At 41.6% G+C, this 243,793-nt stretch overlaps 4 protein-coding genes and 1 pseudogene across 7 annotated transcripts; 2 read left to right on the top strand and 3 right to left on the bottom strand.

Annotated features, from left to right (window-relative positions):
- The first annotated feature begins 403 nt into the window (after window positions 1-403).
- Window positions 404-7,294, top strand: LOC311617873 (peptidyl-prolyl cis-trans isomerase A-like; annotated as a pseudogene). Its single transcript, XR_014797036.1, has 2 exons — window positions 404-439; window positions 6,778-7,294. The product of XR_014797036.1 is annotated as a peptidyl-prolyl cis-trans isomerase A-like (transcript).
- Window positions 7,295-11,434: 4,140 nt separating this feature from the next.
- RPL5 (ribosomal protein L5) lies at window positions 11,435-20,885 on the top strand. 2 transcript variants are annotated; one of them, XM_084873438.1, is made up of 8 exons: window positions 11,435-11,557; window positions 12,229-12,298; window positions 12,394-12,509; window positions 13,832-13,966; window positions 15,680-15,882; window positions 16,540-16,717; window positions 20,191-20,279; window positions 20,725-20,885. In XM_084873438.1, the coding sequence occupies exons 1-8, from the start codon at window positions 11,555-11,557 to the stop codon at window positions 20,822-20,824; spliced, it is 894 nt and encodes a 297-aa protein (XP_084729564.1). In that variant the 5' UTR covers window positions 11,435-11,554; the 3' UTR covers window positions 20,825-20,885. The 2 variants fall into 2 exon arrangements, with proteins under 2 accessions (XP_084729564.1, XP_084729565.1); XM_084873439.1 differs by having other exon boundaries at window positions 16,540-16,718; window positions 20,195-20,279.
- A 1,810-nt stretch (window positions 20,886-22,695) lies between these two features.
- On the bottom strand, window positions 22,696-130,120 carry DIPK1A (divergent protein kinase domain 1A). Of its 2 annotated transcripts, none has more exons than XM_084873435.1 (5): window positions 129,977-130,120; window positions 47,646-47,780; window positions 31,840-31,947; window positions 24,608-24,784; window positions 22,696-23,751 (listed from the first exon to the last, which is right to left on the bottom strand). In XM_084873435.1, exons 1-5 carry the CDS (start codon window positions 130,028-130,030, stop codon window positions 22,939-22,941), a joined length of 1,287 nt encoding a protein of 428 aa, XP_084729561.1. In that variant the 5' UTR covers window positions 130,031-130,120; the 3' UTR covers window positions 22,696-22,938. The 2 variants fall into 2 exon arrangements, with proteins under 2 accessions (XP_084729561.1, XP_084729562.1); XM_084873436.1 differs by lacking the exon at window positions 129,977-130,120 and adding an exon at window positions 128,729-129,104.
- Window positions 130,121-192,918: 62,798 nt separating this feature from the next.
- On the bottom strand, window positions 192,919-196,726 carry LOC311615667 (PRAME family member 8-like; the record flags this gene model as incomplete). The annotated part of the gene is made up of 4 exons (XM_084871038.1): window positions 192,919-193,720; window positions 194,956-195,096; window positions 195,178-195,726; window positions 196,437-196,726. 4 exons carry the CDS (start codon window positions 196,724-196,726, stop codon window positions 193,177-193,179), a joined length of 1,524 nt encoding a protein of 507 aa, XP_084727164.1. The 3' UTR covers window positions 192,919-193,176.
- Window positions 196,727-206,006: 9,280 nt separating this feature from the next.
- LOC311615663 (PRAME family member 12-like) lies at window positions 206,007-209,062 on the bottom strand (the record flags this gene model as incomplete). Its single annotated transcript, XM_084871025.1, has 4 exons — window positions 206,007-206,538; window positions 207,222-207,562; window positions 207,725-208,061; window positions 208,776-209,062. 4 exons carry the CDS (start codon window positions 209,060-209,062, stop codon window positions 206,007-206,009), a joined length of 1,497 nt encoding a protein of 498 aa, XP_084727151.1.
- Between the last annotated feature and the right edge of the window lie 34,731 nt (window positions 209,063-243,793).

The raw sequence follows: 243,793 nt of genomic DNA, 5'->3' as shown, positions 1-243,793 counted from the left end.
AGACAGGGTGGATCCAGACGTTGGCTTTACTGTCATGTACTGAGGGGAGATTCAGTCACAACAATTTATGTTGTTTCTCCCAAAAAACTTGATGTCTTTCATGTGTATATCTTGGATCCTCCTTATGTGCCCAAAGTAACTAAAGAAGGGGACAAATTTTATTAGTGTCATTTAATAAGTGGAATCTCAAAAGCATTTATGGAGTTTGTATTTTAAGAAAACAAAGACAAAATAGGATTATGGTCACTTTTGATGATTCCAGGAAAGCTATAGAAACATCATTTTAATTTCCAGGCAGGTTTCTTACCAGCGAATACACTCCTAGTCAACTGCTTCTTGCCCTTTATTTCAGAACCCCCTCCATGTTGTGGCAGTGAGAGATTTTTAAGGCAAGCTGGATGGATAATGACTGTTTTTAAAGCAGCACTGACTTACAAAGGTTAGTAAGCCCTAGACTTTCCTAACTTTTTCTTAATGACTTCCTATAAAGCTAGTCTGCAGGAAACCATCTAAATATTGCTGAATCATTTAAATATTTCCACTCTCAGCGCTGAACTTCCCGGATTCGTCCTGAGATTGCTTCTTTAGGCTTCACGGGCTTACCCCCATTTCTAACAGTTTGGGCTTCACCTGGCAAACAAGACGGTGCCCGTTAGCTCGCACTGATCAGATTTCACAAATCTTCATTTTCGAGAAGTTTGCAGTGCTTCAGAATCTTTTCGAGCTGCAGTTTCACCCTTAAAATTTTTTTTCACCTTTATTTTCAAACAAAGTTAATGGCAGTCTAAGCCAGTGGTCGGCAAACTCAACAGAGCGGCAAACTGCGACTCGTGAGCCACATGTGGCTCATGAGCCGCAGTTTGCCGACCATTGGTCTAAGCTAAAGAATATTTACATCACAGTCCAACAAAAATACATAGTGGTACATTCCAAAGTGAAATATGCACATGCATTGAAATTTTCAGAGCATGAGATCTCTCCTTTAGCAGAATTTGAAGGCAGGCTCAGAACCGAAAGCTGCACTGCTGATAGCCACCTGCGTTCCACTGTGACCGGCTGTGGCATCCATGTCTTCATTTGTAAAACAGGGATAATAATATAATCTACTAGAGTAGGTTTGAGACTAAATAAGATAATGTAATCAATGCTTCACATAGACTCTGACACACACTAAATTCTCAATAGATATTCGCTATTTCTAATATATAGAAATTTCCATTCACTGCCTCCCTGGTCAGGTTTGTGCGTTTAATGCTACAGAGCAGTCCAATGGGAAAGGGGCTCAAATCCTGTGATCTTTAGTCTTCCATTTGACCCAGCCAGGAGGGGTCCTTGGCCTGGCACTGCACCTTATTAATAAAACCCCGCCTATCACAAGCACATGAAAAGTAAATGTATTAAAGAATGCACGGGGATGGCTGCCTGTGTCACTAGGACTTGGCATTCCTCTCTGACCAGAAACCCTAAGCATCTGCCCTGATAACCAACACCTCCCGCGCCCCAGAGAAATGCTACCCACGTTTCCTCCGCCGTGTCCTTGAGACAAAAGGCCTTTGTGTCTAAAGGCCGTGAGGCTGTGGGTTTGTGCAGCTGATGGCATTTGAAATGGACACTGCTTTGGAGTGCAGGAGGATTTCAGTAATGGAAATTTTTTAGGTAAGAGGGAAGAAAATGAACTGTCAAATCTTTTCTTTCTGAAAATATGAATGCAAAAGATTCTCGAGTAATGAAGTTCCAGGGCTGAGAAAGGCCAAGCCTCCATTTTCTTGTTTAATCTTTATGTTCCATTTCCTGGTTTCGGAGGTATTGGCCGTGTTCAAACAGACTTGATGTAGAGAAGACATGAGGTGCCGGAGAAGAGTAAAGTGAAACAACAGAAGGTGCTCCACTAAAGAGCAAACCGGTCTTTGGCAGAAAAATGAACTATGAATTGGTGCTGTCCAGTTATTTGATATGTAATGTTGCTTACTTTTAATAATGTGAGTACAAGTGTTCAAAACCCAAACAGATCTAAATTATTATTATTTTTTAAAAATATATTTTATTGATTTTTTACAGAGAGGAAGAGAGAGGGATAGAGAGTTAGAAACATCAATGAGAGAAAATCACCAATCAGCTGCCTCTTGCACACACCCTACTGGAAATGTGCCCGAAACCAAGGTATATGCCCTTGACCGGAATCGAACCTGGGACCTTTCGGTCCACAGGCCGACGCTCTATCCACTGAGCCAAACGGGTTTCGGCAGATCTAAATTATTAAGGGGTTAATATTCTAGATTAAAAGAATTTTTTTTCTCCTAAATTGAACGAAAGCACATGAGAAATAGTCAACAAATGTGACATTTTAATGAAATATAAGAAAATGAGAACACGGAAACAAAGTTTGCATGACTGTGAGATAAAAAAGTAATGTACAAATACACCGAACACTAGGACATCAGCGTCACTGATGGTGGAGTGAGAAAACCTCTCAGTCTCTCCCCTTAAAGTTACAAGTTGAACAACTATAATTCAACAAAGAATCGCTACTCAACAAACATGGCTAAGAGGTCGGTGCCCGGAGACAATCTGAATGTGGATGTGTCAGGGCGAACAAGGGAGGCAGGAAGGGAGGAGAGGGAGAGGCAGAGGCACTCCTGTGCTCACTGCGGCCCAGGCCACAGCCATGGGGCGTCAGGTTGCACCTGAAGAGACCAGAGGGGCTGCGGCCTGGGGTTGGGCCCAGCATTGCGGCCTGTAGCAGAGAAGCGGTGGGAAGGGTGGACGCTGCAGTAGAGCAGCCGCCCTAACCAGGGGACCAAAGAAAGCCTCAGATGTGCAGACCACCCTTCCCCCAGCCCCCCATCTCCCCGCAGGATCATAAGGCCCACCCGGCTCCAGCTGATGCAACTGCAGCGCAGGGGTCAGGTTTCAGCCCTCACTCCGCAGCCTGGAGACGGCCGGAGGGGCAGAGAAACCTTCCAGCCTGAGTGGCTGGCACACGTGGCACTTAACCCCAGTGGAAAAAGCAAAGCCACAGAGGCCCGAAAGCGCTCGCCCCGCCCTTCCTTCCCCAATCTATCGCAGCCAGAACCCACTAAAGGCCACTGGGGCGACTCAGATAGTGCAGTGCAGCCGGCAGCCTCTGGTGGCAAGGGGAACTTCAGGCCCAGAGCCCGACACTGGCCACAGCCCACCACAGGGCGGTACCCTGAGGCCAAGCAGACCTCGGCTCGGAGGGAATGCCCGCCCCCTCGGGGAATACAGCAGGGGCATTTTCAGCAAAAGGCAACATTGCCCCACTGAGCCACTAAGTCTCTTTAGAGCAGGTAAGAGAAAACAAAAACTTGCGCTATACCGCCATCTACTGGAAATCTAAAGAAAGACATCTGCATATCCACCTGTTATAAAAGCAAACAGAGATTACAATTTCTCCAATGTCCGGACAGAGAAATAATCCACGAAGTACCATAAAGACCACGGTAACAAGGCAGCTCAGAAAAAAAAATGAAAAAAATATCCGGAAAATAAACTCAAGGACATGGAAGACTGTGACTTAAGTGACAGAAAATTCAAGATTGCAGTTCTGAAAAAAAAAGATAGGAGAAAACTCATAGGCAGTTCAATGAGCTCAGGAATAAAATCAACAAAAAGTGGTACTTTACAGAAGAGATTGGAACTATAAAAAAGAACCAAACAGAAGTTTTGGAGTAGAATATCAATAAATGAGATGAAGAATGAATTAGAGAACTTAGAACAGACCAGATGGAAGCAAGAATTATTAATTTTGAAGATCAAAATCTAGAAATGACTCAGGTGGAAGAAGGGAGAGAATTGAGAGTTTAAAGAGAGAGAGAACAAGAACTCTATTAGAAAAAGACAATGTAAGAATAACGGGAATACTAGAAGAAAAGAGAAAGGAACAAAGAGCCTATTCAAACAAATAATTCATGAGAACTGCCCAAACCTATGGAAATAACTAGACTCTCAAATACAAGAAGCTAAGCGAACATTTAGTTATCTCAATGCAAAAAGATCTTCTCATGCAACATTATATTAAACTGTTAAAAGTTAGTGACCAAGAAAGAATTCTTGGTTGGAGTGTTGTCCTGATACAGGACAGTTGTGGATTCAATCCCCAGTCAAGGCACACATAAGAATCAACCAATCCTGTATAATAAAAGCCTAATATGCATATCAACCTAACAGTGCAATGACCGGTGGCTATGACATGCACCAACTACCAGGGAACAGATGCTCGATGCAGGAGCTGCCCCCAGCCTGCAGGCCCCAAGCCAACCAAGGCGGGTGCCAGCGAGGCACCCTAATTACCCCAGCAGTCACCCCACAGATCAGCCCTAATCACCGGCCAGACCTAGGGACCCTACTCTTCGAATTTCGTGCATCAGGCCTCTAGTAAATGCATAAATAAGTAGAATAACAAGTAAATGTTTCTCTCTTTATCCCTCCCCCTCTAAAGTCAATTTTAAAAGTTTTTAGGCTGCAGCAAAAGCAGTATACTAAGAGGAAAGTGATAACATTATAGGCTTACATCAAGAAACAATGAAAATCTCCTCCCAGCTGGTGTGGCTCATGTTTGAGCATCAACTTATGAACCAGGAGGTCACGGTTTGATTCCTGCTCATGGCATATGTCTGGGTTTCATGCTTGATACCTAGTGTGGGGCATGCAGGAGGTAGCGATCAATGATTCTCTGTCATCATTAATGTTTCTATCTCTCTCTCCCTTTTCCTTCTTTTTTTTTAAAAAAATATATTTTATTGGTTTTTTACAGAGAGGAAGAGAGAGGGATAGAGAGTTAGAAACATCGATGATAGAGCAACATCGATAAGCTGCCTCTTGCACACCCCCCACTGGGGATGTGCCCACAACCAAGGTACATGCCCTTGACCGGAATTGAATCTGGAGCCTTTCAGTCCACAGGCTGATGTTCTATCCACTGAGCCAAACCGGTTTCATCTCCCTTTTCCTTCTAAAAAAAAAAAAAAAAAAAAAAAAGAAAAGAAAGAAATAAGAAAAATCTCAAACAGCTTAACATTTCATCTTAAAAAACTAAATGTCCTCACTGTTGAATTCTACCAAACATTAAAAGAAGATTTAAGGCCGAAACCGGTTTGGCTCAGTGGTAGAGCGTCGGCCTGCGGACTGAAAGGTCCCGGGTTCGATTCCGGTCAAGGGCATGTACCTTGGTTGCGGGCGCATCCCCGGTAGGGGGTGTGCAAGAGGCAGCTGGTCGATGTTTCTCTCTCATCGACGTTTCTAGCTCTCTATCTCTCTCCCTTCCTCTCTGTAAAAAATCAATAAAAAATATATTTAAAAAAATAAATAAAGAAAAGACATTTGAACAAATTGAGCAGCATATTGCTATTTTTGTTTCCTGTACATACTCCAGCATTTAAATATTGGAAGAATAACAAAACCTGCATGATATGATATTATGTAAGAGTGAGTGAAAATGGTGATAAAAACGATAGTGATTTATATGACAATATCAAATATCTAGAAATGGTTTCAGTGAAAACAGTAATTTGTTATTTATGGCACCATTACATTGTTTGAATTTGATATGGAAAAATTATTGTCCATTCCCAAGTCTAAGTATTGCTTTATGAGTTTTATTTAAAATTCCAGTTTCTCTTGCTTCAACACAGCAAAATTTCTCCTAAATGAGATTAATAAATATTATTTAAGGACCACAATGACCTAAAAAGGGTTGTTCAATTTGGCATTACTATCTGTAGAACACATATGATGTGATGTCTTGGTCATAACAACATAGAGGTTTTGCTGAAATAAAGATACAAAAAGAAGCTTAAAAAATATTTTTTAAATTGATTTCAGAGAGGAAGGGAGAAGGAGAGAGAGATAGAAACATCAACGATGAGAAAGAATCATTGACCGGCTGCCTCCTGCATGCCATTCGCTGGGGATCGAGCCCACAACCCAGGCATGTGCCCTGACCAGGGATCGAACCATGGCTTCCTGATTTATAAGTTCACCCTCAACCACTGAGCCATGCTATCTGGGCCAAAATGAAACTTTAATGAAATAAATATATTATAATGAATTGGAATGTCTTTATTTTATTAATCATTCAGACATCAGTAGCCTATCAACAGAACACTCAGACATGCTTAATCATAATTATGTGGGTAGTTCTTGATAGTCTTCTGATTCTTGGTCCTATAAAACCATAGCTTTACATTTTTTTTAAAGAAACAAAGATTATTCTTTCATTGAAAATATTTCATTTATTTTTTTACAGAGAGGAAGGGAGAGGGATAGAGAGTTAGAAACATCGACGAGAGAGAAACACTGATCAGCTGCCTACTGCACACCCCCTACTGGGGATGTGCCCGCAACCAAAGTACATGCCCTTGACTGAAATCGAACCTGGGACCCTTCAGTGTGCAGGCCGACGTTCTATCCACTGAGTCAAACCAGTCAGGGCAAGGCTAATTTTTTTTCCCCCTAGATAAAAGTACAGGTTTAAAATGTTTCCAATGGATTAATATCAATAAAGGGGATCTACCATAAAGTAGTCCACCCTACATGCTAGCCTTCGTGAATAAGCATAAACTAATGTAAAACAAAAAGCAGTTGTAAAGAGCAAACATTAGAATATCTACGAAAGTCAGTGGCTTCAATACAGAACCTGTTGATTAAGGCAATAAGCAGATACCTCAAAATAATAATATATGATAACATGATAGAAATCTTTTAAGATTTTGCTGTTAAATCGCTACCAGAACTTTATAAAGGTTCCTGTTTTCACAGAATTATTCCGGGATTTATGTGCCAGGGTGGTGACTTCACATGCCATAATGGCACAGGCGGCAAGTCCATCCATGGGGAGAAGTGGGAGGACGAGAACTTCATCCTGAAACATAGAGGCCCTGGCATCCTGTCCATGGCAAATGCTGGGCCCAACACAAATGGCTCCCAGCTTTTCGTCTGCACCACCAAGACCGAGTGGTTGGATGGCAAGCACGTGGCCTTCGGCCGGTGAGAGAAGGCATGGATACTGTGCCGGCCATGGAGCGCTCTGGGTCCAGGAATGGCAAGTCCAGCAAGAAGATCACATTGCTGACTGTGGACGACTCTAATAAATCTGACTTGAGTTTTACCTTCACCACCAGACCATTCCTTCTGTAGCTCAGGAGAGCACCCCTTCACCCCGATTTGCTTGGAATGTTCCATAATCTATGTGCTCTTGCCAGTTTATCGGGTTCCATCATTTCCTTCCCCTTTCCCCGTCCAGCTGGATTGCAGAGTTACGTTTATGATCATGAAATAAAAACTAAACAGTTGTCTGTCAAAAAAAAATCACTATCAGAACTAAAAATTGCTGGTTTATTTTCTATTTATAATATATGTGTGACACAATGGTAAGATATGTATACATATAATATCTTAATTTAAAAAATGGAAAAAAAATGTGTGACATATTTGATAAAACTGAGTTTACTTTCATTTCAAATAATAAAAGAAATATTTCCCACTCCAATAGAAATCAATGTTTTATTTATTTATTTATTTATTTTCCAATTTATTTTTTTAAATCTTCACTCAAGGATATTTTCCCATTGATTTTTAGGGAGAGTTGGAAGAGAGAGGGAAAGTCAGAGAAATGTGAGATAGACACATCAATTGGTTGCCTCCTGCATGAGGCTGACCAGGAGGGGAGGAGCCTGCAGCCACAGTACGTGCCCTTGGCTGATTTGAACCTGGGACCCTTTGGTCTGCAGGCTGACGCTCTATCCACTGAGCCAAACCAGCTAGAGCACATGTGTCAAACACAAGGCCCGCGGGCCAAATCCAGCCCGCCAGGCCTTGCAATGTGGCCCGCACCGCGCTGTCATCACTGCACTCCGCTGTCAGTTTATGACATTGTCAGTTTATGACTGTTCAGTAAACCATTCGGCCCGCGATTTAGGCTGGATTTTAGATTTTTGGCCCCTTCTCTGATTGAGTTCGACACCCCTAAGCTAGAGCAATGTTTTATTTTTTAATTTGAAATAATTTCAAAATCACAAATTGTAAGAGCAGTACAAAGAGTTTCCACATATTTTTCTCCCAGATTCCACCTTGTTAACATTTTAACACATTTGCCTTATCATTATCTTTGTTTTTACAGACACACATATATGTCTATATACATACAGATACATGGTGTCCAAAAAATGTATACATACACTCTGAATAATAATAAAGGCAGTGGTTATTAAAATACATTTCATTTTCAAAACTGAGCCATCAGCTCAGTTAAAGTGTGTATACATTTTTGGGGAACATCCTGTATATGTAATTTTTTCCTGAGTCACTTGTTGAGAGTAAGGGATTATTGTTCATTCCCAAGTCTAAGGGAATGAACAATGGCAGGAAAGAATCTTTCTTAAATTTTCAAAAGCCTGCCAACAAAGATGGATTGGGACCCTTTGCCAACCAAGGTTCTTTTCCCCTCATTATGCAGAAATAATGCCCATGACTCCAAAATAATCCAGAGTGTGTTTCCTAAAGAACACTCATACATAGCCATAGTGTATCCATCAAAATAAAATTAACATTGATCTATTACTATCCTCTAATCCACATGTGTCAAACACAAGGCCTGCGGGCCAAATCCAGCCCGCCAGGCCTTGCAATGTGGCCCGCACCGCGCTGTCATCACTGCACTCCGCTGTCAGTTTATGACATTGTCAGTTTATGACTGTTCAGTAAACCATTCGGCCCTCGATTTAGGCTGGATTTTAGATTTTGGCCCCTTCTCTGATTGAGTTCGACACCCCTATTAAGATTTCACCGATTGTCCTGAGAATGTCCTTTGTACAAAAGAAATAAAAATCCTTTTTTCTCTTTTTCCTTTCTTGTCCAGGCTGCATTCTAGGATCACACATTGTATACCATGTCGCATCACTTTGGTCTCTTTCAATCTGGAATATTTCTTTAGTATTTCCTTATCTATCATGATTTTGTCATTTAAAAAAAAATCTATTGATTTCAGAGAGGAAAGGAGAGGAGAGAGAGATAGAAACATCAATGATGAGAGAGAATCATCGGTTGGCTGCCTCCTACACGCCTCCTACTGGGGATGGAGCCTGAAACTCCAGCGTGTGCCCTCACCGGAAATCCAATCATGACCTCCTGGGCCAATGCTTAACCATTGGGCCACACTGGCTGGACACTTTTTGTCATTTTCAAAGCTACTGAACTTTGTAGAATGTCCCTCAATTTGAGTTTTGTTTGCAGTTTCCTCATATATCAGATTAGATAGATGATGTAAATTGGGCACAAAATTTTGTGTTCTTGTCAGTATATCACATCAGGAGGAACACAAAGTTGAATTGACTCATTATTGGTGATTTTTCACTTTTACCACTTGTTGGTCGAGGGTGCTGAACAGGTTTCCTCTGGCCCCTGGTGTCACCCACTGCCCGGGCTGAGCCAGCCATGCCAGCCACAAACGCCCAGCTGCAGCCAAGGGAGATAGATCCGTAAGGTTTAAATGTTATTGTTACAAATGTTTATAAGGTAGGAAGCAGGGTAAAGAGAATGCAACATATTTGATTCAACATTGTGTTAGTTTGTTTCATAACTTTTAAATATTCAAATGAATGGTATGTGGGCCTGCATATGTACTTTTGCCCTAAAATACGCTAACGTTAGGATTTTTCCTTCCTGATGTTTACACCTTCAGTGTAAGCAAGGCCCGACCAAGACGTGTCGCACCCGTCCTAGGCTAATAACTTGATGAACTGCCAAAGTAAAGGCCTTTAAGTATTTTCTATAAATGCAAATTGTAAAGCCCGCCAACAAAGCCTGCACCTCCCGTGGCTGTGAGGAGTGTTCTAACATTTCTCCTCGATGGCTCTGCTGACATTGGTCAGAGTGGATTCAACGTACATTTTTTCTGGTTATGTGAGGAGTGAAAGTTGAAACCAAAGTAAGTGGCATCATGATTCTGATTTATTCCAGTTCTTGTTTGGCAGATCCTTCTCCCAGCTTTGACAGGGAGCAGTTTACACACTGATTCTTTCCTGCCAGATTAAAATCTTGCATTTCCTTCTCCCAAGAGCAGGCTTAAACCATGGAGGATGGGTGTACGGTTAAAATTCATTCTTTTTTATTTTTTTGAAAAAATTAAACTTTTTTTTTATTTTTACTTTTTATTTATTTTTCTTTTTTACAAACCCTTGTGTCAAGGGCTGACTTTGAATAGATCGCAGCGAGGGAGCTGCTCTGCTACGTACGAAACCCCGAAAAATTCACCCTTATGATGCCATTATTTTAAAGTTTGATTCAGTAGAGGCAGCAGATATTCATAGACTTGCATTTTAATTAGTATCCAAATAATTCCCATGCAATAGCCCAAAGACCACCTTTGAAATACTGTTAGGTGAGGGAATACTTTCTATTGAGGTGTTTTTTTGTTTTTTGTTTGTTTGTTTGTTTGGTTGGTTGGTTCTCCTCAGTCTCCTTGTGGAAAACTGGAAAATGACTTACTACAATTAATTTTAAAAGAATAAATTCACGGTTTGGCTCAGCGTCGGCCTTCTGACTTAAGGGTCCCAAGTTCGATTCCGATCAAGGGCATGCACCTTGATTGCGGGTACATGCCCAGAAGGGGGTGTGCAGGAGGCAGCTGATGGATGTTTCTCTCTCATCGATGCTTCTAACTCTATCCCTTTCCCATCCTCTCTGTAAAAAAAAAAAAAAAAAAAAATCAATAAAATATATATATTTAAAAAAAGAATAAATTTAAGAAAAAGATAAAAGAATAAAGTTAATCTGACTAGATCACAAGGATGGAGGGAGGGAAAAGGAATGAGGTGGCCAGAGGTCAGGGAAGGCGCCAGAGGTAAAGAGGCAGGAAGGAGAGAGCAGTAGTTCTCTTTACCTTTTTACTGAATGCCAGCACCGTGCTAGGGGCTGGAGATTTAAAGGTGAACTGGAGAGCAGGGCCCCATCCTCTGGATGTTTACAAATCTAGGGCGGGGTGAAGCAGGTACGAAGGAGCCGTAGGAAAAGTGTGTGTGTGTGTGTGTGTGTGGGGGGGGGGTCCTAACCCAGGCATGGAGGGCTAAGGCATGTTCTGGACCGGGGCGAGTGGGTAGTCCAAGAGGTAGCGTCCTTCCTGGGAGGTGGGGGATGCCGGGGGCGGGGGCGGGGGCGGGGGGGAGAGCTCCAGAGAAAATTCCTTCCATTTAATTGTTAAACCTTTTTCCTGCTTACAATGCTAATAGATGTTTATGAGACAACTTCCTAGGACAGAATCCTTCGTTACTGCTTACCGTCCACCCCAGTCGGATCATCAGCCAGGAGGAGCATTAGGATTTGCTGCAGCGCGGCGAAGGCCCGCGCGGTCCTCCCACCAGCAGGAGGCGGCGCGCCGCGCGCCTGCCGGCAGGAGGACCTCTCTTCTCCACGTCGCCTGCGTGGTCGCCGGCGCTACATACTGCGCCTGCGCAAGGGGCAGGGCCCTTTTCCCCCACCGGAGTTAGGCTCGGCCTGCAGGTCTGTGGCAAGCCGCGGCCGTGGGGCTCTCCTCCGCAGGATGGTGAGTGGGTATCCCGGTCTCGGGACTGCAGATGGATGGAGGTCCCCTCGCCTTGCCCTGGTGCCAGCTTAGAGTTGGTCTGGCGCGGCGCAGGGGTCGGATGGCGTTAGATTGCAGCTCGGTCCCGGTCGGGCAGCCGCTCCCAGCATGGCCTTAATGGCTGCCGCCCAGCTTTGGGGGGAAATGGGCGGACGAAGAGAAGGAGCTGAGGCGGCTGATTGAGGGGGTGGGGGCCGGGGGGTTTAGGGGACGGGCTGCGGGGGTGCAGCCGGCTCGTCCGAGGGGCCCCGAGGGCTGCGGGCTGCGGGCGGCGGGCGGGGGAGCTGGCCTGCGGCGGCCTCGGGCGAGCTGGGGGAGGGTGCCGGGTGCAGGCGGGCCCGGCCGCGCGGACCCAGCCCGGCTCCGGCTGCCTCGTGGGGTTCCCGGGAGGGGGTGGAAGGGGACAGAGGGTTTCGGGGCGGTGTGGTCCGGAGGTTTGGAGAAGGCGCTTATCGGGCCTGACAGACGGGAGGAGGTAGGAAAAGGGGTTTCCGACCCTGGGTGGTGTGAGGCTGGACTCTACGAAAGTGGCAGCTACCCAGATTCACTTGAAATTCAAATGTTACTTTGTTACAACTCAGATGTCAGAAGTATCATAAGCTAAAACATGTTAATAATATTCTTCCTTAAAGGGGTTTGTGAAAGTCGTCAAGAACAAGGCCTACTTCAAGCGATACCAAGTGAAATTCAGGAGACGGCGAGGTAGGGGCAGGCATTCCTGTTCACAATGTTAAAGGAATCTGTTCTGCAGCGGAATAGACTTTCTTTAAAAAAAAAATTTTTTTTTTCTTCTTCAGAGGGTAAAACTGATTACTATGCCCGGAAACGCTTGGTGATCCAGGATAAAAATAAGTACAACACACCTAAATACAGGATGATAGTTCGCGTAACCAACAGAGATATCATCTGTCAGGTAAGATGCATCCCCACCTCCCTGCGCCCGAGCAGCTGTACTTGGGGAACAAAAATCAAAACACACGGTGCATGGGATTGGCCATCCCGTGTGGAGCCCGGCACTCCAGAACCATTGAGTTCGTTCTTTTCCTTTTTGCGGGTCTTAAATTGGAGCCTGGGCAGTTGGTACTTGAAAAAATACTGGCTAAAGATCTGCCTCCTTTGGCAATCCCGACCCAGTTTAATCCCACTTATTTTTTTTAACTGGGGGACGGGGATTAGAGGAATTTCTGTTACTGTTGCCATTTTGTAGGGGAGGGTGTTGTGGAAGGCTAAGTTTGAGACCAAGTAGAAGGTTCTGGCCCATCCCAGCCCCCATAGAGTGGCAGGCTTTGTCATGGACTGCTTTACGTCCTTGCTGCTACTGTGTGCAGCCTTACACTGCTCTTTGAAGAGGTGTTTGTTGGGAAGGTTAATTAAGATTGTCCTTATTCCTGCTTGTTGTTTGAAGTAGGTTTTAATTGTTACATGTGACATCTTCCACATAAAAGACCTCCAGAAAGTGGCAGTGTGCTCCTAGAAGATAATTTTCTGGAACTTGATGACGAGGGGGGGGGAAATTTTTTTTTAAATTGATTTCAGAGAGGAAGAGGGAGAGAGAGAGATTGAAACATCCATGATGAGAGAGAATCATGGATCGGTTGCCTCCTGCAAGTCCCCCACTAGGGATCGAGCCCACAACCTGGGCACGTGCCCCGACCAAATGGAACCTGGGACCCTTCAGTTCGAAGGCCAACGCTCCATCCACTGAGCTAAACCGGCTAGGGTGGGGAAATTTTTCATTTGAGGTTTTTGGAGCCTTTTTGTAGGAGGCAAGCACACCTGTTTTCTGGGCTCACTGATTTGTGGTTGTGAAGGCAGTGTGTCCCTCCATGCCTAAACACTAGGTGTCTGGATCATTATTGGACTTAAAATGTCCTTAGTTCAAAAGATGTTTGAAATTAGGACTTCGTTTTACTTTTCAAAGTGCCTCTAATTCACCAGCTAATCTAGCTAAGTCTTTTCAGCACTTAGACGGAAAGAACTAGAGTATAATTTATTCCCAAGGCAATTCAGTATTCAATGTCCATGTGGTGATTTTAGCTTTAGTCACACATGTTTAGACTCAAATCTATTTGATACAGTTGACCAAGACATAATTAGTTGAACGTAACTGAGTTTAACAAAGATTTTAAGTGATGCAGAACTGTGTCCAGGTTTTTTCTTCAAGTTCTTTGAATACAAAGGCATTTAGGACAAATAGTAAAAGCACTGGACTAACCTGGTTTTTCTCTTCCATAGATCGCTTACGCCCGTATAGAAGGAGATATGATAGTTTGTGCAGCTTATGCTCATGAACTCCCAAAGTATGGTGTGAAGGTTGGCCTGACAAATTATGCTGCAGCATATTGTACTGGCCTGCTGCTGGCCCGCAGGGTATGTACAGGATTACTTGATGATGTATCTTGGAATTGACTTATCACTTGGCTCTATTGGAAAGAGATGTTTACTCATGGATGAGATGCCCTCAGCTGTTGGGTCAAGTGAGTGCCCGGTGTTACCCTGCTGCTCCTTACAAGAGCATCATTAGGAAAGATGCTTTTATAAATACAAGCTTTGAGACAGCAGTGCCTTTCTAATAATTTGGGGGGACAGTTTTCCTGTTTGTTGGGTATCTAAACCAATAGAATCTCCTGCAGTCTGTTGGATATGGCAGCCAGTGGTAGCCAGCAGCCACATGTGGTTGAGCACTTGAAATGCTTCTAGTGCAACTGATGAACTGAATTTTTAACTTAAATTTGAATGGCCACTTGTGGTTCCTTAGTGGCTACCTTATTGGACAGATCTACCAGGAATCTTCTGACCATAAGCGTACGTTAAAAATGCAAACTACTCCAGACCTTCAGAATTTGTTGTAATAGGATGTTCAAGTGATTTACATGCATGTTAAATTTTGAGAAGCAATGTTTTAAGCTTGGGCTGCATTCCTGTGTGTGTGTGTGTGTGTTTTGCTGTTTTGTTTTAACCATCTTTACCTTTGGGTGGCAGCATTTCTTACAACATGCAGAAAAGATGAAAATGTGACTGCCTTATTTTTTCTCAGTTGCTGACCTTGTTTTGCAGTGGAACTGTTAAGCATGCATCATTGTTGGGGATCCACATCTTCATTGGTCATAAACATGTTTGAGTGGGGGTGGGTAACATTGTCTTTATAATGAGAGCAACTTGGTGCAAAGGCACTGCTTTTTAGGCGCTAGGTGCTAGCAAGGAGTGGTGCATATTAACAATGTATCAGTCACCACAGAAGATGTCTTCAACAACGCAGGGTCCTGTTCCTCAAAACTACATGATAACATTTAATGTTTGGCTTTGAATTGTAGCCATATGTGACTGAAGTAATGTGATTACCTCCCTGGAGTAAATTTATTTATTTACTTGAAATATATTTTTTGTGCCGAAACCGGTTTGGCTCAGCGGTAGAGCGTCGGTCTGCGGACTGGGGGGTCCCGGGTTCGATTCCGGCCAAGGGCATGTACATTGGTTGCGGGCACATCCCCAGTAGGGGATGTGCAAGAGGCAGCTGGTCGATGTTTCTAGCTCTCTTATCTCTCCCTTCCTCTCTGTAAGAAAATCAATAAAATATATTTTTTAAAAATAAAAAACATATATATTCTTTGTGATTTCAGAGAGAAAGGGAGGGAGCAGGTAGAAACATCAATGAGGAGAGAATCAATCATTGATTGTCTGCCCTCCTGTGTGCCCTGCACTGGGGACTGAGCCTGCAACCCAGGCATGTTCCCTGACCAGGAATCAAACCGTGACCTGGTTCATAGGTCAATGCTCAACCACGGAGCCACGCCGGCTGGGCCTTGAGTAAATTTTTAAAAATCAAAGTTATGTATATCCTGATTGCTGCACAAATCAAATATGGACATGTAGCAGATTAAGAAGCTATTGAATAAAGTTAACAGAAATCAAATAAAGCTTCTTTTTGTAGCATTTAAAAATTTATTATTTAAAAGTAGATTAGGATTAAGGGATAGAAAAGAAGTTTTTTTGTCAGAAGTCATTAAAGTTGTGACGTGAGATACTGTAACAGTTGTTGGAGTATATTCAGACAGGTATTAAGACTGGCTTCTTTGTTAACAGCTTCTCAATAGGTTTGGCATGGACAAGATCTATGAAGGCCAGGTGGAGGTGACTGGAGATGAATACAACGTGGAAAGCATTGATGGTCAACCTGGTGCCTTCACCTGCTATTTGGATGCAGGGCTTGCCAGAACTACTACTGGAAATAAAGTTTTTGGGGCCCTGAAGGGAGCTGTGGATGGAGGCCTGTCTATCCCTCACAGGTAAAATAGTATCCAACGCCTCATCGCTTGGATACCAGTACATGCTGTTTCTAATTGGTTGGACTGTGGAGATTACCGAGTTAAAGTAACAGTAGCTCTCGTTGTGTGCCCACTAGATGGTAGGCACTGCAAAGGGAACCTGGCAGGACAGGGAAGAATTGGTAACTCATTGTGCAAGTGAAGAGACATAAGTGATTTATCCAAGGTTTTAGAACTAGTAAGTGGAAGGGCTCGGGTTGAAACCACTAGCTTTTATGTGAGATTTTTGAGTGTCTGCAGTTATGTTAGAGGGCATCTGTGTGACGGGGAATGAATCACTCCCATGTACCCTGAGGCACCACTGAGAAATTCTAGGATTTGGGGGGAGCAGTTTTGAAATCCTTTTTTATGATGAGAACTAACTTTATGGTGGTGAAATGCCTTGGTTCATTTAGTGGTTTGTAAAGGTACTATGCTATGATTTTCTAATCTGAAATTGAGAAATTAGCTGCTGAATGATGATATCCCACTGACTGAGCAGTCAGTAGTTGGTCCTTCGGTTGCATATGATGCAATTAATTGTTTCAAGACGGGACTGATGGCAGCTACTAAAATAAATTCCTGCTAGTGAACAGATTTAAATCAACATATACTGAAATGTGAAAAACTTTATTTTAGTACCAAACGATTCCCTGGCTACGATTCAGAAAGCAAGGAATTCAATGCGGAAGTACATCGGAAGCACATCATGGGTCAGAACGTTGCAGATTATATGCGTTATCTAATGGAAGAAGATGAAGATGCTTACAAGAAACAGTTCTCTCAATATATAAAGAACAACGTAACCCCAGACATGGTAAAAAATTTAACTAAAGATGAATGTATGGTTCATTTATGGAACTAGGTTTACTGCTTGTTTTTTTTTTTTTTTTATGGATACATTATAATTATTTAGTTTTATTTCAGGTTAACAGTTTAGAGTTTAATATGGGCATGTTCGTAGGTACAGACAGAATTGTATAAGCTGTCCTTGGCTTAAAATGAGATTGGGATGTTAAACACTGGGTAGGCTGAAGGATAAGATAGTATAATGAGCTAGACTGGTCAGTATGTTTTTAGGAATCTTAGATGCTGAGGATGGCAGGTTTTAAGTATCCTAATCTAAAGCCTGTGGTGGCTTTTATTGAATTTGGCTGTTCTGTATTTCTAGATTTCATAGGAATCTACCCACTCTGGTAGGAGATGCTATTTACTAAACTTCATTCATTTTGAGACAATGGAGAAGAAAGATGGTTTCTTCATAGCAAATAAGTGCTATGTTCTGGACTTTCTGAATGTCTCAGGCACACACACAGAGATGTACAAATTTTTTTTATTGATTTCAGAGAGAGAAATATCAATGAGAATCACTGATCGGCTGCCTCCTGCATACCCCTTTGTGGGCATCGAGCCTGTAACCAGGGCATGTGCCCTTAACTGGAATCAAACCCATGACCCTTCAACCCCCAGACTGATGCTGTATCCACTGAGCCAAAATGGCTAGGATGAGATGTATATAGATTTTAACATTAGTTCTGTGTGATGCTGAATTAAAGGGAACAATGTTTGCAAAAGTGAGTTTAATGTTGGAGAATTGATCACTTTTTTTATATATATATATTTTATTGATTTTATACAGAGAGGAAGGGAGAGAGATAGAGAGTTGGAAACATCGATGAGAGAGAGTCATCGGATCAGCTGCCTCTTGCACACCCCCTATTGGGGATATGCCTGCAACCAAGATACATGCACTTGACCGGAATCGAACCCGGGACCCTTCAGTCCCCAAGCCGACGCTCTATCCATTGAGCCAAACCGGTCCCGGCAAGAGAATTGATCACTCTTAATTGTGTCTCCAGAGCTCTATTAATGCATTGGAGTAATTTATGATAGCGCCAGTTTTGAAATTGTAGTGAAAGCATAGAACACAGAAATCACACTAACACTAGACCCTGGTTGGCATGGCTAATGGTTAAGATGGTCAGCCCGTCTTACCAAAAGGTCAAGAGTTCAATTCCAGTTCAAAGGCATGTGTCTGGGTTGCAGGTTCATCCCCAGCCCTGTTCAGGGTATGTGCAGGAGCCAGCTAATTGATGTTTCTCTCTCAAATTGATGTTTCTCTCTTCCCCTCCCTCCCTTCCTCTCTCCCTCTCTCTAAAAATCAAGGGGGAAAATATCCTTAGGTGAGGATTAACAACAACAAAAATATTATGCTGAGTATTATAAAACTATCACAAATACAGATTTATATATAAATAGGTGGGTTATATTAAGAAATTGTTAGATTTTTTTTCTTTGATATAGCTTTGGCTATTTTTAAAATATAATTTTATTGGGAAAAGATTACTTTGTGTGCTTTCTACACAATGTAGGGCTGGTTAAGCACATAGGTTGAGTTTGGTTTTTTAATATATTTTTATTGGTTTCAGAGAGGGAGGAAGAGAGAGAAACATCAATGATGAGATAATAGTTGATTGCCTGTTTCCTGCACACCCCATACTGGGGATCGATCCTGCAACCTGGGCATGTGCCCTTGATCAGAATCGAATACTGGACCAGTCCACAGGCTGACATTCTATCCACTGAGGCACACCAGCTAGGGCTAGGTTGAGTTTTGAACTAGGAAAAAGATAGTTTTATATTAGCTATGTAGGTGCATGTATTTATACATGAGTATATTCTCTTATTATTGATACCATCCTTGTTCACTCCTTGACCTTCTAATGATTCTACTTGACCTTCAATTAAAAAAATTTTTATTTTAGAGAGGAAGAGAGAGAAATATTAATGAAGAGAGTGAATCATTGATCAGCTGCCTCTTGCACACCCCCTAGTGGGGATCAAGCCTACAACCTAGGCATGTGCCCTTGACCTGAATTGAATGTTGGACCCTTCAGTCTGCAAGTCAGTTCTCTTATTCACTGATCCAAACCGGCTAGGGCAACCTGCAGAATTTTTTCCCGTAAATCATTTCTTGCTCTGGTCATGTTACATAGGACTTAATTGAGACTTTTCAAACAGTCTGTTTTCGGGTATCTGTTTCCTATGTCGATTTCATGCTTCATCCAGGACCACTCTTTGTCTAATGTACTTTCCAACTTGCTCATTAAATTTTTTTAGATATATTTTATTGATTTTTTTTTTTTTTTTACAGAGAGGAAGTGAGAGGGATAGAGAGTTAGAAACATTGATAAGAAACATCGATCAGCTGCCTCCTGCATGCCCCCTACTGGGGATGTACCCCCAATTACGGTACATGCCCTTGACCGGAATCGAACCTGGGACCTTTAGTCTGCAGGCCGACGCTCTATCCACCGAGCCAAACCAGCTAGGGCACTTGCTCATTAATTTTATTTATGAAGGTATCTTTGCTATGAGTGCATATCAAGTCCTATGCAGACATCTGACAAGTCTAAAACAAGAAGTGGTCTTTACCTAAATTCATGGTGTTGTCTACAGAAATGGTTGTATTTCTTGCTCGTCTAATCTTTTGAAAAAAATAAACTGGGCTGCTTAGATTTTTTTTTTTTTTTTAATTACAAGTGAAGTCATCAAATGGGTTTGTTAAATACAGTGGAGAACTGTATTAGACTGCTAAAAGAGGTAGAGAAATTAACTTTCAAAAGGGATTTAGGTGGTTGAGGTCTTACGTAGTGACAAAGTTTTGCATTGGTTTCCACAAATGCGTGTAGTAATCATGTTCTCTCCACATTCTTTATGGGGCTGTAATTTTTATTGTATTTTGATAATGAGTACTCAGTCATTTTATATCTGCTCTTTCATGAGTGGTTTTGCATAGAATCAAGTCATTTACAGTTGACTCTTGAACTTTTTTGGTGTACAAGATGATGCTCCAACCAACCGAGCCAACTATGGTAGTCAAGTCCCCCATAAACTATCCTCACTTCAGTGAGAGAATTTAGGTCAGACAGCATTTTAAATGAGCCTAAAATGTGTTTGTACAGAAATCATTTTGCTCTAAACTTTGCATGACTTACAAACTATACCCGAAGTCCTCAGAAATACATGAAATTTCTCTTCGAGAAAAAGTGGAGCTGGGCCTGCATTGCACAGTGGCTGAGCTTTGGCTGAGCCAGGAGGTCACTGTTCCGGTTCTGGTCAGGGCGCTTGCCCAGGTTTAAGTAGATACAGACACTGACCTAGTTTAGTGCCTTTTGAGAATCTGGCTTAGAAAGACAAAATAGAGTAAGTAATAGATTACGGTATGTTACATTATTGTTTAGGGCATAGGAAATGAAACCAAGTACTGTTTGCTTTGCTTTGTTTCAGATGGAGGAGATGTATAAGAAAGCTCATACTGCTATACGAGAGAATCCAGTCTATGAAAAGAAGCCTAAGAAAGAAGTTAAAAAGAAGAGGTATGCATCTTACTGTTTTCTTTTCAAGAAAGAGAGGTTAGGAATGGTTCCAAACTTGCCTTGTTTCATCTTACTCAGACTGAGTCAAGTGCAAACTCGATCACTAACTCTGCATGAGGTTGCAGAAGTGAAGGGAACCAGGTTTGCTAAAGTAATTGTGGTGATAGAAATGTTTTAGCCTCAGAAGCTACTGAGGTGGTTCATTCTATCCCAGGACAGTGTGACTACCAGTTACTGGTGGTAATGATTCTAAACATCAAATAAACACCTGCTTATTTGATTTTTGGCACTGTGTGGTAATAGGACAGTATCACAAGTTGAGGGTTGGGAAAATTAGCCTAAAATAATAAGTGCTTGTATTGGAAATCTTACTACAAATAAAACAAATCTCTGTCCTCTTTAGCTGTATTTTTAAGATAACATTTCTGTCTCTCTTGTTTTGTAGGTGGAACCGTCCCAAAATGTCTCTTGCCCAGAAGAAAGATCGGGTAGCTCAGAAGAAAGCAAGCTTCCTCAGAGCTCAGGAACGGGCTGCTGAGAGCTAATAACCAAATCACAATTTTCTATGATTTTTCAGAGACAATAAACATATTAAGCAAACAGCTATTTCTGTGTTGAGCTCTTGTTAATGAAACTGTAGGAAATACCCTGAAATTGGCAATATTTTTCCTCAAGAAACAAGTATAGATTTTTCCAGAAAAAGATGTCTTGCGTATCTTCTCACACCTGCTGTTTGGGCTTCTGTTCTCAAGTCTGACAAGCAACATACCAGCCTTCCACTAGGAAATATTTCTTTCATTGTAACCAGATGATTAGTAGGAAGAAAGGTACCTTCAAAGTATGTAATTTTTAAGTAATCAAAACGTGTTAATCCGTGGGTTTAATTTTTGAAAGGAAGCTGACCGATGAAGGTCACATAGCAAAGATACTTGAATCAGATTAAATCTTTGAGCAGAAAATACTGGGTCTTCTCTCTAAAAGATAATTTTATGGAGATGTTGAAGGGTACATGGCCAGATCTGAATAAAGGAGAGGAGCAAATTTTTATATATTTAGTTTATATGAGAAAATGATTGATGAATAAATTTATGTGCCTCTAAAAATAGCCCTTTGGTCATTTGTTTGAAAATGTCAAATTAAGTTCTGATTTCAGAGTCCTTTTAACCTGTTAACCGGGGAGTTCCCTTTTTAATGACGCAACCTGTAATGGGCGTGTATTCTCACTAGGACGTGTCAGTACGTCACGCCCGGAGGACGTAATTTCATATTTTTTTAAATTTATACTTAATGAAAATAAATAAAATATATATATATGTATATATATATTTGTTTATATAAAGCACAAAGGAAAATACAAAATTACAAAAAAAATAGAAAAGAATACTGACAAAAAAAAATGGACACGTCGAATTAAAAGATTATAAATTTTACAAACGATAAAGATTACAAAAAATAGCTGAAACCGGTTTGGCTCAGTGGATAGAGCATCAGTCTTCGGACCTAAAGATCCCGGGTTCAATTCCGGTCAAGGGCATGTACCTTGGTTGCTGGCACATCCCCAGTGGGGGGTGTGCAAGAGGCAGCTGATTGATATTTCTAACTCTAACCCTCCCCTTTCCTCTCTGTAAAAAATCAAAATATTAAAAAAAGATTACAAAAAATATATACCGTCCCTCTCAGGGCGCAACATATATTTCAAGGACGTATTCATACGTCCTATCGGTTCCCGATATTGTTTTGGCGTATTTATAGGTCCCGCTCGGTTAACAGGTTAATGCCTTCATGGCAAATTTACTAAGATAAATGGATCTGGAGAGGGTCTGTGGCCTTAAGTTGGCAAGCTGATACCAAGATATGGACCATTTGAATATTCGGTGGAAAGCTCATCCATTTTCATGTCAATTACATGTTGCTAAGTAAAACACAATAGGTCTCAGTGGATAGAGCATCAGCCTGCTGGGTCCCAGGTTCCATTCTGGTCAGGGGCAATTACTTAGGTTGCAGGCTTTTCCAGGCCCAGGTCCAGGTCGGGGTGTGTGCAGGAGGCAACCAATCATGTTTCTCACATTTGAAGTTTGTCTTCCACTCCCTAAAAACATCCTTGGATGAAAACAAAAAAACAGGCTCTGAAGCCACATAAAGTATGATATCTGAGTTAAAATGGGTTTAAGCCATAATACAACAAAACATACTATTAGCATCTATTTATAAATCAGTCATTTTAATTTATCTGCTTTGCAGTCTTCATTTCTGTTAATGTGCAAACTTGACCATGCTAAGACATTAGTAAATTTATGTATAAATTTTAAACAGCAGCTTCAATGCAAACAATGTTTCCAGCAGTGGTATTTTGGCTAACAAATCTACAAAACAATCTCACTGTTGATGTCTGGAATGAGGCTTCACAGCATTTTAAGTCAGTCAAAATAGATACACAGTGAATGTACTGGGAAATGTACCGGGACTTCTGAAAGCAGGAATTACATTTGGGGGGATCTCCTGTCATTCAGCAATAGACATGTGTTTTAAGATGATGGCTTCTTAGGAACGGGAAATGAGCTTTGTACTGGCAGGGATTTTGATCAGAAGCCATTTTTTAAAAATGCTTAAACTTTCCTAAGTGGTAAGTTTCCCACAATGGTCACAATGTCCAAATGAACTAAGAGTCATTTGTGTAGGAAATTTTCTTCCACAGTAATGTTTTTAGGTTATTTAGTATCAAAGAATGTTCCATTTCCATTTGATTTGCTGTGACTTTGAGAGCAATACAAGAATAAAGTTGCTTTTCTAACTCTTCACGAATTTCACTCGGAGCACCACGCAATAGGTAGTCTTTGAGTAACTGACAGGCTTTTGCCAAGTTCGGTTGTATCACTTCTGAAGTACACTTCATTGTACTCTGATCACAGCTAGTTCGACAATCTGTGCCATAGACACAGTCCAAATCAGACTCACAGTGACGATCCTTTATAAGTTCTTTCAGGTTTGTCTCTGGCACAATTTTTCTCATGTCCACCATTTTCAAATCATACTTATCATTATATCCTAGGTTTTTGGCACTAGTATCGCACATGAGGAAGTTTCCATAGGGGCCGTGGAAAACATCTTCCACAAACTCGAGAAGTCCTATGGCTATTTTAGCCTTTCTGGGCCACGAAGGTGTGAACAACTGATCCATGCTTCTTCTGAACCCAGACGGAATAAAAAGTTCAATGACCCATGGAAGGCTTATTCCATAAAGAGAGGTATATTCGACACTTTCCATTACATAGAGATCACCACAGAATCCCATTAATTTGGGGGTATGTTCCTTATCTTGAAGTATCACCATGAGAAGAAACTCGTTTAATTGAAGAAGTGCCCATGCTGACTTTGCTTCTCCCAAGGAAACCTGGCCGTCTTTGTCTCCATCAGCCACCGTCAAGATGAGATTAACCAGTTCAGAGAGGTTTCCCTGGTCACCCAATTTTGCCTATAAAGATTAAGACGTTAGCAAATGAAAAAATTACTAACTTCCTTTATGGAGATTATCATGCTAAGTAATAGTTTTGCTACTGAATCCCCATAAGGAACTTAAAACATATCCAAATATTTATGATGCTAAACGACTCAGAACTATATTTTATGAAAATGCAATAAAACTTGGCTAAGTTTATGAAGAAATGGCCACCCTAAGTCCCATAACCCTCTTACACTCTGCATAAATAGTTAACTAAGACACTAAGTAATTATTCTTGGCCTTATTCATACATTTACTTGCAAAATTGCAGTGTAATATGCTCATATCCAATTATAAGAAGGGTCAACTGAAAATTATTTTTTGTAGTTATCACATTAATGTAATTATTTTAAGTTACATTATTCTAATAATGAAGGTAAAAATGTATTTCCCTGAAAGGTTTCTTGGGATAAAATAATTTGGAAATGTAAGCTCTCAGAGAAAAAGATTATAAGAGTGGTAAATATAAAAAAATTCTAAAAGTGTAATTGTTTTCATCTTTTAATACTTCTAATTAATCTCAGTATTTCTTTAAAATTAAAAAAATAATTTGCAAATCAGGTTGCACTGATTTTATTTAATCTTTTCAAAATGTATCAGCTACAATGTCAAACTATAGAACTCCCCTCTCATATCTGGACATTTTCAGCTTATAATATTAAAGTAAATATCTTTCACACATTTTTTCTTTTCTTTGAATTATTTCCCTCAAGAGTTCTGATACAGGTCAAAGAATAGCAACATTCTTGTGGTTTAGAATGAGGTCCTGGCAATTCTTTGAGAAGAGTGAACTGATTCACACTAGCAACATGCGAATAGATATACTTACTTTAAAGAGACTGTAGACCATTTCTTTGAATTTCTGTACAGTAGTTCCCCTCGTTGGTTTATCAAATAACACTATTTCTTTTCTTGGTTCCAATTCAGTTCCAAAATCAAGATGAAGTGCTTGTTCCATTTGACATTTCACAACCCCTGGTAGATTATCCCAAATCCCTAAATACATCTATGTGAAAAAGAATGGCAAGTTAGGCTTTAGGCTAAATAGAAAGTTATCACTATATTTTTAGTGTCCTCCTCTAAAAACACACACATACAAATACTGAGACTGTGACTTCCTTTTTAAACTGAAAATTAGAAATCATACTCTGAATATTTTTCCTCTTAATTTTTTAAATTACAGAAGTAATGTTTGCATAAATATATATTTTCCAACCATGATCAATTTTATTTTTCCATTTTTTATTATGGTAAAATTATAAAAACATAATATTTGCCGTCTTAACCATTTTTAGTTTACAGTTCCGTGGTATACATTAATGAAGTTGTGCTACCATCACCATCATCCTGTGTAGAACTCTTCATTTTGTAAAATAGAAACTCTATGCCATTAAACAATAATTCATTCTTAGCCCATGTCATCACCTTTATACTTTGTCTTTATGATTTCTGACTACTCTCTCATATAAATGGAATCACACAGAATTTGTCTTTTTGTGACTGGTTTATTATTTCACTTAGCACTATGTACATATTGTAGCATGTGTTCGGATTTTCTTCCTTTTTAAAGTTGAATAATATTCTATTACTAATACATTATATTTTGCATTTCCATTCATCTGCCAATGAGCATTTGGGTTGCTTCCATGTTTTTGCTATTGTGAATTATGTAGACCTGAACATGGTGTGAAATATCTCTAAAATAACCCCTGCTCTCAATCCTTTTAGATATATATCCAGAAGTGGAACTGCTGAATCATAAGGTCAATCTATTTCTATATTTTTGAGGAACTGTCACACTGTTTTAGGCAGTGGCTTGTACCATTTTACATTCCCACCATCAGTGCACAATGGTTCAAATTTGCTGTTTTTTTGTTTTTTTTTTATAGTAGCCATCTTAATTGGTAAGAGGCAGTATTTAATTGTGGTTTTAATTTGCATTTCCCTAATGATCAGTGATGCTGTGCATCTTTTCATGTATTTATTGGCTATTTGTATGTCTTTGTGTGTGTGTGTGTGTGTGTGTGTGTGTATGTGTGTGTGAGAGAGAAATATCTATCTAAGTCCTTTGCCTATTTTTAAATCTAGTTGTTTGTTTTTTTTTTTTGTATTTTAGGAGTTCTCTACAGATTCTGGACATTAATCCCTTATCAGGTATATATTGTAATTTGTAAATTTTCTCTAATTTTGTGGATTGCCTTTTTACTGATACTGTCTTTTTTTTTTTAACATATTTTTTATTGATTTCAGAGAGGAAGGGAGAGGGAGAGAGAGAGAGAGAAACATCAATGATAAGAGAGAATCACTGATTGGCTGCTTACTGCATACCCCCTATTGGGGATTAAGTCTGCAACCTCGACATGTGCCCTGGACTGGAACTGAACCCAGGACCCTTCAGTCCACAGGCCAATGCTCCATCAACTGAGCCAAATCAGCCAGGGCTGATACTGTCTTTTGATGCACAAAATATAAAAATTTTCGTGAAGCCAACTTTGTCTATTTTTACTTTTGTTGCCTGTTCCTTTTGGTGTCCTACTCAAGAAATCATTGCCAAGTCCAATGTCATGAAGTTTTTACCCTAAGTTTTCATCTAAAAGTTTTATAGTTTTAGATCTTACATCTATATCTTTGATCCATTTTGTAATTTTGCATATGATATTAGCTAAGGATCCAACTTCATTCTTTTGCAGGTGGATATTCAGTTTCCCCAGCACCATTTGTTGAAAAGATAGTCCTTTCCTATTGAATGGTCTTAGCACCCTTGTCAAAAATCATCCTGTTATAAATGTGAGGGCTTTTTCTAAGTTCTATATTTTATTCCGTTGATTTATATGTTGGTCATCATTTCAGTATCACTGTTTTGATTACTGTAGCTTTATAGTAAAATTTGAAATAACAAATGAGAGTCCTCCAGCTTGTACTTTTTTTTTTTTTTTTCAACATTGCTTTGGCTATAATATTAAGGGTTCCTTGAGATGCCATATTAATTTTAGGAGGGGTTTTTCTATTTCTGCAAAAATTGTCATTGGGCTCTGGCCAGCGTGATTCAGTGGTTAGAGAGATCATGGGTTTGATTCCAGGTCAAGGGCATGTACCTGGGTTGAAGATTTGATCCCTGGCCTTGGCCAGGGTGGGTGTAGGAAGCAACCAATTGATGTCTCTCTCACCTCAATGTTTCTTTCTCTCTCCTTCCATTCCCTTCCACTCTCTCTAAAAATCAATGGAAATATATATCCTTAGGTGAGTATAAACAAACACAAAGTCATTGGGACTCTGATAGGGGTTGCATTGACTTTGTAGATTCCTTGGGTAATATTAACAAATTAACAATATTTAGTATTCCGACCCATGTGCATGGGATGTGTTCCATTTACTTATGTCTTTATTTCAGAAGTTTTCATTGTACAAGTCTTTTACCTCCCTGGTTAAATTAATTACTAAGTATTTTGGATGTTATTGTAAGTAGAATGGTTTCCTTAATTTTCTTTTTGCTTTGGCCATTGTTAGTGTATAGAAATGCAACTGACATTTGGGTGTTGATTTTGTTTCATGCTACTTTGCTGAACTCACTTATTAGTGCTAATAATTTTTGTGTGTGAAATCTTTAGTGTTTTGTGTGGGTTTTTTTTTTTGTTTTTTTTTTTTTTTTTTGACATCAGATCATAGAATCTGTCAAGAGAGATCATTTTACTTCTTCCTTTCCAATTTGGATGCCTCCTATTTCTTTTTCTTGTCTAACTGATCTGGCTACTGGCCAGAAATTCCAGTGTTTTGATGAATAGAAGTGGCAAAAGTAGGGATCCTAATCTTGTTCCTGATCTTAGAGGAAGTTTTCAGTCTTTCACCATTAACACATTAAGCGCTCTGTCAGTCACTGGTGCCTGACACTTTACTTTTCGTCCCGAAGACAAAACAGGCTGGGCACTTAACGTGTTGAGCTGTGGGTGTTGTTTTCATATGGGTTTTACTACTTTAAGGTAGTTGCCTTGTATTCCTAATTTTCTGATTATTCTGATTATTCTTAGCATGAAAGGATACTGAATTTTGTCAAAAACTTGTTCTGCATCAACCAAGATGATCCTTTTCTTTTTTCTTCTTTCTGTTAACATGGTGTACGACATTGATCGATTTTCCTATGTTGAAACATCCTCACATTCCAGGAATAAACCCCCACTTGGTCAGGATGCATGATCACTCTGATCACTTTATTATTGTTATTTATTTTTATCCTCACCCGAGGATATATGCTCACTGACTTTTTGAGAGAGAGAGAGAGAGAGAGAGAGAGAGAGAGAGAGAGAGAGAGAGAGAGAGAGAGAGAGAGGGAGGGAGAGGTAGGTGAATCAGAGATGAGATAGAGAAATATCAATCAGTTGCCTCCCATGGGCATCCAAAGGACTGGGAATTGAACCTGCAACTATGTATGAGTCCTGACCAGATATTGAACTGATAACCTTTTGGTGTATGGGACGATGTTCAAAACACCCGAGCCACCCAGCCAGGACTGTATGATCCTTTTAATTCACTGCTGAATTTGGTTTTCCAGGATTTTGTTGAGGATTTCACATCAGTGTTTGAAAGAGATATTGGTCTGTAATTTTCTTATAGTGTCTTTGGTATCAGGGTAATGCTGGCCTCAGAATGAGTTAAAAAGTATTCCTTCCTCTTCAAATTTTTTTTTTTCTAGAAAAGTCTGAGGTGGATTGGTGATAGTTCTTTAAAGGTTTGAGAGAATTCACCAGCGAAGCAACAAGTCCCTTGTTAGGAGACTTCTGGTTACTGATTCAATCTCCTTACTGGGTACATATAGTTCTATTCAGATTTTCTATTTCTTAGTAAGTTTTGTGTTTCTAGCAATTTCCCCAATTCATCTAAGTTATCCAATTTGTTGGTGTGCAATTGTTCACAGTACTCATATAATCCTTTCCCCCCCCTGTAGAATCAGTAATAATGTCCCCAGTTCATTTCTAATTTTAGCAATTTGAGTTTTCCCTCTTTTTTTCTTAGACCATCTAGCTAAAAGTTTGTCTATATTTTCAAAGAACCAATTTTTGGTTTCATTGACATTTTCTATTTTTCCCCCCTATTCTCTATTTCTTTTATCTGTGCTACAATGTGTATTATTTCTTTCCTTTTGCTAGCTTTGAGTTGTGTTTTTTTTAAAATATATATATATATATATATATATATATATATATATATATATATATATATATATATATTGTTATTGATTTTTTATAGTGAGGAAGGGAGAGAGATAGAGAGCTAGAATGAGCCAAACCGGTTTTGGCTGTTTTTTTTTTTGTTTGTTTTGTTTTTTTCTAGTTCCTTAAGTTGTAGATTAGGTTGTTTATTTGAGACCTTTCTTATTTCTTAATGCGAGCATTTATAGCTATAAATAAATTTTTAAAAAGTCAAATGACATAAAAGGATGAAAGGCAAAATTTTCCTATGTTCATTTCCTTAACCCCATACCCCAAAATTAGTCACTACTATCTAGCTACTTATCAAACTAACATTATATGCACTTTCTATGTGCTCTAGTCTATGAATTTATTTTATTATTTTATTCCTTATAACAATACTATAAAGTGGATACTATTATTATTCTCAATTTACTGATGGAAAACTGAAGCAGCGATGTGAAAATAACACCACTATGTGACCTAGCATGCTGAAGCCAGCATTTGAGCCCACCCAGGCAGACTACTCTTGCTTATATATAAAAGACAAACAGAGTTAAATTAATTAGTAATAACATTAATCCAAACAAAGCAGATTACTCCCTTGCTTTAGATCAGGGGTCCTCAAACTTTTTAAAGTGGGGGCCAGATCACAGTCCCTCAGAGAGCTGGAGGGCCGGACTATATGAACTACTAATTCCTACTGTAACACCTCGGCTGCGCTCACTGCCCAAAAAACCTGGCAGGCCGGATCAGACTCCTCTGTGGGCCGCATGTGGCCCGCGGGCCGTAGTTTGAAGACCCCTGCTTTAGATCCTCTAATTCATTTTGAATAAAATCCAAAGTCCTTTCCATTGCCTGTTTAACTCCATAAGAACTGGCCTGGTCTTTTCCCCTAATCTGGTTTTACCACTTACCCCTGGGTCCCTATATCCCAGCTACACTGGCCTTTCTCTTCCTTAAGCCTACAACTTTATTCCTGTTTCATGCCCAGCTTTGTTGGCTGTTGGTTCTGCTTCGAATGAACTCTCAGAGATCTTCATACAGTTGTCTTCACATATTCAAGTCGCAGCTCATATGTCACCTTAGACAGGCCTTCTCTAACTGCGGGAGGCTAATTCCAGCAGGTCATAAATGTGATAAGTTTCATCAAAAGGCTGATGAAACCTTGAGGCTTCAGCAGGGCTGAAGAAACATATTATTCCCTTCTGAGTGGCCAAAAAGCATTTCCTCACCTAAAGATTTGCATAAATTATTGCCTGTTGCCAGACAGCTGAGGGCATTTTAATCTAATGTTAAACACCTGAACAGCCAAGACCGGTTTGGCTCAGTGGATAGAGTGTTGGCCTGAGGACTGAAGGGTCCCAGGTTCGATTCCGGTCAAGGGCATGTACATTGGTTTCGGGCACATCCCCAGTAGGGGGCGTGCAGGAGGCAGCTGATTGATGACTCTCATCAATGTTTCTAACCCTCTATCTCTCTCCCTTCCTCTCTGTAAAAAATCAATAAAATAAAAAAACCCAAAAAAACAAAAACAAAAACAAAAAACACACACACCTGAACAGCCAAAGGCAGTTCCCCCAATCTGACAATGCCTATTGTATACTAAACCTTAACCTTTCATATATATATATATATATATATATATATATATATATATATATATCTGCTTTGCTTTAGGGCAATTTGTGTTAATAAAGAGCAAGGGATCCAGAGATTCAAAGAATTTGGTTACTTAAGCTAAGCCCTCCTCTGGCTCCCCCATGGATTACAAATTTATATTATATTTCTAGTCTCTCAATTAATTTACATGCAGTGCCTTCTCCAGATTCCTGAACCCTTCTAGATGCCTGATATCACCCTGGTATTACCTAACCCCCTGTAGAAGAGATCCTCTTCATTCTCTTGCCCATCACCCTATTTTTCTTCACAGCTTTTAGCACTGTCTTAAAATGACCTTATTTGTTCATTTACTGACTCATTTATTACCTCTTCTCTCACATGAAACATAAGGCACAGGAGGCCAGAAGCTTTACATGTCTTATTCTCCAAGGTCTCACCCAAAGTCTTAAACAGTTCGTATCATGCGGTAGATATTCAAATGTTAGACTTTGCTTCAGAAATCCTCTTAAACATTGTTAGCATCAACTTAAAATATATTTTAAATTTCTATAATTATAAGAGTAATTACAGAAATTTACATTGGAAGTTACAAAATAATATAAAGAAAAGATGTCCTTAAAAATCATGTAATATTCCTCTGCCCAAGGGTAACCAGTGTTGGTGTTTGTTATAGTTTCTTCCAGCCTAATAGAATTCTACTGTTCTAATTTATATTTCTTTGATGGTAAGTGAGGTAGAGAGTTTTTTCAGCATGTTTATCAGTTAGTCATAGTGCTTCTTTTGTGGCTTAGCACATCCTGTCCTTCGCCTATGCCTGTGGTTTAATTTTTCATTCAGGTATGAGCTCAAGTGTTAGAAAGGTCTCTCTGATCACCTCCTCCAAAGCACACCCCGCCCCCTGCATTCTCCACCAGTCGGCCCTGTGTGTATCCTTATAAAACACACCACATCCTGTAATTACCTATTAATCTACCAACTATTTATACTCCCCACCCCTCTGGGATTATGTAAGATCCAAAAGGAAGTGATCCTACCTATCTCAATCGCTGTTGTAGTCCTAGTAACCAACATAGTGCCTGGAATACACTGGGAACAGGGGATTAATAAACATCTGTGGGATGAGTGAATCAAAGCAGAGAAAATTGGAATATATAAAATGTCCTAAAGCTCTGATTCAGTCATTCTTTTAATAACCCTTTAGTTTCAGGCAAAATTGGAGTGTGCCATCTGTAATGTTTATTCATAATGTCCATACCTGATTGCTGGGCTTGGTAGATAAACATTTTCCAAAGTAAAGAGTTTCTGTTACACAAAGGCTATTACACGCAGGCCCATCAATAACTCCATTCTTGTACTTGTCACACTAAACACAGGAAATAAAGAAGAAGTTAATAGAAAAATGTTCACAGGAAGAACACAACATAAAGAGATATTTATATTCTTTAAGAGAAAGCTCCTCAATAAAAAGAACTCGGTATTGGATTTGAATCCATGTCTGTTCTTTATTAGCTCTATTATGCTGAGAGACCTTGTTGCAACTAGGGTGTGCATAGGATTTTGAAACTATTTTTCCAGGTAACATGGTCTAAGGTGGTATGGTACCTACTTTCCCCAAGAACAGGGGAACTCTCTTTTTAAAAATAGCTCTCTGGTGCCCTAACTGGTTTGGCTCAGTGAATAGAGCATCAGTCTGCGGACTCAAGGATCCCATGTTAGATTCCATTCAAGGGCATGTACCTTGGTTGCTAGGACATCCCCAGGAGGATGTGTGCAGGAGGAAGCTGATCGATGTTTCTCTCTCATCAATGTTTCTAACTCTCTTTCCCTCTCCCTTCCTCTCTGTAAAAAAAACAATAAAATATATTTTAAAAATATAGCTCTGTGGTTTTAAAATAAAGTTTAAATTACAAAAATGTTTTAAAATAACAAAATAAAGTTACCTCTGTCATCCTTGACATCATCCAAAAATAAGAAATAAACGTGGGGTGTGAACACACAGTACAGGGTACAGATGATGTGTTCTGGAATCGAGCACCTGAGACCTGTAGAATTTTGTTAACTGGTGCCACCCAAATCAATTCAACAAAAAGGGGGGGAAAGGAATAAAATTAAAAAAAGAAATGCAAGCTCTACCTTTGATAAAATAAGGTGCCAATGTAACCCTAAGACACAATAAATGAGATGGCCTGCCAAATTCAGTGAAAATTACACCAGAGTCCAGACACATGCTGAGATTAAATACCTGCTCTGACCTCAATTCTCAGACAAAGCTGGCAAAACACTGCACAGGAGGTACATCTGAGGAGAAGAACCATCGCCCTGGTTTGCACTGAGGGTGTAAGGGACACAGCTGTGGGAATGTCCAAGGACTCTGTCTGGCATCATGAAGTGTCAGGGCAAGGCAGTGCTGAATGGGAAAATCCTTAAAAATGTTATCTGTATTGGAGATAGTCTGTTAATGAAACAGGCTGGAAAAAAAACTACGTATATCATGAGCAGCTTGTAATTGTCAGGGAGATATGCAGGCTTAACCAGTCTGAGTGAGCGTCTCTCTGTCTCTCCTTCACACACACACACACACACACACACACACACACACTGTGGGCACATCAGCTTCACTACAGGCTCATTCACTGCCCCAGTTGCTTCCTATAAATACTCAGTAGTGAGTAACAATCTAAAGAAAACAAATATGAGGCTTGTATAGCAAATATACAAGATAAAAGGAATAGGAAAAGCAAGTGTCAGATAAATAAAATTTCCAGAAAATGTCATGAAGCAGAACAAATATTATTATTATTTTTTTCTATATATTTTATTGATTTTTCACAGAGAGGAAGGTAGAGGGATAGAGAGCTAAAAACATCGATGAGAGAGAAACATTGACCAGCTGCCTCCTGCACACCCCCTACAGGGGATGTGCCCGCAGCCAATGTACATGCCCTTGACTGAAATCGAACCTGGAAACCTTCAGTCCACAGATCGATGCTCTATCCACTGAGCCAAACCGGCTTCAGCAGAACAAATATTGTGAATTCAAAGGACTTAATGAAAAGGTTTAAAATAAGACTTCAACAGATAATAAGTGCTCAGTAATAGCAAGTTATTTTACGTAGCCAAACTTTTCAAGTAAAAGGCATCAAATGCTTTTAGACACGTAAGGATCAGAAAATATAACATCCAATAGCATCTCTTGAACCATTAGAGAATGAATTTCAGGCAACCAAGAGATGAATGGAGAAACTAAACATGAAAGCCAGATGAAATGTTGGACTGAGATTAAAACAACTTTGAGAACCTATTTCTTGATAATTATTCCTGCAATATCTGATAGTTAATAGATGCTTACAATGTGTCAGGCACTGTTCTTTTATTATTACGACAACAACCCTATTATGTCCATTGAACCTGTTGTTATACCTATGGTAAAAATAAGAAAACAGAAATATCTGTTAAGTAACTTTCTCAAGGTCACACAGCTCATTCTCTTTAGCACTACTGTATATTGTTCAGAATGTTGATATTATAAACTACTAGAAGCCCGGTGCATGAAATTCATGCACGGTTGGAGTCCCCAGGCCTGGCCAGAGACCAGGGCCGATTGGGGCCAGGCTGATCAGGGTCAGGCTGGAGAGGAGGTGATGGTTGCCGGGCCAGTCACAAATGGAATGAATGCCAGATGCCGATGCTGCCACCACTGCGCCCCACCACTGCGCAGTTCCCCGCCTCCCCCTCTCCTCCTTCTTCGCTGCCGTGCTGCCACTGTAGTGGGTGGGCAGCAGGCCGATCGGGGCCTGCCAGCTGCGGAGAGGGAGAGAGGGACAGGGCATGGGAGGTTAGCCACCAGCCCTGAGGAGGGAGCCGGCTCTTGGCCCCCCTGGGAAAGGGGCCTCATCTGCCGCCACCCATTCCCAGTTCCCCACCCCAGCCTGGGGTCTGCCAGCCAAGGGGAGAGACCGAGGGAGGTTGGCCGGCTGGGGGAATGGGGAGAGGAGAGAGTGGGGGAGGGGAGTAGGTTGACTGTGAAAGCGCATTGACCACTAGGGGGCAGCTCCTACATTAAGCATCTATCCTCTGGTGCTCAGTGCATGTCATAGTGACCAGTCGTTCCAGTCACTTAGGATTTTATATATATATTATAGATGCTAGTAAAAGTAATAAAACTAACAAAACTCAAGGAGGGGACATGTAAGAAGATGGCATGTGGCAAAAGAGTGTTGATTTTATCTTTACTATTCACAGTCAAAAGATAACATTTACATCTAATAAGTCAAATTACAGAGATAGAAATATATTCAAAAGTATAGAGAAAATCACTTGCAGAACTACTAATAATACATTGATTAAAATTAGGTGGAATAAAGAAGATGGGATGAAACAAAGTATAAAATTTTATTATTGCTTCTAATAGGAACATAATCTTTTATTTTTATTTTGTATTGGTTAATTCATTATTTCTGCTTTCTTTACATTTTTTTTCTAATTTAATAAATTTTTAATTCAGCTTTTGTTTTTTGCCATTTATTAATGTAATTAAGACTTTATATTTTATTTTTATTGATTTTATAGAGAGAGGAAAAGAGCAAAACATTGATTTGTTGTTCCATTTATTATACATTCATTAGTTGATTCTTGTATGTGCTCTGACCAGGGATCGAACACAGAACCATGGCACATTGGGATGATGCTCTAACCAGCTGAACTACCCAGCCAGGGCTCTGATATATTTTAACATATATATTATTGATGTTATTTCCTAGATACTTAAATTTTCAATTTGCATTTTCTCTTTGGCTCAAAAATTAAAAGGATACTTAAAAATTTTCCAGATAGATTTTCGTTAATTTCAAGTTTATTGTATTGTGACTGGAAAGTATTGTTTCTGCCATTTCCACGAAGTGGGATATATTAAGGTTTGGGTCTAACTTTCCCACAGTGTGATGTGAGGATAGAAGAGCCCTGATAGAGATGGAGAGCCCTGCCCGTGTGCAGAGTGAAGTGCCAACACCTCGGCACTGTGCCCTTCAGCATCAATAGCAGAGGAGTTCCCAGGTGAGCCCCTAGCCATGCCTGCTTTCTCCTTCAGACCTGGCTGTGTTAGGTTTCATCTTCACAGGAGGAGCAGAGCCATAGTTCTCAGACTCAAGTTTGGGAGGCGGGATCACACAGAGAGATGCTCAATATTTTCTTCCCCAGGTTCAACTTGTCTGGATTTTTAGGAAATGCAGAACCATCTGCTTGGTATCTTTGCTTGATACCAAACGGCCATCAATTTCATTGGTACGTTTATTTATTGAGGCAAAGGTGGTGGGAGTTCTGAGGCCTTATTCACAAGCTGGGATGAAACCTCTGAAAGGTATGGTTTAGGTTTTCCAAGGAATTAAGATTGTATAAACCACATCCTCTGACCACAAAGAAACGAGAAATCAAAATAAACGCAGACATGTGTGGAAACTGAAAAGCACATTCCTAACTAATTTGTGGACTAAAGGGGAAATCACAATGGAAATGCAAATTATCTAGAACTGAACAACAAAGGTATACAAATGAAAATCTGTGGGATGCGGCTACCCTGCAGTTCTTACAGGGACACTGGCAGCTCTAAACACAATGATGAAAAAGCAAGAGACAATATAAGTAGTTTCACTCCACTAAAGAGGCTTAAAAAAAAAACACCCAACAACAAACCATTGTTATTATAACAATAACAGAGTAAGCTCCCCAAAGAAGTAAAAAATACAAAAACCCCACAGAAATTTATGGGAAAAAAGACCAATGATACAAAAAGCTAGTTCTTTTAAAACTTTAACAGAGAGATGAACCTTTAGCAAGACTGATCATAAGAAAAAGAGGAGGCACCCTGGCTGTGTGGCTCAAGCTGGTTAGAGCATTGCCCCAATACCGAAAGGTCATAGTTTTTATCCCTGGTTTGGATGTGTGTGGAAGGCCACGGATAGATGTTCCTCTCACACTGATGTTTCTCTCTCTCTCTCTCTCTCTCTCTCTCTCTCTCTCTCTCTCTCTCTCTCTCTTTCTCTCTCTCTCTCTCCCTCCCTCTCTCTCTCTCTCTCTCTCTCTCTCTCTCTCTCTCTCTCTCTCTCTCTCTCTCTCTCTCTCTCTCCCTTCCTTTTTCTCTCTAAGATCAATAAAAATAAGAAAAGAAAAGAAAAAGAGGAGGCACAAATAAAGATGACTATAAAATATAAAAGAAAGGGAAATGATAGTGAATAATATAAACAACTCTATGGCAATAAGCAATTGAAATAAAACATTTTTTCTAGAAAAACATAAATAACAAAATGATGCAAAAAGAAAGAGAAAATCTGAATAAGACTAATAAACATTAAAAAAATTGAATCAGTAACAAAAAGTATCAGATCAAGGTACAGTCTAGGAAGACCTCAGGGTGCAGTAAGTGAAAACTAGGCAACATCAAGCGAGTGCCCGAATAAATGCCCATCAAGCGAGTGGCCGAATAAATGCCCATCAAGCGAGTGGCCGAATAAATTATGGCATATTCAGCCGAAACTGGTTTGGCTCAGTGGATAGAGCGTCAGCCTGCGGACTGAAAGGTCCCGGGTTTGATTCCAGGCAAGGGCATGTATCTTGGTTGGGGGAACACCCTGAGTGGAGGGTGTGCAAGAGGCAGCTGATCGATGATTCTCTCTCATCGATGTTTCTAACTCTCTATCCCTCTCTCTTCCTCTCTGTAAAAACTCAATAAAATATATTTTTAAAAAATTGTGGTATATTCATATAATAAAATACTATAAAATACAGTCATTAAAATGAGAGAATTTGGTCTATACATATCAAATAGAAAAATGCTGAAAACAATTTCAAATGGAAAAGGTTGTAGAATATGTGCAGTTTAGTATCATTAAAGTTTAGTAACACACAGAGCAATATTACATATTATTTATATGCCCCTATACACTCAGTGAATGATGAAAAGGTGCTGGCAAGGACTCACACCAAATTGTCGAAGGTGGTTCCTCTGGGGAGGAGGAAAGCGACTACCAGGGAAGATCAAGAGAGCTTCAGCTGGACTGTGATCATTTTCTTCTTTTTAAAAGTGAAGCAAATATGGTGAAAGGTTCAGATTTGCTAGTAGATGGTAGGTACACGGAAATTTATCATATTGCTTTCTATGCCTCATCACTGTCCCAAGAGCTTTTCACGTATATCTCTTTAATCTTTACAACCTCCCTACAAAGAGCAATTATCTCCATCTTACTGATAAAGAAACTGAGGCAAGAGTGGTTAAGAAGAGGTTAAGAAACTTGCAGAGCAGGTTAGTGGTGGTGCTGAAATCTGACGAACTCAGCTAGTCTGCCTCCAGAGCCTGAGCTTTTACCCACTGAGGTGAAAGAACCGGAATGATTGTGCTGGAGAGGATAAAGCAGGCCTCAGAACGGCGGGGACAGATGCCCGACCCAGAGCTCCTCCTGAGGGGACCAGGTCACGGTCACCCCCTCTGCACAAGCACCAAGTGGGGGGCCCGGACGCCCACCTTTGCTTCCTGAGGATTCACACACACGTCTGACACATCGCCCAGTGCATATGAAAAGCACTTGCGGAATGGATGAATGAATGAAGTGGGTTCTGGGTCTTTACCCAGCAATGGGGCATTTTACTAAGGACCACTTCGGGGATAGGACTAACAGCTATCCCCTTCGACCGTCCTGATCTGTGGCCCCTGAGTCTGGAGGAACACTTCATTCATAACTCTGCCCAGGTCCAGACTTAACCGTGACCTTTTCACAATACCCATCTTCCAATGAATAAATAATCGTAAGGCTGTGTATTTCCTTCCTGAGCCTAAATTCTTCCTCCCTTCTTTCCTTATGTTCCCAAACATATCACCATTTATGTTCATGTTATCTTCCCTGGCAGGAAGTAAAAGGATTTGAAGACACTGATATATATATATATATATATATATATATATATATATATATATACACATACACATATACACACACACACACACACACACACACACACACCTTTGAACTTCCGTTCTAGCACAGAGTTTGGTATTTAAGCGTCTGATACATTTTAAATAAATAACCACCATATAGAACATAGTGATTTGATTTTAAGACCTCATTGAAGATAAAATTAATACTTTTCCATACAATTGAAAGCAAACCAAACTGAGGACAAACCAATCCCTTATCAGTAAACTGTTAAGCAGTGAAGATAAGTCTGGCATTCAGCTACAAGAATCACATTCTTGTTTTGAGCAAAGGCCTCAAGCCAACCCTGCCTGGAAGAGGCAGTCACAAAGAGCAGGCTCTTCAACTTGTGGCTTCCATCCCGAACCAAAGGCAAGTTTCCCTCATGCTTGTTTAAAAAGGATGGTTAGCCACACACTGTTCTGTTTTGTTTTTCAGACAGGGCCATATACAACTATAATCACTGTCAGCAATTTGACCTTCTAGCTAAATAGACACAGATATTATAAAGAATGTTCAAGTTTACAATGGAAAACTCAGAAGAAAACGTCAAAGGTTTGTCCTTTCCCAAGATGTTTTTTAAAATATATTTTTTTATTGATTTTTTACAGAAAGGAAGGGAGAGGGATAGAGAGTTAGAAACATTGATGAGAGAGAAGCATCGATTAGCTGTCAACCAAGGTACATGCCCTTAACCGGAATCGAACCCGGGACCCCTCAGTCCACAGGCTGACCTCTATCCACTGAGCCAGGCCAGTCAGGCAAGATTTTTTTTTTATAATATTACTACGATTTTACTATATACTACCTTCGTTTGCTTGCACATACTTTGTAGTACCAGAAGATGGCGCCCTTGAGCTAAATTTTACAAACCTCATCTAAGTTGAAGGAATTTCATGAACATGGAAATAGTACCAAAGGGGCAATAACAATGAACAGATAGATGCACAGTACTAGGTTTTAAGTAATTTACCGATACTCATGTTCTAATAATGTATTTGAGGCAATCTTACCAATTGTTCTTACTTAGAAGAAAACGGCAGAGGAGGGTTTCAAGTCTCTAGTCAGCCTCCTCTCCCATGCCCTGCATCAACTATTTAAAATCTTCACCATTCTTTGCACTCTCGCTGTGTCTTCAACTTTTAATTTTTTCCCCCCCTCTCTCCTAACTTCTTTTCCCTCGGCCATTAATAGTGCTCATTACACTCTCCCCTTTCCTCTCTCTCTAAACATACAAACCCCCTCTTCTCTCTTTCCTTCCATTCTGTTATAATATCTCTAATTTACTTTAAAATTCTTCAGTATATACGGTGAGGTTGTGGTGGTGGCGGTGGTGGTATGTATGCATAGTCCAGATGCCACTAATGTCCTAATCAGGAAATGCAGGAATGTACAGGTGCTCAGCTAGGGTTCTAATGAGGTAATAAGGAAACCTATGCTCCACATCTTGGTCAGGACTGATCCATTCGGCCCTGGCCTGTGAGGCTCAGTTGGAGCGTCACCCTATACACCGAAAGGCTGGCAGGCTCGACTCCCAGTTCCTGCGCATAAGAGAGGCTATCTCTCTCTCTACCTTCCTTTATATATATATATATATATATATATATATATATATATATATATATATATATATATATATATATATATATATAAATCAATAAAAACATTAAAAAAAAAGATTGATACATTTCTAAGATTTGTTAATTAGCAAATTATTGGTGACACCCGTGACCTGTTAATAATCATGGCGAATGTTAAAAATGGCTATTGGCGCAATTAAAGGTATTTAAGATACGCGAATTGGCTAAAATAGGAGATATTCCCTACCCTTTCACAAGAAGTTAGAACCTTTATCTTTAGGGAAGTACCCAGAGCGAATCGTTTGGCATCAGAGGCTCTCAAACTTTAGGAGTGTCAGGTCTCCTGGAGGTCTTGCTAAAACACAGATGTTGAACAAGTCAGAGTTTCTCACTCCTTAGACTTTAAGTGGGGCTGGAAATTTGCATTTGTAGCAAGCTACCAGATGATACCGTTGCTGCTGGTCAAAAAGAGACATTGAGAATCATTGGTTTGGAATTCCCACTTCCCTGATGCTCATTATAAGGGCAGTAAACTTGTCCCTGGATATCACTGCTTCTGCCTTGAGCAAATCTTTCATGTCATTGACACAGCTCCTCAAGCGACCCTTAGAATTTCAATGAGTTTAAAGACTGGTGATATGAAATGCTGTGCGACTGCTTGTAAGTAAATACGTGCTGAACCAACACCTAAATAGGCAGCAGAAATTATTTTCATTATAACCTAGAATGTGGTTATATGGGCGTATTGACACTCACCTACAGCAAACATTTTTCAGTGGCTGCTATCATCTTTCAAAACAGAATCTAAAGCACATGCATGACCAAACTGGATTTGGTTAATTTAAAACTACATCCCAACCAAAAGGTAGAAGCAACCCAAGGATGAATCAATGGATGAATGGATAAACAAAATGTGGCGTACACATATAATGGAATATGGGATAGCCTTAAAAAAAAAATTCTGACATATGCTTCAAGATACACTATGGAAAACAGTATGGACATTCCTCAAGAAATTAAAAAAACAGAACTACCGTATGATCCAGCAATTCCATTTGTGGGTATTTATTAAAAAACTATGAAAACACTAACTCCAAAAGATTTATGCAACCCTACCTTTATTTCAGCATTATTTAAAATAGCCAAGATCCTGGTATTTTTAAAATATATATATTTTTATTGATTTCAGAGAGCAAGGAAGAGGGAGAGAGAGAAACATCAATGATGAGAGAGAATAATCTATTGGCTGCTTCCTGCAGGCCCCACACTGGGGGTCGAGCCTACAACCCCGGCATATGCCCTGACCGGGAGTTGAACTGTGAACTCCTGCTTCATAGGTCGATGCTCAACCACCGAGCAACAACCCAGCTGGGCCTGGTTTTGTTTTGTTTGTTTATTTTTGGCTAAATCTACCCTGTTTCCCCGAAAATAAGACAGTGTCTTATATTAATTTTTGCTCCCGAAGATGCGCTAGGTCTAATTTTCAGGGGATGCCTTTTCCATGAAGAAGAATACGTACACATTTATTGTTAAATGAAAATAAAGGAAACTTATTACCTGTATACGGTACGGTAGTACGGTAGTTGTCAACACAAACCAGACAAACTGTGAATTCTAAAGTATCAAGAATTTACTCATTTATTCAATGACAATCATGTCATCATCTTCTGGAACATCATCATAACAATCCAATTCCTGAATTTCCTGGTGAATTTCTTGTGACTCCATTTCTTTCAGAATCAGTGGACCAAATCTCTCATGTTTAGCCTAGGGGGGGCCTTATTTTCGGGGGGATGCCTTATATTTCACTCAGAAGGAAACCTGTAAGTAGGTCTTATTTTCAGGGAAACACGGTAGAAATACAATTTCTAGTCTCAATCATGTGCTTCTTGTTTATTTTTCCATATCCTCTACTACTCTAAGCTTCTTCAGGGCGGGGTCTTATTCGGTACCTCCAGGCTCTAGCAGGGCTAGTAAGCACAGGACTAAAACGACACAGTGTTTTATCACTGGCTTGTTTCTTCCAAACTGGCTTTCACCCGTAGTTTCTTTAATGCTTCTCAGGAATGATGTGAATGATTCCAATGACACCACTTGTTTCGGGATCACGGTGAACATCACGTGACCTAAGAATGCAGCATAGCACATGAAGGCCACCAGAGGCCCATTATAATTTAACCAGTAAGATTATTCTTAGAATAAAATTTATGTTCGTTGAGATTTAAAATAAACTATAAATTCACAAAGAAAAGATTGGCAACCTAAGTCAAATTGGCACACAGGAAGACTAGCCTTTTTTTCAAAGGAAAAGGTTAAGCTTGTACGGTATGTACTTTATTTATTTTTAATTTACTTTTATAGATGTCAAAGAGGAAGGGAGAGGGAGAGATAGAAACATCAAAGAGAGAGAATCATTGATCGGCTGCCTCCTGCACGCCCCCCCACTGGGAATTGAGCCCACAACCTGGGCATGTGCCCTTGACTGGAATCGAACCTTCAGACCGCAGGCGAACGCTCAATCCACTGAGCCAAACTGGCTTGGGCAGCCTGCACGTACTTTAAAAACAGTATGGTCCAAGTAAATTGGTTCCATATATTTTAAAAATATAGGGTAATGGAACAAAATGAACTTTTGGAGTCAAATAATTATGATTGATCCTAAGCAGATGCAAAGCTAAGTAAAATAATTAGCTATGTACTGCTACCTAACTGGAAACATGGCTCCAGGTATATTAAATCTAGTGTATGTTAAGCTAGTTGTTTAAAGCAACAAACCATCATCTCTAGAAATTAAATCTTAAAAGAGACTGTAATAAAATTTAGAGGCTCTTCCATCTTTTAATGCTTCAGTTTTAAAGCACATGCTAATATAACAGGCACAAAGGTACACCGAATGGCACAGTGACTCCTCACTGGTATCCAGGTAGACCCTCTCTCTGGATCACAGAGGAATGTGCCGAAAAGATCAACATTAAATAATGACCTGAAAAAGGCATAGGAGGAAAACACTCTCTTCCTCCCTCACCTTTTTTCTTTTTCTTTAGTTAATCCTCACCTGAGGATATTTTTTTCCATTGCTTTTTATTTTATTTTTATTTTTTACTTGTTTATATTGGATTTTTATTGATTAAAAAATTTTTATAACAAAATCTTCCCAATTTTTTTTTTTCAAGGCAATGTAACAATGAAATAAAAACCCACCAAATATTGGGATTCCTCCCAAAAGAGTAAGCAGTAAACCAATATCTTTCAAGAAAGTTTAGGAAAAAAGAAAGCTAAATAAAATACTGGAATGGAATCCAGAGTACATCAGAAGAAATACATACTTTGTCCATGTGCAGGATTTTTTTTTTATTAGTATTGCAAGGATGTTTCAGTATTAGGAATGATATGGCTAGGTACCTACTATTATTAGCATCTATCTATATATATGAAAGCCTAAGTGACCAAAATGACCCAGCTGGTCACTATAATGTGCACTGACCAACAGGGGGCTGATGCTCAATGCAGGAACTGCCCCCTGGTGGTCAGTGCACTCCCACAGAGCAGTGTGAGTGGGCTGTGGTGGCAGGTGCAGCGGAGTGGCAGGTGCAGCGGAGTAACAGGGCACCCGGCCCCAGCTCAAGCTTCTCACCTTCGTGCCCTACTACATCCCCTGAGGGGTCCTGGATTGTGAGAGGGTGCAGGCCAGGCTGAGGGACCCACTGGTGCATGAATACGTTCACTGGGCCTCTAATATTAAATAAAATTGAATTAAATTCCAGTAGTAGCCAATAAAGTTAGGCAAAAAACTAAAGGAAATTGGAGAAACAATTAGTGGAGTTCCATATTAATTTATAGCAGTCAATTCCTTTGACATATAAAAATCGCAATTAGAAAATATAAGGGAAGAAAGAGCCCTACTTATAATGGAAATTAAAATACTAAAACTAAAATACTTTGTAAAGAACTTACCATAAAATGTCAGCAAGAAAACTGTAAGATATTACTAAGGAACACAATAAACTTGCATCCTCATTTTGCAGAAGCTAAATAACTTGCCCGAGCTTATACAGCTAAGGAACGGCAAAGGTAGAGCTCAAACCCAAAGGTCTTTTATTCCAATGCTTATGCTTTTGATCACTACAATAGATATGACCCCTCACACACATATGGAGAAGAAAAAAGACAGAGACAGATATACAGAGAAGAAGAAATTCATGTAGGCTGAGACAGATTGTGATTTTTAATCCTTTGGAGACTTTCACTTTACTGATGAATCTCAGAGAGATCGGTGGGAGGGGGAGCAGGAAGAGATTAAGGAAAAAAAATGTATATGCATAACCCATGGACAAAGATAATAGTGAGGTGAAGGCCTGGGTGGCGGGGGGAGGAGCAGGTTGGAGGGGTCAATGGGGGAGGCAAAGGGAGACATCTATAATACTTTCAACAATAAAGGTAAATTTTAAAAATACCAATTGATAAGAAATAGATGGAGAGCATAATTTAATGCTTATTTTACTAAAACTTAAAAATGATGAGAAAATTTTCTGAGCCTAAAGTGTATCATTTCACTAAGGCTGGCTTAAAAAAAAATTGTAGTTTCTCTGCATTTAGGAATTATGATCTTAAAACATATCAAAACTAGTAGTACTCAGACAAATAGTACTAAGACAGTACTAATATTGCATAGGAATTGTTTGATTAGAACTAAGAAGGAAGCAGAAAAAAATATTTTTAAGGAATATATAAAAGGATCTAAGAATAAGATATTACTTGATCAGGATAAGGGAGAGGATAAGATTCGAAAGAGACGAGCCTAGATTTTGTGGCTGCGATTGCTCTCAGATGCATGACCTGAAACACAGTCTTATGGAAGATAAGAATCTAGTTCAGTCCTTACCAAGGGTGGGAACTTGGTACACCATGCTTTGGGCGGTGACTCTGAAGGCTGAACCCCAGGGGTAACGGTGAGCTAGAAGAACTTTAAGAGCCTTGGCCAGTGCGGCTCAGTTGGTTGAGTGTCCTCCCATGCTCCAAAAGGTCACAGGTTCAATTCCCATCAGGTGAGGTGCACACCCAGATTGTGGGTTTGATCCACAGTCAGGGTGAGTGCAGGAGGCAACCAATTGAAGTTTCCCTCCCTCCCTCTCTCTCTCCTTTCCCTCCTTCCTCTCTCTAAAACCAATAAAAATATATTAAAAAAGAAAAAGAAAAAGGTCCTCAGAGAGATGAGCTGACTCATAGCTTCTTTTTCCCTTGAGGATTTTGCCAATACTGGGCATGAGCGGAGGTGAGAGCTGCCGCTGGGGATAAGAAATCAGTGAGTCTTTAAAAATAGGAAACTAAGGGAGCCTCAAGCATACAGCCAGTTATCCTGTTGGGATATTTGCCAAATCCCGAGGCCTTACAGAATGGGAGGCTAAAACCCTCACCGGACCGCCTTTGAAAAGCAGAGCAGACATTCTGGCAGTCTCACAAGATACAGGCTCACGTTATGAACCTGCCAGAGGGAGAAACCCCAATGAATTCCCAGGCTCTCAGTTAAAACCCTTAGAGGCCTATGTTCTTGGAATAGGGATGAGCCAAAAATAGCTGGAGCAGAGAGAGGGTTGCACTAGAGGTGCAACCAAGCCTCCAGTCCGAACAGTCTGTGATTGGGTTAAGAAGATCAGCTACCATTATACTAACTGACTACCAGAGGGAAAGGAACTTTTATCTGGAGGCAGTGTGTAAAAAAAATGCAGGGCAGGTCAAAAGACAAAATGACAGGACCAAAAACAAGAGGTAAGCACGGACAATAGAAACAGATCCACAGATGATCCAGACACTGGAGTCATCCAAAAAGGATTGTGAAATTACTATGTTCATGTCCAAGAAAAAAGGTAGAGAAAGTAAATAAAACAACAGATAATTTCAACAGAGAACTGAAATGCATTTAAGAGAATTAGCAAGACAATGTGGCAGTTCCTGAAAAAGTTAAAAATAGAACTACCATATGATTCAGCAGTTCCACATCTAGGTATATGCCCCAAAGAACTGCAAACAGGGATTCAAAAGCTATTTGCACACCATTATTTACAATAACCTAAAGTTGGAAACCACTCTATAGTTGACCCGTGAACAACACAAATCTAAACTATATGGGTCCACTTATATGTGGTTTTTGAAAAGCTTACACTTAAAAATAATTCCCCTCTGCTGTTATATTTCTTATATTAGTAATTCCCCCTTTTGCTTAGTTAAGAAGCTGTAATACTCCTGAGGAAAAACTTAAAAAAAAAAAATCCTGCCTGGATTTTAGAATACCTATAGTTAAATTGATTTTTATTTTCTTAGAATTTTGGGAAGCTCAAATTTCCCTGTTTTATGTTCCTATAACAGTGGTCGGCAAACTCATTAGTCAACAGAGCCAAATATCAATGGTACAACGGTTGAAATTTCTTTTAAGAGGCAAAAACCGATTTCTGCGCACGGGCTATGCAGTTTCAATCGCACTGTACGTGTGCACCCGCACGTGGCATTTTATGGAAGAGCCACACTCAAAGTGCCAAAGAGCCGCATGTTGTATAAATTTGTATACTTGCTCCTGATTGCTTATGGGTATAGCAGAGGGACAGACAATTTGCATGTTCCTCTTTTATTATTGTAGACTAGAGGCCTGGTGCATGAAATTTGTGCTTGGGGGGGTGCCTCACCCTGGCCTGCATCCTCTCCAATCTGGGACCCCTTGGGGGATGTCTGATTGCCAGTTTAGTCTTGATCCCTGTGCCTAACCCAGCAGTTGGATATCCCTCTCACAATTTGGGACTATTGGCTCCTAACTGCTCACCTGCCTGCCTGTCTGATCATCCCTAACCTCTCTGCCTGATTACCCCTAACCACCCTCCCCTTCCAGCCTGATCACCCCTAACCGCCTCTGCCTTGGCCCCTGCCACCATGGCTTTATCCAGAAGGAGGACGGGATGACCAGAAAATGTTCAGTCTATCTGGTCTAATTAGCATATTACCCTTTTATTTGTGTGTGTGTGTATATATATATGAATACACACACACACACACACACACACACACCTTTAAAATATATTTTTATTAATTTCAGAAAGGAAGGGAGAGGGAGATAGAAACATCAATGATGAGAGAGAATCATTGATCAGTTGCCTCCTGGGATGGAGCCCGCAACCTGGACATGTGCCCTGGACCGGAATTGAACTTGGGACTCTTCAGTCTGCAGGCTGACTCTGTATCCACCGAGCCAAACCAGCTAGGGCAAACTTCAAGTATATTTGAAAAATAAAAATCCCTCTTTGTAATGATGATGCTCTCACACTAGTCTGTGTTATGTATGTATTATGTATTTAGACTTCTGAATATTAGATTTTCCTATGTGGGGATTAGTCCTACCAAAATGCTAAGAAATTCAGCACAACTCTACGATCAAAATTAACTTTTACTTTTTGAAAATATTATTATATATATAAGTAGTAAATATGTTATTAATCTAGGTTTTTCCATATACCAGGAAATAAAAAAATACTTACTATTATTTTCTTACAGTCCTTTCCTCTGCATAGTTCTGTATAGGTGGAGTACTGCACATATATAATCCAGCTTCCAACAAAAACTGCCAACCAGGAAAAGAAGAGATATTTCATCCGCACATATGAGAAACGAGCCTGTGAATAAAAGAGCACATAACAATTATTCATTCAGCACCAAGTCAGCGCTCACTGTCTTAGAACACGATTTCCCCCCCTCTTTTGAAAGAACTCAATATATATTCCGGGCTTTCATATGGCAATTCTCCTAGAACAAAGTGTACTTTCACTGAGTTCAAATAGTGCTGGCCTTAGAAAAGGAAGCTCCTTGGTCCAGCCAACAAAAAGGGAAACAAAATACCCTTTAAAATGTATAACCTTTCAAACACCACCAGCATTGAAAGCTACTTATTAAGCACAAGCACGTGCACCATGCTGCCCTGGGCAGATCCTGTAAGGTCAGGTACGGGGAGACACATTTCTTATCTATCACAAATTTACACAAGACTTTCAAATGAGAATCTTAAAGTTCTTTATGGGTAATCAAGATAAAAACAATTGTGTGTTGTTTTTTTTTAATAAGAACAAGGGATTTGGCTAGTTGTCTAATCCAGCGTTTTTCAACCGCTGTTCCGCGGCACAGATGTTGCCTGGTGTGCCGTAGGTGCAGACAAGACAAGAATTTTATAATTTTTCACTATTTTGTTTACTTAATATTTCATAATAAAGTAATTATAAAATACTTTCTTTGTGTTTATTTGATTCCTATTCAAGAAAATTACTTTATATATAGTCAATGTAGGCACAGAGTTAAATTTTTTAACATTTTCTAATGGTGGTGTGCCTCGTGATTTTTTTCATGAAACAAGTGTGCCTTTGCCCAAAAAAGGTTGAAAAACACTGTATCCCTCACAGTGGTGTACAACCAGACTAAGAAAATAAACTCCTTTTTCCCTATTGTATTCACTAAGGACTTACGTTCCTTTTTTTTTTTTTTTTTTTTTTAACCAACCAAATGCTTCACCTCATAGATAGTCTGGAAAGTTGAGAATGCTACAACTACGAAAGGAGAAATGATTGGAGAAGAAAGTGTAAGACATAAAAGGATAATTCCTCCTTCAGAAGATAACTTGTAAGGGAACACAATAAGATCCTCTGCATTGTTCTGCTTGCAGTGCTCTGGGATGTAATTGCAACGTGGGCCAGTGGTACCTTTTCTCCATCAACCTGTTAACAAAAGATCGGTGCCACCAATCTAATGCCAGTGGTGTCCTCATCTGGGGTGTCGTAAAAAGAGAAACTTTATGCGGGTATACAGTTTTGCAAACCAAGGAAACACCAACCAGTGGAAATTGAAAAGTACATGTTCCCCTCTCCACAAAAGGGATGCTGGGCTGTATAGACAATGTGCTTGCCCTGGATCTAGATTGGTCCATTTTTATGCAAATAAGAAATCCAAGAATGTAGTTTGATTGGTACAAATAGTACTGTTCTGATTGCTTGGGATTTTAAGTCCTGATTGGTTGTTACGAAACTGCTCTGATTGGTCAGTAAAGAGGCAAATGATGATGATTCAGCTGTGCAGCTCCAATTGGATGAGGCAGGTTTCAGCTTATTGGCTGAATTATGATTCCAGAAACTTCTCTATAAGGTACAGCTCATGCAGCAGAAACTCGGTGCAAGAGGCTAGCAGCTCAGTCCGAGGCTTTCCCCTGATATGCAGTGTGCATGAGAGGCCTCTATAAACAACGGCTGCTACACACCAATGATAAATTTGGGCCCTGTTAATGACAAGTATATATATATTTTTGACAAGTATATTCTTTTTTGGGATCACCAAAACCACACATCAAACAGTTTAATTTTCAAGTGTCAGTCGGTCAAGATAATCTGGCTTTTTTTTTTTTTTTTTTTTGAGTCTGGAGCTGCAATGGCCTGGTTTTATAAACAGTAGAATTTAGGACTATGGAGAGAATTGAGCAGAATAAATTAAAGATGTGTAAACAAACAATAAAAAGCTAGTTTTGCTTTTAAAATCACAAGCCAGTTTCTCACACTGGGCAACAGTAGGATACTGTGAGCCTGTGAGCACACAATGAAAGCAGAAAGAGATGAAAGAGAAATGAAAGTGCACCTGCAGAAGACAATGAGTGCACAGGAAGAAGAGACTCAGGAAATACTGAATTCAGTTGGCCCTATTTATGGTTGAGACATCAGTCTTTGTTAGGTTAACAGATGGTGAATCCCATTACCAAAAAGTTTAAGTACAACAAATTCACAGTTAAATAATAGGGCTATAAGCTTTATTATTTTAATGTTATTAAGTTACAAAAGAATGTATTTTTAATGCAAGGTATTTTGTATACTCTAAATGAATCCAGTAAAAAGAAAATTCAGACAATTCCGAATTAAAATCACATAAATGACAATGGGTGTATATACCAAGGGGTTTGTTTGAAAGACATTTAAGATTATTTGGCCCTAATTAGAGGTCTGGCCATCAGATAGAAATGGGTACATAAGATGTGGTGAGGCTTAAATATGATTAAATGACATAATACCTATAAAACATAAGTTCATTCCTAGGCACATAAAAATAGTCAACAAATGTTAGCTAAATCAATATGCAAGGCACTAAGCAAAAAGCTAATAATGCTGTCTTTATGATTTGATCACCACCTTCTTTTTTGAACTTGCCAGGAAGAAAATTGAATCTGAATCTGATGAAGCTTTTATCTCCAACTACCAGTTTACAGGAAATACAGGAGACAGAGGAGCGTAAGGGAAGTCTAAGTGACACGATTAGGATACAATCAGCAAACTCCAGGCTGTGGGAAATGCTGCAACACACAACCCAGTTTCTTCAAGAAATAAATTACAGGTGGGGGGGGGGGGAGATAAAGAGAGGATGGGAAAACAAAAGATTAAAAAATATTTAATAAATAAATAAAATAATCACAATATGTACATCTTTTTGAGTCCTGATTCAAATGAAAATATGTGCGGGGAAATGACATTTATGAAATAATTAAAAATTCGAACAGTGACAGGATACTTGGTGGTATTAAGGGTTTATTTTAATACTTTAGGTATGATAAGGGTCTGTGGTAATGCTTAAAGAAAAGAGCTCTAATATTTTAGAGATAGCTACTGAAATATTTATAAAAAAATTGATATACCTGGAATTTGCTTCCAAGTAATGTGGGAAGGGAAAAGTATGGGGAGTATGGTTGAAATAAGATTGGCCAGGTGTTGATAATTGTTCAAGCTGGGTGATGGGTACATGCCTTCTTTTGTAAATGTTTTTATCTACTGATTTAAAAAGTTTTTATATTGTATAATAGGACATACTGCCACACCAGGACACCACCTTCCCACACATTCCTTCAGCAACTATTTATGGATTGTCGACTATGTGCCAGGCACTTTCAGCACATCTCCAGTTAGGGCCAAACACATAATAAATTTACCACACGACTACCCTTTAAATAGTTAAAAGTGCAACGTGAAGGACCATAGCATGGCATAATTTTACTTTTAGAAGTCCAACCTTATATTAGGTTAATATTTTACATGATTTCTTTGAGACAGGATTTTTACTAAAACAAGATTAATTTTGATTCATTTATTAAAACAATCAGGAAATATATGACACTATTTTCTTTTTTCCTCTCCTTGCTCCACAGTAGGAATAAGTCACTGAGTAAAGAAAAACAGCACAGACCCTATTGCTGAGTAGGGTTCTCGCCCAGTTCAAGATTTGACCCTGTCTTTCCTTCTTCTGGACACCCACCTCAAAAAGCCCAGTGATGTCCACTGCCCAGCAGATTCTCCATCAATAATTAATTATTCAGGTTTTTGTACAAATGTTCAATACAATTCTTTCTAATGCACAGTGTACTTAATGGATGTTGAAGCTAAGACTTGTATATTTCTCCCTCCTGCATATCCAATTTAATAAACTGAAATCATTTGCTTTTCTATATAACTCAAATAGCTACATTTCAAATTTTCTCTGGCATATGTTTAAACTGAAAAACATCCTGTGAACTGGCTTGCCTGCTGAGTGCTTGCTATGATACAGAATGCCAAAAATTCTGGAGAGGAAGTTAGATTTAATGACATTCCCAGCAGGGCACTGGGCATCACCTGTTGTAGACATAATGACAAAAGGAGTGAAACACATTTTTATTCCAGCATGCCATGGAAAATAACGGATTTTGGTGTAACACAAAACAGTACAAGGACCTTCATGTGTTCTCCAATATCTACAGATCTTGATACTTTCTATTTAAAATAATGATTGGAGAAAAACAGTGAGAAACCAAGATGGCGGCATAGGTAAACACCTGAACTTGCTGCCTTGCACAACCACTTCAAAACTACAACTAAAAGACAAAACAGACATCATCCAAAACCACAGGAAGGCTGGCTGAGTAGAAATTCTACAACTAGAAAAAAGAGAAAAGCACACTGAGACTCAGAGGAGCTGCAGAAGACAGAGGTACCAAGGTGTGCGCACCAAGAGGGCGGCTGGCTTTCTCAAGTGGAGGAAGGCACTGAACTCCAGTTCCGGTTGAGAATCTGAGGACCCAGACTCATTCAGGGAGAAACTGACTGTCTGGCAGCAGGCGAAACTCGAGAATGGCTTTCTCTCAGAGGTGCTTGCAGTGATTGCCACGGTGCACTGAGAACCAGGGGACTCTTAGGGCAGGGATGACAGGAAGCCATTGCTGTCTGCTCTGCCCTGAGACTGCATGAACCAAAGCGATTTTTGTCCAGCCTCTTCCCGCACCCCTCACATCCTTCCCCCCCTCCCCTCGAGAATTGTCAGCTCACTCCCTTTCTATGCCCCTTATTCTATTATATTCACCAGTTTATTCTGTTCCTCAGATTTTCTATTCACTTGATTTTTATTTTATTTTTTTAAAATATATTTTATTAATTTTTTACAGAGAGGAAGGGAGAGGAATAGAGAGTTAGAAACATTGATGAGAGAGAATCATCAACCAGCTGCCTCCTGCACACCTCCCACTGGGGATGTGCCCGCAACCAAGGTACATGCCCCTGAGCAGAATCGAACCTGGACTTCTCAGTCCACAGACTGATGCTCTATCCACTGAGCCAAACTGGTTTCAGCTATTCACTTGATTTTTAGATTCACTTGCTGATAGATATGTATTTGTTGCTCATAATTTTTATCTTTACTTTTTTCTTCATCTTCCTCTTCTTAAAGAATACCTTTCAGTATTTCATATAATACTGGTTTGGTGGTGATGAACTCCTTTAGCTTTTTCTTATCTGTGAAGCTCTTTATCTGCCCTTCAATTCTGAATGATAGCTTTGCTGTGTGGAATAATCTTGGTTGTAGGTTCTTGCTATTCATCACTTTGAATATTTCTTGCCACTCCTGTCTTGCCTGCATGGTTTCTGTTGAGAAATCAGCTGACAATCATATGGGTGCTCCTTTATAGGTAACTAACTGTTTTTCTCTTGATGCTTTGTCTTTTGCTGTTGGAACTTTAATTATGATGTGTCTTGATGTGGTCCCCTTTGGATTCCTTTTGTTTGGCGTTCTGTGTGCTTCCTGGACTTGTAAGTCTATTTCTTTCACCAGGTGAGCGAAGTTTTCTGTCATTATTTCTTCAAATAGGTTTTCAATATTTTTCTCTCTCTTCTTCTGGCACCACCATAATTTGGATTTTGGTATGCTTGAAGTTGTCCCAGAGACTCCTTACACTATCTTCATATTTTTGGATTCTTTTTTTCTTTTTTCTTTTATGGTTAGGTGCTTTTTGCTTCTTTGTATTTCAAATCTTTGACTTGATTCTTGTGATCCTCTAGTCTGCTGTTGAATCCCTGTATATTATTCTATATTTCAATCAGTGTATGATTAATTTCTAGTTGGTCCTTTTTCATATCCTCGAGGGTCTTGTTAAATTTATCGGCCTTTTCTAGGAAATTCTTGAAAAACCTTATAACCGTGGTTTTGAACTCTATATCCTCCATTTCTTTCATTTGTGACCTGTTTCTTTGTCTCCGAATTTTGGCTGCTTCCCTGAGTTGATAAGGTGGCTTTGTGTGCTAGGTGTCCTATATGTCCTATATGGCCCAGTGGCTCAGCCTCCCCAGTTACCTGAGGTGGACACTCTTGGTGCACCTCTTTGTGGGCTGTGTGCACTGTCTTTGTTGTAGTTAAACCTTGGTAGTTGTTGGTATCACTGGGAGGAACTGACCTCCAGGCAAATGGCTATGAGGATCAGTTGTGTCTACAATTGGACTTGCTTCAGTGGGGGTTTGGTGCTCACTGAGTCTGCCCCCTGAGTGTGTCCCTTATGGATTTGAGGAGTTGTAATCTGGATGGTCCCACTCTGACCACTGGGTACACTGGCTCTTGGATCTCCAAGGAGGTGCTAATTTAGCCTCTGCCTGAGGCCACTAAGTAGCAGCTATGGAGAGATCTTCAGATTCCTCTTCTTTGTTTGGGTTTTGGAGGTGTCTAGATGAAGCCCAGCTGTGAAGCAATGCAAGCTGCTGCGGGGCCTTGGACCTTCTTTTGGATGTTCTGGGTCTCTCTGACTCAGCTGTAGTTTGTTAGGTAATTTTATATTTCAAAGGACTAGGCCATTCATATGCAAAAACCTCTGAACTCAGCTTGGATGGGACTGAGTGTCAGGGCAGAGCAAACAGCAATGACTTCCTGTCAGCCTTGCCCTAAGAGGTCCCTGGGTCTCAGTGTCCCTTGGTAATCACTAGAAAAAAGAGAAAAGCACACTGAGACTCAGAGGAGCTGCAGAAGACAGAGGTACCAAGGTGTGCGCACCAAGAGGGCGGCTGGCTTTCTCAAGTGGAGGAAGGCACTGAACTCCAGTTCCGGTTGAGAATCTGAGGACCCAGACTCATTCAGGGAGAAACTGACTGTCTGGCAGCAGGCGAAACTCGAGAATGGCTTTCTCTCAGAGGTGCTTGCAGTGATTGCCACGGTGCACTGAGAACCAGGGGACAGCTTTCTCTCAGAGGCAAGCACCTCTGAGAGAAAGCTGCCCTTGAGTTCTGCCCGATGCCAGACAGTCCAGTTTCTCCCTGAATGAGTCTGGGTCCCCAGAGTCTCGCCTGGAAATGGAGTTCAGAGCAGTCAGTAGCTTGTGTCTCCCTCACAATTGAGAAAGACAACCACATACTCAGTTGCCAGACCTTTATGCACATGCACCTTGGTACCTCTGCCTTCTGCAGCTCCTCTGAGTCTCAGTGTGCTTTTCTATTTCCTCCTAGTTGTAGAATTTCCACTCAGCCAGCCTTCCCGTGGTTCTGGATGATGTCTGTTTTGTCTCTTAGTTGTAGTTTTGAAATGGTTGTGCGAGGCAGCAGTTCAGGTGTTTACCTATGTCACCATCTTGGTTTCTCTCACATTTTTATTATTTCCAATATTGTGCTATAATAACACTAACAACAACACTACCAATGAGAGCTGATATTTGTTAGTGCAACTTGGTATCAGTTGTTATAAGTACTGCCTACACATGAATTTATTTAACCTTCATTAAAAAAATTTATGATCTGATGTAAATTGATCAGGATTGAAAAACTATAGCCCATGAGCCAAATTCAGGTTGCCTCCTTTTTTGTAAATAAAGGTTTATTGGGATACAGCCATCCCATTCGCTGATGTATTGTCTGAAGTTAGTTTCATGCTGTAACAACAGAGCTGAGTGTCTGCAACAGAAACTGGATGGTGGGTAAAGCCAAAAAATATGTTGAACCTTGGATTATAAATATTCATTCCTTCCCCCTGCCTCACTCTTCCTACCTCACTGTGTTGGCCATGTGACTGCTCGGGACAATGGTTGTTAGTAGATGTGATGCAATGAAAAATACACAATTGGACTTGACTTCAGACACTATTTGAGGAAGAACAAGTACCTGATATTGTACTGATCCCAGATATCAGGAGAATAAGTGGCACTATAGTCCACCTGAACCAAACCCATGACCTAGAGCCATGCCTACCCTAGAAAAGATGAATCCCAGCTGATCTGTAGATGCATGAGTAAGAAATAAATGCTCATTGCATGTCATTGAGTTTTGGGCCAATTTGATACACAGCATTGTTGTGGTGGCTAATGAATACTGGAGGGAATTATTATTATCTCTGTATAAGAACTGTATGAATAGGGAACTATTCTTTTTAAAAAATATATTTTATTGATTTTTTTACAGAGAGAAAGGGAGAGAAATAGAGAGAACATCGATGAGAGAGAAACATTGATCAGCTGCCTCCTGCATACCTCCTGCTGGGAATGTGCCTGCAAGCAAGGCACATGCCCTTGACTGGGATTGAACCTGGGACCCTTCAGTCCGCAGGCTGATGCTCTATCCACTGAGCTAAACCGGTTAGGGCAAGGGAACTATTCTTCATTTTACAGATGGAGAAACTGATACACATACAGAAGTTAAGCAAGGCTTTCCTAGCGACAATGAGGAGAACCAGGGTTTGGATTGAGGCAATCTGGCTTCAGAGCCTATACGTGCTCTACACTTCTGCCCTAAATATACAAATATTTGCCAGAGTATTTGATGGTTTCTTCAGGAGAGATTTTAGTAAATAAAATTTCTAGGTCAAGGGTATATAGTTTTAAAAGGTATATGATATACCATTCCAAAAAGCTTGCAACAATTAACATTGACTGGTTTTTCAAAAGTACTTTTTATTTTTATTTATTTTTATTTATTTATTTTTAAATATATTTTATTGATTTTGTACAGAGAGGAAGGGAGAGAGATAGAGAGTTAGAAACATCGATGAGAGAGAGTCATCGATCAGCTGCCTCTTGCACACCCCCTACTGGGGATATGCCCGCAACCAAGGTACATGCCCTTGACCGGAATCGAACCCGGGTCCCTTCAGTTCCCAAGCCGACACTCTATCCATTGAGCCAAACCGGTCTCAGCCAAAAGTACTTTTTAAAAGTACTTTCCCAGCATACAATGTTATAGGCAATTACAGTTTTAGTTTCATTTCTTTGACAGTGGCCTTGGCTTTTTATATACTCTTTGAATCTTTAGCACTAGTTTTGGCAAAAGCCCTAATATACCTAGACTAGTGAGAACTGAATAGAGCGGATGAATAATAACCTCAAGATTTCTTTCTTTAAAATATTTTTTAACTTATTGATTTGAGAGAGAGAGGAAGTGAGGGAAAAAGGGAGAGGACAAAAGAGAGAGAGGGGGAGGAAAAGGGAAAGAGAGAGGGAGAAGGAGAAGAAGAGGGAGAAGGAGAGGGAGAGGGAGAAGAAGGAGAGGAAGAGGGAAAGGAATAAACATAAATTTGTTGTTCTACTTATTTATGCATTCATTGATTCATGTTTATGTGTCCTGACCAGGGATTGAACCTGCAACCTTGGCATACTGGGATGACAATCTAAGCAACTGAGTACCTGGCTAGGGCAATGTCAGAATTTCTAAAATGCAGAACATCATGGATCTATCTAGAAAATTTACTTCAAAGTGATTACAGGATGCAGGAGAGCTAGTCAAATTTTAAAGTACCCCCAAATGCAGAGATAGCCTCCATCAAATTCAGATACCTTAAGAATTGTTGTGGTTGATTACTTTAGGCCTGACCTAGAATAACTGGAAGCACGGAGAAATCTAAGCTTCAAGTTATGTCGGTCCAAGGAATGAGAAATATGGCCTTACACTGCCCAGATCAGTCTCATAGGAGAACAGAGGTTACAGAAGCATTCCTCATTAGAGTACACATCACCGATGTCTAACTCTCCTCCTTTCAGTTTATTAGTAAAAGGTTAACAGTTGCAGTAGTTTTAAAATAAATTATTATTTTATAATAGCCTGAAAATCTATTTGGAATGGCAAGATCCTATTTTGAAAACATTACAAACCATGCATACCAGATGGCCATCTCTAATTTTGGAATTTTTCAGACAGGTGCTAATCTAAAATTGTCTCCTCGTTTCTTTTAAATTCTAAAGGGAGCTAAAAACAAAACCATGAAAAATGCTTCAGAGGCAAATGACAGCTATTTTGATCATAGCACTGTTTATACAGAAAAAAAGGAATTGACAAAGGAAATGCACTGAACTGAGACGGTCTCTAAATGAAAATGCTTTTGCTGACATTGTGAAGAGAGACACACACTGGCAGTTATTTATTGCAACCCAAGTACTTAGGGAGAAATAATAGACTTTAACTTACTGAACGTGATTACCTAAAATCTTCATGAAAATAAACTAATAGAATTACTTATGGTGTTGAAGAAATGGGTATCTTGTAAATTATGTTTGAAGTGACTATAGCTACCAATCTTTTAAGTACAGTAGTCCCTTCTTATCTGTGTTTTCACTTTTTGCTGTTTCACTTACCTGCAGCCAACCACAGAATGAAAACAATAAATGGAAAATTCCAGAAAAAAACCCAACAACTCATAAGTTTTCAATTGCAAGCCGTTCTGAGTAGTGATGGAATCTTGGACCATCTCACTCCATCCCACCCGGGATGTGAATCTTGTCCAGCATCTCATGCTGTCTACGCTCCCCACCCGGTGACCACTGAGTAGCCATCTAGATGATCAGTTCAGCAGTCAGGGTATCACAGTGCTTGTGTTCACGTAACCCTTAATTTACTTAAAAATGACCCCAGAGTTCAAGAGTAATGATGTTGGCAATTTGGATATGCCAAAGAGAAGCCCTAAAGTGCTTCCTTAAAGTGAAAAAGTAAAAGTTCTTGACTTAATAAGGAAAAAAAAATCATATGCTGAGGTTGCTAAGATCAAGCATAAGGACAAATCTTCTATCCCTGAAATTGTGATGGAAAATGAAAATTGTGCCAGGTTTGCTGTCACAACTCAAAACTGCAAAAGTTAAGGCCACAGCACAGGTTAAGTGCTTAGTTAGTATGATAAAAGCATTAAATTTGTGGGTGGAAGACAGGAACAGAAAATGTGGTCCAATGGACAGCAGCGCGTGTCTCCAGAACACACGGAACCAATGTGAAGACTTCAGCAAGGGACGCCCGGAAATGAGCGACACCAAGACATTTACTGCAAAGGCTGGTAACATAGACTCATGAATAGGTTTAGATGGAAAAATATAAAAATTATTGGAGAGAGAGATAAACATTCATATACCTTTTATTACAGTACTAGAGGCCCGGTGCACAAAATTTGTGCATGGGTATGGTCCCTAGACCTAACTGGCAATCAGGGCCAATCGGGCCTTCCTTCATCCCGTGCCATCCCCTGGTGGTCAGCGCATGTCATAGCAAGAGGTCAAACTGCCAGGTGGTTGAACTGCCCAGGGGACAATTTGCATGTTAGCCTTTTGTTAGATAGGATATTGTTATAATTGTTCTATTCTATGATTAGTGGTTAATCTCTCACTGTGCCTAATCTATACACTAAACTTTATCACAGGTACTAATGTATAGGAACAAATTAGCATGTATAGGATTGGGTACTATCCAGGCACCCAGTGAGGGTCTTAGAAATTATCCCCTGCTGATAAGGGGGAACTACTCTATGCAACATATATCTGTAAGCAGAAAGTGCCAATGGATTTAAAAAATCATAGTCATGCCCACAGAGCAATGCTCAGGCCAAGATGGACCACATGTACAACGATGGTCCCATAATATTATAGCGGTGCTGAAAGATGCCTGTTGCCTAGCGATGTCGCAGCCGCCCTGACTTTGCAGCGCAAAGCATTACTCATATGGGTGTGATGACACTCGTGCAAACAAACCTACAACATCACCAGCCATAGAACGTACAGTGTATACAATTACATACAGTGACGTAATATTTGATAATGATCATCAGTGACTACATTACTAGGTTGACTGTACTTGCACTCCTTGTTATCATTTTCGAGTACACTTTCTACTTGTTGAAAAAAGGTTTGCTGCCAAACGGTGTGCCGTGTTCCGCCGGCAGGAGCCTCAGACCTCTCATGTTGGCTGGCGTCTCGATGGCATCGTCTCCTCTTGTGCTTGGTTTAACCTCGTATCGTAACGGCCTTACAGGTTCGCAGTCAGGAGCAACGGGCTCTATACCAGCGTTGCCTGGTGTGCCGTAGGTGCAGACAAGACAAGAATTTTATAATTTTTCACTATTTTGTTTACTTAATATTTCATAATAAAGTAATTATAAAATACTTTCTTTGTGTTTATTTGATTCCTATTCAAGAGAATTACTTTATATATAGTCAATATAGGCACAGAGTTAAATTTTTTAACATTTTCTAATGGTGGTGTGCCTCGTGATTTTTTTCATGAAACAAGTGTGCCTTTGCCCAAAAAAGGTTGAAAAACACTGCTCTATACCATAGAGCCTAAGTGCATAGTAGGTTATGACATCTAGATTTGTGTAAGTGCACTTTATGATGTTTGCACAATGACCCAATAGCCTTTCTCAGAGTGCGTCCCTATCATTAAGTGGTGCGGGGCTAACTTGAACTATTTTATTAATATTTTTATTGACTTTTTACAGACAGGGAGGGAGAGAGATAGAGAGTTAGAAACATTGATGAGACATCGACCAGCTGCCTCCTGCACACCCCCCACCGGGGATGTGACCGCAACCAAGGTACATGCCCTTGACCAGAATCGAACCCGGGACCTTTCAGTCCGCAGGCTGACGCTCTATCCACTGAGCCAAACCAGTTTCGGCTGACACTGTTTTAAATATTTAGTTTTCTTCCACCATCCATTAATTCCTAAAATTTCTTGTTATTAATAAATGAATCATCATAACACATTATCTGCTAAAAGGATTATATCAGAGAGTACATCTTAGGTGAGTATTAGCAACAGCAGAGGAGCACAGGCTGCTCAGAGCTGGAAGCAGCATTGCAGCTGAAATCTATCACTTTGTACCTGAGGCTTCAGATGGTTTGGGATTTGTCACATGTAACCCAGTCAGTAAGTCCTGTGATCATATGTAAGTTACTAAACTTCCCTGAGCTTTAGGACCCTTACCTATAAAATGCAGATTTGTGAAAATAAAAAAATAAAAAAATCACGGACAAAAGAAAAATATACTTAAAAGTTTCTATTCGTGGAAGTGTAATAATGTGTGTAATATTAATAGTGACACATTTATCAGGCATATATATTAAAACAAATTTCCCAGTAGAGATGCACAAAGAAAAAAAGTGCAAAGATGAGTGAAACAGTACGTGGGACCTGGTAGTGTTCTTTTCTCCAAAGTTAAGTGTCAGGTCTCACACTTCTGCTCTTCTCACTATACCATGGGTCTCCACCCAGAATCTGAAGGCCCAAGCCAGCCTCGCTGTGAAGATAAAGGGCTGAGTTACCTCCATGGGGTCTAAATCACCTCTTGTCCTTAAGGGTAGTCCCACCCAGAGAGGTTTGAGTCAAAGGGAAAGCTCAGAGGAGACACAGCGAACGTAACAGAACCCATGGGAGTAGCTGCTACCACAGGAGGAAACCGCAGAGGGAGGGAAGGGCTCAGGCCGAGGCCTGGGAACCTTCACTATGTAACGGCTGGCTGGAAAAAAGGAGAACTGACATAGGAGAGCAGGGAGGAGCAGGCAGGCTGGGAAACATGGAAATAAGGGAAAGAGGATTTCAAGAAGCAGAGAGTAGCCCGATGACTGTCAAATGCTGCCGAGAGGTGACAAAGCTGGGAACTGGATTTAGTGACACAGAAGTCCTGTTGTCCTTGACAAGAGCAACTTCGTGGGGAAAAGCCAGACTGGAGTAGGGGATGTGAAAACAAAGACAACCAAGTCAACAATTCTTAGGAGAAGTCTGACTGTGGAGGACATAGGGCATTAGCTGGGCTTGAGGCAGAGTTGTGTGTGTGTGTGTGTGTGTGTGTGTGTGTGTGTGTTTTAAGCTAAGAGCAAGTAGCATATATTTACATGTGGCAGGAAGTCAGCAGAGATAGAAAGAGTGAGGTTTTGACAGATTAAGAGCACAAGGTTCCTGAGACGGTCAGAAGGAAGGGGGTCCGGAGAAGAGATGCAGAGACACTGTCTCCGCTGTTCTCGAGGGAAGAAGAGAAGGACGGAGCACGTGTGTGCATCTGAGGGTGGGAGGCTGGGGTAATTTCTATCTGGCGACTTTTCTCTGTCTTTGAGAATAAAGGGAGAGAGAAACCCAAAGCAGAAAAATGACAGTAACCCAGATTCATTTTTCCATCTAGCTTTAAATGACAAAACATTTCAAACACACAGAAAAACATCTGTATAATTAGAGAAAGTAATATACAAAGTAGCTCTGCATCCACCACTGCATGTATACAGATGCCAACAGTTTGTCATAGCGATTTAAAACGTTTCGGAGAAGAAATAACATGTCACAAACAGACCTAAACCCTCTCCCCTTACATTCCCCATCTTTCCCTTCATCCCCAGAGGAAATTATTGTCTGGAAATCGGTAGCTATCATTCCCCGTGTGCATTTTTACTTCATTCAGTACCAGGTTATGTGTACTACACGGCGCTGTGTTTTGTACGGTGAGCCTCAGAGATACAGTAAAAGCTGTACACCCAAGAAGGCAGGCACACTGAAAGAGCTGGAGTCTGGGAGGGCGGGTTGGCAGAGGTTTCTTTGGTGAGGTATACTCTTGGGACGTGAATCCACTGGAGAGGAAAAGGCCGAGTTAATCCTTCCCTAGAGAGAGTGGGCATCCACAGAACTGGCTGCTCAGTGGTCGGCAAACCCTTTAGTCAACAGAGCCAAATATCACAGTACAATGATTCAAATTTCTTTTTAGAGCCAATTTTTTAAATTTAAACCAGTGTTTCCCAAACTTCTCTCATGATGAGAATCACCTGGTGGAGTTGTTAAAACACAGATTCCCGAATCCCAACTAAGAAGTGCTAAACTGGAATTTTTGGGAACATATAGGTAAAATTGTATACTTAACTAGTGCTCTAAGACAGATGTTATATACAGAGCACTAAGTTAGGTATGCAATTTTACCTATATGTTCCCAAAAATTCCAGTTTAGCACTTCTTAGTTGGGATTCGGGAATCTGTGTTTTAACAACTCCACCAGGTGATTCTCATCATGAGAGAAGTTTGGGAAACACTGATTTAAACTATATAGGTAGGTTCACTGTTATTAACTTAGTTAGGGTACTCCTAAACTGGCCTTCGTTAGAAACTCAAGGGGCCAAAGAGCCGCATGTGGCTCGAGAGCCGCAGTGTGCCGACCCCTGGGCTAGCTCAAAGCATATGCCCAGGAGTTTGCGAAGTGAGGAGTCTCCAGGTGAAAAAGTCCTAAATTAGCTCCAGGTGGCAGATCAGACTTTAACAGCTGCAAACTAAGCACTCCCAAAAGGTAGAATCAGGCAATTTCTTAACATCTGTTTTTTTTTTTTTTAATAACTTTAAATGACTTGACTACTAGTGTTGGGGGGGGGGGGGGAAAGTATGGGTCAGTTACTTTAGTTGGAACCTCGTTTACAAAAAAAAATGAAGGAGCTAATTAGCACATTGGATTTAAGGCTATCACGCGCGTCAGCATTTCTCGGCCCAGCAGCGTGTTCCCCTTCCTCAGGGTTTGCAGCCAGAGCGGGAGCCTTTGTCTTCTCTGTACCAAACAAATCGTGAGCGGCCGGGCAGGCCACATAGTTTAAAAAGGATGGGCAGGACGCCTTCAACATGAATGAGAACCAGAGGCAAGCTCCTTTTTGTCCAAAGTCCTTGTTGATTCAGAGCAAGTACATACTCGGTTCAGTCAAACATTCTTTTTTTCAACACGTGGGTGTTTGAAAAATGTTATCAGTACTTGGCTCTTAAAATTCTCACCTAACCACAAATCCTCTCTGCCACAGAGGAATGTAAAGGGCTCTTATGTATTCACCATCACAATGGTGATGTAAGCCCTGGCCACTGCGGCTCAGGTGGCTGAGCATCGTCCGTGTACCGTCCGTGTACCGAGAGGTGGTAGGTTCGCTTCCCGGTGAGGACGTGAACCCAGGCTGTGGGCTCAGTCCTCGGCTGGAGTGTGTGCGGGAGGCCAACCAATGGTTTTCTCTCTCTCACATCGATGTCTGCCTGTCTGTCTGCCTGCTTGTCTCCCTTCTTCTCTCTAAAATCAATAAAAAATATATCCTCTGGAGAGGATTTAAAAAAAAAATTATAATTTCATATTTCTTGAAGTTCAATCTATTGATCTTTTGGATCAGAATCAGCATCCTTAGGGGATGAAGCCTGGGATGTGCATTTTAAAGCCCCCTCCCCGCCCCCCCCATATTTGTCCTGGCCAGTGTACTCAGTGGTTAGAGTGTCAGTCTGTGCACCCAAGGGTCTCGGGTTTGATTCCTGGTCAAGGGCACTGGCCTGAGTTGTGGGTTCATACCCCCTCCTGGGGTGTGTCTTTCTCACATCGATGTTTCTCTCTTCCTCCCTCCCTTCTACTCTCTCTGAAAAAGTTTGTTTAACCATTCATCTGTTGAATGACATCTGAACTGATTCCAGTTTTATAGCGCTACAACTAAAGAGGTTTTCCCATGAAAATAAGTTTTCATTTCTCTGGAATAAATGACTGCTGGTCACCTGGTAGTTACATGCTTCGTTTTTAAAGGACTGCCAGACTGTTTTCCAGAGTGGCTGCCCATCACTCCTACCAGCACTGGATGAGGATCCAGTTTTTCTGCTTCCTCATCAACACTTGGTGTTGCCACTGCTTCCAATTTGTTCCAGTCACGACAATGCACACTTTAAAAATGAGTAGTGATATGTACCAACATAAAGATACTTTTAGAAAGAGCACTGGATTTCGGAGGAGAATGTTTCAGTTCTTGCCCCATCTCAGCACTTAGTAACATGGATGAACTTTAACTTAAAACCACTGCCTTCAGAGGTCAGCCTGTGGCAAATGTGGCTCCCCTGCCTGGTGGACGAGAAAGCGTACCTGGAGGGCTAAGGCTACTAGATGAAATATCACCAGGACTGAGGTACCTAAAAAGTACACACTGCAGACTGAGACGTGGATGGGACGAACCTAAAGCCACGCGGCAGCTGTGGCAGCGCCCAGGCCATCTTAAGGATTTACACAATTAGTTGCAATAAATGTCTTGCTGGTTTCTGTGTGTATTTTTTTTTTATATAAACAAATGTGATAAACAGGCTGTTCCAAAAATGTATACGCATTTTGAATAATTATTCATTCCAATGGGTTAAGTCTGAAAAGAAATACCAATTGAGCTATCAGAAAAAATGTGTATACATGTTTTTGGGACACTCTCTATATATATTTATTTGTATGTGTCAAACACTCCTGGAATTTTTATTTTTATTTTTATTTATTTTATTTTTAATATATATTTTATTGATTTTCTACAGAGAGAAAGAGAGAGGGATAGAGAGTTAGAAACATCGATGAGAGAGAATCATCGATCAGCTGCCTCTTGCACACCCCCTACTGGGGATGTGCCCGCAACCAAGGCACATGCCCTTGACCGGAATCGAACCTGGGACCCTTCAGTCCGCAGGCTGATGCTCTATCCACTGAGCCAAACCGGTTTCGGCAACTCCTGGAATTTTTAAAAGAATACAATATGCCTCTCATTATAGATCTAAATAATTCCTTTAGTCCTAAAGGGAGAAAGGCAGAGAACAAAAGTGTTACATAAAAATACAGATGTAACTTTCAAACTTCTATAGATTAGAAACCTGTAAAAATGTTTCACCTGCTCAAATCTTCAAGACCCAATGCTTCCTTCTCCAAGGCTGATGATGAGTCCAAAGACCTAGAACTTACAATCGTACATCCTCACTCAAATTTTCTCCAAAACCCAAGAGCCATGAAAAGCTAAATGTCAGAGGCCAGGTTTAATAATCTAAAATATGCCTTATTTTTTTCTGATGTAGCTGTACTTAATACATTATATTAGCAGCCACAGTATCATACATACGAACAGGCAAACCTGAACCGAGACTGGCATCGCAGAAACACAATGACACATTTTATATAAATAACAAATTTTATATAAAAATAAAATTAGTGAAAAATAAGTGTTCACTAAGACTTTAACACAGGTTCATGTCCTTAGTAGAGAATAAGAAAATAAATTTATTATAAAGGAAAAATAAAATTTGCTCCTGCTTATACTACAAAGCTCAAAGATGTTTATTTCTTGGTCTAGCTAGATAATTTCTTTTCTATACAAAACTACAAATTATTAAGTTCCTAATTTATAGTATATTCCTCCATTTTGCATTTTCCATGCTGAGACAGCTCTGATGGAAATCGTTTTACTTAATCCAAAAATCAGGTTTCTTTTTACAGTCCCCAGGCCAATGCTCTATCCACTGAGCCAAACCGGTTTTGGCAGGTTTCTCTTTATAACCCCGCACTTTCTTAATAATTTTCTTAATCCTCACCTGAGGATAAGTGTGTGGTTTTTTAAAATTGATTTTTAAAAAGAGAGAAGGGGGGGAAGGGGAGAGAGAGAGAGATAGAAAGAGAGAGAGAGAGAGACATCAATCAGTTGCCTCCCGTGTGCATCCTGAACAGGGGATCAAACCTGCAACCTAGGTATGTGCCCTGACCTGAACCTGCAACCTTTTAGTATACAGGATGATTCTTCAACCAATTGAGCTATCCAGCCTTGGCTTTCCTAATCATTCTTATACCCCAGTGTCCATACTGTGCGTATATACCGTCTTTTCCATTTTAATTTGCAGCAGTCTGTAGACACTGTGTGAATATATTCTGTATCCTCAATCAGACCATGAACTCCAGGGAACATCATTTTTCATTCTTTTCCATCCATACATGAACACTAAAATGTAGCTAGATAACCACAGTACCTTGCTTAATTCTATGATGGAAAACTGTAATACATGGCTTCACACTTGGACTATTACCACTGGCTGTGTTAAAGACTACCATTTTCTTAACTAAGAAGTTGTCCAAACATGAAACATCCTAGCATTATTACCTACTATAGGTCTGGTGCATGAAATTTGTGCACGGGTAGGGTCCCTAGGACTGGCTGGCGATCAGGGCTGATCAGGGCCTTCCTTCTGGCTGCTGGCCAGGGCCTTCTTTCGTTCTATGCCACTCCCTAGTGGTCAGCACACGTCATAGTGAGCAGTCGAACTTCTGATCTCCTGGTAGAACTCCCGAGGGGACAATTATATATATATTTCCCTAGTTCCATCTCCCCTGACCCTACTGAACTTTACACTGCAGAGACACCAAAGTGTCATTGTTTCTGGAACACACAGAGCTATGTCACATCTCTAGGCCTTTGCATAGGCTTTTTCTTCTCTCGGGAGCACCTTTCACCCATCTCAGCATCTGCAGTGTCTTCTGATCCTTTGTAACTCACTCATAAGTCACCTCTTCCAGGACCACCATGTGTACCCTAAGAATTCTATGATGCTTTCTTCTGTGCTATCTGTATATGTGGAACAAACTTCTATTGCTGGACTGAGTGCACTAGATTGTAATTAACCTCTTTACATGTATTTATTCCATTAGACACAATTCTAGGCTCAGTAAAAAAATTATCCAGAACACAAAGAATTGAGAACTGGGGGGGAGGGAGACCCAAGAAAGTTTCTGTGGCCTCCTTTGTGCAGAAACCTGGTCTTGCATATTCATCTCCAAATCTCCAGGCGGAAGGAAAGGACTTGGGACACACAGTACTCATCAAATGTTTGCTAAACTGATTTGACATAAATCTTAAAGGACAAAAGGAGAAATCACCTTGGCATGAAATTCTGAAAGGGAGACGTGCTGTTAATCAAAACAAGGTATTACTTGAGCCAAATCGATCGTGGTGCACACAGACACAGTGCCCGGACTGTGTTTGAGACACCATGCGATCTCAGTGCCAAAGCTAAGCTAGAGGCTCAGAATTCAAAGATGAGATATAATTCTCCCCCTGAAGGGGCTCATAGTTTCAGTGGAGAATCAGGTTCACAAATAGATAATCATCGGCTGTTGGTTACAGAATCATCCTGATATGCCAAGGTTGTGCGTTCATCTATGGTCAGGGCACTACAAGAAGCAAACAATGAGTGCATAAATAAGTGGAACAACAAATCGATGTCTCTTCCACTCTCTCTGTCAAATCAATACACACACACACACACACACACACACACACACATATAAAGATGATGATCATATAACATGATAAAAAATTATATCCAGGACAAGTTCAGAATACCATAGGACAAGGAGATGTCTATTAACTCTCTGGAAGTGATGGGTAGGGGGGATGGGAGGAAATTCAGGAAAGCCTTTCTGGAGGAGATGGTCCCAGGCTCAGTCTTAGATTAAGACATGTCTTAATATGTTTGTTTGGTTGGCCCATGAAGGGATCACTTGCTCTATGTGTCAATTCTTAGCCTAGGAGAGATTCTAAGGGCAAGTGAATTCTAGCACATAAACTAGAGTGCAGACAATGGGTCAGTGTTGGAAAGGCAGGCAAAACTGTGCCTTGAACTGAACCAGAGGAAGAACTAAATAGAAGAACTGGATTTCAGGGAACATTAAGCATCAGAGCATGGGGGTGGGAAGATTTTGCCATACTAGCTGGAGCGTAAGAAGAGGAAAAAGGGGTGGGGGATGTGGTGGCAAAGAGAGAAACATTGATGGAACACAGGCTTGGGGAAATAGCTACCCATAACATAGTCCAGGCAGATTTGAGCTATCCTTGGGGACTCTCTGAACGAGTTGGGAAAGGGTTTGGAGGAAGCCAGAGTTTCCACAATTGAGGGGCTAATGCATGGCCAGAGAAATATTTACTTGCTGCTGTTATAGACATTTCATTATTTTTTAAATAACAGGTTGCTTTGTCCTATGTTGCATAAGAAAAATGAGATGCTATTTCAGCCCACAGGAATTTACAGTTGTGTTCAGAAAGCAATTGTGTTTTGTTTTTCAAGTGCTATAGAAACACACTTAAGATGGAAAAATTGCGAAAGATTCCCAGAACAGGAAGGAATGAAAGTAGAATGCAAATACTAGAATATCAGACCAAGCCTAGAGGATATTTACCAAAAAAAGTGTCTTTAAAAAAAACGAAGTAAAATATCGTGGCATATGCAGGCTTACTAATTACAGAGGAGAGTTTGGCGGTAGAGAGTAAAAAGAGGAAACAGACAATTTGCTACACTCTAGGTGTCCTTGAGGATGGTGGGAGAGTGGACCCAGGAACTAGACTTCGATGAGAGAGGGGCTGTGGGGTGAAGTCTCAGGTAGGATGTTTCAGGAGTAAAAACAGAGCCTGGAAAAGATCAATTCCTCAGGGCAAGAACTGGATCCAGGCTGAAACCAGTTTGGCTCAATGGATAGAGCATCAGCCTGTGGACCAAAAGGTCCGTGGTTCAATTCCGGTCAAGGGCATATACCTGGGTTGCGAGTACATCCCCAGTAGGGGGTGTGCAAGAGGCAGCTGATCGATATTTCTCTCTCATCGATGTTTCTAGCTCTCTACCCCCTCTCTTCCTCTCTGTAAAAAAAAAAAAAAATCAATAAAATATATTAAAAAGAACAACAACAACAACAACAACAAAAAACTGGATCCAAGTGATGGTTAACTGGGTGAGGAGAATCATCTGGAAAGATTTCCTGAGTTGGGAGTAGCACAGATAATTCTCCAAGAAATTCTCAAGCAACAGGTGAATTGTTAATGGTCCCCAGTTGTTAATATACACGAGGCTCTAAAAAAACACACCCACAAGACAAAAAACAAACAAACAAACAAACAAACAAATCAACAGCTCAACCTTAGTCACCGTGTATTGCTCACTGTTGGCAGGCAGGACATTTTAATACATATTGGAATTGCCCAAAACTGGCAAGAGAGTAGATTTCTGGCTTTTCTCTTCAGATATCTGTGGAGGGGTGATCAGATGGGCTATTAATTGCTAGAGGTGAGGCCTGTTAGGTGTGGGTGTGGTTAAAAGTTTGATTTTGCCCCTACTTTCAAGTGTGGAACCAGGGTAATCATTAAAATGAACATGCAAGTCATCTACAAGAGGTACAGGCAAGAGACCCAGAGTTCTGTCCTCAGCCATTGGCTCTCCAATCACCTGAAAACCCATCACATTTGAAGTTCATCCGAATGTGGTCTTACTGTTCACCTCCAGCTGGAGGACAGTGCAGAAAGGTATTAAGACCTCACATTTGCCGAGACCGGTTTGACTCAATGGATAGAGCGTCGGCTTGGGGACTGAAGGGACCCAGGTTCGATTCCGGTCAAGGGCATGTACCTTGGCTGCGGGCATATCCCCAGTAGGGGGTTTGCAAGAGGCAGCTGATCGATGACTCTCTCTCATCGATGTTTCTAGCTCTCTATCTCTCTCCCTTCCTCTCTGTACAAAATCAATAAAATATATTAAAAAAAAAAAAAAGACCTTACATTTGTCTTATGCTCTGCTTCTAAAATGTAAGAATATTGAAATTAAAAAGGTTAATGCTTTAAATGTTCCCTTTTATATTGTTTTAGCTAACACTATACTTTGAATAATATTTGTATTCTTTCATTTCACTGTTTTAATAAAATCCTAATTGTTTTTGGCTCACTCTTGTTCTCTTGTTTCACTATATTTTGTAAGCCTTTTTTTTTTTTTTTTGCTTAGTAATAGCAATTTCATCCATTTTTCCTTTTCTTTAGTTTTTTCATTGAAAACAATATATGTTCATTTAAAAAAATGAAAAATATAAGATTTAAAAAACCATATAGTTTCATAGTAATCATTTAATTTGTTTACTTAGTATTTCCTTTCCGTCTTTTTTTTCCCCTGAGAAGTTATTCTTTTTAAAAAAACAACAACACTGCACTGTAATCTTATTTAACTGAACTTCTAAATCTTGTGGTAAACAGTGCTTAAGAATAGGATTTTCCTAATGAATTTTTGTGCCCAATTACACAATTTTATTCCGGAGGAATAACAACTCATAAGAAAATTATGTGCTTTTAAGTTTAATCCCCAGATGCCACATGTACACATTTCCGCTCCTGCAGATCCACCAGTCTCCTCAGTTCCATCGGTGTGGTTTGCTGGAATGAGGGTTCTCCCAAGAAGCGTGATGGCCTCCTGCGGAAGGGTATTCCTCAGGAAGTCTCCTCGGTGCTCCATACACACAGGCTCCCCCAGCTATGCAAGAGCAGAGTATTCCTGTGACCCTTCATAAGCCAAAATGTCACTAAGCAAAGAAGCAGTTCATCCACCGAAGGGCACATCTTAACAGATGCCCAAAGTAAACCAAGATAAAGCACAGATGATCACAGGCACGGTTCGGAGATATGGCGGCTTGATGGTGAGATGCTGAGTGTCGTTTCCAGGGAAGGAGCTGATCTGTTTTCCTTTGCAAAACAAACCTGCGGGGATTATGATCAGTTTGTATGGCGTCAGTAGATTAATCTAGAAGAAATTAATGTTAACAAAATAGAAGCTTCCAATCCATGAACATTATACCCCCCACTGGCCTGGTTGCCCCCAACTGCCCCCACTGCTGGCTTGGATGCCCCAATTGCCCCCCCCCCCCCCCAACTGCTCTCCCTGTCAGTCTGGTCATCCTACACAGCCTGCTGTTCAGTCATTTGTTTATCCCTCACTAATTCCCCTGTTGGTCTAGTCGCCCCACACAGCCTGCTGTTCAGTCATCCCCTGTTGGAGGCAGGCAGCAGGCAGCCGATCAATGTTTCTGTATTCTCCCTTCCTCTTCCTCTGATAACCAATTAAAAATCTTTTTTTTTTTTTTTAAAGCACACCAGCTATAATTGGGTCATAATTTTTATCCAGTTTCACAATCTATTCCTTTTAACTGATGTGTTTAGTTTAACGTTTATATTTGATTTGGTTGGATTAGATTTGTCATTTTGCTATCTGTTTTCTATTTATCTCTCTCTCTCTCTCTCTCTCTCTCTCTCTCTTTTTTTTTCCTTGGGGTTAACTGAAAAAAAAAAAAGGTTTTGGTATTTTATTTGTATTTCTACAATGACTTTTTATTTATTTATTTTAAAAAATATCTTTCTACTGATTTCAGAGAGGAAGGGAAAGGGCAGAGAGATAGAAACATTAATGATGAGATTGAATAATTGATCGGCTGCCTCCTCCACACTTCACACTGGGGATTGAGCTCACAGCCCAGGCATGTGCCCTGACAGTGAACTGAACCGTGACCACCTGGTTTATAGACTGACACTCAACCACTGAGCCACGCTGGTCAGGCTCTCCAACGACTTTTTTAAAAACAGCTTTACTAAAATACAATTCACATACCATACAATTTACCCACTTGTTTGGAAAAACAATTCAATGATTTTTTAAAGTTTATTTTTGTTTCAGAGAGAAAGGGAGAGAGAGAGAGAGAGAGGTAAAAACATCAATGATGAGAAACATTATCAGCTGTCTCCTGCCTGCCCCCTCGTGGGCATAGAGCCCACAACTCAGGCATGTACCCTGACTGGGAATTGAACCGTGACCTCCTGGTTCATGGGTCAATGCTTGCAACAGGCAGGCTATGTATCTTTTTGTATGGCTGTATGTTTTCATTTCCCTTAGGTATATATTGGGTCGGCAACTAAGTAATTGCGGATTTTTAAAAGAAAATCAAAGACAATTTTTTCATGGAACTAAATAACTTTATTCTGTAATGTATTGCCCATTTTGATCAATGACCTTTTGCCATCTTTCAGGCAGCATCATAATCCCACGTTCAAAAAACTTCTGGTTTTTATTAGCAAAAAACTGAATCAGGTACGATTTGACATCATCATCATTATTGAAATTTTTACCATTCAAGGAGTTTTGTAAAGATCGAAACAAAAAGTAATCAGATGGTGCAAGGTCAGGACTATATGGTGGATGTGGCAAAACATCCCAACCAAGCTCCATTAATTTTTGCCGAATGACCAAAGATGTGTGTGGCCTTGCATTGTCATGATGGAATACAACACCTTTTCGATTTGTCAATTCGGGCCGCTTTTCTTCAACTGCATTGTTTAATTTCATTAGTTGTTCAATGTAGACATCAGAATTGATCGTTCGGTTGGGTGGTAAGAGTTCAAAGTAGACAATTCCTTTGTAATCCCACCAAACTGATAACAAAACCTTCTTTTGATGAATATCAGCTTTTGATGTTGTTTGAGTTGGTTCACCTGGCCTGCTCCACGATCTTTTCCGCTTGATATTGTTGTAAACAACCCATTTTTCATCGCCAGTTATCAGTCGTTTTAAAAATGGATCATTTTCATTACGTTTCTTTAGCAAATCGCAGCTGCTAATGCGTTGCGTTAACTGTGATTCTTTCAGTTCGTGAGGAACCCATGTATCAAGTTTTTGAACATAGCCAAGTTGTTTTAAGTGATTTTCAATGCATGTATGTGATACATGAAGCTTCTCTCCAATCTCACGTGTTGTACTGTGACAGTCTGAATTGATTATTGCTTTGATTAGGGCGTCATCAACTTCAACTGGACGACCAGAGCGTTTTTCATCTTTGAGTGAAAAATCACCAGAACGAAATTTGGCAAACCAATTTTGACACTGCCGTTCTTTTAAGGCTTCGTCACCATAAATAGCACATAACTTTTTATGAGCTTGCGATGCGTTTTCCCTTTGCGGAAATAAAAAAGCAAAATATGACGAAAATGTTCCTTTTGATTTTCCATTTTTCAACGAACGCCAAACGAAAACTACAAAACAGATCAAAAAACTTTTTTTACTGATTAACAGCTGAATAGCCAACTATCAAATAACAAAATGTGTTTTACATTTGTACTACGTCTGCAAACCTAAAAATTCAACTGAAGCATATATGTGTGAAACCCGCAATTACTTAGCTGCCGACCCAATACTTAAGAGTGGAACTGCTGGGTCGTATGTAACTCTATGTTAAGCCTGCTGGAGAACTGCCAAATCTTTTTCCAAAATAGCCACCCCAATTTACATTCCCACCAGCGATGTATGAGAGTCCCTCACATCCTGGCCAACACCTGTTACTGACCATCTTTTTTATTATAGCCATCTTAACAGGTGTAAACTGGTATCTTACTGTGGTCTTTTGGTTGAACTCTGAATTTTCTTTTACTGGTTGCTTTAGAGATTAAGACATGTACATTTAACTTAACACTACTTGGCGATAATATTGTATTACTAAACACTAAACACTGACATCTTGTAAAAGCATAGTTCTATTCATCCCAATCATTATTAGTATAAACTCCAAAATACAGTACTATAATATTTGCTTTAACCACTAACATTTCTTTTAAAGAAATTAAGAGAATAAAATAAATAATATAGTCTTTTATTTTTCCACATTTTAACCACTTCTATTGACCCTCATTAATTTCTGAAGATATAAGTCACCACCTACTATCATTTCTTTTCAGCCTGAAAAACTTCTTTTAGCATTTCCTATAGTACAGGTCTGCTGAAAATAAGCTGTAATTTTGTATTTTTGGTTCCTTGTGTGAAAAGTGTTCTCTTTCAAGATCTTGCAGCCAAGATTTTAGCACTGTGACAAAAATGTACCTGATGTGGTTATCTCTGTAATTTATTCTTCTTGCGGTTTACTGTGTTTCTTGGATCTGTAAATTTATATTTTTGCCAATTTACTGTTGTTTCTCAATATTTTTGGCCTCATTTTCTCTTTCCTCTCCTTTAGAGACAGCAATTACATGTATATTAGACCACCTGCTACTATTGAAGAAGTCTCTGAGACTGTCTAGTTTTCATGAATCTTTTTTCTTTCTTGCTCTTCAATTTGAGTATATTCTCTTGATCTGTCTTTAAATTAATGACTTTCCCTGACACCCAAATTTGCTATTAAGCCCATCCAGTTTATTTTTCATTTAAAAAAATGTTATTTTATTTTAAATATATATTTTATTGATTTTTTACAGAGAGAAGAGAGAGGGATAGAGAGCTAGAAACATCAATGAGAGAGAAACATCGACCAGCTGCCTCCTGCACAACCCTTACTGGGGATGTGCCCGCAACCAATGTACATGCCCTTGACCAGAATCGAACCTGGGACCTTTCAGTCCGCAGGCGGACGCTCTATCCACTGAGCCAAACCGGTTTCGGCTCATTTCAAAAATTTTTAAAAAAGAATGAATGTAGTAAGATCATTTAGAAATCTTTTGTAAGGAATTAGGCAGATTATGATTAAGACCAATAAATAAAGCATTAGCTTTGGGAATAGAAAGGAGATGGTTCTAAGTCCTGGACTCTGGATATGCAAGGAGCACAGACCAGGATATATTGTGAAAGAAATAGTAGTGATAGTCACTGGCCAGGAAATATAGGAAGTGGACCAGTTTACAGTAAAAGAAGGTAAGTTTGGTTTTGGTTATGATAAATCTGGGATGGTGATAGGACTTACAAGTGGTGAAGTCCACGAAGCAGTTGAATATTCAGACTTGAAGACCAGCAAATAAGTAGTAGTTGAAATTATGAATATGGGTAAAGTCAACTAGTGTAAGTAAATAGAGTAATAAAAATAAAAAATAATGAGTCCTGGGAACCACATGAGCATATAAGTGTTGAACAGAAAGTGGTACCCACACAAAAAAACTAAGAAATAGAAAAACAGGAAGAGAACCAAGGTAGCATCATCATATAAACTAACAGAGAGAAAGCAAGATTATAGATTTAAACCCAATCAGATTAATAATAACATAAAATATGAATGAACAAAATGTTCCTGTTAAAAAAGAGCAACAGCCTGTTGAAAGACAAAAATTTTTAGACTAGATGAAAACAAAACAAAATCCAATCATGTGCTATTCACTAAAATCATATGTAATTTAAGAATACAAAAAAGGTTAAAAGTAAAAGAATTGAAATGTTATAATAAGCAAATACAAAGTGAAAGAATGATGGTGTTGCTATGCCTGGTACTATCTCTGATAATATAGCTATACAGTACCAGCCAAAATACACTTCAAGGAACATTTCCGAATGATAAAATGTGAGACCATCATGAAGAAAGAGCATTTTTCATTAATATGCTCCGAACTATGTAATCTTTTTTTTTTAAAAACATATTTTATTGATTTTTACAGAGAGGATGGGAGAGAGATAGAGAGCTAGAAATATCGATGAGAGAGAAACATCAACCAGCTGCCTCCTGCACACCCCCCACCGGGGATGTGCCCGTAACCAATGTACATGCCCCTGACCAGAATCGAACCCTGGACCTTTCAGTCCACAGACCGACGCTCTACCACTGAGCCAAACCGGTTTCAGCCGAACTATGTAATCTTAAGATGCATAAAGCAAAAATGACACCACTACAAGGAGAAAGAGACAGAGTCACAATAATTGTGGAAGATTTTAACACCACTCCCAATAAATACAGAGATCACTATGTATTTATTGACACAATAAGTAGACAAAACATCAGTAAAATTGGAAGAGATTTGAATAACATGAAAACATGATTAGGAAACTTGACCATAGAACACTCACCTCACACTGCTAAATATGCTATTTTCAAGCACACATGAAATTGTTTTGTTGTTGTTTTTAGTGCTGAAATATAAAGTCTCAATAAAATTCAAAGGGGTTAAATCATACAGATAAACAGCTAAAGCATTAACAGGGAAATCTATAGCCTTAAAAGCATAGGTCAGAAAAGAAGTTTGAAAACTACTAAATTACAAGATCTGAAGGCACCTCACCAAAGATATACAAATGGCAAATACTGGTAAGTGCATGAATAGATGCTCACATCCTATGCCATTAGGGAATAGCAAATCAGAGTGAGAGATCACTATGCATTTATTAGAATGATTAAAATTCAAAACACTAACAATACCAAATACTGTTGAGGATATGGAGCTGGTGGGAATGCAAAATGGTACAGCCACTTTGGAAAACAATTTGGCAATTTCTTATAAAGTGAAACATGCCTTTACTATACAATCCAACAAATGTGCTTCTTGGTTTTTACCCAAATGAATTTAAAACTTACGTCCACATAAAACATGGATGTTTATAACAACTTTATTCATGGTTATCAAACGGATGTTTATAACAACTTTATTCAGAGCTGCCAAAACTTGGAAGCAAACAAAATATCCTTTAGTAGTTGAATGGGTACATCCAGACAATGGAATATTACTCAGTCTTAAAAAGAAATTTGCTCTCGCTGAAACCGGTTTGGCTCAGTGGTAGAGCGTCGGTCTGCGGACTGAAAGGTCCTGGGTTTGATTCCGGTCAAGGGCATGTACCTTGGTTGCGGGCACATCCCCGGTAGGGGGTGTTCAGGAGGCAACTGGTCGATGTTTCTCTCTCATCGATATTTCTAGCTCTCTATCTCTCTCCCTTCCTCTCTGTAAAAAATCAATAAAATATATTTAAAAAAGAAAAAGAAATTTGCTCTCAAATGATGAAAAGTCATGGAGAAACCTAAATAAATATCATTAAGTGAAAGAAGCCAATCTGAAAAGGCTACATGCTACATTATTTCAACTATATGATATTCTAGAAAAAGAAAAACTATGGAAAGAGTAAAAAGAACAGTGGGTGTCAAGGGTGGGGGGTATGAATAGGTGGAGCACAGAGGATTTTTAGGGCAGTAAAATTTCTTCCTTTATTTTTTAAAATATATTTTACTTATTTCAGAGTGGAAGGGACAGGGAGAGAGAGATAGAAACATCAATGATGAGAAAGAATCATTGATTGGCTGCCTCCTGCATGCCCCCCACTGGGGACCAAGCCCACAAACCTGGGCATGTGCCCAGACCAAGAATCAAACTGTATCCTTCTAGTTCATAGGTCAATGCTCAACCACTAAGTCAACCACTAAGTCAACTACTTTATATGATACTATAATGGTGGAGATCTATATATCTACATCTACATTTATCTACACACACACACACACACACACACACACACACACACACACACACACCCAAACCTATAGAATGTACTACAATACCAAGAATGAACCTTATAGTAAACTGGACTTTGGAGGATACTGATGTGTCAATGTAAGTTCATCAGTTGTAACAAATGCACCACTGTAGTACAGGATGTGGGTAGCACCAACCAGATCTGAAATACCATGGCTGACATGTACACATAAGGAACTGTTTGACATTGAAATTGGGACTCAAAAGAACTGTTGGCCCAGAAAGGAGCTCACTACAGACTGATTCATTTGCCTCTCAGCATAACCATTATGGCTTGTCTCAGTTTCGGTTCTTACAAGGGTATTTCTTGGATCACAAGATCTCACGCATCTAGAGGAAATGATGAACAACATAAACTGATGAACAAAAACAGACCCAGAGAAAGAGAAGCTGCGATCAGACTCTCAAACCTCAGAGGGAAAGTAGGGGAGAGTGGGGATAAGAGGAAGAGATCAACCAAAGGACTTGTGTGCATGCATATGCACCTAGCCAGTGGCCATGGACAACAGGGGGATGGGGGCATATGTGGGGAGGGGTTTGGGATGGGAATGGAGGGATGAAGAGAATTATGTATACCATAATCAATAAAATTAAAAAAAATGTGGGTAGCAGGCAAGGCTCTATGTATATAGGGTATATGGGAACTCTCTGTACTTTCTGATCAACTTTGCTGAGAATCTAAAAGTGCTCTAAAAAATAAAGTCTATTTTTTTTAAATCAAAGAGCTAAACAACATCCAATAAGTTATAAAAAAAAAACAAAAAAAACCCAGCAAAACAAATAAACAAAATGGGGAAGGGGTGGAAACCAACAGAGAAGGAAAGCAATAATAAAGACAGAAACTAATGAAGTAGACCATGATCAACAAAATGAAAACTTTATTCCTTAGAAAAAAAGAAAACTTTATTCCTAAAAAGAAAAAAGTTCCAAGAAGAAAAAGAAAATATAAATAGTTTCTAGACCTAGAAACTAAGGAAGGAAAACATGTCAAGAAAGCAGGCACAATCAACAGTATCAAATGTCATAAAAAGCAAAGTACAACAGCCCAGTGCCCATCAGTGGATAAAAAAGCTGTGGTACATTTACCCAATGTGGTACATTTTGCAGCTGTAATAAATAAGGATCTGTTACCCTTTGTGACAGCACAGATGGGCCTGGAGAATATTATGGTGAGTGAAATAAGCCAGTCAGAGAAGACAAGTATCACATGATAGCATTTATATGTGGAATCTAATGAACAAAATAAACTGACGAACAGGTCCAGAGGCATGGATGCATGGAACAGACAGGACAGATCTCAGAGGGGAGGGGGATATGGAGATGGGAAAATATTAATCAAAGAGCTTATTTACATGTATGCATAGCCTGTGGACACAAATAATAGTGTGGTGAAGGCCTGGGGTTGGGGCAGGGATTGGGTGAGGGGGGTATTAAAGGGGGTAAAATGAGGAACATCTGTAATACTGCCAACAATTGTATATACATATACACATTTTTTAAAATAAGAAAGATTGAAAACTGCCTGATGAATGTGGCAATAAGGAGATCACTGATAAATTTCACAAGAACAGTTTAAGTGGAATTGTATAAAGCAGAAAAAGTTTCTAAATGGGGGGGAAAATCCTGGACAAGTTAACATTAACAATGATATTATACATCTGCAAGAAGCTAGATTTTATTTTTTTACCTTTGCACAGTGTCTCCCACATAGATGCTGAAAACAGTATTTGTTGACTTAGTTCAGATGGATGGAAAAGAAAGGACCACATAAAGAGGGCAAATGCTTAAAAGTATTGAAAAGTATTTATTTATTTATTTATTTATTTATTTATTTATTTATTTAAAAATATTTTTTATTGATTTTACACAGAGAGGAATTGAGAGGGATAGAGAGTTAGAAACATCGATGAGAGAGAAACATCGACCAGCTGCCTCTTGCACACCCCCCACTGGGGATGTGCCTGCAACCAAGGTACATGCCCTTGACTGGAATCGAACCCGGGACCTTTCAGTCTGCAGGCAACGCTCTATCCACTGAGCCAAACCAGTTTCGGCTGAAAAGTATTTATTGAATTAAAAAGTTTTAAGATTTCTAAATAAATACATGGCACAGCAAAGTCTAAAACAACAAAACTGGGAAGATATTTAATACTACATACATATATCAGAAGTTTTCAATATATGTAAACATACATATGACTTACACCGTTCAGATTCATTTCCAGAGTCAGCGTATACTGGAGAAGGTTCCTCACCTTCTTCTTTTCATTTCATTTTGGCACACCTCCCACTCTCAAAACATCTTGGAACATAGAGGGTATGGAAACAACTGAACATGAGCTATTTCTGAGAGCATTTAGAATGAAATAGCTCAGCATTCCCTTTCTTTTTCAGCAAACCATGTACTGTACCACAAAATTAAACAGACATCCCTAGGGATATGTATTTGCCAAGAGTGTTTCTGGCAAAAATAAAATCTGGCCCTTCTCCAGACTTCTATACATGGACAATAGTGGCTGTTCTACAGATGGAGATTGATCGCTGGCTGGCTGGTCTGTGGTTACTTAGTCGTGTCAAAATGAGGAGTATTAGGCTCAGATCATTTTCATGTCCAAGGACTTCTGACAGCAAACGTACTCTGCCTGACTTCTCACATTCTGCATTAATGAGAGCAATCACCGAAGAGATAGTTACAATTCTAGTCCTAGTTCCTTATTTTACAGATAAGCAAACCAAAGCCCAGAGGAGGTAGGTCATTGGTCTGAAATCACACAACTAGTTGGTGCCAGTATCAAATACAGGTCTCATGACCCCTGGTTCAATGATTTTTTTTTAACTTGTCTACTGAGCAGTACTACCTTCATAAATAATATTAAAAACACTATGTTGCTTATATCTTAAACTCTTATTATATAAGCCAGTTCAAAAACTTTAAAGGCATAAGCTCTTTGTCAATCCATATTTTGCTAGAAGTGTCAAGATACTTTTATTCTGTAACTCTGTACATACTATTTTTTAAAAGGACTGTGTATTTTGTGCTCCAGAATCATCCAAGTAAAATGAGGTTAGGGTTGGATTAAAAACTATTGAAACAAAATTGTCTGTTTCTTTAAAAAAAAAATTCTGTATCATTAGACTGGGTGAGATTCTTTAAAACTATGGCCTAATATGTTTAAAAGTGGCAGGGCTCTGGAGTTGGGCTCATAAGACCAGGAATTGAATCTTAGCTATTACTGACTAGCTGTGGGACTTAAGCCTGTTTTCTCTTTAACTATAAAACAAGCAGGTTGGATCAGCATAACTAAATCCCATCACTTACTACATAATTCTACAGTAGATAATGAAGGGTAAGATCTTTATTATATTCTACCCTATCTAATAAAAGAGTAATATGCAAATTAACAGTCACTCCGCAACAAAATGCACCCATAGTCACAAGATGGTGGCGCTCAGTCCTCTCAGCCCTGCCAGAGTCCCCCAGTCTCAGGGAGGGCTGCTGCTGAGAGCTGGCAGAGTAAGCAGCCTGGAGGAATGCTGCCCAGAGGCCCTCCTGACCCTTCATAAAAAAACAAAAGCAAATTCACTCCCCACATAGTGATCCCACACACACAAACCTGCAGCCTGGGGTCTCAGCCTGGGAGGGGCACGCACCCCCATGGCCCAATCCCCTATCAGCGGTGGCAGCCTGGGGCCTCAACCACTGAGTCACACCAGCCAGGAAGATATGGAGGAATCTTAAATGTTGCTTTTTAAAAATATATATATTTTATTGATTTTTTTTAGAGAGAGGAAGGGAAAGGGATAGAAAGCTAGAAACATCTATGAGAGAGAAACATCTATCAGCTGCCTCCTGCACACTCCCCATTGGATATGTGGCCCCAACAAAGGTACATGCCCTTGACTGGAATTAAACCTGGGACCCTTGAGTCTGCAGGCCGACGCTCCATCCACGGAGCCAAACCAGTTAGGGTTGTCCAATATGTTAAAGAAAAAACCCTATCTAATAAAGAGGGAATATGCAGGGGAGGGCATTTGGGGGTGACTGGGTTGTTGGGGGTGGGGCAGTTGTGGATGATCAGGCTCGCAGGGGAGTGGTTAGGGGGTGATCAGGCTGGCAGGTGGAAGTGGTTAGGGGCAATCAGGCAGGCAGGTGAGCATTTGGGAGACAGTAGTCTCGGATTGTGAAAGGGATGTCCGACTGCCTAAACAGGGGTCCCAGATTGGAGATAGTGCAGGTTGGGTTGAGGGACATCCCCCCTAGTGCATGAATTTCATGCATCGGGCCTCTAGTTATCTTATAACTTACCCAATAATAGAGCAAAGACATAAACACATAATTCTATATTTGATTAACTGAACAGGTTAAAACATAGAATTATCATCTCTACTATAAAAAATAAAAATAAAAAAAAGGAGCAACCCTAACAAGTTTGGCTCAGTGGATAGAGTATAGGCCTATGAACTGAAGGGTCCTGGGTTCAATTCGGTCAAGGGCACATGCCCAGGTTGCGGGCTCAATCCCCAGTAGGGGGCTTGCAGGAGGCAGCCAATTAATGATTCTCTCTCATCATTGATGTTTCTATCTCTCCCTCTCCCTTCCTCTCTGAAATCAAAATATAAAATAAAAATAAAAATTTTAAGCCATATATTTGGTTCTATATAGTCAGAAGAACACTATTGTCAGAAAATTGTAGCACACAGTTGAAGTGACAGTGGTTTAGATCACATGTTTCTGCATTCTAAAGAATATGGAGGAATCTTATAGGAGTAGTTTTAAAAACCCAAGCAGTTTGAAGTACCCAGGGGGAACAGTATAGGAGAACATAAAAGCAGCTCAGCATGGCTGCATTAGTCCAGTTCTGCCAGAACCACCATAGCAAGCACCATGCATCACTGTCAGGTGTTAAGAACCTTGGTCTGTTGCTGTGTTGCATGCTGTTATGCATGGCCCTGGATGATTTAACTTGGTGTCTTTTAGTGAATTTTTATGTAGATATTTTTTTATTAAAAATCCACCCTTAGTAGAAACAACTTTAACTTTTCTTCTTAAGATCATTATTAGCTCATACAGACCACTGATGTTCATTATATGTAACTCACTGTAGGCTACTCTAGGAACAAACAAAAATCATATACACATCCCTTTACCCACCAACTGTCAGGAGCTTTCAACTGAGTGAAATAACACAAATTTGATGACCTCTGAGTTATACTTTTAGAATTAAATTCTTACCGGTTTTTATGTCCACTTTATTATGTAACTGCATTTAGGTTCTACGTCTGTTTGCCAGCAGACATCAAATACTGAGTTCATTTTGTAAAGTGCTAGAAAAAGAGATTAAAGCATCATAAAGAGCTAATCTAATTGATGGTTGAAAAAAGAAGACAATAAGAAAATGTGAGCTGAAACCCCTCCAAAGCTCCAGCTCATTCATCAGACTTAAAATATTTTGTTTTTATTAAACACTGAAGCTTTATATTCCTTGAAAAAATAAATCATATTTTGAGGCTGTCTGTATCTCTAGTTTAATTTGCCTAGAGCAGTCTTGTAAAGATGGTTGGGTCAGAGAAATAAGACTATTAAGTTATCTGTTTTGTCAAATTATTGATAAAGCTAATTAACTGATGTGAGGTTTCTTCCTCTGTTACACTGGAATAATATCTGTCTTGAAAACCTTGCAATACTAGTTACCATAAGGATCAAAATGAAATAGTGTAAATGAAAAGTACTATGTAAACTTTTCTATAAATGTAAGGCAATATTATTAAACTTAATTTTGAATATAAAGTTCAAAACTAGATATCATTAGGCCTGGCCCGCGTGACTCAGTGGTTGAGCATTGACCTATGAACCAGGAGGTCATGGTTCTATTCCAGGTCAGAGCACATGCCCAGGTGGCTCAATCCCCAGTAGGGGGCGTTCAGGAGGCAGCCAATGAATTATTCTCTGTCACTGATGTTTCTGTCTCTCTGTTTCTCTCTCTGTCTCTCTCTCCCTTCCTTCCTCCCTCCCTTCATTTCTGAAATAAATAAAAATATATTAAAAAGCAAACAAACAAAAAACTAGATATCATCAGAACTACATCTTTCTCTAATCACCCCAACTTTTTCACAGAACATAAACTGGTAACTAACCCATCATGAATAATTTACAAGTATTACTGTGTAGTTATTGCATGAAACACTTCTACCTAATTCTAGTAGACATGACTTTATGTTTATGGAGATCTCAACAGAAATTCCTACCTGCTTTATTGTACTGGAAACCATATGGTGAACCAGGAAGGAAAAAAAAATGGTCTTAAAAATGCTCTTTTAGTCTCCTTTGGTCAGGATTCAAACTCATTCTAGAAGTGAATGGCTCAACTATTACCAAAGTATTCATGCTGCTTCTCAAAAAAATCTCAACAAAGGTCAACTGAAAATAAAATAGGGAGGGAAAGAGATCTGAACCTCTAATTACAGCATATACAAAAACCAGTTCCTGGTGGGCAACAATTCTAAATGAGAAAGATAAGGCAATAAAGCATTCAGAGAAAACAAAATATCTTCATCAGTGACTTTAGAGTATCTGAAATATTTGTATCCTCTTAATCTGGACATAAATTTTTTTTGATAAATTTAATTACACTAAGAACCTCTGTTCATCAAGAAACAACATTATGCCAAAACCGGTTTGGCTCAGTGGATAGAGCGGTGCCTGCAGACTGAAAGGTCCCGGGTTCGATTCTGGTCAAGGGCATATACCTTGGTTGCAGGCACATCCCCAGTAGGGGGTGTGCAAGAGGCAGCTGATCGATGATTCTCTCTCATCGATGTTTCTAACTCTATCACTCTCTCTTCCTCTCTGTAAAAAATCAATAAAAAATATATTAAAAAAAAGAAACAACATTAACAGAGTAAAATAGCCTAAAAAAAGTGGAAGAAGCTATAACAATATCTCTGAAAAATGACATACAGTGATAAAATTGATCATAGGGATGATCAATAAGAAAATATAGAACACATATTAGAAATGTAAATAAAAGGCCTGAACTCTGTGACTTCCCAAAAGAGGCAATCTGAATGATGAGTAAATCTGAAAAGATGTCTAACTTCATTAGTGATCAGGGAAATGCAAATGAAAACCACAATGTGATATCACTTTACAACCAGACTTAAATGAAAAAGATATACAATATCAAGATGGAGCAACTGGAACTCTCATACATTTCGGGTGGTATAAACAGGTACAATTTTTAGAAAATTAGCAATTGCAGTTCAACACGAAAGGTCACTGCCAAAATCCAATACCAACTGGAGTCCCCTATCTGGGGTGCAGTAAAAAGAGAAACTACTCAAGTAAAACAGTTTGCAAACCAGGGTAATACAGCCTCCAGAGAAAAACCAAAAAAATGCACCCCCAAACACAAAGCTGGCTTATATAGAGTAAGCTCCTGCCCTGGCCACTAACTGTCCATTTTAACGAGGACTCCAAGTTTGCAGTTTGATTAGTCCTAATTGCATTGTCCTGATTGGTTGTTATGGAGCCACTATAATTGGTACATAAAGATGCAAATGAGGATATAGTTTCTTATTGGATGGGTATGGTTTTTCTTTTTTAATCCTCACCCAAGGATATGGTGGGGGTGTTTTCTTTTAATTGATTTCCGAGAGAGAGAGAGAGAGAGAGAGAGAGAGAGAGAGAGAGAGAGAGAGAGAGAGAATCATAGATGTAAGAGAAACATATAGTGCCCTGACAGGGATGGAACCCAAAACCTACGTATGTATGTGCCTTGATGGGAAATAGGACCTGAAAACGTTTGGTGCATGGGACAATGCTCCAACCAATTGAGCCACCTGGCCAGAGCCCTTGGGTGACATGTTTGTGTTTTTTTCTATTTTTTAAAAAATATATCTTTATTGATTTCAGAGAAAAAGGGAGAGGAAGAGAAAATTAGACATCAACAATGAGAGAGAACCATTAATCAGTGCCTCCTGCACACCCCCTCCTGGGAATTGAGCCCACAATCTGGGCATGTGCAATGACTGGGAATCAAACCATGACCTCCTGGATCATAGGTCAATGCTCAACCATTAAGCCACTCTGGCTGGGCCCTTAAGTGATTCTTTTATGTGGTCTTGCCCCAAACTTGGCCTATGGAGATGACACTAGAACCCTGAGCTATCCAAGGTCTAGGAGCTTCTTTAAAAAGATTGGGCTCAGACTGTGGGAATGCAGTACAGGAGGCTTAGTGGCTCTGTCTATGGCTCTTCCCTGATGTGAAATGAGCATGAGAGGCCTCTGTAAACAATGGTTGCTAGACAGTGGTTATGAAATTGGCCCCATTAACCACAGGAGTCCTTCTTAGCAGATATTTTTCCTATTCAGGGTCAACAGGTTCTATTTCTTGATCATATATGTACTTTTCTTTATTATTTAATACTTAAATAAAAAATGAAGAAGCAGTACTTTTTTCTTACTATTTAATGTTAAGGGTCTGGCCTTTCACATAAAAAAAACCTTAAATAAACACCAAAATAAGCTATAAAGGCTAATAATGAAGCTGATTTTAAGTTAATGGCAGAATAACCTTTACCAAATGCACAGCTTCACGGAATTAGAGATCTAGTAATAGTCTAATGGTAGGATTTGCTCTTTTCTGATTTAAAAAAATTAAAAGGGCATTAGAAAAAAATGATTTTCTCCCCCTTCCCCTATTATTGTTGTTATTATGAACCAAGTACACCACATACATTATTTCATCTAATCCTTTCATGATTTTACAGTTAAGATTTAGGTTGCACATGTTGTCCAAAGGCAGACGGCTCATATGTGGTAGAACCAGGATTTGATCCTGGTGTGTCCAACTCATAAGCTCATACTCTTAGCCACCATTTCATATTACCTCCTGGCTATAGTGGGACTTCACAGCATGGGGTGATGATAATCTCCTTTGGCTTTTGCCTAATCACCTTAGAAGGCTATATCTGAACAGAACACCCCCCACTCCTCTCACCCCCTCACACCCACACCTTTTTTACAAAAACTCATAGAAGGACTGGACTCTTAACGAGTGAAAGCTGGACATTAACAAATAAAGACTGAAAACTCATGCCATGTGTCAGCCTACAATAAAAATGCTAGTGGGTAAGTGGATTCATGTATCGCTTAATAAAGCCAATTGGATTCATGTATCGCTTAATAAAGCCAATTGGAGCTTAAAAAAAAAGTAGCTGTCAGTTTTTGTCAAAGATCCATTTCAGAGTTAAAAATTATACCTTGGACTGAGGACAATTCCATCCTCCTTCTTCATTCATAAGGAATTTCAAAGTTTATTTTTGAACCATTCAACAAGAAGGTCATTAAAACTTAAATGCCATCCTTTATAGTAGTGAAAAAACATATTTGCTTATAATATAGAGTTGCATACTTAATGAGTATGTTAGAGTTTTTCATAAAAGTCATATAAAAATATTAACCAGGCATAATCCCCAATTCCATCCCCCAACACCAGTAGGTAAAGTAGCCTCCTGGTGGTGCTGTATTCCTCACAGCTTCCCTATGGATGCAGCCCACTGCACGAATCTAAGCTACACCCAGCAGTTTGGATGGAGGGCATCCCATCTAGACAAATATTTAGTATTAATAGTTGCCTCTAAAAAGGATTTCTAGTTACAGGAGGAAAAAATTCACATGTGACTCTTCAGTGAATATAGATAGTAACCACTTATATCTCCATTGTGTTATTCTATCTGGGCCCTTTCATCAAATAAAAATGTAAACTGTTTTCATATTCAAAGTTCTACAAAAATATTAGAAGAATCTTTTTCTTTCGTTTACATAAATGTGCTCCTACTTACTTGTTGAAAGTGAAGAAGTAATTCCGTGTAACTTAATCGTTTGTTTGTTAAAGCACGTATTTATTGTCATGTACAATAATGAAAATTTCTATATCCAAGATGACAAACTTTAAAATAACTGATACATGAGTTTTTAAAGAAACCCCTATGTAATGGATATTGTTGTTTTTTTTTTTTTAAATATATATTTTATTGATTTTGTACAGAGAGGAAGGGAGAGAGATAGAGAGTTAGAAACATCGATGAGAGAGTCATCGATCAGCTGCCTCTTGCACATCCCCTACTGGGGATATGCCCGCAACCAAGGTACATGCCCTTGACCGGAATCGAACCCGGGACCTTTCAGTCCCCAAGCCGACGCTCTATCCATTGAGCCAAACCGGTTTCGGCTTGTTTGTTTGTTTTAATCCTCACCTGAAGACAAGCTCAGAGAAAGGAAGGGAGGGAGGAGGAGAGGGAGAGAAACACATCAATGTGTGACAGAAACATTAATCAGCTGGCTTCCGTACATGTCCCAATGAGGGATTGAACCCAAGAACCAGGTATGTAACCTGATTGGGAATGTAACTGGCAACCTTTGGTACACAGGACGGCATTCAACCAACTGAGCCACTCTGGCCGAGATGTAATGAATATGTAAACAGCTCTCAATAAGAAATAATACACTGATTCCTCCAAGGTAATCTTAAACAGATACCAAAACAGACAATCCATTGGAATGAAGAAATTGTTCATTTCACTGATTTGACCTCAAAAAGTGCTTAAAATAGGCAAAAGTCCAACATAGAAAGCCATAGTATATTTTTTGAAAGTCATTAAAAAATTTATCATTTGTAGCCCTGGCCGGTGTGGCTCAGTTGGTTGAGTATCTTCCCATGTACTGAGAGGTCCCGGGTTTGATTCCTGCTCAGGACACATTCCAGGTTGTGGGCTCAGTCCCCAGGAGGGGGCCTGTAGGAGGCAGCTGATCGTTATTTCTCTCTCATGTTGACGTTTTTCTCTCTTTCCCTTTCTATAAAATCAATAAGAACATATTTTAAAAAATCTATAATCTGTGGATATTATTGCATTTTATGAGGGAGTTAAAGCATTCCTCTTTTAATAGTGAAAATACTGTTATTAGGGAGAAAAGAAAAAACTGTCCTATCAATCATCATCATCTCACGGGTAAATGAACAAAATTAGGCTAAGAAAGACAACAATGCCTGATACCAGTCAAATCACATGCTTGAAATCTCATGCTAAAGTATACATAGTACTCATCTTAAAAATCATAAACACTTTGCTTTAAATTCAAAACCACTTCAATAAAAATACTTGCTACATAAGACATTTATAACCCAGAACTATCATGTTATATGGTTAATTTCTATCACCTTTGGGGAGGGAAATCCATATAACATAATGACTTTTACATTAACTTGGTAGATCTAGCTATGGGGCATTTTTATATTAATCTGATTTAATGGGATCTATTTTAGGTTAATTAATCCTCAGAGATACAAATCCCTTAATAAATCAATGTGCAGTATTTTTAACTACTAACCAAACATTCATAAATCATGTTAAGCAATGCATTAGCAAGACCAAAATACCTCATTTTCTGCCTGTATGCATCTTTCAAACCTTAACTCTCTGCTTCCCCAATCTTCCCAAATGTACCCTTCTTCCACATTCCACTCCTCTATCAACAAGAAAATGGTCAGACATAATTTTCATATATCAAGTGACTGAAATTCCTTTACACTATAACTAATTCCACAAGTACTTGTATATTAAGCTGGCAAACTTAATAGTGAAATGGAAGGTTTAATTCTTTACTTATGGCAGGGACATCATCAAGCATATAAGAGATTGGAGGTCAGTAGAAATAGGAAGTCTGATATCATGCATTCTGTAAAGGCAAACCTGATGCAGTCCTTTTATGGTTTTGTTTTTATGTAGTAACTTAGCTGTTAAGATTGCTGGTGGACTGGGTTAGCCAAGAGGAAGCTTTTAATAGTTCTCTGCCTAACAAGAGGTGTCAGATCACAGACTAAGATATGACAGTTTCAAGAATGTTAGAATGCCCTAGCCAGTTTTGCTCAGTGGATAGAGCATCGGCCTTCAGACCAAAGGGCCTTAGGTTCCACATGAGTGTAGGAGGAAACTAATTGATGTGTTTCTCTCACATCGATGTTTCTCTCTGTCTTTCCCTCTCCCACTCTCCTTAAAAAGCAAGGAGAATTAACAAACAAACAAAAAAATGTTAGAGTGAACACAATTTCAGAGTGTAGTTCAGTCATTAAGATCCTTGGAGTGTGGTATGGAAGATCCTAAATTGCAAAGATCAGCTGTTGCCAGCTTTCAACCTGAGTCAATGAATGAATTAACCCAATCTGTATATCACGAATGCCAAAATGCTGTATCTGGTTAAGTAGGGGGAGAAAGGCATTTGCTTTATTTGCCTTGTTTACTCACCATGCCCTGTACTATCTGTAATCAGGAAGATAGAATAAATTATAACATTTAGCCCTGGCTGAGTAGCACAGTTGGTTAGAGTATGGTCTGGATTTGCCTAGGTTACAGGTTAGATTTCCAGTCAAGGCAACATACAAGTATCAACCAAGGAATACATAAACAAGTGGAACAACAAATCAATGTTTCTCTCTCTAAAAACAAAAAACAAAACCAATAAATTTTTAAAAATTGTTTAAAATTTTTTTTTAATAATAATAATAAAAAAAGCAGATACACCAGAGAGCTAGTTGTTGCTCTTGTGGTCTCTCTTCCTCTCCCCACCTCCCTCTGTTCTTCCCTATTTCCTTCTCTCCCTCCCTTCTTCTCTCCCCCTCTCCCAACTGGACAACTTAGCACATTAGGCTTTTTATTATATAGGATTATGTAGGATTCCTTCAAAGCATAACTCAGGAGGTCAGGCAGCCACGATCATCCTGACAAGTTTATCAATATTTACATACAAAGTATATTTAAAGCTGATCCCAGATGAAGTATTGCAACCATAATCTCAAGTAATTGTTCAGTTTAGCACAGTGAATTCCTACAAGGTGCTAAAGCAAGTGAGAAATCCTCCCAAAGTAAAAAGTGATGGTTCATCATCTTTTATAATTGAGAAGAAAACACCTAGGAGGAAAAAACTCTTTAAATTGATGTCTACATTCACAGCCTAACCTGACAAATCCAGAATGCTCAATTTCCTGGTTTGAGAAGTCTATTTTCTTTCTTTCTTTTTAAAATAAAATTTTAAAACTGATTTCAGAGAGGAAGGGAAGAGATAGGAACATCAATGATGAGAATCATTGACCAGCTGCCTCCTGCATGCCCCACACTGGAGAGCTAGCCCACAACATAGGCATTGTTACGGGCGACCCGCGAATGACAACCACCAGTCAGCCAAATTGGAATTTAGGAGGCCTTTATTACAAACTCGAGACCGGGCTCAGGTCTCAACTGACACAGCAGCGAGCAACGAGAGCCCCGACCCACTCTAAGCATGCTACTTTTATCCCCGTCTTAGGGATGCCTGGCAGATTATGATTGGCTAAAAGTTTTAACAAAGAAATTAGTTATAAGTTATAGAAAAATTCCACTAGTACAGTAACATTAGTTTATACAACACCTGGGGTGGGGGTTTAGTTTCAGCTTAAGCAGTCTCTGTTTGACCTGATTTGGTCTGTTTGTCCAGCCTTGTGGCTACTGGAAACAGGACGTGCCTGCCTGGGGGTTGAGCCTTGCAACAGAACTATTTTATGACTAACAGTTATGCTACATTCTTTGTTGTGGGTCTGGTTGCTCGTTCCTTCCCTGGCCTGGAGTCCTGCCTCGACAGGGTCTTGCTAGCCATCTGGAGCCCTGTCTCCACCGGGTCTTGCTGGCCACAACATTCCCTACTGGTCTTATCGGGGAATCAAATCGTTGATTCTGGCTGTTCCCACTCCTCCTCCCGGATCGGCTGATACTGGGTATTAGGACCATGAGCTTTACTGCCTGAATTCTATCCTGTATGAAGGCTGTTAGGCTGCGGAGGAGGCAGGGTCCAATGAGTAACATGAGTAAGAGTAGAGCGAGGGGCCCTGCTATAGCTGTTATTAAGGTCGTTAACCAGGGGGACCAGGAAAATAAGTTTTCGCACCAATTTCCTTCTTGTCTTCTCCGTTCCTCTCTTTCTTGTAGGTGCTTTTGTAACTGGTTCAAGCTCTCTCTTATAACTCCTGAGTGGTTAGTATAAAAACAGCAAGTCTCCCCTAGGGCCAGGCAAAGTCCTCTTTGCTTTAAGAATAAGAGATCTAACCCTCTTCTATTCTGTAAAATGACCTCAGCTAAGGAAGTCAGGGAAGTTTATAGTTTTCCTATAGTATTCTCAAGGGTGCTAAGGTCTAGGTCTATCTGCTTACTAAGCTCTTGGTAGCTCTGGTGCCCTGTGATTAAGGCGGCCGGTCCTACCGCAGTAGATCCAGCAATTCCAAGCCCAACGAGAAGGGGAACTAACACTGGGGCTCTTTTTGGTCTTCTTGGTTCTAATCTTAAATGTTCACGCCCTCCTTCTCCAGAGTAGTAATAAACCTGGGGAAGTATATGAGTTAAAATGCAGATACCTGGGTTTTCTTTATCCTGGAGGGCGAGTGGGAAGGCACAAAGTGTTATTCCATTACTACATGCCCACCATGTACCTTCGGGGGCGATAAGGTACCTGATGAGAGATTCTTCACCCTCCTGGGGGGCTCTATTGTCATGGAGCAGGAGGACGGGTAGGGGGAGGACTGCAAGTGATAGTTGGCTGAGAAAAGGCAGGTTCCCTCTCCCTGTAAATCTTCTAGAGTCAGCTTTGGATGCTGTCCCCACTGACAGAGCCCTGGGGGAGTACTGTATACCGAGTAGTTCCTTATGTCGGTACTCTCTTCCCCTAGGGAGCGATTTGCCCCGACAATAGTAAGGGGGCTCAGGGTTTAGGCAGAGCCAACAATCTTTAGTCATTTCTGGGAAAGATTTGTTTAGAAACTGGAACATGGCATCCAGCATGTCTAGTACCCCCGGTCGGGGAGCCCCAGTGGGTTGGATAACACTGGGGGTGCATGCCCTGACCAGGAATGGAACTGGGACCTCCTGGTTCATAGGCCCACACTCAACCACTGAGGAGTCTATTTTCAATGTGACTATCAAGGTCATTACTTCTTAATTCTTTGAAATCTGTTAAGCCATGTGACAAAAATAACATAAAAAATATACTTAATAATCTATAAGTTAATTAGCAAACAACTCAATTAGGTCCTCTCTCAGTTTTGAAGAGCAAAAAACTGGAAAGTAGTTTAATTGCAAAAGAAACTGTTATCCAGTCATTTCCTGAGATGGTGTTACGTAGTCATTCACTATCTTAACACAGACACCAATATTTTCAACTGCCCTTTGTGTGGCCCCTGGTGGTTTTTGCCTCCAGGAGCCTCTGTAAGATTGGAGATGGATGTGTGATATGCCTTTCTTCTGTAACAGTGGAGAAGGGCAGCTGGGGAAGAGAAGGTGGGAGAGCAGGCCCTGTGGCACATTCTCAGGCTGAACAACCTGAAGAAAAGTCCATGGGGGCATTTAAAGACCTACAATTGGCTCCCTTAAACTACCCAGGCCCCCCACTTGTTGAAAAGGGTACCCAGTTGAAAGGTAAAAGTGAATGTGCATCTGCAGCCCACAGTGTGAGCATCACTGCGGGGACTATACGGAAGTACATACTTTTGGATGAGGAAAAGTGAAATAGAAAAATGACAAGCACCAAAATAGTAACACAACATATCGAAGGAAGAACTCCACTTGAAAGCTAAGAATCAGAATGAAGCAAATTAAGCTGTTACTTAAAGCATAATAATTAAGGCCTTTAAATTCACGAAACCATCCTGCTATCACAGACGAAAACAGCTTGTTTATCCTTTCTCTGTCCTAAGGGAATAAATCATCTCATGAGTCTTTCTATTTCACCAAAGTGCTATGTAAAAGCTGATGAAATGTTTAAGCAATTCATTACATTAATATAAAGACCTTTTATAGGACAGAAGAATGATCAAAACGAATGGGTAGCACTGAATAAAGGGGAAAGGATATGCTGTCTGATGGTAATGCCAGGGCCGTGTTTGCCTGGCTGGCTCCTGCTTATTGGATCTCAGGTAACTCCTGCCCCTCCACAGCAAGGCTCTCCAACCGAATGGCCAACACAGATGTCCTCACACTCATTATCGCATCACCTACTTTAATTATTTGTGCACACAGCAACCTGACGTTTTTGTTGGTTAAAAAAAAAATCATTTATTACTTATCTATTAGTGCCCCTCCCACAAACAATGCACAAAATTCTAATCACATCATTGCTACAAGCTCAGTACTTAACTGGTACATAGCAGGTAATATCCTGTTGACTTATAAGAAATGAGGCACAAAATTGGTGCTACTTTAAGACTCTAATCTTTAATGAAATAGTTTCCTTCTTTTTTTTACTAAAATAAACTGTTGTTATTATACAAGACGTTTAGGGCCTGGGGGTGTGGGGAGGGAGGAGATGCCATAATATCCTTTTTTTAATTTATATTATTTATTGTTTAAAGTATTACATAAGTCTTTTTCCCCCATTGACCTCTTCCTGGCGGCCCCCACCCCCCAGCACCTGGCCTCACCATTATATCTTAGTGCCTCTAAATTATTTTCTCCAATTCTCTTGCTTCATTTTATTGAAATAATTTACTAATTATGCATGCTTAAACAGACACTACAGCCACGAATATACACAGGGTAGGTCAGTAAATACCCAGGAGACAGCTAGCAGGTTAAATTTACAACAGGACTTTGAGTTTAAGATGGTAGATTGAGGCTATAAATGATTACTACATAGAGCTTGCATAACCACACTCAACTAAGTAAGGCAAAAGAAGCAATAAACCTCTAATCACAAAAGAAAAGGTAAGGAGGGGGTTCACCGGTGGATGAAAGACCCTACAAATGCCTAGATGAAAAACTGAGATGAAATTGTGTTGATGGATGAGGCAGGCAGAGAAAGCCATAGCCCAGAGTACTCCAAAAGGCAGCCCGAAAGGAACTGGAAACCAAGCTGCTTTTTGGAACGCTAGGGAACCTACAGAGCCAACCTGCCCCGGAGCACCTGAGGGCTCCGGGCTCTGGGCCAGCGGGTACAGGGAGGGCAGGAGTGAGAAGTGGGTTGAAGACAGTGGGGCAATTGAAGGTCTGTACCTGGAACTGTGCTGGCTGGCACTCCCATTGGTTCCCCCCACCCCACATAGATCACAGGCAGCCTGGCATTAGCCCTCAGCTGAAAACCCAGATAGCTGAAGGAACAAACCACCTGGAGAAAGCCAAGGCTTCTAGGGGGAGCACAGTCTTCCCAGAGTGCAGCACTCCTCTGGCCCCAGGGCCCCAAAGCCTGAGCACAGGCTCACGTAGAGAAAGCAAGATAGCCAAGGCATGCTGCCCTACGCAGAGGGCTCGGTCAGCCATTCACTAAGCCTTGGTGACATTGCCTTAGTGACTAAGGTCATGGATTTAAGGGGGAAAGAAACCAATTTTTAAAACGGCAGAGGAGCCAAGGCTGGTGTGGCTCAGTTGGTTGAGCCTCCTCCCATACACCTAAAGGATGCTGGTTTAATACCTGGTCAGGGCACATGCCAGGTTTTGGGGGTTTGGTCCGCAGAAGTAAACAACTGATGTTCCTCTCTCACATCCATGCTTCTTTCTCTTTCTGAAATCAGTTAAAAACCCCAATATTTAAAAACAAAACAAAACAAAAGCAATGATTAAAAATAAATAAATAGCTCTAGACAGTGGATAGAGCGTCAGACTGCAAACTGAAGGGTCCCCGGTTCGAACCCTGTCTAGGGCCCATGCCTGGGTTAGGGGCTCAGTCCTCAGGATGTGCAGGAGGCAGCCAATCAATGACTCTCTCTCCCATCATTGAGGTTTCTCTCTCTCTCTTCCTTCTGCTATGAAATCAATAAAAAGTATATCTAAAAACAATAAATAAATAAAATAGAGGAAATCCTTCTCAGTCCTTCTTTCTTTCTTCTTTAAAAAAAAAATAAAATGATTGGAGTGGCATTGGTCAACGTGAACATAGGTTTCGGGTATGGTTTCCTATGTTAAGATCTGTGTATTACACCAAGTGTCCACCACTCAGAGTCAAATCTTCTCCTGTCACCTTACATTATTACCCCCTTCTCCTCCACCCCCTTCCCTCTGGCAACCACCACACTGCTATTTGTGTTCATTCGTGTCAGTTTTATACCCCACACATGAGTGAAATAATATGGTTTTTAGCTTTTGCTGACTGACTTATTTCCCTTAGCATAATGTTCTCAAGGTCCATCCATGTTGTTGCAAATGGTGCTATTTCATCCTTTCTTAGGACTGAGTAGTATTCCACTGTGTATATGCGCCATATTTTCTTTCTCCAGTTCTCTATCACAGGGCACTTGGGCTGTTTCCATATCTTGGCCACAGTGAATAATGCTGTAATGAACATAGAGGTGCATATATCTTTGCAAACACATTATTTCCAGCTTTTCAGGCATACACCCAGGAGTGGGAATTCTGGGTCATATAGTAGCTCTATTCTTGATTTTGTTCATTGATTTGGGTGCACATATTTGAGGAATTACCAGACTGCTTCCATAGTGGTTGTACCAGTCTACATTCCCACCAGGAATGCATAAGGGTTCCCTTTTTTCCACAACCTCTCCAACACTTGTTATTGCTTGTCTTGTTGATGTATAAGGTGGTATCTTGTTGTAGTTTTTATTTGCATTTCCCTAATAGCCAATGAGGTTGAACATCTTTTCATATGTCTTTTGGCTGTTTGTATGTCTTCTTCGGAGGTGTATTTTCAGTCCTCTGCCCACTTTTTTATTGGATTTTTTGTTTGTTTGGTGTTGAGTTTTACAAGTTCTATATATTTTTTTGGCAATTAGAACTTTGTTGGGGCTACTGTTTGCAAATATTATCTCCCATCTGGTTGGCTGCCTCTTTGCTTTACTGTCCATTTCTTTTGCTGTGCAGAAGGTTTTGAGTGTGATATAGTCCCATTTATTTATTTTTGCCTTTACTTCCCTTGCCTTTGGGGTAAAGTTCATAAAATGCTCTCTACTACTCAGATCCATAAGTTTGGTACCTATATTTTCTTCTATGTAACTTATTGTTTCAGGTCTTATATTTAGGTCTTTATCCATTTTGAATTAATTTTTGTAAATGGCGACAAACTAACCCAGTTTCATTTGTTTGCATGTGGCTTTCCAGCTTTCCCAGCACCATTTTAAAAATATTTATTGTTGAAAGTATTACATATGGTCTCCCCCCCCCCTGCCCCCATTAACCCCTTCTAGCCTACCCCTGCCTTCTGCCCCAGGCCTTCACCACCCCCTCGTGTCTGTGTCCACGGATTATGCATACATGCATACAAGTTCTTTGGTTGAGGACTTCCCACCCACCCATCCTCCTGCACCTTCCCTCTGAGATTCTGTAGTCTGTTCTACACTTCTATGTGGAAGAGACTATCTTTACTCCATTGTGTGTTTCTGACTCCTTTATCAAAATTACCTGTCCAGCTGAAACCGGTTTGGCTCAGTGGATAGAGTGTCAGCATGCAAACTGAAAGGTCCCAGGTTCGATTCCGGTCAAGGGCATATACCTTGGTTGCGGGCACATGCAAGAGGCAGCTGGTTGATGTTTCTCTCTCATCGATGTTTCTATCTCTCTATCCCTCTCTCTTCCTCTCTATAAAAAATCAATAATATATATATATATATATATATATTTAAAAATTACTTGTGGTTTTAAGCTGGGCTCTCTATTCTGTCCCATTGATCTGTGTGTCTGTTTCTCTGCTAATATCATGTTGTTTTGATTATCATAGCTCTTTAGTATAATTTGCCTTCCTGTATACTAACAACAACATTTCAGAAAAAGTTTATTGACATTTGCATATTGATTTTGTATCCTGCAACTTGATTGTGTTTGTTTATTGTTTCTAGTAGTTTTTGGTGAAGTCTTTAGTCTATATACAGAATCATGTGGTTCGCAAAATGTGGCAATTTAACTTCTTCCTTTCCTATTTGGATGTCTTTTATTTCTTTCTCTTTCCTCATTGCTCTGGCTAGGACTTCCAGCACTCTGCTGAATAAAAGTGGTGAGAGTGGACATCCTGGTCTTCCTGATTTTAGAGGAAAATCTTCCATTTTTTCACCATTGAGTATATTAGCTAAGAGTTCATCATATATGACCTTTATTATGTTGAGGTACTTTCCTTCTATTCCTATTTTATTGAATGTTTTAATCATACATGGATATTGTATCTATCAAAAGCTTTTTCTGCATCTATTGATAAAATCATATGCTTTTTACCCTTTCTTATGTTAACGTGGTATATGACATTGGTTGATTTGCATATGTTGAGCCATCCTTGTGCCTCTGTAATGAACCCCACTTGATCATGATATATTATTTTTTGGATGTACTATTGTATTTGATTTACTATTATTTTGTTTAGAAAGTTTGCATCTGTATTCATTAGAGATATGTATTGTAGTATTCTTTTTTGGCTTATCTTTGCCAGGTTTTGGAATCAGGGTTATATTGGCCTCATAGAATGTGTTAGGAAGCATTGCCTCTTCTTCAATTTTCTGGAAGAGTTTTATAGGATAGGTTTTTAAATCTCCTTTGAACATCTAGTAAAATTCACTGGTGAAGCCTGTACTTTTGGTTTTTCGGGGGAGGTTTTTGATGGTTGTTTCAATTTCCTCACTGCTGAACAGTCTGTTTAGATTTTTCAATTCTTCGTGATTTAGTCTAGAAAGGTTATATATTTCTAGGAACTTATCCATTTCTTCTAGGTTATTGAATTTGGTGGCATATAGTCTTTCATGATATTCTAGTATGATCCTTTTATACCTGTGATATCTGTGGTAACTTCTCTCTCATTTCTGATTTTGTTTATATGGGTCTTTCCCCTTTTTTTCGTTAGTGAGTCTAGCCAGGGGTCACTTTTATTAATATTTTCAAAGAACCAGCTCTTTGTTTTATTAATTTTTTTGTATAGTCTTTTTGTTCTCTCCTTCATTAATTCTGCTCTAATTTTTATATTTCCTTTTTTGCTGACTTCAGGTTGCTTTTTTATTGATTTCAGAGAGGAAAGGAGAGGGAGAGAGAGATAGAAACATCAATGATGAGAGAGAATCATTGGTCAGCTCCCTCATGCATCCCCTTACAGGGGATCGAGTATATATATATTTATATATGTAATTGATTTTTACAGAGAGGAAGGGAGAGAGAGAGAGAGCTAGAAACATCGATGAGAGAGAAACATCGACCAGCTGCCTCTTGCACACCCCCTACCGGGGATGTGCTCGCAACCAACATACATGCCGACGCTCTACCACCGAGCCAAACCGGTTTCGGCTCTATGTATCTTTTGATTTCACCTTTTATTTCTTCTTTGACTCAGTCAATTTTTAGTAGTATTTTTTTTTTAATCTCCATGTATTTGTGAGTTTCTTCCCCTTTACAGTTGAAGGCATTGTGGTCAGAGAATATGCTTAGTATAATTTCAATCTCTCTGAATTGGTTGATGCTAGCTTTGTGACCCAACATATGGTCCATCCTTGAGAATGTCCCATGTGCACTGGAGAAGAATGTATAATCTGATGCTCTGGGATGAACGGCTCAGTAAATGTCAATTACGTCCATTTGGTCTATGGTTGTTTTATATGTTGCAGGGCTCCCTGGTTGGGTGCATATATATTAAGAAGTGTTATGCTTTTTTGATGTAGTGTTTCTTTATCATTATAAAGTCTCCATCTTTGTCTCTTATCAGATATAAGTATGGCTATACCTGCTTTTCTGTGGATGTGGTTTGCTTGGAGAATAATTTCCCACCCTTTTACTTTGAATCTACCTTTGTCTTTGCAGCTTAGATACGTCTCTTGTAGGCAGCATTGGTTGGGTTTTGTTTTTTGATCCATTCTGCTACTCTGTGCCTCTTTCTTGGTGAATTCAGACCATTTACATTTAGGGTAATTCTTGATGTATGAGGATTTCCTATAGCCATTTTATCTTTTGTTTTCTGGTAGCTCTGTGCTTCCATTGATTCTTTTCTTTTATGTTTCTGACTGATATTTTTGTTTGGTGGTATTCCATATATCTTTTCTCTGTTTCCTCTCTCTCTCTCTTTTTTTAAGCTCTATGTCCTGGTTTGGGGATTTTTGTTTGTGGTTACCATTAGATTTATACAGAATGAAGTTGCATATATACTGTAGTTTTATCCCCTTTTGAGTATATCTATTCTTTTTTAAAAATATATATTTTATTGATTTTTTACAGAGAGGAAGGAAGAGAGCTAGAGAGCTAGAAACGTCGATGAGAGAGAAACATCGACCAGCTACCTCTTGCACACCCCCTACCGGGTTTGTGCCCGCAACCAACATACATGCCCCTGACCAGAATCGAACCCGGGACCTTTCAGTCCGCAGACCGACGCTCTACCACTGAGCCAAACCGGTTTCGGCAGTATATCTATTCTTCATCTTCCTTTATCAGCTCAGACCTTTCCACCTTCCCCTTATATGTTTTTTGTTGTCATAAATTACCCCTGTTTAAGCTGTAAGTTTTTTATGATCTTACTTATAGTGTTGTGGCCTTATATTTTTGTTTCAGGTAGAATAACTCCCTTGAGTATTTCCTGTAATGGAGGTTTTCTGATGGTAAAATCCCTCAGCTTCTGTATGTCTAGCAGCTTTAAGAATTTTTTCTTTGTCATTAATTTTTTATAGCTTCAATACCAAGTGCCTAGAGAGGGCCTCTTTGGATTGAGGTAACTTGGTGTTCTGTTTGCTTCTTGGATTCAAGGATCTAGTTCTTTACATAGATTTGGGAAGTTCTCATCTACTATTTGTTTTAATAGTCCCTCCGTTCCATGCTCTCTCTCTTCTTCCTCTGCAATGCCCAAATTTTCTAATATTGCTTTTTCTGATGGAGTCAGATAGGTCTCATAGAGCTCTTTCATTTTTTTATTTATTCTCTTCTTCCCTCTGTGTCACTTCTTAATTCCTATCTTCGATATCACTAGTTCTTTTTTCTAACTAGTTGGTTCTGTTTTCTATGCTCAGTAGCTCACTTAAAAAAAAAAAAATGATTTCAGAAAGGAAAGGAGAGAGAAACATCAATAATGAAAATCATTGATGGCTGCCTCTTGCATGTCCCCTAGTAGGGAATGAGCCCGCAACGTGGGCTTGTATCCTTGACTGGAATTGAACCCAAGACCCTTCAGTCCACAGATGGACGCTCTATCCACTGAGCAAAACTGGCTAGGGCTCAGTAGCTTACTCTTAATCTCCTTAATTGCATGCTTCATCTCCAGGATTTCTGATTGGCGCGCTCGCGTGCTCGCTCGCTCTCTCTCTCACTCGCTCTCTCTCTCTCTCTCTCTCTCTCTCTGATTGGTTCTTTTTTAAAGTTTCAATTTCCTTGGTAAATACTCATTTTGTTCATTGATTTGCTTTCTAAGTAAACTGAATTGCCTGTAAGTACTTTCTTGCATATCGTTGAGTATTTTCAGAACTGCAATCTTCAAATCTCTGTATTTGTATCACATATTTCCATGTGTTTCAGCCTGATTACTGGGGATTTTTTCATTTTCTTTCTGGTCATCGTCATTACTGTGGTCCTTCATTGTATCTTCTGTCCTCCTTTGTTTTCACATTTATCTCTGAAGAGGTCTTTCTACTCTATTTCAATAGATGGCACTGAATCAGAAGACTTTTACCTCTATGGCCTGCCAGATTTGCGCCTCTTCGGCTTCCGTAGGGCAGTATAGCCATGCTGCTTATTTTTGGGGGAGGGGGTTTGTCTTACACCATAATGGCAACTTCTGACCATTGCAGGGTCACCCCAAGCACCCCTCCTGGGGATCAGTCACAGAGTGAAACAGCCATTCTATTGCAACAGCTCTTGGTTTACAGATGATGTGCTCCTGGTCCTGACTCCAAGGGCAACAGGAGACGAGTCTTGGGGGTGCAAACTGGGGCAGGGCCCACTGACTCCGTTTCTCTGAAACACCACTGCCCGGCCAACAGTGGGGAGCCACAGGCAGGCCCTGCACTCGGTCAGGCGCCTGCCCACTGTGGCTTGCCCTGGGGGCTGCTCCCTGCAGCTCTCTGTTCCTCTGGCCCAGCGAAGAGAAGGGCCTGCTACCCCAGCTTTCTCCCCTCCGGGCCAGCTGGGCCATGAGCTCCCAGGTGCAGGGCTGCGCTTTTCTCCCTCCTCGTTTTCCCATTTATTCCTGGATGCCCACCACTAGGTGTTTTAGTGCTTGGATCTCTCAGGCATGCATCTGTGTTGAGCAGGGGTTTCTTTGTTGAATTATAGATGGTTAACTTGTTGGAATGTCCCTGGGAGAGGAAAAGTTGCGCCCTTATGCTGCCATTCCTCTACACCACTTCTTCCAGTCCTTTCTAAAATATAATTAGACAGACCCTGACTGGTAGCTCAGTTGGTTAGAGTGCTGTCCCAAAAGGCCAAAGTAGTGGGTTCGATCCCAGTGAGGGCACATGCAGAATCAACCAATAAATGAGTAAGTGGAACAACAGTCAATGTTTCTCTTCTCTGTCTCTAAAATTCAATTTTAAAAAATTTAAATAGACAACTGAGGATTGCCAGGCATATAGGAAAATCAGAAGCATGAAAAAGAAGAGCTTAGACAGAGAATCCAAGATGGCTGTTCGGGTAGGCACCTAGCCGCAGCCGCACGCAACAATTTCAATAAAATACAACTAAAATATAAAATGGACATTACCCAGAACTACAGGAAAGTCAACTGACTGGAAATTCTACAACGAGAAGCAAGGAGAAAACCAGAAGGAAGCGCGGAGGAGCTGTAAAAGCCCAAGGTACGGAGACACGCAGCGCGCGCGTGGAGAGGACGGAGCCGGAGAGGAGGGAGGCCGAGTGCCTGGCTGGCGTTCCCTAGCGGGAAGGAGATAAACACTCGGACTGTGCTGGGCCCCCAACTGCTCTGAACCCCCGTTCTAGGCCAGACCCCGGGGACCCAGGCTCATCCAGAGGGAGCTGGGCTGTAAGGCGGAACCCGGGGAAGCAGCGAAAGGAGGTCCCAGAGGCGCGCACACAGCGCGCAGAGAAGGGCCGGCCGGCTGTGCCGTAGGACTGCCCTGGCGGGAAGGAGACAGGCTCCAGACTGCTCTGAACGCCACCTCCAACTCCACTTCCAACTGAACTGAACCCCAGTTTCGGGCCCATTGCGGGAGAGCTTACACTGTTTGGTAGCAGGCGAAAATCGAGGGCACCTTTCTCTCAGAGGCGCTTGCAACAAGTACTGAAGGACCCTGAGTCTCAGGAGTCGCATAGGGCGGGGCTGAGGGAAGCCAAGGCTGTAGGCTCCACCCTGAAACTCCGCCCCCATCAGGAAAGCTGCCTGCGAAAATGCCTAAACCAAATAGATCACAAACGAAAGAAATGGAGGACAAAAAGCGACTGGATATAGAGTTCAAAACCACACTTATAGGGTTTTTCAAGAGACTCCTAGAAAAGGCCGATAAAATAAATGAGACCTATGAGGATATGAAAAGGGATCAACAAGAAATGCTAAGGGATCAACAAGAAATAAAGAATACATTGTCTGAAATAAAAAATATTCTACAGAGTCCTAAAAACAGAATAGAAGATCGCAAGAATCAAGTCAAAGATTTGGAACATAAAGAGCCAGAAGACACTCCTCTGCAGAAGCTAGAAGGCAAGAGAATCCAGAAAATTGAAGATAATGTAAGAAACCTCTGGGACAACTTCAAACGATCCAACATCAGAATCATGGGGGTCCCAGAAGATGAGAGAGAGCAAGATATCGAAAACATACTGAAAGAAATAGTGACAGAAAACTTCCCCCACCTGGGGAAGGAATTGGACTTACAAGTCCAGGAAGCACACAGAACTCCAAATAAGAGGAATCCAAAGAGGACCACACCAAGACAAATCATAATTAAGATTCCAAGAGCAAAGGACAAAGAGAGAATATTAAAAGCAGCAAGAGCTAAGCAGGTGGTTACCTATAAAGGAGCACCTATACGATTGTCAGCTGATTTCTCAACAGAAACCATGCAGGCCAGACGGGAATGGCAAGAAATATTCAAGGTGATGAATAGCAAGAACCTTCAGCCAAAAATACTCTACCCAGCAAAGCTATCACTCAGAATCGAAGGTCAGATAAAGAGCTTCACTAATAAAAAAAAGCTAAAGGAGTTCATCACCACCAAACCAGAATTATATGAATTGCTGAAGGGGGTTCTTTCAGAAGAGAAAGTAAATAAAGATAAAAATTATGAACAACAAATACGTAACTATCAACAAGTGAATCTAAAAACCAAGGAAATTAAAAAAAAAATCTGATGAACAATATTAACTGTTGAATATAATAGAATCAGAGGTATGGAAGGGGAGTGAACTGATGATTCTTGGGGAAAAGGGAAGAGGGGAATGTGGGAAGAGACTGAACATAAACTGTGCACCTATGGATGAGGACAATGGGGAGTGGGGAAAGGGCAGAGGGTGGGGTGGGAAGGGGGGGGGGGAAAGGAACACTTGTAATAATATGAACAATAAAAATTTATTTAAAAAAAAAAAAAAAAAAAAAAAAAAAGAACCTCAGAGGGAAGGGGGGAGATCAAACAAAGAACTTGTTATGCATATATTCATAACCCATGGGCACAGACAATAGGGTGTCAGGCCTGGGGTGAGGGGTGGAGGTGGGCTTGAAGAGATTAATGGGGGGGATATAGGGAAGCATATGTAATACTTTCAACAATAAAGATTCAATAAAAAAATGATAAGAAAAAAAAAAAAGAAAAAGAAGAGCTTAGAAAAACATATAGAAAAAGGAAACCTCAGGGAAACATATGTCTTAGGGACATAAGAAAACATTTTAAAAAACCACTATGATCAAAAGATTCAAGAGAGCACTGCATCCATAAAAAAACAGGAACAGAATCCACAAAAAAGGGACAAAGAACTTAAAAGAACTCTTATAAGTTAAATTAAAAATTCTTAGAATGTAAATACTGTTTAGAAAAGGAACGAAAATCAACAGATGATCCAGAAAACAAAACTGAGAAACTCAGAATTAGAGCATGTGGGTAAAAGGATAGAAATGATAGACTGTAAGAGACAAAGAGCTAATCCAAGAAGTACAACATTTGACTGGTAAGAGCCCCAGAAACAAAGAAAGAAAGAAACTATTCAATAAATAATAAAGTTCAATAGAGCAAAGAAGGGAAGCAAGTCTTAAGACAGAAAGGGTTTGGTGAGTGCTCAATAAAACTAACTGATAAAAGACCCTCATCTGTACATTTCTTAATGTAATTCTGAAATAAATATAAAAAGGAAATTCTGAACAGGAAAAACAAGTCACTGACAAAGGACTGGTAGTCAAACTGACTTCTTATCAGCAAGAGATCTTAGAAGAAAAGGGGACCATGCCATCACATTTTCTAGAGAAAGTTATTTTCAGCCCAGAATTCTATTCTCAACATAACCACAAACAAGTACTAAGGTAGAATAAAGACAGTTTTAGCCATGACTCAGAAATTTTATTTCCCACACATTTTTTTTTCTCAAGAACTTATTTCAGGAGATACTCCAGTAAAATGACAGCATAAATCAGGACAGTGGAAGGCACAGGGTCCTGAGAATAGAGAAGAGTGGAGGGAAATCCTTGGAAGACAGCCGTGCAGTAGCTTAGAAAAACAATTGGTCACAAAAGGGGATTCCACAGAATAGAAAACATAACTGAGAGTATGAGAAAAGTGAGGCTACGATAAAGGCATAATATACCCCCCACCCCCCAATTAGGAACTCACTAAAAATTAAAAAAAGAAAAAGACAAATGGCATCCAAAAAAAGCTTCATTTCAAATATGAAGCAAGGTTATATGCACCCGATTAAAAGGAATTAATAGAATATGAGAAAAGAGGATCTATTTGTTATTGAACTTAGGATCTTTTTTTTTAGAAAAAAATATTACTTCATTCTGCCCTGTTTAAAATAACAGTTCAGCGTGAGACAGTCAGATAATGCAGCAGTCCATATGATTTGCTATTGTGATGATAACCAAAGTGAAAGTACATCAAATATGATGTTTTTCTTGAGCTTGTGGAAATAAGTATATAATAATTTCCCTCCGTCATCCACCCATGGAACTTCAGAAGCAGTTTCAGGAAACTTGTAAATTTTCTAGAATATACAACTCATCTGGTGTGGGGATTTCTGCTTAGGGTCCTTCCTCGTGAACTCAGAATCTTGAGAGCCCAATAGTGATGAGAAGAAAATGTAATCCTAGCACACAAACTGGCTCCGCACTAAGTATTTATAGAGTCATATTTCAGGGAGTACTAAAAATAGAGATGCTCTTCATCTTAGACTAGAACGAACTCTGATATGTTTGGTCTGAAGACATAAACTGCCAGGCCCTAAGAGAAGGGTGGGCCAAAAGTGTTTCACTCTCCTTTTATTTTCTGTAAATATGGTACCAAGTGACAGCCAATGCCTACTTACAATGCTCTCTCTGGATGTTCTCAGATGGTCCAGCACCCCCAAAACAATCACTTCGATTTGGTGGCAAATCTACTCCCGACAACTAAGCATAACAAGGTGTATTGACTGCTCATGGGAGAAACTGTGGTCCATCATGATCTCAAATCATAACTCTGTTACTTCACTATACATCCAACAGGCTAGGCTTTACATGATTATTCTTTATTGGAATATTTAAAAGCAAGCAAGCAAGCATGACTTATAAGCAAAAGGGACTTTTTTTTTTTTTTTTCCCCACCCCAAAAAAGGGACTTTTTAAAGGGATTGTACAAACATCACATGTTCTCTTCCCTATTGGCAGAAATATGGTTTAACATCTGGGAAGTAATAAATTCTACTTTGCTTAATAATAGGAGGTATTTGTACCAGTCTGTTAATTCCACCTGCTTTCCTAACATGGGGAAAATTACTTCATGCTGTAGTCAATGGGTCTCAGGTTCACAAAGGAGATTTTCCTTTATAAGAATTAACAAGTAAGTCATAATAACATAGTACTATTTATAGTTCTCATCTTTTAGACTCAATTTATATGGAGATTTGGTTGTGATAATAGGACAAAGTGTAAAAGTTGACCCAAGTGGGAAAAACAGATAGAAAAAGGAGCACATGTCCTAATGCCCCTTCTTAAAAAGGGGGAAGTCAACAAAGACTGTCAAAAGTGGATGAAATGAAAAATAAAGTTGTCATTATCTGAAGTTACTTAGTTAAGCAACAGAACAAGTAAAAAAAAAAATAATACAACTATCAAACACTGGAAGAGAATAAGATTGTAGTGTATAAAAGTTAAGTACTTTTTAAAAAAAAAACCCTCACCAGAGGATATTTTTCCATCGATTTTTACAGAGAGTGGAAGGGAGGGGGAGAGATAGAAAAACATCGATTGGTTGCCTCTGCATGCTCTTGATCAATCCTGCAACCGAGGTATCTGCCCTTGACCAGAATCAAACCCATAAACCTTCAGTCCACAGGCCAGTGGTCTAGCCACTGAGCAAAACTGGCTTAGGTTCAATACTCATTTTTTAAGGTGGAAAGTCAATAGCTATTACCTAAAGTTGATAAATCAAGAAAAAGAGGTAAAGTTTATTGTTCAGAACAGTGGCCCTAAATCTTTTTCATAGTATAACCCTCTGAAAATATTTTATAGCATAAATCTTTAACATCTATATACTTACGTACTTACTTACTTATATTCTATATAAACTTATAACTATATTGTTATATGTAAATTGTAACATATGCAAAAGTAGAAGTAAAAAGTATCCTATAAAATAAACGGCCCAGTGAACGATGGCAGAACGCCCAGAAGAACTATAGCCTCTCACCCCGGCCAGCCCCACCCCCCATTGGCCCCACCAAAGTGGGCCGACTGGACCCTACCAGTGCATGAATTTGTGTACCAGGCCTCTAGTATAAGAATAATCTTGAATAGATTTTAAGGGTGGAATACTTTTTAAAAAACTGATTAAGGTATTACATATGTGTCCTTAAAAGGGGGGAATACTTATTATAATATTATACCAAAACCAGAAAATCAACAGCTATTCAGATAAAAAGGAACACTTTCAGATATAAAAAATATATGAGAATAAATAAAATATCAAATATAGTCAAACCTTGTTTCTTAAACATCTCCCATCTCAATTCAGTTCTCAACCAAGTTGTTCACAGAAAAAAAATGTCTCAGTTGTGGAACCAAACTTCAGTTTCTGCCTTTCATGCTCAATGATAAGCATAATTTTAAAGATAAAAAGGCCATCAAGAGTGCTGATGTTGCGAAGGGTGTGAAAGAAACAATAATCAAAGACAACTGAAGAGGTAGAAAAAGTGTTGTTGATTTGGACAACCAAGAAGCAGTTAACAGTAAATAAGCAAAGATGGCGCATGCTGACCTGAAAAACACCCCTGGAACAGGTGCTAAAAGGGACTCCTTCAAGGCTAGTAGGGAGTGGTCAGGCATATTTAAGAAAATAAATGTCTATTTATAGATTAAACAGTACATTAGACATGTACTGTATATAAGAAAGGTTAAAGTGGAGTCATTTAGGGGTCTGGAACCGATGAATTCAATTTACATTATTTCTAATGGGAAAAAATTATTCAGTTTTCAAATAAATCGCTTCGAGAGCAGCCTTCCAGAAAGCATTAAGTTTGAGAACCGAGATTCCACTGTAATTTCTTCCGGTACCCAAATTCAGCATCTTATGCACCTTCTAGGATGTGTGCAGTTCCCTTTAGACACACGGTTCCAGAAGTCAGAGTGTAGACAGCAGGAAATCCAAAGGATAAGTGGTTCAAAGAGCTACCTTTTAGGAGTAAAGCTGGATGGGAAGGAAGGACATGGAAGGGGATTTTACTTATTGTGTACACATTTTATTTCACCAAGGAATATGTTAATTCAATCAGCTCCATAAAACTCTACGAGTGTGTATGCTGATTTACTTATTCAACAAATATACACTGAGCATCTCCTCTGAGCGAAGCACAGGGGACACAGAGAGGAAACTGCCATGTCAACTCTCAAGGAGATCACAGTCTGGGGCAGAAGAAACACATGAAACCACTAATGACAATTCAATGTCATAAGTGCTACTAAGAGAAGTATGTGCCAGATACGATGTACACACAGTCTGTGGCACAGAAGAGGTACACTAATATCGTGTAGGATGTTAGGAGGGATTACTGAAAGGTCACCTCTGCTTTGAGTTGAAACTTAAAGGACAAGTAGAAAGCTGAGAACAAAGCAGATGAAGAGAGGTGCAGGAAGATTCAGGAAGGATATTCTAGGAAAAAAATGAAGAAAGGTGGGAAGACAGACTGACCTGTCAGAGAGAGCACGGTGTGTTTGGGAAACTGTAAGTCTCTCAGGATTGCTAGAGCAAATGGCTCGTGAGGCTGTAGTGGCAGGAATGAAGCAGCAAGAAGAGCAAGGGCTAGAAGTGAAGGGCCATGCTTAGGAACCTGCACAGTCTCCTAAAGACGGTGGAAAGCCACCGAAGGATTTCACCAGCAGGGAGGGAGACCCGATCAGATTTGCACTTTGGGGAAGATTTCTCTGAAAGCAATGTGAAGGATGTATCTGATGTAAATGAGGAAGGAAGGACTTTCTGAGACTACTGCAGTGGGCCGAAGAGGCAAAAGGAGAGAATTGTGGTACCAGCAGAGACAAATGGCTGGAAAGGTGCTCCCTGTCACTCACCATCAGGCAAATGCAAGTCAAAACCTCAATGAAATATCACCTCACACTTGTCAGAATAGTTATCATCAAAAAGATAAGAGATAACTATTGAAACTATAGGTGAGAATGTAAATTGGTACAGCCACTGTGGAAAACAGTGTGGAGGTTCTACAAAAAAAAATTAAAGACAACCACATAATCCAGCATTTCTACTTCTGGGTAAATATCCAAAGGATATGAAAATAAGATATCAAAGAGATATGTGCATTTCCAGGTTCATTGCAGCATTATCATAATAGCTCAGATATGAAAACGATCTAGGTATCCACCGACAGATGAATGAATAAAGAAGGTGTCACACACACACACACACACACACACACACACACAACGGCATATTATCCAGACATGAAACAAAAGGAAATTCTGCCATTTGTGACAAAAATGTATGGAACATGAGGGCATTATGCTAAGTGAAATAAGCCAGACAGAAAAAGATAAATATTGAGTATTAGCACTTATATGTGAAGTTTTTGTTGTTGTTGTTTATTTGTTTTTTAAAAGCTTTTTAAAATCAAATTCATAGAAACAGAGAGTAGGAAAATGGTTGTCAGGGGCTAGGAGGTCAAGGAAACAAGAAGAGATTGGTAAAAGGGTACAACCTTTCAGCTATAAGATTATAATAAGATCTGAATATCTAATGTATAACATGGTAATTATAGTTTATGACATTGTGTAAAGAAAAGGAAGAAGAGGTGCTTAGCATCAAATATTATTTAGGAGATGCACTAGAGGACCTGCTGAGGGATTAAATATGAGGGTAAGGAAAGAGCGAGAGTCTAGGAAGATTTAGATACATTTCTCTCTTGAGTAACTGAAGAGTACCACTAACGGAATCAGGGAAAGAAGCAAGTTGGGAGGGCGGGTTTAGATTTGGTCATGTTGAATATGATATGAAATAAGCAGCTGGAAATGCAAATCTGAAGTTCTGGGGGAGAGGATTGGGCTGGTGACAGAGTTGAGATCCACTAGTATTTGGGGTGTAGTGGAAGCGATGTGAAGAGATGCAATTACCCAAGGAGAATGTACAAAATGAAAATGAGAAGGAGCCTGGATTCCTGAGAAAGCAGGGGGCAAAGGAAGATGAGAACAAAAGGAAATTGTGGGAGTATCATGGAAAGACTGAAAGGTCAGAGAAGCAAGGAGTTGGTAAGTGAGCACAGAAGAGTAGTTAAAACGACAGATCATGGGATCCTGATTGAACAGAAAAAGGAGAGAAGCCAGAGGGGATGACAGAATAGAAAAAAACTGGAATGACAAGGACCTCAGATATGATGACAATGATGAGGATTATATGATTGTGGTGGTGGTAATAGGAAAGAGTAAGAATGCATGCCCAGCTGGTATGGCTCAGTGGTTGAGCACTGACCCATGAACCAAGAGGTCAGGGTTCCATTCCCAGTCAGGGCAAATGCCCAGGTTGTGGGCTCAATCTCCAGTAGTGGGCGTGAAGGAAGCAGCCAATCAATGATTTTCTCTCATCATTGATGCTTCTCTCCCTCTCCCTTTCTCTCTCTGAAATCAATGTATACATGTTATTTAAAATATATTTTTATTGATTTTAGAGAAGAAGGGAGAGGGAAAGAGAGATAGAAATATCAATGATGAGAAAAAAATCATTGATTGGCTGCTTCCTGCAAGGCCCCATACTGGGGATTGAGCCTGCAACCTGGGCATGTGCTCTTGATCAGAATTGAACCCGGGATCCTTCACTCCGCAGGCTGATGCTCTATCCACTGAGCCAAACTGGCTAGGGATAAAAATATTTTTTTTAAAAAGTAAGCAAGCAGGAGAAAGGGTGTGCATGATATTCAATTTCTCAGAGTGATTACAGAATCTTTTTGAATGTACATAAAATATGTGTACTATACTACATCATTTTGCACATCCTGATTTTACACACACACACACACACACACACACACACAGAATAAAAGACAAGACTGGAGTTCCGCCTTCATTGGGGACAAATTGAATTCTACTGGATCAGGTGTGATTGAAAATGCTGTAAGCTGACACATGAAAACAAAACCAAGTATTGTCTTTTTGTTAAGGGGTAAAGAAAAACGAAATTAATTGCAGTGATAAACAGAAACAAATAGATAACACTTTGAAGAATCTCTTCTTAGAGCTCCAACCCCTTACTCTAGTTTATATAAGCGTTCAAAAAGATTTAAGAACTGCATCTACAGTTGACCCTTCAACAACCTGAGCTTAAGGACACTGACTCCTCCCACTCTACAGAAAATCCAAGTATGACAATTAACTAACCCCCAAACTTAACAACTAACAGCCTACTGTTGACTGGATGCCTTAACAATAACAGCCAATTAACACATATTTTGCATGTTATATGTATTATAAACTATATTCTTACAATAAAGTAAGCTAGAGAAAAGAAAATGTTACTAAGAAATCATAAAAAAGGAAAAATGTATTTATTGTATTTATTTAAAAAGCCCACATACAAGTGGACCTGATAAGTTCAAACCCGTGTTGTTCAAGGGTCAACTGTATTATAAAAACAAATGCTTCCACATGTGATTGTTCAGCAGCTATTTGCATTTTCTTCCTTTTTAATAAATAGCCAAATTTCCTCTCACAGTAAATGCTGGAATGATAAATACAACAGTGACTCTCATAAAATATCTTCTATGGCAACATCTATAAACCTAATAGTAATGGGAAAGAAACAAACTAAATATTTTAGAAAATGGTTTACTTTTTTTTAACTGTCAGAATTCATTTATATTCTTTCTGTGATAGGCAGAATTCTAAAGATAGCTCTCTCTTGATTCCCAACTCCTGGTTATTTATCAAACACTAATCTAGGTACTGCTGTGAAGGAGCTTCGCAGTTGAAACTAAGGTTACTAAATCAGCTGACTTTTAAAATAGAGATACTAATGCAGACTGGTGCAACCATTATGAAAAACAGTATGGAGTTTCCTCAAAAATTTAAATATGGAACTGCCAGTGACCCCACTTCTAGGAATATATCCTAAGAAACCCAAAGTACCAATCAGAAAGAATGTATGCACCCCTATGTTCATAGTAGCACAATTTACAACAGCTAACATCTGGAAACAGTCCAAGTGCCCATCAGTAGATGAGTGGATAAAGCTGTGGTACATTTACACCATGGAATATTATGCAGCAGTGAAAAAGAAGGATCTCTTCCCTTTGAGATAGCATGGAGAGACCTGGAGAATATCATGCTAAGTGAAATAAGTCAGTCAGAGAAAGACAAGTATTACATGATCACACTCACATGTGAAATGTAAGAAAGAAAATAAATTGATGAACGGAATGCACCCAGAGACATGGAAGCATGGAACTGAGTATGGAATCTCAGAGGAAAGGTGGGGGGTGGGGCTAGGAAGTAATCAACCAAAGACTTTGAACCCATAACCCATGGACACAGACAATACGGTTCTGAAGGCCTGGGGCAGGGAGAGGGGGGGATAGAAGTGGGCTGGAGGGGGAAAAAGAGGAACATATGTAATACTTACAACAATAAAGATTTAAAAAAGAAAAGAAAAGAGGTTGAAACAGAGATGTCCATAGAAAAACATATCTGGAACCACTCAGGCTCAATCCTGCATTGACTCACCAAGCACCTGTGCCAGATCCTGTCCCAGGTATGCGTCTTCAAGGAGCTAGTCAGGTGGTAGGATGGTGGTGTCCCAGACCATTACAGTTCAGATGAGAATACAGTGAGGAGGCAGAAGTGGGGCCATAGGACAGGTCTAGGCCCCCCCCCTCCCAGGCCAGAGGGCAAGAATGTCCACCCCAGCAGGCAGAGCAGCAGGGCCACCTCCACCCCACCCCATAGTCTCTTGGTCCTAGGGCAGGCCAGGGCCTCTCTGGCAGCTCCCAGTAAATCACCAAAGTTGTGTTCCCCAGTACAAATCAGGAAGTGTTCAACCTCAAGACTGGGACCCAATGCCTATGCACACTCTCAGGGCTTCACAGCACTCCCTCTACACCCTTCACGGCAGAAAAAAATAATAATGCTATATAATAAAGAGGTAATATGCAAATTAACCCTCATGCCCTCACAAGATGGCTACCTATGACCAGGCAGCCAGAGGAGTTAGTTAGGGACAACCAAAGGAGTGAATGAGCAGACTGTGTGGGTTGTAGGGGGGATTAGTGAGGGATGACCAAATAACTGAACAGCAGTCTGCGTGGGGTGACCAGGCTGGCAGGGGGGGCAGTTAGGGGCAATTAGGCTGGCAAGGGGAGCAGTGAAGGGCAACTAGGCTGGCAAGGGACAGGGGGACAGTTAGGAGCAACCAGGCAGACAAAGAGGTGACAGTTGGGGGTGACCTGGCCGGCAGCAGGGGACAGTTAGGTGTGACCAGGCCAGTGGGGGGGGGGGCAGTTAGGGGTGATCAGGCTGGCACACAGAGGCAGTAGGGGCAATTAGGCTGGCAGGGGTGTAGTTAGAGGGAACCAGGCAGGCAGGCAGGTAAGCGATTAGGAGCCAGCGGTCTAGGATTGTGAGAGGGATGTCCGACTGCTGCTTGATTGGGCCTAAACCAGCAGTTGGACATCCCCCAAGGGATTCCAGATTGGAGAGGGTGCAGGCTGGGCTGAATTTCGTGCACTGGGCCTCTAGCAATAAAACAAAATAAAATAGAGATACTATCCTGGATTATCCCAGGTGGGCCCAATGTAATCATAGAGCCCCTGAAACAAAAGAGGAAGGCAGAAGAGTCAGAGAGAAGAGGCAGAAGAAAAAGTCAGAAAGATTGAAAGCAAAGGATTCCAACCACTGTTGCTGGCTTTGAAGATGGAGGATGGGGACTATGAACCAAGGAATGAAGGCAGCCTCTGGAAGCTGAGGACAACTACCAGCCAGCAGCCAGCAAGGTAATGGAGACCTCAGCTCTACAACAGTATGGAACTGAATTCTGAAAATATCCTGAAACAGCCAAAAAGCCAATTCAATCCCAGAGTTCTACAAAAAAACTCAACACCAGAGACACCTTGATTTTTAACCTGGTGAAACCAGAACAGAGAACCAGCTGGGCCACACTGTGCCTGCACTTATGTACAGAACTGTGAGACAAAGAAGGAATTTTCTCCAAAGAATGACTATCAAGTGCATGAAAAAATGACTGAGCATGCAAATGACTCCAAACACAGGGAAATGCAAATCAAAACCACAATGAGAGCACTCAAATACATTTTAAAAAACACACCCCCAAAACAAACAAACAAACAAACAAACAAACAAAAAACTAACTCCTGGAAGATGTCAAGGGAGAGATCAACATCAATACAATCATAGTAGGAGACTTTAATACACCACTGACATCACTGGATAAATCCTCTAGACAAAAAATCAGCAACCCTAAATGACTCACTAGATCAGATGGACTTAACTGATATCTTCAGAGAATTTCACCCCAAAGCCACGGAATATACGTTCTTCTCAAGTGCACATGGAACATTTTAAAAAATAGACCACATATTGGGTCACAAGCAAAGTCTCCCCAAATTCAAGAATATTGAAATCATATCAAGCATTTTTTTCAGGCCACAATGGCATAATATTAGAAATAAACTACAATTACAACAATCCAAAAAAATTCAAACACTTGTAAGCTGAATAGCATGTTATTAAACAATGATTGGGTTACCAAAGAGATCAAAGAAGAAATAAAAAAAAACATGCTGGCAACAAACAACAACAAAAACACAACAATCCAAATGCTATGGGACACAATGAAAGCAGTCCTAAGAGGGAAGTTTATAGCTCTACAGGCCTACCTCAAAAAACAAGAAAAAATGATAATAAATCATCTAAATCTACAACTCAAAAAATTAAAAAGAGACTAACAAGAAAAGCCCAGAGTGCGCAGAAGGAAGGAGATAATAAAGATCAGAGCAGAAATGAATCACATAGAGACTAAAAAAACAATACTAAAGATTAATGAAACCAAGAGCTGGTTCTGTGAAAGGATAAACAAGATTGATGAACTTGTCTAGGCTCACCAAGAAGCTAAGAGAGAGGACACAAATAAACAAAATCAGAGATGAAAGAGGCGAAATAACAACAGACCCCACAGAAATACAAAGGATTGTTAAAAATATATATATATATTATGAACAACTCTCTTCTAACAATCTAGACAACCTGGAGAAAGTGAACATATTCCTAGAAAAATAAAACCTTCCAAAACTCAATCAGGAAGATTCTAAAAATCTCAATAGGTTGGTAATTATGGAAGAAATTGAAGCAGTTATCAAAAAGCTTCCAGCAAACAAAAGCCCATGGCCAGATGGCTTCACAGGAGAGTTTTACCAAACATTCAAGGAAGAACTAAAACCTATCTTCCTCAGACTATTCAAAAAAATTGAAGAGGAAGGAACACTTTCAAGCTCATTCTATGAAGCCAGCATCACCCTAATACCAAAACCAGATAAAGACAACTCAATGAAAGAGAATTACAGGCCAATATCCCTCATGAACATAGATGCCAAAATCCTCAACAAAATTCTAGCAAATCAGATCCAGCAGAACATCAGAAAGATCATACACCATGACCAAGTAGGATTTATCCCAGGGATGCAAGGATGGTAGTACAATATCTGCAAATCAATAAACATGATACATCACATAAACAAATTGAGAGATAAAAATCAACAGTCATATCAATTGATGCAGAAAAAGAAGTTGACAAAATCCAATACCCTTTCTTGATAAAAACTCTCGGCAAGGTGGGAATAGAAGGATCATACCTCAACATAATAAAAGCTATATATGATAAACCCACAGCCAACATCAAACTCAATGGGCAAAAACTAAAACCATTTCCCCTAAGAACAGGAACAAGACAGGGATGCCCACTCTCACCACTTCTGTTCAACCTAGTGCTGGAAGTACTAGCCATAGCAATCAGACAACAATAAGAAATAAAAGGCATCCAAATTGGAAAAGAAGTAAAACTGTCCTTATTTGCAGATGACATGATACTGCAAATAAGGACAGTTATAGAGACTCCATAAAAATTATTAAACTTAATAAATGAATTTGGCAATGTAGCAGGATACAAAATTAACGCCAAGAAATCTATGACATTTCTATACACCAATAATGAACTTACAGAGAGACTAAAAATGCAATCCCATTTACCACTGCACCAAAAAAATTAAGATACCTAGGAATAAACTTTACTAAGGAGGTAAAAGACCTATACGCAGAAAACTACAGGACATTGAAAAAAGAGATAGAAGAAGACATAAACAGATGGAATAATATGCCGTGTTCATAGATTGGTAGAATCAACATAATCAAAATGTCCATACTACCCAACGCAACCTATAAATTCAATGCACTTCCCATTAAAATACCAACGACATATTTCACAGATCTAGAACTTTCCAAAAATTAATCTGGAATTTAAAAAAATATCCTGAATAGCTGCAGCAATCCTGAGAAAGAAGAACAAGGTAGGTGGTATCTCAATACCAGATATCAAGCTGTATTACAAAGCCACTGTTCTCAAAACTGCCTTGTATTGGCACAAGAACAGACTTATAGATCAATGGAATAGAATAGAGAACCCAGAAATCGACTCAAACCAATGCTCAATTAATATTTGACAAAGGAGGCATGAACATACAATGGAGTCAAGACAGTATCTTTAATAAATAGTGTTGGGAAAATTGGACAGATACATGCAAAAAAATGAAACTAGACCACCAACTTACACCATACACACAAAAAACTCAAAATGGATACAGGACTTAAACATAAGACAGGAAACCATAAAAATACTAGAGGAATTCACAGGCAGAGAAATCTCAGACATATGCTGAAGCAATTTCTTCATCGATACCACTCCTAGGGCAATGGAAACTAAAAAGGAAATAAACAAATGAGGCTACATCAAAATAAAAAGCTTTTGTACAGCAAAAGAAACATCATCAAAACAATAAGAAAGCCCACTGCATGGGAGAACATATTTGCCAATGATATCAATGGTAAGGGTTTAATCTCCAACATTTACAGGGAACTCATACAACTTAACAAAAGGAAGCTGAACAACCAAATCAAAAAATGGGCAACAGACCTAAATAGATACTTTTTTGAAAGAAGACAAAAGACAAGAAGCCAAGAGACATATGAAAACATTGCTCAAGGTCACCAATCATCCGAGAGATGCAAATCAAAATGACAATATGGTACCATCTCACACCTGTCAGAATGGCTTTCATCAACAAATCAACAGATGACAAGTGCTGGCGAGGATGCAGAGAAAAGGAACTCTCCTGCATTGCTGGTGGGAATGCAGACTGGTGCAGCCACTGTGGAGAACAGTATGGAAAAACTAAAAATGGAAAAATAAAAAAAATAAAAAATAACTACTTACTTTGGAAGAAAGACTCATTTGGGTTTTAAAAACATTTTCATAGTACAATATCATGATATTTTATATTCATATATGTTGTAGATTAAAAGAAATAAAAGGAAAATTATTTACAAAATTTTCTAATGTCTAGAAACAGGTATGTTAGAAATGTGAGACATTTACCTTTTCAATCATATAATATAAAAAGTTAGTATTTAACAGATTGGTACAGTATTGTTTTTAGAGTCAACTTTAAGAAAGGATAACATTAAAATGTATCTAAACTGCTAAAAAAAAAAAAACAAAAAAAAAAAAAGAAAAGAAAAGAAAAAGAAATAAAACTCTTCTATAGAGAATATGAAACAACACTATAATTCATCAAGATGAAAAACTGGGGCACTGGGAAGATGACAATGAAGGAACACTTTTACTGTGTGCTCAGCCTGAAAGTGGTAAACATGAAATCTGCCTGAGAATTCACCATTTATTTGAGTTTCCTAATGGTACTACCAAATGTTTGCATTTTAATTCTGTGCTTGCATTTAAGACATTATGGAATGCATATGCTTTCTGCATACACACATTCTCCAGATAGGTAATGTAGTTCTGGAGATTTAGTTTCAAGCAAAGGCAAAAGCTTAGCTCCGAAAAACAAGTCTGATAAAGCCAATGAGAACCACACCACCTATAGTCCTTCTCCACCTTTGAGGAATAAGGAACAATCTTATGCTCTAAGTATTCTTAGATTTAAAATAATCCTGGAGACTGAAAATGGGCAAGAAGCCATATTGCTCTTCCTATACATAGTATTTGTCAACATTGTCATTATTACCAGGTAATCTATATCAGTAATCCTATCTGGTACTAAATCCTTCAAAACATTCACATCCTATCTAATAAAAGAGTGATATGCAAATTAACCATCACTCCACCACACCCACAAGCCATGCCCACCAGCCAATTAGAAGTGAGTATGCAAATTAACCCAGCCAAGATGGCTGCAGCCACAGAGTGAACAGAAAGCTTGGGTTTCTCTGGCAATGGAGGAAACAAAGCTTTCCACACACCCTGGCAGGCCCAGGCCTCCACTTAATGCTTCAAAGTTTCAATTATAGAAGATAAATAAATCCCAACAAAAATGGTGGCAGCCACGGAGCTGGAGAGAGCAGGAGGCTTGAGTTGCCCCTGGCAATGGAGGAAGCCAAGCTCCTGCAGCCCTGGCCAGACTAGGCCTCCACTCAAGGCTATAAAGTTTCAATTATATAAGATAAATAAATCCCAGATACAAGGGCCTCCACTTGGGTCGTGGGGGGTGTGGGGTGGGGGGGTCATGGCCTGCCTGCAAACCACCACAGGCCCCTTGGCCAGGCTGTTCCATGCCCCAAGGGAGCCCCCACCCTGATCTGGGACACCCTTCAGGGCAAACCAGCTGGTCCCCACCCATGCACCAGGCCTCTATCCTATCTAATATAAGAGTAATATGCAGATTGACCATCGCTTCAACACACAATATGGCTGCCCCCATGTGGTCAAAGATCCTGCCTCCATGTGGACACAAGATGACCACCACAAGATGGCCAGCAGGGGAGGGCAGTTGGGAGGGACTAGGCCTGTAAGGGAGGGCAGTTGGGGGTGATCAAACCTGCAGGGGAGGACAGTTTGGGGTGAACAGACTGGCAGAGGAGGGAAGTTGGGGGCAACCAGGCCTGCAGGGAAGGGCAGTTGGAGGGGAGAGTGACCCAGACCTGCAGGGGAGAGCAGTTGGGGGGACCCAGACCTGCAGGGGAGGACAGTTAGGGGCAATCAGACTGGCAGGGGAGCAGTTAGGCATCAATTAGGCTGGCAGAGAAGCAGTTAAACATCAATCAGGCTGGCAGGGTAGTGGTTAGGGGGTGATCAGGCTGGCTGGCAGAAGCAGTTAGGGGCAATCAGGAAGACAAGCAGGCAAACAGTTGGGAGCCAACAATCCTGGATTATGAGAAGGATGTCCGACCGCCCATTTAGGCCTGATCCTACTGGGACATCCCTCAAGGGGTCTGAGATTAGAAAGGGTGCAGGCTGGGCTGAGGGACACATGCACAAATTTTGTGCACTGGGCCTCTAGTTAAGTTATAAAGAACCAAACCAATTACAGCATTATGTTTGAAAAACAGTACTAATATAAGCCAAAGAGCCAGGTGTCAGGAACGATAAACAAATGCTAACACCCTAATTAGAACATGCCATCTATCCATTCAGTCATGACCACCTTATACTGATACACACAATGAAACTGCTAGAGTAGTCATTTTAAAGAGGATAACACCTCAAGAAATTTAAAACTTTTGCAATCCAAAGGGCTTAAAACCTTCAGAAGTACTATACAAGTACCTGAGATTTCAAATTTCATTAGATTATTGCTAGCTTTTTAAAGAAATTATTGACACTATTACAGATGTCCACCATTTCCCACCACCACCACCCTCTTACCCACCGCCACCAGGTCCTGCCAACTGTCCTCTGGCCTTCATCACACTGTTGTCTGTGTCCATGGGCTATGCATAAGTATTCTTTGGCTACTCTTACCTTTTATACAGACCCGTCAACCCCTCCTCCCTCTGATCTTAGTCTATTACATGTATCCATGCCTCTGGGTTCTATTTTGTTCATTAGATTCCACATATGAGTGAAATCATATGGTATTTGTCTTTTTCTGACTGACTTATTTCACTTATCATAATAATCTCCAGATCTATCCATGCTGTCACACAGGGTAAGAGCTCCTTCTTTTTTTATAGTCACATAGTATTCCACTGTGTAAATGTGCCATAGTATTCCACTGTGTAAATGTGCTCTTACCACAAAGGCTAAGAGCTCCTTCTTTTTTTACAGCCACATAGTATTCCACATAGTATCCCACTGTGTAAATCAATTTTTATATATATATATTTCAGTGAGGAAGGAAGAAAGAGAAACATTAATGATGAGAGAGAATCATTGATTAGCTGCCTCCCACATGCCCCCCCACTGGGGATCAAGCCTATAATCCAGCCATGTGTCCCTGACTGAAATTGAACCCAGGACCTTTCAATCCACAGGCTGACACTCTATCCACTGAGCCAAACCAGCTAGAGCATCATGGCTTTTATATACTAGTTGTGAGTATGTGTGTTTGTTTGTTTGTTTGTACACTGAGTGACCAGATTACTATGATCTCTGAAATCATAATAATCTGGCCACTCAGTGTATATCCTATAGAATAAAAGGCTAGTATGCAAATTGTCCCCTTGACCAGGAGTTCGACCAGCAGGCAGGCCGGCCAACCATCTATATCTCCTCCCCCTGGCCAGGCTGGCCTGACCACACCCATGCACAAATTCATGAACACATAATAATCTGACCACTCAGCATATATATACATATATATATACATTTGTATATACACACACACACAACACATATATATATGCTGAGTGGTCAGATTATTATGCATCCAGAGATCATAATAATCTGGCCACTCAGTATATATATTTTAAATTGATTTCAGAGAGGAAGGGAGAGGGATAGAAACATCAATGATGAGAGAAAATCATAAACCACCTGCCTCCTGCATGCATCCTATTGGGGAATCAAGCCCACAACCCAGGCATGCGCCCTTGACCAGAATCAAACCCGGGACCCTTTAGTCCACAGGCCAACACTGTATCCACTGAGCCAAACCAGCCAGGGCACACCATGGCCTTTTTATCCACTCATCTACTGATGAGCACTTGGGCTGTTTCCAGATCTTGGCTGTTGTGAATAATGCTTTTATGAACACAGGGTACACATATTATTTCTTATTGGTTTTTTGGGATTCTTAGGATATATACCCAGAAGTAGGGATTGCTGGGCCAAAAGGCAGTTCCATTTTTAATATTTTGAAACCGTTAGTCATTAAAAAAAAAAAAATTTTTTTTTTGTTGATTTTTTACAGAGAGGAATAGAGAGTTAGAAACATTGATGAGAGAGAATCATTGATCAGCTGCCTCCTGCACACCCCCCACTGGGGATGTGCCCGCAACCAAGGTACATGCCCTTGTCTGGAATCAAACCTGGGACCTTTCAGTCCGCAGGCCGACACTCTATCCACTGAGCCAAACCAGTTTCGGCGTGTTAGTCATTTTTAAGAGGACTTTTCTCCACATCCTCACCGGCATTTGTTTTTTGTTGATTTATTGATGGTAGCCTTTCTGGCAAGTGTGAAGTGATACTTCATTGTAGTTTTAATTTACATCTCTCTGATGATTATTGACGCTGATCATTTTTTCATTTGTCTATTGGCCATCTGTATGTCTTCTTTAGAGAAGTGTCTATTAGGTCCCTTGCCTATTTTTAATTGGATTGTTTGATTTCGGGGTGTTGAGTTGTATAAAATCTTTATATATTTTGTAAATTAACCACTTATCAGATGTATTGGCAAATATGTTCTCTCATACAGTGGGTTTGATATATCCCTTTCATTTTGTTGATGATTTCTTTTGCCATGAAGAAGCTTTCCACTTGTGTCTTTTGTTTGTTTGTTTCCCTTGCCCTAGAAGATATATAGGCAAAAATATTGAAAGATGTTTGAGATTTTATTGCCTATGTTTTCTTCTAGCATTTTTATGGTTTCATGACTTATATTTAAGTCTTTTATCCATTTTGAGTTTATTTTTTAAAATATATTTTTATTGATTTCAGTGAGGAAGGGAGAGGGAGAGATAGAATCTATGATGAGAGAGAATCATTGATAGACTGTATCCTGCACACCCCCTACTGGAAATCAAGCCTGCAACCCAGGCATGTGCCCTCTGAGAATTGAACTGTGACCTCCTGATTCATTGGTCGATGATCAACCACTGAGCCATGCTGACCAGGCTTGAGTTTATTCTTATGTATGGTGTAAATTGGTAGTCTAGTTTCTTTCTTTCTTCTTTTCTTTTCTTTTCTTTTCTTTTCTTTTCTTTTCTTTTCTTTTCTTTTCTTTTCTTTCTTTTCTTTCTTTCTTTCTTTCTTTCTTTCTTTCTTTCTTTCTTCTTTCTTTCCTTCTTTCTTTCCTTCCTTCCTTCCTTCCTTTCTTTCTTTGCATGTACCTGTCCAATTTTTACACCACCATTTATTGAAGAGACTTTCACACCATTGTATGCTCTTGCCTCCTTTGCCAACTATTAATTGACCATGAAACCATGGGTTGATTCCTGTGCTCTCAGTTCTGTTCCATAGATCTATATACCTGTTCTTATGCCAGTACCAGACTGTTTTGGTTACAATGGCTTTGCAGTACAGTTTAATATCTGATATTGTGATCCCTCCAACTTTGTTCTTTCTCAAGATTGCTGAGGTTATTAGGGGTCTTTTTTGGTTCCATATTAAGTTTTTGGAATATTTGTTCTAGATCTGTGAGATATGCCATTGATATTTTAATAGAAATTTCATTGAATCTATAGATTGATTTGGGTAGCATGGAAATTCTTATATTAATTCTTTTAGTCCATGAACGAGTATATGCCTCCACTTGCTTGTATTTTTCTCTATTTCTTTCTTCAATATCCTATAGTTTTCCAAATATAGGTCTTTTACTTCCTTAGCTAAGTTTATTCCTAAGTACCTTATTTTTGTTGTTGGAATAGTAAATGGGATTATTTTCTTTTAAAAAAAAATATATATTTTTTTTATTGATTTCAGAAAGGAAGGAAGAGGGAGAGAGAGAGAGAATCATCAATGATGAGAAAGAATCATGGATTGGCTGCCTCCTGCAAGTATCCCACTGGAGATCGAGCCCACAACCGGGCATGTGCCCTTGATTGGAATCGAACCTGGGACCTTTTAGTTCCCAGGTCAACGCTCTATCCACTCAGCCAAACTGGCTAGGGCGGAATTATTTTCTTAGTTTCTCTTCCTGATAGTTCATTATTGGTGTATAAAAATGCTACCAATTTCTGAATATTAATTTTATATCCTGCTAATTTGCCAAATTCACTTATTAAATCTAATAGTTTTTTGGTGGAGTTTTTATGTGTACAATATCATGTCATCTGTGAATAATGACAGTTTTACTTCCTCCTTTCTGGTTTGGATGCCTTTTATTTCTTCTTATCTGATTGCTGTGACTAGGACTTCCAGTACTATCTATACCAAGAGTGGTTGTCATGCCCTAATGTTATCACAAAATGGCCATCACAAGACTGCCACACGCACAGTGGAGCTGGGGCCCGGCAGAGGAGGCAGGTCGAGGCAGGGGAGGGCAGTTGGGGGCGATCTGGCTGGCAGGCAGAAGCAGATAGGGGCAATCAAGCAGGCAGGCAGGTGAGCAGTTAGGAGCCAGTGGACCTGGACTGTGAGAGGGATGTCTGACTGCTGGTTATCCCCGGAGGAGTTCCAGATTGGAGAAGGTGCAGGCCGAGCTGAGACCTCCCCCACAAGCACGAATTTTTTGTACCGGGCCTCTAGTGTTGAATAAGAGTGGTCATCTCTGTTTTGTTCCTGACCTTAAGGGAAACACTTTTAGTTTTTGCCTACTGAGTATGATGTTGGCTGTAGGTTTTTCATAAATAGAGAATTTTCTAGCTTTTTATGTGCAACAGGGTACGCAGGCAGAATGACTGGAATGGAAAATGTGTATAACTTAAATATAGAGAATTACCCTAAATTGTCTTAACTTTCAATCTTTAGATCAGGGGTCCTCAAACTTTTTAAAGTGGGGGCCAGATCACGGTCCCTCAGAGAGCTGGAGGGCCGGACTATATGAACTACTAATTCCTACTGTAACACCTTGGCTGCGCTCACTGCCCAAAAAACCTGGCGGGCAGGATCAGACTCCCCTGGGGGCTGCATGTGGCCCGTGGGCCGTAGTTTGAAGACCCCTGCTTTAGATCTTAATGACAGTGAGAAGGAAGAAGGTATTCTGAACCAAAACCAATAAATTATAGGGCTGCTGTGTTATCAGTCCCACTCAGACTATGAGCAAACAAACCCCAAGCAAAGTAGATCCTAATCTGTAGAAAACACACTGCTAAAAACAGACAAATGCAGGTGTCGCAGTTACCATACCCAGCAGGCCACAAGTAGCATCACCATAGTGGTGAGTGAAAGAAAAACACTGCCTAAAAATGGTCTAAATTAGTTAACACATCCAGTTTCTGACCCGAGAGTCAGGATTCTACTTTGTTCAATGTACATTTAGACAAACCGGGAAGTACTATTTCCTTGGTAAGGCTTCAAAAAAGTTGCTGGAAAGGATGCAAGTGTGAGTTAGTATACTCTGGAAGGATGCCTTGCCGTGAGAAGCTTGTTGGTCAGGTAAATGCTGTTGGCTATCTACTGCAGGCAGGTCACAGCCTGCTCGGCTCACAGGGAAGCCAAACAGGCAGAGTGTGCAAACCACTCCTCTGGAAGAAGTGTGCCCTGCTCCAAAAAAGCTGGTGTTGGTAGAATGTGCAGCATGAGGCAGAGAGAAGGACCACACCAAGGGTGTAAACTCAGTTCCTTTTTTACAGATTTATTGAGGTATAATCCATATACCAATATAAATTATTTAAAGCATACAACCCAGTGTTCTCTTTTAGACATAATCACAGAGATGTGCAACCAGGATCGATTTCAGAACATTTCCATTACCCCAAAAGGGAACTGCATACCCATTTCCCCCAAACCCTCCCAGTCCCAGGCAACAACTGATCTGTCTCCAACTAATCTGCCTACTTTGCATACTTCATGTAAGTGGAACCATATAAGTCTGTGGTCTCTTGCAACTGGCTTCTTTGATACATTTTTTAAAAAGATATTTTATTGATTTTTTACAGAGAGGAAGGAGAGGGATAGAAAGTTAGAAACATCGATGAGAAAGAGAAACATCGATCAGCTGCCTCTTGCACGCCCCCCACTGGGGATGTGCCCGCAACCAAGGTACATGCCCTTGACCCGAACAGAATCCGGAACCCTTCAGTCCGCAGGCTGATGCTCTATCCACTGAGCCAAATCAGTTTCGGCTTCTTTGATACATTTAATGTTTACAAAATTCATCCGTGTTATAGCTTGCATTAGTTTTTCATTCTTCTTTATTGCTGAATAATATTCTACTCTTAAGGATATACCATGCACAGTAGAATCTTCACAAGCAGTAGAATCTTTTTTGCTATATAAACAAAGCTGTAAACAGTGATTAGGCCCCACATGAGTCCATAAACACCTATTTATAGCTGAAAATACATTATTAATTGCATAATATTACAGTTCTCTAGAAGTGTTATCAATTACCACAGTGATATCTGAATTAATGAAAATACTGGGAATGAAGCTCCTTTATATTTAAGACAACTGCTTCAAATGTTTTCCATAATCTGTAGGAGGAATTAATTGCAAGCCTAAGGCCAGAACACCTCAGGACATAACTTTTTTTACCCCAACCACAGTGGAAGACAAACTGCAAAACTGCAAGTATACAAAGCTGGTCTCTAGAACCTCCCTTTCTGCTTGCTGGCCCCTACATCTCTTCCCCCTATCTTTGAAATACAGTTCCTTCTGTATGTTTCACCCCTCCCCTATCCCCAAAACAAAATGAGATCTTTTATACCTGTTGACTAATTACAGCCTCACCTTAAATTGAAATAATACATTTACATGAAAATGTTACTTGAAGGAGACAATGATTTTCTAACACATTTATCCTCCAACACATGAAATGAAAATTAGTTTCCCTCAAATAAAGAATTTCCAGCAGGAACAAGCTGGCAAAGGGGAGAGTTATTGAATGCTTGTTTGTTGTTTTTATTCCCAAGAGACCCACTCAAATCACAGTAAATCCACTCCATGGCAAATGGAAGTTACTCAGGGTAACACATTTCTAGGAGGGTGGAAAAAAATAAGGAACTGTTATTAATTCTGTTAGACATGATAATGGTAGTATGATTATGTCTAAAACTACCCTTATTTAAGAAATGCATACTGAGATTTTTGGGTACAATGATGGGCTATCTCTGATTTACTTGAAAATACTTCAGGTAGTTGGAAAGAGGGTATGGGGAAGGGAAAACGAAACTAAATACTGATAACTGTTGAGAGCAGCTGATAGGTGATGAGAGTTCGTTATTCTTTTCTGCTTTATGTCAAAAAATATAAAATTCTCCAGAGTAAAATACTTTTAAAAGAGAGAGATAAACTGCTCTCTTCCTCTCAGGCAGTCTTTTGTGCCTTTCCTTTTCCTTCATAGCACTTACTGTTGTCACTACATATTTCTAAGATTATTTGATTAATGTTTATCTCCCTGACTAGACTTTAAGCTCCATAAGGACCACAAAGGTGTTCCCTCAGCTCCCACAAAATCCCTACCACCTCGCAAAGTTTCTGGCACCTGACAAATATTTACTAAGTGATTCGAGACAATAAAATAAGTTATATCATGCATTTAGGTCAGTAAATGCTCGATACATAAAGGAAAGGGGGGAATGGAAAGCCAGGGACCTCTGGTTGAATGAATTCAACATTTTTACCTACATGTATTTACCATTTAAGTTCACGTTTTTCTATTTAAAATGTAGTAAAGATGTAACAGATTTAACTTCACCTAGCTTATCCTTGCTACATTCACGTGATGCATTCAACTAAGAACTACAGTCTCCACTGTATAAAATGAAAACTTATGGAACCAAAAAGTTATAAAACCTTTTCATGGTCATTATGAAAGAGATGCACAAATGAACAAAACTCATCTTTTGTTCATGCCTCATGCTGTTTTTAAAGGAACATGATTCTTTTCTCAAGAAAAATAAAATATCCCTAGCTGGTTTGACTCAGAGGATAGAGCATCGTCCGCCTGTGGACTGACTGAAGGGTCCCAGGTTCAATTCTGGTCAAGGGCACATGCCTGGGGTGCCAGCTCAATCCCCAGTAGGGGGCGTGCAGGAGGCAGCCAAACAATGATTGATTCTCTCTCATCACTGATGTTTCTATCTCTCTCTTCCTCTCCCCTCCTCTCTGAAATAAATAAAAATATATTTTAAAAAAGAAAAGAAAAAGTAGTACTGTGTATTTTAAATCAACCTTCAGTGGCTGAGAAACTGAGTAGCTATATGCTAGACTCAGCTGAAAATATATTTTGAATTTGTCCAAAACAATTTTTAAAATATATTTTTACTATTGATAGCATTATAAATATCTCCCATTTCCTCTCCCCTTACTCACCACCCCCAAACCTACCCCCCCCCCCCCAGGTTTTCACTATCCTATTGCCCATGTCCATGGCTATGGATATAAGTGTATGAGTGCTTTGGTTTATCTCTTCTCCCAACCCCGCATTGAGGTGTGTCAGTCTGTTCCATGCCTCCATGCTTCGGGTCTTATTTTGCTGGTCAATCCATTTTGTGAAATAAGCCAATCTGAGAAAGACAAATATCACATGATCTCATTTATTTGTGGAATCTAATGAACAAAATGAATTGACCAAAACAGTTTTTGGGTTTGAAGCACCTACTGGTAGAGGAAGTACAAAAAGCAGAAGATGAGGCATTTTGGCAACAGGGAACGAAAGAAAACGTGACAGTTGAGTAATCTGAAGGCCTTCTTAAAAAACTGGTTACTAGTAAATTGACTACTAACAAGAAAATTCATAAAGATAATAAATACAGATACCAATGCAATGTTTAAAACACCAGTCCCCAAGTTTTAAATTCATCTCAAGTAATACCATAATCAATAAAGTTTTGGTTTAATCAATACTGTATATAGAAATAGCCTTCTTAAATATCACTATGCCCCCAAATCCTTTTGAAATGCTTAAAATCTGTTTACCTTAATTTAATAACAGATAACAATGTGCACAATAAAAAAAGGCAGAAATGCCAAATGTCTGCCATTAATGTAAACCAATATTTGTAAAACTAATCTTAACTCAGCCAATCCGAAAGCTTGTGTGCTGTAATGCAAAAAAAAAAAAAAAAAAAAAAGTCACATCCATATCTGTAGAGAACATTTAAAGCCAAGCAAAGTCTAAAACGAAACCTAAAAAATTAAAAACAAATAGCTAAGTATTTTTAGTAAAAAGAATAAAATAACGTTTTAAATAACCCAATAAACTTATTTTGGGGATCAAATCTGGAAAAGTATCCTTTTGCTCACATAAGACACCTACCCCCTGGCCTGGGCTGAATTCTAGACTGGGTTGCTCCACGTTTCCTCAAGGCACAGTTACTACGGGTTGAGCTGCTACCGAGATGCAGGGAGCTCAGTTTTACCCCCACACTCATCACATCATGGGCTGTCAAACCACGCTTCCAACCTGCGGCATGGCAGGGTAATGATTTACCCCTGCAATCTCCAAACAAAAATGTAAGATTTACTTGCTCCAGGATGGTTACTTCTCAACTCTTAATTTATAAAAAGCACGAGCTGAGCATGAATTTCTGTACCAACATTATATCCATCCATTCATGTTAAGCCTTTTCGTGTACGCGGTAATAGAATGCTGTCCTCTGAAGGCAGACAATACTGCTGACCCACGCCAGGCATTGATTTGTAGTTGTTTTTCCAGCGGGCTGATGGATTTGCGCTCAAGCTACTCACGGTGTCTTACTAGGTCCCCCTGGTGACCAACAGCACCTGAAGGCAGAGGCAGGGTTCCGAGGCACACACTGACAGCGGGACAGAGAGAGGGTGGGACGGAAACCACGCAGCATTAACCCGGGAGCGGTGCACATGACATGACTGAGAATAACGTGTGCATCGCTGGGGATAGTATCTGCGATCGCCACCAGACACTGCTCCCTTGCCTTTCGGAAAGCAAACACCCATCCGACTCGCTCGGGCTTGTGAGTCCTGCCTCCTCCCATTTAAATCACGGGGTGATGGGGAGCCAGCACCGAGGAGCTCACGGCGCGAGGCACACGCCGCTTCCCCGGCGCCTGGGGAAGCACTGATGGGACCAATTGCCATAATTTTCTGAAATATGGAGGGATGACACACCACCTTACCGACCACCGTTTGCAGACCCGGGACCCAGCATGGAGAACAGCCGCCCCGCGGGGGGCCCACCGGGGAAGGGGGAGCGCACGGGACCGGGCAGAGACCGAGGCACGTCCCGAGCCCAGACCGCCGGGCCCCGCTGCCAGGGGTGCAGGGTCGCCCCCGAGTCACGTCTCGAGGCTCCCGGGGGGGCCCAGCGGTGCGAGGGCGAGCCCGGCCGAGGGACCGGGGTCCCGGAGCCCGGCCGGCCGGGGCGGCGGTGGGGACTCGGCAGCGCTGCCCGGGGCGGCGGGGAGGGCGCGCCGCCAGGTGCGGACGGCAGGGGGCGGCGGGGCTCGGGCGGGCGCTGCCCCCGGGAAGGAAGGAGGAGGGAGGCGGGCACGTCCCGCGCGGCGCGGGGGGCTCGCCGCCGGCCTACCTGGAGGTGGTAGGGTCTCCGTAGCCAGGCGCCCGGACAGAGGCTCCTCGCCATGGCAATCACACATCGCCCCGCCGCGCCGCAGTCAGAGGCGGACCCGAGCGAGCGCCGGCAGCCCGGCTCCCCGCCTTCCCCTGCTCCCCGCCCGCCTCCCCGCCCCCGCCCGGCCGGCCCGCCCCCGCCCCGCCTCCGCCCCCGCCGCGCGCGCCGCTCGGGGCTCCACCGGGGCGGCCGCGGCCTGGCCTCCCGCTCCGCGCGCCCGGCCGGCGCGGCTGTCAGAGCCGCTGCCGCCGGCTGCCTCCGCCGTAAAAGGGAGGCGCGCCGCGCCTCGGCCGACACAAATGCAGCGGCCTCCCCGCGCTTAAAGGGGAGGCGTGCGGAGGAGGGAGGGGGCGCCGCCGGCTCCGCGCGGGGCGGGGCGGGCGGGGGGAGCCGTGCGCCGCCGGCCCGGGAGCGCCCAGCGCTCCGACCGCATCCCCGTGGCCGCCGCTCCGGCGGCCCCGCCGCGCATCCCGCCCGCCCGCCCGCCCGGCCGGCGGAGCTGAGCTCCCCTTGGATCCGCTCCGCCGCTGCGGACGCGTCAGGGCCGGCTGCTGGGAAATCCAGGGGGAGCTGGGACTTCCCTTGGGGACCGGCTGGCTCTCCCTCGCGCTCCGAGGCGGGTGCGGCGCGGGGAGGGGGGTCTGCCGCAGCCCCAAGCGCCCACGGGCGCATCCCCGAGGACTGGGCTCTGCGCCGATGCGGACCGGGCTGCTCTGTACTGAACTCGCCTTGACCCCTTCTCCCCCCAAATCCAGTTTGCTTCTAAGGGCCTTCATCTGTTTTTAAAACACACTTTTAAAAATTCTGACCTTCTAAATTTGTATTGTTTGCAAAACAGCTTCAGAGTTTTCCTGGCTCCACCCAGGGACCCTGATTGAAAAGAAAGAAAAATATCACTGAATTGCGGTCCTGGGGACCTGGGACGTGGCACAGCTCCTCGGTTAAGGCTGCCTAACGCAGGGTGTGGTGTCTGTCTTTTGACAGTGAAGCCCAAATAAGGAAAAACAGAGACACCCTAGTGGGAGAACAGCTGTTGATAGGAGTGACTCTCCGTGGAGAAAGATGTGTTTTTGCTTCTTTTCACCCCACATGCCACCTTTCGTGGGATTCCAACAAAGTGTAGGTGGCCGTTTAGGTGGCTCTGAGAAGTGGTTTCCCCAGCAGCAGACCCTGACACACTCTCACTGCAGCTTTTTACCTAGAAAGGAACAGATAGTTACTGTTCTGGTGCTTTACTTTTTTTAAGAAATACTTTTTGTCCACTCTTCACCCCACCCCACCTCTGCACCCGCTAAGCACAGACCCAGGTTTTAAACCTGAGTGATATTTTACTGCTGGCAGATAAACCCATTTTTTCATTGATTTCAGCTTAGGTTAACAGACTAGTAATTTCTGAGTAAGCTAAAAATGGATCCTCTTGGTTTAATTCATTTCTTCATTCATTCAAAAAAATATTAATTGAGCACCCAGACAATTCACTAGCACACAAGTGAATGAATAGTCTGTTTTAGTTGATTTGGTTACATATATATATATGAACACAACAGACAATAAACAAACAAAACCACCCTTGTAGATACTACATTTTGTGGGTGGGGAGCAACAGGAAATAAGTAATAAATGTAATAAATACAAAAATCAAATAGGGTAATAAAGTTGGTAAGGGATATGAAAAGAGAAACCGTCAATAGATATGAGGAAGATTATAAGTAGAGTAGGTTTGAGGAGAAAGATCAAAAGTTCATTTTTAGACATTGACATTTGAGATATTGATTAGAAATCCACGTGACGATTTGGGGTAGGCAATGGTATATATAACCCGAGCTTAAGAAGAGTGGTCCAAGCTAGAGGAACATGAAAGATTTCAGCATTTAGATTATATTTAAAGCCAAGAGACTGGACAGTAGCACCAAGGGGGTGTGCAAATGGAGAGAAGAGAACCAAGAACGAAGTCACAATTTCAAGGAGGGAGAAGTGAAGGAGCCAGCAAAGGAGCCTGGTAAGGAGCAGCCATAAAGTAGGAGAACCAAACGTGAGTGCCTAGAAGCCAGGTGAAGGCAGTGTGTCAAGGAGGAGTGGTTACTCCTAAGTGAGTGAGAACTGAGATGACCATTGGTTTTAGTACCATGGGGGGAAAAAATGGGAGGAGAGGAATTGGAGATGGCTAACATTATAGGCAATTATTTAGAGAAGTTCTTTTACAAAGAGATAGTTACTGTCAGTGAAATTGAGTCAAAAGTAGGTTAACAGCCCTGGTCAGGTGGCTCAGTTGGATGGAGCATCATTCCATACACCAAAAAGCTTTGGGTTGGATTCCCAGTCAGGGCACACACCTGGTTTGTGGGTTCAATCCCTGGTTGGGGCACTCAGGCAACCAATTGATGTTTCTCTCTCCCCTTTGCTTCCTCTTGCTCTAAAAAATCAATCAAAACATATCCTTGATGAAGGTTTTTTTTTAAGTAGGTTGACAAAAAAATTGGGAGAACTATTTGTTCCCGATGAGGATGATCTGAAAGAGAAGGGGAAATTTATGTAGGCACAAGAAGAGAGAATTGTTGGAGAGGGCTCCTTGAGAAGGAAAGAGAATTTGGAATCTGGCACCCAATTGAATGAATAGTCTGCAGACAGGAACACGGACTGACTGTCCATCTATGGAAACAGGCAAGCAGTTGGGCAGAAGTGGTTGTGGGAATTTGTGGGAGTTCTCTTTTGGTTGTTTTAGTTTTCTCAGAGACAGGAAGTAAGGTCATCAGTGGAGAAAGAAGAGGTTTGGAAGAATAATGGAGGCTTGGGGAGAGAAGTGAAGGTGTAAAATATTCATCTGGAAAGGTAAATGTACTAGGAAAAAATATCATATGCCTGCTGAATGTCATAAAGGGCCTGCTTGAGTTGCTAGTGATAAATTTAAGTGGGACAAGTCAGTGTGATTGTGGTGTTTTTCTTTAATTGATTGATTTTAGAGAGAGAGGAAGGGAGAGAGAGAAACATCAATTTGATACTCCACTTACTTATATATTCATTGGTTGATCCTTATCTATGTCCTGGCGTAACCAAACCCTCAATGTTGGCTTATGGGGATGACACTAACCAAGTGAGCTACCCAGCCAGGGCCTGATTGTGCTTTTTTCAAAAACTCCAGCAATAATCAGCTACGGGAGTGAAGGCTCAGAGTAGGCTTAGAATTCTATTTAATTCGTCTTTACCAAGGCGAGCAGAGCAAGGAGAGAGGAGCAAGGGAGTTGAGGATGTAAGGGAGTGGTTGAAACTCCCAATGGAGTTTAAGATGACTACCCAGTGGATGTGGACAGATTAAGGACAGGAAAAAAGGTGGTAGTATCAATTAATGGCAAGTCCTTTAATTATATAAAGAAGTCAGAGAATAAGAGAGAATGATCTGGAAAGATAGGAAGTGTTTAATAAGGGGTCTGGATCCATGTTTTATATTTTCTGACAGCGTTCACCATTCCTCTTTTCCCTGTGCCCCACATTTGGGAAAACTGTTAAGAAAGCCTGTGTGCTCATTCCTTTGGTGCCAGTGGGAAGTTCAAACCATGTAAGACCCAAATCATGTGAGAAAACCTTCACCCTGGTCCCACCCCTACCCCAAACACCATCTCCTTTCTCTGTCCCCTCAAGCTATAAATGGGTAATAAGGACAAGGTTTCAGTCAAATGAGAAGAAATGATTGTTCCTTTTCCATTTAGAGTCAACAAAGATTAAATGTAGTTACAATTTTCTTATTCAAAAGGGGGAAATTCATTTAGATGATTTTCATTTCAAATTTTAGAGGTTTCCCTTGTTATCACATGTCCCAGGAGCCGGAGAGAGAACGCTGGTGCTCCACAGCCCCCCAGGGTCCAGGCTGGGAACCTCATTGTAGGTGGACTTGAACTTTTGGTTTTACATCCATCAAGTGTTTGAATCCCAAGAAGGATCCCAAGCTTGTTGGCCTGCGGCAAAGTTAAGTAGGACACATTCTGCCTCTTGGTGTGGCTCTTCTTTCCTCTCTTGTTACAGTGGCCCTGCGAATTCTTGATGTCATACACTGGACTTATATACAAATATCCAGATCTACCTGACACCCATTCTTATGAAGGTTACAAGTTTCTGTTTTTCTAAGGAAAAGTCAGCTAATCCAAAATTAATCCATGTGGTTGTGTTCAGAGGTACTAATTTGTGGCCTCTTAGTGGCCACGAGCAATGTGACTTTGGCATTCCAGAGACAAAGGAGTAACTCCATTGGTTTAAAATATATGAAATCAAGACCAGTGGTCTTCAAACTTTTCATTTGCACACTACTAAAAGAATTTTGAAAAATGCATGTATCCCTGCCCCATTTTTTTTAAAACGACATCCAAATTTTATTCTTATAGAATTAAATAATTGTAAAGGAAGTCATTTCCAGTGTTCTGTTGTAAATATTGGCATTTAAAAATAAAATGGTTTCTCCAATCTTAAGTGTGGAATATAAATGCCATGGTGATTTGATACCATTTAAAGAGTAAATGAAAAAGTATTTCTTTAGCTATTAAATATGTAACATTGTTCCCTTTTCTTCTTAAACTTTTTAAAAATATTTTTCATTTTTCAATTACAATTAATGTACAATATTATATTAGTTTCAGATGTACAACCTCGTGGTCACACATTTGTTTAACCTGCGAAATGATCATCTCAGTAAATCCAGCACCCATCTCACACTGTAAATAGCTACTACAATATCACTGACTGTATGCCATGTGCTGTGCTTTACATCCCCGTGGGTGTTTTGTAACTACTAACTTTCTTCTTGAACTTTTGTAAGTCTACTTCCCTTATACAATTTTATTCTTTTACATATATTTTATGCATTTTAATTTACTATTCAACCTTCACATTCTCTATAGTAAAAATAAACTGACTTTTTTTTTCCTACCATCACTGTATTTTTTGTAAATTTTTTATTCCAAATTAGCTGTTTGGGGTGATTTAACCTTTGCAGAATAAACAAATTTCAGTTTATGCTGAAACTTTCTTTTGTGGTGGGTTTATTTTGGGGGGGCTTTCTCTCAGCTGCTGGTAGTTGCAGCCTTTTTTCTTCTTTTTTCTTTTTCTTTTTCTTTCTTTCTTTTTTTCCACCAAAGGCTTCTTCTGCCTCCTAATAATAGTCCTCTTTCTTACTTTCCTACCACAGGCTTCCTGCCTGAACCCTCTTCTCATCTGATTGGGCTTCTAGCGCTGCTGCTGCTTTATCCACCGGGAGCGTGTGTTCTTGGCCTGGTGGAGAACGGTGTCCCCGCTCACAGTCTTTGCCTATGGACTTAGCTTCCACATGATCCTTTGGGTTTTCAGTGGATTCTCTTTCAGGACTCTGAAATGCATTTTCATGTGTGGTGCTTGGAGGGCTGCTTGAGTCTCTGGACTTTTCACAATGCTGCTAAGCTATGTATCGAGCATCCTGTGCATGGGAAAGTTGTAGTTACTCTAGAGCCGTGGTTGGCAAACTGCAGCTCGCAAGTCACATGCGGCTCTTTGGCCCCTTGAGTGTGGCTCTTCCACAAAATACCACGGCTGGGCGAGTCTATTTCGAAGAAGTGGCATTAGAAGAAGTTTAAGTTTAAAAAATTTGGCTCTCAGCCGAAACTGGTTTGGCTCAGTGGTAGAGCGTCGGTCTGCGGGCTGGGAGGTCTCAGGTTCCATTCCGGTCAGGGGCATGTACGTTGGTTGCAGGCACATCCCCAGTAAAGGGTGTGCAAGAGGCAGCTGGTCAATGTTTCTCTCATTGATGTTTCTGGCTCTCTATCTCTCTCCTTTCCTCTCTGTGAAAAATCAATAAAATATATTTTTAAAAAATATATTAAAAAATTTGGCTCTCAGAAGAAATTTTCATTGTTGTACTGTTGATATTTTGGCTCTGCTGACTAATGAGTTTGCCGACCACTGCTCTAAGGGAGGCAGTTTTATGTCAGGTGCCATACAGATAGATCATCTACTCAAGGGAAGCATTTTCAGTTCAAACGCAGAAACAGCCCACATGCCCACCAGAAGCAAGTTTCAAAATGTTCGGTTTGCTTACATTAAGCAGGGAATTCCGGGGATTTTTCTGAAGGCTTTGATGATACTGTTGTCCGCAGTATAGATGATGCAAGATCATCTACACTAGATATAATAACAGTTTCTCATTTTGCCCTTATTATCATTTGCTGAGAAGCATAGAGCTTTTTTTTTTTTTTTTTTTTTTTTTTTTTAACAGGTTTGGAATTTTTGTTATTATTATTCTTTTTATCTATATTGTCAAAAGTATTACATATGTCCTCTTTTTGCCCCGATTGACACCTTCTAGCCCGTCCCCTGCTCCTCACCCCACCCCGGGCATAGAACTTTTTTATATCATTCCAGACCTTAACTTTCTTAAGGAGAAAAACAGCCTCCTTGGTCTTCTTGTAGTCTTCAACTTTACCTTCAACCACCAAAGAAGTTCAGGGACTTCCTCAGTATGACGACCTTTAGACATGAGCAGTGCTGCTAAGACCGAGATAGCCAGGGTAGAGCAGATGGCATATCTCTCCTGGGTTTTATTCACTCTTAAGTTGCCAACTGTGCCAGGTTTGGGTTGTGCAATCATGCAACCCCTACAGTAAAAGTACCCTGGCCAGAACAATGAGTCCACCACCATGAACTATGGGAATCTGAGCCCCAGCTCTGCCAGTACCCCAAGGCTGGCAGGTCTGATGACCTGCCAATTCCCTGTCAGCACAGGGCTGTCTATTCTTTCCCCTTCGGGTTGGTGTACAAAGTTCACCATAGTGGCAAAGTGACATTTCTGCCAGGTGATTCTCCCTTTTGGGGCACACAGATATCAATGGATGATCACGTGCCATGACGGAGAGAGGAAGAGGCCATGCTACGGTGTGTACTCTCCATTGATACCGTAAATTGACAATTTAATGCCTTTTACTTTTATTTTTTAAATTTTAACTTTTGAATATTAGTAATTATTAATACTCTCACTTGGTTCAAAAAAATAAAACTAAATAAAGAGTACACATTGAGAAGTCCTATTCTCATACTCATGCCCTTCTATCTTGTCCCTGCTTTGCAAAGATAATTACTTCTGTTAAATTTTAATGTCTTTTTCTAGTGCCAGTGTTCCTTTATATACATAAATAAAAGCAAAATTGAATATGTATTTATAAATTGTATATGTATTTTTATCCCCCTTTCCTTACATTAAAAAAAAGTATCAATACATTTTTAAACAACGACAGAATGACAATTTACTAATTAGATTAATGAAAATATAATTAGACCAATATCAAGTCACACCCCTGTAAGACCCCTTCTTTTCCCTTTCCCTTGATAGCGGGGTTGGATCCCAGAATTCACCTCACATTCTCCAAGGACATTTCAGAAACACATGGTTTTGTTCCTTGAGTTCAGTACCAATGAAAGCAGAGACTGCAAATGGCAGCCCTCGGCAGACACGTTTTGTTTGGCCCAACAGTTACAGTTTGGGACATTTTACATAAAGGTCAAGATTTCTAACCTCTTTGAAAATAAAATGATCAGCTAACCAAGCCTTTCATTCTCTCAACAGCAGTGAGCGGGCACTGAGCGCCACATCCTCCTCTCTGTGGGACCCAGGCTCTGCATCCACCACAGTCTCCCTTTCTCCCTAATTTTCCGGTCCAGCCCCCAGAACCTAATTGTCTTCCCAGGTCGATCCCCATAGGCATTTGACTTTGTGACCTCTGAGTTTTCCTCATAGTGAGTGATTTGGGAAAGTAGACTCAATCAGAGACTTCTTTGAAGTTTTAAAATGGGAAGCAAGAAATGGCCTAGTGAAGAGAATGAAAAAGAGGAAATTAGGCTCTGGATTAATGATTCAGTTAAAAAGAACCCATATTTTACATGACATTTCTCCAAAACAAAATAGACAAATAAATTTTACACTGTTCAGCCTACACTCACTAGATGGCATAGAGTGTTATTGGTAAGGCAAGGTGATAACTGAATTTGCACCACAGGAAAAATGAAGTGTGTTGTAAGTCATGAGAATGTAGACTAAAATGAGAGACAGGGCTCTCTTTTATCTCCCATTAAAAGGCAAGTTGGATATTGAATAAAGAACTATAATGGTTTCCTGATTTTCCACTAACACAACCACCAAACATGAATCTATTGTGTACAAAATGTTATAAAATGATGTTAAGAGTATAGAAAACAAGAAACATATATGAAGTAGGGCAGGTATTTTCTGTATCTGGTTTTAATATAGAATTATTCAGAATAAAAGGAATGATGAGAATTTTAAGTCATTGTTATGTCCCTAATGCCTACTATATCATCTGGTAAATAGAAACTAATACACAAACATTTGTTGAAAGAGTAAATGAATGAATAAATTAGGCTGAGAAGTAAAAACAAAAAATAGATTTTAACAATGTTTTTTTAAACTTGAAAAGAATATTCAAAATCTGAAATGGTATCATAAATGACAATCTTTTTAAATTTTATTTTTATTGATTTCAGAGAAGAAAGGAGAGATAGAAACATCAATGATGAGAGAGAATAATTGATCGGCTGCCTCCTGCATACCTCACACACAGTAAGGATCAAGCCCCAAATCCGAGCATGAGCTCTGATGAGGAATCAAGCTGTGACCTCCTGGTTCATACATAGGTTGACAGTCAACCACTGAGCTACACCTACCGGGCATAAATGATAATATTTATTCCATTACTTATTCTTACCGATACTGAAGAAAATTGGTTTTTACTTATTTATTTGTTTGGTGGTTTTTTGTGGAATAGTTCCTTAAAAAAAGGAACAACCTATAATAATTTGGTGCTAGGATTTTGTCTGACTCGAGGCATTGCACTATAATTCTGGAAATTGAAATTCTGTTTAATGAAAATGTTGCACTTAAAGCCTTATATTGAAAATTCACAATGACTGTAGCAAGAGTGTCAGAAATGATCTTATAAAACTTGCCAAATCGGAGTTATTGAAGGAATTACCTTATCATGGTGGGTTGTGAACAGTGGGATATGAAACTGTCTGAGAATATTTTCAGCCTCTGGCAATAGTCTCTGGGCTTTTTGTAGATAAACTGTCAGTATCATAATATTCAAACAGCATCTCAATATGGTTTCACTACTCTGTTACTTTTGTGTAGAAGGAAGGCTATGCCATACTCTCTACCAAAGGGGACAAGAGACATCATGCAGCATAGAACTACCTGATAGCACTTCCACAGCACTGCTCACTGGGTGATTTATGGTGTTTTCTTCCTTCTGAAGACCAGCCCTAAATGTTTCCCAATTCTCTTGAGAACAGGAATAACCATCTAAACGCAGGAAGCATCCAATTCTCTCAGATGACAGCAGGGATCTTCAAGAACCCAGATGTTTCCTTACTGATTACTCCAAGTAAAATCCAGTCACAACTAAATGATTCAGAAAATGTAGTAAGGGTTCCAACCTTCTTATGGAACATATTCCTTATCTTTCCTGAGTTGTTTTTTTCTTTCTTCTTTTCTCTTTTTTGGTGTTCTTTTTGTTTTGTTTTGTTTTGATGTAATGATTAGGAGCTATCCAAAGACAGCATCTGTTTGTCTGATTCTGCCACTTTCTAGCTCTGCGCCCTTGGAAAAGTTAGTTAAAGTCTCTGCCTCAGTTTCCTCTTTAGAACAGGTTGATGAACCTGTGTGTGGAGTAAATGAGTATGTATTTTATACAGTTTTTAGCATAATGCCTAGCACAGAGTAGTTACTATCCACACACAGAAGTATAAAATATCATCCTGGAAGGCATGTATGATGATTTTTTAAAAAAGACAATGTGTGCTGAAACCGGTTTGGCTCAGTGGATAGAGCATCGGTCTGTGCACTGAAGGGTCCCAGGTTTGATTCTGGTCGAGGGCATGTACATTGGTTGCGGGCACATCCCCAGTAGGGGGTGAGAAGGAGGCAGCTGGTCGATGTTTCTCTCTCATCGATGTTTCTAACTCTCTATCCCACTCCCTTCCTCTCTGTAAAAAATCAATAAAATATATTAAATAAATATAAATAAATAAATAAAAGACAATGTGTGTGTTTTTTAATTCAAAAGTGAAGGTGTAATTGGATGAGTAGATTGGTTTACAACCATGCTGATGAAATTTGTTATGAACAAATTCATAGGGAGCCATCTTCAACAAACCATTCCCAAATGCTTTAGGTAAAAATTCAATTTGCCCTGGCTGGGTGGCTGTTAGTTGGAGTGTCATCTCATACACCAAAAAGTAGAGGGTTTGATTCCCAGTCAGGGTACATGCCCAGATTGTGGGTCCAATCCCTGGTTGGGGTATAGCTGAGAATATAGTCAGCCCATCAAGTTTCTCTCTATATATTTTTAAAAATCAATTAAAAAATCCTTATTTTTTAGTGTTCGGGGAGTGAGCTTTTCCACACAAATGTTTTTTTTTTTTAGTAAACAATACTAGTCTCTTTAAGTACCAACTCTTGTAAGACGTGGCCTTTATGACAATAATAGAGATATTTTTGAGTTATGTCACCTATATTCCTGTCTTATTAAACAGAATATAGTGAGCATAGTTTAATAATTTCTTACTGCTATAGGATCATACAATCAGAATCATATATCTGACACTCAGGAATAGGTTGGGTATGGCCTGCTAAAACCAGAGAGAAGAGAGCCAGTCTTGAATATAGCCACTGGGATAGGATTGGAGCTTAAGAATACTGACATGCCAACAGGTATTTATTCAAACGATTTCAAAATATCAGGCCATAGTTCATGAAAGTGATTGTCAATGCCGGGCCCCAGGCAGTGATCTACATTGAGTCGAGTAGGCACAAAGTCAAGTCACTCACAGGGAGATGGTACTCTGGGGTCCAGATAAGCAAGTGAGTTGGAAGTGGTTATTGGAAGGTCTGGCCAAAGATTGTCAGTGTCTATAACCACCATTTGTGCGAAGGGGCAGGGCTCTAAACCTAGAGTTGACCTACTGTGCTAGACAGGCAACTGGAAGATAAAATTTTGGAATAGAGTCAAAGACCCAGGTCTAATTATCGGAACAGGAGACAGGGAGAGAGTTTAGAATGTTACCAAAGTGAAAACAGTGTCCAGGATGACTTGACCATAGATCACAGGCTGTGGGGTTGAAATTGTTTAAAAATCTTTCTCAGGTGAGAAGAGGTTGAGGAATTTGCCGAAAGTCACGCTGGAAGGCTGTACAACCAGAATGTTATCACAGGCTATCTGACTCCCCACATATTTCTGCTGCTTTGCTCCATTTGGCTCAAAATAAAACAAAGATTATACAAGTATAGCTGGGAATAAATCTTTACACCAGTTATCTATTATCCTAATGCAGAAGGGGGGGGGGGGGGAGGGGGGGCGGGGAGGGAGCCACAGAGAATATGCCTCTTTTTTTTTTTTTTTTTTTTTTTTTAAAGAATATTAAGCCTCAGAAGAATAAAAGAAGTCAGAGAATCAGAAAGAAAACATTATTGTCTTTTTCAAACCTGAAAAACATATCTTGGTAACTGCTGCGGTTGCTGAAGAAGTGCATGGATTTGCAAACCCCAGTTGTTCTCTACACTGTGTTTTAGGTGGTGGATTTGCTGCTTCACCGTCACGGTATGTGGAAAAGAGAATTCAAGTGTCCTAGTTGCCCTCATTTCCTTTAGGTTTGCCTTATTAGAGAAGCTAATGAGCAAGAAATGAAGAAGCCAAAAGGTAAGAAGGAAGAAACTACAGAAGAGTTGATTATTTGAAAACAAAACAAAAAAAACAAGCGTGTTGAAGAACTGTGTAATGGAATCCAGTGATCTCCATGACTGTGCCCAGTGCATTTGCAGAGACTTGAAGCTATGGTGCAGTTTGAATTTGGGTTAACAATATGAAGGCATATTGGAACATTTACATTCTATTCTGAAAAATATAAAAATGACTGGATTTGTCTTTCTAATTTCAAGCAATACTACAACTATACAATCCTAGAGTCACATAATTTGCAAATTTTTTAAGGGACAAGAGTATTACATATTTATTTATATGAAAAATATATTGTCGATAGGGAACAGCTGGCTGTATGTATGTCTTAAGAATTAACTCTTCTAAAAAAAAAAAAATGGACTCTCTTTGATTCCTATAACCTTTCAAAAAAGAGCCAGTGTAACCCTATGGAATGGCACAATTTAATTAGATTAATTAAACACTAGTTTCAAACTTGGGACACTGAAAATAAATGATCTCCCATAAGTGTTTGTGAATGTTAAAATATTTTACCTATTAAAAAAAAAATCTAAATGTACATGTTAAAAATTTGGTGATAAGCTAAAAACACACGCCAAAAGGAACAAAATGTTCTTTATATGAAAAGTAGAAATGAAGAATTAAAGATCTGGCAAAGTTCTTTAAATTTGAATTCAGGTCTTTTAAACGGTATGTTCTCTGTTTTTGCCTTCCTGAGAGTCACACCTAAAGAAGGCAAGCCCTCCCCTTTAATCTGCATTTCCCTTTTGCAAAAGGGTATTTCCTCTTGATTTGTTCCAGTTTAACTCTAAAAGTGTCAGTTCTGAGGTTGTGAACAATGGTGGTGATTTGCAAAAACAGGTTTAAAAAAAAAAAAAATCAAACAGGTAGAGGAAGCTGGCAGCGGGTATCTGCTAGGCAGCGGGCCATCAAGCCCAGGGAAACAGGAGCCTGGAAGTACACAAGAACCACAGGACAGGAAAGATCGGTGATTCAGAAGCCAAAGGCAGGCAGGATTTAAAGTGTGCCAGGAACTAGGCAAACAGACAGCAGCCACGTTGACCAGAAATCCCAAAGAAATGCTTTAAGAGATCAGGGATGCAAAAAGCCAGGCAAGGTGGTTAGGTACCCAGTGAGCAAAAGGGGGTCAGGAGGTGAGAGCAGGACCTCTGCAAGAGATCTGGACAGCAGAAGTCAAGCACCGAGGCAAAGAAAGTCTCCAAAGAAACCTTGATTTGCAGGCCAACTGGCATCCAGCATGGGCCTGTCAGGAGAATCAGAAAAAAGGAAACCGTAGTTGCCCGGGGAATGTGGAGTTGGGCCAACCAGAGCAGGTCCTCCCTTTCCCTTCTGTTAACAAAAGATTTGACTCCATGACTGGATTGCTTGCTAATTTCTTCACTTTGGAGCACTTTTACCCAAATAAAAGTTCACAGCACTCTGCTGCTCTCTCCCTGGGTATGTGGAGTTCTTAACAGGTTCCCACCAGTGCTACACTGATTCGACTTGGCAAGGGACCTACAGCGCCTCGGGACAAATTGAGAACTGAAAACAGATCCTGCCCATTGACTCAGAAAGACGGGAGAGCTTGCTTCTTAATAGTCACAGAGCAAATCAGAACTTGCTGTCTCTAGGACATCTTACTGCATCCCGGTTGTGGGTCTGATTTTGTTCCAAAGGTGGTTTTCTTACTAAAACAGAACTGTTGACAGCTGTTACCGTGTTATATTTTCCCCTTTTTGTAGAAAGCCAACAAAATTCTACAGACATGGAAGTCTGGTGACATTTCGCTTCTCTTTATAAAGTTCAGGTTTCTCAGAACCCACCCTCTGTCAAGGCCATCTGGGGAAACAATATTGTATCTCTTTAGGCAGAAGGCTATATCTGTTTCACATCCTTCTTTTAAGCTGGGGACCATATCATGTAGTTACTTTGATAAATAAATGACTTTCTGCTCATGCCTTCCCTGACTGGGTTGGTAGTGATAGATCCTCCCTTCCCCCAACTGATGGATGGAGTATGACGTAACCTGCACCTGCAGCGTGGACATTCCTGAGCACCTGGCCAGGCACCTTATATGGACTGTACATTGGACCACCCATCAGCACCTGCCAAATACCCTAAGCCCCCGATTCCTAAGTGCCTAACTGCCTAATCATGTGCCTTATATGAAACCACCAATCAGCATGTCACAAATACCCTAAGCCCCACCCCTTTCCATTCCTCCCCTCAAAAGGCATCTTCACTCCTTCGCGTGTGCTCTCTTCCTTTGCAAGGCAGCCCGGCAGGGTCCTTCTCCTCTAATAAAGCCTGTGGTCCCGGTTTTCTGCCCTCTGTCTCATCTTTCAGATAGCATGTGAAAAGAAACAAGTAATCTTTTCTGTCAAAGAAAGAAGTTTAAACAACTGCCATTTTGAAACGGCAAAGGTCAATACCTCCCTTTTTCCTTTAAATTAGCCAATCTTGAAAGAGTGTGAGCCTAAGCTCTGACCAATAAAGAGTGAGGGACAGATGATGTGCATCGAGTATAAAAGTCCCAGTGGACTGCCCACTCAGTGTGCGTGCTGCCAGACCCTGTGCCTGTACACTCTCCTGCAGGAGTAAAGATACTTGCCTTGTGTTTAGCTCCTGGGTATCCTTTGTGTTCTACCAAGACCCCTGATATGGGGGTGGGGGCTCAGCTTATTTCTAACATAACAGAAGATGAGGGCATTTTCTTAGAAGATAAGATTTCTTCTACATTGGGTTCATGGAATGAGAACTGATAGATCCAAGTTTTCCATGCCCTCCTCCTCTTCACAGTCACTACAAGGTCTGACAGGCAATTTTGGGCCACATTCAGTTTTGTTGAGACCCCTACGGTGAGGTTATTTCTATGGCTTTGGATCAGACTGCTGAATTTGAATCCCAGCTCTGTAATTTTCCAGCTCTAGGGCCTTGAGTAAGTTACCTAATTTTTCTGGCCCCCAGTTTCCTCATCTCTGAAAAATAAAAATAAAATGATCCTTAAGTCACAGGCTTGTTATGTGGATTAAATATATCTGAAAGTGATTTGCATATTGTAAGTTTTCTGTGGATATTAATAAAACCTTTAAGTAAAAGTCCGACACCTGAAGGGGATGGGGCAGACATCAGTCCCTCTGTGTTACCCATCACAACAATATTTACACCTGAGGCTTTTTCCAAGGTGCAAATTTGGTTTTCAAAAACAAACCCAAAATTCCCTGAGAGCCCCTTTTCTATAGATGGCTTTCTCTTGAGTAAATAGAAATTTTCAGTGTGCTGGTCCCTATGAAAGTTTAGCTTAAATCCCCTTGTAACTTCCATGATAATTCTGTAGATACTTTGGCATTACCATGTACTTAAAGATCAGAGTGTTACACCCAAGATAACAGGCTTGTAAAGGTTGGGTCATTTATCATAGCCCACGTGGTTAGTCATTATGTAAAATGGCTCAATGATTTACTGGCGTTCCACCTGTCTATTGCTGTTGCCTCAGCTGGCACCACGGTCCCCCAAATGTCTGCATTAGCCAGGGCTCTTCTTCAGGTTCCTCTAGTGTGCTGTGCTCCCTACTACTGAATGGGTTTTGTGGAAACTTTCTGTTAATCACTTCCCCAAATGCTTCCTGTCTCTCCCTGCCCCCGCCCCTGCCCCAGCCCCCGCCCCAGCCCCCATGCTTCTGTCTATCCTGCAGATCTCAATTCAAAGACATCTTCCCTGAGTTTCAAGATAAGTTCTATTCCATATCATACGCTCCCAGAACCTATTTATGACCTGTAATTACATTCTTGTAATTATTTAATTAATGTCTTTCTTCACTTCTATATTATGAAATCTATGAAGGCATAGACCATGTCTAGTTTATCATTGTATCCACAGAACTGCATGCCTGGTGCATAGTAAGCTAGTAATAAATATTTAAATAAATGAATTAATCAACTGGGCCTAGAGTTCAAGTCTTTAAAAAATTTATTGAATTTATTGGGGTGATATTAGTTAACAAAAGTATGTAGGTTTCAAGTGTACAATTCTATAATACATCATCTGTATATTGTACTGTGTGTTCACCACCCAAAGTCAAATCTCCTTACGTCACTATTATCCCCCTTTACATCTTCAACCTCCCCCACCCCCTTTCCTCTGGTAATCCCCATACTGTTGTCTATGTCTATAAGGTTCGGTTTGTGTTTTTTTTTGTTTTGTTTTGTTTTTTGTTTGTTTTTTAATATATTTTTATTGATTTTTTACAGAGAGGAAGGGAGAGAGATAGAGAGCTAGAAACATCGATGAGAGAGAAACATCGACCAGCTGCCTCTTGCACATCCCCCACCGGGGATGCGCCCGCAACCAATGTACATGCCCCTGACCGGAATCGAACCCAGGACCTTTCAGTCCACAGACCGACGCTCTACCACTGAGCCAAACCGGTTTCGGCAGTTTGGGGTTTTTTTGCTTAACCCTTCACCTTTTGCACTAGCCCTCCAACCTCCCTCCTCTTGATAGCTGTCAGTCTCTTCTCTATATCTTTGAGTCTGTTTCTATTTTGTTTGTTTGTTTATTTTGTTCATTAAATCCCACGTATGAGTGAAATCATACGGTATTTGTCTTTCTCTGCTAGGCTCATTTCACTTAGCACATATTATAATATAGAGTTCAAGTCTTTGGACTTTTTTTTTCACTAACCAAAGATACAATAGTTTGAACTAGACAATGTTGACTTCACAGAGGTCTGCAACTCTCATGGTCACTCTAAAATTGTGACAACAAAGTTCAGTGTTGAGGACACCGGTGTTAGTATGGTACAGTCAGAAACCTTGTAGAACACTTCAAAATCTTGGTTTGAATCATGTGAAGTTTAGCAAATTTTATGCTCCAAAGATAAGGTGGATCCCTTCATACCTTTTATTTTTTTTAAAAAAAAGAGATTTGTAATCATTTATACAAATACATAAAATCCTATCTAATAAAAGAGTAATATGCAAATGTGACCCAACACACAAGATAGCTGCCCCCATGTGGTCAAAGATGGCTGTCCCATGTATACACAAGATGGCCACCACAAGATGGCCTGCAGGGGAGTGCAGTTTCGGTGATCAGGCCAGCAGGGAAGGGCAGTTAGGGGAGACCAGGTCTGCAGGGGAGGACAGTTGGGAGGGACCAGGCCTACAGAGGAGGGAAGTTGGGAGGAACCAGGCCTGCAGGGGAGGGCAGTTGGGGATGACCAGGCCTGCAGGGGAGGAGAGTCAGGGGTGACCATGCCTGCAGGGAGGATAGTTGGGGGCAATCAGGTTGGCAGGGGAGCAGTTATGCATCAATCAGGCTGGCAGGGGAGTGGTTAGGGGGTAATCAGGCTGGCAGGCAGAAGCAGTTAAGGGCAATCAGGAAGGCAGGCAAGCAGGCAGGCAGGCGAACAGTTGGAAGCCAGCAGTCCTGGATTGTGAGAGGGATGTCCGACTGCCCTCTTAGGCCCGATTCCACTCGGGCAGTTGGACATCCTTTGAGGAATCCCAGATTTGAGAGGGTGCAGGCTGGGCTGAGGGACACCCCCCACCCCATGCACAAATTTCATGTACTAGGCCTCTAGCATAACAATAAAAATGTACTAGTATAAATGAGGAAATGGGGCAAAAGAAAAGTAAAAAAGTAGAAAAATATAATACTTGGGCATAAAAAATAATATAACTAGAGGTCTGCTGTACAGATTCATGCACATTGAAAGGAAATTAATTAGAAGAATTATTTTATAGGCCAGGGAGGGATGTGGGAGATTGGCTCCAGGGCATGTCTGGCCCATCTCTCCCAATCAGCCAGACCCCAGCAGCAAGCTAACCTACCAGTAGGAGCGTCTGCCCCCTGGTGATCAGTGCACATCATAGTGATTGATTGATTTCATATATTGTTGTGATATCTAGGTAATGTTCTGAATAACAATCCTACAGAATATACCATGGTGATTGTAATGTGGCTATTTCTTAAGTGTCGAACCAATGGTCAGACACTTAGCATATTAGGCTTTTATTATATTATTTTTATTACTATATAATAAAAGCCTAATATGCTAAGTGCCCCCTCAACCAAGAGTTCAACCAGGGGGTGGGGCTGGCTGGCCAACCTCCCACATCCCCTATCCCCCGGCCAACCCAGCGCCATTGGAGCGGGCTGGCTGGACCCCACTGAGCCTCTAGCATAGTATAATATAATATAATATAATATAATATAATATAATATAATATAATATGTAAGCACTAAAATTTCATACATGAACTTTTATATAGGCACTGAGAAGTACAAAAATTTGGCTCAGCCCTAGCTGGTTTGGCTCAGTGGATAGAGTGTTGGCCTGTGGACTGAAAAGTCCTGGGTTTGATTCCAGACAAGGGCACATGGCTGGGTTGTGGGCTCAACCCCTGTAGGAGGCAGGAGATCAATGATTCTCTCTCATCATTGATGTTTCTATTTCTTTCTCCCTCTCCTTTCCTCTCTGAAATCAATAAAAATATATTTTTAGAAATTTTTGGCTCAAAGTTTTAATTAGATAAAGAGGACCAGACCCTTAGGAAGAAACATAGCATTTCATATATTGTTGTGATATCTAGGTAATGTTCTCAATAACAATCCTACAGAATATACCGTGGTGATTGTAATGTGGCAATTTCTTAAAGCACCACTCAGTGTAGGCCCAAGGCAAAATGCCAAACTGTAGATTAGAAAAGGGCCAGGTCACGAGGGAGAGGGACGTTGGGACAATGTAGCCCAAAAAACCTCTCCAAAGACGGACAAAATTGAACATGAATAGAGAATGGGTTCGCTCTCATTAGGCAGTTCTTCCTGAACATGTTTTTGTTTATTTGTTTGTTTTATTTGCTTTCTATTTTTGTGCTTAAGGTTACATAGCATTTCATTGAATAGCCATGCATAATATCAACTAAAACTCTAAAGGAGATGTGTGGTTTTGTTGTTGTTGTTTTATAAATCCCTGAATATGATTTTACAACTAAACTTTTGCTAGTAATTCAACACCAGATAATTCAAGGTTATACTTTTTGGAAGAATCTGAAGTGTAGACGTTGTAGGGTATAATTAAGGATGACCAATTTAAGATGCCCTTTAGGAAAGGAAAGTGCCTAACCAGTATGCATCCCTAAACAGAGAGCCACCCAACTCTCACCTGGAGGTGGACTGGGAAACAGGGCCAAGACGTTCTTCAGATTTGGGGGGAGGGAGAGGTTTCCATTTCAACACACACAATAGTCATGCAGCATGAATTCTCAGCAGGAAAGAGAATTTTAATTACAAAAGAAATAAACATGTAAAATATTCAAGCCACACAGAAAGCCTTCCTACCCCATCTTTTTTTTTCTTCTTCTTCTTCTTTTTTTTAAAAATATATTTTATTGAGTTTTTACAGAGAGGAAGAGAGAGGGACAGAGAGTTAGAAGCATCGATGAGAGAGAGTCATCGATCAGCTGCCTCCTGCACACCCCCACCGGGGATGTGCCCACAACCCAGGTACATGCTCTTGACAGGAATCAAACCTGGGACCCTTCAGTCCGCAGACCAATGCTCTATCCACTGAGCCAAACCGGTTTCGGCCATCATCTTTATTCTTGCCACCCCTGGGTAACCACTAGAGATGGATGGTTTCTTGTGTCTCCTTCCAGACCTTGGTCTATGCACAACCTCAAGGAAATCCCCTGGAGGAAGTGGGTAGTAGAGATATGGGGTGGAGGCAGGGAGCCTGATGCCCCTAACACCATTAGATAATGACTTTTTTTTTTTTTCATGAAGAGCAAATGAGATAAACAGACTATAATGATAGTCTTTATTATTTATTTTGTTTTCTTTTGTTAATCCTCACCTGAAAATATTTTTCCATTGATTTTTAGAGAGAGTGGAGGGGGAGACAAGGAGAGAGAGAAGCATCAATGTGAGAGAGACACATGGATTGATTGCGTCCTGCACAGGGATTAAGTGTGCAACTGAGGCACGTGCCCTTGACTGGATTCAAACCCAGGAACCTTCTGCGGGCCAATGCTCTATCCCCTGAGCTAAACTGGCTAGTCCAGTCTATTATTCATTTTTTAAATATATATTTTTACTGATTTCAGAGAGGGAGAGAGAGATAGAAACATCAACGATGAGAGAGAATCATTGTTTGGCTGCCTTCTGCATGCCCCACACTGGGGATCAAGCCCGCAACCTGGGCATATCCCCTGAATGGGAATCGAACCATAACCTGCTGGTTCATAGATTGATGCTCAACCACTGAGACACGACGACTGGGCAGGTCTATTATTCTTCCTTCCTTCCTTCCTTCCTTCCTTCCTTCCTTCCTTCCTTCCTTCCTTCCTTCCTCCCTCCCTCCCTTCCTCCTTCCTTTTTCCTCCCTCCCTCCCTCCCTCCCTCCCTCCCTCCCTCCCTCCCTCCCTCCCTCCTTCCTTCCTTCCTTCCTTCCTTCCTTCCTTCCTTCCTTCCTTCCTTCCTTTCTTTCTTTCTTTCTAGAATAAACACCTTTATTTTAAAAATATGGAACACTTCACAAATTTGCATGTCATCATTGGGCAGGGACCATGTTAATCTTCTCTGGATCGTTCCAATTTTAGTATATGTGCTGCCGAAACAAGCACAGGTCTATTATTTTTAAACAAGGTACACCAAGATCTTCCTGGTCATTCCAGGAGGGTAGAACTCTTAACTGCAATAAAGGAGAATTTATGGAGCATCCATAAATACCCTGCTTTAAGTGTCTTTGTATAAAAAGCAATGCTTGCTTTTTTTGTTTCTACAAAAGACCAGGGAGGAGAAACTTGTCTATCCCTCTGTGTCTCAAGTAAAAGGCCAAGGTTGGCTCTTATCATGGGGTCACAATTTGTGCTCTGAGGAAATTAATAGGAAGCATCAGAACATTTTCCCCACTTTGGAACTTTTGCTCACTTGGTTTAGCAAACGTTCAACAGAGGGAGAGAACAGTCCTCCTGCTGTTGATGCTCACTCTGGGGCCCAGTCCTTATCAGATCATTGAGCAAGATCCCCTCTGGCAGATAGGCAGGGGTAGTTGGGTTGATATCAGGACAATGGCTACAAAACAACACACACACACACACACACACACCTTGGGCTGCAATTAAACAAAACAAACCTCTTTTACAAGTCTTTATCTGGGTATCCTATGATTTTTGTCTCATTGTGAGGTTTTAAAAAGTGAAAACTCAGTCTTAGTCAGAGTGCTAAGGAATCCCAAATTTTGACAGGTTCTATATATGTGTGTTTTTTAAATAAATGAGATTGTATCTCATATACTGTTCTGTAATTTGTTCTTTTCATTTAATAGCATATCACCTACATGCTACCATCTAAATTCTTCCTATCTATACTAATAAAAGGGTAAAAGCTAATTAGACTGGGTCAACCGGCCATCTTCCGGACATCTGGCTTCCTTCCGAACAAAGCCATGGTGATGGGGCCGTGGCAGAGGCAGTTAGGGGCAAGATCAGGCTGGCAGAGGAGAGCAGTTGGGGGTGAGATCAGGCCAGCAGGGGAGAGCAGTTGGAGACAACCAGGCTGGTAGGGGAGGGCAGTTGGGGACAACCAGGCTGCCAGGGGAGAGCAGTTGAGGGTGACCAGGCCAGCAGGAGAGGACAGCAGGGGGCAATCAGGCTGGCAGGGGAGCAGTCAATCAGGCCCACAGGGGAGTGGTTAGGGGGCGATCAGGCTGACTGGCAGAAGTGGTTAGGGGCAATCAGGCCAGCCGGCAGATGAGCACTTGGGAGCCAGTGGTCCCAGGTTTTGAGAGGAATGTTTGACTGCAGGATCAGACCTAAACTGGCAGTCAGACTCCCTTGAAGGGTCCCAGATTGGAGAGGTTGCCGATCAGGCTGAGGGACACCCTGCCCCTGTGCACAAATTTCGTGCGCTGGGCCTCTAGTGTATGAAATATAATAAAAGCCTAAGCGACTGTCAAGGCGAAATGATCAGCACAACTGGTCATTATGGTGCATACTGACCACCAGGGGGCAGATACTTAATGCAGGAGCTGCCCCCTGGTGGTCAGTGCGCTCTCACAGGGGGAGTACCACTCAGCCAGAAGCCGAGCTCATGGCTGGCAAGCACAGCAATGGTGGTGGGAGCCTCTCCTGCCACCATGGAGCTCTAAGGAAGGAGCAGTAAGTCAAACAGTAAGGAGCAGAAAGCAGGTGGATAGTTAGGAGCGAGGGGTCCCAGACTGCAAGAGGGTGCAGGCCAGGCTGAGGGGCCTACCCTCCCCCTAGTGCATGAATTTCATGCCCCAGGCCTCTAGTTATTTATGCTAGTTTTATAAATATATTCACACACACCATAGGGCCATAGTTATAAATGACCTCATTATCACATAGTTATAAAATGTGCCATCATGTGAATGTACCCTAACTTATTGAAACTTTTTATTAATATTTCACTTTGATTCCAAGTTTTACTTATCCAAATAATGCTTTAATAAATATCATTATGCATAATTTGATGTAATAAATATCTTTATGCATAGTTTTTTTGGAGTGCAATTTCCAAAAGTAAAATTTCTGATAAAAAAAAAAATACATGCATTTTACATTGTGGTTGGTGTTGGAAAAATTTTTTCCACAAATATGGTACCAATTTACATTCTCATAAAGTATATTAAAATGTGTATTTCCTCAGTAAGATTGGATATCCAATTTTTGAAACTTTGTCAATCTGCTAGGCCAGTGGTTGGCAAACTCATTAGTCAACAGAGCCAAATATCCACAGTAAAATGATTGAAATTTCTTTTGAGAGCCAAACTTTCTAAATTTAAATTTCTTCTAATGCCGCTTCTTCAAAATAGACTTGCCCAGGCCATGGTATTTTGTGGAAGAGCCACATTCAAGGGGCCAAAGAGCTGTATGTGGCTCATGAGCCACAGTTTGCCAACCACGGTGCTAAGCCAACAAAACTGTATCCTTCTTTGTTTTAACAATTATTTCCATAATTAGAAATGAGATTGTGTCTATCTTTACATGTTTATTAGACACACATATATATTAAAATCCTAATTCAAGGATATGTTTTACTGATTTTTAGAGAGTAGGGGAAGGAGTGAAAGAAAGAGAGAGGTATGAGAGAAACATCAATTGGTTGCCTTCCATATGTGACATGATGGGGATTGACCCACAACCTGAGCACATGCCCCAATGGGGAACCAAATTGGCAACCTTTTGGTGCACAGGATGACACTCCAACCAACGGGACCACACTAGCAAGGGAGCATTTATATTTCTTATCAGAGGCTCGATGCACAAAATTCATGCATGAGGTGGGGGGAGGGGTTGTCCCTCATCCTGGCCTACACCCTCTCCAATCGGAGACCCTTTAGGGGACATCCCTCTCACAATCCAGGACCACTGGCTCCTAACCACTCACCTTCCTGCCTGCCTAATGCCCCCAACTGCCCTCCCCTTCAAGCCTGGTCACCCCCAATGGCCCGCCCCTACCATCTTGGTTGCCCACAATGGCTCTCCCCTGCAGCCCAGTTCACACCCAACTGCTCTCCCCTGCCAGCCTGATCTTGCCCCTAACTGCCTCTGCCTCCACCACCATGGCTGTGTTCAGAAGGAAGTCAGACATTCAAAAGATGGCCAATTGACCCAGTCTAATTAGCATATTACCCTTTTGTTTATATAGATAGATTATATAGGACAGGATTGCTCAAATTGAGGGGGGTGGGACCTTTTTCAGGAGGAGATGCTCTTGGCAGACAAAAATACATAAACCCTGCCCTAACTGGTTTTGCTCAGTGGATAGAACATTGGCCTGCAGACTCAAGGGTCCCAGGTTGGATTCCAGTTAAGAGCATGAAAGTTGGTTGCAGGCACATACCCAGCGGGGAGTGTGCAGGAGGCGGATGATCAATGTTTCTCTCTCATTGATGTTTCCAACTCTCTGTCCTTCTCCCTTCCTTTCTGTAAAAAATCAATTAAAAAAAATACATAACTCCTATATCTGGACTGATAGCCAACCGTATTCATTATACTGCCAAACCAGTTATTAAAAAATTGAACCTCCTTCTTACACCTTACACCAAACAGCTGTTGCCTTTAAAATCCCTCCTCAGCCCCCACCTTAGGTTGTGCCTTCACAGTTTACCCAGATTAGGTTCTGATTGGTCGGTTTCTATGCTAGTCAGCGTCAAAAGCTCCACCTCCTAAGCAGCCATTGGCTTCTCTGGGAAACCCAGAACAGTCCTGCTTTCACATCAGCACTAGCACTTCAGTCATGGCCCCAGTCCACATGGGTGTATCTCTGGTTGCTCTGAGAAGTGGCACTTCAAGTCTGTTCTGGTAGCAATGTTGAATTCTCATCCATGACTTAACCTTTTTACAGTGCAAGCTCCGTGAAGGCAAGCATTTGTCATGTTCATTCTTAGTTCACTCATAGACTTTTCCTGTGTCTATGCATCTATGCTAGCACTTCATGATGACCGGTCAAATGGTCATTTCAGTCATCATGGTCACTGCCTTTTTATATATATCAATTATATATATAAATCAATTATATATATATATATATATATATATATATATATATATATATATATATAATTGATTTTTTTACAGAGAGGAAGAGAGAGGGATAGAGAGTTAGAAACATTGATGAGAGAGAATCATCGATCAGCTGCCTCCTGCACACCCCCCACTGGGGATGTGCCCACAACCAAGGTACATGCCCTTGACCGGAATCAAACCTGGACCTTTCAGTCTGCAGGCCGATGCTCTATCCACTGAGCCAAACCGGTTTTGGCACCATGTATATAGATGTTAGTACTTTAGAGAAGTTGGTCCCTTAGGAGGCCTGTTCAAGGGCCAAAACTGGCCCCTTAGTGTTTTCTTTAGTTAACAATTGAGCTGTAGAAAGAATAATATCTTAAATAACAAAAATGAGGGGTGAATAATGTAGCTGAGCAGGCCTCGAGTGTAAATGGAGCTGGGATTTGAACACCTTCAGAATCCTTCTTTCAACCTTCACTGCCCTCTGCACATTGGCTTTCTAAGGATTGTCCCCTGACTTCCAGGGGTCCGTAAGTTCCCATTTCCCATGTTAGTCACACTCATTGGCCCAGTTTTGGTCATGCTCCCATCTCTAGCCTGGTGTTAAGATGATTAGTAGTCTTCAATAGAGCCACATGCTTGAAAGAGGAGAAGAAGGAGAGGAGAGGAGAGGAGAGGAGAGGAGAGGAGAGGAGAGGAGAGGAGAGGAGAGGAGAGGAGAGGAGAGGAGAGGAGAGGAGAGGAGAGGAGAGGAGAGGAGAGGAGAGGAGAGAAGGACATTCCAAAAAAGAGATGGATATGGCAAGAACTAATTAAATGTCTCTCAATATCTTTATTTTCCTTTTTCTTCTGATTTTTATCTGGACACATGGCAGCTCAGAATGAAGACAGCATTTCCAAGTTCTTCCTGCCTGCCTATGATGATGTGACTAAGCTCTAGCCAGTGGGATATAAGCAGAAGAGAGTGTGCAACTTCTAGGAAATGTCCTAAATAGAACAGGCATGTCCCTTTCCTCCTTCCTTCTACCTGAAATGGCAGTGTTTTGGCTGGGCCTAGGATAGCCAGTATCACAAAACAAAAGCTGTAGCAACAAATTAAGAAGGAATCAGGGTCCCTGAAGACCATGGAGTCATGCCTAGATTTATGGAAGGGAAAAATAAAACTCTAGCTTTAGTTCCTAGCATTTTGAATTTGCTGTCACTTGCAGCCAAAATGGTTTAAATCTAATTGATGCAGAAGGTGCTATTATATCAGAAGGAGGGAAAGTTACTGGGGGAAGGGGGGGGGGGGGAGAGAAAGAACACCTATTGCAAAAATTTTAATTTTTTAATAATCATAATCTCCCATTAGTTATCCACAAAGCTAACTTCATCACTTCCTTCAAGTCCATGCTAAACTATCCCTTTCATAATTTTTAAACACCTTTACTGAGGTATAATTGACATACAGTAAATCTGCATATATTTGAAGTATACAATTTGGTAAGTTTTGACACATGTATGTATCTGAGAAGCAATAACCATAATCAGCATAGGGGATGTATTAATCACCCACATAAGTTTTCAGGTACCCCTGTAACTCTCTGCCAGCCACTCCCTATCCAGGTAACCACACATCCATTTTCTATAACAGTTAGTATTTTCTAGAGTTTTATATAAATGGAGTAATACAGTATGTACTTTTTTGGGGGGATCTGAATTCTTTCATGCTGTTGTGTGTATCAATAGTTCATTGTTTTTTTATTCTGAATAGTATGCCATTGTATGGCTATATCACAATTTTTTTTATCAACCCCTCATCCATTAATAGACATTGGGTTGCTTCCAATTTGGGGCTATTAGAAATAAATCTGCTATAAATATTCATAGAAAAGTATTTGCATAAACATATATTTATGTTTCTTTTGAGCAAATACCTAAGGGTTGGCTGGGCCATGTGATAGATATATATTTAACTTTTATTTTTATTTTATTATTATTATTTTTAATAAAGTGTGTGTTTTTTTAAAATACTTTATTGATTTTTTACAGAGAGGAAGGGAGAGGGATAGAGAGCTAGAAATATCGATGAGAGAGAATCATCGACCAGCTGCCTCTTGCACACCCCCTACCTGGGATGTGCCCGCAACCAAGGTACATGCCCTTGACCGGAATCGAACCTGGGACCCTTCAGTCCACAGACCAATGCTCTACCGCTGAGCCAAACCGGTCTCGGCTATATTTAACTTTTAAAAATACTTCCAAATTGGTTCGTTCTGCTTCACATTCCCACTGGCAACATTTGAAGTTCCAGTTTCATCATATCTTTGCTAACACTTTATATTGTCCATCTTTTTTATTATGGTGGCTGCACAGTGGTATTCCATTGTGGTTTTAATTTGCATTTCCCTAATGACTAATAATAAGCATATTTTCATGTGCTTATTTGCCATCTGTGTATCTTCTTTGGTGAAGCTATTCAAGTCTTTTGCCCATTTTTATTGAATTGTTTGTCTTCTTATTGAGTTTTAAAAGCTTTTATGCATTCTGAATACAAGTCATTTATAAGATATATGCTTTGAAAATGTGTAGTCCAAAAAAAGTGGCGTGCCTATTCATTCTCTTAACAGTATCTTTCAAAATGCACAAGTTTTTTTTTGTTTTTTTTATGAAGTCCACTTTATTAATTTTCTTTTATGAATTGTGCTTTCCATCTAAAAAGTCTTTATCTAACCTAAGGTAACAAAGATTATATCTTTTTCTTTTTCAGAAGTGTTGTAGTTTTACATTTAAACTATGATCCATTTTGAGTTAATTTTTTTCAAATGATATGACATGTAGATTGAAGTTCATTGTTTTGCAACTGGATGAACAATTATTTCAACACCATTTTTTGAAAAGACTATCTTTGGCCCAACAGTGTGGCTCAGTGGCTGAGCATACACACCTATGAACCAGAAGGTCACAGTTTGATTCCAGTAAGGGCACATGCCTGGGTTGCAGGCTAAATCCCCAGTGGAGGGCATGCTGGAGGCAGCCAATCAATGATTCTCTCTCATCATTGATGTTTCTATTTTTCTCTCCCTCTCTCTGAAATCAATAAAAACATATTTTTAAAACTAAAATACAATTAATAGGTCTTTATAAGTGAAAAACCACGTTTTAAAATATTATATGGCTCCTGTTTTATATATTGTGACCTTAGCGTTCAATATATTTGGGGATTTGAGGAAAATAACAACATGCTTGGCAATCTAAGAAGAAAATTATGCTTAAAAATTTTTAAGAATCTAATGACACTCTGGGGTTTATGCTAATGTGCTCAGGAGGAGTAAGTGTTGGCTTCCATAACTCAATGGGATAATAATTGATGGTATCTAGGGTTCTGAATGCCCAGAATGGGCTGAATTCTGCAATTTGGCACTAGTACCTGGAAACTACTTTAGGATTCAGAGAAAATTATTGGGATGGATAATTCAGCTCTATTTGGAAGTGTTTCTAAAAAATTAGACTCTGTGATAGTTTCAAAATATGTCCACAAATTCTTTTTTTTAAAATACATTTTATTGATTTTTTATAGAGAGGAAGAGAGAGGGACAGAGAGCCAAATACATCAATGAGAGAGAATCATCGATCAGCTGTCTCCTGAACACTGGGGATGTAGGCAGCAAGGTACAGGTCTTTGTCAGGAATCGAACCTGGGACCTTTCAGTCCGCAGGCCCACGCTCTATCCACTGAGCCAAACCGTTTTCGGCTCCACAAATTCTTTGATATTTTCCCCTTCAAGAGTCTCAGCTTCCCTTAAGTGTGGGCTGGACTTGATGAATTCCTTCTAACAAATTGAAAATGACCTAACTGACATGTCAATTCTGAGACTAGGCCATAAAAGACATTGCAGTTGCAGCTTCTTTTAGGGGTACTCTCTCATGGATCACTCATTCTGGGGGAAACCAACTGTCACATTGCGGGGAACAGCCCACTCTGTGAGGAACAGAGCCAACAGCCATGTGAGTGAGCCATCCTGGAAGCAGACCCTCAGCTCCATTCAAGGCTGCAAACGAAACCTGGACCGCACCGTCATCGGAGACACTAAGCCAGATCCACGGTGCTAGGCTGTTTCCGCATTCCGACCTTCCAAACAGTGTGAGATAATAAATGTTGCATTCACCGCTAATTTTGGGATTATTGTGCAGCAATACATAACTAATAAAGAACCATAGTGAAACGGGAGTTTCTGAGACTTGAGATAAATAGCGGCAGGTTTCTAGGACTCAGAAGGTACCAATGTAAATTTCTTTGTCAGATTCTGTAAGAAGCTCTCAGAACATTGATGGAAATACAAGGTTCAGAGGGCCCAGGGACAATGGGGGACAAGTGCTTCAGTGATGATATTTCTGTGGTAAGTGGATGCAGGAAAGTGGTCCCATGATTCTAGGGAAGTGCCAGAACTTTGTTTGTTTGTTTTTAATGGTGACAAAGAGTCACACAGATTTCAGAGAGTTTAAGAAAGAAAAGGCAAATATTTCTGGAGCTCAAAAGTTAGAGGAATGTTTTCTGAAACAATGAAAAAGGGGAGGAGATCCAAGATGGTGGTCTACAGGATGGCAGTCAGCAAGGTAGTGTGAATGAGTGAGAGAGTGAAGGAGAGTGTGTGGACATGGGGGGAGTGTCTGTATTTGTGAGTGAGGGGGTTATATTCCACAGGACTGTTAGGGATGAGAGGACAGGCTTCCCTGACCAGGCAGCCTCTACTACTGCTGAAATCTCTCCTGGAGCAGCTGGCTCTGCCACAGAGACCACACCATCTTGAAGAGGAGAGCAGCTGTGATCAGAAGCCCAGCCTTACCTTCCCCAGGGGGACCTCAGACACAGAGCAGATAGAAGAAACAGCTAAATTAAATAACATCCACCCAGAACTGGTGAATTAAGCACAACTGGTGAGGCAATCCATGGACGGAAAGGTCAGAGATCACCTGTAGAGAGGTGAGATCTGTGATCTGGGCTGGAGGGGAAAATGCACACAGCTGGGACTAGAATCTCAGAGGAAGACTGCACTGCACCAAATCCACGGCCCTTGGGGTTAGTATAGCCCTCAAATGTGGAAGGGGGTCCACAGGGCTGCTGGCAGCAAGGAACTCTATATCTAAGCCCACAGCTATGGGGGGTGAGGGGAACGACGACAGGATAGGTGGTGGCACAGTTGCTTTGTCTTTATAACTTCGTTCCTTTTACTTGCTAAACCCAGTGCATAGACTCTTTCAATTAAAAATACTCACCGAGACTTCAGGGGAAAGTGGTTTTTGTGGAAACTGGGGAGCAGAATAGGGAGAGATGAGCAGGAAACCAGCTCTGGGACAGTCCATCCCTCCAACCCAGTCTTGAGTGCAGCAGGGAAAGGAAGAGTCTGAACATCCCCAGGGACCCTTGGGGGACTGGGTTGAGAAGCCATTTGGTCGCAGAAACTAATACAGAAACACTGCCACCCAAGGGAGGTGTTAGGAATAGGTGCTTGTGTAAATACAACTGAAGGCAGGCAGAGAAACAAGGTAAGCGAAACGATCCTGCCTGCTTGAAACCAAGGTTGTGGTTTACGACACAGAGGAGTGTTGCGTTGCTGAGAACTTCAGCACTGTGCTGACTGCCTGACAGGAAATAGATGTGCCAGGCAGAACAGTAGAAAAGGATCTTAAACCAGCCCTCATGGGTCACTGAAGCTCCACTGAAGTGAACAAACTTCACTACTTCACTTTTTAAAATATATATATATATATTTTTTTTTAATTGATTTTTTTTTACAGAGAGGAAGGGAGAGGGATAGAAAGTTAGAAACATCGATCAGCTGCCTCCTGCACACCCCTCACTGGGGATGTGTCCACAACCAAGGTACATGCCCTTGACCGGAATCGAACCTGGGACCTTCCAGTCCGCAGGCCGATACTCTATCCCCTGAGCCAAACAAGTTTCGGCTTTACTTCACTTTTTTATTTTTTATCTTTCACTTAAGAAACTAAAATTTTTTCTCACTTTATTTTACTTTTTTATTATATATATAATATATATATATTATATATATATATAATAAGAATACGTATATATTCTTATTACTATTATTTCACCATTTTAAAAATTTTTATTTAATTTTATTTATTTTTAAAACTTTTTTGGATTAGTGTTCTATATTCTATTTTTATTCTTTTATCATTATTTTACTCTATATCAATTTTTCCTTTATGCCAACACTTTCTTTCTCACTTTTCCCCTTTTTCATTCTGTTTCTCTTCCCCTGTTCCTGCTTTAGTTTTTCTCTATTCTTTCTTTTTACTCTGTGTTAAAAATTGATCTTACTCATGTATATAATTTCCTCTCTCCTGCTCCAAGTCCATGCACACTTCTCTTTTTTCTTTCTTCATTAGCCAATTATTTTTCCTTTTCTTTCTTTCTCTCTTTCTTCCTTCCTTTTTCTTTCTTGTTGTTTGATTGCTTGTTAGTTTGTTTTTTTCTGCTTTTTTTTTTTTAATGCTTCTGTTTGTTTGTTTTTTCTCTCCTCACTTTTTCTCTTCTTCTACTAATAGCTTAATTAGTTTCAATAACCAACTCAGGCCTATCTGTTCTATATTCTCCTTTTCCAAAAATAGATGAATGCATAGATAGATATATTAAATAAAGGGGAAAATGTTATATATACATATAAATTTATTTTTATATATTTTAATGTATATTTTTCAGTTATTTATTTATTTATATATTTATTTATTTATTAGTATTTGTTTTTTTACTTTTCTTCTTATACACTCATTCTCTTTCTACCTCCTCTATCCTGAGTCATGGCCATTTCGCCATTCATTCAATTCTTTGACCTTACCTTCTGGAAATAAGCTCTGCCTCTTCAGATTCAGCTTCCCTCCTTTTTTTTCTGGGTGTTTGTTGTTTGCAGTTTTTGGATTAGTTGTTTTTTTGGAGTTTTCTCCCCATATACATATATTTTCCCCTTCTTTTTCTTTTCTCTCTCACCTTTTCCCCTTTTCTCAATATCATTTTTGCACTCTTTTCTATCCCCTAATTCTCTTTTCTCTGGTGGTCACCTTTATATGGGTTATTGGTATTGGGAATACATTTGTGTTTGGTGCCTTCTGTGTTGTGTCTTGTCATGTTGTATTTTGTGCCTCTAAGTCAATGTGGTAGAGAGTGAGCTACATAACCAGACACCCTGAGAGGAGTGAAAATGGGGAGACAAAGAAACAGCCCCAATATGAAAGAAAAGAAAGAATCACCAAAAAAGGACATAAATGAAATGAAGACAAGCAATTTGTCAGAGAACGAATTCAGAGCAATGGTCATAAGGACTCTGAAAGGATGGAAGACAAATTCAACATGTGTAAAAACCAAGAGGAAATGAAGAAGAACCAAGAAGAAATGATGAGTGATATAGCTGCAATAAAGAATACAACAGAAGGCATCAACAGCAAGCTAGAAGAAGCAGAGGACCACATCAGTGATCTAGAAGACAAGGTAGGAAAAAATATCTAAGCAGAGCTACACTTGGGGGGAAAAAAATTAAAAAACAGGAAGAAAGCCTAAGGGAGCTTTGGGACAACACAAAATGAAACAACATCAGCATAATAGGGATGCCAGAAGAAGAGGAAACTGAGCAAGGAATAGAAAACCTGTTTGAAGAAATAACAGAAAACTTCCCTTATGTCAGGAAGAAAAACTCACACAAGTCCAAGAAGCTCACAGAGTCCCAAACATGATAAACCCAAAAAGACCAATACCAAGACACATTATAATTAATTTAGAAAACACCAACAACAAAGTAAGAATCTTAAAGGCTGCTGGAGAGAGATATAAAGTTACTTACAAGGGATCTCCCATCAGACTACCAACTGATTTCTAAACAGAAACACATTAGGCCAGAGGAAATGGAATGAAATATACGAAGACATGCAAAGCAAGGGTATGAATCCAGCAAGGCTATCCATTAAGGCTATCATTCAAAATTGAAGGTAAAATCAGGAGCTTCGCAGACAAAAAAGGACTAATGGAGTTTATTACCACCAAACTAGCAATGCAAGAAATGCTAAATGGACTACTGTAAAAAGAAGAAATAGGAATGGAAGAAGGAACACATGCATAAAGAATAAAAATAGCAACAAACAAAGACCTATCAATAATAACTTTGGCCGAAACCGGTTTGGCTCAATGGATAGAGCGTCAGCTTGGGGACTGAAAGGTCCCGGGTTCGATTCCGGTCAAGGGCATGTACCTTGGTTGCGGGCATATCCCCAGTGGGGGGTGTGCAGGAGGCAGCTGATCAATGACTCTCTCTCATCAATGTTTCTAACTCTCTATCTCTCTCCCTTCCTCTCTGTAGAAAATCAATAAAATATATTTAAAAAAAAAATAAAATAAAAAATAATAACTTTAAATGTAAATGGATTAAATGTCCCAATCAAAAGACATAGAGTAGCTGAATGGATAAGAAAACATGACCCATATATCTGCTGTCTATAGGAGACCCACCTCAAATGAAGAACTCACACTGACTGATAGTGAAAAGATAGGAAAAAAATTTTCAGGCAAATGTAAAAAAAAAAAAAAGCTGGGGTAGCAATACTTATATCTGACAAATTAGACCTCAAAGTGAAGGCCATAACAAGAGATAAGGAAGGCCACTTCATAATACTAAAGGGAGCAATTCAACAAGAATATATAACTCTGGTAAACATATATGCACCCAATACAAGAGCACCCAAATACATTTAAAAAAAAATTCTGAAAGATATCAAGGGAGAAATTGACAGCAATACAGTCATAGTAGGGGACTTTAATACCCCACTAACAGCATTGGATAAATTCTCTAAACAAAAACATCAGCAAAGAAATATCAATCCTAAATGACTCACTAGATTAGATGAAATTAATTGATATCTTCAGAACATTTTACTCCAAAACCACAGAATATACATTCTTCTCAAGTGCACATGGGACATTTTCAAAGACAGAACACATATTGGCACACTGGTAAAGTCTCTTCAAATTCAAGAAGATAGAAATCATATCAAGCATCTTCTCAGATCACAATGAAATAAAATTAGAAATCAACTACAATAAAAACAATGAAAAAAATAAAGCACATGGAGGCTAAATATCATGCTATTAAACAGTGATTGGGTTACCAACAAGATCAAAGAAGAAATAAAAAGCATCCTGGCAACAAATGACAATGAAAACACAACAATCCAAAATCTATGGGACACATTGAAAGCAGTCTTGAGAGGGATGTTCATAGCTCTACAGGCTTACCTCAAAAAAAAAAAAAAAAAAAAAAAAAAGAAAGAAAGAAAAAGAAAAAGAAAAAATGATAATAGATTATTTAAACCTACAACTCAAAGAGTTAGAAAGAGAGCAATAAGAAAAGCCCAGCGTAAGCATAAGGAAGGAAATAATAAAGATCAGAGTGGGAAATAAATGGCATAGAGACAAAAAACAAACAAACACCTCAACAAAACCAAGAGCTAGTTCTTTAAAAGAATAAACAGGATTGATGAACCTCTAGCCAGGCTCACCAAGAAGCAAAGAGTGAGGACCCAAATAAACAAAATCAGAAATGAAAGAGGTGAAGTAACAATCAATCCCACAAAAATACAAAGGATTATGAAAAAATACTATGAACAACTGTATTCCAACAAAATGGACAACCTAAACAAAATGGACATATTCTTAGAAAAATACAAGCTCCCAATACTCCATCAGAAAGAATTAAAAAACCTGAATTGGCAAATAATTACCAAAGAAACTGAAGCAGTGATCAAAAATCTTTCAGCGAGCAAAAGCCTTAGTCAGGCCAGCTTTACAGGGGAGGTCTACCAAGCATTCAAAGAAGAACTAAAACCTATTCTCCTCAGAATATTAAAAAAAAATCAAGAGGAAGACACTCTTCCAAGCTCTTTCTATGAATCCTGCATTACTCTAATTGCAAAACCACATAAAGATACCATAAAAAAGAGAACTACAGGCCAATATCTTTGATGAACATAGATGCAAAAATCCTCAAAAAAATTCTAGCAAATCAGATTCAGCATTAGAAAGATCATGCACCATGATCAAGTGGGATTGATTCCGGGGTTGCAAGGAAGGTACAATATCTGCAAATCAATAAACATGATACATTACATAAACAAATTGAGAGACAAAAAAATAACATAATCATATCAATTGATGCAGAAAAAGCATTTGACAAAATCTAACACCCTTTCTTGATAAAAAATATCTCAGCAGAGTGTGAATAGAAGGACATGCCTCAACATAATAAGAGCCTTATATGACAAACCTACAGTCAATATCATACTCAATGGGCAAAAACTAAATCCATTTCCCCTAAGAATAGGAACAAAGCAGGGATACCCACTTTCACCATTCCTGTTAGATATAGTACTGGAAGTGCTAGCCACATGATCAGACAAGAAGAAGAAGTAAAAGGCATCCAAATTGGAAAAGAAGAAATAAAACTGTCCTTATTGGCAGATGATATGATACTGTACATAGAAAACCCCAAAGACTCCATAAAAAAACTGCTAGACAATGAATGAATTCGGCAATGTAGCAGGATACAAAATTACTCTAATAAAAGAGTAATATGCAGATTGACATCACTCCAACACACCATATGGCTGCCCCCATGTGGTCAAAGATCCTTCCCCCATGTGCACACCAAGATGGCCAGCAGGGGAGGGCAGTTGGAGGCAATCAACCCTGCAGGGGAGGACAGTTAGGGGTGAGCAGGCAGGTAGAGGAGGGTAGTTAGGGGCAAACAGGCTGGCAGGGAAGCAGTTAGACATCAATCAGGCTGGCATGGAAGTATTTAGGGGGTGATCAGGCTAGCAGGCAGAAGCGGTTAAGGACAATCAGGAAGGCAGGCAGGTGACCAGTTGGGAGCCAGCAGTCCTGAATTGTGAGAGAGGTGTCCAACTGCCAGTTTAGGCTCGATCCCACTGGGATCAGGTCTAAACGGGCAGTTAGACATCCCTCGAGGGGGTCCCAGATTGGAAAGGGTACAGGCTGGGCTGAGGGACACCCTCTATCCCCCCCGCCCTGTGCACGAATTTTGTGCACTGGGCCTCTAGTCTTTAATAAAGGAGTAAAGGAGGTGTGAACACTCAATGGAGTCAAGACTCTTCAATAAATGGTCCTGGGAAAATTAGATACATGGAAAAAAAAAATGAATCTAGATCACCAACTTACACCATACACAAAAACAAAACTCAAAATGGCTAAAGTACTTAAATGTGAGATGGGAAACCACAAAAAATCCTACAAGAATCCATAGGCAGAAAAATATCAGATATATGTCATAGCAATATCTTTACCAACACAGCTCCTAAGGCAATGAAAACTACGGAAAAAGTAAACTAATGGACTACATCAAAATAAAAAGCTTTAGCACAGCAAAAGAAACCATCAACAAAACAAGAAAGCCCACTGCATGGGAGAACATATTTGCCAATGCTATTTCAAATAAGGGTTTAATCTCCTAAATTTATAGAGAACTTAACAAAAGGAAGATAAACAATCCAATCAAAAAATGGGCAAAGGACCTAAATAGATACTTTTTGAAAGAGGACATATAGAAAGTGAAGAGACATATGAAAACATGCTCAAAGTTACTAATTATCAGAGAGATACAAATCAAAACAACAATGAGATAGTACCTCATACCTGTCAGAATGGCTATCATCAACAAATGACAAGTGCTGGTGAGGATGTAGAGAAAAAGGAACTCTCCTGCACTGCTGGTGGGAATGCAGACTGGTGCGGCCATTGTGAAGAACAGTATGGAGTTTCCTCAAAAGGTTAAAAATGGAACTCCCATTTGATCCAGTGATCCCACTACTAGTAATATATCCCAACAAACCAGAAACACCAGTTAGAAAGGATATATACACCCCTATGTTCATAGCAGCACAATTTAAGATTTGGAAACAATCTAAGTGCCCATCAGCAGATGAGTGGATTAGAAAACTGTGGTACATCAACACAATGGAATATTATGCTGCTGTAAAAAAAGATTTTTTTTAAAGGAACTTTTACCATTTGCAACAGCATGAATGGAACTGGACAGCATGATGCTAAACAAAATAAGCCAGTCAGAGAAAGATAAAAAACACATGATCTCACTCATACCTGGGATATAATGATCATCATAATTTGATGAGCAAGAATACATCCAGAGGCAAATGGCCAGGGAAGGGAGGGTTAGAGATCAACCAAAGGACTTGTATGCATGCATATTAGCATACCCAATGGACACAGACATTGGGGCAGTGGGGCCTTGCCCTAGGCGGTGGGAATGGTGGCAGGGAGGAGATCAATCGGGGGAAAAGGAGACATATGTAAAACTTTAGACAATAAAAAAAAAAAAAAACTAAATAAAAGGGGAGGGGGAGTTTACTTTTTCTCCCTTTAATTTAACACCAATACATACAGAACCCATAGAAAATATAGATAGGAAAATAAAAATCACCATATACAAATAATCACTGTTAGCACTTTTGGTATATTACTCTAACAAATAATTAAGTGCAGACAGATACACAAGCAGACAGACAGACTTAGTTGGTACTTTAGTTGCATTTTTAGAAGGTCATTTGGACATTCTTTGAGCCGGGCTGCATCTGGAGGGTGTGGTATGTGATATGATCAGTGGAACCCAAGGTTATAGGCACATCCTGCACCTTTGCCCTGAAGCAGATCCCCTGGTCAGATAGCAGGGTGGGGTTCTGTGCCTGTGGATCACGTATTTCACAAGCACCTGGATAACAGCCCTGGCTGCGGCTCTGTGGGCAGGAAAAGACAAACTCATACCTGGAATAGATGTTATCCTTTTGAAAAAAAAACAAACTAACTAGCATTTTCAGAATTAGGAGAGTTCCAACATCTAGCATGGTTTCCTAGAGGAATAATATTATATTGGTGGCTTAGAGTTGGTCTCTCTTGCTCACAGTTAGACATTCAGAGGCAGCAGTAACTAGACTGGTCTTTTCAAATGTGAGTCCATGCTGTTGGGCCCATCTATAGCTTTCATCACTGCCACATGAGCATATCCATTCTGTCAGCCCTGGGACTGCTGCTGATGAAGTCTGGTTAATATCAATTGGCTGAGCTATTTTGTCTAGCTGGTTGTTTAGTATCTGGTGAATGCTTTCTGTTGTGTGTTAACCTCTATATATATAAAGCCCTAATATGTAAATAGACTGAACAGAGGAACAATCAAACGACTGAAAACCCAAACAGCCAGTCTCTAGGATGTGTGCTGACCACCAGGGGAAATTTGTGGGACATGGTGGGTGTAGGCCACAGTAGGATGGTGGAGCAGGCGAGTGGGGGCGCTAGACCAAGACGGGGCACTGGTCACTGTCACCAGGACGGGCCTCTGGTGGTCACTGAAAATTCTTTGCTCCCGCGTGCCGCCCAGCACTTGCAATTGCTGCTGGTGCTGGCCCTGCTTGCACCTGCTGCTGGCGCCAGAGGTGGCTGCCGGCTCCAATAACCCCTCAGGGCTTCTCCACCTTCCCTTGCTCCTGAGGGTGATCAGGACCAGCAGCCACCTCTCACACCCACTGCCAGCGCTGCCGCCCCGTTCATACTTGCTGCTGGCGCCAGCCCCAATCACTCCATGCTGTCAGTGGGTGTGAGCGGGCCCGCACCATCAGCATATTGGAGCAGCAGTGGCAGGAGTGGGGCTGCTAGCAGAGAGGGAACAGGGCCGCAGCGGGAGGGGTCATCCAAGGGTGGAGAGGATGAGCTGGGACCTGCCCCTGTGCCCACTGAGACCTTCGGCCCACAGTTCCTTTCAAGGTGCACAAATTCGTGCTCTGGGCTCCAGTGTGATACAAAAATCCTCACATTTTGCACTTGTTTCTACATTGCTGTAAACATTCCTCTCCCCAGATCTCTTTGTCTCTAGTCTTCATTCCAGGCCTCCAAAGAGACAGCCACGCATGGCCCAGAAATCTATATGCATTCTTACCTCAGGCCACTTTCCTTCCCACCAAAGCAGATGACCAGGTCCTCTGTTGCTCACTCTGTCCTTTGGGAAGATTTTCCGCTGTCTTTTTGGACCACCTCTGAATGTGGCTAGGATGCAGGCTCCAGTTTTAGCCGGTATGTACTAAATGAATTGACCCATCTGTAAACCAATCTTGGGCTTCTCTCTCCACTTCACCTGGTCATAGGATCCTTGATAAATCCACGGGTACAAGCCATGAGAGGGAAACTCATATAATTATGAGGCTGAAATGAGGGTCTGAGCTAATTGCTCATACAACCTGCTTGTGTCGCCTGGCCCTGATTGAAGTCAATCCTGGGTATATCATTTTGTGAGAGATTACTACTGGGCCCATCCAACTTTTTTACTTGGTGGAATTGACAGAACATAACTTGTAATGGGAAGTTCTGGGACATCATTTGATGTTCCATAGTCGAATAGAGTAACTTGCCCTCTGTAATTTGCCAAGAACTGATTTTCAAATGATATGTAATTTTCTGCTTTCTCCAAAATCTTAGGGGCCAGCTTTGTGGTTCTCCCACTGGGGTTCTCCATGGACCCTGACTGCATTTTTTGCCATCACTGACTCCTCGAACACCATTGGGCTGTTGGATCATATAACTCAAGTGACAGGGATGATGGCACCACGTTTTGGACTTGCTGGAATGCTCTTTTCTGCTAAAGCTCCCTGAAGGCTGACAGACTTTCATGTCACCCAGTGAGTACATAGGTAGGAGCAATCTTCCTAAGTGTGGGCTTTCAGCCTCGGTGCTTCTTTTCTTTTCTTATGGTGAGGGTGAAAGATGCAACAACTGGTATTTGCCTTTGGAGAGGTCACTCGGGCAAGCCTCTAACCGCTGGACTCCTAAAAATAACACTGAAGTAGCTGGTCTGCTAATCCCCATGAAGTTTCTTACCAACCCTGGGATGCATATATCTTACTAAGGCATTGACCCACCTCTACCTGACCACAGGGCACCCACAAGCATGTGAGTTGCTTATCTTAAACGGCAGCTGTCTGAGCCACCAAATAATAAATTTGGTGAGCTGAACGTTCCCTCATTAAAGGAAAATGGCATATAAAAGTTCAAGTTTAAGTAAATTCTGAAGGTGTCTCTCACAGTATGCCTACACCTTTCACACTCACTCCATACTTTTATCCTTATGAAAAGTTCCCTATGGTCAGTTGACCAAGGAAAAAAAAAATTCAAGCGTGGATTGCAGATGGCTATCCACGATATGATATTACCTGTCAACATTGAACAGCTATGGCAGTCCAACTAGGGTGTCCTAAAAAGACGGCGAAGAACAGAAACCCTCCCATTGGGCATAGCTTTGACCAGTACATCTTATGATCCATTTACCGAGAAAAAGAGATGAACTGAAATGTAGATCTATATAAATTCAAAGGTAGGGTAAAATGGTTTGGTCACATGTTTAGAAAATTTGAAGGAAGAACAGAATGCCAGGTGATCAATAGTTGGATATTTAGAGATGTATTTAAATGAGTATCTTGGAATTATCCCAGAATGTGAGAAAATGTGTATTCATTGTGAATGCTCATCAAGCAGCCTTTGCAGTAGAAGATGCTCTGAACCATCAGGTAAACAAGATTATGTATTTTGTGACTCAGATTCTTTCACCAAAACACTTCAGGACTTGCACAATAGGCTCATGGAAACACTAATAATGTCATGGACTTGATATGGGGTCTCCTCAATATAGGGATCTGGCTACTACGACTGCTGAATGTTAACTTGGCATTGAACCCTCAGTGCTATTATCTTGAGCACTCAATTCTGGACTACACTCAGCAGGAAAACACTGCCACCTGGTGGTAGATTGATTACATTGCCGCTTCCCCCCCACCCCACCCCACCCCCAAATTACTATTCCTTAGCATTACTATTAGTATCTTACTAAGGAATCGATCCACTACGATTGCTGAATGTTAACTTGGCATTGAACCCTCAGTGCTATTTATTTGGTAACTTGCCTCATTGGAGTAGAAATTTATTCTGGATAATCTATCTTGCCAACCATCATCTTCCAGAAATAGAATACATATTTACTTAATGCCTCATTCACCATCACAGTATATCATACAACATTGCTTTTAATCAAGGACCTTATTTTACAGTAAAAAATAGTTAAGGCTGTGTTTACTAGGTTCACTGGTCTTAACAAGTATCCCGTCTTCCAGAATTCTAAGCAGAGTAGTGTCCTTCAAGGTAATCTCTTCAAAATTAACGGGAGAGTCATGAGAATGCGACTCAGCTCCTAAGAAACAAGACAGCAGGAGTCAGGAGGGAACACAGGACCTCGGCTTTAGCTAGGACTCAGGGTGGCTCTCTCCTGCTGTGCCAGTCTCAGGAGGGGAAAGCTATGAGGCCCAGAGAGAAGGGATGCAGAAGGCAATCTGGTTCTTTTCACCAGGCCTTTAGGGGCCTCATGTTCAGGGTGTCATTACAGCATTAAGGGTTGCTCTCAATGGGGGAGCACCAAAGACCTTTTTTAAAAGTTAATATATATTTTTTATTTGACAATTAGAGAGGAAGGAAGAGGGAAAGGGAGAAGGAGAGGGAGAGGGAGAGGGAGAAGAAGAGGGAGAGGGAGAGGGAGAGGAAGAGGGAGAGGGAGAGGGAGAGGGAGAGGGAGAGGGAGAGGGAGAGGGAGAGAGAGAGAGAGAAACATCTATGTGAGAGGAGAAACACCTGCTTCCCACACACACCCGAACAGGAGATCACGCCCACAATTTGTACATAGGATGATGCTCAATCAACTGAGCCACACCAGCCAGAGCCCTAAGACCATTTTAAAATCTTGATGGTTCTTGGGAAAGAATGATTCAACCTATGAAACCTAGATGCTTATGCAAATAGGACCTTAATTTTTCTGGAGAAAGGGGGGATGATGTACTTAGAGGAGAAAGATAAGGAGCAAGAGGCTTAATAGTGATAACATCTCTCTTCTCAACTGCCTGCGGCTGTGCTCCCTCTTCTAGAACTTCCTCACGGGCACTCCCTGCCTCACCGTTACGATTGCCTAATAAAGAAGTAAGATGACTGGGGAAACCACAGAATAGGCAGGAGAGTTAGCTTCACTTGCTACTGATATGATAACGTAATCTTTCCCGCCTTTGGTCTTCAGTATGATGACAAAGCAAATACTTGAGTGTGTAAAGTCCAAACCCAGGGTTTGGTTTTAGGCCATTCCTAAGGGCACAAGCTCCAATTGGGCAGGCCTGTGTCCTCTGCCATCATTGGGAACAGTACAGTTCCGACTCCTTCTTAGCCCTGTGGGATTCTGGGAGGTGAGGCTGGCTGCCTAGACAATTACTCGGTGGGTTAAAATCAGTTCAGATGGAAAGGAAGCCTGAGGCAAACCAAAACTCCTGATCCTCTATGAGGCAACCAGACTTGGGTTTTGCATAATCTCTTGACCCTGCTTCGTCAGAAGCTGGATGGATGGGCCCTTGCGTTTTTGACTCGGTCAGCCCCTTCTGGGGCTGGGGCAGGTGTAGGGGGTTGGGAAGAGCTCTGGGATTGTGGGGACCAGAGAAGGTGCATATTGGCCTCACTATTCCAAGGTCTAGACACTCTGGGAGGATCCAGATGAGTACAGGATATGAGGAAGTTTGGCTGGGTTGTGCCTGGTATAATAGGTTTGCAGAGGAGAGCGAGAGGGATGTCAGGCGGTCAAGGTGCCTCTTTCTCAGCATGCACTTCCCTGCTCTCCTCAGGTGCTCCTCACCCAGCAGATCTGTCTCTCTATCCTGGGTTTATCTCTACAACTTAAATCCCTGAATGTTTTTCCTTAGTCAGGACCCATTTATAATGGCCACTTAGTTTCTTGACTGTCATTGCCTTGATCATTCTTATTATTTATTAGTTTGCCCAGGTTTCTCTTCACTTCCTGGCTTATACTCTTTGAAACAGCTTTCTTAACCACATTTATTCTGACCAATGTTTTTTCTGCCATCACCCTTATTTCTTTAAAAAGAAGATTATTTTTTTAGAGGCACATTATGCCAAATTTTTTTTTCATCCTTTTAGAATTCTTTTTGCTTTTATGAAGGAGAACTTTCAATGGATCGATTTCATCAGATTTAATTCTGTTTACTATTTATAAACATGATAACTGACTAATATTCAGTTTTCCTTTTGTTATCCAAATACCTTTCTAAAAAGTAGGCCATGATAGCTTGCCAAGCAATAAAAGGAAAAGCCTACAGAAAAAAAAAATCATTACTGAGATTTGATTGAAATATTCCAAGAGTGTTGAATAATGATGATGACACAGAAGACACTAGTGCTTTTCTTGTGATTCTTAATCTTGAGACTGAGACTAGGAGACTCATCTGTTGCCAGAAACTTTAGTTATTAGATTCTCATAAGCTCAAAGAATCCCATTTCTCTTCTTGCTGAGATATAAAACAGAACCATAAAATCATAGCTTCTCCTCACTTTTTTTTTTCTACTGGATGGGAGGAAAAAAAAAAAAGAGAGAGAGAGAATGAAAGTATCTACCTGCCAGATATTATGGTATTTGTTTTATAGATGACATTTCAAATAATCCTCACAGTGACCCCATTGCCCATATTTGACAAGAGAATTTAAGCTCAGAGCAAGTAGGTAACTTAACCAAAATCACACAGGTGTTAACTTGGCAATGTCAGATCCAAACTCACATCTGCCTAAAGCATGTGCTAGTTAACTAGAGCCATTACTCAAAAAAAGACAAGGATCAATTACGAAACTCAGAGATGTAATATGGCTCCAGCAGTAAAGGCATCTGGCAAACGTTGAACTCTGTTTAACCTTCTGTGCTGTTTTATTCTCTGTAGCCTCAGGTTTGGCTGACTACCCAGAAACCTGAAATGCCACCCAAAGATAAACGTCAGGCTCCAGGAAAGAGGTTAATGAATGTGTAGAGTTGGGATAACTGCTTGATGTTATCTGTTAACTTATAAATGCATTGTTCTCCTGGTAGTCTACATGACTGCCCACTATATGCTTTTATTAAGCACCTATAAAAAAGTGACCATGTCCTGACCAATATTGCTCAGTGGTTAGAGGATAAGCTCGCAGGCCAAGGATTTTCAGTTTGATTCCTGGTCAAGAGCATGTATATGGATTATAGGTTCAATCTCCAGCCCTAATCAGGGCTTGCACAGAAGGCAACCAACTGATGTCTCTCTCTCACATCCATGTTTCTTTTCTCTCTTTCTCTTTCTGTCTCTCTCTGTCTCTCTCTGTCTCTCTCCCCCTCCTGTCCTTCCCTCCCTTCCACTCTTTCTAGAAATCAATGGAAAAAATATTCTTGGGTGAGGATTAACAACAAAACGAGACCCAGTCCTGGGAGGGGATGGATTCTTCCTGGCAGGCCACCACTGAAAGCGAGCAACTGTTTTGCCTGTGTATTTAGTTTTTCTTATTAAAAACTCTTATGAATTTGAATAACACTATGTATCAATTCTTCTGAATTGATTCTGAATTTAGAGTTTTGGGGCTTTCTTGCAACAGTCAGCAATCAATATTCAGGTGCCCACAAATATTAGAGGCCAATGCAAAGTAAGGAATTGTTCATTGTAAGCCGGGCCAATAGAGGTTAGGGTGGCATAGGCTTCAGAGGTCAGATTAGGAAGTAGTCTCTGGGAGTGTGAGGCAGACAATGAGGTCCTACCAGGATAAACCTGGAGGAAATTATAAAGTGAAATAAGCCAGACAGAGAAAGACAAATACTGTATTATCTCACTTATACACTGAGTGGCCAGATTATTATGATCTCTGAATGCATAATAATCTGGGCACTCAGTGTATATCCTATATAATAAAAGGCTAATATGCAAATTGTCCCTTCGACCAGGAGTTTGACCAGCAGGCAGGTCGGCCAACTGCCCATGTCCCCTCCCTCTGGCCAGGCTGGCCGGACCCCACCCATGCACGAATTCATGCACCGGGCCTCTAACTTATACACACACACACACACACACACACTCACGCACACACACTCACGCACACACACACTGATTATTGATATGACCAGATGATTATTATGTTAAAAAATCATAATAATCTGGCCACTCAGTGTATATGAAATTAATAAAATTTGAACTCATAGAAGCAGAGTATTACAGTGGTTACCATGGGCTGGGAAGAGGGTAAATAAGAATGAGGAGATTTTAGTCAAACGACACAAAATTAATAATTCCATAACATGAATAATTCTGGAGATCTAAAGCACAAGCATGGTGACTATCCTATATAATAAAGAGCTAATATGCAAATGGTCATCACGTCCTCACGCCATCATGCCTTAATGGCTCAGACACTCAACACTAGGGAGAGAAAAATGGGGACCATTTCCAGACTGCAGCCCAGGAAAGGACAATCTGCATGCCCCACGGTCCCCACAGTCCCAGGAACCAGCAGCTGTACCTGCAGGCTGGGAGAGGGACAAGCCGGCTGCCCCACGGTCTTGGGTGCCACTTCCTGCTCCTACAGCCCAGGAGAGGGACAGGCTTCCCACCCACGGTCTCCTGTGGCTGCAGCTGGCCTGGGTGAAGCTGGCCTAGGTCCTGGGTGCCTGCAGCTGGCCAGAGGAGGGGATCCTGGTTCCTGGGTGCAGGGTGAGGCAGAGGCAGTTAGGGTGATCAGGCCAGGAGGGGAGCAGTCAGGGGTGATCAGGCAGGCAGGCAGAGGGATTAGGGGCGATCAGGCGGGCAGGCAGGTGAGTAGTTAGGAGCCAGCAGTCCCGAATTACAAGAGGCCATCAGACATCCCCTGAGGGGTCCTGGATTGGAGAGGGTGCAGGCCAGACTGAGGGACCGCCCCCCCACCATGCACAAATTTCGTGCACTGGGCCTCTAGCCTGTATATATATATATATATATATATATATATATATATATATATATATATATATATATAAAAGCCTAAGCCACCATTACAACCAGTTGACAGAATGACCGGTCGACTGGTTGCTATGACATGCACTGACCACCAGGGGGCAGGAGCTCAATGCAGGAGCTGCCCCCTGGTAATCAGTGTGCTCCCACAGCCAACCTCCCACAGTCCCTTCTCCTGGCTGGTGCCCCCTAACTCCCCGCATCGGCCCTGATCAGGACTGGGAGAGACAGTCCTAATTGGCTCTGATCACCAGCCAGGCCAAGGGACCCCACCTGTGCACGTATTCATGCACTGGGCCTCTGGTACTTAATAATACTGTATTGAACACTGGAAATATGCTAGGTGTATAGATTTCAGATACATTCCTTGCACACAAAAAATAGTGACTATGTGAGGAGATGGTGTGTTAACTGGCTTGACTGTAGGAATCATTTCACTATGTATATAAAACCATTCAAGCCTTAGCCTATTTGGCTTAGTGGATAGAGTGTCAGCCTGCGGATGAAAGGTCCCAGGTTTGATTCCAGTCAAGGGCACATGTCCAGGTTGTGGGCTCCATTCCCAGTGTGGGAGTGCAGGAGGCAGCCAATCAATGATTCTCTGTCATCATTGATGTTTATATCTCTCTCTCCATCTCCCTCCCTCTCTGAAATCAATGATATATATAAATAAAAATAAAATCATGTTGCATACCTTCAATAAATACATTTTTATTTTAATTATTTTAATTTTTAAAATTATTTGCTTTAAAAATACTCAAAATTAGTAGTTAAAGGAAAATATGAGCTATATTAAAGGAATTATAAATTTAAAATCTTAATGCAAAAACATGGTATTAATATTTTAACACTAATATGAATACATTAAATCTGAACTTCTCAGGAACTTAACAATCATTGAAGTAATCTCTCTATTTTTCCCTTCACCTCTTCATTCTCCTTCCTTCACCCTAAAATGATTAAACTTTACAACTGGGTTATTTAAATTAATGTTATTTTTGTTAAATAGAATTGTCTGCTCCCTAGTCTTAATTTGTAAAACTAAAAGCAAAAGTAAGTTACCTTTAGCTTCTAAGGCATGTTTTTGAATCTCATATCTTTAAAAAAATTTTTAAATATATTTTTATTGATTTCAGAGAGGAAGGGAGAGGGAGAGAGAGATAGAAACATCAATAATGAGAAAGAATCATTGATTGGTTGTCTCCTGCATGCTAAACACAGGATAGAGTCTACAACCCAGGAATTGACCTGTGACCTCCTGGTTCATAGGTCAACGCTCAAGCACTGATCCACACTGGCCAGGCACTTTAAAAGCTGCTAATCAACATTTGTTGTTGTTATTGAACATTGTTAAAGTGTCCAGAAACTAAGCTTTCCCAAGTTGTTTATACTGCTTTCCTCTCCCCTCCTCTCCTTCTCAGCTTTCTCAGTGGAAGGACTGATACAGGCAGGGCTGGGGTGGCAGAGACAGAGCTGGAGTAGGAAGAGTAACAGAGAGAAGGGACAGCTTTCCACTTTCTTTGCATGCACCTCACAACCCATTATTGAACTTTCTACATTAGTAGTCTCAGGCTGCAGTCCTGCCCCAAGACAATATTTGACAGCCAACGTTCTAAGTTAGAGAAAAATATATACTTCATTTCTTTTAACCTGGAGACAAATATTCTACTTAAGAAAACAGATCGATGCTTATACTGACTTGAAAATGTGACATTTTTGGGAATTGCTGGGCTCAAATAGCTTTCTGGAGCTAGGAAACCAAAGAGCCTGCCAGCTGACATTTTTTTCTCAGGGGAGAGAAAAGGTAGAGAGGAGAAGCAAATTTGGATTCAGAGCCAAATGTCTGGCTTAAATGTTCAGCCTCCCTGACTGAGAGTGTGCTTTCTTGCTCCTGAGTTTGGTGCCATGCCAAGGGGACTGCCAGACCACAGATAATCACTGTTAACGTGCAGTGGGAACCAGAGCCATTAAGGCAAATGTTAAGAGCCTGTTCCAGGATCCTAACATTTTAGAAGCCAAAGAAATAAGATACCTGGCTAACCTTTCTTACTGGGTCCTAGATGGAAACTATGCTGACCAGCTAAATTTTAAGCAAGGATGATGACTTTTCCATGATTTGTCATAGTAGAAAAACAAATTTGCTGTAACGTGGGCACTAGGGAAAACAAAGGCACCAAGCCTGGGTAGCTCAGATTTATGATGGGGCAAAGTTCCCTGGTTCTAATACCTCTAAGCTCCAAGGAGTTGCCTAGGTTGCAGAAAGCAACCGACACTGGGGCAGGATGGAAATGGAATTCCTTTGGCCTTCACTGTAAAACTCTCCTTCCTTCTCACACTGTATTTCAGAAGATCTTGCTACAAGATTTGCAAAAGCTAGATCCCTAAAGTTTATTTTCATCAGAAGTTACAACTAAATATCCTGAGTAATAGATAAGGATGGGTGGAGGGATTTCTCCAACAGTTTAAAACATTTCACTTCTTCCATTAAAAAAAGAAACAACAACACAAAAAAAAACCTTTAAAATTGATTTTTAGAGAGAGGGAGGGAGAGGGAGAGAGAAAGAAACTTCAATGTGAAAGAGAAACATCCATCAGCTGTCTCCAGCACACGCCCAAGTCTGATCAGTCCAGTCTCCCATTTCCTGCCGTGTTATTAGGTGTATTATCAGAGGCTCTCACCTAGAGATAAAAGAGACCAAATCTTTTTCTGGTTTTTTTTTTTAGATTTTTAAATTTTAAATTTTTATATTTGACAGTATTACAGATGTCCCCCTATTATCCTCCCCGCATTGTCTCCACCTCCACCTGGCCCCTCCTCCACACCAGGCCTTCTCCACACAATTGTCCGTGTCCATGGATTATGCATATGTGCATATATTACTTTGGTTAATCTCTTCCTGCCCCTCGACCTTCCTTCCTTCTGAGATCTGTCATTCTGTTCCATGCATCCATGAGTAGACTACATCTTAAATTAAGCAATACAAAGCCCTGGCCAGATAGCTCAATTGATTAGAGCGTCATCACAACACTCCAGGTTGTGGTTTGGATCCCTATCAGGGCACATACAACCATCAACCAAGGAATGCATAAATAGGTACAACAACAAATATTGATCTTTCTCTCCACCTACCCCTCCCTGTCTAAAAAATAAAATAAAGTAAGATTGCCTGGCTGATGTTGCTCAGTGGTTAGAGTGTCAGCCCACGCAACAAAAGATCTTGGATTCGATTTCTGGTCAAGGGCACATACCTGGGTTGCAGTTTCAATTCCAGCCCAGGTCAGGACACATGTGGGAGGCAACATGGATCTCTCTCTCACATCCATGTTTTTTTCTCTCTCTCTTTCTCCCCCTCTTCCCTCCCTAAAAATAAATAAATAAATAAAATAAATGGAAAAAATATCCTTGGGTTGAGATTAACAACAAACCAAGAGTCCAGCTGGCATGGCTCAGTGGTTGAGCGTCAACCTATGAGACCAAAAGGTCACGGTTTGATTCTTGTTTAGGGCGTATGCCTTGATTGCAGGCTCGATCCCCAATATGGGGCATGCAGGAGGCAGCCGATCAACTATTCTTTTTCATCATTGATGTTTCTATCTCTCTCGCCCTCTCCCTTCCTTTCTGAAATCAATAAAAATATATTAAAAACAAATAAATAAGATTGAGATTTTTTTTTAAAAGCAATACACAAGTAAGGAAGTCTTTAAATGCTTCAAATCTATTATATTTACTTATTCAACAAACATTTATTGAGCACTTTCTATGCTACCTACCTATGAACTAGGGAATTTGTAGCAAAGAACAAAGCAGACGTAAATCCTTGCCCTCGGCAGTTCTGTAACCCAGCCTCAGACTGCTAACATGCCGAGTTCTAACAAGGTGCCGAGCATTTACTGGAACCAGCAGAATCTTTTGTGATTAAATAAGTTTTATCATAGATTTTGTGGATTCTAAGAATAATCTACTCTACAAAGCATATTAAAAATGCAAGATATTAATAGAAAGAGACATTAAAATCCTATTTTTTCAAAGAACTGAATCACTTTGCTTGTTAGAGATAATATGCAATCAGTTCTGAATCTAAAATGACTTCGGAAAGTAGAGGCATGGCACAAGGTCATACGCTCATCTTTCTACAGGTTTTCCAAACATCAGCACTACATTAAAAAGAAAATGGTTTAAAAAGAAAGAAAGAAAAGATAAATCCGAGGCCTGGAAACGAGAAGCATAAGAATGTGAGTTGGTGTGGCAGAAAACAGTGATCAAGCTATTCCATCAATTTATTTCAGTAAAAGCCTTCTTAGCGGTATTTTAATTCTTCCATTATTATTATTAATGTTTTTATATTAGGTTTTACTTTGTGAGGTTGAGTTGAAAAATTAAATAAGAGAATAAAGAGGAAAATAATCCAGCCACACTTCTACCATTTAAAATCATTGCTTCCAGTCTTTTTTCATGTTTATACTATTTTTAAAATATTTCTCTATCTCATATGTACACACTTTTAAAATATATATACCATAGATATATGTATATTATCTATATCTATATCTATATCTATATCTATATCTATATCTATATCTATATCTATATCTATCTATCTGTATCTATATCTATATCTATCTATCTATCTATCTATCTATCTATCTATCTATAAAACCAAAGTATTTTTTTGCTGTTATTAATCTTCACCCCAGGATATTTTTCCATTGGTTCTTAAAGAGAGGGGAAAGGAGGGAGAGAGGGAGAGAGAAGTGAGAGAGACACATCATGCGCCCCAACATCAAATCTGCAACCTAGGTACATGCCCTTGACTGGGAATCCAACCCATGACTCTTAGGTGTGCAGGCCAACACTCTGACTATTGAGCCATGCTGGCCAGGGCCATATTCAACATATTTTAAATTAGAACATTAAACTAATGCTAAAGTTCCTTTTGAATGTTTGCCCTCTTAATTCCCAGAAGTAATCATTATTTTAAATTCTATATACACTGAGTGGCCAGATTATTATGATCTCTGAACGCATAATAATCTGGCCACTCAGTGTATATCCTATATAATAGAAGGCTAATATGAAAATTGTCCCCTTGACCAGGAGTTCGACCAGCAGGCAGGCTGTCTCCTCCCCCTGGCCAGGCTGGCCGGACCCCACCCATGCACGGATTCATGCACCGGGCCTCTAATATATATATATTATTTACACACATATACATATACACATACATATACATACACACTATACGTATACATATACACTGAGTGGCCAGATTATTATGCGTTCAGGGATCATAACAATCTGGCCACTCAGTGTATACATGACCCAAACTGAGTCAACCGGAGTATTTCATAGCCTGGTCAAAGCTAGGTCAAATATTAAGCCAAGTGAGTTAGCTTCCATGCTCAGAATTTTTTGGCTTGGAGCTTAGGGGGGAAAAATATGTCTTTGTCTATTGGCAAAACTATGAGAGGATGGGGGTTCTGTTAAGATAAAAGGAGTTCTAATGTAATGTTTACCCCACATTGCCCGAAGATCTAAAAATATCCTCTCCCCAACCCCTGTTTCCTAAATAAAATTCCTCTTCAGGGTGCAAGGAGAGAGTAATGGGGTTTGTAAAAGGGAGCAATTCACATTGAGACACGGACAATTTAAAGCTTCCCCATGTAGATAATGAGGAAGGTTGTACATGTGTGAGGAAAAGGGTTTTAAGGAGAAATCACTGTGTAAAAAATCATTCAATTTTGTTGAGAACCTAAGACTACTCTAAAAATATATAAAGTATAGCCCTAGCTGGTTTGGCTCAGTGGATAGAGTGTTGACCTGTGGGCTGAAGGGTCCCAGGTTCAATTCTGGTCAAAGGCACATGCCCGGCTTGATCTCCAGTGGGAGTGTGCAGGAAGCAGCTGATCAATTATTCTCTCTCATCATTGATGTTTCTATATCTCTCTCTTCCTTCCTCTCTGAAATCAATAAAAACATATTTAAAAATATATAAAGTATATTAAAAAAAAAAAAAAAGAAAAAAACTTCCCTTGAGGCCTTGCCTTATGAGTGAACCTTTTTATGACCAAGCAATTCTTTTTTTTTTTTTTATTGATTTTTTACAGAGAGGAAGAGAGAGGGATAGAAAGTTAGAAATATCAATGAGAGAGAATCATCGACCAGCTGCCTCTTGCACGCCCCCTACTGGGGATGTGCCCGCAACCAAGGCACATGCCCTTGACTGGAATCGAACCTGCGACCTTTCAGTCCGCAGGCCAACGCTCCATCCACCGAGCCAAACAGGCTTCGGCATGACCAAGCAATTCTATTCTTTGGTGTGTAACCAAGAGAACTGAAGAACTATGTCCACACCAAAAGTTGTACACAAAATGTTCGTAGCAGTATTATTCATAATGGCCAAAACGTAGAAACAACTGATGAACAGATTTTAAAATTTGGTCATCCACCCAACAGAATATTATTTGGCCATAAAATAGGAATAGAGTTCTGATAAATGCTACAACAAGGATGAACCTTAAAAACTTAATGCTAACTGAAAGACACCAGTCACAGAAGACTACATATGGTATGCTTCCATTTATATAAAATGTCCAGAATAAGCAAACCATAGTGGCTTAAAGTAGATTAGGGGCTGGGGGAGAGGAGATGGACAGGGACTGCCAATGGGTTCAGGGTTTCTTTTTGGGTGATGAAACTGTTCTGGAATTCGATAGTAGTAGTGATTGCACAGCCTTGTAAATATACTAAAAAGCCACTGAATTGTACATTTTTGAATGGTGAATTTTATGGTATGTGAACTATACCTAAATTTCTTTTAAAAGGCTGAATTGTTGACTTTCCTGGTAGGATTTAACAAGGGGGTGGGGAGTGTTTTTGAGCAGCAATGGCTTTCTCACATTCCCCTCTTCTCGGTGCTGTGCTCTTACCACACCTTCAGCAAACCAGAACCAGAAAGGCAACGTGATCTGCACTTCCACACACACACCGAAGTTAATAGAAATATTTTCATCAATCTTAAGATTTTCTCCCATAATTTACTTTAAAATTTGGTGATACTTCTTATCATTAGTAAGTGCTAGGGTAATGCTTGGCATGCCCAGATAGAAATGAGACTCATTAGGCAGAAGACTGGAAGTAGGAAAGACCACTGGAAAACCCCAGTTTTGACATTATAGGCAGAACTGCCATTAGACAAAAATTATGAGCAAGTGTTCGTCTTCAGAGGCTCCCATCTTTTATTTCTGCCCTTTTCTCTCAGATCTCAGTGCTCTCTCACACACCCTTCAACGCCCTAGGAATCTGGGACCCCTCTCAATTGGTGACTCATTCTTGAAATTAGTTTGTTATTACCCCAATTTAAAACTTTAGTCCATAGAAATATTCACAAAGTACACAAAGACACATGTGTAAGAATGTTCATTGTATCATTTTAATAATAGTTTCCAATCAGAAATAACCTATAAAGTTGCTAATGGGAGAAATATTGCACATCCATTAAAACAACAACAAAACTCCTTCACCTGGCCGGTGTGGCTCCGTTGGTTGAAGCATTGTCCTGTGCACCGAAAGATCATGAGTTTGATTCCTGGTCAGGCACATATGGGAGGCAACCCATTGACATTTCTCATTCACCTTTCTCTCTCTCTCTCTCTCTCTCTCTCTCTCTCTCTCTCTCTCTCTCTCTCCAAACAAATAAAAAATTCAGCTCCTCATGGAAGATTACAGAGTGGACTCAGGGTGAAAGCCCCTCCTAAAGTGTAATGGGCATGGTTATGGGTGAGAATTGGGATTTGGGTAGGGATGAGGAACTACATAGAGGCTGATTTGGAATCCCAAGCTTTTGTTAGAAATAACCCCCACCACCCGTCCTTCATATCTGAACTTTAAAGGGATTATGTACAACTTTCAACATTATGTTGCTCAAATGCTACATATCTATATGCATCTCTTAACCACTCAATTACGGGCTCCTTGGGCTCATTAATTTTTGAATCTCCAACATTTAGCAGATTGCCTGGCATATAGCAGAAGTTCAATAACTATTTTTTAAAAACAAAATAATGTATGACTGAACTTATTGCTTCCAACAAAGTTAGTTATTCCATTCCCCGTGTACCTATAACATGCTCTATCCTTTTATGGCATATGACTTTCCACCTTGTATTGTAGTTTATTTGTGTTAATGTCTGCTTTCCCACCAGAAGGAAAATCTTTTGTGGACAGGAACCACATACACCAAGCATAGGGCTTTGTGTATAATAAGCATTCAATCAATAATTAATGCAATTGTGGGGGAAAAGGTTTTTGATAAGCAAAAGTAATTATTATGATCTAATTAATATGTGAAGCAAATGTATGTATGCTAACTATGCAGAACTATAGATAGGACTTTAATGAGGACAATGGCGGGGGAGGTAAGGGCAGAGGGTGGGGAACCGGATGGAAGGAGGCTATGGGAGGGGGGGGGAGGAGAAACAATTGTAATAATCTAAGCAATAAATATTGTTTTGTTTTTTTAAAATAGGACTTTATTTTCACAGTACTGTCATCCTAGAGCCAACAGAGACAGTGTGAGGTTGAAGTGAGCTGACTGATGATATACATAGCACCTCACAGCCTGAGCAGTTCAATCAACTGACTGTTCCTCTCTCTTTCCCTCAGGCCTCTCCTCCAACTGATGATAATTTTGACCTTCACACTGTAAGGAAAAGCAGCATCTGGAAAAATCAGAATGTTACTTCAGTTCAAACAGAAAGTCAACTGTAGAATCAAGACTAGATCTGCCCTCTCAGTCGCCCTGGCATTGATCTGCTGCCCAAGCCCGGGCATTGGGAACGTGGGGACAATTTTGAAGATTTACACACAGATGACATACATCAAAGGCAAAGCTGCTTGTCAATTTTATCCCTTTCCCCATATTTGGAATAATGGAGGGGAGCCTTCTCTATCCGAGATCTTAGGACACCAACATTTATCTATTTTATATCCCATACTCTCCTTAATGGCTTGTAGGCATATCACAGTCTCAGCAGTAGGTAGGGTGCAATTATCTTTATGCTGTGGGAGGAACTTTGAGGTATAAGCTATTTAATATTCTGCGCACAATTTGTAGGTACTCAGTTTAGTCACAAAGTCTGTTTAATGATGCTGAACATGGAAGTCTGGATTGCCTATTTCCAAGCTGTTATCTAGGCTGGCTAAACGATCCATATTCCTCTGGCCTGAACTCCAAGAGGAACTGGAGTTTGGGGTCCCACCTGCATAATTCTGGTCAGCTAGACCAGGGTTTCTTACAGCATTATCGACACTTTGGGCCAGATAATTCTGTTATTGGACTTATCCTGAGCATGATAGGATTTAAATTTTTTACTGATTGAATGATTGATTTTGAGAGAGAGAATGAGAGATATTTGCTATTCCACTTATTTATGTATTCCTTGGCTCATTCTTATATGTGCCCTGACCTGGGATTGAACCTGAAACTGGCATATCAAGACGACACTCCAACCAACTGAGACGCCTGACCAGGACTAATGGTACAATCTTAGCAGCATCCATTGTTTCTATACATTAGCTGCCCACAGCATCACCCTCTCCTAACCAGTTGTAACAACCAAAAATGTCTCTAGATTTTGCCACTGTCCCCTACGGAGCAAAATTATCCCCAGAGAACCCCTGACAGAGACCCTTGCTCATTACCTTCTAGGCCAGAGACAGATGTTTCTACACCCCTCTTACCCTCAGCCTAGGTCATGTCTTCTTTCACTGAGCCTTAGCTTTGACTCTCCCTTATTTGTCTGGCACTTACAGGTTGTCTGAGCTCCTTGACTTCGTTTCCTGCTGACCTTGGGATAACCTCTTTATTTTCCTGTTTCTGCCCATGAACTTCTGGGCCAACAAAAGTAATGCATACCACAATATTTATAACATTTATTTAATAAACTTCTATTACTATATATTCTGCTCTGATGGTATGCTAGAATATGCTAGAGATTTTAGGACTTATTGTTTAGAATTATGTTCAGTTGCAAGTGACAGTGTCTTGAACAAGATAGAAGTTTATGCCCCAGCCAAGTCCAGAGGGAGGCAGGCCAGAACCAGAGTGGTGATTTTGCTCCATGAAGTTGCTCTGCCAGGCCTGGCCTCTCTTCTAAGATCACTTCATGGTCCAAGATAGCTGCTCACCTTGAGTCATCGGCTCTACCAGCCAGCCAGTAGGAAGAAGGAAGGAAAGAGAGGAAAGCTAAACTAAGGAAATTTCCTGGAGGTTGCTAGATAACGCCTATGCTTACAGATATTTTGTCTGAATTTAATTACTGGGCCACACCTACCTGTAAGGAAGGCTGAGGAAATGTGGCTTTTATTCTGAGTGGCCATTCGGCTCACTTAAAAACTAGGGGTGAAGTATAAGGTGACCAGATTTTAACATTGGTAAAGCAGGACACCATTGACCTGGGTGGGGGGGTTGATTAAAAATTTGGTCTATATGGAGCAACAAAAATTTTCATAGAACGCAATCTCCAGAGCCAGTTGGACAGCACTTGAGTTCAGCCACACAAAGGCTCAGGCCACAACCAGCATGTCAGATACCTCTAAGGGAGATTCGGGGTGCCAAAGTAGTTGGCAAAGATGGTACCTTGCAGGAGCGAGGGCCAGTCTATTATTATCAGCCCTTTACTACCAGTGACATCCTGAATTGGAAACATCCCACCCCAATTTACTCTGAAAAACCTCGGGCCATGAGAGACCTTCTAGAACTGATCTTTCAGACCCAGAAGCCCACCAGAATGGACTGCACGAAGCTCCTTTTAACATTCTTTAACACTGAGGAGCACAGGAGAGTAGTAACAGATGCTCAGAAGGGACTCCAGACCCAGGCCCCAGCAGGACTATTAGATACAGACACATGGGCCAGGGATGCCTTCCCAGATGAGGAATCCGATTGGAACCTGAACTCAGAAGATGGAAGTACTGGGCTAGAAAGACATCGTCTGGCCTTCCTCCAAGGGGTCAGGGTCAGAGCCAAGAAGTCCACGAAAATGGCTAAAATCTCTAGGTTTTCCAGAAGCCTGATGGAAGTCCAGCAGCTTTCTCTGAGAGGCTATGTGAGGCATACCGATACACACCACCTTTAGACCTGAGGACATCGACAATCAAATCATGGTAAATGCCGTTTTTGTAGGCCAAACCCAGCCTGACATCAGGAAAAAACTACAGAAACTGAAAAGGTTTGCAGGAAAGAATGCTACTGAACTGCTAGAGATAGCTAACAAGGTTTTCATCAATGGAGACAGTGCAGCAAGGAAGGAGGAAGAAAAGAGAACACCAACAAGGGCTAATATAATAGCGGCGGCTTTTAGAGGCTCAGGCTCCCAGACAGATCAGCAAGGATACAGACCAGGGGGAAAGGAAGAGCGAGCCTGAGACGGCACCAGTGTGCCTATTGTAAGGAAACAGCACACTGGAAGAATGAATGTCCCAAATGGCAAAGTAAAAACACTGGGCCCCCTTTTCCACCCAGTGGCTATCAACCAGAGCCACCTGAAGCAGATCTCACTGGGCTAGCAATGGCTGATTCCAACTAGGACAGACCAGGCTCATTCCAGCTACACCTCCACGAGCCCATGGTCAGAATGAAAATTGGGGGCCAGACTGTGGACTGTATGGTTGATACCGGAGCTGAGCACTCAGTAGTCACTCAGAAAGTAGTGCCTCTCAGGAGAGGAGGTCACCATTATTGGAGCTACTGGGGACCAGATCCATCGACCATTCTGCCGCCCTCCCTGATGCCAACTTGGCTGTCATCAAGTAATTCACGAATTCCTGTACTTTCCAGACTGTCCAGTGCCTAATGGGTAGAGAGCTTTTAGCCAATATGGGGGCAGATATCACTTTTGCCCCAGATGGCTCATCAAAGCTTAGCCTAGGTGAGGAGGCCTCCTCAATGATCCTGTCCTTAGCAGTGCCGAGAGAGGAAGAGTGGAGACTTTATACCCCTAAACAAAGACCTTACCATTAGAACCTGAATTAGAGAAGGAATTCCCACTGGTCTGGGCAGAACGGAATCCTCCAGACCTGGCTAAGGACCAGGCCCCGGTTCCAATCGAGTTAAAGCCTGGGCCACAGCCTGTTAAAATCCTCCAATATCCAATTCAAAGGGAAGTACGCCTAGGAATCCAGGTCCACTTACACCAGCTGCTTCAGTGGGGGCTTGTTAAACCATGCAGATCTCCATGGAACACACCTCTTGCCTATCAAAAGCCTGGGACTAACGACCATTACCCGGTGCAGGATTTATGGGCTGTTAATGAGGCTGTCATAACCCTGCATTCAGCACTGCCGAACCTCTACGCTCTTCTGGGGCTCATCTCATCACAGGTGGAATGGTTTACATGCCTAGATATGAAAGATGCCTTTTTTCTGTTTTTGATTAGAGCCTTCCAGTCAGCCTCTCTTTGCTTTCGAATGGGAAAACCCAACTACAGGGGCCACGGAGCAATTCACCTGGACTAGACTGTCACAAGGGTTCAAGAACTCTCTTACTCTTTTTAGTGGAGCACTATAATATTATCTGATCTAAGTTCCCAGGACAGGAATTGGGGTGTGGTCTACTCCAGTATGTAGATGACCTTCTATTGGCCAGTTCCACACAGGCTCGGTGCTGGGAGGGAACACTAGCACTTCTGAGACTACTAACTGAAACAGGTTATTGGATATCCAAGAAAAGAGGCACCGATTTGTCAGAAAGAAGTCAAGTATCTAGGCTTCCGGGTCACCCAAGGGAAACGAAGGCTACTGAAACCAAGGGACTGAAAGGAGGCTGGCCGTATGTGCCATCCCAGTCCCTAGCACCCAGTGGCATATTCAGGAATTCCTGGTGTAAGGTCCCAGCTGAGAGGTTTGCGACGCAGAAGCAAGACACATTGTCCAGGCCATTAAAAGGGGGGAGGTTTTAATCTGCGCTCCATCCTGGACGAAGCTCGCTGGTCCTGGGTGGGCCAGGGAAGTTCGCACCAAAAGGCGGCATAGGTACATTTTTATAGAGCTGTTTGGGGAGGGGAGGGCGGAGGGCATGAGAGGTGTGTGTTCCTGCCCTGGGCCAGGGGTCTAGGAAGGCCCTAGGAAGGCTCCAGTTAGCCAGCTGTCTGTCACCATCCACCTTGCAGATGCTTGCATCGGCTCTGGGCTCCCCCTCCCCCTCCCCCAACACCTGGGAACAGCAGGATTCTGTGGAATTTGGATCCCAATGTTTTCAGACTTGAGGTTCTTGCCTGAGGTCCCTCCACCCAACAGCACCAGCCCCTGCGGGTGGAGTCTTTCTTCGGGTGCCCTTATATTAGGATCACTGTGATGGGTTAATTTTTAAAAAAATATATATTTTATTGATATTTTACAGAGAGGAAGAGAGAGGGATAGAGAGTTAGAAACATCGATGAGAGAGAATCATCAATTAGCAGCCTACCGGGGATGTGCCTGCAACAAAGGTACATGCCCTTGACCGGAATCGAACCCGGGACCTTTCAGTCCACAGGCCAACGCTCTATCCACTGAGCCAAACCGGTCTCGGCTGATGGGTTAATTTTATGTGGCAACTTGACCTGGGGTCATGTTGGGGTTCTTTTGTCAGCCTTACAAAGGGGTCAGCATTCTGGAGAAAGGGGCTGCGGGTAGACGATTAAAGAGTCTGGAGATGAAAGATAATTTTGAAAGGCATTGGGGGTCAGAGGAGCTTCAGCTGAAGGAACTAAAGCCTCTCCTTGTCTAGGGCCCTGTGCTGTTAATTAAACACGATCTGTCCTAAGGCAGTGGTCGGCAAACTCATTAGTCAACAAAGCCAAATGTCAACAGTACAACGATTGAAATTTCTTTTGAGAGTCAAATTTTTTTTTTTAAATAAATTTTTATTGTTCATATTATTACAAATGTTCCTCCCCCACCCCCCCACCATTGCTCTCCTCCACCAGGTTCCCACCCCAACCTCTGCCCTTTCCCCACTCCCCATTGTCCTCATCCATAGGTGCACAGTTTATGTTCAGTCTCTTCTCACATCCCCTTCTCCCCTTTTCCCCAAGAATCATCAGTTCACTCCCCTTCCATACCTCTGATTCTATTATATTCAACAGTTAATATTGTTCATCAGATTTTTTTTTTAATTTCCTTGGTTTTTAGATTCACTTGTTGATAGTTACGTATTTGTTGTTCATAATTTTTATCTTTATTTACTTTCTCTTCTGAAAGAACCCCCTTCAGCAATTCATATAATTCTGGTTTGGTGGTGATGAACTCCTTTAGCTTTTTTTTATTAGTGAAGCTCTTTATCTGACCTTTGATTCTGAGTGATAGCTTTGCTGGATAGATTATCTTTGGCTGTAGGTTCTTACTATTCATCACCTTGAATATTTCTTGCCATTCCCGTCTGGCCTGCATGGTTTCTGTTGAGAAATCACCTGACAATCGTATAGGTGCTCCTTTATAGGTAACTACCTGGTTTGCTCTTGCTGCTTTTAATATTCTCTCTTTGTCTTTTGCTCTTGGAATTTTAATAATGATGTGTCTCGGTGTGGTCCTCTTTGGATTCCTTTTGTTTGGAGTTCTGTGCGCTTCCTGGACTTGTAAGTCTAATTCTTTCACCAGGTGGGGAAAGTTTTCTGTCACTATTTCTTTCAGTGTGTTTTCGATATCTTGCTCTCTCTCATCTTCTGGGACTCCCATAATTCTGATGTTGGTTCGCTTGAAGTTGTCCCAGAGGTTTCTTACATTATCTTCAATTTTCTGGATTCTCTTGCCTTCTAGCTTCTGTGGAGGAGTGTCTTCTGGCTCTTTATGTTCCAACTCTTTGACTTGATTCTTGCGATCTTCCATTCTGTTTTTAGGACTCTGTATAATATTTTTTATTTCAGACAATGTATTCTTTATTTCTTGTTGATCCCTTATCATTTCTTGTTGATCCCTTATCATTTCTTGTTGATTCCTTATTAATTCTAGTTGATCTCTTTTCATATCCTCATAGGTCTTATCGATCTTTTTTAGGAAATTCTTGAAAAACTTTATAAGCGTAGATTTGAACTCTATATCCAGTTGCTTTTTGTCCTCCATTTCTTTCGTTTGTGATCTATTTCATTGTTGTCGCATTTCGCAGCTACAGATGGGATGGGGTTTCAGGGTGGAGCCTACAGCCTTGGCTTCCGTCAGCCCCGCCCTATGCGGCTCCCGGGTCCCAGGGTCCTTCAGTGCTTGCTGCAAAGCGCCTCTGAGAGAAAGGTGCCCTCGATTTTCGCCTGCTGCCAAACAGTCTATGCTCTCCCCCAATGAGCCCGGTATTGGGGTTCAGTTCAGTTGGAAGTGGAGTTGGAGGTGGCGTTCAGAGCAGACTGGAGCCCCTGTCTCCTTCCCACCGGGGCAATCCCGCGGCACAGCCAACAGTCCCTTCTCTGCGTGCACTGTGCGTGCCACCGGGACCTCCTTTCGCCGCTCCCTGGGGTTCCGCCTCGCAGCCCAGCTCCCTCTGTGTGAGCCTGGGTCCCCGGGTCTGGCCTAGAACTGGGGTTCAGAGCAGTCGGAAGTGGGGCCCAGCACAGTCGAAGTTTTATCTCCTTCCTGCTAGGGAACGCCAGCCAGGCACTCGGCCTCCCTCCTCTCCAGCTCCGTCCTCTGTGCCCGCCGCGTGTCTCCATACCTCAGGCTTTTCCAGCTCCTCAGCGCTTCCTTCTGGTTTTCTCCTTGCTTCTCATTGTAGAATTTCCAGTCAGTCAACTTTCCTGTAGTTCTGGGTAATGTCCATTTTATATTTTAGTTGTATTTTATTGAAATTGTTGTGTGCGGCTGCGGCTAGGTGTCTACCTGAGCAGCCATCTTGGATTCTCTGAGAGTCAACTTTTTTAAACTTATACTTCTTCTAATGACACTTCTTCAAAATAGATTCGCCCAGGCTGTGGTATTTTGTGGAAGAGCCACACTCAAGGGGCCAAAGAGCCACATGTGGCTCGAGAGCAGCAGTTTGCTGACCACAGCCCTAAGGCAAGGTGGAAATATACACTTCAAAGGGTAGAATACTGAAGCATTATCAGTTTAGGGAATGGGCTACAGCTGTTCAGGTGTTTGGCTAACAGGAGGCAATAAAATTCCCTGAGCTGTCTGGCAGTTAACAATTGTCATATTTGGTTTTGGGGGAAGTGCCCTTTAGCCATTTCCAACAGGTAAACTACATATGTAGATCACCTTCGTTGAGCTGCCCAAGCTTCACCAACCTTTGGGGTGAAACTCTTGTAATTATTACATGCTGGAATTGGTTCCTGGCACGGTCATCAAAGTTTTGAAACTCACAAAGCACCATTGGTACACAGAACACCAGTGACAACCGCTGAACTTGACAGCTCTAAGGATTTCCCAGGTAACTGGTAAAACCATTCTGGTGTGAATGGATGGGGTCAGCGTTTGATTCACTAGATGAGTAAGGAGATCTTAGAGTGCAGCTGGGCTTCCTGCAAACTCTTGGGGGCCAAAGTGGAATAGAAAGAGGAAGGAAGGATGAATCTCTCTTCTTTGGTTTTAGCTGATGGTGAACATAGGTTTCTGGTTGGCAGGGCATCCAACTACAGGGTGTGGACCAGCTGCCCTTTATTCTCAGGCCTATGGCCTCACACTGGGGGATACGCCATATGCTCCCCTGGGTCTCAGGCCTTCAGGCTTTGTAGGTTCTCCAGCTTGCAGAGGGCAGGTATTAGAACCGAAGGCAGAAGCCTATCCCTGTAAATCTCCTACCTGCATCCATGTGTCCCTGTTGGCTATTCTGTGGAATGCTGCCTAATACAGCGACTGATCACAGGGAAGAAGCTCACTCGTTTGTGCAGGGTGTCTGCTCCTCTTCCTGACAGACTGATTTCAAACATGCTCTCTAGTCTTGCTCCATAGAGAGTCCGGAGGTTTAATGGGAATAAGCCAACCCCCCCCCCCATGGATATGACCTGCCCCCCCTTCCTGGGTTATATTTTATGTGGTGTAAAAATCCTCAGAAAAAAGTGTTATGCCACTGAATAACTGTAGTATTTTGCTCAAAGGAATTTGGATGATATTGCTGGCCATAAGGAGGTTACTTCCTCTGCACCAGGCTGACAGGCATGGGCTGGATGGCCCAGGGACTCTGTGCCTCTCCAGTATGGACAAGACCTTCTGGAACTGAGGGCCATGCCTTGTCCCTGAACCGCTCCTTGCATAATTCCTGAGATTTGTGAGTCCACCTGCAGAACCATAGGGAACACTGGCATCCAGGGTGAGAGCAAACAGTAAGGTCTCCTTCACTTCAGGGGTTGGTGGGCCACCTAGCAAGTCCCATTGTATCCACCCCCTGAGCAGCCACAAGGAGGTCAGAGATGCCCACTGAGAAGAGAAGACCTGGAGGGAGGGATAAAATGGAGCTGAGCCTGCAGCCGAACTGCATCCCAGCACTCCAGGTTCTGATCCTGAGCCCTCCCCACCTTTTTCTTCTTTTTTTTTAAAAAAAATTTTTTTTATTAGTAACTGCAGGGTCCTGAGATGTAAAGTGGGGAGACAGGTGAACACATACAAGAGGACCAGATGGTTGCCTTTAAAATTGTCTTTATTTCTGATCATTTCTTTACAATAATCCACCTTAGGATTCACTCCCTCACAAGAAGCTCAAGCCCCAATTCTGCCCCTCCCCAAGCATATGAGATTCATGTTTCTGATTGTAGGACACTTTGCCTTTGAAAGTCCCAATAAGTCCCCGTCCTTTGTCCCTGCCATCCTGTAACCCAGGCTGTGTCCCTCCTGTTCCCCATTCACACTGAGCATGAACCTGACACACTGGTGGCCCCAGTATAATGCACCCCGATCCCAGGTTTCAGCTTCCAAAGGCCCAGAAAGAAGCTCAGGTGCTCCCACTGAGCAAGGTCATTACAGGGGCACAGCACGGGGTCCCAGTCAGGAAAATGCCATGTCATAAAACTCCCTGTGGCCACTGTGCTTGGTGGCAAGCAGGATGGTCCTGGGCTGTCCTAACTCCCTCAGAATCCCCGTCAGCTCAGCCCGGACCAGGGCAAGTCTGTCCTGGCTGACAGTGTCCTGGGTGGTGTAACACTCCGGGGGGACGGGGTACAGCTCCAGCTCTAAGCTGCGCAGCCCGGCTGTGTGACGCAGCAGCTTCCCCACGGTGGCCAAGGAGAGGCAGTTCTCAGAGAAGGTGAGGGAAATGAGCTGGTGACAGCCGCTCAGGACAGGCAGGATGGCTTCGACTTGGGAGTCCACCATGGCACACTTATCGAGGTACAGATCCCGGAGGGTGGGTGACACTGCATCCAGCAGAACTCGAAGGGGCTCAGGACTAAAGTCGGCGAAGTTGGCACAATACAGACCCAAGGACTTCAGCTGCCTGAGGTTCGGGCACTGGAACAGGTGTGTCAGGTCTGAATGGGTCAGGCTCTGGCAATGCGTTATGGTAAGTTTTTCCAAGGGGGTCTGCAGGCACCTGTGGAGACACAGAGCGGTTAGTTCTGGGGGTGGGGGTGGGGGTAGAGGGGGCCTCCTTGTGTGACATGACAGATTTCTCCAAGCCAAGAGTTGTCCTGACAGTTTTATGAAGGGAAACACCCAGGAAGCCCAGTCTCCTTTTAGGCTGGGTCAAGTTCACCACTTCTCCAGAGCTTCCTCTCCTCAGCCGCCAAGCAGAGCACTACACTCTGGAGGGTGCCTGGACATAGGGACGCCCCGGGGACCTGCTCAGAGAGCCTGACAGTGTCTAGGTCAAAGTGGGCATCCCTGCATCTTATGATTGGAAGACAAAACCAACCATCCTGTCAGCTCAGGCTCCCTCTGTCCACTTCTTGGCTCCAGGCACCAGACATCTTGACCACACGAGATTCTAATTCATAGGGAACTCAAGGGGCCCTAGCCTGTTTGAATCAGGGAATAAAGCTTTCCCTTTGCACTCAAGGGTCTCAGGTTTGAGTCAAGGTCAAGTGCACAGATCTCAATTGTTGCTTCAATGCCCAGCTCAGGTTTGAGGCATTTGCTGAGAGCAACAAATGGTTTCTCTCTCACATCATCTCTCTCTCTCTCTCTCTCTCTCTCTCTCTCTCTCTCTCTCTCTCTCTCCCTCTCTCTCTCTCTCTCCCTCTCTCTCTCCACTTCCACTTAACTTTCTAAAATTCATAGAAAAAAACACCATCCTCCTTTGAGGATTTAAAGAAAGGGGAGAGAGTAAACCAGAGGAAGATTCTGCAACATCAACTGGGGAGACCAGTGTGCAGAGGTGACTTCCATCCATACAGCACCACAAACCACTGGTCACTCTGCAATCCTTTCCACTCCCGCTTCCTTGGCTGCAGAATCATGCCTGTCCTTTCTGCTAATGACCTTCCTGGTACCCAAAACCATCTCTGACAGATGGGGAATCTGAGAGGCGCACGTGTGTTCACGTGGCTGGTGGGCACAGAGCTTATGTCTGAAAATGCTCCATCTGATGTGGCTCTGCCTCCTCCCAACCCTCTTCCCAACACCTCATCACTTAGACTTCTGTCCCTAAGGAAGAATAAACACACCCAGGCTCACTGGGTCCCTCATTGAGCCAGTACTGTTACCCATCCTGACAGGTTGATTTCAAAACATGCTTTCTTTGGGTGCTCATGGGATATCACCCTCAAAACATCTAACAACACCACTCCCTTTACATTCTAGGGCTGCATCCACTGTTACACAGCTCACCTGAGCATCTGGTCCAGACGGCCTCGGAGGAAGTAGGGGGAATCCATGTCGAGCTCACGGAGGTGCTGCAGCCTGAGCATCTGAGAGAGGAATTGGGAAAAGGATCCCTGTTCCTCTAGCTCCTCCTGCTGCTCCTGCTGCTCCTGCTCCTCCCTCTGCCACTCCTCTTCCTCATTCCACTCCTGTTCCCCTTCCTCTTCCTCCTGCTCCTCTCCCTTTGACTCTTCTTCCTCTCCCATCTCCTGATCCTCATCCTCCAGTTCTTCCTCCTCCTCCATATTCTCCTCCACATTCTCCTCCTCATTTTCATCCTCATCCTCCTCACTCAGCACTTGGATGTGGGAGAGAGAGAGTTTCTGCAGGTTCCTCATCTGCCCCAGGTAAAGAGCAAACTTCCCCAGGGTGGGCAGGTCCCAAATGCAGTTCACTTCCACCTCCTGGATGCAGTCCAGCTGCACCGCATCCAGGACCTTCCTCACCCTCTGGAAGGGCACCTCAGAAATCTTCAGTGTCTTGCAGCACAGGTGTACCAGCCCTTTCCTCCGCTGGGCCCATTGGATGACGTACATGAAAAATGCATATCTGTCCCTTTCGTTGAAGTTAAGGTCTAGGAACACCTCCACGGGAGCTAAGGGGTGCTCCGTGTTGGGGCTGGACCTGTGCACAGCCACTGGTACCATCGCTGAGGGCTTCTGGGTACTGTATCCACACCACCTTCTCCAGAAGTCTGCACCCAGGTTCCTTAAATCCAGCACCCGCAGTTTGCATCTCCTGTGGGGAAAGCAGGCCATTAGTCTAGATTCATTCAGGTCTACATGACATTGGCTGACAGTGTGTCTCAGTGGGTGAGGTCACAGTTCAATCCCCAGTCATGATATGTGTCTATGTTGCACGCTCAAGGCCCAGTGTGTGTGCTTGTGTGTGCGTGCGTGCGTGCGTGCGCGCGTGTGCGTGCGTGTGTGTATGTGTGTGCCTACGTGTGTGTGTGTGTGTGTTAGTATGCAGCAGATCAATGATTCTCTCTCATCATTAAGATTTCTATCTCTACCTCTCCCCTCTTTTCTGAAATCAATGAAAAATGTTTTTAAAAAAAGATCCACTGAATGAGGGCAGGTCAGAATGAGACTAAGCATCTGAGTTGAGGCAACAACCAGACTCTCCCCAAACCCTGACCTTAACTTTGATTCTCAAGGTCAGTATCTCCCTTGCCCCTTGTTTTGCTTTGCTCCTCTCCTTCCATCCCTCCTGCTCAGCACTTCATGTACCATTAACTACCACTGGGAGGAGGCAGGGCACATTTTGGAGGTGCCCATGCCCAGTAGACAGTGCTCCAATCCCCAGTGAGCTCAGCAGTGTGCCAGGGCTCCCTACCCTCACTGGCACCTTCAGAAAACCTGGGTCCCCTTAGGCCCTCCACACGCCCTGACCCCCTTTGTCTCCGGGATGCCCAGGACCCTACCAGGCACCGGGAGCAGCCTTACCTGGGGCGAACCTCCTGGGCAAGCAGAACGTCAAGCCCATCCAGCACGGCTTTTAGGACCTTGACCAGAGGCCGCTGCATCAGGCCCCCCAGATGGAGGACTGGGTAGGGCCAGGCTTGGGCCATCGCCTTCAGGGACTCCTGGTGGCGTCTACTATGGAAGGCCAGGATGAACAGAGGCGGGAAGAGCTCGGCGGGCAGGTGCTCCAGAGCTGCGATGGCCGAGGCCTGGTCCCTCAGCAGGCGCTTTGCTGCCAGCTCCAGGAGTGTGGGCGGGGTCTGCATGCTCATCTTCAAGGTGCTCAGAAAGGAATCCTGCAGAAAAGACTGGAGAACAAGACATCCATGTCAGGCCAAGCATTTGCACCCCCATCGTCTGTCTCCCCATCCCTCAGAGGAATCAGCTCAGGGCCAATGATCAACCTGATGACCTGCACCCCCAAAGCCTCCAGTTCGATAAGCCTGTCCCCCGGTTGGGAAAAAAGGAAGAATATGAAAAGCTCTCCGTGCCAGGTCAGGCTTCGTGCCACCAGGAGGCTGACTCCTTAGCTGAGGTCGGTTCCTTACCTGCTGTGACCGGCGTGGCTGGAGCTCAGATCTCAGACCTGGTGGAGAACCAGGGCCCTGACTGCAGAGCTGAAGGACTCTGACTCTCTCCACTGGTGCCTGAGGTTTTTATACACCTTCTCAATTGCTAGCGTCCAATCAGAATCCCTGGTCTAAACCCCTCAACCTGATGGGATTTTTGCCTCTCTCCATATTAATTGGTTACCCCAGAAACGAGATTAGGAAAGAGAAAGTTCGAGAGGGGCAAGGGTGTGGCCTGGGTCATTGATTACTTCCACAGACACTGACTGAACTTGACTGATGGCCCACAGTTGTCATCCTGGGTGTGAGACAGTGAAGGGTGAGATGGGTTCCTGACTTGAGACAGGAAAAAACACAACCTGAGAACATGGCTGCTGGCAGGCCGTTGGCCACCTCAAAGTAATCCAAATTACCCACAGTGAAAACAACCGAGAAGGCACCGGCGGCATCCCCACGGAAGGAAAGAATGTGTCCGTGCACTTAGTTGTCACTCAGGTATTCTGTCAGGTGACAGCAGATCATTAGCTCCTCAGGGAGCAAGGAGTGAGCGACTGAGGATGCGGGTGGCCCTTCAGACCACAAGGCTTCTCTGAGAAAGGCCAGGTCACAAGGACCATGAGAGGCAGGAGTCAGGGCTGGGCAGGGTGGCGCTGGGCCATCCTAATGAGACCCTGTGAATGACCCTGGGCCATGGGAAAGATGGGGGGTTTTCTTGGAAAGAAGAGAGGTGGAAAGACGCTTCTTGGGGTGAATTTCGGGTCTAAAAGAGATAAGCTGGAGGGAAGACAGTGCCATCCTACAGGTCAAAGGAACGGGATTCCGTCTTCTGTCCCGCACAGGTGGAAAAGGGTGTGTCGGCTCTGGGGAAGATGGGATTAGCTCAGCGAACTGGGTGGAGACGGTTGAATGTAAGAGTGTGATTAGTGGGAAAGTGACCCAATCTGGGAGTTACACATTTTCAAGCCTGCAGGACACAAAAGGCACAGTTGTGGGCTCTTTGAGATGTTTGAGCCAGGGACAGAAATAAACGTGGGCCAATCACAGGTAACTCTGTCAACACCATGGCAGCTGCCACCAGGGGACGTTTATCAAAGGGAAGAGGTTCTTCCACAGAGAACTCTTCCCAGATAGCAAGTGCCTTCCCTCACTGCCCCGTGTCTCCATTGTCCCCCATCCTGCCCTCATGGCACCCTTTCACTTCACCACACCCCAAGTGACCTCCCTCATGACAACCAGCCCCTAAAATCCCCCCTTCAGGAAGCCTGTGCCCCAATATCTCTCTGTCCTATGCTTGTCTAACATCACTCTGGCCTTCTGGATGAAATGCTCTGTGAGGCCAGGGTGTAATCGTGGCTCCTTAGACCATGTGTGTGGAATGAATGCGTGGCACTTGGTGGCCTGAGGGAGGCCAGTAATGGCCAGCCAACTGCTGCCATGTGGAACTCTTATCCTGCACAGCCTCCATTAGGCCCCCGTCTTTCTAATGTCAGCCACGCATACCACGGATATTCCTGAGCATCCAGTGTGTGGGCCAGGCTCTGAATCTGGGGAACTCTGAGTCAGGAGGGGAAGACAGTGGCATGAACAGACAGTGTAGGGAAGAGTGAGTGGAGGCCCAGAGGGAGTGCTGATGCCTGGAGTCAGGGGGTGGCCTTGAAAAGGGACAGCACAAGCCCAATCTGCCTCCACTAGGCATCATGGAATTTGTCTGCAGTATGAAATCACTGCCAAACAAACACATGTGGGCACATGAGACAAGAACACACTAGACCCAGACTTGCCCCGAGAAAACTGAGCTGGGCTTCTGCTGGCACTTCCTGGAAGGGAGAGGCAGTTTGCCCAAGTCTGAGCCAGGCTGACCACGGACCACCCTGCATGGGCTCAAATCTGAGCTGGGAGATTCATTCGCAGTGTGAGCTCAGACCATTCACTCTCCGGGGCCTGTTTCCTCCACTAGGAATGGCAGTGACATGGAGAACTCTGCCTTGGGTTCCTATCAGACATGGTGGTGGCATCTTCACCATTTTCATTTCTGGACTGTTCCTCCTCTTTTCTTGGGGGCCATTGCTATTTCTGTGGTTGGAACAATCCTGTCTGGAATCCGTTGTTGCAGAAGTCCACATAGGCTTAGAGTTTTTTGGAAATATCTGAGAGGGCAGGGCGGGGCGAGGATGGGCTCCTGACTCCACTGTGGGGCAGGGCGGAGTTATCCTCCATTCTGTAACTGAACCCTAGCCCTCACCCAACCAATCAGGGTTAGCCGAGGCAGTGACATCACCACCGACAGGAGTAAAACCCCTAAGCTGGGAAAAATTCGCTCTCTGTTCCACCATGCTGCCAGCATGAGTGGGACAGAGCCCATGCTAGCATGGAAAAGGCTCTTTTGTTTATTGCATCGGACTAGGCTCCCTGATGGTCCTAGGGGATCACGAAGTCTGGGTGTAACATATACAAATATATTCTCAACCAAAGATTAATAAAGTCATCTTTTCTATAAATGTGACTTGGGATCCTTTTTCTTTTTTTGCCCAAACAATTTACCTTTGGCTTATTTTGATACCAGGGACAGAAATAAACGTGGGCCAATATTTGGCTCATTTTGATACCATGTGTTTTGTTTTTTTTTATGGTTGTCTTGCTATTAGCATTACAAATGAAAAATCATTTTCAAAGTAAAATGTGGGATCCCTTAACACAACCCGCGTGGTTCAGGGCTCACTCAGGGTCTGGTTTCTGGAGAAGGCCACACACTAAAATAAAGAGAGACTGGAAAAGTGTTAATTTGGGAAAATGGGGGGCCAGGCAGGAGTCAACCTCTAGTGGGAAGACTACCACCAGGCTCTGGCCTTGCTATCCCTTTTATTGAGGCTATGGGATACACCCTTAAGCAGGTTTGGAAGACACCCATAGCCCTTAGGCAGGTAATAAGCAGATTATCATATCAGTAAGGATTTACATGATTACAAGATGGGGAAGTTGCCTCAGTTACCATTGTCTCAATTAGATAGGGAGTGGTTGGGTCTGACCTTTCAGAGCTTCAAGGTTAACCAGCGTTTTACATCTTTCTATTAATGAGACAATGATTGGTTTCTTGCAGTAAAAATTTCTGGATGTAATTTACATACAGGATGTTACTCTACTAGTCCCCCTTTTTTAATTTAAATATTAGGACACTTTTGGAAATTTTACAATGCACTCTTGATAACTTTTTTTTTTCCCCCCCCATCCATTGCTCTTTTATTTTTATTTTTTTAAAATCAATCTTTATTGTTCATATTATTACAAAGGTTCCTCATTTCTTCCCCCCTCCACCAGGTTCCCACCCCACCCTCCACCCCCCTCCCCTCCCCCATTGTCCTCATCCATAGGTGCACAGTTTATGTTCAGTCTCTTCCTCCCTCCCTTTCCCCGATAGTAAATCCCTTTTCAGATAGTAAATCAGTTACTTAGAATTTTCTCATATCAATAATACCTCCACATGCCCAAAGATACACTTCACACAAAAGACATTTCCAAATAGGTCAACCAACCTCATCCAGGCCCCGCACAAGGTACTCACAGATCAACACCCCAGCGCTATACTAACTCAACATATCCAGATCTAAGCCTTCATCACTTGATTCATCAGACCCTCAAGTTCCCGCAAAAGTTTCCAGCCATGTCTGAGAGGCAGCCTTGGGGCGGGGGCAGGCGAGGAACGAGCTGTTCCAGGCCTGGCTGCTCTGGGCCTGGCCTCTGTTGCTCTGGTCCGTTCCACAACCAGCTGCTCTTGGTCTGGCCACTGCCGCTCCCGACCTGGTTGCTCCGGGCTTGGCTGCTGCTGCTCCGGGCCTGGCCACACCCAACCCGGCTGCTCTGGGCCCGGCTGCTCCTGGCCCAGCTGCTCCCAGCCTGGCAGCTGCTGCTCCAGGCCTGGCCGCACCCGACCCAGCTGCTCCAGGCCTGGCCGCTCCCAGCCTGGCAGCCGCTGCTCCGGGCCTGGCTGCACCCAACCCGGCTGCTCCGGGCCTGGCCATTCCCAGCCTGGCAGCCGCTGCTCCGGGCCTGACAGCACCCAACCCGGATGCTCTGGGCCTGGCTGCTCCGGGCCCGGCTGCTCCAGGCCTGGAAAGGCTTATAAGTTTTAACTTTATTTGTCCTAGTTTATGGACAATAAATGACATTAACTAAAATTTTGTAATTAGTCTTTGAGTAACTTAACATAAACTTTGTCAGGGAGGCAAAAATCCAAATTACTCACTTCAGTTTAAGAGATAAATATATGCACTTCTAATTACAGTTCTTCAGATATTTGAAGAAAACTTTTCTCTATTTTCTTTCAGAACACTTTTCAGGCTACAGAGAGTTTCATTTAAGAACCTTTGTCTTCCTTTAGAGCAAGCAGCCTATAGGGCTGTTGCTTGAACTTTACAATAAGGGTGACTACTATTTTAGGTCAGATTTAATACTTTAGCAATCTTCAGTTTACATTGAAAATACTCAGGGAAGAGATTTCAAATTTTTTCCATTTCTTCTTTCTATTAAATTTAGAATTATAAGACTGGGAAGAGCGAGATGAGGAATGGGAGCGACAGGGCCCCCCAGCGGGCAGGGAGGTGCCGCTGGGCCCACAACCGCTGATCTCGGGCCACGGAGCCAAGGCCGGGGGCTGCTTCCTGGGCGGCGCTGACCCTAGCAACAGGCTGAAGTTACACAGGAGGCCGCGGATAACAGAGGGGCACCGTGGGCCAGCCTGCTCAGCTTCCAGGATGAGGAGGAAGAAACCAAAGAAGTTTTCAATGTGAAGAAGTCAAGTTATAGCAAAAAGATAGTAAAATTACTTAAGAAAGAATACAAATAAAATCTTGAAAAATCGAAGATTAAGACAGAACTCAACTCATCAGCCAACATTGCAACATAAATGCATTTAAAAAAAAAAAAAGACAATGTTGGAGCGGCGGCGGCCAGGCCCAGGGCACTGGCAGCTGGGCCCGGAGCACCAGCAACTGGGCCCGGAGCTGCAGCAGCCAGGCCCGGAGTGGCAGCAGCCGGGTCCGTAGCAGCCGGGCCTGGAGCAGCCAGGCTCAGAGCAGCAAAGGCCAGGCCCGGAGCAGCTGGGCACAAAGCGGCGGCAGCCGGATCCGAAGCAGTCAGGTCGGGAGCGGCCAGGTCAGGAGCAGCCAGGCCCAGAGCAGCAGCAGCCAGGCCCGAAGCAGCTGGGCCTGGAGCGGCGGCAGCCAGACCTGGAGCAGCTGTGTGTGGAGGGGCGGCAGCCGGGCCGGGAGCAGCCAGGCCCAGAGCAACAGAGGTCAGGCCTGGAGCAACAGTGTCCAGGCCTGGAACAGCTCGCTCCTCGCCTGCCCATGCCCCAGGGCTGCTTCTCAGACATGGCTGGAAATTTTGGGGGGAGCTTGAGGGTCTGCTGAATTAAAGTGATGGAGGCTTAGATCTGGATGTGTTGAGTTGTTGTAGCGCTGGGGTGTTGATCTGTGAGTGCCTTGTGTGGGGTCTGGATGAGGTTGGTTGATCTATTTGGATGTGTCTTTTGTTTGAAGTGTATCCTTGGGAATGTGGAGGTATTATTGATTTGAGAAAATGCTAAGTAATTGATTTGCTACCTGAAAAATTTGAAGTTCTGAAAGTTTAAGGTCTCTTGCCAAGAAGAGATTTTAAAGCTAACACCTTAATTTTAATGGAGAAAGGGGAGGACATGCCCTTCCCACCCAGAACAGGTAATCCAATTCCAGCCAACAGCTATTTTTTAAACAATGTGTTCATTTACATTTGAATGGCTATGCCTTTTGATAGCCCAAGGACAAGTTTACATGTAAACAAGTTTGTTTCTCAGTTCCCAGGGCAGAAAAAACAAGGTTTAAAATTATTAAATTTTAAAATTTATTCTTAATGCCAAAGCCGGTTTGGCTCAGTGGTAGAGCGTCGGTCTGTGGACTGAAAGGTCCCAGGTTCGATTCCCGTCAAGGGCATGTACCTTGGTTGCGGGCACATCCCAGGTAGGGGGTGTGCAAGAGGCAGCTGGTGGATGTTTCTCTCTCATTGACGTTTCTAGCTCTCTATCTCTCTCCCTTTCTCTCTGTTAAAAATCAATAAAATATATTTAAAAAATAAATAAAATAAAATTTATTCTTAAAAATATAAAAGTTTATTAATTAAAAAAAACAAGGAAATTAAAAAACCCGATGAACAATATTAACTGTTGATTATAATAGAATCAGAGATACGGGAGGGGAGTGAACTAGACAATTTTCGGGGAAAAGGGGAATGGTGGGTGTGGGAAGAGACTGAACATAAACTGTGCACCTATGGATGGGGACAATGGGGTGGGGGAGGGGAAGGCAGAGGGTGGGATGGGAACCTGGTGGAGGGGGGAAAAAATGAGGAACTTTTGTAATAATATGAAGAATAAAGATTGATTTAAAAAAAAACACCTTTGTCTTCCTTTAGAGTAGGGGTGTCGAACTCAATCAGAGAAGGGGCCAAAATCTAAAATCCAGCCTAAATCGCGGGCCGAATGGTTTACTGAACAGTCATAAACTGACAATGTCATAAACTGACAGCGGAGTGCAGTGATGACAGCGCGGTGCAGGCCACATTGCAAGGCCTAGCGGGCTGGATTTGGCTCGTGGGCCTTGTGTTTGACACTTGTGCTTTAGAGCAAGCAGCCTAGAGAGCTGTTGCTTGAACTAGCTATATTACAAGTAACTTTACAATAAGGGTGACTACTATTTTATATCAGACTTAATACTTTAGCAATCTTCAGTTTACATTGCAAATACTCAGGGAAGAGATTTCAAATTTTTTCCATTTCTTCTTTCTATTAAATCTAGAATTATATTATCAAAGAGTACACCCTTTGGATCATTTGCATATACAGAGGGATCATGGGAGGTCTTAATCACTTTTTTAGAAGACTTAATCAGGGGTTGGCTTTTGTTGTTCCAAGATGGCTGCTCCAAGAGGAGCAGCAAGCCATGGGGCCAATATGGTGTCTGCCAAGTCAGACAGTCCAATATGGTGGCTGTCTAAACTGTTCTTTGACAGAAAAGATGGTTTGTTTATTCTCACAATAAACAAGGGAAGAGCAAACCAAAAAGATAGACACTCAAAATTACATTGCAGACAAACAGAAATCTCACTTGCTGTTTCTGGTGGCTTTATTAGAATTTCATTGTTTATAAAAACATTGCCTTTTCATTTAGCTGAAATTACAATATATGAAACCTTGATTATAATTAAAAAGGTAATTTATTAAGTAATTTAAGTAGGTATCTTTTATTGAAAAGGCAAAGCAGAGCAAATAAAGTAAATGTTTACAACTGATTCACAAGGCACAAAGGTCATCCCAGCTCCATCCTAATTAAAAATGCAGGTGGCTAGAGACACTTATATTTTAAATTTCCTCTTGAAATTTCACCCTGCTATTTGGCTTCTGTAAATTAAACCTTCCACAGACAAGGTTATCAGTGCTGGTGCCAGGCCAGGCCTCTGGTTGAGGTTTCAAGGCCCCAGTACATATGGGCTCTTTAAGAACTTGCAAAAGGGGGCCAAAACACTCCATATTAGGGAGACAAAGAAGGTAAAATCATGTAAATAGGGAGAATTTCTGCATGTTGGGGCCCAGAATTTGAGAGACATTTTCTTCTGCACCCGCACTTAATTACTATCACTCCATCTCTCTGGTATTGCTTTGTTCTTGTTTTTCTGTAACATTATGAGCCTATTCCTATAAATCTTCAACCTGCGTCCATGTGTACCCTGTTGGCTATTCCGGGGAACAATGCCTAATACAGCGATTGATTACAGGGAAGCAGTGTGTCTGCTTCCCATCCTGACAGGCTGATTTCAGAACACGTTCTCCAGTCTTGCTCCATAGACAGGTTTAATGGGCATAAGACAACCCCCCATGGATATGACCTCCCCTGCTTTCCCCGGGTCATATTTTATGTGGTGTAGAAATACCAAGAAAAAATGTTATGCCCCTGAAAACCTAGTATTTTCGTCAAAGTATTTTGGATGATTTAGCTGGCCTAAAGCAGCTTATTTCTTCTGCACAAGGCCAACAGGCATGGGCTAGGAGGCCCGGCAGCCTGGTTTCTCTGCGGCAGGGGTCCTCAAACTTTTTAAAGTGGGGGCCAGATCACGGTCCCTCAGAGAGCTGGAGGGCCGGACTATATGAACTACTAATTCCTACTGTAACACCTTGGCTGCGCTCACTGCCCAAAAAACCTGGCGGGCAGGATCAGACTCCTCTGCGGGCCGCATGTGGCCCGCGGGCCGTAGTTTGAAGACCCCTGCCGGTATGGATGAGCCCTCCGGAGGTGGGGGTCCTGCCTTGTCCCTGAACCCCTCCTGGCACATTTTCTGAGTCCACCTGTAGAACCATGAGGAACACTCAAGTCCAGGGTCATAGCCAGCACCCAGGTCCCCTTCACCTCAGGGGTTGGTGGGCCACTTAGCAAGTCCCATTGTATCCACCCACTGAGCAGCCACAGGAGATCAGACAGGCCCAGAAGGAAAAAAAAGACCTGGAAGGAGTGATAACATGGTGCTGAGCACTGCATCCAAACCACATCCCATCACTCCAGGTTCTGTTCCTGACCCCTCCCCACTTCTATTAATCAGGTCCTGAGGTGTAAACTGGAGAGACAGGTGAATACAAGCAAGAGGACTAGGAGGTTGCCTTTGAAATTGTCTTTATTTCTCATCATTCCTTTACAACCATCCACACCGGGATTCACTCCCACACAGGAAACTCAAGCCCCAATTCTGCCCCCTCCCCACGCAAATGAGATTCATGTTTCTGATTGTAGGACACTTTGCCTTTGAAGTCCCATGAACTCCCCATTCTTTGCCCCTGCAGCCCTTTACCCTGGCCGTCTCTCCCTGAAAGCCCGATCCAAGGTATCAGCTTCCAAAGGCCCAGCCTTTGCTGTTCGTACCCACTGAAGCAGGGTCCATACAGGGGAACAGCACCGGCTCCTGGTCATTAAAACTCAACGTCATAACATTCCATGTACTCGGTGGAAAGCTGGATGGTCCTGGGCTGTCTTAACTCCCTCAGAATCCCCGTCAGCTCAGCCCGGACCAGGGCAAGTGTCTCCTGGTTGACCGTGTCCTGGGTCGTGTAACACTCCCGGGGGACGGGGTAGCACTCATATTCTAAGCTGCGCAGCCCGGCTGTGTGGCGCAGCAGCTTCCCCACGGTGGCCACAGAGAGGCTGTTCTCTATGATGGTGAGCTCGCTCAGCTGGTGGCAGCGGCTCAGCACAGGCAGGATGGCCTCGACTTGGGAGTCCACGATGGCACATTTCTCGAGGTACAGTTTCTGGAGGGTGGGTGCCACTGCCTCCAGCAGAGCTCGGAGGAGCTCAGGAATAAAACCAGTGAGGCTGGCACAATACAGACGCAGGGACTTCAGCTGCCTGAGGTTCGGGCACTGGAACAGGTGTTCCAGGTCTGAATCGGTAAGGCACAGGCAACGACTTACGGTGAGTGTTTCCAAGGGGGCCTGCAGGCACCTGGGGAGACACAGAAAGGTTATTTCCTGGGAATGGGGGTGGCAGGTAGAGGGGTTGCTGAGGGCAACCAATCATCTATCACTATGTATTTCTCTCGCTCTCTCTTCCCTTCCATTCCACTCTCTAAAGATCAATGGGGGGAAAATATCCTCCTCTGAGGATTTAAAAAAAAGGGAGAGAGTAAACCAGAGGAAGATTCTGCAACATCAACTGGGGAGACCAGTGTGCAGAGGCGATTTCCATCCATACAGCACCACAAACCACTGGTCACTCTGCAATCCTTTCCACTCCCGCTTCCTTGGCTGCAGAATCATGCCTGTCCTTTCTGCTAATGACCTTCCTGTACCCAAAACCATCTCTGACAGATGGGGAATCTGAGAGGCGCACGTGTGTTCACGTGGCTGGTGGGCACAGAGCTTATGTCTGAAAATGCTCCATCTGATGTGGCTCTGCCTCCTCCCAACCCTCTTCCCAACACCTCATCACTTAGGCTTCTGTCCCTAAGGAAGAATTCACACACCCAGGCTCGCTGGGTCCCTCATTGAGGCAGTTCTGTTACCCATCCTGACAGGCTGATTTCAAAACATGCTTCCTTTGGGTGCTCACGGGATATCACCCTCAAAGCATCTAACAACACCACTCCCTTTACATTCTAATTCCGTGTACGGTGCTAAGCAGCTCACCTGAGCATCTGGTCCAGACGGCCTCGGAGGAAGTAGGGGGCATCCAGGTCCAGCTCGCGGAGGTGCGGTGAGCTGAGCATCTGAGAGGGGAGTTGGGCAAAGGCTGTCTCCCTCTCCCGCTCCTCCCTCTCCCACTCCTCTTCCCAATTCAGTATCTCTTCCTCCTCCCACTCCTGCTCCTCATCCTCCTCCCACTCTTGCTCCTCTCGCTCCTCTCGCTCCTCTCGCTCCTCTTGCTGGTCTTGCTCCTCTTGCTGGTCTTGCTCCTCATGCTGGTCTTGCTCCTCTTGCTCGTCTTCCTCATCGTGCTCCTCCCAATCCTGCTCCTCTTCCTCCTCTTCCTCCTCGTCCTCCTCCCAATCCTGCTCCTCTTCCTCATTGTCCTCCTCCTCTCTCAACACACGGATGTGGGAGAGAAAGAGTTTCTGGAGGTTCGGCATCTTCCTCATATAAAGAGCAAACGTCTCCATGGTGATCAGGCTCCAGGCGCAGTTCAGTTCCACCTCCTGGATGCAGTCCAGCTGCACCGCATCCAGGACCTTCCTCGCCCTCCGGAAAGGCACCGCAACAATCCTCAGCTTCTTGCAGCACAGGTGCAGCAGCCCTTTCCTCCGCCGGGCCCATTGGATGACGGACGTGACAAACTCATCTGTGTCCCTTTTATTGAAGTCAAGGTCGAGGAACACCTCCACGGGAGCTAAGGGGTGCTCCATGCTGGGGCTGGACCTGTGCTCAGTCACTGGACCGGTCAGCCAGTGCTTCTGGGTGCTGTCTCCACACCATATTTTCCAGAAGTCGAAACCCAGGTACCTTAAATCCAGCACCCGCAGTTTCCACCTCCTGTGGGGAAAGCAGGCCATTAGCCGAGATTCTTTCGGGTTCACAGGGCATTGGCTGACATGCTGTATGGACAGTGTGTCTCAGTGGTTGAGCATCTGCCTGTGGACCAGGAGGTCCCAGTTCAATCCCTGTTCAGGGATACATGCCTGGTTTGCATGCTCCATGCTTAGGGTGGTGTGTGTGTGTGTGTGTGTGTGTGTGTGTGTGTAGGAGGTTGCCATTCAAAAAATTCTCTCATCATTGAGGCTTCTATCTCTCTCTCTACCTTCCTCTCTGAAATCAAGGGGGGGAAAAATGTTTTGTTTTTTTTTTAAAAGATCCACTGAATGAGGGCAGGTCAGAATGAGACTGAGCATCTGAGTTGAGGCAATAACCAGACTCTACCCTGACCCTGACCTTAACTTTGATTCTCAAGGTCAGCATATCCCTTGCCCACCTCTTCCCCCTGCTTTGCTTTGCTCCTCTCCTTCCATCCCTCCTGCTCAGCACTTCATGTACCTTTAACTACCACTGGGAGGAGGCAGGGCACATTTTGGAGGTGCCCCTGCCCAGTAGACAGTGCTCCAATCCCCAGTGAGCTCAGCAGTGTGCCAAGGCTCCCTACCCTCACTGGCACCTTCAGAAAACCCGGGTCCCCTTAGGCCCTCCACACGCCCTGACCCCCTTTGTCTCCGGGATGCCCAGGACCCTACCAGGCACCGGGAGCAGCCTTACCTGGGGCGAACCTCCTGGGCAAGCAGAACGTCAAGCCCATCCATCACGGCTTTGAAGACCTGGACTGGAGGTGTCTCATTCAGGCCCCCCAGAGGGAGGACAGTGAAGGGCCAGGCTTGCGTGATCGCCGTCAGGGACGAGCAGTGTCTGCTCCGGAAGGCCAGGGCGAACAGCTGCGGGAAGAGCTCGGTGGGCAGGTGCTCCAGAGCTGCGGTGGCCGAGGCCTGGTCCCTCAGCAGGCTCTCTGCTGCCAGCTGCAGGAGTGTGGGCGGGGTCCTGGTGCTCATTCTCCAGGTGCTCCAAAGGAGTCCTGTGGAAATGTCCAGGGAACAAGGCATCCACCTCAGGCCAAGCCTTTGAGCCCCATCCTCTGACTCCCCATTTTCACGGGAATCAACTCAGGGCCAAAGCCCCTGCCTGACAATGGTATGAGCCTCAGTTTACAGAGGCCCTCTCTGGGCGCGGTGAGCACAGAGCCATGGCTCCCCTGCAGGCCCCAGGACAAGTATCTCAGAAGCACCCACATTTTCATTCCAATCTGCCTGGGGAGAGGGTACGAAGGGCCTGAAAGCCGGCCCCCTCCTTTTTTGGGGAAAAATTTCAGACCAATATATGGACACAAACTTAATATTTAAAATGTCCAGAAATAAAACTACGGCTAAGATGTTTTCATTAGGGGCTTGGAGGGAGGAGGAGGTGTCAGGGAATCAGCTTGGTTACACCTTTAAAATAGAGCAAAGCACAAATCCAGATTTTGAAATTCAAAAAAAACTACACTAAAAGGCAAACTCAATGCCTTCCATCAGGCTGTTAAAACAGCAGAAAAGGGGGAAGGTCTGGGCCAACGTGAGACCAGCTGCCTCAGCGGAGGCCCGTGACTTACCTGCTGGGGCCGGTTTGGCTGGGGCTCAGACCTCAGACCTGGTGGAGGGCCAGGGCACTGACGGCAGAGCTGGAATCTCTCCTCTGTTTTTATACAGACCTTCTTAAACACTAGAATCCAATCAGGACCCTCAGCCTCCCACCCTTAATCCTAATGCCATTATTGCCTCCTTTCAGATTAATGGATTGAGAGAAAGTCAGGGAAGGGCAGGGTGGAGGCCTGGCTCATGGATCCCTTCCTCAGACACTGACTGAGGTTGACTAATAGGGGTGTCGAACTCAATCAGAGAAGGGGCCAAAATCTAAAATCCAGCCTAAATCGCGGGCCGAATGGTTTACTGAACAGTCATAAACTGACAATGTCATAAACTGACAGTGGAGTGCAGTGATGACAGCGCGGTGCGGGCCACATTGCAAGGCCTGGCGGGCTGGATTTGGCCCGAGGGCCTTGTGTTTGACACATGTGGTCCATAGGCTCATCCTCCGTGTCAGACAGTGAAGGTGCCATGGGTTCCTGGTGTGTAATAGGAAAGAGCAAAACCTGAGAGCATGGTTTCTGGGGGTCTTTGGCCACATCACAGTTATCAGAACGTTGCAGAGCTAAAACATCCTCGAGAAGACATGGGTGCATCCCCAGGAAAATAGGGAAATGTGTCCAGGCCTCAGGTTCGGTTTTACAGCAGGTGACATAGCAGATCGTGAGCTCCTCAGGGAGGAAGTGGTGGGCAGCTGAGGTTGTGGCTGTCCTAGACCCCAAGGCTTCTCTGAGGGAGGTCAGGTCACAAGGGCCATGAGAGGCAGGGGCAGCGCGGGGCCATCCTGGTGGGACCCTGTGGATGGCCCAGGGCCATGGGAAAGGTGGGGGTTTTCCTTGGAAAGAGGGGACATGGAAGGACTCTCCTCTGGGTGAATTGAGGACCTAAAAGGAGACGAGCTGGAGGGGAGACGGTGCCATCCTTGAGGGCGAAGGGTGAGATTCCATCTTCCGTCCCTCCCAGGAGGAAAGGGTGGTCTGCTGTGGGGAAGATGGGATTAGCTCCCAGCCTGGGTGGGGAAGATTAAATCTAATAATGTGAGCAGCCCTGGGAGTTCGACATTTTCAAGCCCAAAAGGCATGTGGCTGGATGCTGTGGGCTCTTTGGGATGTTGGAGCCAGGGACAGAAATAAAAGTCATCCAATCACATGCAACCCTGTCAACATCAAGAAAAAAAAAACCAACACGGTTTTTTAAAAATATCCACCGAATGAGGGCAGGTCAGAATGAAGCTAAGTATCTGAGTTGAAGCAACAACCAGACTCTACCCCGACCCTGACTTGAACTTTGATTCTCAAGGTCAGTATCTCCCTTGCCCTCCTCTTCCCTCGCTTTGCTTTGCTCATCTCCTTCCATCCCTCAGCACTTCATGTACCTTTAACTACCACTGGGAGGAGGCAGGGCACATTTTGGAGGTGCCTCTGCCCAGTAGGCAATGCTCCACTCCCCAGTGTGCCAGGGCTCCCTACCCTCACTGGCACCTTCAGAAACCTCGGGTCCCCTTAGGCCCTCCACACGCCCTGACCCCCTTTGTCTCCAGGATGCCCAGGACCCTACCAGGCACTGGGAGCAGCCTTACCTGGGGCGAGCTTCCTGGGCAACCAGAACTTTTTTGGGGGGGAAATTTTTAGACCAATATATGGACACAAACTTAATATTTAAAATTTCCAGAAATAAAACCACGATTAAGATGTTTTCATTAGGGGCTTGGTGGGAGGAGGCTTGGTTACACCTTTAAAATAGAACAAAGCTCAAGTCCAAATTTTGAAATTCAAGAAAAAATACACTAAGGGTAAGGTGACCAGATTTTAACATTGATAAAGCGGGACACCATTGATGGAGGGAGGAGGGGGGTGTTTGATTAAAAATTTGGTCTATATGGAGCAACAAAAATTTTCATAGAACACAAAAATAGTATTGTAATATTTTTTTTTATAAATTTCAACATAAGGACAATTTACAAATATAATAAATTAAAAAATTATGTATAGTCGTAAGTGTCACTTTCAAGGCCGGTGCTAGACTTTTTGCTGCCACTATAAAATATAAATAATACAAGTACTGTCTGCTAAATTCAAGAAAACGTATGTATTTATCAAATAAATACATAAATTACTTAACCTAAATTATCTGAATAGCTGATTTGTAATGACATTGCTTGTTTAACTAGCTTACTAGCACGCGCAGTACGATGTGTATCGTCTGAGAGACAGTTTCAAAATGTTTTCGTCATTGCCAATCCCCAAAAATGCCATTGTTCATTAAGTCCAAACAATGGTGGTCGAATTCTAACAACTGATCAACAATGCGAACTTTGATAAGCAGTTCTCAATAATCAGTTCTCAACAGTTACTTGTTATTATTAAAGTTTAACATTATAAAATTAACAAAAGTAATATAAAACACATATCCTGGCTAAATAGCCACTTGGCCTCCGAAAACCCTATATTCCCTTCCCATTCTCCTGCCATTCCTTAGCTTGTCGTGCATTCTTTCCAAAATCAGGGCTATTTTAAAACGCCGCAGGACGCGGAGCAATTTGTTGAAAATCGGGACTGTCCCGCCCAAAGCGGGACATCTGGTCACCTTAGTGTAGTTAGTACCATGAGTATTGGAGGACAGTCGGAAGTGTCTGCTGCATGGAAGGTGTAAGGGCACTTGAAACACACACCTACCCTCAAGATGCTTCATTCCAGTGGAAGAACTGACTGTACACACTACCTCTGGTTTAACTTGACTAAAATAACATTTTAACACAAGGGAAAGATATGATTACAATACTGATGTAATTATAAGGACCATAAACTAAATACTAACCCAATGTAGATAAGGACATCTGTTTGTATTTGTGCAATTGTGACTTCCTTAGATCTTGAAATTTTATTTTACGACAAATTTGAGTTTATTTTGGGGGGAGGGGAAAGTTTACATTTTAGGAAATGAATACAGGAAACTCAAATACCAGCATATAAAATGTTGGAAATAATAATTTTTGTTATCTAGTAGTGGGTATCGAATTAGCCACCGCTTTATTTTTAGCTATGTGATATGTCACTCAGCGCACATTCCCTGGAGGGTTGCATTGGCTGACATATGAAAAAGATCTGCAGTGTCATAGGGTTGCCAAGTTCTCATCAAAGATTTTCTCCAGCTGGTAATTTGCTTTTTGGTACAAATTGGCATGCCATCTTCCAGTGCCAAAACTCAGCATGATCAAAGAGAGTTGGAGCTGAGGCAGCTCTTACTCTCCCATTTTCTACATTTTACAGAGCTCCTTGCTCTAAAGAACTCTATTCCAAAACAGTGTTGTTCTCATGGCCTCCATGAAGTGTTGGCCCAGTCTCAAGGCTCTGTCATAGATTATTGATTAAGCTTGAGGGAGAAGAGTATAGTTCTGAACTTCTGAGTAGGAAGCAGACAGCCTAAATACTGATCAACAAATTTGGAGCTCTGGCCAGTTTTGCTCAGTGGATAGAGTTGGCCTGCAGACTGAAGAGTCCCAGGTTCGATTCTGGCCAAGGGCACATGCCCGGGTTGTGGGCTCGATCCCCAGTAGGGGGTGTGCAGGAGGCAGGCAATCAATGATTCTCTCGAATTATTGATGTTTCTATCTATCTCTCCCTCTTCCTTCCTCTCTGAAATCAATAAAGAAATATATATATATATTTAAATTTGGAAAAGAATCAAGAGAAACTTGCCTCATTTTGCTACTTCCATAAAAACAAAGCTTTTTTATATTTATCCAAACAATTCCAGAAACTGTAATTTTGTGTCCTCCAATTCTGATCCCAGTTTCTGGAATTGTTTGGATAAATATAAACTCTTAAATGTGGAGAAGAAAATGAGGTGCTCTTAAAGCTGATTCCTGGATAAGACAGAGGAGGTGGCTATGTCCATGTGATGCAGCAGATAATGAGATCGCTTTTCGTGTTTTTATTGATTTCAGAGAGAGAAAGGGGGAGAAAGAAATAGAAACATCAATGATGAGAATCATCAATCAGCTGCCTCCTGCATGGCCCCTACTGAAGCACATGCCCTGAGCAGGAATTGAACTGTGATCATCTGGTTCATGGGTCAACTCTCAACCATTGAGCCACACAGGTCAGGCTAATGAGATGGCTTTTGTTGTTGTTGTTAATCCTCACCCGAGATATTTTTTCCATTGATTTTTTTTCTTTTTTCTTTTATAGAGAGAGTGGAAGGGAGAGGGAAAGACACACAGAGAAAAACAACGATGTGAAAGAGACACCAATTGTTTGCCTCCCACATGCACCCTGACTGGGGTGGGGATTGAGCCTGCAACCAAGGTATGTGCCCTTAACCAGAATGAAACCCGCAACCCTTCAGTCCATGGGCCGATGCTCTGACCACTGAGCCAAACCTGCTAGGTCTGGAGATGGCTTTTTAAAAAAGCTTTGGGACCTAGAGAGGAGGAGCTGGGGTGAGGACGGGGTGAAAGTGGCAGCTGCAATTAGATATCAAAAGGCAGTCTTTCTTTACACAATAAGACAGTGTCTTTTCAGCCATTCCACACACTTGGGTAGCAAGCACCATCAGTAGTATCAGCAGGAAGAGTGATGGAATCCTTTCATAGCTTCACACATGCATACGTCCTTTTCTGTGAGGGAAAAACCTGTGTAGAGGGCATAGCACTGCCTGGCATATGATAGTAGGTTCTCAACAAGTGAGAACCATTGTCATTGTTATTATCCAAATGAAGGGCACCACAAAACCTCTTTCTCCTGACCTGTAAATCCAACTCTGAGGTCATGTATGCAGATTAGAAAAAATGTACTGATTACCCAGACCGAGGCAGTATCTCTTGCCTTCTTGTAATACTTGTTAACAGGTTCATTTTTACCAATCATTTTCCTCCTCCTTTCTCACTGACAAGTGCTTACTTTTTCTTCAAGGACCAAGACAAATACTAGCTTCTCCCTGTACCTACAGCTCATCACATTCCCACATAGACATCCACTTTCTTCGGTGGATGCCCACAGCACTTTGATTATACATGTTATATGGTTGTTATGCTGTGATTTATTTATATGTTACCAACCCCAATGACAGTAAATTTCTCCAGGGAAGGGATGACTTCTCCTCTCTTTTTGCATCTTAAATTATTAAAGTATTGTCTGACTGGATAAATTGTACATCCACCCAGTGGATATTATTCAAAGATAAAAAGAAACAAACTACCAAGACATAAAAAGACACGGAGAAATCTTAAATGCATGTTGCTAAGTGAAATAAGACAGTCCAAAATGGTTATACACTGTAGACTTCAATTATACAAAAGTATAGAGATAATTAAGAGTGGTTGTGCCCTGGCCAGGTACCTCAGTTGATTGTAGCATTGATGGGTGCAGGGTGGAGGGGGGGTCAATGGGGGGAAAAGGGGGACAGCTGTAGTACTTGCAACAATAAAGATAAAATTTAAGAATAAATAAATAAAAATATACTGGTTGCCGGGGTTTCAGGGTGGAGTGAAGGACTGGGAAGGTGAAGTACAGTTGACATTTGAAGAAATGAAACTATCTATATATATGAAGAGCCAGGGTCGTAACATCCACAACAACCGGAGGCTTGACCGAACATCAGGCTTCAGGTGCAGCAGGTGAATGGCCTGAACTGCTGACCTCTCAGAAAGAGAGAGGTGGGCCTCGCCAGCAGCCAAACCTCTCTCTCTCTCCCAGAGGTCATTAGTTCTGCTCGCTCACCAGCAGCCTGGGGCAGCAGCTGATCAGCCCCACTTCTATGATCAGGCCCAGAGATAAGCCCAGAGATGCTGACTAGCATAGAAACCGACCAATTAGGACCAAATCTGGGTGAATTGTGAGGAGCCAATGGCTGCCTAGGAGGAGGGGCTTTTGACACTGATTGGCATAGAAACCAACCAATCAGAACCTAATCTGGGTGAACTGTGAAGGCAGAATCTAAGGTGGGGGCTGAGGAGGTGTTTCAAGGGCAACAGCTATTTGGTGTAAGGTGTAAGAAAGTGATTCAATTTTTTAATGACCAGTTTGGCAGCATAGTGCATATGGCTGGCTATCGGTCCAGCTATATGGGATTATGTATTTTTGTCTGCCAAGAACATTTCCTCCTGCTGAATAAGGCTTCCATCCCACCCCACCCCCTATTTAAGCAATCCTATCCTATATAATCTATCTATACTAATAAAAGGGTAACATGCTAATTAGACTGGGTTGACCAGCCATCTTCTAGACGTCTAACTTCTTTCCAGACAAAGCCTTGGTGGTGGGAGCTGAGGCAGAGGCAGTTAGGGATGATCAGGCCTGCAGGGGAGGGCAGTTGGGGGGCAAGATCAGGCTGGCAGGAGAGAGCAGTTAAGGGCAATCAGGCAGGCAGAGGCACTTAGGGGCGATAAGGCTGTCAAGGGACAGCAGTTATGGGTGAAATCAGGCCAGAGAGGAGGGCAGTTAGGGGCAATCAGGCAGGCAAATAGAGGGGTTAAGGCCAATCAGGCAAGCAGGCAGGCGAGTGGTTAAAAGCCAGTTGTTCCAGATTGTGAGAGGAATGTCTGACTGCCTGTGGGATTGGGCCTAAACTGGCAGTTGGACATCTCCTGAGGGGTCCCAGATTGGAGAGGGTGCAGGCCAGGCTGAGGAATCCCCCTCCATGCATGGATTTCATGCACCGGGCCTCTAGTGCTGTATAATATTTTAATGATACATAATGTCACACATATATCAAAACCTATAGAATATTACAATACAGAGAGTGACCCTTAATATATGAAAGTTAAAATAAAATCATTTCAGAGGTCAGAGAGTTCCAGGAAGAAAAAGTAGACCATGACAAGGACTCTACTATATTAAAAATGTATGAAACAACCTCACTGAAGGAGGTAGGGAGAAAAGATGATCTTAAGCAAAGTTGGAAATGAGTGGAATCTGTTAAGACTGACTCAAGACAAAGCAAGTGGCATAGAAGAACTCTAGTTTATAAATTGTCTCTTGGAGGTTTGGGCTAACAATTTTAATACTGTTATATATCCAATAAAAGCCCAATATGCAAATTGTTCAATTGGGAGTTTGATCACTTGCTATGACATTTGCTGACCACCAGGGGGCAGCGTGGAACATGGTGGGTGTCAGCAACACAGTGCTGGCAGTGGAAGCACTGACAACCTGGATGAGCCCTGATGAGAGCAGAGCTGTGATGGGATGGTGGAGCAAGTGAGTGGGCAGTGCCCAACCAAGGCAGGTGTGAGCAGATGCCCAATTGCCCTGCTGATAGCCTCATAGATGGCGACCAGCAGTGGTAGCTGGGGATGGGGATGCCACCTGGCTCCCAGACACTGAGGGAGCTGGGCAGAAAGCTCAGCCTGAATCAGACGCCCTGCAGGTTGGATGGTGGAGAAGGTGAGGGGGAGGTGCCAGGTCATGGTGGGGTGCCAGGCGGAGCTGCAGGGCTGTGAGCCTGGGGATGCAAGCTGGGTCCCGATCCCTACAGGCCATCCCAATGGACCCCACCCATGCACAAATTCATGCATTGGGTCTCTACTGAATAATTGAGTAAATGGATAGCAGATGGTGGGTGCTGAGTATCTCATTGTTAGAATGAGGATTTATGGATGATCAAGGAGAGGAGGCTAGAATTGTCCATGTAGTGATTAAACTTGGAAACATTAATAACATCAATTAGAACTCATTTTAGCTTTATATAGATACATATGCTTACATACAGAAGTATTTATAGATGATGTGTATATACACCAATTAATATACACCCATATATAGGGTGTCCTACACTCTGAATAATCATGTTATCAGATACTAGTAAATGCAAATTAAAACAATGATGAGAGAGAGAAGACCAAGATGGCTGCGTAGGTGAACAGCTGGTCTGCTGCTCGCACAACAATTTAAAAAAATTAAAACTAATACAAAGGACATCTATCATCCAAAACCACGGGAAGGCTGGCTGAAAGAAATGGGGGCACAAGCATTGAAAAGCTGAGAAGCCTAGTACGGAGGCACGGGAATCGGGCTGGTGGCGAATCGGGCTGGTGGTGGGCGACTGGGCACATGGAGAGGCTTTTCTTTTCAACCCAAAAGGAAACAAGCTCCCTATCACTTTGAAATCCAGTTCCTGGGGTCACGTGGGGGACCCAGACGCCTACGGGGAGAAGATGGGCCATCGGGCTGAAGTGAGGGCGACTCTTGCAGAGGCGCTCGCAGCAATCATTGTATACTGTGCTGGATGGCAGGGAAGTGGGGACTTGAAAACACATGGCTATTAGCCATGCCCCAACCTAGTGATGTCCTGAGACCCTGTCCCACCTTGAGGCCCCGCCCTGCCCCGAGGCCCCACCCTACGATCCCGCCCTGCCACCCCACCCTGCGGTCCCGCCCTGCCCTGAGGCCCTGTCCTGAGGCCCCGCCCGCAGATTCTACAGACCAGCTCAGGCACCACAAAGCTACTTTTACATATGAATGGCCTGTATTGAGGCAGCTTGACCATATATAAACTGCAGCTCCAGCAAAAAACAAAAAACAAAAAACAAAAAAAATGCCAAGACCCAAGCAGACAGGAGAAAACTATAGTTCTCGCTGCAGCTCCTGAACGGAATCCCATTGGAGATCCAGAAGCCAGTGTTCCTACTGGTCAATTTCAACCACTCACACCCATAAGTGAAACATCCGGGAGAGGGACTCAGTGAGCACCAAAGCCCCACTGAAACAAGGTGTGTCTCCAGTGCATCAGTTCTTCCTTTATAGACAGAGCGGGTCCTCACAGACAATTGGCCTGGAGATCAATTCCTCCCACAGTACCAACAGCAAACAAGGCTTAATTATACCAAGACTTTGCACTCAGCCCACAAAGGGATATAGCAAAAGCGACCACCCCAGATTGGGAAGCTGATAGGTCACCTACCACACAAAGCCACTCCATCAACACAGGGAGGAGACACAGAAACATGTCACGAATGGGAGAGATGGAGGAAAATAAACTGGACGACACAGAGTTCAGAATCACATTTAGAAGATTACTCAAGAATCTTCTAAAAACCTTTGAGAAACTTGATGAGACCTCCAAGAAGCTTGGTGAGACCTTCAAGGACCTTAAAGAGAATACCAAAAAAATGGAAAAGGACCAGTCAGAAATTAAGCATACAATCTCTGAAATAAAGAATATACAGAAACTCAACTATAGATCAACGTACCCCAAGAATCAAACCAAAGATCTGGAATATAAGGAAGAAAATATCACCCATCCAGAGAAGCAGAAAGAAAAAAGAATCCAAAAGTGTGAGGATAGTGTAAGGAGCCTTTGGGACTGCTTAAAGCATACCAACATCCGAATTTTTGGGGTGCCAGAGGAGAGTGAGCAGGATATTGAAGGCTTGATGGAAGAAATAATGACAGAAAACTTTCCCTACCTGGTAAAAGAAATAGACTTACAAGTTCAGGGAGCATACAGAACCCTAAACAAGAGGAGTCCAAGGAGGGACACACCAAGAAACATCATAATTAAAATGCCAAGGGCTAAAGACAAAGAGAGAATTTTTCAAGCAGCAGGAGAAAAACAGCTAGTTACCTACAAGGGAGTACCCATACGACTGTCAGCTGATTTCTCAACAGAAACTATGCAAGCCAGAAGGGAGTGGCAAGAAATATTCAAAATGATGAACAACAAGAACCTACCACCAAGATTACTCTACCCAGCAAAGCTATCATTCAGAATTGAAGGTCAGATAAAGAGCTTCACAGACAAGAAAAAGTTAAAAAAGTTAGTCAACACCAACCCAGGATTACATGAAATACTGAAGGGTATTCTTTAAGGAGAGGAAGAAGAAGAAAAAAGTAAAGGTAAAAATTACGAACAACAAAAAGACATAAAATACATACTTACCAACAAGTGAATCTAAAAATCAAGTGAATAAAAAATCTGAAGAACAAAATGGACTGGTAAACATAATAGAATCAGGGACATAGAAGTGGATTGGACTAACAATTCTCAGGGGGGGAATCTGAGGGGTGAAGGAAGAGATTGGACAAAAATCTTACACCTATGGATGAAGACAGTGGCAGGGGGTAAGGGCATGGGGTGGAGTTGGGAGTCAGGTGGAGGGGAGCTATGGGGGAAGAAGGGGGAAAGAGGAAAACCTGTAATAAAGTGAACAATAAAGATTTATTATATTTTAAAAAAATGATGAGATAATACCACCCCTATTAGAATGGCCAAAATCCAGAATACTAACAACACCAAATGCTGACAAGGATGTAAAATAACAGGAATTCACATTTATTGCTGGTGAGAATACAAAATGATGTCCTGCCAGTGTGGCTCAGTGGTTGAGTGTGGACCTATGAACCAGGAAGTCACAGTTCAATTCCCAGTCAGGTCAAATGCCCAGGTTGTGGACTCAGTCCCTGTGTAGGGTATACAGGAGGCAGCCAATCAATGATATTTCTATCTCTCTCTGAAATCAGTAAAAACATATGTATTTTTTAAGACAAAAAGATACAGCCACTTTGAAAGACATTGGTTTATTACAAAATTAGACAAACTCTTTATGATCCAGCAATCACAGTCCTTGGAATTTACCCAAAGGAGTTAAAAATTATGTCCATACAAACACAGATGCTTATAGTAACTTTATTAATAATTGGCAAAACTTGGAAGCAACCAACATGTTCTTCAATAGGTGAATGGATAAACTGGTACATCCAGACAATAAAGTATTTGCTAAAAACAAAACAAAACGAAACAAAAAAACTAGCCATGAAAAGATATGGGAGAACCTTAAATGCATATTACTAAGTGAAAGAAGCCAATCTCAAAAGCCAAGCTACATACTGTATGATTCCAACTCATTGACAGTCTGGAAAAGGCAAAACTATAGAGGTAACTGAAAGATCAGCGATTGCTAGGTGTTTGGGGGCGTGAAGAGATCAGTAGGTGGAGCACAGGGGATTTTTAGGACCGTGAAATACTCTGTCTGATACCATAATAATGGATAAAATTGTCCAAACTCAGAGGATCACAACACCAAGGGTGAACCACATGTAAACTGTGGACTTTGGGTACTAATGGTGCGTCAAGAGGCTCATCAGTTATAACAAATGTTCTATCTGGTGGGGGGTGTTGATAGTGGGAGGGGCTATGCATTTGCAGGCGCAGGAGTTATATAGGAAATCTCTGTGCCTTTCCATCAATTTTCCTGTGAACGTAAACTGCTCTAAAATAAAAGTCTTAATAAAATAATAGATAGTCTATTTGTTAAGCCTCCTAACACATTATTTATTAAGTAACTTTATGCCCAGAGAAGGTAAATAATTGTCCCAAGTTAAGAATGATCTTCATAGTGATTTGTTCTAATTTATTTAGCAAATATTTATATTATGCTTACTATGTGAATGACTATTCTAAGTGCTCTGCAATAATAGCCCTGTAAGTCCTCATAATAATATCATGAAGATGATTCTATTTTTAAAAATATATATCTTATTGATTTTTTACAGAGAGGACGGGAGAGAGAGAGAGAGTTAGAAACATCAACGAAAGAGAAACAAAGGTACATGCTCTTGACCTGAATAGAACCTGGGACCCCTCAGTCCCCAGGTCAGCGCTCTATCCACTGAGCCAAACCGGTTAGGGAGAGAGGATTCTATTTTTATTCCCATTTTACAGACAGGAACTGAGACGTGGGGGGATTAAGCAGCACTGGCCTGTGCTCAAAGAGCCAGTAAGTGGCAAAACTGGAGTTTGGATTGAGGCAGTCTAGCTCCAGAGATTATGTGTTAACCGCTGTGTGTTGGCCTCTGTTATTCAAAGAAAACTTTGAAAAGCAGTTTTGAGTTAAAGTCTTCTCCATTGATTTTGGCGTTAAAGTTGTTGCATAACGGTAAATGCAAATGGACAGTACTATTATGACTGGCCACTAGGGGGCATTAGAACTCTTGCAAACCTGCCAATGACTAGTATTTTTTTTTTTTTCCTTAGTTTTATTTTTCCCCCATCACTATTTATTCTACCTATACCTCTTCCACCTCCACCCTCCGCCCCCCACAATCACCACACTGTTGTCCAGGTCCATAAGTTCTTTCTCTCTTTTCATTTTTTGTTAAATCCCTCCACAAGCCCTCCCCCATCACATAACTCCTACCAGAGCTAAATGACTAGTATTTTAAAAGGAGTGAAGGACAGCCCTAACCGGTTTGGCTCAGTGGATAGAGGGTTGGCCTGTCGACTAAAGGGTCCCAGGTTTGATTCCGGTCAAGGCATGTACCTGGCTTGCGGGCACATCCCCACTAGGAAGTGTGCAGGAGGCAACTGATCAATGTTTCTAACTCTCTATCCCTCTCCTCATTGTAAAAAATCAATAAAATATATTTTTTAAAAGGAGTAAAGAACAAAGTTTCTCATTTGTATTTCCATTTGTTAGCCAAAAATAAACAGAAAGTCATACAAATAAGTTTAAGTCTCACAAGGTTTTCGCTTGCCTTTTTTAAAATTTATTATCCATATCCTACAAATTTTCCATACTGTCCAATTTAACACCTCATTGCATACTGTTTTGTTTTCAAGTTGTTTCATGTATTTGTCTTGTGCCTAATAGGGAACACTGTTTATATTGTACTTACTATTTTTTAAAATCGTACAGCACCTGGCACAGTTGTTAGGTACTTTATAAACACTTACTAATCAGTTTGAGTGCATAAATACCTTCATTTACATAATAGATGTGTTCTTGAGGCCAACATCAACCAACTTTAAAACTCACTAGGGAGCTAGATATTTAAGGGAATTCAGTAGCAAAAAGCCTTTTAAATTAAGTCACGAAGCACTCTGTAATTTAGCCTACTGTATGTAAATCTCTATTTTCACATGTGGTTTGGTTTAAAGCAGAAAACACCTGGGTATCATTGGTTGAAAAATATCCATTTCTGTATCTTGTGCAAGGCTTTAAAGAGGCTTACTTAATAATAGTCTGCCCTGTTTCGTGCTACAGTGGATGGCAATACACTGGGGATCGAGTGCTGCCCAAGGAGGCAAGGACCTGCCCCTACCACTCACCAGCTGGGCAAACCACTGGCACTTTCCCAGGCCCAGAGTCCTCGGCCATAAAGCGATGGAGTGGAGTGAGATGAGCTCTTTCAAAATCAACGCTCCAGTTCTTAGGTAAGGGGGAGGGCGGACAGAAAAGCCTTCACAGACTCTCTTACCCGAGAGAGAGGGATGGAGCACTCTCTCAGACCTGTGTTCTTTACCTCCGTTAGATGCCATTGACCCGGGAACAGCTTGTAATGATATAGTCATTGCCCACAAAGTATTTAAATTTCCTTGATTCTCCCTGGTCCTCCTGGACTCTCCATAAATGAAAAGGGCGCGACATCCTTGTGTTTCTATTTCAAAAAGGATGCTGAGGGACTAGGGGGAGACTTGGGAGGAACAGATCTTTTTACTGCTCTCCAAAATTAAGAGAAAACACTCAGGTGTGGTGTTTTGTTTTTTCTTAATAAATAATTTTAAACATTTAAAAAGTATATGGTTGTTCAACTATTTCATTTTCTACCAAGGGAACCCTATGATCTATCATAGGTAAAGAGATTTGGGGACCGCTGGGGAGGGTGTTTATGAGCTGTAAACTGAGTGCACTGAGAGCAATTAGGCATTTAAATTAGAGCAATGTGTAAAGCTAACAGCTGGTAAGTGTTGTTAATTGCAAGCTACAGACCACCTGCTTGGCAGGATCTGCATATAAACGGAAGAAAATAGATTGAACAGTGGAGAGTAGAATATGGATGTGGTAATTCGGAGCATAAATTCAGGTGACACAGTCAGTTGGAGTATCTTTAATGTGTGTCTAGAAGCACAGCATCTCCTCGAGGAATGCATGCCCGGACAAGGATTTGTTAGGCTATTTAAAATGGGCTTAAATTACAATTTAATTACTCTCACAGTTAATAGCTTGGGATTGTTTCAAGAGAATCTGACCTTGAAGACTGATGCCTATTTATCTTATAATCATTTGGTGCTAAAAAGTGAAATATAGTGGCAACCATACTTTGGTAAAAACTGCTGTTTGAATTTTAACCCTTCTAGTTTGGCCCCTACATCTGATTAAAACACAGGGTACTTACCTCAGCTTCCAGGTGAAGACCTGGAGGCTAAGGCAATTTTCCCTTGCCTGGGACCAGCACCATAGGAGATTGATTCCCACTGACTCAGTAGCTTCAGGGATAGAAACTGTAGATAACCTTTAGAGTCTAACTGCTGAGCTCTGCTTCTGTGTTATCGCTATCACAAGATAGGGTCACATTCCAATGTCCAGCAGGATGTGACTGGGAACCGACCCTGGGGGCTGTCCCCAGTCTTTAGAATTTAGTCTTTAGGATTTAGGAACAAAAGGAAAATTCTTGCGGTTTAAACCTTTAAAAGGAATTGCCTACCCCTGAAACGGTGCAGTCGTGTGGAGACCACCTGCGTGTGGTGCTCTCGAGGCTGTCCTGGCCAGTTCAATAAATCCTTGCCTGCTTTTTCAAAATTAATTAATCAGCCTCCGGTGGTTTTATTTTGAACCCAGGGTTCGACCCCACAACAAAAAGAATGGTTGAAATAAAGACTGAGACACTTCTATTTATACACATTGTATTTACAACATTTATTAAAATAAGGTTTTTCACCATGTTCCCAGGATCCTACTTTAAAACTTGCCAATAGGAAAAAGGGGGAATTCTTAAGACATTGGTCTTCCAGCCTTTTATCATTGAGCAACTTCTCGATGCTAAGTATATCTTTAAATCCTCTGTAATAAAGTATTGATCATTGTTGAAGGGGAAAAGATCAGAGGATTTGGAATTATGCTTGGTCTGACCTGTACTTATTCCTCCCCTTTTTCTAACAAAATCAATTCATCCTAGACCTGTTGCTCTCTGGGTGTTTCAAGGTAGCAGGATTGGTAATTTTTTTCTTTCTTTTTTTTAAAATATATATATATATTATTGATTTTTTATAGAGAGGAAGGGAGAGGGATAGAGAGTTAGAAACATCGATGAGAGAGAATCATCAATCAGCTGCCTCCTGCACACCCCCTACTGGGAATGTGCCCACAACCAAGGTACATGCCCTCAACAGGAATCAAACCTGGGACCCTTCAGTCCACAGGCCGGCACTCTATCCACTGAGCCAAACTGGTCAGGGCAGGCTTGGTAATTTCTGATAAATTAGAAGGCAAATCCCAGGAGGAAGCCCCACTTTTTTCTATTAATTTTAAAAGGGAAAGTTTTGAAAAGCTTGAAGAATTTTTAAGGGGAGCTATCACTTTTTTGTTCCCTTCTTAACCTTCTTACTTTTGTTTTAGACTAGATGAGATTCTGAGACACACGCTGGATTCTTTACCCATTCATAAGCTATAATAAATATGTACTGAGTGCTCACTAGGTGCCAGGCACAGTGCCAGGAGGTAATAATACAAAGCAAAGGTGAATCAGACTATTTCTGGCCCTCAAGGAACCCCCATGTCCAAGCAGAAGAGACAGAAACATAGAAAGAATCACAACATGATAATCATAGCCTCAAGATTTTGAATATTCACTCAACGTCGGGCACTTTACTACATGGTTTACATATGATATGTCATTTAACCTGACCACCAACCCCAATAGGGAGATGTGCATCTCTCCATTTGCAGATGAGGAGACAAGAAGCTTAGAGAGAGAGTTATGTTGCCATTCTCTCGCTCTCCTCTGTATACTTAACTCCTCTACCTAAAATTTTCTATCTGCCTTCATCTAATTCCTGTTTGTTCTTCAAAAAGCCTTCCTTGACCTAGAGAAGGGACAGTGCCTCGCCTAGTGCTTCCTGTCCATCTCTAGCAGTACATTGTCTCTAAATTTGCATTTAGTTTATGCCTGAATCCTCGACTAGATTGCATTAGGATTGAATTTCTTTCAGAGTGAGCATGGCTATGCCATCTTTGTATTCCTAGAATGTGGCTCAATGTATTTCATGCAATTCATTCTCAGTAAAAGCTATTTGACTGAATGAAGCACAGCAGAGCCAGGATTTGACTCTACATATATCTGCCTGGCTCCAAAGCCCTAGCCAGTTCATTCTGTTAATTTGCTTAGAAATGAATCCTATGCAAACTATGGGAGCCCAGAGGAGAGAAAGTCATGGCAGGGCTCACAGAGGAGGTGATATTTAATCTGGATTTTGAAGAATGTGTAGTAATTGGTCAAGTTCTGAGAGGAGCAAAAGCATCTCATCTGGGGAAACAGTTCACTCAGTGGCATGAGAGAGCAAGGTGCATTTGATCTATGAAGAGTGGTAATTTCACGTTGATACAGCATGGGTTGAGGGTGAATGATGGTAGATGGCAGGAAAGCTAGGGCACACCAGAATGAGAGAAACCTGATATGCCTTTCTAAGCAAAAAATGTAGTCACTGATAATTTTTAAATAGAGAAGGTCCCGTTTAATAGAGAGGAGTTGGAGTCCAAATACTTGGGTTGAAACCTAATTTTGTCACTTTGTGATGTTAGGGATTCCCATGCACTCAGTTCCCTAACTGAAAACCTATAACACCTGACCAATCACCTCATAGTGTTGTGATGAGATTCAATTAAGGTATACACTGAGTGGCCAGATTTTTATGATCTCTGAATGCATAATAATATTTGGCCTCTAATATTATTATGCCATAATAATTGGCATAATAATATTAGAGGCTCTGGTGCATGAATTCATGCATAGGAGAGGTCTGGTCAGCCTGGCCAGGGGGAGGGGACATGGACATGGGCAGTTGGCCGGCCTGCCTGCTGGTTGAACTCCTGGTTGATGGGACAATTTGCATATTAGCCTTTTATTATTTAGGATATACACTGAGTGGCCAGATTATTATGCGTTCAGAGATCATAATAATCTGGCTACTCAGTGTGTAACCTAAATTGTGAATGGTAAAATTAACCGTTACAGGCATACCTGGTTTTATCTCACTTTGCTTTATTGTGCTTCACAGATGTCATGTTTCACAAATTAAAGGCAAGTCCCTCCACCAGCAGAAAAGCAGAAAGATTTTGACTCACTTTATTACGATAATTGCATTGTGGTGATGGTCTGGGACCAAAACCACAATATCTCCAAGGAATGCCTGTATAAATGCTAATTATTACCAACAAGTGAATTAGTGTGTTAGGGCTATCATAACAAATAACACAGACCAGGCGGCTTAAAAGACAGAAAGGGATTTCCTCACAGTCTGGAGGCTGGACGTCCCAGATCAGGGTGTTGGCAGGGCTGGTTTTCTTCTGAAGTCTCTCTCCTTGGCTTGCAGACGGCCATCTTTCCTCTGTGCTTGTCTGTGTTCTAATCTCTTTTTATCAATATAAGGACACCAGTCACATTGGATTAGGGTCACCATAATGACCTCATTTTACCTCCTCCCCCCCCCCCCCCGCCACTTAAATACCTTTTTAAAGGCCCTATTTCCAAGTGTAGTCACATTTTGAGGTATTAAGGGTTAAAACTTTAGCATGAATTTTGAAAGTGATACAATTCAGCCTATAACAGCATTTAAAAAAAATATATTTCTTTATTGATTTCAGAGAGGAAGGAAGGAGAGGGAAATAGAAACATCAATGATGAGAATCATTGATCAGCTGCCTCCTGCATGTCCCCTACTGGGGATCAAGCCCACAATCCGGGCATGTGCCCTTGGCCAGAATCGAACCTGAGACCCTTCAGTCCACAGGCTGATGCTCTATCCACTGAGCCAAACCAGGTAGGACAGCATTTTTTTTTTTTTTTTTTTTTTTTTTTTTTATGTAACAATTCCACAATGACTACTTAGGTAACGCCAAGTGAAAAATGGGAAACCTATCTTATTTTCAAACCACGCCATTCAAACAAGAAATAAAGTCACAGACTCATCCCCACACCTTCTTTCCTGTGAAATGAACCCTCTAGTCAGAGGCTGTGCTGAGTGGGATTTCATATCCAGGGATCAAGCTTTTCATAACCCATCCCCAAAGACAGCACTGGCTGTGGCTCCCCAAGCAGGAAAGGCAATCCCATGCCTGGGATTAGTATCCATCCTCTCCAAGGTGAACCACTGGCTCTTCCAGGATAGAAGGGGCCCTCAAACTGACCTCTTTAAGGAATAGTTCCACATGAGGACCCCTGTTTTGTCTATGTTGCTGACAGCTGGATGTTTAGAAGCAGCAACAGCTAGACTGGCGCTGGAAAGGAGAATTCCACGCTTCGTGTCAATGCATAGCCTTCATTTCGGCCACAACAGCCAGTCTGTTCACGTGCCCATCATGCCTGTTCCAGGGTTGACAATAGCAAAGGCTGGCTAACATTAACCAGCTGAGAAATTTTGCCCACTTTGTTCAGCACTTCCGTGGTAGATGCTCTGGCAGACATGAACTCAATACGGAAATCTCCATACTTGATGCCTACTCTCTGTCCTTTCACAGGTCTGTGTTCCTTGTCTCCAGTCATCCAATCCTTTTCCTCCATGCTCCTGACCACATAGCTGGTCAGGCCAGTCCGTACATATTCTTACCTCAGACCATCCTTCCTTCACTCCACGCATGGCAGGCAGAGAGAGTTACCTGATGGGTGAATTTTGAAATAGATGAACATCCTCCTTCCTGTTTCTCTGCCTATGAGTGTGGGGGTCAGTCTGTCCAGTTCTGCTGCTGGAGTACATCCTCCGAACTAGACTCTATTAGTAATTAAAGGGATATTTTGGCCTCCAACTGTCCGACTCCTACATATTCTCTTAATTAGTTCCAAGCTCCAGAAATGTTACTGATTTTTGTGACTGAAACCCAGACAGAAAGTATGTAATCTGGGCCTTCAGCCAGCAAAAGGGCAGTGCTTCCTACTTCAAAGTTTCTCCAGAGAGGCGGGCACTCCCCTAAACCCAGGGAATTAGAGAATATTTGATGTCATGGTGGACATAGGAGTGAAGTGCTTGAAAGAACATTAGCCCCTTGCCCTGGCCAGGTGTCTCAGTTGGTTGGAGCATCATCCTATACGAAAAGGTTGCCAATTTGATTCCTTGTCAGGGCACATACCCAGGTTGAGGATTTGACCCCCGGTTGGCACATACGGGAGGCAAGAGATCAATGTTTCATTCTCGCATAGATCTCTCTATCTCTCTCTCTCTCTCTCTCCCCTTTCCTCTCTCTTAACATATCCTTGGGTGAAGATAAAAAAAGAAAAGAATATTATTCCCCGACAGAAAGTTCTGGGTGCCATGGAGGTAGGTGCTGTCTGGTTGCTTCATCTCTCTGTCTTCTTCAGGGCTTATTTTCAGGAGCCCAATGTGATGAGAGCTAAAACCAGGCTCCTGTAGCAACTCAGATTCTTTGAACTCATAGTTCATTTGGACCCTGTCATGGAGAGAACTTTGGAAGTATCAGGGAGAAAATACTTTAAAAAACATATTTTATTGATTTTTTTTACAGAGAGGAAGGGAGAGAAATAGGGAGTTAGAAACATCAACCAGCTGCCTCCTGCACACCTCCTACTGGGGATGTGCCCGCAACCAAGGTACACACCCTTGGCCATAATCAAACCTGGGACCCTTCAGTCCGAGGGCCGATGCTCTATCCACTGAGCCAAACCTGTTAGGGAGAGAAAATACATTTAAAATTCTCTTTGAAAGCACATTTTTCTTTATATGTGTTTTTGTTGGTTATTGCGGAAAGATTCTTTCCATACACTGAATTCTACACAAATATTAATTGCCTATTGCATTTGAAGTATCTACTGTGTGTGTGTGTGTGTGTGTGCACGCACTGTGAAAGAAAAAATAAGCAGTTTTCACACTTCTTACAAGTATTCAGTTAGTGACTATGTACTAAGTGAAGCAAATTTTTTAATTTCAAAGCAAAGTTGAAGTACTTTTGCTCAGTGAATTATTAGGAAGGATGAAGTTCCCATATAAGTGTGGAAACTAGAGCACCTTAATTTACCTCAAAAAAGAGAAATAAAACAAAAGGGAAATATCTTATGTTTTTGTTCTAAGTGAAGGGAACAGAATACATTTGATGTTCACTTACTTTTCACAGTGCCAACAGTTGGCCCACATCTGCCCTTCTGGTGGCCACACCTGTGGCATCACACAACCGAAAACAGATACGTGGGCTCCTAGAAAGCAGAAGTAAGTGTCAGATTCAATCAGAGAAGCAGTGGGAACGTCATAGGGTGAAGCCTGTGCTTAACCACAAGGTGCCAAATTTGACCAAGGGTTGCTGCAGACACAGAGAAGTCACAGATGAGCAGCTGGGAGAGGAAGAGAGGCAGCAGGAGGAAAGAGATGGAGATAAGAGATGGGAAAGCAGATACAGATCAATTCCGTGTGGTTGGCTGGACGGTGGGCTTTGAGGTTTGGGCTGCTTTGAGTGAGCCCAATGCCGCTGTGGTTCCCCTCACCTCCCTGCACTGCCCAGCATTTGACACCTGTAACAGCATTCGTTCTTAGGAGGTTAAAAAACACAGCAGTGAAAAGCCTGGGCTTTCGAGTCAGGAAACCTGGTGTGAAGGCCCAGCATCATTATGAGTGTGTGGGTCAGTCTGTCTAGTTCTGCTGCTAAAGGACATCATTAATTAACATACCAATTAACTCAATAACTCCCACTTTTAGTTTCTTTATCTGTAAATGGAACTAGAAGGGACTCTTTCTCAGAGAAAAGTGTGATGATGATTATATGAGATAATAGATTCCAGAGTTCTTAGCACAATGCCTGGCATATAATGAGTCCCAATAAAAGTTAGCTCGTATTATTAACCTGGGTCAATAGAACTCTAACTGAGCTCTGGAAAGACCCACAGATGTGTGGAAGTGTCTTTGTTTAAACCACACCTTCACCAAAGCCATTCCATTTTCATCTATTTTATATACATATTTGTCTTCTGTGAAGATTTTACTTGAGTGCAATTTTGCTTTAAAAAAAAAAAAAAAAAAAGCCGAAACCGGTTTGGCTCAGTGGTAGAGCGTCGGTCTGCGGACTGGAGGGTCCCAGGTTCGATTCCGGTCAAGGGCATGTACATTGGTTGTGGGCACATCCCCAGTAGGGGGTGTGCAAGAGGCAGCTGGTCGATGTTTCTCTCTCATCGACGTTTCTAGCTCTCTATCTCTCTCCCTTCCTCTCTGTAAGAAATCAATAAAATATATTTAAAAAACAAAACAAACAAACAAAAAAAACCCTTCAAGCTCTGGCCAGATAGCTCATTTGGTTAGAGCATCATCCCAACATTCTAAGGTTGTGGTTTGGATCCCTGAAAGGGCCCAAACAACAGTGACCCAGTAAATGCATAAATAAGTGGAATAACAAATCTCTCTCTCTCTCTCTCTCTCTCTCTCTCTCTCTCTCTCTCTCTCTCTCTTCCTCTTTCTAAAAAATCAATTAAAAATATTTTTAAAGCCCTTCAAGATCATGATCTAAATCACTGATGTAAATCTTGAATTGGGCAAGTCAAAGGACCTGCTCAGGACACTTTACTAGAAAGTTCCCTCCATACTGGCAGAGAATAGCCTTTGGGTACAAAGTCCCACCAGCTATGATGACGCTTGTAATGCCATCTGCCTGCCTACACTTTAACATCTTACCCATAAGGAAACAATGGGAAATTTTTTGTCAGTTGCCCTGCTCAAACTCAGGAAACATTGCAACCATAGAGTTTTCTTAATCCACCAAGTTCATTAACAAAATTGTTTCTCTTTGGCTTCATTCTTCCCGTGCAGCTTCCGAGATAACAGGTGATCGATGCTGGCAATGATAATTTATAGGTTCTTCGATTAGCAACAAAGATTTACTTCTTTTAGATAAAGCTTGGATTAATGTCGTCGCTGATAAAATTAGACTCTGGATACAGAGTTTAATGACTTGGGAAGGCTTGTAAGTCAAATACAGGGGAAGGGAGAGTAGGTGTAAGAAAAATTTGATTTCTACAATTTTATGTCCAGAAAATTAAATTGAAAGAGAAGTTTTAAAAATCTCTTTTTTGCATTAGTTATAGCGTTAAATGGTTTTCTTTGAGAAATAAAGCTAGATGCACCATCATTTTAGAAGGTTAGGTTGGTGCATCTTTCCATGCACCGAGTGTTTTTTAATGTGGAAGGTTCCAGGTGGGCTCTTGGATTGTTCTGTGCTTTAACAAGGCCATGAAAATTGGTCTGGGATTGTATTTCCCATGCCCCCACCTCCTATTATCAAACTAGTATATCACCCATCTGCACAGGGATAAAATTTACACCTGCATCATGCAATTTCTATAAGAATACACTTTGTTTTGATAGAAGGGCTTGTGACACAAGAAGGCAACAAAAGTTATTTTTATAACCCTAGAAGGTCAGGGATCTGGAAAAATAAATAAATGTAGTATACTTATTTGACAATAATAAAGTTTTTTTTTTTAAAAAAAAAAAAAAGGAGTAGAAATACATTTTTAACCATATATTATATAGAGAAGTTTAGAAATCTTAATCTAGAAAATAAGTAAATAAAATCTTCACTTAGAGTATATTTGGTCAGAGAATAGGGACATTTTGATAATCAAAAACCATATGTACACTATAAATATAATGTTCTGGGAGTTAAATCGAAGCACTGAAATATAATGCCATGAAAATAAAATTGAATGTAATGACACATTTAAAAATTTTAATTACGCCGGGACCGGTTTGGCTCAGTGGATAGAGCGTCGGCCTGCGGACTGAAAGGTCCCGGGTTCGATTCCAGTCAAGGGCATGTACCTTGGTTGCGGGCACATCCCCGGCAGGGGGTATGCAAGAGGCAGCTGATGGATGATTCTCTCTCATCGATGTTTCTAACTCTCTATCCCTCTCTCTTCCTCTCTGAAGAATCAATAAATATATATTTTAAAAAAATTTAAAAAAATAAAAAATAAAAATTTTAATTACTACATGAGGCTCAGGGTCAATTACAGGCTATAATCATTATATTGTACTGGGTTAAAAAGAGAAATGTCAGTTAACTTTTCTTAGTAATAGAACAATGGAATAGTAGAAATTACTACATTCAGTAACATTTAGCAGCCCACCACTCCATTTAAACTGCTTTTCTTAAAAAAAAGGTTTTGTTTTTTTTTATTGATTTCAAAGAGAAAGAGAAGAGAGCAATAGAAACATCAATGATGAGAGAGATCATTAATTGGCTGCCTCATGCAGGGGATCCAGTCCACAATCCAGGCTTGTGCCCTGACTGGGAATCGAACTGTGATCTCCTGATTCATAGGTCAATGCTCAACCACTGAACCACACCAGCTGGGCAAAACTGCTTTTCTTTAAATATATATATTTTATTGACTTTTTACAGAGTGGAAGAAAGAGAGATAGAGAGTTAGAAACATCGATGAGAGAGAATCATCGATCAGCTGCCTCTTGCAGACCCCCTACCGGGAATGTGCCCACAACCAAGGTACATGCCCTTGACTGGAATCGAACCTGGTACCTTCCAGTCCACAGGCTGACGCTCTATCCATTGAGCCAAACTGGTTTCAGCAAAACTGCTTTTCTTTAAAACTAGGTTATTTCATCTTATTCTATATTCAGTAAGTATTTTTTGATCTATTACTGTAATAGTTATAAAATAGCAGAAGTGTTCCATGCTTTAGCTACGTGAACTCTGATGAAAGTATTTTTTTTTTTCTGGTTAAATAGGAAGTAGTATAAATAACTTAGTATTTGAATATTTCCCTTAGGCAATCTGTATAGATGACCTTCATTTATTAAGGCAATTAAATTAGCTGTGGACAAAAAGCTATTTAAAGTTTATTGTTAAGCAACTGCAGTTGTAATTTACAGACTACCTTTCGACTCATTTGTTCTGAGAGAGGGTTGGGAGGCTGATGGCTTTTATCCAGGACCTCTCAGTATTTATGTGAGGCAGATACAGACCAGATGCATGCCCCAATGAACCATGATGCACGCCCCAGATGTGGGCCCCAACACACCACAGCCATCCCCCCCAGAATCTCACTACTCAACCCCTCCCCCCTTCCCTCAGCCAACCATAGTTCCTCTTGGGGGTAGAAACCTTTTGAACAGGACAATCTGTTCCACACTTACATTTATGTCTAGAAATCCAGGTGATTATGGGATGTATTTTCACTGAACTTTTCTTTAAACTGAATCTGGAATTTGTTGAGCAAAATGTAATTTACTTTTCTAGCTTTTTAAAGTCAGGACAGTATAAGGGAAAGATGGAAACATTCCATTGAAGTCTGAGAGCCTGAAGAATAACACAGTATTTGCTCAAAGTCACGCAGGGGGAGAAAAGAACTTGTGATTTCATGTCGTCAGATATATTGCTTATCCAAAGACATATTTAAATTCATTTAGAAATAAAATATTTCAATCAATATTGGCTTCATGGACATGCAATCTGTGCAATCAGAGTTGAGAGTACTGTATTTACCTGTGCTGCCATCTTGACTGAAAGACTAATTATTCTTTCTCAGCTTCATTTCCTCCTTTGTAAAGTGGGCATAATCACCACTTCCTCAAAAGGTTGCATGTATAAGGACCCAGAAAATATTATATGGTCAATAAATATTATATTTATGATGTCTTGGGGATGGTACAGGAAGACTTCTCTAAGGAGGTGGAACTCTGTAGAACAGTGTTTCCCAAACTTTTGACATATGTGTACCCCTTCTATAATTTTCATAACGCTGAGTACCCCTCGTACTCATGGGAACGTAGAATTAGACGCAGCTAAGCACGGTGCAGTGCATATCCCCACCAAACTCCGGTGCAACGCGTACCCCTGGGGGTACACAAACCACACTTTGGGAAACACTGCATAGAACCTAAAATGAACTCTACTAGTATAGGCAGCGAAAGAGCAAGACAGTTATTACAGTCATGAGGAATGATATGAGCAATATAAAGAATAAAGTAAGGCAAATTTATGAACCAATTTTGTGCTTTCTCTCTATACTCCTATAGCATTCTATACTTATGGGGTTTTTACGGTCTAATTGTAAAAACCCATTCTTGGAAAGCAAGAAATGTATCATTTATGGCTGTTGCTATATTCTCAGTACCTCACATAATACCTGGTGCGCAGTAGGCACTCAAGCATAATGCTGAGTGAGTGGAGAAATTAACAGGTCCAGGGTCAGTTGCAAGATTAATCGAAGATGGGTTCTTTAAAATTTAAATTCTTTGTTGTTGAAGGTATTACATATTTCTGCTTTTCCCCCCATTGACCTCTCCCCAGCCGCTCCTGCCTCCCAGCACATGCCCCCCTAGTGTCCTTCATCCCAGCCTGTGCCCTCTCTCAGTCCGGGACCCCTTGGGGGATGTCTGCCTGCCAGCTTGTGGCTGGATGACCTTCTGCGGCTGCACAGCCTGCTGCTTGAGCTTCATCAGCTGCTGCACATGCACAGTCTGTCCTGTGAACACCACTGAGTGGGTGAGTCAAGCGTGGTGGCAGGCTCACCACCCTGAGTTCCCTGCACTTCCCTGAGTCACTGAGTTATTCAGACTCACTGCCTTCTACCGAGAACAGAACCAAAATCTGGCCTAAGCTGGCAGTTGGACATTCCTCTCACAGTCCCAGACCCCTCAGAAGATGCAGTAGTGCACCAAGTAGCAGGCAGCCAAGGAGGAGCCTGAATCAGGACCAGGCACTCCAGTGTGAACTCATCCTGGCCCATTGTGCCTGCTGCCACCGCTCAGCAGTGCTGCCTCAGAGTCAGGAGAGTCTCCCCATGCCGTCGCTTACAAGCCACGAGTCCAACTTCTGGCTGAGCGGCACACCCCCTGTGGGAGCACACTGATCACTAGGGGCAGCTCCTGCATTGAGAGTCCTCCCCCCTGGTGGTCAGTGTGCATCACAGCAACTAGTCGTTCTGGTCATTCTGATCATTCCACTGTTAACGGTGGCTTAGGCTTTTATTAGATAGGATAGAATAAACTTGCTTAATTAGACCTGCTTTTTGATTTGGCTAAACTTTTTCCAGCCCAGTGAAGCACTCCAACTTCTCTTTCAGACAATTGTCAGCAACACAGCAGAAAATATCAACACAAAGCAGATTATTATATATATATAAAGGTTTCATTACCAGCCTTTGTTAAATTTAACAGGCTTTTATAAGTACAATTCTCTAAATTTTTATTACATTTTAAACTTGATGCTTCTTGCTTGATGACTTAGCAAGAACTACATTACTTTCAGCACTAAAATCCTATTAGCATTAAATCATAAAATTTAATATTTCAAAATGTTTCTTGCAGACAACCAATCCCATCAATGTTTCAACTCAGTTCAGTAAATACCTTGTGAAAAGCAGTACAGTGGGAGTTTTTCTCAAAGCCTGATAATGACAAGTTGAAGTACTTATTATCTTCTATGCTCCTAGTACATACTTAGTAACAGAGCAATGTAAAGTTGAATAATACTTATTTCCTACCTCCCAGGAAGTCACAGATTAGTGATGGAAATAAGCAAAATTTACAACTAATGACAATATAAACCAGACTATGTAGTACCTAGGTGTGATTATAAGCAAATGCTAAATAAATGTGTATGTTGAGTTAGGAGTGGCTTCACAAAGCTAGTGGCATTTGCTGTAGGCCTTCAAAGATAAATAAAACAGAGAAAGATGAGATAGAGGGCCCATGCAGAGGGAACAGGATGAAATAAGGCAGAGAGGTAAGTAAAAACATTGTAAACTCATCTGATGTGCCTAAAAGAGCAAGTGAAAATAGGTAGAAAATGGTAGACATAGAGCCAAGATGGGAACACAGGGAAAGTGGATATTTTTAGTGGATGGAGAGGAGGAAATAGTGATAGGTGATAAGTAACAGTTGAAGGCATAGAATGGATGAATCAGTTTAGGAATAGTTGACTAGAAAATGAAAAAGAAAAGAACTAAAGAAGTATTGTGATTTATTTTTTAAATATATATATTTTATATATATATAATATATATTTTTATTGATTTTTCACAGAGAGGAAGAGAGAGGGATAGAGAGTTAGAAACATCGATGAGAGAGAATCATCGATCAGCTGCCTCTTGCACACCCCCTACTGGGGATGTGCCCCAACCAAGGTACATGCCCTTGCCCGGAATCGAACGCGGGACCTTTTAGTCCACAGGCCGACGCTCTATCCACTGAGCCAAACCGGTCCCGGCAGTATTGTGATTTTTATTTAAGGACTCAGCAGAGAAAGAGAAATGAGCAAACATGTAGACAGAAATCCATCAGAAAGGTATTGAGGTTTGCCCTGACCAATGTACATATATTCCCTCCTACCTCAATTTCCGCTATTATTTTTTTTCTAAAATATATTTTATTGATTTTTTACAGAGAGGAAGAGAGAGGGATAGAGAGTTAGAAACATCAATGAGAGAGAATCATCGATCAGCTGCCTCTTGCACACCACTCACTGGGGATGTGCCCGCAACCAAGGTATATGCCCTTGACCAGAATCGAACCTGGGACCTTTCAGTCCGCAGACCGACGCTCTATCCACTGAGCTAAACCGGTTTTGGCTTCCCCTATTATTAATATCACTAGAGGCCCGGTGCACGAAATTCATGCATGGTAGAGGGTGTCCCTCAGCCCGGCCTGCACCCTCTCTAACACAGGACCCATTGGGGGATATCCGACTGCAGGGATCGGGCCTAGATTGGCAGTCAGACATCCCTCTCACAATCCGGGACTGCTGGCTCCTAACCACTCACCTGCCTGCTGGCCTGATCCCCCTAACTGCCCTTCCCTGACAGCCTGATCCTCCTAACTGTCCTCCCCTGCCAGCCTGATCACCCTAACTTCTCTCCCCTGCCAGCCTGATCACCCTAACTGTTCTCCCCTGTCAGCCTGATCCCCCTAAATGCTGACCCATGACAGCCAGATCACCCCTAACTGCCTCTGCCTTGGCCTCACCACCATGGCTTTGTCTGGAAGGATGTCCAGTCTAATTAGCATATTACTCTTTTATTAGTATAGATGCTTTGGTGTAATATATGTGTTAAAATTGATAAACCAACATTGATACATTATCATTTATTGAAGTCCATAATTTATATTAGGGTTCACTCTTTGGGACTTATAATTATACCAGACCCAATGCACGAAATTCATGCAAGAGTAGGCCTTCCTTCCCCCCGCCCCCCCCCCCCCCCCCCCCCCCCCGCTGCCAGAACTGGCTTCCTTCTAGCACCCAGGACCCCAGCTTCCCATGCAGAGGGAGGCCCCGCCCACCTGCCGCAGCTCACCCAGTGGCCTGGGCCTCCCCAGCAGGGCGATCATGGGTGACGGTTGGCCCCTGACCAATCTCATCGCACCTGCCTTGGCTGGACTGGCACCAGTGGATGTCATAGAATGGTTGTCTGGAAGGTTGTTCAGTCTAATTAGCATATAACACTTTTATTATTATAGATTGACTTTTTATTGTGCTTCTTGATGCTCTTTCTCACTTTAGAGATACATCTTGATGAATTTATTCAACTTTTATTGTTTTTTATGGTGATATTTTATAATTAGTCATATTTAAGGTTGTTGTTGTTTTTTTATCAAAGAACTTTTCTTAAGAATGTCTTCAATTCTGGGTTTCATGGAGCTATTTATCATTAGTCTCCAAAATAGGTACTAGAAAATAAAAAATTCGCATAATCACCTAGTCACACTTCCAGTATTTTCTATTTCCAATTTAAATACAAACCAAAGATGACACATTTCTGTCTTTTTAAAGATGTAGTTTATGGATATATTTAAATATTTTTAAAAAGGAAGTAATTTTTATGGGAATATGGACATCTAAATATATTTTTTAATTAAATCTTTATTGTTGAAAGTATTACATATGTCCCCCCATTGACTCCTTCTAGCCTGCCCCCACCCCCCACCCCAGGCCTTCACTACTTTATTGTCTGTATCCATGGGTTATGTATATGCATACAAGTTCCTTGCTTGATCACTTCCCACCTATCCACCCTCCCCTGCCTTCCCTCTGAGATTCCACAGTCTGTTCTATGCTTCTATGTCTCTGGATCTATTTTGTTTATCAATTTATTTTGTTCATTAGATTCCACATATGAGAGAAATCATGTGATACTTGTCTTTCTCTGACTGGCTTATTTCGTTTAGCATAATACTCTCCAGGTCCCTCCATGCTGTCTCAAAGGGTAAGAGACCCTTCTTTTTTTTTTTTTTTTTTTTAATATATTTTATTGATTTTGTACAGAGAGGAAGGGAGAGAGATAGAGAGTTAGAAACATCGATGAGAGAGAGTCATCGATCAGCTGCCTCTTGCACACCCCCTACTATATGCCCGCAACCAAGATACATGCCCTTGACCAGAATCGAACCCAGGACCTTCAGTCCCCAAGCCGACGCTCTATTCATTGAGCCAAACCGGTCTTGGCGAGACCCTTCTTTTTACTGCTGCATAGTATTCCATGGTATAAATGGACTCTTCTACTGATGGACACTTGGGCTGGTCCATGATCTTAGCTATTGTAAATTGTGCTGCTATGAACATAGGGGTGCATGCATTCTTTCTGATTGGTGCTTCAAGTTTCTTAGGATATAATCCTAGAAGTAGGATCACTGGGTCAAATGGCAGTTTCATATTTAATTTTTTTTTTAAATCAATCTTTATTGTTCATATTATTACAAAGGTTCCTCATTTCTTCCCCCCTCCACCAGGTTCCCACCCCACCCTCTGGCCCCTCCCCATCCCCCACTGTCCTCATTCATAGGTGCAGTTTATGTTCAGTCTCTTCCTCTCTCCCTTTCCCCATAGTAAATCCCTTTTCAGATAGTAAATCAGTTACTTAGCATTTTCTCATATCAATAATACCTCCACATGCCCAATGATACATTTCACACAAAAGACATTTCCAAATAGGTCAACCAGCCTCATCCAGGCCCCACCCAAGGCACTCACAGATCAACACCCCAGCCCTATACTAACTCAACACATCCAGATCCAGTTTCATATTTAATTTTTTAAGGAAACCCCATACTGTTTTCCATATGGCTTCACCAGTCTGCATTCCCACCAGCAATGTACTAAGGTTCCCTTTTCTCTACATCCTTCCCATTTGTTGATTTGTTGATGGTAGCCATTCTCATTTTAATTTGCACCTCATTGTCATTTTAATTTGCATCTCTCTAATGATCTGTGACTTTGAGCATTTCCTCATATGTCTCTTAGCCCTCTGTATGTCCACTTTCGAGAAATGTCTATTTAGGCCCTTTGCCCATTTTTAATTGAATTGTTGGTCTTCCTTTTTAAGTTGTATGAGTTACTTATATTTTTTCAACATTAACCTTTTATCATATGTATCATTGCCAAATATGTTCTCCCATACAGTGTGCTCCCTTTTCATTTTGTTGACATTTTCTTTTGCTGTGCAGAAGCTTTTTATTTTGATTTAGTTTCATCTGTTTATTATCTCCTTGGTTTTCTTTGCCGTAGGAGATGTAGCTGTACACATATTGCTGTGAAAGATATCTGAGATTTTGCTGCCTATACTTTCTTCTAGGATTTTTATGGTTTCATGACTTACATTTAAGTCTTTTATCTATTTTGAGTTTATTCTTGTGTATGGTGTAAGTTGATGATCTAGTTTAATTTTTTTTGTATATATCTGTCCAATTTTCCCAACACCATTTATTGAAGAGACTGTCTTGGACTCCATTTTATGTTCTTGCCTCCTTTGTCAAATATTAATTGAGCATAATGGCTTGTGAAAACCCAAATATTAATAATATTTATCTATACATTGATTTTGAGTAATTTTTATTTTATGCTTTATACTTTTTATGTTCCTCTAGAAATAACATCAATATTTTGTAATTGGAAACAATATATCTGTTAGACAACTTTTGACTTGTACAAATGATTTTTGCTTTTGCGAAAATACGAAGGAAAATTTTAATGTTTTATCGCAATGAAAATATATGTTAAAAACAATTACCCTTTTACAGAAGTATTTAGAAGTAAAATTAAGGCCAAAGCAAAGTAATTTCATGGCTTAAAAGCACTTTAGTCCCAAGGACATAAAATATATTAACTTAAACCGTGAGACTATTGTCCATAAGAGTACCAAATATTCTGAATGGATAGAAGCATCCAGCTGTAAACTGATGGACTTTTGTGGGCTAAGAGCAATTGAGGATTTCTACCCTTTACAAAGCCATTTCTCATGTTACAGCAATGGAGATTGTGGAAAATGTATAGGACATATTATGTTTCACTTTCTTTATTTGCACAGCTTGTTGAAAGTAGGTTAATACTGTGGGAATCCTTACTCCATTCACAACTTGAATATGTACTTACAGTATTTATACATCTAGAGTTCAATTGATGATTCTGGTCACCATCTGTACATGGATAGTTTTCACCCTAAGAGCTATTGGTTCTAATGTATTGTTTTGACATTATGTACTATAGTTGATTAAACAGAAGTAAATACCAGGTGCGGGCCTTCTCCTCTCAAGGGCCCCCAGCATGGCTGGCTGGATTGTGGAGTTTAATAAGATGCTGTACATAATGATCAATCAACTATTTGAGTTAGGTAAATCTTCAGGAGTGTAAAACAAACAAACAACAACAACAAAAACTACAGGAATATGACTAGAAGGAGACCTAAGTAGGAGAAGAAAAATGTTTTCTGATAATTTTGTTAAGGAAATTAAGAAAAAGACTGTATCCAAGATGACAATTTGCCCATCAGAGGGGAAAGACATGGGAATGTAGCAAGTCTTATACAAAGAATAAGCATCGATGGACTCCCCGCTGGAGGATTCCAGCCACATCCACAAACTAAAAGCATTAAGGAGACCAAGAAGCACCAGTGTAAAGTTCACTCTGGGTACATTCCATAAAATGATGAGCTGGAGTTGAAAATGGGAGAGATTATTGATAATTACAGAGAGGTAGAACAAGGCTGGTGGAGTGGAACCTGAACAGCAAGTTGGGACAGTTTTCCTCAAATTCTGTGAAAGAGTTAGAGGGAACAGATGGCAGTGAAACTCATGAAGCCCGGAGGATTTAGAGACTGTTCTGGGCCGCCTGATCTTTCCCCTCTCTGGGGAATGGGAATGAAACTGCACTTGGATCAGTTACACAGCCAAAGAAAATTAGAGGAATCGGATTTAAAGAAGGCTCTGTAAAACTTAGGATAAGAATATCCAGTGAAAGAGAAGAGAAAAAAAACCCGAAAAAACAGAAAAGCCCTTAATCAGACATTGACTAGGATCCAGAACTCAGAGTGAGGAGATGGCAAAACAGACCCTGAAAGTAAAATTAAAGCTAAGGAATATAGTGTTCTACAATAGATGAAATAAATTTTAAATTTTTTTCAAAAAAAAAAAAAAAGAAAGAAGTAAATACCACAACACTTGGTTCTCTAAAACAAAATTCAGCCCAATAATTTTGACATTATTGTGAAATCTAATATACTCATCACCCACACTCAGTTCACTACGTAGTCAAAGTGAAAGCTCGGGAAAGTAAGAAAGAGATCTGGGTAGAAATAATACCACTCATTTCACAAAATATCTGAATTGGAGTGAACTTGGACTAAAGAGTTCAATAAAGTTATATAGACTAGAGTTCCCAAAATTTATCAACCATCCCTGTTGGCTGATATTTACGATATCCCTTTCTGTTTCTACTCTACTGTTTCTTTTCAATCATGTGCAGTAAACTAGTAACTTGTTTAAAGTTTTTTCAAGGACTAAAGATTAAAAAACAAACTAAACAATTTAAAAGCAAAATTTCCTGAGATTTATAGATGCAACCTAAAAAATCTGAGCATAGGATATGGGAAATCTTTACAGTTTATAACTTTTTAGACATTTTAATAGAAGCCAAAGCATAATGAGTACCAAGTGATCAAATTTCAGCCACAAAGTTTGAAAACTCATTTTAAAAAGTTTGATGGTCACCTTAGCTGGTCTGGCTCAGTGGATAGAGCATTGGCCTGCAGACTGAAGTGTCCTGGGTTCGATTCTGGTCAAGGGCACATGCTGGGGTTGTGGGCTCGACCCCCAGTAGAGGAATGCAGGAGGCAGCTGATCAATGATACTCTCTCATCATTAATGTTTCTCTCTCTCTTCCTCTCCCTTCCTCTCTGAAATCAGTAAAAAAAAAAAAAAAGTACTAAAAAAAATGTTTGAACCCTAACCGGTTTGGCTAAGTGTATAGAGCATCAGCCTGCGAACTGAAAGGTCCTAGGTTCAATTCTGGTTGAGGGCATGTACCTTGGTTGCAGATACATCCCCAGTAGGGGGTGTGCAAGAGGTGGCTGATCGATGTTTCTCTCATTGATGTTTCTGGCTCTCTATGCCTCTCCCTTCCTCTCAGTAAAAAAATCAATAAAATATATATATATTTTAAAAAAAGGTAAACCCACCTAACCAGTTTGGCTCAGTGGATAGAGCGTCGGCCTGCAAACTGAGGGGTCCCGGGTTTGATTCCGGTCAAGGGCATGTACCTTGGTTGCGGGCACATCCCCAGTGTGGGGTGTGCAGGAGGCAGCTGATGGATGATTCTCTCTCATCGATGTTTCTAGCTCTCTATTCCTCTCCCTTCCTCTCGGTAAAAAATCAATAAAAAATATATTTTTTAAAAGGTAAACCCCTAAAAAAAGATTTAAAAAATGTTTGATGATCATCACACACTGTAATATACAGATCATGTATCATAGAAATGTATACTTAAAACCTATACAACCCTATTAATCAATGTCACCCCAAAAATTTAATTTTTAAAAAAGTTTGATTGTTGCCCTGGCTGGCTCAGTGGATAGAGTGTCAGCCTGGGGTTCAATTTCAGTCAAGGGCACGTGTGTGGGTGGTGGGTTCAATTTCCCCCCCATAGGGGGCATCCAAGAGCAATTGATCCATGATTCTCTGTCATCATTGATATTTCTATCTCTCTCCCTTCCTCTCTGGAATCAATAAGAAATATATTTTTTTTAAACTTTGATTATCAGCTTCTCCATAATGTTCTTCACCAGCTTTAAAAAAACAAACAAAAAAAAAACAAAGGGAAACTCATGGAATATACAGGAGGACTGTTATTTACTTATCTACTTTGATTTTAATTTTATTTTTTCCATC

The sequence above is a fragment of the Pipistrellus hanaki genome (genome assembly GCF_964339955.1).
Source record: "Pipistrellus hanaki genome assembly, chromosome: 2".
In the NCBI taxonomy this organism is placed as follows: domain Eukaryota; kingdom Metazoa; phylum Chordata; class Mammalia; order Chiroptera; family Vespertilionidae; genus Pipistrellus; species Pipistrellus hanaki.
Note: the sequence above shows the minus strand (reverse complement) of the source record. Positions and strands in the feature narration are given on the sequence as shown.

Excerpts from the sequence above, each read along its gene's own strand:
- RPL5 (XM_084873438.1), top strand. Across the intron at positions 13,967-15,679 it reads GCCTGCTGCTGGCCCGCAGG|CTTCTCAATAGGTTTGGCAT; the intron begins GTATGTACAGGA and ends CTTTGTTAACAG. Across the intron at positions 20,280-20,724 it reads AAAGAAGTTAAAAAGAAGAG|GTGGAACCGTCCCAAAATGT; the intron begins GTATGCATCTTA and ends CTTGTTTTGTAG.
- DIPK1A (XM_084873435.1), bottom strand. The coding sequence starts at position 130,030 with ATGGCGAGGAGCCTCTGTCCGGGCGCCTGGCTACGGAGACCCTACCAC. Across the intron at positions 47,781-129,976 it reads GGAGACCCTACCACCTCCAG|GCTCGTTTCTCATATGTGCG; the intron begins GTAGGCCGGCGG and ends TTTTATTCACAG. Across the intron at positions 23,752-24,607 it reads TGGTCTACAGTCTCTTTAAA|GCAAAATTGGGTGACCAGGG; the intron begins GTAAGTATATCT and ends TAATCTTTATAG.